Source organism: Achroia grisella, unplaced genomic scaffold (genome assembly GCF_030625045.1).
Source record: "Achroia grisella isolate CSIRO2021 unplaced genomic scaffold, CSIRO_AGI_Agris_v1 utg504, whole genome shotgun sequence".
Taxonomy (NCBI): Eukaryota; Metazoa; Arthropoda; class Insecta; order Lepidoptera; family Pyralidae; genus Achroia; species Achroia grisella.
The window spans coordinates 1,144,755-1,433,112 of record NW_026712899.1 but is presented as its reverse complement, the minus strand read 5'-3'; the positions used below and the strand labels follow the sequence as shown (position 1 = coordinate 1,433,112).

Below are 288,358 nucleotides of genomic sequence, written 5' to 3'. Positions count from 1 at the left end.
CGGACAATAACGAGCCACTATCACCTAAACAAACACTCTACGTACTACAGATGTAGTGTACAAGCCAAGTTACTGTCTATTTAAATTGATGGACGCAAAATACCGATATATTGTTATCGATGCAAATCAACGACTACTGAGATGTTACTTCATCTGAAGTTAATTATATATTGTTTGCTTTTTTTGTGGCGGCGATTACTAAATAGGCAAAAATGATAAGGCTAATAGCGAGCCATTATCACCTAAACACTCTAGATGCTACAGACATAGTGTACAAGCCAAGTTACCGTCTAATTAATTTGATGGATGCAAAATACTGATATATTGTTATCAATGCATATCAACGACCATTGAGATGTTACTTCATCTATTTTTTATACAGAAGCTAATTATATTTTGTTCAGGCAAAACCTTAAAATAATGATATTGACAATTACGACGGCCTCGGTGGTCGAGCAGTTTAGCACATATTTGTATTCATGAATAGATTTGTTTGTATTGATCTGGGTGTTTTCTATGTGTATTACGCACGTATTTACAAAAAAAATCTAAGTATTATATCAGTTGAAGCAAATACAAAAATCTTAAATATGACTGAGTACTCACCTACGGGTAGATTATAAAACATATATCTATTAGTCAAGTAAAACACGTTATTTTTATTGAATAATACCATGTTTATGGCCATTTTGTTTTCAGTCGTAGACAGTTAATGACTATCCGCGTACTACGCTATTCCGTAGAGACGCCAGTTATAATTACAACTGTAATAGAAATAAGACCAAGTCTCAGACTTAATGACTTTTACATTTTTTCTATTGTCCATTACGAGACTGTTAATTTTTTTGGAGCGTGTTGTCTATCTAGTCTTCATTTAAGAATGGAATAGAATAGAAAATCCTTATTTCAAACGAACTTAAATTTAAGCACTTTTGAATAGTCCACAGTTATTTTTTTTATTCTACTGCTCATTCGGAAAGTTGTCTCATCACAAGAATAAGTATCATTATTTCATTGTCAGATTATCTATATATATATATTTATAATTCAAAGGTGACTGACATAGTGATCTATCAACGCACAGCCCAAACCACTAGACGGATCGGGCTGAAATTTGGCAGGCAGGTAGATGTTATAACGTAGGCATCGGCTAAGAAAGGATTTTAATTAATTCTATCCCCAAGGGGATTAAATAGGGGTTGAAAATTTGTATGAAACTTTGTCAATTTTAAAGCGATCGGGCTGAGACTTTGTATACATAAAACTACTATAACGTAGGTATCCCCTAAGCCGCGGGCAAAAGCTAGTTAGATATATACTTATGTATTGTTTATTTTTGTATGTACATATATGTATTTATGTTTATTTGTAGGGATATTTATGTATATATAGTTACTTGTGTATATTTTATAAAAAATATTGTAATATTATTTACACTAAATAATAATAATAATAGTATATTTTTATTTCCCGTTGACGCTTATGAAATCAATAAAATTATACATTCTTTAAATAATACACATTCTGTAGGATACGATGGCTTACCGACAAAGTTAATAAAAATAACTGCTAAAATATTGGCTCCAATACTCAGTTATATAATTAATAACTCATTTATTCAAGGAACATTTCCTGAAATCCTAAAAGTATCAGTAGTTAAGCCAATATATAAAAAAGGAGATAAATTAGTTATAGAGAACTACAGACCTATCTCACTAATACCAGTGCTATCTAAAGTTTTTGAAAAAGCAATGCATTACAGAATCACTTGTTTCTTACAAAAAAACTGTATATTGAAAGATGAGCAAAATGGTTTTACGAAAGGTAAGTCAACAACTTTAGCAGCTTTCAAACTTGTTACTAAAGTAATGGAATACGTGGATAAAAAAATTCCAGTAACTACTATATTCTTTGACATGAGCAAAGCTTTTGACTTTGTATCTCATACAGTATTATTGACTAAATGCGAAAAATATGGTTTAAGAGGTCAGACTCTAAAATGGTTACATAGTTACTTGGAAAATAGAATTCAGTACGTTGAGATAACTAAAATTGATAAATATAAACAGGAAAACACATACAAATCACAATCTAAATTTAACAGAGTAGGAGTACCTCAAGGTAGCATTTTGGGACCTTTACTATTTCTCATTTACATAAATGACTTACCAAATACAACAGAACATACGTGCACACTTTTTGCTGACGATATCTCAATAATAATACCAGACTGTAATAATAATTTGACAAAATATAATGATGATATAAATAATACTATTCAAAATGTTATCAATTGGTTGACATATAATAATTTAAAAGTAAATATATCAAAAACAAATGCAATACAATTTCAAAATCAACATGGCAATAGTTGCCGAAATCTAAACATTACGTGTCAGGGACAAACGATTAATGAAACAAATGCTTTAACGTTCTTAGGAATTGCTTTGGATAAAAACTGCACTTGGAAAACCCACATTGATAATCTATGTATTCAACTAAATCGTTTCTCATATGCAATATGGCGAATAGCAAAAATAGCAGGAACAAAAACCGCTATTCTAGTATACCACAGTTACGTTGCCTCTAAATTAAGATACGGTTTAGTTTTATGGGGAAATTCGGTGGAATTAAGTAGAGCTTTTCTTTCCCAGAAGAAATGTATACGAGCCATATTTGATGTTTCACCAATAACAAGTTGCAAACCGTTATTTCAAAAATTAAAACTGTTAACATTGCCATCTATGTACATTTACGAACTGTGCCTATTTGTTAAATCGCATCCTGAATTATTTAAAACATCTAATGATTTTGAGACCAAGTACACAAGGAGGCGTCCTAATAAATTATATTATCCATTGATAAATTCAACGCTAGCAAGCTCTAATTGTTATCCAATGGCCATAAAAATATTTAACAAATTGCCAAAGGAGTTAAAACAAATAAATAAAAGCAAATTAAAAAAAGAATTGTATAATTGGTTGCTATCTAACTGCTTTTATAATATAGACGAATACCTTTCACAAATGGTGAAAAAGTGACTATTACTAATAAATTAATTAATTATAATAATATATGTATGTAATGATGAGCAATGTATAATGACAATATTTCAATTGACAATTGTCTGTTGCATGTCAGAAATGACTAAATGTGCGAACAATATAATAATATTCAAAATACCACATCCAATGTACCACATTTTATGCAATAAAATTTCATTTCATTTCATTTCAACGCCAACAACTTATCTCTACACAACTCGTGGTTGACTGGTAGAAAATTCCATTATATATTAAGTCCGTCATATGTACTTTTTGCTTATAATTAACGTGCATTGAAGTATTTAAATAAAAAATAAATATAACCAAGGTACACTTTCAAGGACCCTTAAGAAACCTTAATATACCCTTCTTGAAAAATCCCATGCTGTAGTCTTGTCAGAAAACCTCGGCAGGAAGCTCATTCCACAACCTAAGTGTACCCGGGTGAAACGCGGGCACAGCTAGTATGATATAATTTAAAAAAAACACTTTTATTATGATTATTATTTCATTTATTTCGGATATTTATCCATCCATATTATGTTAGTAAACAACTTATTAACTATGTTAGTAATTTACAATTTTATATATTTAATTCATATATTTATGTCTCTGTCCACGTCCAGAGGCCCTGGGTCCGCAGCAATACAGCGATATCCAGTGCCCCTGAAGAGGACAGTCCGACATATTGGATATGGTGTTTATGAATATATACTTTTTGTATATAAAAAACATCGTGACCAATACAAACAAACTCATAGAAATGTGCAATGATTGCGAGGAATCGAACCCGCGATCAAGGCAGTAGGTTAAACAGGTAAACCATTATAAAAGTTAGATAAATAAAATTTATATTTAGAATTTCTTTACGTACGTATAACTGTTATATTACTTGTAATATTAATAATGCCTTTCATAGAAATACTAACTACAAATAACTTAATAAAATTATTCTGCGTATCACTCTGAATATTATTACACTCAGCGAAAAACTTCAATGGATTTTCAGATTGACTAAGCAATTTCTGTCTGTAGGTAGACGTGTATAAATGAGCGTCATTGCCTAGTGGTAAATGTCTTAGCTTATTTAATAAAGGTACTCGGATCAAATATGACTGACTTCAAAACACTTTTTTTAATTTCAAACTGATTCTACGGTGATTATTTAAAAAAGGTAGTCGGATCAAATCTGTTTGAAACCAAAATAATTTTATTATATTTCTAAAACAAATCAAATCATACGATGAAAGAATGATAAATCATCCCAACCGCCTGGCAAAGACACTGATGAAAGTGAGCCAATCTAGTCGCAGACTAAAACGCAAAATGCCTCAGGACCTTGTCAAATAAGCAGTGCATATATGAAAAAGTAGGATGTGTGTAACACATACCGAGCCTGTCACGACGAGATAACCCAACAAACATACTACTTAATGTTCAGTTGTGACAGATTGTAGTACACAAAAATAAATATTAAAAAAAAAATATATATTTCTAACTGATTCTCCAGTGATAGAAACACCGACAACAAAACAAATTAATCTAAGAGACAATAAGTTGGTCCTCTCCCCACTTATATTGTCTATGTTCAGCAATTACGAACGTGTCTCTGTTTCGAAAAGTTTAATTATAATTTCAACTATAATCTATACATATAAATAAAATTGGAGTGTCTGTTTGTACTACTAATACAAACGGTTATTTCACCGTTTTTTTACTACATGCATATAAATATAAATACGGTTTTTTACAAACACCAAAATTTTTTTTACAATTTTTCGTTGTTCCCGCTAATCTCTGAAATGGCTGAACCGATTTTGACGGAACCTTTTTGACAGGTATCTGATGTAATAAGGCTACTTAGGCTACTTTTATTTTAGAAAAATAAAGTTAAATTCCACGCGGACGTAGCCGCGGATACAGCTAGTATATACATACACATGAATCACCATTTCTTCTGGTCAGGCCATCATGTGTGAACGGCTGAACCGAATTCGCTAATTTTGTTTTTGTATGTTGTTATTGTTTAGAGAAGGTTATCAAAACTGTGTCTCAGATTTTAGTAATTAGGTATACCAATGCAGACGGAATATTTATATATATTTATAGTTAAAACATGATAACATCTCAGGTTAGATCAGCTAGTTGTCTTACAGTTTTAAGAATTAAGCGCAAATCTTGTCGCAAGTTACGCATTTAATAAATCTTAAAAATATTATAAACACCAAAATTTGTGAGTTTGGATGTTTGTTACTCTTCTACATAAAATCTACCGAACATATTTTGATGAAACTTTATAGTAATAAAATTAATATTATATCTTAAAATTTAACGCGGATGAAATCGCTGGCACAGTTAGTTTATTTATAATTTAATATTATATCATATATATGTTAATACATAAGTATTTATATGGTCCATTAATAGCTTGAATGAAATAAAATAAATAATAAACTTTGAGAGTTTGCGCGAACTTTGAATATCGCGTACAGAATTTTAGAAATGCTAACTAACAAGTATAATGTATCAAGCGTAGAGTTGATTACAGTTCACTTTACGTCTCAGAGCAGTTGTTCTCAAACTTTTCATTTTATTTATTTATTTCAGACCACTAGGACCATATTATAAATATCGTGTAGACTAGCAGTCATCCATAAATGTGTATTTTTGTATGGGATTTTACATATCTCAAAGGCTCTGCAGCACTTTATATTATGTATGTTTTTGTGGAGAAACATATATATATATATATTATTATTATTATTAACATACATATGGATTAATATTATACCTTATGGACTGACATACATGTATAATAATAGTTCAATGAGTCGCCACAATACAACCGTAAAAATATAACGTCGTTTTATTTAAATTTAAAAAAAAAATTCACTCACAAGGCAAATTAAAAGAAATCTTAACACAATCAACAGTATATAAAATAAAGTAATAATATTGTCTTTATGGTCACATACTCACTATGGCAATCTGCCATGGTATCGTCGGTACACAACTCTCTTCGGCCAGTAGTCTTCCTTTATGAAGGTGGGCAGTATGTTGGTGGGGACCAGGGCCACAATTTTAGAGCCATCCCCCACCTTAGCCTTTCTAAAACTCTTATGCGCCACTTTCTTTCTAACATACGTAATTCTAATATTAAAAAAAAATATTGTTCACTTAATAAACTTAAATGATAGATTTTAGGAAGAAATCACTAGTAAATTCTTAATAAAACAGTAAGTAAATTTTCGAAATATATACCTAACGAAAAACTGAATTTCACATTTTATATCGATCGATCGACGGCCTCGGTGGTCTAGCGGTTTTGCACACCGCCTTGCTTCCGTTACGGGTTCGATTCCTCGAAAAGCACAAATATTTGTATTCATAAATATGATTTTTTGAATTGGTCTGGGTATTTTCTATGTAGAATATGTATGTAATTAGGAAAAAAAAACTATACATTTGTATCAGTTATCTAATGCCCCTAACACGCTTCAGATAACTTGGGTCTAGATGGCGCTGTGTGAATTGTCCTGAGATTATTATTAATTTATAATTTTAATAAAGAATCCATTGCGGATTGCCCCCCTTAACAATCAACGTGGGGCCCCGTTGAGAAACACTGTCTTAGAGAGTAGTAGTAGGCACGGTTCGGGCGCAGAACGTGCGAAATGGTATTTCTGCTCATTAACCCCGCGACAATGTGACGACAACGAGGTGAAATCATGACGTGACACAGTTTTGTAAGTTACAAGCTTATAGCGATTATTCAACATTTCCTTTCCACCCTATTTATACTGTCAGAAAGTGATGCTAGCATGAGATTCACCGACTCGGCTGGGATTTTTCGCCTGAGGAATGCTTCCCGGAGAGTATCGCCGCAGCCAGCGTAAGATGTTTGTGTAATGGGTGGCAATGATTCCTGAAAGGAGTATGAAGTAGGTCAATATGAGGTTCAAAGAACACTATTTCAGATGAGATTAAACTTTTTACCAATGGGAACCATGGTTGTGAGGGCCACCAAGGAAACACATGTATACCACATCCTTCATCCTTAATAATTTTATGCAAACAATTTAACACTCTACTGCTACTCAACCCTATTTAGCGACAACAATGATCATTGCTCTTTGTGTTGGAATACGAATCCTTATGAAGTAATAAATAAAATAAAGTGTGTACTGTATTTATTGAATAGAAAATAATTAATGGAAAGGGCAGGAGAAATACGATGTCACCCGGGAAAAAGGTCTTCCACACTCCGAACACCCTAAAGTAAGCAATGTAACACCAAACTTACTCGCCTTTGCTCAGGAACGTCCCCTTATATAGCACAGTTTAGTGGCTCACACTCTTGAGTATATATTTTCATAAAAGCAATTATATTGTAACAATTTAATCAATAATTATCTTGTTTTGTATAATTAAAAAATACGGAGCGTCCTTTTTATTCCAGTTCTTATTTTCAATTGTTTTTTTTTTATTCTAAATTCGAAATTTAAGAGGCCACATGTTTTTATTTGTGGCCAGTATTACCAAGCGCCCTTTGCGTCAGTAAGCAAGCCGGTGATACAACCTGTTTTGACTAAGGTTCGGAATACGGAACATCTTGTAATAAGATTTTTTTTTCTAATTATTTTTTTTTATATAACATTTTGTATATAATGTATAGCCTATATCACTCTAGAATAATGTGCCCTTCATATATTCAGTCAACTTTTAGTAGATCGGTCAAGTATTTCTTGTGTATATGTTTATCCTCCTTATAATTACCTCTTACATGTTATACTGTAATTATTTATATAAAAATACAACATCTATTCAAAAGAGCAACACACAAGTTTATTGCTCATTATTTTTGTGATGAATCTGCGTTTCGATATGTGGTAGAATCGAAACATGACTATTCAAAAGTGCCTGTAATTAGTTTATTTGAATAAAGATTATTTCTATTTCTAATTTTAGTTTAATACATATTATATGTAATATATTTCTTGCAAAGAAACGATATAAAAAAAAGTAATTTACTCAAAAAGCATGTATACCTCTATTATATTTATAAATATAAATATATAAATACATATTAATAATAATACATTAACTTGTAACAAATAGTAAGTACCAATGACAAGTCTGGAAGTGATAGTCATTGGCGAGAGTTGACTCATGATAAATTAATATAAACATTTGCCCCTACATCTTTCTCACCGTGTTTCTATTTTCTATTCTTTTTAATCATACTAACAACCTATCCTGCAATTTATATGGGTTGAATATATTTGCAATTTACATCACAACACAATATTAATTTTTTCCAAATTGCATTTTTATTAGTATGCTTTTATCAAATAATTCAAAATTCAAATTCAAAATATCTTCATTCATGTAGGTCTATTACAGATTATGATATGTCAAATCTACTGTCAGTCCGAATTATTTCGAGATGAGAAGAACTGACAAGAAACTCAGCTCGTATTCTTTTCAAATAAATGTTATACATATTTACAATAATACAGATTCATTTTGCGTTAAAGTAATGGTCTAAACTAAACTAAACCGTCATCCATATACATGAACAGCACTATATCACGGTTCATGTGATGTCAGACCCGTGATATCACGTATCTCTTACCATTCCAGAGAACTTCTTCTAATCAAGTAATTTAAATAATTAATTTATAATTTGAAATCGCTAAAGCTTATTACTTAATGATAGTACGCCGTAGACGTATGACATGCCACCAGCTGGCACTTGGCGAAACGTACATATTCTATACCTGTCTCGCTCGCACTAATTATAATGCCATACATTCTAACATGTTTACATTTAATTATGCCATAGAGATAAACACGTAAACGTTATTGAGGCTGACATATGTACAAGTGATGATATGTGGAACTAAATGGAGGTAGTTTAATATATATTGGGTTAAGGACTTGGATTTGACTAGACTTAGTAGGACTAGCTTTTGCTCGCGGCTTCACTCGCGTTAATTTATCCTTAGGGGTGGAGTTTATCAAAATACTTTCTTAGGGAATACCTACGTCATAGTAGTTTTATGCATGCAAAGTCTCAGCCCGATCGGTTTAAAATTGAGAAAGTTTCATACAAACTTTCATCCCCTATTTTATCCCCTTGGGGGTGGAATTTATCAACATCCTTTCTTAGCGGATGCCTACGTCATAACATCTACCTGCATGCCAAATTCCAGCCCGAACCGTCCTGTGGTTTGGGCTGTGCGTTGATAGATCACTATGTCAGTCACCTTTGAGTGACTTTATAAAATCTAAGTTATCTCTTATAGAATCTAAGAAAAAAGGCACTTGGTATAATTTAGAACGTATGAAGGAAAAAGGAAATGAAAATAAAAAAATATTGGACTTTAAAAACGTCTTGCCAATACTTGTTGAGATTTAATTTAGTATACTACTAGCTGTGCCCACGGTTTCACTCGCATGAAATTTATAGTCTATGTTATGTGTGTTCATATGTTATTTACATTTGTCATTCTGATGTATACGCTATATTACTGTATAGTGTCATTAGAAAATCGTTCAATATTTTTTACGTGAACACATCCATCCATCCATCTATGTAACCATCGATACTCATAAACTTTCGAGTTTATAATATTAGCGAGATGAGTTAAAAATATTAGAAATTTCTACTTTAAATTGCAGACAATAAAGTCGATTTCCTAAAATTTATTTCATTTAATACTTTTAGTATTACTATTTGCTTAAACATATATACGTCGCATGTATCAAAGTACTTCAGTGTTGCCATACTCCTTCCTTTATTTCTTTTAAAATTAAATAATTATTATTTCTTCATATATTCACATAATTATTATGAATCATCTTTATTTGTCTCAGTCAATAAACTATTAGAATTGTTGTTTATAATAAAATTAAGAGGTATTAATCGAGACAGTTTATAACTCAGAGGGGGCAGAAAGTCCACCCTCTCTGCTATTCTGCCTTTGCCAGTTATAACAATAAAAAAAACTTTTACAAATATTTAAATTTACATGAAATATAACAGAAACCGTTTGTTCAACTACGATATTGAATGAAATAAACCTCCGAGATGGATGTAGTTGATATTAATTAAGTTGCCCATAGTCCGTCGAATAAGAAGAATTGAACGGACGGGGAATAATATTGGAGGCGAAGTAAGAATTTTAATAAAGTCCGGGTCACGTAAACATTGATGGCCGGGTACTTTGGTCCGCGGAAAAATCATGGCGACATCGTATTTATTTGTTTTCTGTCCGACTCTCCACTAGACTCGGTGCCATGGAAATGTCGCTTTATTTACGTGGACCGCTTATTGGAAATGTCGGAGTTATTACGCGACTTCTGTCCACCTACGGAAACGTACGCAATTCGATATCCCTTTGCTTTTTTTTAAAATATGGTATTACAAAAAAGCGTATGTATGCAACACGGGAGTTTCGAGTGTTTTAAACGATTCGATATTTCTTTGTTTTCAATATGGTATTTCAAAAATGTGAACGTGTCGTTTTTTGTAAATATCTCGGTTTCGAGAGTTTTGAAACAAAGAAATCACTTTACAGAATTCCAAAATAGAAATGAGGACTTATGGTTTATTTGCATTTATATTTTATACTAGCTACTCGCTCTAGCTTCGCACAGGTGTACATGTATTATATATATAAATCTTCCTCTTGAATCATAAAATCATAGAATCGTTTTTATACCTATTTTTAAAAAACGGTACAAAATCCGTTGCGTAGTTTTGATTTAAGCATACATAGGGACGGACAGACAGCGACAGCGACTTTATTTTATACTATATAGTGATAACACTATAAAAGTCTTATTTCTATCTGCTTACTAATTGTTATATAATTCTATTTCCACGCAACAGCAACATGATTACAAGCATTCTGAGAAGTTCATTTTAACAGCAATGGTTTATGACAGAATTCAGCATTACAACAATCAACTAGACTACGTCATTACAAATACATTACTAGTAACACGAACAGAACTAATGATCTTTGACTGTACGTACTGACCCGTTGAACCCCTCGCGTGTCATCGCCTGAATCCACAGGGGTCACACAAAGGGTTGCATTGAACTAAACAAATTGTCACTCTCCCATCCCTATTCGTAATGATTAATAATGTTGCGGTTTGACTAGCATACTTTATAATGGGTAAATTAAAATATTTTAAATATAGAATATACTTTATTTTAAAGTAGAAATAGAAATATTCTCTATTCAAATAAACTTAATACAGGCACTTTTGAATAGTCATATTTTTTAAATCTCCAAATCATTTGGAATGCAGACTCTTTACAAGAGGATAGAGAAAGTGTCTACTTTGTTGCTCTTTTAAATAAATGTTGTTCAGAATTAAATTATTAATCATTTTGTTTGAATACAATACTGCCAAAATAGCAATAGAAAGTTATTCATTCATTCATATAGAACATTTATGTACTTATGCATGTAATTTTTTATCCTTAGCTACCTTTTACCTACTGTTCACTTCGGCTAACCGTTGTACTACAATTGGCATGAAACTCGAATGGATTGGTTCTTGTGTAGTGTAAGGAGTCAAGATGTCATGATTTTCTATAAAATTGTTTTATTAATAGAATAAGATTTGGATTGTCGCCATTTTCGTAAGAACGTTGATAGAGGGACGCCACTGAGTTATGCCATAGAGATAGCAGGGCCATATTTCCTCTACATTTCTAGAATAAATATTAGTATCTATGGTTAATCTATAGCCTCCCATAATAGGTTTAGGGACACATTATAAAAGTATGTGAAAAATATATGTGTAAGGATAAAGGTACCACTCAGTTCTCTCTGTCAATCGCATAACGGAGCTGGCGTAATGATAAATAGATTAACTCTTGAATTAAATTTAAAATGTATATTAATAATTAAAAACGCATTAGCAAGAAAGTTATGCAAAATTTAAATTGTGTTAAATAATTAATGAAATAATATTATTTTGCGCAAATAAGTCCCTTGACGAAAGATCAAATTTGTGGTTAGTACTGCTCAAATTACATTAACTTTCAACCTTACTCCCACTACAATTTGAGTTGTTATTTCAACACACTTAGATGTTACATTTGACTAATTAATTACGTGTACATTATTAGAGATGCCAAGTAAGACTACGATTTCCCACAACTCTAATAAATAGTAGGTTTGAATACTAACTATGAGTATATATACAAAAGTGACTTTATGTCGAGAAACTCTTTTAATATTCATATATTTTATTTTTTTATTTTTCTCTAATCAAAACTATAAAACAAATTATATATATATATATATATATATCACTTCACTGTCACTACCATTAGTATTTTTTTTTTTTGAGTGCATTAAAGTTATAAAATTATATAAATAAATTTATATAAATATTATAACTTTAATGCACACAACACAAAAGTAACAGTATATTTGGCGGACTTAACACCATGCGGTATTTCCTACCAGTCAACCATAGGTAGTACAGAGAAAAATTGTTGGCGTTACAAAAATAATCATAACAAGAAAAAATCAAGGCATAAAACAAATAATGAATAAAATAAATATATTATTATAATAAATATTTATTTATCTCTTTATAAATATTTTTACTATATATTTCTACAAAACTTTATTCTTTCTTATTCTTTAAACAATCTAGTGACGGTAGATGAAAAAACTGCTGTCACCTATCTACATTGACATTGCTGTCTCTGACGGGTCTAGGTAGCAAACTCTGAAAAAGTCACAAACTGACTGGAGTAACAGCGATGTCAATGTAGATAATTGACATCGCTGTTACTCCAGTCAGTTTGTGACTTTTTCAGAGTTTGCGCTGTTACTCCAGTCAGTTTGTGACTTTTTCAGAGTTTGCTACCTAGACCCGTCAGGGACAAGAATTGAAATGCTATGCTATGCATATGAAATAGAGACAGATATGAGACCTTCTTATTCCAGTTAATCATTATTAGGCACGAAGTAGTAGAGCAGAAACTAATTAAGGTATTAAATATGTTTTAATTAAATTATATTATAACATATATTCATGTTATGCATTTTTTAAATCTTACAATAATTAAAATACTGCAATAATTAAATACGTGCATATTTAATTATTTCATTGCAAGCATTTCCACCATTTACCATCAGATAGGCAGTTTATTATTGTTTGTCATTATCGTAGTATTAATATACTAAGAAATTGCACTGTATAATGAAATTTACGAGGTTGTGGTCCACTAAGTATTTCGGTCACCGGATTTTGACTAACTACCAAATACCGATTAACTACCAAACTAATAATGTAATAACTATGAAATAAATATTGTTTCCCAAATTTCAAACATAATTTAGTTCTCGCAATATTAATAATCTTGGAAACTTGTATTGTCTCAAAGTATTAACTACTGGGAAACAATTCCCTTTTGAAATAATATTTAATATTTCCTCTCGCATTTATCTGCTACTTCCATCACAATTATCAGGGTTTGTGATAATAATATTAATCTAGGAGAATTCACACAGCGCCATCTAGTCCCAAACTATACGTACTAAACAAGTGATTGAAATACTTAAATATTTTTTTTTTAAAAGTATGGATATATATATACATAATAAAAAGTTTCAGATCTACACAAACAATCATACTTATGTTTGAATTGTACGAGATTCGAACCTACGCCTATATAAATTAAGTGTGTGCTAAACCTGAGGCAAATTGATTAAAACCTTCTGGGAAATTTATCAAAATTTGGCTGAAAACAAAACGGTTACCTGGTATCACTGACAATGCGAATATAAACCTAAAACCTACTCTCATAAAGTCAGAAACATACCCGATTGTGGGTCGATATTGCGCAGATACAATTACGAGAATTGTTCTCCAACAAAACAATAGAAACACATAAAAAGTGATTTGTATCAATATTATCAGATTCCCAACAAAGTTTCACAAAAGATTTATAATTGTAAAGTTTACGCGCCTACCGTGTTACTTTGTATCCGGGGGTGCAACAAATATTCCTTAATTATCATATTGTTGTATAAAATTGTCGTTTAAACTCTACCGAGGTCGATAGCGGTGAACTTAGGCTATTGTAAAAACAAGCCTCTTAAAATTTTAAGCCCAGTTTACATGCTGTTCATGTTCAGTTTAATAAAGTAAAAAAATATATACCTCTTCGAATATTACTGACATTATAACCACGAAAGTTTGTAAGTATGGATGCATGTTTTTCATGGAAAAACTACTGAACGGATTTTTATTAAACTTATACATCAGAATAACCCATAATTATCATTTAAAATTATATTATGTAAATTGTGCGAAATTTATCTTATTGGCACTTTGTTTGTATCACACATAAGATTTATCATTATATTTCTCCCAAGTAACATAATATATTTTTATATTGCCTGCCTGTGTATTAATCTGATGTATAAGCTATATTACTTTCGATCAGCACAATCACTTACTATATTTCAAAATTCACTAAAATCTCATTATCTCTCTCTCTGTAACTGAACTATAACTAAATTTTCCTTTTGTTCTCATCTCATATGCAGTATATGTATGTATATAAAATGTATTAGTGTGTAAGTTTATTTATTTATACTTATAAAATGTATGTGTATCTATATGTGTATTATAAATATGTTGTCTACTATGCGCCTTCTACCCTCTCTATGTAAATAGTATCTGTCAATACCAGGTTGTCTGTAAGAAATTACTGTTAGTGATAAGACCGCCTTTTGTATAACTTTTTATCATTTTTTTTTATTGTTCTTTGTTTGTCTGCGCGCAATAAATAATAATTATTATTATTACTATTCCTAACTTCCAAAAAAATCTCATCTCCCCTCTTAAGGAGAGGAGATGGTAACTTACCCCCGGCAGAAGCACAGTCACCCAGGGAGAGAAACCGGCGTACAATGCGGGCAACAAACAATTATTATTATTACTGTTTTATCAAAATCTGTTCAGTAGTTTAAAATCCATTCTGTAAAAGAGTAACGAACATCCGTCCACCACATAACTTTCACATTTATAATATTAGTGTGGGCTTATATAGTGTTTGTTACTGGAGCGGGAACACAACTAATATTTTAATAAAAACCAAATACTAGTAAAAATGTGTATTATTCCCAAAAGGGCTCACAGCGAGAAGTAACAAAACAATATAGAATTAGTCAAAAGTGACGTATAAAAAATAGATATAAAAAATATAAAGAATGGTAGACAAGCTGCCAGTAACAGTGTTTATATATATATATATGTATATAATGCTTGATTATCTCAAGAGAGTGCCTCGTATCCTATTTTTTACACTTCATCGCTGTAATTCAGAGACCATACTGCGTTGATTATAAAAGACCGGGTATTATCATTCTTCTGTCGCCTGTGTGCACTCGCTTTGGTGAGGGCACGACAAAAAATCTCAAGTTGGGTCACGTAACTCACTAATTCGCCCCCCGGGGTACTGCTGGAATCATGCCGGGAATTCACTATGTTATTCGGTCAGTATTATTTTGAGAGTGGAGTCTTTTTCATATTTATTCCATTTTAAAGTAATGGATTGTACAAATTAATTTGTTGTTTAATGGTGATACTTCACAGCTATAGTCTCTACTGAGTTCAAGTTCTTAAGGAAGGTATATAGACAGTTTCAAAAGAGTTAGTGATTGCACTAATAAAAGCTTACGTAACAATAACAAACTGATTTTACCTAAATGTCGTTTGGCTAAAGTTAGTAATTCGTTTTATGGCAATTGCGTAAGGTTTTACAATAAAATACCAGAGTCTGTTATAAATCTGCCAGAAAAAAGACTTAAATGTCAAATAAAGCAGTTCCTTTGCAAAAAAGCTTACTATAAAATTGAAGAATTCGTTAACGATAATAATGTTTTTATAGAAAAACTTTAAATCTATAGCACTGACAATATTATCTGATTACATTAATAATGAGTGTGTAGCGACATGTTGATTATCACATGCCTCTTACTTGTTATACTGTAATTATTTATATAAAAAAAACATCTATTAAAAAGAGCAACACACAAGTTTCTTACTCATTCTTCTTGTGATGAATCTGCATTCCGAATGAGTGGTAGAATCAAAATATGACTATTCAAAAGTGCTTGTAATGAGTTTATTTGAATAAAGATTATTTCTATTTCTATTTCTAAGGATTTTAAAATGTAAAAATACATTTATGATCAGAAAGAATCTAAAGCTCTATTTTTTTTTAATTAGTATACATTCTATAAGTTTTTTATATTCATATCAGTGCTCAATTATTAATGGTCAGATCTTTATTTTGGATTTCTCGACGATTTTTATTACCTATACAAATATTTAGCGGCATGAAGATATCTTGAATTTTGTAGACTACGGTAATCATTTACCATCAGGTGGGCCGTATGCTTGTTCGCCACCATAGTAGTATAAAAAAAAAGGTATGTCTTTATTTTCATAGGTGGTGTACAGAGAGAGATATTTTTGCAACGTGCGGTATCGTTTCTGTAAATCAGGTGAGCCATTAAAAATAACAGCGCGATGCTTTTACATATGAAATTGTTATGATCTCGCGGTGTGGATGCCGTGCATTTTCCAAGTTAACATTGTTTCGTGGTGTTTTTGCAAGTTTTATGCAGATATTTCATTTAACTTTGGGAAAAAACTCCGAAATCGCAGAACATGTAGATGGCGATATAGGTGATATGAATAAATAGAAGAAGTAGATCAGAAGCATATGTTTACGAAATAAATGAATATGATTCGACCGTAAAAAATGTGATGAAATTAAGTTTTTGCATGAAACAGTAACAAATATCCATCCATCTGTCTAATGTTAATTGCGACGACCTCGGTGGTCTAGCTGTCTAGCACACCGCTTTACATTCCATGGTCGCGGGTTCGATTCCTCGCACGGCACAAACATTTGTATTCATGAGTATGATTGTTTGTATCGGTCTGGGTGTTTTCTATGTATAATATTTTTATTTTTTATTTACGAAAAAAAAAATCTATGTACTTGTATCAGTTATCTAGTACCCATAACACAAGCTTTAGTTAGCTTAACTTGGGATTAGATGGCGCTGTGTGAATTGTCCTGAAAAAAAAAATATTAAGACCTAATAATTTTTCATCTAGACCCATGTCACACAGCGTCCAGATAACTGATACAAATACATAGATATATTTTTTCGTATATACATACATATTATACATGGAAAATACTCAGACCGACGTAAACAATCATACTAATGAATACAAATGTTTGCGCCATGCGAGGAATCGAACCCGCGATCATCGGATGTAAGGCGGTGTATTAAACCGCTTGACCACCGAGGCTGCCATTCAATTTATGTGTCAATTATTGTTATTGTAATTACCACTATATTTAATGTATTTATGTACACAGTACATGATCATCTGCTTCTTCCTTATCTCATTTATTTAGGGTCAGCATAATGTTTTTTAGATAGATAGATAATATTTTTTTTATTTGTATCTCAGTACACGCATATAAGCTTAATTGTAACATTACATAACAAGTATTACAATCCAATAAGGGTAAACCTACACGTATGTGCTACAGAAATACAAAACTGCTACATAGCTCAGTGTGGAGAATCACTCAAAGAGCAAAACACTGATTTTCAGCTAAGTCCCCGAGGGTGAATAATGTACTTTTGTTTATTAAAAACAAAAATAAACTGAACTATATGAAATAATCATTACATAGTATAAAACAAAGTCGCTGTCGCTATCTGTCCCTATGTATGCTTAAATCTTTAAAATTACGCAACGGATTTTGAAGCGATTTTTTAAATAGATAAGAGTGATTCAAGAGAAACGTTTATACATATAATACATGTACACCCATGCAAAGCCGGGGCAAATAGCTAGTTAAATAATAAAGGAACTTGAAAGTAGGAATTACAGTTGAAGTACCAGAACCTCATAAACACCGAGATACTGTAATTTAATTTGAGATGTATGAATACTATAAATAAGAAATGAAGAAGTGCTTGAGAGGATTAAAGAAAAGAGACAGATCATAGATATTATTGAGAATAGGCGGGGAAAAATGTTGGAACACTTGATACGACACGACGAACTAATTAATAACACTATTGAAGGAAAAATAGATGGAAAGAGAGGAAGAGGAAGACCGAGACACAGCTATATCAAGCAAGTTAAAGAAAAAGTTGGAGTCGTGTTGTATCAACAGCTAAAAGCACTGAAGAAGATCGTGGAAGGTGGCGGAAGCTCCACCGACAAGAGCACAGCTCTTAAATTATGAATGAATGAATGATTTATTTGAAATTATGAATACGATATAAATAGGGATGAAAATATGTAAAAATAATAATAATTTTCATTTTATAAACACAGTAGACTTGCGTATTTATATGTTTTGCATAAACACAACTGCATTCTACACACGGTCCGATGGTCCTTAGTTCTCTCGCATGGCGCGGCGCCCGAGTGTGCGGAACTTTTTAATGTCGAATGTCGTCTGTCTATGATCAGACACCGCGCTGGCCACGTGTCTTCATATCTCTTTTGACATATGCACTCCTGTTGTAATAAAAACGTTCTGTACAAAACAAATAAAATCAAAATATTTTTATTCATGTACGTCTATTACAGACTCTTATGATATGTCATTTCATTGACGACCTCGGTGGTCTAGCGGTTTAATACATGGCTTTACTTCCGATAGTCGCAGGTGTGATTCCTCGAATGGTGCAAACATTTGTATTCATGATGATCGGTCTGGATGGATTTCTATGTAAATTATGTATATATTTGAAAAAAAAAGTAAGTATTTATAACAGTGGTCTAGTACCCATAACACAAGCTTTACTTACCGTAAGACTAGATGGCGCTGTGTTAATTATACAGGGTTAATTATACCATCAGATCTTTTAAGGAATGCTTTTATATTTATAAATTATCTAAGAAAAATCAAACGCTAAACGTATCTTTTATTTATCATCCCCGTAGATCAATATAAATGTAATTAAAATCAATATTTTAGAAGAGACGATGTAAGCAAGAACATATTTACTGATTTTCTCTATATTATTACGTAGACACTTGTTAGCGGTATGATCTATAATCATATGATAAGGTTTTATTTATATGCCAGTTTTGGTTGTATACAAGTAGTTTATTTAAATAAAAAAGAAATCGAACATATATAGTTGTATAGAAACGGTATAAAAAAATTAGTGATCGAGTGAATAGTTGAAAAATGTCTATAGAAGAAGCCATTTTTTAGTAAGATTTCCCGCGCAAACGCAGGGCGCCACAGATGCACAATATGCAAGGCGCGCAGCCGCAGTAGGATGACGAGCGCGTCATGGCAGTATGTGCGATGTCAATACACACGTGTTAAAATAAGATATTCTTAAATTACATAAAAACATTGCCACGTACAAAAACTCTTAATTTGTGTAGAACAAAATTGTTATGCAAAGATTCCAACTGTTATAAGTGTCATCTCTAATAAGAAGTAACAGTCTCCTTTCGCTTTATCGCGAAGACTTTAATTCTAACGGAACGCCCGAAATTTACCGAATTCTCAGCCTACGAGTTGACGGCGAAAATTAAAAATACGAGCACCCAACCGGTGTGATGACAGCGGGGGGGTGATAATTATGAGAAGTAGGGCCCACCCCCCTACCCTTAACCCGCGGTCAAACCCGAGTACGGCAGTAAAAAAATATTTAATATATAATATAGAGTTGTGCTAAACGCTATCAGGCTTGATAATCGCCGCCGAGCCTCTTTGAGTTTCTTAATGAAGTGTTTCATGGAAGAGAGGGATTATTATATTTTTATTAAAAGAGCTCCCGAGCTGACGAGAAAATTGATATTACTCTACCTTTGTGCCGACTTAATTTCACTTGGCGCGCTACTCGAAAAAGAAAAACAATTAGGGCGGCAACAAAACAAACAAAGGGTACAAGAGCAATAAATACGTTCGCCGAGTCAATCTTGAACAACGGTCGCGAACCAAACCGGATCGTTACGTCCCTACTGCCATTCCGATATTTCAATACGAGCCATTAACATAAAAAGGAAACAATAACCGTTTAAAATTCGAATCTGTATTGCCTTTTTTATTGTTGAAAAATCGCAATTTGCTAGCTGGGGACGTACGAAATTTAAATTTGAATTTCCGGGGGCGGTCGCTGGGACGTAATTAGGGGCTAATGAGGGCGTGTACATCTTTCTGTCCCGCTGTGACGCACATTTCTCTGAGCATATTTCGTCTCGTTTTTATTATGTGACGACCGGCCGTCATAACGTTTGCATCACGTATGACGCTGTGAAAAACGTCGCTTTATGTTCTCGTTAACTTTTCAAATGTTATGCCGAGTAATTTCTCGTATAATATATCAAACAAGTTGAAATTATTCTGTATGTATGTGTACAGTATATTTTTGTTATACATATAATTATAATTAAGTAATTTTAGCATAACACTTTAGTAAGGACTAAAATCAGACATGATTTTAGTCCTTACTCCTCTACTAATAGTACTAATGCACATAAGTATGGCAATGGTATGAGGATATAAAAAAAAATATTCTTATATCCACGGTACTGCTTCATATGAAGGGCCACCTGATGGAAAAAGATACTTTTTATATAGGTAACAGTATATATTCCGTCATGTGGGAGTTATAAAAAAAAACTTATAAGTATTATGTAGTTAAAAATATATATTGTTATTTTCTGTTATTTTTTTAATAATATATTATAGCACTTAATATATTATAGGTAAACAATACAGCTAACTAAAAGCATCAATATAAAACTACACTGTACTGGGCACAATCCAAATAAAACCTTTTAGGAAACGAAGATAATGAAAAAGACGCCGTCCCGGGAATAATGATACATTTCTCATGAGAATTTTTGAGTAATTACACCTCTCTGTCTCGAGTCTCTGTGATCATTCACTCGTTCATCCGTTCACCCGTTCATTCATTCGCTTCAGCGGGACAGACCTAGTTTTACGACGAAAAACTTTTCCCAATTAAGGGAGGACGGGATAACAACATTAAAACTTCGCGGGGACTTTTGTTCCTAACTAATCCGTGATACATATAATAAGGCATTTTTGATTCTCTGTGTAATTTTCTTTTTGCCGTATATATTTTGTTTTCGTTGTTTTCACGTCTATTACAGACATTTGTGTCAAGATAAATTTCTTGTGTAACTCGACGGTCTCGGTTGTTTAAAAGGGTGTACCACACCTTCACACGATCACGGGTTTGAGTCCTAGCGCAGTACTAACACTTGTATTCATGAGTAGGATTGTTTGTGACCTTTCTAATGATCACGGGGTCGATTCCCGCACAATAGTAATAGTAGTGTTTCTTTGTATATATATCAGTTGTCCAGTACCCATAACACAAGCTCTACTTACATAGTTTAGTATGAAATGAGGCTGTTTTAAACTGTCCAGAATTATTATTATCATTTTATTTACAATACAATTAGTCATACATAAATGTGAATGAATGAATGAAAAATCTTTATTGTTCTTTTTACAGAATAAATATTTACATATATTATGTATAAATATATAAATATGTATAAACATACCATAATGAGTTAGAGAAAGAGGCAACAATGTATTTGTTTTTGTCATAGTCTTCTATGTGAGATATTATTGTTATTAATAATAATAATGACGTCTTTAAAAAATCAACTGACGTCACTTGTAACCCGAGTGTAAATTGAGTACCAGTAATAACTAGGAGTAATTAATTATTGAAGTTGTTTCGAAACATATGCACTTTCCCACGGTAACAAATATTTGATTTCATCAGTTGTACAGCGTGAAACTATTCTTGAAATAAGTATGTTTGTAAAAAACATCCATATTTGTATGACGGAATTAACGACAACAACATATTTACACAAAGAGTTCTAACTAAACTAAAAATGCCATCATATGGAACTAACTTGCATAAAATTAACTCACCTGTCAGCTCCATACAAGTATATAGTAGTATACTTACGTCCTCAGTGGTCTAGCAGTTTAGCATACCACCTTATTTCCTATGGTCGTGGGTTCCATTCCTCGCACGGCACAAACATTTGTATTCATGAGTATGATTGTTTGTATCGGTCTGGGTGTTTTCTATGTATAATGTATATGTGTTTACGAAACAAAAATCAATGTATTTGTATCAGTTATCTAGTACCCATAACACAAGCTTTAGCTGGCTTAACTTGAGTCTGATGGAGCGCCATCTAGACCCAAGTTAGACCCAAGTTAGACTAGTGTTATGTGTTAACTGGGCCCAGGATTATTTATTGTTTACAATTTCTAATATTTTACTACTAACCAGTTATTTCTTCTTTCTATTGCAATACACTGAACTGAAGTTGGGTGATCGGTTGGTTGCCCAATCTCAACGTTAACTCAGTCCAATCCACCTCATGATGCCAAGCTTATATAAACGTAACTTACAATATATCAATTAATTCATAGCCTTGCCTTTTTCACAATATTTTGGGTATAGTATTTGGGGTAGGGCTCAGTATTTGGGGTATCAATGTAAACTGATCTCTATCGGCAGTCATAGATATGAGCATACTCTCCTTTCATTCATATCTTTCACACAACCCATCCACATTTTTAGGCCGTCCTGTCCCTTTCTTTCTACGTTCAGTATATCAATTAATTATACTAACCCAATACTAATAGGTATAAACAAACTAGTAAATAACAATAACAAAAAGCAAGCATATTCACAAGCTTCTTGTTTGAGTGATCATTAAAACAAAATAAAAGAAAGCCAGTGTACGGGGGCCATTAAACCGAACCGATTTAACTGCCGATAACAATAACCCAAGTGCTTCCACTAATGATGTAGTCATACTGGACGGTAGCTATAGTAATGCGTCTGCTATAACTACACAGAACTATAGACCACTGGATGCCGTATTAAAACTACCCCTTATACATTTAGACTGTTAATAATAGTATCCAAGGAGAAATAGAAGGAAAGAGAAAAAAGGGAAGATCAAAGATCAAGACACTATATCAAACAGATTAAGGGAAACGATGGAGTCATGTCGTATCGACAACTAAAGAGATTGTTGAAATGGAAAGAAATGATCGTGAAAAATGGTAAAAGATCCGCTGACAGAAGCGTAACTCTTAACTTACTCTATGAATGAATGAAGACTGTGTAATTTGAACTCTATTTTCTGCATTTAGCATTTCATCTAAGCCGTTGTGCGTGAAGAGCCAAGACTAAGTTAAGTCCAGCATGTGCACCTTTATTTGTGTATTTGTGCATTGATTTTTTTTATACCACGTAGGTGGCAAACATGCATAAGGCCCATCTGATGATAAACGATTACCGTAGGCTATGGACGCTTGAAATACCAGATGTGTCATGTTGGCTTTGCCGACCCTTAAGAAACCTTAATATACCCTTCTTGAAAACCCCATGCTGTAGTCTCGTAAGAAAACCTCGACAGGTAGTTCATTCCACAATCTAAGTAAACCGCACTGTCCGAGACCACTTAGGTTCCAGCGTGTGGGGCTGAATTCCCTATCGATGGCGAGCGGTGCGATGGTGAAAGGTAGCCGTGGGCATAATGAAATAAATAAAATAGTTTTTTTAACACCTGTCCTAATAAGAGTTGTTATAGTTTTGCTATATGTCTGTATATCTTTGTAACATGTCCTACTCCAGTAGCAAGCAATAAACATGTAGCACCATGTTTACCTTCATTTTTCGTTCGTTTTCAATTAAACTCCATCCTAAATGGTGTATCTAGTGAGGCAACAGCTGCGTACATTCGTGTCCACCGCTAATCCATTAGCGATGGGACTTTTACACAATGAGCGGTGATGCCGAAAACCGACACCGGTTTTGTACTGGCCGGCTGGACGTGTAACGTGACTGCGATAGTCTAAATTCATTGTTTCGCATCCAATTTCGTAGGTGAAATGTCGATAATGAAATTTGGTATTTGTTACTCGTATTCATATTGTACACTTATATCCTCGCGACTGTTATACTAGACGGTGTGGTCAGCGGCAATGTTGGCTGTCATGTTCTGGAGAATGCACTTGACATGCCCACATTTCGCTACGTATATTCCGACCATAGGTTTAATTTTTGAATTGATGTAGATGTTTCCTTTACCAGAGATTCAATCATAAATATAAGACCCACAACGATTTTATTTGGTGTCAGCCAGATTATCACTTAATCTTGGGAATAATTCAGTTTATTAAACTACTGGGCCATGAAACTCTCTAGAGTCTTCGAAACATTTTTAAAAAGAAAATACAATTTACTTGCTGTAGCAACTAGCATGAAGAATAATTTGAAATGGGTAAATCAGATCTTTCATATTTATTACTATTTTTATTTACTACTATTACAATAAAAATCTCTTTAAATATAAATAGACACCTAAGAAATTAAAATATTAAGTGTAATACAATATCTAAAAAAAAAGGACAAATGTTTTAAGTCGAAAAGACAAAGTCTATTCGACATAAAATTCATTATCTATATTGATTGTTTCATAAGTTACTTCGACTGGTTAGAAAAAACTATAATTGTTGAATTATTTATAAAAATCGGTTTCCACGAATTCCTTTTTCAAATTAGTAAATAGTAAATATCGTTAATAATAATCGAAAATATACTTATATTAATAATGCATGATTACAAAAGTAAAAGGAATATCTGTTGTTGACGTATTGGCAGCATACTTTTTTAAATTTTAGTTTATATTTAGAACACATTTAATATATTGAAAAACAGACACTGAATTCTAATTTCAATTTATTAAACAGCAATGAAATTATAAAATGACCATCGTTCGAAATTCGAATTATAAATACAGCATTACAAAAATACAATGATTATTATTGGCGTGCTGGCAGCATACTTTATTTCTATTTCTTTTTAAAATAAATGCATGATTACAAAAATAAAAGGAATATCTGTTGTTGACGTGTTGGCAGCATACATTTTTAAATTTTAGTTTATATTTAGAACACATTTAATATATTGAAAAACAGACACTGAATTCCATTTTCAATTTATTAAACAGCAATGAAATTATAAAATGACCATCGTTCGAAATTCGAATTATAAATACAGCATTACAAAAATACATTCATTATTATTGGCGTGCTGGCAGGATACTTTATTTCTATTTCTTTTTAAAATACTTTATATTTCGAACATTGTATGAAATAGATTGAAAAAGAATGTTATCACCAAATTCCATTTTCAAATTCTTAAAAAGTAAATGTTGTTTTCAAATAATTCGAAAGTCTCAATCGACAACACGAAATCCATTACTGTAGTGGGTCTACAACACTGTACACATATACAAGTAGACGTAACAATAGCATTTAGTGTAAACACGGAGTCGAACGTATTAGTGCTCCGTATTGAGCCGTTGTACGTCGTTAGCGGGGCGGGAGCGTCAAAGCTGTAAGATTTGTTGTACAGTTAGTCTCAAAAGGAATGGAGTAGTATCAACAGGATGGCAAAGGTAAGCACATGCAGGATTAGATTGTATTTAGACGTTTGTGGGCGTACCAATGTTAAGGAGCAGGATAACTCTAATTTATGTATTAGCTAAATAAGTCAATTTAAACATTGCAAAAATAATAAACCTATTGATTTATACATTAGTGAGTTTAAAAATTATTTCCATTTTTTTTTATTTTGATTATCTGACGGTCTCGGTGGTCTGATGGTTTAGCACACTGCCTTAGTTCCGATGGTCGGAATTTCGATTATATATATTTTATTTATCTGACGTCTAGTGGTCTAGTGGTTTAGCACACTGCCTTACTTCCGATGGTCGCAACTTCGATTCCCAGCACGGTACAAACATTTAATTGATGAATATGATTGTTTGTATTAGTCTGGGTGTTTTCTATATACATTATGTATTTACAAAAAAATGTCTGATTAGACGGCGCTGTGAGAATAGTTCTGAGATATTATTATAACTTTGTTTAGTAACTTCAAACATAATAACACGTTTTTTTATTCGTAAAACTATTATATTGTTACGTCAAAATAACACTCGTAACTCAGTCTCTAGAAAAAATATTGAATACAATACATACGTAAATTAAGGTTTTGTCTGTCTGTCGGTCTGTTTAAAGGTATATTTAATGTACTCAATTATTAGGTATACTTTAATTTATGTATGTAGTGTATTTAATATTTTTTTGTAGAGACTGAGTTACGAGTTCTTTTCACAATACGAATTCATAATACATACGTAAATTAAGATATGTTTAAGTTACATATGTATTATGTAAGTGGAATATAAAATCGATGTAATGTTAGGTATACCTAACATTACATCGATTTTATATTCCACTAGCTGTTCCCGCGACTTCGTCCGCGTGGAATTTAACTTTAGTTTTCTAAAATAAAAGTAGCCTAAGTTACTCCTTATTACATCAGCTACGTGCCAAAATAAGTCCCGTCAAAATCGGTCCAGCCATTTCAGAGATTAGCCGGAACAAACAGACCGACAGACAGACAGACAAGAATTGTAAAAAATGTTATTATGGTATATGTACCGTATTTATATTCATACGCATGTAGTAAAAAACGGTTATTTCAATATTACAAACGGACACTCCAATTTTATTTATATGTATAGATTTTAATGTAAAATTCATAAGTTCACAACAAACTAATACTCACTGAGGTGTTATTACAATTGGCTCGAACAAGCTTATACAGGCTTCATAGTTTATTGTTGTAAGCACCAACTTATTTATTTACGCTTCATTTATCATTTAAATACATTTTAAATTTAACAATATTTCTTTAAATATGTTTAAAGACTTACTAAAACCTTTTTAATTTAATATAAACTTTGAAATGATAAAATTATGATAATCTATACATCTATACATATAAATATACATACACCAAAAAACTTTTTAAAATTTTTGTCTGTCTGTCTGTCGGTCTGTTTGTTCCGGCTAATCTCTGAAATGGCTGGACCAATTTTGACGGGACTTTTTTTGGCAGGTAGCTGATGTAATAGGGAGTAACTTAGGCTACTTTTATTTTAGAAATATAAAGTTAAATTCCACGCGGACGAAGTCACGGGATCAGCTAGTTGTATAATAAAATAATTTAAAAGAGAAAAATAAATGAACACGTAAAGTGTAGATTTAAAATAACTCATATACAATTATATTCAAATGAAAATTAATCTTTTGGTAGTTAAATGATTTAATTCCATTAATTTTACATTCAAAGTTAAAATCGTTTATCCAAAATGGATATCACCTGTGAATTATGATCATCAACTCACAACTTCGTCGACTTCACACTTAACCAATTTACATACTATCTTTTTAATATATAACCTATGTTTTATTCTGATATATAAAGTATATATGTCAAGTTTCATTAAAATTCAGTGGTTTACGCGTCAAAGAGTAACAGACAAACATCCATCCATACTCACAAAGCAACTATATCTCTTTAATATGTAACCTATGTGTTATTCTAATACATAAAGTATATATGTAAAGTTTCATTTAAATTCAGTGGTTTATCCGTCAAAGAGTAACAGATAAACATTCTGATATATAAGCTATATTATTGTAAAGTTTCATTAAAATCGATTTAGGACTTTTTGCGTGAAGAGTAAGAAATATCCATCCGTCCTCACTCACAAACTACCGCGTTTATATTACTAGCTGACACGTGCAACTTCAGCATCATACCTACTCAATTTACATAATATCTTTTTAATATAGAGCCTATATATATAACACTTTCTCTCTAATTAAAATTCTTTCTTTAATGTTTTGTTTCGTCATACTTGTATTTTTTTTATATATTTTATTTATGTATGTGTGTATATTATTTATATATATATATATATATATATATATATATATATATATATATATATATATATATATATATATATAGTATATGTATGTATTTAGTATTCATATAATATTTAACTCTCTTTTTATAGTACTCCACCTACCTTTCCATCACCCAATATCTTTATCACCCAGATTGTCTGTAATCGCTTTGAGCGATTTGTTCGAATATTTTTCTTTCTTTCTTTTTTGTAATTATTTGTACTTTTTTTATGCACAATAAAGAGTTTATATTATTATTATTATATGTTATTCTGATATATAAAGTGTATTATTATAAAGTTTCATTAAAATTCACTGTTTTTTATAGTACAGGGGACAAACGCACAAACCGAGCCGCATTCTCGATGCGACTCGGTTTGTGCGCGAAAGAGTAACAAACAGCCATCCAACGATCTATATCCAACTACAAACTTTCAGGTTTATAATACTAGCTAACACGTGCAACTTCAGCATCATACTTACTGAATTTACATACGATCTTGATAATATATGTATAATATATATATAATGTAGCCTATGTGTATAATGTTATTCTGATATATATAGTATATTATTGTAAAGTTTCATTAAATTCACTGTTTTTTTTATAGTACAGGGGACAAACGAGCATGCGGCTCGGTTTGTGCGCGAAAGAGTAACAAATATACATCCAACGATCTACAACTACAAACTTTCGCGTTTATAATTTTAGTAAGATTATAATACTCATGCAAGCCTTTACTTCGTGCTTTGCCCACCTCGGTGATCTAGCGGTCTAACACACCGATTTACGTCCGATGGTCGCGGGTTCGATTCCTCGCAAGACACAAACATTTGTATTCATGAGTATGATTGTTTGTATCGATCTGGGTGTTTTCTGTGTATATTATGCATGTATTTACGAAAAAAATTATCTATGTACTTGTATCAGTTATCTAGTACCCGTAACACAAGCTTTAGCTAGCTGGCGCTGTGTGAATTGTCCTGAGATTATTATTATTATTATTATTATTAAAGCGCCCAAAAATATTGTGATGTAACAAAAAAAGTACCGAAAAGTGTACCAGCGCGAACATCCTATAATCAGCGCGAGATGTACTTGGGCTCACGTACGAATCAGCGCAAACGCGAAATAAAGTTTTGATGTAAAAAGTTCCTTTTTATTTGCCGCCGTAACTTCGGTGTGTGTGTGTGCCGCATACAGAGCGTGTGAAGGTAGCACGTCCACTGTAGTCTACTTATTATATTTATTGTACTACGAAATATGAGGAAACCGCGTACCGTTCTCCTGTGATCACACCTTAATTTTGGTACAACTCTTAGCACAGATCAATTGAAATATGAGAGGGTTCCCAGTACCGTTCTCCTGTGATCACACCTTAATTTTGGTACAACTCTTAACATAGATCAATTGAAATATGACAGGGTTCCCCGTACCGTTCTCCTGTGATCACACCTTAATTTTGGTACAACTCTTAACATAGATCAATTGAAATATGACAGGGTTCCCCGTACCGTTCTCCTGTGATCACACCTTAATTTTGGTACAACTCTTAACATAGATCATATATATACAGGGTTCCCCGTACCGTTCTCCTGTGATCACACCTTAATTTTGGTACAACTCTTAGCACAGATCAATTGAAATATGAGAGGGAACTCTCTCTCTCTCCACACCTTAATTTTGGTACAACTCTTAGCACAGATCAATTGAAATATGAGAGGGAACCGCGTACCGACCTGCTGTGACCACACCTTAATTTTGGTACAACTCTTAGCACAGATCAATTGAAATATGAGAGGGTTCCCCGTACCGTTCTCCTGTGATCACACCTTAATTTTGGTACAACTCTTAACATAGATCAATTGAAATATGACAGGGTTCCCCGTACCGTTCTCCTGTGACCACACCTTAATTTTGGTACAACTCTTAACATAGATCAATTGAAATATGACAGGGTTCCCCGTACCGTTCTCCTGTGATCACACCTTAATTTTGGTACAACTCTTAACATAGATCAATTGAAATATGACAGGGTTCCCCGTACCGTTCTCCTGTAACCACACCTTAATTTTGGTACAACTCTTAACATAGATCAATTGAAATATGAGAGGGTTCCCCGTACCGTTCTCCTGTGATCACACCTTAATTTTGGTACAACTCTTAACATAGATCAATTGAAATATGACAGGGTTCCCCGTACCGTTCTCCTGTGATCACACCTTAATTTTGGTACAACTCTTGGCACATAAGAGTTGTACCAAAACTAAGGTGTGGTTACAGATCAATTTCTTATTCAAGACAATTGATTTTGTATTACGGAAGTTTCATATATGTTAAAAACATTATTATATGTTCACATGTATACTATATATATACACTAGCTACTCGCTCCGGCGTCGCATGAGTTTACATGTATTATACATATATAAACCGTCCTCTTGACCTCACTCTATGTAATAAAAAACCGCTTCAAAATCCGTTGCGTATTTTTAAAGATTTAAGCATACATAGGGACGGACAGACAGAGACAGCAACTTCGTTTTATACTATGTAATGATAAGATATGTGTATTAAATGTTCAGATGGCGTCGTATGAATTGAATAATATAATAATAATAATAATAATAAATTTTATTAAGCCACAATCATGTACAGGTATAAATTCATTTTTTATAAACAATATGTTGTGATTGTATGAGCCTGGGAACTGAACTAGGCACGAGGCCTGTATCTCAGTAGACCAGTACTCCCCCTCGGTTGTGCGGTTCTACTTAGATTTACACAGTAAGATTATGGCAATATCTAGTTATTGATATTGCCATAATCTATATATAAATATAATATTTATTTATATATATTATAATTATATCTATTATTTTCTCTATTAAGTTATTTTATAATGTTTTTAAACGGATATTTAACTGGTACCACGTACAATAATACTTAATAATTACCACAATTATGCATACCATATTCTGACATATAAATATATTATTATTATTACCGGGTTTTCACAGCTGATAAACTGTGAAACTGTGGAATTAATAATAATAATTCCAATATAAGAAAATAAATAAAATAATAATAAGCTTATATTATTTTATTTATTTTCTTATATTCTCTCACCTTTTGCTGATTTTTATTATTTATTTATTATTACTATTATTATTATTAATTCCACAGTTTCACAATATACATATATAGGTTATTTTATAGTTATCACAAGGACGGGCTTATATCACCAAGTCACAGGTTTACTTTCTCACATTATTATTATTATTCTCTCTGTCGTCTCACTCTCTTACTCATTACTATTATTATTAGTACAATATTCGTAAATGTAAGTACATACAGCTATACGACCATTTCCTAGTAATTTTAAGGTTCGGTGCACATTAAATGCATCAGTTTTCGATTTACGTAATTCGCATTACACTGATGGATTCCAAATTGATTTCAATGATGAAACAACGTGTGTATTCGGCTTTATATTTCTGTATTATTAAAACGATGGTTTTATAAATCAAGCTCAACTATATTTAATTAATTAAAAGTAATACTCCCTTTATTTTATTATTATTATTTTGCTTATTTTAATTAAAATAAGCAAAATAATATAATAACAAAAACAAAAATAAATATTTTGTAATGAAAATAGCCTAAGTTACTTATTACAATATTAGCTATCTGCGAACGATAGTGTCGATAAATCGGTTCAGCCGTTTCAGACTTTAGCAATAAGAAATAGACAGTTTAAAAAAAATTTTTTTGATGTAAGTACCGTATATACTTTTATATGCGTATAGTGAAAAGCTGATAATTTCAAACAGACATCTCAGTTTTATATATTTACTAAATATATGAAATAAATATCATATATTTAGTTTTGATATAATTGCAAAACCATATGCTGGTGGTCACTCTATTCACCCTAATTTAAATTTAAAAATGAATCTGTATTTTTGTAAACTTGTAAAGATCATTTTAATATGTGTAAAAGCTGAGTTTCATGTCAGTTTCTCAGTTTCTGAGTTTCTTCTTAGATCGAAAGCACTCCGAAGACTGACGGTATGAGCTGAGTTTCTTGTCAGTTCTTCTTAGCTCGAAAGCACTTCTAACTGACGGTAGATTTGATACATAATTTAGATTTTCACTTATATATTTGTCCAACATTGTAAATAAACTAGCTTTTTAAAAAAAATAAGAAATTCAATTGAGTCTCTTGCCAGTTCTTCTCAATTGAATGTATATACTGAATTGGACGGTATGAAAAAAAAAATTACGTTCATAAGAGGCTAAAATGTCCTAAATGACTAAATAATTATTGAATTTGAATCTAAAGTTTAGTATACCAATAAACTTTAGATAGTGGCCAATCTACCACGAGATATGTTTCGGTAGGCATATACCGATGTGATTCTTTCGGTAGTACTTTGTTATAGCGCATTTGATGGTCTATATAATGTTGGAGTTGCTTATTGCCAATTTGCTACTAACCGATCGCAAAAGTAGGTTTTGTGTTTATATCTATTACCTGTTCGGAAATAAAATATAATGTAAAAAATATCAGTATCCTATTATTAATAGAATATAAATAATCTTTATTCAAATAAATTCATTTCAATTTATTTACTGGAACATGTGAACATAATGGTCTTAAGATTGTAATAATTTCAAACATGCCATTCCGGCATGTAAAATCTTACAATAATATTTATATTATTATACATTATTATCACACTATTATCATTTAAATAATCATTAGTGGAATAATAACATTTATTTAGTAATTCTTTAAATAATTTACTTTTAAATTGTTTATTGAAAAAAATTCAAATTTCTATAACTGTCTGGACGATGATTGAAAATTTTTATGGCCATACAATATATATTTTTAAAAAAAAGTACCAATCTTTATTTAGGAATAAAGTCAAAACAAGTACTATTGAATAAATATATTTTTTTATTCTACCACTCATTCGGAACGCAGATTCACATCACAAGTTGAATGAGCAAGAAACTTGTGTATTGCTCTTTTTTTTTAATTAATTATTATTAATTAAATAATTACACAATAATAAGTAAGAGGCATGCGATAATCAACATAGAAACCACTACGCAAATACCTACTTACTTAAATATTTATTATTTACCATAAAAATATTTATGTTAAATCTCGTTTAAGGCTTATTAATAATGTGTACTAATACTAGAAATCAGTATCAATATCACATTTCAATAGTAAATAATATTTATTTTTTCAATAAACTAGTTGTTACACGCGACATCGTCTGCAATGTTTGAAGCCCTATTTCACCCCTTTCACATAAATTTTAGGGATCAAAAATAGTTTCTTAGTAATCAGTATGAAATATATTTTTTTAGGTTCCGAAACATGAGATACAGACTTTTCATTTTAAAGTCACTAAAAAAATCAATAATATATAATAATAATGGTTTCGAAATTAAATTACTCATGACAACATATTATAATAATTGAATTCTCATCATATAATATGTACGATAACTGAATTTTGATAATAAATATATAATTAATAATATGTATAATCAAAATTCAGTCATCGTACATTGATAAAAGTATAGCGACACCCGCTCCTGTGAAGCGCCGAAATTATATTTCAAGACAACCATTACCGGTATGACGTGTTAACCATAATTCAAAACCTTAAACGCGATACGCTAATAAAATCTCCGGGTATTTAAGGCCCTGGAAACCTTCCGTGGGACGGCCGACGGGTTAGCGCGCGTTTTGAATACAAATGATCAAATCTTAACCCTGTATCTGCTGAACGCATGCAAGGCACACGATAGAGGCGCAGCGTGAACATTGATTTTTAAAAATAAAATTTTAAGGCGTTCAGTTTCGCTGCTGCCGTGAACGAGGTGAATACAAAAACGGTATATGTGTACAGGCTTTTAGCGAATTAGAAAAAAATAGATACATAATTTGCTTACTTAAGTACATTGTACAATATTCTTAAAACCGTCAAACCAACAGGCACAAACCGTACCGTATGGAGGAATCATCTTTATGATGATTCCTCGATGATGAGCCACAACTACTCTGTCATGAATGTACGACTGAATACGAAAGAAGTATTTGCTTGCTGAACTTTTAATCTTATCTTCAATATATAATTTAATTGTCAATTCATATAGTTTTTGCATATATTTTTGATGTATAATTTTTATATCATATTTTATTAATATAAAATTACAGTATCTTTAATTTCAAACTTACTTTATATTCGTATAATCAGATTTCAATTATATCTCTCGACGACGACCTCGGTAGTCTAGCGGTCAAACACACCGCTTTACGACCGATGGTCGCGGGTTCGATTCCTCGCACGGCACAAACATTTGTATTCATGAGTATGATTGTTTGTATCGGTCTGGGTATTTTCTATGTATAATATGTATTGACAAAAAAAAATATCTATGTATATGTATCAGTTACCTAGTATGGGTACTAGGTAACTGATACATATAACACATGAACACAAGCTCTAGCTAGCTTAACTTGGGTCTAGAAGGCTCTGTGTGAATTGCCCTGAGATTATTATTTTTATTATATCTATATATCTATTATTATTATTATTCATAGAGATAATAATAATAAGACATCACCATACCGCATGACGAGAACCTCGTGAAAGCCGAAATTGAGAAAAAGAGAAAATACCTCGACCTGGCTCACGAGGTGTCCACCGAAATCGTTCCCATCGTCATATCGGTGAATGGTCTTATCCCAACCAGTCTGGAGCAACATCTCAGACGGTTGGGATTCCGGGGCAGCTTACTCCCGGGAAAGATGCAGAAAGCGGTGCTCTTAGATTCTGCCCGCATTGTACGCCGGTTTCTCTCCCTGGGGCCCTGAACCCCGGCCGACTGTGCTTCTGCCGGGGATAACTTGCCATCTCCTCTCCTTAAGAGGGGAGATGACATTTTTTTTTAAGTTTAGAAATAATAATGAGAATCTTACTAATATAATAAACGCGGAAGTTTATGAATGTGGATGAGTGGACGTTTGTTACACTTTTACGCGAAAACTACAACTGGATTTTAATGAAATTTTACAATAATGTAGCTTATATATCAAAATAACACACAGACTATAAATTTCATGCGAATGAAATTGCGGACACAGCTACTGTAAAATAATTTAAATAATTATTTATATTATTAAACATTGGTAGCAACTTTGTTCTTGTTTTATTAATCTGCTTTGTTTTAATATTATACAATTTCATTTGAGAAGAGTTTGATCAGTTGTTAATTCTACTTGAATCAAAAAGAAAGTATTTTTCAAACTTACTCTAGGTTCTAGGTTACACTTATAATAATTATCTATAATATAATAGACCTACATAAATATTTTTATAAATTAATTTAGTAAAATATTTAGTGACGTACCTAAAAAAATGTTTAGACTTTTGTCAAGAAGGTTTATATTCAAAAATTCAAAATATTGTAGGTGTGCTATGCACACACACATACATATTGTTAATACAGAGATTGAATTACATCGCGTGGCACAGTGCACCTACTACACATCCCTCCCCAGTCAGATATACGATGTAGTCCCGTATCGTCGCATTACAATTGTGATAAAATATAAATGTGTTATCATTTGGTAAAGCTCATGACACCACACCAGAACACGCCATATTTATGAATAGGAGAACCTTCCATTCATAGTACATAAGTGATATCATAGACCTGTGAAAGTGGTGCCCCCACGTGATATGAACACGCAACCTTCTAAAAATATCTTTATTCATGTAGGTCTATTACAGACTCCTATGATATGTCAAATCTACCATCAGTTCGGAATGATATCGAGATGAGAAGCACAGACAAGAAACTCAGCTCATATTATTTTCTAATAAATATTGTACATGTTTAAATAGTACAGTTTCATTTATAAATTTAAATTTGGGAGAATAGAGTGACCTCTGTTATAATAATGTTACTTAAGGGTCGGCAACGCGCACGTGACCCCACCTCTGATGGCAACAGATGGGCTTCCGATGACCCTTATGCTTGTTCGCAACATCGTAGATTAAAAAAAATCCATTCAAAGTAGCAGATAGACACGCAAACAAATACCAACTGTTAGAACACGCCTCATTTTAAATCCGCAGTTGAGAACTAGAAAACCGGTTCACGTCTCGTCGGCTGTTCAACAGAGTCGTAAAACGAGTATTTTCTTTTAAAAGGTATATTAAGGAAGAACTTGCAAACAGTTACCGGGGCCACGCGACACGTCCGCACCACATGTCAGCTATCTCGACCCGATCTTGATGGTATCGGAAGACTTAATAAAATGACACTCTACTAACTTGCAGTCCAAGTGAAAAGAATATAGCGGTTTTCTATTCATCTCAAATATTTATATTATGAATAGAAATATAAATAATCTGTCATCAAATAAACTTAATATAAGCACTTTTAAAAAGTCGTTTTTTTTTAGTCCGCCACTCTACCTTTATTCTATCATTCTACTGAAATTAACAGAGGGTATAAACAGAAATAGAAATAATAAAAATAATCTTTATTCAAATAAACTTAATATGCACTTTGAAAAGTCACATTTTTTTATTCTGTCACTCATTCGGAATGCAGGGTCATCACATGAAGAACGAGCAAGAAACTTCCGTGTTGTTCTTTTAAATAAATCTTGTTTTGTAGAAACCACTATGCACTCAATCTTCTGAATTACAATATATTATTAAGATATATAAGAATATTTATTTGTATCTTAGTATACAGTTATAAATTAAATTACAAGTAGTATATATTACAGAATATTTAAACCTATACAATAGAATAAGGGTAAACCAGCCAGTAATACAAAATAGCTCATAGCTATGAAGAATCACTCAGGGACTAAAATAGATGTTACTCAAAATGTTGTTTAGTAAGTAATGTAACAATCAATTAAATCAATATTTAATTGATTTTTTTATACTTATATTTTGATAAAAATTTGTCTATACTAAAATTTATCTATATACATGATCAACGCCACGATCACGTCATAATGGTCATTATTCCAGGGGACTAAGACATCATGTAATTTTACTGCCATATCTCACCATTCAACCGAAACTCAGCTTACAAAGCATGCTGCATAGTGCCTAAAATAGGTGAGAAAGAGTATCCAATACCCAAGTCTTTTTTACAAAATCTACCTTGATAAATTTGTGACATAGTACTAATGGAGTCAATAGCATGCATCTATAGGTTACGGTAACCGTTTATCATCAGATGGGCCGTATGCTTGATCGTCAACCATCGTGGTACAAAAAAGTAAACAATTCATAGACTGTAATAATGATCATGATAAGTGACTCATCATTAAGCGAGATGTATGTTTATCTTTCAATCGTAACCCAAATAACTGGCCCATATACGTAGCCTGTTCAATTTGATGTTGTTAAACGTATTAAGTTTGCTATATCCAAAAATAGTCCTAAACAAATAACCGCGAGCAATCAAATCAATAGATTTATTTGCTTACATTCATATATACAGCACAGTATCTGTAGATAAGACCGTAGATGTAAATACAGCTAAAATAGACCTTATTGTGGTATGCATAAGAAATAGTATCTGTAATGATCTTTACTAGAAGAATAAAGGCACAGAATATCTCATAATAATTTGTTATTATGAGACGTCTTGGCCTAATGTTTACTGCTTTAACCTACGCCAAAAAGGTTGTGAGTTCAAATCTTGTAAACAAAAAAAAATGTATGTCAATTTATATTTCTGACTGACTCTCCAATGACGGAATGCTGTCCCCTTACATTGTATGCTAGAGAGTGTTATCTGGGTCGTAGAGGTACATTATGTTTTGTGTTTAGTCGTTCTTATTGATGAAATGTATATAAATAAAAAATATATTTATGTATGTATTTACATATTTTTTTAATACAATTTAAATATTTTTATTTCAAACTTAGTTTATATTTAATTCATGTTTTCATTTATTTATTATGTTATCATTATTAAACATGCGATTAATAATAAATAAATAATTAAATTATGTCAATAATAAGTAGAATATTTAAGGAAAGTAAGCAACATCTCTCGAAATCTTTATTTTTTTATTTTTATTTATTTATTTATTTATTCATTTCAAACTTACAACACCATTACAGTATATCCAAATCGGCGTTGTAACTTAGTATATTATATATATTAAAACGAAACAAAATAAAATCGCTTCCGCTTATGAATCAACATGTAACTTGTACAAGTAACACCAAAGTCTCATCCTCTTGATTTCTTTGTTATCCAAATACTTGAACGCGTCAACGAGATTTTTTTTTTTACTTTATTGTGAATTCTTTTATATATTTACCCTTTACATCTTTAGTGAATAGAGCATCGTTTGAATCTATTTTATAATGAAAACACATTTATCTTTGGAAAATCAAATCGTATAAGATAGTATTTTTTTTGTAAATCTAAAATCTTTATGTATACTGGATAAGGGTGATATTTGATTGATCGATAGTGATACATAATTGTAATAATAATACACACACATGTTCACACTGTGCCATCGAATCCCAAGCTAAGCAAAGCTTGTGTTATGGGTACTAAGCAACTGATATAAACACATATTGTATTTATGAGTACAATGGTTTGTATTGGTTTGGGTGTCTGCTATTCATATTATATATTTATTAACAAAAAAAACATATACAAACATTTCTATCAGTTGTCTAGTACTCAGAACATAATAGGTTAATCTCGTAGCAGGAGCTACGAAATTTCGTAGCGCTCGCAGCAAGCTACGTAATCACGTAGCGCTACGACGACACGTAACCTGTTCTGTGAATTGATGTTACACTTTGAGTGACGTCACGATAATGACGTATGATCTTTCATTAATCGCTTGCAGGCTTCTAGTATATTCGTGTTATAATGAATATTTTTATAATTAAATTAATTTTTAATTATTAATTTAACCTTTGAAAGGTTACCACATACACACTACAAGTACTGTGACTATTTTATATGGTACCAATTTGTTATCATAAGCTGTTATAATCAACATCAAATCTGAACAACGCCACAGTATATACATAGTATTCATTAAAATATTCAAATGCGAACGATGGTCTCTGTTACTACACTAATGAATTGTGTATATATAAATATATATTTATGTATGTGTGTGTATATATGTCAATGAAAAGTAGGAACAAAATAGGCAAAAACATCAAGTAAAAATGTAAATATTCAGTTACTTTTATTTACTAAATAATGAATATCATAGTTTGATATGTTTTATCTATGTTTCATGTTTTATTTATTTATAAATTTGTGGATAAAAATATAAGCAAAAAATATTTGTCTTTGGAGTAGTTTAAATCATTACATAGTATAAAATAAAGTTGCTATCGCTGTCTGTCCATCCCTATTTATGCGTAAATCATTAAAACTACGCAATGAATTTTGAAGCGGTTTTTTTAATAGTGATTCAAGAGGAATAAACCTTCATATATAATAAATGTACACATTGTACACCCTTGCGAAGTTCTGACTTCGAGTAGCTAGTGTAACATAAAAATAAGCTAAGTTTTGTAATGAAATAAGAAGCAATGATCACAAGCATGTTCAATATTGTTATTCTAAGTAACTCCTAAATAACTAAAGAGAATAAATCAATATTTTATAAACAATAAATCGACAACATTGATCAAGCAATGTACAAAATCAGTAACATTTAAATGCAAAACCAATTAAATTAGACCTTAAAACGTATACAAATAATACGATCCACAAATACAGCCCATTGCTAATGAGAGTTTAAATATTTCCATTTGTATTTCTAATTATAGCATCCAAACAGATCGAACCACAGATCGCGTTGTTATTGTTCAAATTAGCTTGAATTATTCCATATTATAATACCACTAATAACTGGCTACTCGTACATTTATTATATATATAAACCTTCCTCTTGAATCACTATATCTTTAATAGATAGAACCGCTGCGTAGTTTTAAAGATTTAAGCAACTTAGGGACATACAGATAGCGACAGCGACTTTGTTTCATACTATGTAATGATGATAATGATCATGATATACAAGAAACTAGAAACTTTTTTTTAATAGATAGAGTGATTCACGAGGAAGGTGTATATATGTAATAAATGTAGACCCGTGCGGAGCCAGGCCGAGTAGCTATTTTTTTTCCTTCATGTAGATAACTTGCAACACTAAAATCTGAGGTATCGAAATATGGAAGTTTGCTACGTTGAATAATATAAAATTCTAAGGATATTTACTGTCATATCCAGAGCGTGCTATCCAATCGTTGCTAGGTGAATGGGTGCCTGGCTACGAACGGTATGAGCTTATTCTACGTGCATCACGCTATGAAATTGCCTGAAATATGTTACAGCCGACAACCCGAGAACTTGTTTAAGCATTATTTTCTTTGATAACTAAACTTGAGGTTTAATCGCGGGAAATATGAAACAAGTTACAAGTACACTTAGAATGAAATTTTATGTATTGAATAGAATAGAATAGAAATAATCTTTATTTAAATAAACTTAAGTATAAGTTTATTTGAATAAAGGTTATTTCTATTCGATTCTATTCTTTTGAATAGTTGTGTATCAAATAGAATACAATAGAAATAATCTGTATTCAAATAAACTTAATATAAATAGTATAAGTTTATTTGAATAAAAGTTATTTCTATTCTATTCTTTTCGGTAAAATTGCATTCTATTCTATTTTTTTAATAGTCGCATTTTTTTTTCTACCATTCATTCAGAACTCACCCATCACAAGAAAAACGAGCAAGAACCTTGCGTGTTGCTCTTTTAAATAAATGTGTGTTCTAATTAAATACACATATAGTAAACTATCATTTTGGACTCCTCTATAGAAACTATAAGTGTTCGAAATTTCATACTAATCCATACGCACAATTTTTGTTCTACGAGGTGCAAAATTTTTAGTTCACTTATTAATACATAACTTACTTTCAATAGTTTGTAGATAGTGATAAATATATTGCTATGTGGACACGAATGACTATCTATATGTTTTAAATCACTTCATATATTAATGCAATATTTAACTCTTTACTTAAGAGCAAAAACTGTCCAACAGGCCCCTGAACCCATCTGTGATGTACCTCGTTGCCTAAAACTCGGACATCTCAAAATAATAACTAAGAAGCACTTAATCATTGGCAGATTACGCCAGGATTAGTACATTCAAAAGCCCTAATAACGGGGCTACTCGAATCAGTACTCCAATAGACTTCTACAATTGAGTAAAAACAATATATGCATCATGACTAGGGCCCTCACTGGACACTGCAAGCTGAATAAGCACATGGCGAAATTAATCATTAGCTTAACATTAATCTGCAGATTTTGCCAAGGAGATGAGAAAACGCCACTACACATACAATGTGGTTGTAGTCCTCTCATGCATAAACGAAATATATCTCCTTTGGAAAGTATACACTATATCATGAGGAGATAAGAACCGTCGCTCCTAAGAATATCCTTCAATTCTTGTCCCTTACGGGTCTAGGTAGTGAACTTTAAATAAGGGCGAGCACAATAGATCTATATAAGTCGCAGTGTTACAGGTCTTAGCACTTCCCAATAAAAAAAACTCCTTACTCCTTAAAGTCAATGCAAACAATATTCTCTTCTATCACAATTAATCTTCTGACAGTGATTCTCGCCGAGAATCCGCGACAGTTGTAAATGAAACTTGTTTGCTATCAGCTTCACTAACATCTGTAGGGTGTGTACATTTGTACAGTGTGTACATGTACAGCGTCGCAATCAATCGTGATGACAGTGTGTTGTCACTACACCGACCTGTGTTGTCAATTAATTGACGTGACAAATCACCAATACGACACCGTGATGAACGATTTATTTGGACGCGTGCAACTTGATACATCATTAGTACTTGTTTTAAAACTATACAAATTATATTTAATTATGACAAGAATGATTTAAATATTAAATTTATCTGTTTGTGTTTTAAATAAATTTTAAATAAAGAGCTGTTACTTTATTGAATAAATATTAAATATATATAACTCAAAGGACTGACTGACATAGTGATCTATCAGCGCACAGCCCAAATCACTGAACGGGTCGGGCTGAAATTTAATTTAATTCTACCCACAAGGGGATAAAATAGGGGATGAAAATTTGTATGAAACTGTCAATTTTAAACCGATCGGGCTGAGACTTTGCATGCATAAAGCTACTATGACGTAGGCATCCCCTAAGAAAGGATTTTCATAAATTCCACCCCTAAGGGGATGAAATATGGGATGAAAGTTTGTATAAATCTTCTTAGATTTTCGACTGATTGAACTGAAATTAAAGATTGAAGCTACTATGATGGAGACGTTCGCTTAAATAGAATTTTGATAAATTCAACACCCATGAGGATAAAATAAGGGATGATGCAGGATGTAAATGTATTAGTTTGAACCTATTAATACCTAATGGAATTAATAAATTAAGACGAACAAAATCATTTTTAGTTCTTTAGGCTACTTTTATTTTAGAAAATAAAAGTTAAATTCCACTCGGTCGAAGTCGCGGGAACAGGTAGTTGTAAAAAATAAAGTTTTATTCTATCTCTCAAAAATTGATCAATTTAAATCAATGCATTATCAAGCGAACATGTCGTCAAGTACGAGTCGACGCAACGTCTCCCGCAGGTGTCCGCATTCAGATTTTACGATCTCGATAAATGAAACTTGTTCGCTCAGGTCTGATTAATATTTGTACCCTGGGATTTGTTACTAGTAAAGTAGGAGCAGCTCATTTAACTCGGATTAATGCGTTCTGCGGCTTATTTATCGGGCCCCTTATATGTTGGGCTAATGTAATAAGGAATTATGTCAGTAGAACTTGTGGAAACGTGTTACCGCTAACATATTTGGTTTCTGACGAACTCTTATTTTTATCATGTCGTCCAAACTCTGTAATGATATTTGCGAGGTCGAGTGTTTCGTTACTTGATGTGAGATGTGGCCGAGACTGTTTGATGTTACGAGTGAAATATATAAGTGATAGAATGGGAATGTATTTGGGCTGCCACATGTTGGGACTAATCTAATTATATGTTTTTTTACTCACTAAATAACTATGACTAACTTCATTGTTTGTATTGTTAACCGAGTCTTAATACGAACAATTTTATACTAAATAAAGATATCTCTCGAGGTTTAAACTTGGTTGCACTAGCCGTGGTCATGAGCTGAATTTTAGCAAGTTCTTAACTTGCATGTAATATAGCAGATATCATATATACTACACATTAAAAGTCATACACTTACATACAAATAAACACATACAAAATCTAAATTGAATTATTAAGTTTACTAATATTTTTTTATTTAAATTGAATCTTAAATCCTTACGTTTTTGAAAGAACTGACTCCTGCCATACAGGTCACGCTTGTTTGGGAGTCAGAACCGAATCAAATTATACACTGTTAAAGGTTTAAATAAATATTAGTATTATTATATATATTTATATAAAATATTAACGTGTATGTTATATAAGTTATTAATAAACATAAATTTTCATAAAATAAAATATTGGAAAACCGCTACAAATAACTACATTTAATTTAATTTTTTTATTAACCGTTATAGAAAACTAAATAAAGAGTATCAAAGGTTTCAAAAGCAATGGTACCGTCATATTACTATAATTAATCATCATTACATAGTATAAAACAAAGTCGCTGTCGCTGTCTGTCCGTCTCTATATATGTTTAAATCTTTAAAACTACGCCACGGATTTTGAAGCTGTTTTAAATAGATAGAGTGATTCAAGAGGAAGGTTTATATATATAATACATGTATACTAGGGTGAAGCCGGGGTGAGTAGCTAGTAGTTAATAAGTACAGATGTGTCAATAGTATAGTCAGTACCAGAAAAAAACAAAGTAATACAAAACTGTCTAGGAAAATTAAACTGAAATTCCTATTCACAAGAGATGCGATAAAGTTAAAATAATATGGCAAGCCAATTCAGTCACGACCCACAATCGGGTGTAAATAAAATAGTTGGCAACATTATTCGCTCTAACGACGCACAAGATAAATTTCGGGGGATCCCTTTACACTTTACGATGTGTAACTCGAAAAGACTGAGTGTGCGGTTGGGCCCTTATGTAGGCGCGGCGAGTTTTGTGTCAGTTTTATAGGGTTGTCGAGATTTTTACTGCATCGTTTGATATATTACATTATGATATTACGAAAATTGTACGACTTTTATATATATATAATATATGTATATATACATATGTATTAGTTAATCTTACTAGAAGTAGCTTACTTCTAGTAAGAATATTGTTAAAAGTACTTGCAGAGTTGGTAAAAAATTGACCATAACTTTAAAGGTGAAGTGGTAAAACCAAATCAAGTCTAATCAAATTATTTATTCTTTCACATTTTAGCTGTTTATGAACGTCAATTTTTTTTCTACCGTCCGGCCTGACCATATTAATTACTATGGTCATATAACATGTTCGTATATCTTTGAGATTAATTTTTATTTCTTATCGGTGTTGCCACATCGTTATCTCAACAGTTAATTAATAATTTCAGTTAATACATAAAGTATTTAGACCTCGACCAGATTTGAACTCACATCTTATGTGGTGTGAGGCGGAGTGATAAACCACTAAGTCGCTACGTTCTACGGCCCTATTTAAATTTTTTTGCAATATAACCTTTGCGTAAATGCGAACAGTAGATTAACAATTTTATATTCCAAATAGATGATGGATATAGCAGTATTTAAACTACATACAAATACATTTTTTATATATATAAAGTAAAATAATATAATTTTACGAATATATACTTAAGCAGTGCCTTATTTATAGTTCTCAAGGTTGATTCGAAGAAATCCCTCGTAGGGATAAGTCCATCTATTTACTTTGCTCTTTTTCTTTGTACTTCACATATTTTATTCGTTTATATATAAAACTATCTGTACCCGCGACGTCGTCCGCGTGGAATTTAACTTAATTTTTCTAAAAACGAGCATTTTTCTAAAATAAAAGTAACCTAGGTTACTCCTTATTACATCAGATTCTTGCCAAAAAAAAATCCATCAAAATCGGTCTAGCACATTTCAGAGATTAACCGGAACAAACAGACAAACAGACAGATAGACAAAAATTGTAAAAAATGTTATTTTGGTTTATGTACACTGTATTTATATTCATATGCATGTAGTAAAAAACGGTTATTTCAATATTACAAACAGACATCCAATTTTATTTATATGTATAGATGTACAATAAAGGTTATACACATATACTAGCAATGATTATATATTAAAACACTCACTGGGTAAAGCCTCACTGAATGATTACCTACATACATGGGGTCCATTGTTCTACACCCAAATACCTAAATAATATAAACAATTTGACTTTAAAATGTACAACACTTAGAATTTCTTGCCAGTTCTTCTTATACCTGAAATTGTGAGATTAAAAATAATTGAAATCTCTCTCTCTCTCCTCATCTCGAAATCATTCCGAACTGACGGTAGATTTGACATATCATAAGAGTCTGTAATAGAGTTACATGAATAAGGATATTTTGATATTTGAATTCGAATTTGAATATTATGCATGTATTTACAAAAAAAATGTATTTTACTATTTTCATCAGTAGTCTAGTACCCATAATACAAGCTCTGCTTAGCTTGGAACTAGATGGCGCTGTGTGAATTATCCTGTGATATTACTATTATTAATTTGATGGACTTTCAAAGTCCAATAGCATTCATATATAATACTAGCTTTTGCCCGCGGCTTCGCTCACGTTAATTTATCCCCTTAGGGGTGGACGTCATAGTAACTTTATGCATGCAAAGTGTCAGCCCGATCGGTTTAAAATTGACAAAGTTTCATACAAACTTTCATCCCCTATTTTATCTCCTTGGGGGGTAGAAATAATCAAAATCCTGTCTTAGCCTACGTCATAACATCTACCTACATGCCAAATTTCAGCCCTGTGACTGACATAGTGATTTATCAACGCACAGCCCAAACCACTGAACGGATCGGGCTGAAATTTGGCATGCAGGTAGATGTTATGACGTAGGCATCCGCTAAGACAGGATTTTGATAAATTCCACCCCTACGGGGATAAATTAACACGAGCGAAGCCGCGGGCAAAAGCTAGTAATATATAATGTTCATTAGCTTCGAAGCCATTTCAGTTTTACGATGACATATATGGCCGGTGCGATATAAAGCCTGTTATCCACTAACGGCTGGACACTAATTGATGCACCTTGACTATAACTCAGCGAGTGTCGTGACACCGCGCCGCGTCGAACCCTGGTTAATTAGTTCGAATAAGATTAGGGTTGCTACTTAGTTTTGTTATATTAAAAAAAAACTATATTATCACTAGTAATAATTTTTATGATATAACAAATATCCATACATATATACTCACAAACTTTCGCGTTTATAATATTAGTCAATTAAACTAGTTATGAACACCCAACCGGAGCCGGGACGAAAGACTAGTATTGCCGATACTATACTTTCTATATAACTTATTACTTTATTATAATTTGACATATTCCATAATAAAATAAATGTGAAAAAGACTGAGCGCAAGTTTTATTCCTAACGACTATATAGTTCAATTGGTTTTTTTTTCTTATGGATGATAACGAAATGATACACCCACCTGCGCAAAAGGTATACGCTGGGGGGCACCAGTAGAGGATGATAAGATGAGAATGAGGCCAGGTCAGTTAGCCCATCGTGGTAAATTAACCTCAATTTATCACAATGTTTTCCAGGAGGAACCACCTGGAGGTCAACCTGAAACGGTACAGTGTTAGCAATGGGGTTATTAGTCCATTACTAGCAATCCCCTTCCCCTCAGTTCAATTGGGTTTTGTTTATATATTTTTGATATACCCACAGTCGATCAATAAAAATAAATAAGAATATGTGATTGTTGATATGTAAAAAAAAGAAAAATTTGTAAAACATCTATGTTAATGAAATAAATTTTTTTATTTTTTTTTCCAAATATTCTCATCTCCCCTCTTAAGGAGAGGAGATGGCAACATAACCCCGGTAGAAGCACAGTCGACCGGGGTTCAGGGCAGGAATGTGCTGCAATTTGGCATGCAGATAGATGTTATGATGTAGGCATCCGCTAAGAAAGAATTTTGATTAATTCTACCCCCAAGAGGATAAAATAGGGGATGAAAGTTTGTATGAAACTTTGTCAATTTTAAACCGATCGGGCTGAGACTTTGCATGCATAAATTTACTATGACGTAGGCATCCCTATGAAAGGATTTTGATAAATTTCACCTCTAAGGGGATAAATTAACGCGAGCGAAGCCGCGGACAAAAGCTAGTTTTATTATAATTATAATATAATTAGAACATTATTTAATTTGTTGAATTTTAAATGATTTTTATTTTCTCAAATTTTGGACATTTCAACATAATATTGTTATTTGCACATGTGTTATCCACTCACTAATAGCTATGGCTCACTGTTGGGTTGACTGGTAGAGATCTCTTTTAGAGATAAGTCCTACTTTACTCACTCTGTATATATTTAAGTTTACTACTGTATTTAAAAGTGCAATAAAGAATATATATAATAATTTTTTATAGCCTATAGTGGTTTAGCACACCGCTTTACTATCCGATGGTCGTGGGTTCGATTCCTCGCACGACACAAACATTTGTATTCATGAGTCTGATTGTTTGTATTGTATTTACGAAAAAAAATTATCTATGTACTTGTATCAGTTATCTAGTACCCGTAACACAAACTTTAGCTAGCTGGCGCTGTGTAAATTGTCCTGAGATATTTTTTTTTTTTATGGTAGTGACAACCCTATCCATTTGTAAATGGCGCGAACATAATGAACTACTCACCTATCATTACGTTCGTTGAACACGCCACACTCAATGGCAAAGTTAATTAAACCATACTTTAAAGTGACATGTGGTTTTATTTTTTTTTCAACTGGCAACGTTTTGCTAATACACTTTATATCACTATTAAATGTAATCACGTAATAGTGCCACGACGGCGCCGATGATATAGCGGTTTAGCATACCGCTTTACTTACGATGGTCCCAAGTTCAATTCCTGGCACAGTGCAAGCATTTGTATTATGAGTATGATTGTTTGTATCGGTCTGGATATTTCTAAAAAATGTTTATAAAAAATGTAAGTATTTATAAATCTTATCTAGTATCCATATCACAAGCTCTGCTTAGCTTGGGACAACTGACGCTGTGTTAATTGTCCCTAAATATATATTATTGTACTAACTGTTACGAAATTTGTAGCCTATATGTTATTCAGATGTATAAGCTATATTACTGTAAAGTTTCAACAAAATCCGTTCAGTAGTTTTTGCGTGAAAGAGTAACAAACATCCGTCCTTTTACCATTCACACTCGCAAACTTTCACGTTTATAATATTATATTAATTAATATCTCTAACCACCCTATTTGGTGTTACGGTCGCAATGATATTTTATTTATTTTCATAATGGCGAGGGATGCATTGCATTTAAATAATAAATGATAATATTTGCGTAAAATTAGCATTACTGCATACATATGTTGCATCGTCATACCAATCTATATTTCATGTATAATTATCATAATAAAATAGTAATTATTGTGATGAATATTTAACTAAATTAGCATCGAAATAATTAGCATTTATCATTCTAAATATGCATGCGTTATAACAGAAGTATTATAGTGCTAGAGGGACGAATGAGCTAAAATTATGAATAACGTAATTTTGTACTTCTTTATACAAATAAATGAAATTGCAGTGTCTGTTTTATTTCAACTTAACAGCATTTACTATATACATATATACGGTTCTTACAAACAAAAAAAATTATTTTTTATGACTCAATAAAATATCCAGACATGTGGCGACGTGGTGGGCCGGGTTTTTGGCTCCCTAAAATATGGTCGAGCGCAGTGATGGCTGGCTCATCCGTCATACTCGTGAACGGATGCTGCTTGTAGGGACTGGTCTGTTCTAATCACTGTGACTGATTTCCTTTATTAATTGTTTAACCAGTTGGTTGTATACTTAATATTGTTTCTATTTGAGTATTTAATTGAATTAGTGCTAATTGGTAGTTTGTATTCACACACTTAAACTTAAGAATAAAATTATTTAAAAGAGCAACACGCAAGTTTTTTGCTCGTTATTCTTGTGATGAAACAGCCTTCCGAATGAGCGGTAGATTAAAAAAAATATGATGACTGTTCAAATGTGCTATTCTATTTATCATTCTTTCTTTCTGTCTTATTTTTTCAGCTAATCTCTGAAACGGCTGAAGCAATTTTGACGGGACTTTCACTCGTAGTTAGCTAATGTTATAAGGAGTATCTTACTTTAACTTTTATTTTAAAAATGTAATTAATTTTATTATATCTTGATCATCATCACCATTTCAGCCTGTGTCTAACCACTGTTGGATCTATATCCAACAGTGGTTAGACACAAAGGTCTATACCTTTCCCAATGACTTCCACCATGTGCGATCTTCGACCTTCCGCATCCATCCACTCCGAGCTGGCTTCATTATGTCGTCGGTCCACTTTGCAGGAGGGCGTCCGACACTCCGTCGACCTATACGCGGTCTCTAGTCATAACTACCATCGTCGTTGATTTTTTATTGTATTAATTTACTAATAATGGCTATAACAGAATAGCAGTGCGGGTTTTATGCAGCAATTACATTAGTTTATTATTTGAGACAAATAATTACGATTATTATTACTCACTAGCTGACCTGTGCTGTGCGAAGTTGCACCTGTATCATACGGACGTACGTACGTGCGTCTGTATCATACGTACTTGACATTTATCGTTATATCGCCCAATTTACATAATATCTTTTTAAATAATAGCCTATATTTTATTCTGTTATATAAGATATATTACCGTAAAGTTTCATCAAAATCTGTGCAATAACTTTTGCGTGAAAGAGTAACAAATATCCATCCATACTCACAAATTAGCGACTTTGTTTTATACTATGTAATGATTATATCATTACATAGTATAAAACAAACTATGTAATGATTATATCATTACATAGTATAAAACAAAGTCGCGATCGCTGTCTGTCCGTCCCTATGTATGCTTATATCTTTAAAATTTGAAGCGGTTATTTTTAATAGATAGATTGATTCAAGAGGAAGGTTTATATATATAATACATGTACAAGCCGAAGGCGGGGCGAGCAGCTAGTATTATAATTAGATAAATGAATAAAAAAATACAAATTACATATTAACATGATCTGTGACGTATTGCGTCCAATAGGATATAAAGGTGACAGTAGACAGGGCGGGCGGCCCACGGGGAGGCTAAAATAAACAGCGCTTAATGACTATTGGAACGAAATAGTGATCACAGTTAGCTTTGACGGGCCATTTTATACAATCGACACGACAGCCTGTCGAACTTGCATTCTATTTAAGTAATGAAAGAGTTGAAAATAGCGTGGTTGTTGCTTTTTTAATTAATTGCAATGATAAATAAGTATGGCCACCTGATGGTAAGTGATAACCGTGTATATATTAAGTATAATTTATAATTGCTAGTAAGCAATTCCCGCTTTAATTATGGATAAGTTTAGATACCTGAATATGATGAATATGATTATTATAATTATTAATTAACATCGTGAACATACATTTACAATTATGTACAAAGCTACAAAAACAGATCTGTTTTGAAGCAACGTAAACAGAAACTCATTTATTTCCGTCGACTTACCTCGAGGAAGCGACAATAGAAAATATAGATCTAATATAATTTGGCGTGATGCAACGCAGACAAAATAAAAAGCAATTATAACTTTGTCACCCCCCCTACCCCCTGCCCCCTCCCCCTTGTGTACCACCAGATTGCTCCCAGGGGTAGCCCAGTTGAATATCTTTTTGCGTATAGTTTTTAGAAGCGGTTTTGTTCTTGTTGTATTCGGTTTCATATAGTTTTTGTTTTGGGGCACCCAGTTTGTGATAGTTTGATATCATTCTTATGTAATCTATTATTATATAGATTGTTATTATTATTGTTTATGTATATCTATACATATAAATAAAATTGGAGTGTCTGTTTGTAATATTGAAATAACCGTTATTTACTACACGCGTATAAATATAAATACGGTACATACACCAAAATAACATTTTTTACAATTTTTGTCTGTCTGATTGTTCCGGCTAATCTCTGAAATGGCTGGACCAATTTTGACGGGACTTTTATTGGCAGGTAGCTGATTTAATAAGGAGTGACTTAGGCTACTTTTATTTTAGAAAAATGAAGTTAAATTCTACGCGGACGAAGTCGCGAGTACAGCTAGTAATATTAATAAAATAAGGCAATATAATACAATTTTAATTTTTAATTTAATAAAAACATCATGTATACATTTACGCTGAACGGATTTGATGAAACTCTTTAAGCGCGTGTAAATATTGAAATGGTATGGGATCATTGAGCAGTGTTTATTTGTACGGGCCTGAGTGAACCGAGCACAGTATTGTGTTTGCGGTGAAGCCACGTAATTTAACTAGACGCGATATACCAAAGATTTGATTATTAATAATTACATAAATAAAAATAAAAAGAAATTAAAAATTATTTCATAAAAGAAATTAAAAATTATTTCCTAAAATCCCTTATTTCTTAAAATAACAAAAAAATCACGTTGTAATATTTTCACTGTCGGCTGTAATCACTATTTCATTGTCAGCATGTATTTATGTATGTATGGTATATTTTTGCAAACAGACTGACAGACAGATAGACAAAAAATTTAAAAAAATGTAATTTTCGCCTATGTACCGTATTTATATTAATATAATAATAATAATCACTCAGCGCCGATCTAGACCCAAGTTAAGCTAGCAAAAGCTTGTATTATAGATACTGATACAAATACATAGATTTTTCGTAAATACATACATATTATACATAGAAAACACCCAGACCGATACAAACAATCATACTCATACTTAGGAATACAAATTGTGCCGTGCGAACCCGCGACCATCAGATGTAAAGCGGTGTGCTAGACCGCTAGACCACCGAGGTCGTCTGTCGTCGTCGTAATATGCATGTAGTAAAAAATGGTTATTTCAATATTACAAACAGACACTCCAATTTTATTTACATATATAGATGTATAGATAAAGGCATACATACACATAGAAGGTTTTTTTTTTTTTAGTAGCTACTCCAATACAATATCTACAATACCAGACAATCCCTACTCATCAGTCGCCAATTGAGTGATGATCAATTTGGTGCTGACGTATTTGAACCTACACCCCAGTACACACAAAAGAATAAACCACTTCCGCGTCCTCCACCACTCGAGAAGATAAATTCTAAATTCATGGAAATATTTATTTAGTAGGAATAAACAACGGGTGTTGTAACGCATTTCGCACAATTAACACATACGTTTTCGATGCTCAAACTAAATTAACTCTTTGAACACTTACATGAGTGGGGCGGGATTGTTTATAATAGAGTAATAGTGTGGTACACAGTTTTATTTCCGATAGTCGCGGGTTCGATTCCGCGGACGTTACAAACATTTGTATTCATGAGTGTTGTCTGTATCGGTCTGGGTGTTTTCTCTGTATATTATGTACGTATTTATAAAAAAAAATATTAATTTTTTATAATCTATTGTTTAGTACTCAACATAAGATATGCATAGCTTGGAACTAGAGGATGCTGCGTGGATTATCCAGAGATATGATGGTATACATAAACAGGAACACGGAAACGAACAAACTTAGAATAACTTATATTATATTATATTATACATAGATACATATTTAAGATGAATACTACCAGTATCTAATATAATAATACTTGCCTGTTTTTTACTTAAAGAGAGATAATCATGAAGAGTTATAATTCCAAACAAAAATACACTTCCTCTACTGACTTTCGCCAGACATGATTTATGAAAATCATAGTCATTCTCCACACATTTATCGCGTCCACTATGTTAGAATTCACATTATTATTGTAGAAAAAATCCGATATTTTAAAAATATATTAAAAGAAGGTAGTTTGTTTTTAGTACTAATGAAGTACCCAATGTAAGGATTATTATGAATATTGTAAATAGCGCCATCTAGTATTTATAGACCAACCTACTACACTGACTTTGGTCTATATATACGGAGGTCGGTAGTTGAATAATCCTCTTTCGTTGCGTGAGCCGTGGCATTCAGTCGACGAGCGCAGAGCGTGCCGGTTGTGTTTTGGATATTAAAGTGAATTGTATTAGCAATGGGTTCATCCCGGTCTTAGTTGGGCCTGGGGGGAAGCTGCAAGTAGTGAAGGTGAGTGTTAATGCATTCTAAAAGGGCCTTTAAAACCTACACCCGTGTCACAAGTCACGGGCGCTACTTGGGGTTTCCCTTGCGGTAGCCGGCTTCAAAGCCTCAGTCGTCCATCATAATTAGTGCTTCTTATACTATAACTTATTTTAAACATGAGATACCAGAAAATCATGCCATTCTGCGCATACTTATCTCGCCTACCGTACAATATTTTGTTTTAAACATAACCTACCACTTCTAGATGTAAGAATACATTCACGTATACCGTATTAAGGCTGTGTTTTCGTTTTGACCGGGGATAAGTTAATGAATAGCGCCGGGACGTGTTTGTCCGGGATATTTGCGAGCAACACGCTGAACACGCCGTGTTTGTCCGACCCCAATAATTTAAGCAGTTGCTACCTATATAACCGAACAATTTGAGCGGCACGATCGTTACGTGTGCACGGGACTTTATATCTGATTTTATTGCGTTTGTTTGCTTATAGGTACCTTATCTTATATATGAAATTCTCGTGTCACAGTATTCGTTCCCATACTCCTCCGAAATGGTGTGACCGATTCTCATGAAATTTTGTGAATGTATTGAGTAGATCTGAGAATCGGTCAACATCTATTTTTTATTCACCTAAATGTTAGGGGTAGTCCACGCCTAAAATTTTTTTTTATTTTTTGGACAAAATTTTTAATTTCTTTTATTTATGATACAACATACAAAAATACTAAATTTTCACCCTTCTATTATCAACCCGCATTTTTTATAGTGTTATTAATTTATATGGCGAAACAACGTTTGCCGGGACAGCTAGTATTTATGTAAAATTCTGGCTATGCCCGCGGCTTCGTCTGCATGGAATAGGGACCTTGAATAGTATTAAATATTTCACAAAATAACACAAAAGGGTTTCATCGTTCTAGCTTCAAAAATAAGGAATTTCTATACAGAGTTTCATCCCCTATTTTGTATAACAGTATAATATAAAAAATAAATATAATAATAAATAAAATATAATACCAATTCACTCATCATCATCATCATCATCATCTCAGCCGGTGGAGGACGTCCACTGCTGAACAAAGTCTCCCCCAAAGATATCCACGACGATCGGTCTTGCGCTCACTCAATGCACTCACCTACGAATAAACATGAATTGCACACATGATTATTTACATAAAAAGAGAGATAATATATAAATAATAGTAATAATTACATAAGTACATACACTGCATTTACTTGGTTTTGGCCCGTAAGTGTGGTTATACGCCACAAAACGTAAAAAACAGCAAAACTGTGTAAATCTCTAATAATCTAAATATATATAAATCAATGGTGACTGACATAGTGATCTAACAACACACAGCCCAAACCACTGGACGGATCCGGCTGAAATTTGGCATACAGGTAGATGTTATGACGTAGGCATCCGCTAAGAAAGGATTTTGGTTAATTCTACCCACAAGGGGATAAAATAGGGGATGAAAATTTGTATGAAACTGTCAATTTTAAACCGATCGGGCTGAGACTTTGCATGCATAAAGCTACTATGACGTAGGCATCCCCTAAGAAAGGATTTTGATAAATTCCACCCCTAAGGGGATAAATTAACGCGAGTGAAGCCGCAAGCAAAAGCTAATAAACCATAAAAATATGAAACAGCAACTATAGAACATACAATAATAATAATATTCATCTAGATACGAACACTGTTCTAATAATGTGACTCCATATAAGTTGATACCACTTCGTGAAACTCTGTGGCAGTACAGTTAGATGTGTCAAGTTTCTAAAGTCGTATTCATCAGGCGGAATTTCGCCTTCAGCCGCTCCATAAGTCCTTCCGCGGGATTGGAGTGCCATCTGCACTAGCCTCTATCGGCCGGTGGAGTTGTAAAGGCCAGCTGCTGCCAGCATTAGAGTAGTCCGAAAAAAAAATGTGTCAAGTGGAAATATTACTAATACCTCATTAATCAGACGAAGTGCTCTTCGGAATATAAATAAAAGTGTTAACAAAATAGATAGGGTTCTATAGAAAATAAACAGAATACCAATACAGGAAGGGATTTTAAAATACCGCTCGCAAATAAAACTTCTCGGATAAAGTATAAAAGCGATCGCCATATTGCTCTCAGTGCGGAAACGTTTACCTAGTATTGCCTACGGTCAAATACTCAAAATACTTACAATATATTACGTAGCCGGAGTGTGGATGCGAGAAATTAATGGATACCCCACTTTCATTAATACAAGCTATCCGCCCGGCTTCGCTCGGGTACATATCAAATATCTTTATCCTTGTAGGTTTATTAGAGATTCTTATAATATGTCAAATCTATCGTCAGTTCGGAATGACTTCGAGATGAGAAGAACTGACAAGAAACTCAGCTCGTATTCTTTTCAAATAAATATTGTACATGTTTACAATAATACAGATTCATTTTTAAATTCATATTTGAGGGAAAATATTTACCACCTTTATTATTATTCTAAAATCGAAGTACTCACTAACAAGCGACTAGTATAAATTATATACATCCTGTATATATAATATAATATACATCCTAGCAGTATAATATTGCCATATTTTTTTTTCGGACTACTCTAATGCTGTTGGCTGCAACTGGCCTTTACAGCTTCACCGGACGATATGGGGTGAGTGCAGGCACTCCAAACCCGCGGAAGGACTTATGGAGCGGCTGAAGGCCAACTCCCGCCTGACGGATACGACTTTAGTCAGAGGGCACCGCTAGAGGTTCGAACCTCGGCTCAGGTGATCGTAATTTCGATCCCCGTTTGAATTGGACGGGGGATCGATCGGAGGGGATGCTATTTCAAAAGCAAAATAGTCTAATCAGTGTTCGTTTCTCAGTTTATTTATATTGTTAACCAGGTCTTAAAACGAATAAATTGACTTGGTCTCAGTGATCTAACGGGTTAGCACACCGACTTACTCCGAAAGTCCTACACTAACATTTATGAGTACAATTTTTTGTATCGGTCTTTGTATCAGTTGTCTAGTACCCATACACAAGGGGGAAAGGAGATTGTTAGTACTGACTGATGATCTTATTGCTAGCAATAAGATATCTACCATGTCAGGTTAACGCGGTTCCCCCTGGAAACCATCGTGATAAATTCTTGACAAATTTGTCACGATGGGCTAACTGCCTGATCTCATGCTCATCTTATCGTCCTCCACTGGTGCCCCGCCAGCGTAAACCGTTAGCGCAGGCGGGGGCACCATTCCATTATCATACAAAAAAAAGTACCCATACACAATTTCTACTTAGCTTGGGGTTAGATGACGCTGTGTGAATTGTCTAGACATATGTTTGTTATACCTAAATATGAAAGAACCAAGATAACGAACTTCACGTCACTTCTCATAACGACTTTACTCTCAGCCATTGCAATTACCATTGCGATGGAAATATTGGTATTTATTCATTCTAAATTTGAAAACTCTAGACTGACCATCAATTAACACCAACGACGCTAAACTTCATTCAATATTCAACTGTATTTTATATTTCATAGGTCATATAATAAATTGCAATTAATTATCTGGAGCTCTCTTCTGCATTTATGCCATCCTAGTAACACGTAAAAAATGTAAACAACTAACATGTCCATTAATCGTGAATCGGCGTGTGCGGGGTCGATAGCGGCCTGCGGCTGCTAGGATCGGGCCCAACTTGAGTTTGAGGATCAAATATCAATCTGCGAGCGTCTTCCCCCACACGGATGTGATTGGGGATACGATCGGCTCGCATCGCGGAATACCGAACGAAGTGAAAACTTATATAACCTACTTTGTGCGCGCCGAGCGTAAAATGCGAACTTGATATGACGTGAACTGTTCATGTATCGTGTACTTTAGCACCTTATTTTAAGGTACAATTTAGTGTAAACTGAGTTTATGGTAGATATAACATTGTGAATGTGTGAATCGATTAGTAATATTCATAGATAAATACTTTATAGCAAGCAATTGACGACGTATGTGATATGATATAGGGGTTTAGCACACTGTCTTGTTACGTGTGGTCGCGGGTTCAAATAAATTTTATATTATGTTTTTTTATTTATACATAGTATATGTTGGGTTCATTAATAATATTGCTTGATCTGTACAAATAAGTACCATATATAGGAATAAGATGAATTTCTTAACATTCCATGCATTCTCCGTATTCATTGTGCAACAGAGAGGGAAACTCAGAGCATTCCTCGGTACTTGTGACCCGGGTGTAGAATTTTTTTAAACAGAAACTAAACTGAATTAATTATTTAGTTATTTTTTTTGCCAATTCATATATGATCATATTATAACGACGTTGGTGGTTTAACGGTTTAGCATACCACCTTACTTCCGATGGTCGCGGGTTCGATTCCTCACACAAAAAAAATATGTATTTGTATCAGTTGTCTAGTACCCATAAAACAAGCTAATTAACTTGGGTCTAGATGGCGCTGTGTGAATTGTCTTGAGATTATTATTATTATATATCTTTTGTTAGGAATTTATAGTTATCATATGGAATATAGTGTACCAACCCTCTCTGCTATCATACCTAACTTCTCTTGAGACAAGCCCGCCCATGTCTCCAATTACACACTGTAATATCACGTTTAATAACATTTATCAACGTGCAAATTACACGCCCCCAACTAGACCCTAATTTCAGTAGTGTAACCGCGACCTTCGTTGTAACCCCAAATGCTAGGAAGACATAAACTCCCAGCGAACTTCATGCAACTTTCACTATAAATCCTGCTTACACTTTTCAACGAATGTATTTCATGTTCCCTGTACGAATTTATTCTGTCAGACATTATTATCGAGTCTGTGGCGATTTTATTTATTCTGTATTAATGGCGACCACGGATAAGGTGGCAAGGCCTCCAGCAAGGTGGATCGACGATCTGGTCAAGATCGCTGGAAGGCATTGGATGCGAGCAGCGCAGGACCGATCGTCGTGGAGATCTTTGGGGGAGGCCTATGTCCAGCAGTAGACGTCTTCCGGGCCGCGATGATGATGATGATGATGAATGTGCGGATGATAAATGGCGCGGGGCTTTCCACAGATAGATCAAATGGGGACGTAAAACTTTTATCATTTGTTATTTCATTCATAGTTTAAGAGCTGTGCTCTTGTCTGTGGAGCTCCCGCCACCTTCCACGATCTTCTATCAGTCCTTTTAGCTGTTGATACGACACGACTCCAACTTTTTATTTAACTTGCTTGATAGAGCTGTGTCTTGGTCTTCCCCTTCCTCTCTTTCCATCTATTTTTCCTTTAATAATGTTATTAATTAGTTCGTCGTGTCGTATAAAGTGCCCCAACATGTTTCCCCGCCTATTCTCAATAATATCTATGACCTGTCTCTTTTCTTTCACCCTTTCAAGCACTTCTTCATTCTCTATTTTATCTTTAGAGCTAATTCTTCCCATTCTTCTCCAACACCACATATCAAAGGCTTTTTGTTTGCCTCTTTCCTTTTGTATCAATGTCCACGTCTCATAGCCATACAAGGCTCTACTCCATACATTTGTTATTTATTATTCTAAAATCTAAGTACTCACTAACAAGTGACTAGTATAAATTATATACACCTGTATAAATAATATAATATACATCCTAGCAGGGTCGCCACATTTTTTTTCGGACTACTCTAATGCTGTTGGCCGCAGCTGGCCTTTACAGCTTCACCGGATGATAGGGGGCGAGTGCAGATAGCACCCCAAACCCGCGGAAGGACTTATGGAGCGGCTGAAGGCCAACTCCCGCCTGACGGATACGACTTTAGTCTGAGGGCACCGCTAGGGGATCGAACCACGGCTCAGGCCGTCGTAACATCGGTCCCCATTTTGAATTGGACGGGGGATTGAGGTCGCCATATATGGTATTGGTTAGGCAAATGATCGGCAAGACATTTAAATGTATGCTGCATCGTTTATTGTTATAATGAATACTTATACACTACTTAATTATTACTACATTCTGAATACTCATTCGGTACATAATAATATATAATATATATGACATAAGAAATATGCTATTCATAGTTTATTTTGACGACCTCGGTGGTCTAACGGTCTAGCATACAGGTCTAGCACACCGCACGACCGATGGTCGCGGGTTCGATTCCTCTTACGGCACAAACATTTGTATTCATGAGTATGATTGTTTGTATTGGTCTGGATGTTTTCTATGTATAATATGTATGTATTTACAAAATAAAATCTATTGGTCTAAGTATTCTGTAATGTCCAAATCCTTGTAATTGAACCTATATGTGTACTAAGATTTAGAAAAAACTCATCTATCTATCTAATAATATTGTTCATTTCTGTTTATTTCTGTGTATACCAGTACCTCCTCACACCTGTATCGTCAATTGTGTATTCCCGTTCACGTAAAATATTGAGAACTTCTGGTTACAGTGACTATATTTCTATAGATACATTGGGACATTCTTGATAGCGGGGACGCGATTATGAAACTTCAATGTTGCAATCAATTCAGAATTGTTTGCAATATTGATTTATACACATTTATATATAGACTAGCTTTTGCCCGCGGCTTCGCTCGTGTTAATTTATCCCCTTAGAGGTGGAATTTATAAAAACCTTTCTTACGCGATGCCAACGTCATAGGTTTAAAATTGACAAAGTTTCATACAAACTTTCATCCCTTATTTTATCCCCTAGGTGGTAGAATTAATCAAAATCCTTTCTTAGCGGATGCCAACGACATAATATCTACCTGTATGCCAAATTTCAGCCCGATCCGTCCAGTGGTTTGGGCTATGCGTTGATAGATCACTACGTCAGTCACCTTTGAGGTATATATATTTAGATATACATTTTTTTCAATCATTTGTACGCGTAATTAGTATTACAAAGGACAGTGAAAATTTATATTTATTCTAGGACGTTTATGGACGTTACTATACTATATATATATTCACAACTAAATAATTTTAATTTCAATGAATTTCTTTATATTTATACTATTTTATATGAATGTCATGTTTGTATTATATATTATGTTAGAGTAATTATAGTTTTACTTTATTTCACAAAAATCTAAAGTTATGGAATAAAATTTATCTATTTTCTTTGTATATTGTAATAAAAACTTAAACATTATCATAATTGATCGCTATCTGAACATGGAAGATATAATATATGAAAAAGAATATTATTGAGGGATTATATCACCGTAAATGAACCCAAATCAATGATTGCAAAAAAAAATCTGTCCGTGCACTTGTGCAAGCTAATCTCAGAAACGGCTTAATCAATTTAGTTGAAATTAATGTTATTATTTTACATATTTTGATTATTTATTTATTTATTCAAACTTTAATGCACACATACATAAATAAAGGTACACATGTCGGACTTAACACCTCGAGGCATTTTCTCCCAGTCAACCATTGGGCAAACAGTGATTCATGTAGGCGGTGTATTAAGACATTCAAATTCTTAATGCACCGCCAACACCGATTATCTTGCTTAGTGTTTATTTAATCAGTTTACAAATAAACTACTGTTGTTCTGACCGTATTATTCACAAATACGAAGTCGCTGGGTCAGCTAGTTTATATATAAATCTTATTTGTTTTTAATAAGGCCTGGATAGATCAAAACTGATGGCCACCCTAAAGACACGGTCCCCTCAGCACGATGCAAATTGGCTCGGATAGGGACCCCCTGGGTATTGCGTGCATTCGATTATGTGACGAATGCTTGTAGATACTCTCTTACATAATATATTGGGAGGTTATTCTGTATCATTTCAGTTATTTTATGAACTGAAGCATTATATGATATTTAAACTTATATTTATTTACATAGTGATAAATGTATAGAGTCATATTAGATCAGATATAGCAGAAAATGATAAACAACATTAAATTACTAGGTTGTTTGTCTGTAATATTGCTTTGAGCGAAAAGGTCACCTTTTGTTAGCATACTTTTATATTGAGTTCTTTTTTTTAATTTTTTTATGCACAATGAAGAGTTTGTTATTATTATTAATTACAGACTATCATTATCATAATTAAGTTAATTCCCATATGAGATTCAATAATTCATACATACTCCTGAATATAAACATTTGTATGCTTGAGTATTATTATAATTACGTAAGAATTTACAAAACAATATCTTTATGTTAGTTCTCTATCTATAATATAAGCTCTGCGTACTTTAAGACTAGAATACGCTGTATGGATTGTCTATTGTTGATTGTATCATTATTAAAAACTCTTTTAAAACTACATTTTATTGTAAACGGGCTGCTCGCCCTGGCTTCGCACGAGTCTACATGTAAACATAAACCTTCCTCTTAAATCACTCTATCTATTAAAAAACCGCTTCAAAGTTCGTGGCGTAGTTTTAAAGATTTAGGCATATATAGGGACAGACAGTGACAGCGACTTTGTTTTAATACTATGTAATAATTTTTCCGCAGGCCGATCATCTTAAATTACGTAGATAGATAGATAGATAGATAATAGTTTTTATTTGTATCTTAGTACACACATACAGGCTTAATTACAACATCAAATGACAAGTACCTACAATATAACAGTTCAATAAAGGGTAAACCTGCATGTGTGTGCTACAGCAATACAAAATTGGTACATAGCTCAGTGTGGAGAATCACTCAAAGAGCAAAACACTGATTTTCAGCTATGTCCTCGAGGTTGAATAATGTACCTTACGTACTTACGTTTGTATCTGGATATTGTTGGAACAGACCGTCGTATTCGAAAGTTTGTCCTATTTTGGTATATAGGTTCGAGTATGTCAGTACGGACATCACGTCATGAGGAAGCGCTCAATGCCCCGTCGATTTCTATTTATAAGTTTTGGTTTTCTCGTAATATGAGCACAGAACGTCGTGGTTCAACCTTTTCACGCACGAATTGCGGTCCAACAAGCTCTCAGATAAAGAGGGTGGTGAGGGGATTAAATATAGTCACGAACAGGTACCCGCTGTGGGGTACGTCCCTCACTAAATAGTTTTATGGGATTCCTGACAAAGATGTATCAAATTTCGCCGGATTAACCTCGTTACTGTCTTTGAGTAAAAGACAGTGAATTTGTATCTGAACAGAAAACTTGCTTAAAATTATTTGGGTCTGTAGTCTCTGATTGTTCTTTTATGCTTTGTCTGTGTGAGTACTTTAGTCTCGCCTATCTCATCAGCTAAGCAGTTTGCTTTGTAAGCTAGATTTTGGTATCAAGTAGTGAAATTAAAAGATACGAGGTTTTATACATTTGTCTTCTAGTATGACTACGCATATATATAGTGATATCACGGGTGTGATGAAAACATGATGTCCACAGTGATCGACAACCTCGGTGGTCTAGCGGTCCAACACACCACTTTACGACCGATGGTCGCGGGTTCGATTCCTCGCACGGCACAAACATTTGTATTCATGAGTATGATTGTTTGTATCGGTCTGTGTGTTTTCTATGTATAATATGTATACATTTACAAAAAAACTATGTATATGTATCAGTTACCTAGTGGCCATAATAGAAGCTTTAACTAGCTTAACTTGGGTCTAGATGGCGCTGTGTGAATTGTCCTGAGATTATTATATAGTGTTGTTTATATATTTAGAACTCTTAAAAAGGGCGAGCACAATCTATGCAGGTAGCAGAACTACATAATTCTTTCGCACCGAGTAATAGTACAAATCTATTTTTTTTTAATGTATGATAATGTAATGGTGCACCCGAGTGCCCTAACGGTTTACGCTGGCGGAGCGCCAGTAGAGGACGTTAAAATGCACATAAGGTCAAGTCAATTACTGACAAATTAACTAGGAATTTATCGTGATAGTTTCCACATTACAACTATCCTCTTTCCCATTATCTAGGTCGCGCCGGTTAACTGGTAACTTTTTATATACGTATGTTAACTATGTGGATGCAAGTTCATCAGCCTACAAAATGGCAGAAGACAAATTACGTAGCTTGTTTATTAAGCGAGTACAAACTTCTTGTGTTACACGGCCGCGCGTTAACGCATGTCATTAAGGCCTTTGAAACCGGAGCCTTATTACAAGTTGTATAACACTATAATCCTGAGTTTGTGCTAACAAAGCAATTTGCAGGTGCCGAAATTAAGCCATTATAAGGCTATCATATATCACCATAATGTATATGCTTTTTTTTTTATCGCGACGAAGGCAGGCAAAGGAAATGCCGTCATACTGCTTCATTAATGAATTAATACAACAATATAGTGTTTCTTGATATTGTAATATAGTTATTACTGACATAAACCAATATATATTATCTGTGCATAAACTGAATGCATATTATTTTGTCTTTCTATGAGTGGATAATAGAAGAAAATGAGACCTTACATTATACTGTTATACCCTGTACCGTATACATGAAACTTTCAAATGGAAAATGACTTTTAGATTTTCATATATTATAGATGAAATTCTTCCATAATATATTAAAAACTAAACGTCAATTAATTTATTATTCTTCATGTTGTTTCATAAACATGACCAGGAATACATACTCTCGTTTCGGACCATATTTCTCAATATTATTTTTTTATGTATGTGATTTTTTTATACGTTATCACAAATGTAATCTTCCATGCAAATTTAATTACAAACACAAAAAAAAATTAATGAAGTGAATTCTTCAATTAATTGAAATGAGTATTGCTAATTTAGTAGTAATAGTCGTTTTACGCCACGTATGATTTTATGGAATTTTATACAAATTTTCGTTTTTTTTTCTAAACAAGAATAAGATTTTTTTATGATATAAGATTTTTTTGCGAAAATACTCACAGTATTTTAAATATAATCACCCCTTTTAAATATAAAAGAGGTAGGTACTTTTAAATACTGTGTGTATTTTCACAAAATAAAATCTTCTACTTCTACAAAAAAACATATGAAATTATTAATTGAAATGAATATTGCTAGTTGTCATTTTACGCAACGTATGTTTTTATGGAATTTTATGCAAATTTTCGTTTTATTTTACCCCTTTTAAAAACTGTGTATTTTCAGAAAAAATGCTAGAGTTTCGTGAAAATTACTGACAGGCTTTTGAATATATGGTATAATATCTACGCACCGTCAATTCATTGAAATTTATATTAATAGTTATCGGTTAAAGCCCCGTATGATTTTATGTAATTTTGTATGAACTTCGTTTTATTTCACCTCTTTTAGATACTGTATATTTTCGCAAATAATATTAGAATTTTATAAAATTTACTGATAGACTTTTGCATATATAATATCGCTGCAGACAGCGTTCAGATTAATAAAATCTGCAACTTACAAGTTTATAAATTTCAATCGATGTGAAATTGTTTGTACATATTTTGCAGAGGAAAGTTTTACAAGCAAATTACAGTGCAGTTTCTTGAAGAGCATATTGTAATCAATCCCTGAGAGTTCTTTAAGGAGTTAGCGTAGAAAATTGGATGATAATTATGTGCTGCTCTATCATTCTACAATTTATGACATACTAGTTTTTACTTGCGACTGCATCTATATAACAATAATTCTGAAAAATTCACACAGCGTCATCTAGTCCCGAACTAAGCATAGCTTATGTTAATGTACTGGACAACTGACTTTTTTTGTGCATACATACTAATATAAACAAATCACTCAGACTGATACAAACAATCATACTTATGAATACAAATATTTGCACAATGCGAGGAATCGAACCCGCGATCATAGGAATTTAAGGTGTATGCTAAACCACTAAGGCCGAATTTATAATAATAGACAAAACAGATAGCGTTGAATGAATTGTTCATGGTTATTATTATCATTATTAAAAAAATATATGCATTATTTCAAGTTACTAATTGTTATATTATATTTGTTACAGGTAAGCAGCAAGCAGTGTCGCAGGTAGAAAAAATACCGCGACATCTATACACCGTTTTAAAAAAAAAAAATTTAAAAAAAAAATACTTAGATTTTTTTGTAAATATCCAGGAAATATGCAGCCAGACACAAAGAATCATTTATTTTTAGGTATAAATATAAATGATAATATATATATTTTTTAATTCCATTATTTGTTTCAGTACATGATATTTCATTGTCAGATTATTAAATATGTATTTATGTATGGTTTATGTAAGTATATATATATATATGTAGTTATTTATTCATATATATTTTTATGTGTATCGTTTTACTTATTTTTTTTAAATTTGCACCGCCAACAATTATTCTCTGCACCACCCATGGTTGACTGGTAGATAATGCCGCATGGTGTTAAGTCCGCCATATGTACTTTCAATTATGTGCATTAAAGTTTTAATAAATAAAATAAATAAATAAATCATACTCATGAATACAAAAGTTTGTGCCGTGCGAAGAATCGAACCCGCGACCATCGGAAGTCGCTAGACGCTAGACAAAATCCAGTGACCGTAATAGAAGACCGAAATATTGAGTGTATGTACCAACAGCCTCGTAAATTTCAACATACAGTCTCAACGCGATGTGCCTCTTCACACTCGCTGATGTCACATTTTCAGTCCAGCGGAGCGCGAAATAAGTACATTTTTGCTCGCGCGCCGTAATAAAAAAAATAATGACATGTTTTAAAAGTAAATCCGGGGTAAGATATTGACAGATGTCTAACGGTTTTTTTAATGGACGACAATAGAATGGTGCACCCGTCTGCGTAATGGTTTACGCTGGCGGGGCACCAGTGGAGGAAAATAAAATGAACATGACGTCAGATCAGTTAGCCCATCGTGACAAATTCCCTAGGATATTATCAGACGTCCGGAGCTAAGCAGCGGCGACTTTTACCAAAGTGTACGTTAGCACTTTGGTGAAAGTCGCCGCTGACTTAGCTACGGTTTACGCTGACGGCGCACTAGTGGAGGATGATAAGATGAGCATTAATGGAGGTCAGTTAGCCCATCGTGACAAATTCACCAAGAAACTATGTGACAAATTCACTAAGAAATTATCAGACGTGTAACTACTATCAACGTACACTTTGGTAAAAGTCGTCGCTGTTTTAGCTGTTTCTGCCGCGAAGCTGTTTACCTTATAAGCTGTCTTTTGGTTTTGATAGTGAAATATAAATAATAATATAAATATATAAGAAATATAAATTATTTATTTATTAATAATACGCTTTATTACAACAGATAGTGTGTATTATTCCTAATTTATTTCTTTAATTTTATATTATATGTGTGTGTATATATATATATATATATATATATATATATATATATATATATATATATATATATATATGATATGTTACTATTTTAATTTATGTTTATTCACTCCATCTTGCGCCATCCACCACTGTCTTTTCGACTCTACCCAAATGTAGTCTGGAAGAAATCGTTTAATCGATAAGACCGCCTTTTGTACCTAGATACTGTGAATATTGTTTTGTTTTGTATTTTTTTTAAAGTGCAATACAGAATTATAAATAAATAAAATAAATAAATTATGTACATAAATCAAAGTTAACAGAGTAATGTACAACAGGTGGTCTTATGGCTTATAAAAGACAAAAGGTAGGTGGCGCTAGAATAGAATAGTAAATAAAAAACATAATAATTATTATTTCAATAACATTACAAATTCTTTCTTCGTCAATCGTTCACTCTTGGCAGAGTGGTTGTGGCTTTCATGATGGTATATTTTGTGATATGGTATCGTTGTGGTCCTTGGCGAAAGAGCTCCTTACAATTTGTCTCCACCTGGTACGGTTTTTGGCTGCAGGCGAACATTGTACTATGGACTGCTGTGTAGCCGTTCTTATACTGTCAGTCCATCTCGTTGGTGATCGACCCCGAGAACGTCTGCCTTCAACCGAACCTTGTATAATTAGCTTGTTATAATTACCCGCTCCATACAGTGTTCGTTCCGGCTAATGTGACCAAAATACTTGAGAATTCGTATTTGCATAGTCGACGATAATCTCTCCCTGATATTGAGTTCGTTAAGGATGGAAACATTGGTTCGACGAGCAGTCCAAGGTATACGCAACATTCGCCGCCAGCACCACATCTCGAGGGCATCAATTTTCCTGCGTTCTTGCATCCTCACTGTCCAAGTCTCTGCACCATAAAGGAAAATTGGAAAACATTACAAATTACTAATAACTATTCTCTATTCAAATAAACTCAATATTTATTTATATAACTCAGAGCTGGCAGCTACCACGGACAAAGAATTAGTCTAGCCATTCAAAGAGGGAACGCTGCATCTTCGGAACTTTGCCTAAAGGGACTCCTTTTGGTAATATATTTTAGTGATTATATTATATTTTTAAGATTTTTAATTTTACATTCTTAGTTGTACAATAAACTTAATATAAGTACTTTTGAATAGCCATATAATATTTTTTTTATTCTACTCATTCGGAAATGTCCTAAAAATATCAGACTGTATATAGTCACCTTGTATATCATTCGAATTACATAAAAAAAACCTGAACAGTTCCTATTGGGGTGTCCATATTTTCAAGACACCCCGTCTGATATTGTTGAAGATGATTGGCTGTGAAAGACAATCGCAAACTTTAGTAAACGAGTTTTGTTTCACTCTCTGAGAGTTTATTAACCTCTCGTAACTTTATTAGCTTCATGAAAAATATAATTAACGGGTTTTAATTTACTTGGTGAGTTGCATTTAATTGGACTAGTAATTAAAGTTTCATATGCTTTATGATTTTATAGCATTTATGATGTAGTACTAGTACAGAAATATATTATTTTAAATGTGGTTGTTGTAAACATAAATTTGTGTGGTATTTTACATTTTGAATCTGTATCAAAGAGAAGTGGAATTGGAGAAAATAAATAACGATCAAGCGTTTGATAGTTTGAAGTACTTTTATTTATCTTTGAAGTAGCCTCTAGTTTCATATAGCCATTTTATGTATATATTATATTATATATATATATATTGTATATATATACAAAATCATTCATGTATTACATCTATATTTGTTCCAATATTATGTTCTGACTGGTATAAAATGCCATCAGTATACAATTTTATATGCAAAAGAATAAATAAATATTAAGATATAGTAATAAATTATAAAAATCTAAAATCCTTAACTTCCAGGTGTCTAAACGTTAACTTATTAATTTGTATGAATTTTAAATTATCTTTTTGTATTAAATCAATTACCAATCTCATATTACTTAGCGTTCTATCAATGTCCAATTACACTAATTGATAATCCAGATACCGAGATTTCAACACCAAGAGTTGCTACTCTGTTAGATTTTAACATGAAAAAAATGACTTGTTCTGAGATTCTACTGTCTTATGAACGCTTGTTGTATATTTATTTATTTAATTTAAACTAGTAATGGCCTAAATTATAAATACCTTATAGACTAACATACATATCAAATAACAATAAAATATTAGTTATCTCTGTGGTCACGGCACTTCTTCTTCTTCTTTCGTTTCAACGGCAACTAAATACATATATTTAAACTAGCTTTTGCACGCGTTAATTTATACCTTTAGATGTGGAATTTATCAAATTTATCCTTTCTTAGAGGATGCCAACGTCATAGTAGCTTTCTGCATGCAAAGTCTCATCCCGATCGGTTTAAAATAGACAAAGTTTCTTACAAATTTTCATCCCCTATTTTATCCCCTTGGGGGTAGAATTAATCAAAATCCTTTCTTAGCGGATGCCTACATCATAACATCTACCTGCATGCCAAATTTCAGCCCGATCCGTCAATGGTTTGGGCTGTGCGTTGATAGACCGCTATGTCAGTCACCTTTGAGTTATATATATTTAGATATATTTCCCCAGAACGCTGCTATGACCCTTGTACATTCCGTCGCATTTTTTAGGTCTTTAGGACAAGTCACGGCACTGACGACGATAATCTACCAGGAGTAGCACCGATACTACCCTTTGGCCGGTATTACCAACAGTACGCCAAGTTATTTTCCCATACATACGGTAACATAATAAAATATAAGTGTCGCTCGTTTAAAACAATAGACCATCCCGTTATTTACTTTCCGACCAATCTACCGCCGACTGCCTTATAAATTGGAAAGAATTCTTCACAAAGCACTTTTAATGAGACCTTTGCGAACGACGAGACTTTGATGCGATAACTTTTTTCGATATTTTCGTCTCCCCATAGAAAAATAGGTTCTGTCCCACTCGAACATTCAGTTTTATGGGTAAGTTGGTCCCACTCTCGCTAGGTAACTGCAAACGAACCGCTCCTGGCATCTGCAATCAATGGAGCGTTCAAATTGAAATAAGATAGCTAAGGTACCATGTCTCATAATAAGACGCTCGGTACACTGGAGTCTTTCAGATTTGTATGTGTGTGCCGCTCATTTCCGGCCCGTGCTTCGTACACAACTCGGGATCATATTGCGTTTCCTTTGCCCTCGGAAATGATTTGCCCCGTTTCGAAGCAAATCACAGCTATTTACTGTTGACATCCGCAGTTGAGGGATTATGTTTTGTAAACTCCTAATGATATGTATATGACGAACGTTCACAATATATATATTTACTTAAGCTAACAAGTGCGTTACAATTTATAAATATCAATACGGAATACATAATATATAGTTCTCATCTATACATCTATACATATAAATAAAATTGGAGTGTCTGTTTGTAATATTGAAATAACCTTTTTTTACTGCATGCATATGAACATAATACATACACCAAAAAACCACTTTTTTTAAATTTTTGTCTGTCTGTCTGTCGTTCTGTTTGTTCCGGCTAATCTCTGAAATGACTGGCCGATTTTGACGGAACTTTTATTGGCAGGTAGCTGATGTAATAAGGAGTAACTTAGGCTACTTTTATTTTAGAAAAATAAAGTTAAATTCCACGCGGACGAAGTCGCGTTTACAATAAATTGCAACAGATCAATTACAATGTAAAGTATGTAACGATAACAATGTAACTGATTCTTTATAGAATCAGAAACCGAATTTCAATTGAAACAAAATAAATGAAGGCTGGTCAATGAATGTAAAACCTTCATGGCCATGAAACTACATATATTTTACTTTTTATTTATATAAAAATTCGAAATTCGAAATTTGAAAATTATTAATAAGTTTGATACTATAATATGTCGTCTTAAGAATTTATTTTGTAAAATTACTTATTATTAAAAACTAGTGAATAAGGTAGAGGTATTATTTTTTGGGGCCATTATTCAAAGGGTTTACTACTACTTTTATTATTTCCAAAAACAATGATGTAAAACGGGACAATATAGAAACACCGACAGAACTTTTTATATATACACACTAGTATATTCACAAAAATATACTATTTGTAATTAAGAAACACCTCTCTTTTTTTTAATCTCATCTTTTAGGTTCATAACTTTCTATATACATATCTATGTATGTATTAAACTTCGATTCAAGCCCGGCATTTCCATCAAAGGGTATTTAGGTGTACAGGGAAATTCCTCTCCACGCCACCTTCAAACTCTAAAGCATCTCTGGTGAGCTTTGGATGGGCTTATACAACCTTACTGTCCAAATCAGTCTACAGACTTTTATTTATTTATTTAAAACAGAAAACATATGTACCAATTCACTGAAGAAACGATGACTTTCAGAAGTATAAAACTAAACTAAAATAAAATGGGTCTATATATACAATTGATTAGAATTGGCAGGAAAATTAACTAAATTTTTTTTTCTTTTGTAAATTCAGATCACCTACCATTGTTTACTTACATAGGTGTCAATCTAACATTAATTTATCTATATTGCCATTTAAGTTTGTAATGTAAGTAATCGTTTAGTGTATAATAAGGTTTTATTCAGTAAATATATTTTAACAGAACAATATCGACACAATATTTCCATCTCACTCATGTACTTGTATTAATTAGTTTTCTCCCTCTTTTCAACACATACAAATTTGTTATACATTTCCTAAATTCACATGAACGGAAGCAATTTGCTAGCAAGAACATTGGAGATGCATCGGGATGGGTGCAAGCGATAAACTGTCAGCGGAAAAATTCAAAAGCGATTTAAAATCATATCAAATCGATCAACGAAAGCTTATATAGTGAAATCGAAAATTTCACGATATATAAGATTTCGTTGACCTCCATGAATAAATATGGATATGTTTTTTTAACCATTATATTACTAGCTCTGCCCGCGACACTGTCCACGTGATCCCTGGTCATTTTATTAGTATATTAAGATAATCTGTAGGTAGTCAGGATACACATTATTTTAAATTTAGATTTTAAGCTTAATATAACATAAATGAACGGCCTCAGTGGTGTACCGGTTTAGCACACCGCCTTACTTCCAATGGTCGCGGGTTCTATAACATTTATATTCAATATCATAGTTTGTATCGGTCTGGGTGTTTTATTTTTATTTTATTTTATTTTATTTGGGATACAAACAGTTTCACAATGTAGTATGTATATAAGTACATAGATATGAATTAATAATAGTAAAACCAATACAGATATCCACGGGTTAATACTTATGTTATGTTACTCTTATTATTATATACATTATTTATTTACTGGTTTCTACTTAATATGTCTAATAGGGTTTTCTTAAATTTAAAGTATGACAAATCAAATATATCTAAATCAGGAAATTTGGTGTTAAATACATCAACAATATGGTGAAGAGGCGCTCGTGCACCGGCGTACGTCCGATAGGTTGGGGTGAAGAATACACGGCGTACCCTTACCGAACGACGGTGCACACTGGTTGGTACCACGTAGCACAGCTTATTAGTTAACTCAGTACAATCAAATGTATTTGCACAAATTTTATACAGGGTCATAGTATTAAGCAAAATTCGTCTACGTTCCAAACACAGCATCCTGTATTTGTCTAATAGTTGTGTGTACGATAGCCTGAGGCGACAACATCTAAAATCAATTGTTCGTAAAAATTTACTTTGTACTTTCTCCAACATCTCTATATATTTGTTAAATACCGGACTCCAAACAGGGGTCGCATATTCCAGTTGGGATCTTATAAGAGATTTATAGAGAAATAGAAGTGTAGAGGGTCGCTTAAAGTCACAAGAAGATCGCATAACAAAGCCAAACATTCTCATTGCACGATCTTTAATTGAGTTTATATGTTCATCGAGGTGCAACTTTGAGTCCAATAAAATACCTAAATCTTTGACTAATGTAACGGTTTTCAAATCAGTATCTAATAATTTATAGTTATAATTAAATTTATATTTCTTTTTTGTAAAACTTATGTTGCAGCATTTAGTAAGACTAAGTTGCAGCTTATTATTGATGCAGTAGTGAGAAAATCTATCTAAATCTTGTTGAAGTTGGATATGATCATCAAAATTTCTAATAACTTTGTAAATCTTTAAATCGTCCGCATACATCAGAAAACTTGAATTTAGAAAGCAATCTTTTACATCATTGATGAATAGAACAAATAATAAAGGTCCAAGGATAGAACCTTGTGGAACCCCAGATGATACATTGACTATATCTGACTTAAAACCATTGACGACTACTGTCTGTGTTCTGCCTGATATATAAGATGAGAACCATCTCAGCAGGTCACCTCGAATGCCGTTATAAGCTATTTTATTGAGAAGTAGTTCATGATCTACCTTATCAAAACATTTTCTAAAATCAGTGTAAATAACGTCAGTTTGCAATCGACTATCCATATTTTCAAATAGATCATTAGTAAAAATCATAAGGTTAGTTATAGTCGATCGACGCTTAACAAAACCATGCTGTTCACACATAATACCACGATGGAGACTAGGATAAATAACATTATGTATTAAGCTCTCAAATAGTTTTGCCAATATAGAAAGAATAGATATTGGTCGGTAATTTTCAATATTGTGTTTATCTCCGCTTTTATGCACTGGTGTTATATGAGCATGTTTCCATAATGTAGGAAAAATACCCTGTCTTAGGCATCTATTATATAAAATGTGTAGAGGCCTAGATAAAGCGTTAGCTGTAGACTTAAGAAAAATTACAGGTATTCCGTCTGGACCTGGTCCTTTGGAGATATCTAGGTCACTTAATCCTTTCGATATCATTTTAAGGTTTAATTCGATATCATTTATAATATCACAATTATTGGCAAAAGAAGTTTTCGGATGCCATTCCTTAAGATTCAATGTTGACGGCTCAAAAGATGAATTGAAAAAGGAAGAGAATGCATTACATATTTCTGTAGGTTCTGATACAGATGTATTCTCGTAATGCATTGTGGCCGGTATTGTGGAAGTATTTTTGCAGTTTGATATATAAGTCCAAAAATATTTAACATTAGTTTTAATCCCATCTTCCACTCGATTAATATAACCAAAGTAACATTTTTTACTCTCAGATTTAAATCTAGAGCGATATTTAGAGAATAAGTGTTTTCTATATATATTAAGTATGTATTTAAAAAAAATTATCTATGTATTCATATCAGTTATCTAGTAACATAACACAAGCTCTGCTTAACTTGGGACTAGATGGCGCTGTGTGAATTGTCTGGGCATATTATTATTATTATGTACTAGCTACTCGCCCCGGCTACGCCCAGGTGTACATGTATTATATATATAAATCTTCCTCTTGAATCACTCTATCTATTAAAAAAACCTCTTCAAAATCCGTTGCGTAGTTTTAAAGATTTAAGCATATATAGGGACGGACAGACAGCGAGAGCGACTTTGTTTTATACTATGTAATGATGTTGATTCATATGCATTTTAATATATTATATATTAGTTAAACTAATGAAGAACTTTTTTCTTGAGTATATATTATTTTGAAAACAAATAGTGACGGCATAGAATCCAATCCGCTAAGCGCATAACTTGGGCCGCATACAGCAAAGTTAGCACCGCAGGAGATAGCCAAGTTTCGCAGCTTAATTAGCCTTTAACTTAATGGTGATTGTCTCCCAGCGCATCGGAGCCACCCTACATACCAGCTTACGTCGCCGCCGGACAGTTCCACTGCAGAGGTTAGCGAAACATTGTAATACAATTTAAAATGAAATACGGCCAACCGCTTTAAGTAAGCGCTTGTTATGATTAGAGATTTAAAAGTTTCTATTTACAATTTTATACAGTAATTATGAAAATTGTATTCTTTTGTATCCTAAATAGTAAACTGCTAATAATGAAAATGAAAATCGCTTATTTTGTATTCCAAATTTTAAAGTAAAAATAATTAAAATAGAATAAACTTCCCCTCGAGCATTTTCGAACAGTCATTTTATTTTGTGATATTTTTAATTTAACCTATTTTTTTTTGTTAAAATAAATATTTTTTTTAAAATAAAAGTAACCTAAGTTACTCCATATAAAATTAGCTATCTCTGAATGTAAGTCCCGTCAAAATACGTCCAGCCGTTCCTGAGATTAGAACAAGCAGACTATTAATTTATTTTTTGATAATTTTATCGAAGTACCATACTTTCACAGGCGTTTAGAGAAGTGCTGTTAATTTAAAATTACAAACAGACACATCGATATAATTAACGAATTAATTATTACAACTTATTACAGTTATAAGAACAGACAATAAACTCTAGTGTTAGACAGATTTCAGATCAGAGTTAGGGATCTTCCGAGAGTATATTCAGTAGGACATTGGACGTCTGACCCCCACGAGTCATAAGGTTAAACAGTCCGACCTTAAACTGTAGTAACGACCTCTCCCTGAACGGATTTAATGTTATTCATCACTCGTAGTTTGTTTCCTATCTAAACTATACCTGGATATCATTTAAGAGAGAAAACTTAGATTATTAGAAATATTAATCATGAAGATTAATATTTCTAATAATCTAAGTTTTTCAATGAACATTAAGTATGCATTATTAAAAAAATATATTCAAATAAATAAATTTAATGTGAGCCTTTCTGAACAGTATTTCTATTTAATTATAAAATATATAAAATTTCAATATTTTTATTTCTATTTAGTCTAATAATCTAATTTTTCTATGTACATTAAATATGCATTATTGAAAACTGTTGTAGTCGTAGAAATAGAAATAGAAATAATCTTTATTCAAACAAACTTAATATAAACACATTTGAATAGTCAAGTTTTTTTATTCATTTTCCGCAGATTCATCACAAGAAGAATAAGCAAGAAACTTGTGTGTTGCTCTAGAAAAATTATTTATTCAAGTAAAGTTAATATAAGCACTTTTGAATACTCATATTTTGTTTTTTTTCTACTCATTCGGAAAGCAGACTAATTACTAAAAGAAGCGAGAAACTTGCGTGTTGCTCTTTTGAATATATGTTGTTCAGAATTATATTTTTAAGAATTTGGTGTGAATACTAACTGCCGAATATCTAAGTTGACTTACTTCCCATGATTCTTGATCATCCGGTAAAGCTGTAAAGGCCAGCTGCGGCCAACAGCATTAGAGATGTCCGAAAAAAAACCATAGATTCGGATCATCAATTTCTCGCAGGGTACAAACATTTGCATTCACGAGTATGATTGTTTCTACTAGTCCGGGTGTTTTCTATGTATATTATACTAGCTACCCACCCCGGATTCGCACGGGTGTACATGTATTATACATATAAACCATCCTCTTGAAACCAAAACCGCTTCAAAATGTCTTGCGCATGTGGAAATTTTATTTATTTTCATAAACTAGCTGGCTACTTTTTTTTATATTTTTACTAGCTACTCGCCCCGACTTCGCAAGTATACATGTATTATATATATAAACGTTCCTAAGAATCACTCTATTTATTAAAAAAAAACGCTTTAAATCCGTTGCGTAGTTTTAGAGATTTAAGCATACATAGAAAGGGACAGATAGCGACAACGACTTTGTTTTATACTATGTATTCATTATGTATTTACTAAAAAACTTTCCAAAACTCTAGTGTATCCTGTGTCAATTGTTCTGGATCATTATTATTATTATTATTGTTATCTTTTCTCTATCTTTCTCTTCCTTTACAAAATTAAAAGATAGTAATACTCACCTATACGGGCCTTAGCCAAGTGCGGGAGAGGTTGTGCTGTGTGTTACTATTATTATAATTGCTTATTATATGTAACTTACATTGTAAAGTTCAATCAAAACCTTTTCAACAGGACAGCCCATAGTACCGAAATTCATATAGCAAAACAAACTTCGCATATGTTGATCTCAGAATACATATAATACAACTGAAAACGGGAGTGGGTTCTCAAACAAAATAATATGAGTTTATTTAACAGGAAAGTTTAACAGAAAATGAATAACTGGGGCTTCAGCGGGCAAACAAAGAAACGGTCCGATGTAAAACTGGAGCGGCCGGTAATTCGACTACGCTCCAAAACATTCGCGATTTATTTGTTGATGTGGCTTGTGTCCAATTGGTTTATTATTATTATGGATTACAAAACAAACATGCTTTATATATGTTAAGCCGGTATCAATTGTATTTTATTTTTCTTTATTTAAGTACTAGCTTTTGCCCGCGGCTTCGCTCGCGTTAATTTATCCCCTTAGGAGTGGAATTTACATCCTTTCTTAGGAGATGCCTACGTCATAGTAGCTTTATGCATGCAAACTCTCAGCCCGATCGGTTTAAAATTGACAAAGTTTCATGTAAACTTTCATCCCCTATTTTATCCCTTTGGAGGTAGAATTAATCAAAATCCTTTCTTAGCGGATGCCTACGTCATAACATCTACCTGCATGCCAAATTTCAGTCCGATCCGTCCAGTGGTTTGGGCTGTGCGTTGATAGATCACTATGTCAGTCACCTTTGAGTTAGTATATATATTTAGATAGATAACAAAATCGATACAAATAGATATACATCTAAGAGTACACAAACAAATTTTTTTTAGCGTTACACAGACAATCAAAAAGTCTTTTTTATTGTCAATTATATTAAACGAAATAATCTTCCGTTCTTCATCTGAAACGACTACTAAAACGTGTATTGTCAAAATGAATATTTATCAGAAGATGCATTTCAATTAACTAATATTGTAAAACCGAAAGTTTGTGTGTGTGAACAGAAAAATAGAATGTGTTTCCTGATGGTATGTATGGTAAACAGTATTTTCTATACCTACACTAAGGTACATAAAAAAAAATTGACATCCTCCTAATATTATAAACGTTGTAGTTTATGAGTATAGATGTTTATTACGCTTTCATCCAAAAACTACTTTATGGATTTTAATTAAACTTTACATATAGCGCGGGTAAAACCGCGGCCACAGTTAGTTGTAAATAAATTTCTCTTCACTTTAAGAGCAAGGTATGTACCATTAATATAGTAGTTCACTGTAGTCGCTAATATAAATTGATTATATGCTCTTACTGGAAACTTCGTTTGCGTGAATTTTAACTTTTTTTTATTAAAATATATATAAATAAAATTTCTAAAATAAAAGAAGCCTTAAATAACTCCTTATAATATTAGCTATATGCAAGTTGAAAAGTCCCATTAAAATCGGTCCCGCCGATTAAGAGATTAGCAGGAACAAACAGACAGATAATAAAAAATACATAATTTTATTTAAGCTAGAGCCACGTTATTATTATAAATGGTATGACTTATATTTTTATGAAAGCGTAGAAATAATTGCAACATACGAAACAAATATAAAATATACATATATATCTTATATATAAAATTCTCGTGTCACAGTTTTCGTTCCCATACTCCTCCGAAACGGCTTGACCGACTCTCATGAAATTTTGTGAGCGTATTGAGTAGGTCTGAGAATCGGCCAACATCTATTTTTCATCTCCCTAAATGTTAGGGGTAGTCCACCCCTAAATATTTTTTTTATTTTAAGGCAAAACAACGTTTACCGGGACAGCTAGTTATAAATGTGTTTTTCTATTGAACTATTGAAGTTTTATTCCATCTATTTAAAAAAGAAATCTCTAAAAATACTCATAAAGCTTTTATACGACGACCATTGTGTTATACAACAATGTTTTAACTATTTTAAATATTATCTGATCTCAAAATGGAATGAAGATGAAATCTCGACTTGAATGAACTCATTACTGTCACGTACTGTTCTGAATCTGAACACTTAAAACTTTTCTCACTAAATGCTTTTTAAATACTTTAGTTCTACTATAAAGTCTTTAAACTGGTGATTGATGGACTTGTATTTTTAAATTAAAATAGATATTTATTTAGTTACTAGCTGTCCCGGCAAACGTTGTTTTGCCTTAAAATAAAAATAAAAATTTAGGGGTGGACTACCCCTAACATTTAGGGGGATGAAAAATAGATGTTGGCCGATTCTCAGACCTACTCAATAAACTCACAAAATTTCATGAGAATCGGTCAAGCCGTTTTGGGACATCTAGTTTAATATATTAATATATTTTTAAGCATACGCATTTCAGTAGTGTGTAGCTTTTGCTCATGTACTTGCTTAGTAGCCCACGTTTCACTACCGTATAGTAGAACTGGTCTAACTGCTGTTTTATAAACCTTGCCTTGAGTGGTGTGATGATATGTTAAATAATAAATAATATGTACGTTTGCAGCAGAATAATTTTATTGTCCTTTTTTATAGAAATAGAAATAATAGAAATAGAAATAATCTTTATTCAAATAAACTCATTACAAGCACTTTTGAATAGTCATATTTTGATTCTACCACTCATTCGGAATGCAGATTCATCACAAGAAGAATGAGCAAGAAACTTGTGTGTTGCTCTTTTTAATAGATGTTTTTTTTTATATAAATAATTACAGTGTAACAAGTAAGAGGCATGCGACAATCAACATAGAAATCGCTACGCACTCATTATTAGTGTAATCAGATAATATTGTCAGTGCTATGTATTTAAAATTTTTCTACAAAAACATTATTATCGTTAACGAATTCTTCAATTTTATAGTAAGCTTTTTTGCAAAGGAAGTGTTTTATTTGACATTTAAATCTTTTTTCTGGCAGATTTATAACAGACTCTGGTATTTTATTGTAAAACCTTACGCAATTGCCATAAAACGAATTACTAACTTTAGCCAAACGACATTTAGGTAAAATCAGTTTGTTATTGTTACGTAAGCTTTTATTAGTGCAATCACTAACTCTTTTGAAACTGTCTATATTCTTCCTGGCATACATGATATTTTCATAAATATATTGAGAAGCAACGGTGAGGATATTTGATTCCTTAAAGCACTCTCGCAAAGACTCCCTGGAACCCATGCTATAAATGGAGCTATATATATAATTTTCTTTTACAATAATGTCAATCAGTATTTTGACAACTAAACTATTACTCGTAATATATTAAATCACAAATTAATAAGTAGGTCGTATATACTCGTAACAATATTCAATACCCCTTTCCCCTATATTATGCTCTGCAACTGTGCCACAATCAATCTTCTAATATGTTAATCCTTGTAGTTGAAAATTATTACTTTAAAACAAAGGTTTGTTATCAAAGCAAACAATCGAATGTCCGCAGGCGTTATCACTGACAAGACCCTTACATTTAGATCAGTGGAGATAACCAATGTTCCATAGAGGGCGGCAGGGGGATAGGCCGGCCGCCCTATTACAGATCAGGCGCGAACGCTGACTCCACATCTCACCTTTTATTCAAAGATTTAACTCACTTAGCATTCCGCGGGAAGCGAATATATTTCGCCGTCTCTTTCGTTCGCATTTCATAAATATAATTCGCTCTCATTTCGCAGCGTATAATTTGATCGAAAACAGAGGGCTGACGTCGGCATTTCGTACAGGAATGAGTGATGATGAATGAATTTAATATTGTAATGAGGCCTCTAGACGTTATCAGTTGTGAGTGTTCTGACAGCGATGCAAATCAACACGCTGCGAGAATTAATATTATAAAGTTCCTGTTGATATTCCTATTAGTTATGATGACAATTTTTTAACGTTCCATACTTAAAAGGACCTTTATATCCGACTTTGATACTTTATCTATCACTTTTATAAAATATAGTATATGTATATCAGAAACTACAAACTATTTTAATCGAGTTATTTAGTAAACATACTGCGGTTTCACCTGCATGTAATTTATAGCCTATGTGTTATTCTAATGTATGAGCTATGTTATTGTAAAGTTTCATTAAAAATCATTCAGTAGTTTTTGCATGAATGAGTAACAAATATCTACTCTTCTATCCGTTCACACTCACAAACTTTCGCGTTTATAACATTAGTAAGATCTTTATTTATTGAGTGCTTCGTGCCCTTGTGGTTATAACCTTATACCTAAGGTTAAGGTCAATTTAAAACCAATAGCCGTAATTTTTAATCTATCGGATGCAATAAACCTATAATAATACTAGCTAACCCGCGCAACTTCGTCTGCATACACTTACTTGACATTTATCATAATATTTCGCCCAAATTACATAATATCTTTTTAAACTATAACATATGTGTTATTATGATAATTAAACTATCTTATATATAAAATTCTCGTGTCACAGTTTTCGTTCCCATACTCCTCCGAAACGGCTTGACCGATTTTGATGAAATTTTGTGAGCGTATTGAGTAGGTCTGAGAATCGGCCAACATCTATTTTTCATCCCCCTAAATGTTATGGGTAGTCCACCCCCAAATATTTTTTTTTATTTTAAGGCAAAACAACGTTTGCCGGGACAGCTAGTATTACTATAAAGTTTCATCGACATACGTCCAGTAGTGTTTGCGTGAAAAAGTATCAAACATCCATACTAACAAACATTCACGTTTGTAATGTTAGTATAATAATAATAATAATAATTAAGGACAATTCACACAGCGCCATCTAGTCCTTACTTGTGTTAAAAATAAATTGAATGTTGAAAAATATTTATACTTCCTAAGAGGAAGTATAAATATTTTTATACAAGACTCAAATATTAAATAGGGTTGCCATATGTTTGTAAGCGTTTGTTTATTAGAAGCTATGTCTAGTGCCGGCTTTAGGCACATGAAACACATGCCTTAACAATCACAATGGGACCATGCGCCCCTCAGTGGAGGATTTACACTCATTACCATAAACCATTGTGTAAATTATGTTATTTGACGACCCATTTTCCCAAAGCTACCGCTAAGTAAGCTCGCGAATTCAGTGGAATTCCCCTAATACTCTCATAGTGTAATACTAGCTCTTACTCGCGCCTTCGTCCGCTTCGAATGACTAGTGCGGATGTTGAATTGGAGACCGTCGAAATATAAAGCAGTGAGTTAAATCTCTAAACCATAAAGGTAAGTATATTATGTCATATAATATTTTTACACTTATTAATTCAGGAGTGGAGTGAATTATTTGCTTTTGGAACTTCAGATCTACATGATTTCTAAGGATTTTTTTCACAACTTCAGCCGTTATGTCAAGCAGTGTATTTGTATGTATATTATGTATTTAAAGATGTATTATATATATACAGCTATTTTATGTATAACTTAAATAGGATCTAAGCGTTTTGTGTACCCTTAAACGCAAATACAAGTATATATATATTAATAGCACCAAAGATCAAACATGGTATGTGATTCCAGCTGTAGGTCGCCACATCTAAAAAATAAGCTGTCATGCCTAGATACTTTGTAATTTTTATCTATATCTATAAAACAAACAAATAAATTTAAATGTCTTTCTAATTTATACAACTCTTACATCAAAAGTAAAATATTAAAATGTTTGTCTGTCTATTTGTTCTTGTTAATCTCTGAAACGGTTCGCCATTTTTGACGGCCTACACCGGCATATAGCTAATATTGTAAGGAGTAACTTAGGCTACTTATATTTTAGGAGTTTTGTTGATATTAATAAAAAAAGAGGGCTAAATTCAACGCGGATGAGTTTACGGATATTTTTAATACATATACATATATATGTATATATATACGTATTAAAATATTTAAAAAATACGCGGGTACCAGCTAGTCCATGCATATAAATAAAATTTCCACACGCGCAATACATTTTAAATGCTAATATAAAAATGTATATGAGAAATAAAAACTTTTATCTCACTTACACGTCAGTCCCATGCTGCATGGTGTAATAACCATTCCGTGCATAATACCTTATGTGTACACCCATAATATTCGCGAGCAAGTAATAAAAAGTATTTTGTTGCCGCGCGCACAGATTCAAGTTGGTTGATAGTCGTAAAATTGTTTAATTGCCTTCGAGAACATTCCCTCTTTTTGACGGTATGTCGCTACAAGTTACGCGTTCGGTTTAACTTTGTGTGGTAATTCTAAATCTTTTTGTTGTTTATTTCAGTACTGTTTTACTTTCTCAGCCTCTGTGGTGTAGTGGTTGCGCACACCGCTTTACTTCTGATTATCGCGGGTTCCATAAATTGCACGGTACAAACATTTGTGTTTATAAGTTCAGTTCATGATATAAACATGTATCGGTCTAGGTATTTTCTATGTACATATTTATTTATGTATATATTTACGAAAAAAATATCTATGTATTTGTTATCTACTACCCGTAACACAAGCTTTACCTAACTTAACTTGGGCCTAGATCACGTAGCGTGAATGTCCTGAGATTATTATCATAAGCACAAAAATAAAAATAAGACATACAGAGTTGGCAATAGAAACTGCTTCTGCTATTACTAATATAAGCATAACCTCAATGAGGTACACCTATACAGAGCTGGTGTTTAGGCAGCCCCTATTACTCATTAAAAATCGCTTAAGGCTTATAATTTATTTTATTTATGAATATACATATAAATTTATTGTATTAAAACGTACTTCTTAGCTGAATAAAAAAACATATTAAAGACGAAAATTTAATGTTGCACATTTTTTAAAAGTAGAAACTCATATGTATCCTATTAAAAAAGTTTCACTCTAAAATATCACACCATGAAGGTTTTATGTCAATTGTAATAATCTATCATTATATAGAAACAAAGTCGCTGTCGCTGTCTGTCCCTATGTATGCTTAAATCTTTAAAACTGCTTAGTTTTAAAGATTTAAGCATACATAGGGGTTTTGAACCGGTTTTTTTTAATAGATAGAGTGATTCAAGAGAAAGGTTTATATATATAATACATATACACCTGTGCGAAGCCGGGGTAAGTAGCTAGTTAGTAATAAATAAAATATAATAAAAAACTGCTATACTAAGTTTTACATATCCGCTGTTATTTATTATTATAAAAAAAATACTCCAACAAAATTATTTTACAGTGTGTTAGCAGATTATTTGTAAGTATATATAGTACTGTACTTCTGTTTAAGTACTGTATTCTGTAGTAAATAAGTAATAGTGTACAAGTAAATAAGATAACAAGCCTTGAATTTAGTATCCGTGAATTATTATTAAAAAAACTCCAACTAAATTATATTACAGTGTGTTGGCAGGTTATTTGTACGTATATACAGTACTGTCTGTACGTCTGTATATCAGGTTAGTTTACTGTCGATATTAGCTACGTGATGCCGACCACAAGCGGAGCGGTACGTGCATTCTGTTATCTTCACTTTACTAAAGGACAGTGTTTGGAATTACTTTACAATCAGATAAAGTTTATCATTTATGTATGTTTGTATTAGTTTTACAATTACTACTGGATCGAGAGTAGCGTTTAATAATATTAGTAGTTTAGTGTAAGACTTTATACGTCTCTTTACCCATTTCAAAATGGATTCCTTGCTACTTAACACTTTTGTGTATTGTGTATGTATATATATCCGGCCTCGGTGGTCTAGCGTTCAGCACATTGCCTTATTTCCAATGATCAGACTTATTTGAATATATTAATATAATATATGGCCTATCTCACAAAGTAATAATTTATTTTGTGTTCATAAATTTATATGTACAAAAATTCGATACATTTCCTCTATATAATATGAATTCAAAATACAATCTCTTACAAACTAACTCTACTATTTACTCTAAAAATATTAACTAAAGTAGTTAAGTAAGTATATATTACAACACTTATATCAACAAAACAAACAAAACAATATTGATTATAGTCGTAAAATCTTAGATAACATATAACCAAACCATTTTAGTTACAGATACTTTATTATTCACTATTTTTCAGTAAATACTTTTCAAAAATGTTGCGTTATTACCACAGATAAGATAATATTACATATTATCTGTGCCCGTGATTTCACCCACATGAAATATATACTCTATGTTTTTCTGATATATAAGCCATATTACTAGAAGTTTCATCAAAATCCATTCAGTAGTTTTTGCGTGAAAGAGTAACAAACATGCATACCTATTCACAAACTTTTGCATTTATAATATTAATGAAATGACTACAGTTTGGTAGATTATTTTTTCAGTGTAGTTTATATATTATTATATAATGTATAAACTACACTGATAAGCTTTTAAACTCTAAACTGGCAACACTGTAATACATTCCACAATCTGTTACAATGTGACTTTTATTTGAACTAACCGTGAATAGAATTTCGAACTTCATTTACGTTAGCAAACTTGTATGGCCACTGTTATCAGCAGTCCCTGAGTAGTAACCTCTCGCGGTGAGAAACCAACATCCTTACTAATACTACAATACGAAAGTAACTTTGTCTGTCTGTCTGTCTTACTTTCACGCCAAAACTGAACTGATTTAAATGAAATTTAGTATACAGATAGTCTAGATCCTGAGAAAGGACATAGGCTACTTTTTAATGCGAAAAAGGGTGAGAAACCAATATCCTTACTAATACTAAAATACGAAAGTAACTTTGTCTGTCTGTCTGTCAAAACTGTTTAAATGAAATTTTGTATACAGATAGTCTAGATCATGCTAATACTAAAACTAACTTTGTCTGTCTGTCTGTCTTACTTTCACGCCAAAACTGAACCGATTTAAATGAAATTTGGTATACAGATAGTCTAGATCCTGGGAAAGGACATAGACTACTTTTTAATGCGAAAAAGGGTTGAAAGAGTAGTTGAAATGTTATATGAAAATATCGTCATTTTAAGAGCTAGAAGCTTGTAACCATATTTTTAGACTCTGAATTAATATGACATTCGAAGTTTGTAAATAAAATAGGTGGTGAAAGCTAGAGCGATGAATCTTTTTCTTTAGATTTTTTTGGTTAGAATCTTATAACATTTTAAGCTATCCTAGTGGACGTAGTCGAGGGTACAGCTAGTTAAATATAAAATAAGATCTGAACCGGTTAATATTATCCGTAATAACCGGCAACCGGTAAATAAAGATAACAATGCACATGTAGCCGCTTCGGAGGGCAGCATCACGTACCTAATATCGGCAGTAAAGTTAACCTGACATACAGACAGAAAGGATGACCACTATTCGGTAAATTTATATTTGTAATCTTTAGTATAAAATGAAGACGCAATATCGAATATTTTATCTTATGGTTTAAATACTATGCTATTTGCATGACAAATATCGAAGGTGTATTAAACGGACTTTGCTTGTTGGTATTGTTTGAACGACTGGTATTTATGTTTTATATCATAATATTATATATATTGTTATAGTGACGACCTCGGTGGTCTAGTGGTCTAGCACACCGCTTTACGACCGATGGTCGCGGGTTCGATTCCTTGCACGGCACAAACATTTATATTCATGAGTATGATTGTTTGTATCGGTCTGGGTGTTTTCTATGTACAATATGTATGTATTTACAAAAAAAAAATTATCTATGTATTTGTATCAGTTATCTAGTACCCATAACACAAGCTAGCTAATAGCTTAACTTGGGTCTAGATGGCGCTGTGTGAATTGTCCTGAGATTATTATTATTATTATTATTATAGTTATATAATTATTAATCGTATATATATTGTTTGTAATAATCTTTCTTTTCATGAACAATTAGAATGAAGTCGCTTCCTAAATCTGTTCTGTTTTAAGTTACGGATTTTAATAGATTATTTGTATAATTTATATACGCCCGTGCGAAGTTCGTAATATTATAAAGATAACAGGTTTTGTAGATCGTAAAGAACAGACTAGAAAAAATACTTGCCTTTAATTCTAAATTTTTAATTTGGTCACAAATTTGACTTAGTTATGTAGTTTTTTAAGCATCCTTTTAAACGTAAAAAAGTCTGTGCCGGGAACCTCTACTCTTCCATAACTCATAAAATATTTTTTTAACTACTTTCTAATTCATTATATTATATTTTCTATATAATGAATTCTGTATGAAAAACTTTAAAAAAAATTCTTCTACAGGAAGCAACTTTTCTATAGTACGACGATGCTTGCTTCAACGTAAGCATAGGGATTACCAGATAGCGCGTTGGCATCCTTTAAAATTTTCTTGAAAAACTCAATTCTGTGTTTTTTATATATTACTAAGGTGGCAAACAAGCATACGGCCAATCCGACGGTAAATGGTTACCGTAGCCTATGGACGCCAGTCTCTAACCTTATAATCTAAGTGTACGCTGAAAGAAGCTCCTTTGAAATCGCTATCCCAGACCACTTCCTGAGTCTTCTATCGATAGTAAGCAATGCGATTATAAAAGGTAGCCGTGAACATCATATCGAACAATTCTTCAGTACACAGTCCGTTATAAATTCGGTAGAACTCACAAAGCGATGCCAAGCCTCAGGCACAATACCGCAAGAGAGATTGGGACCATCAGCAATTCTCATAGCACGTGTCATAACCGTCTCAAAATCGAGCTGGTATCTAGGTGAATCTGATATATCTTTTTATTTTTGTTTTTCATTTATTTTGAAAATTTTAGTGAATGTTAGTATATGAAAAAAATTGGAAATCATTAATGTTCAGCAAAATAACAGTGATTCGATACGTTTATGAACTTTTTATAGTTTTTATACTAGCTATGCCCGCGGTTTTATCCGCGTGAAAATTATAACCTATATGTTATACTGATATATAAGCTATGTTACTGTAAAGTTTCATCAAAATCCGTTCATTAGTTTTTGCGTGAAAGAGTAGCAACATCTATCCATACTCACAAACATTTGCATTTATGATAATAAATTATTAAGATCTCCATTATCAACTACTTAAAGAACACCAGTCAAGTCTGAACGTTTCTATTAAGTCCTTTCAATTATTCTTAATAGAAACTTTCGGTTAAACTGGACTTCTAACATACTTACTCAGTATAGTAGCATGCATATACTATAACGGTTTGATAATCTTCTAACTACCTCATCTATGATAACAGTCGTGAAATTATAAGGATGAAATTTCTGAAGACCTTATAAATACGAAAAGTATTAGAAGTTAACAAGTTAGTGAAAGCAATTCACTTGGTCCAACGGCGCGTCAGTACGTATGTATCTCATATAACTTTGTACCATCGCCCAGCAAGTTTAGTTAAGGATACCATAAAACAGTTCCAAGTGGCAGATAAAGATATATTCCCTATACGTGAGAATTTATATATACGGGCCTGGTTTGCGAGCTGCCAAGTTCCTGAATTACCTCCAACTTGAAATCCCGTTTAAACTCAAAGTCAAACCAAAGTTAAAAGTGTACACGATTCTAAGATCGTTCAATATTGAGACTAGTACTCGAGGAGATTGCAATTAACTACGGTTTTGAAAAGAAAAGAAACTTCACGACTTTAATCCCAGATGGGATAGTTAGAGACATAATCTACTGTTAATATTGTGATGAACCTAAATAATAACAAGAAATGTGGGTGTTTCTTTGTTTATATGCTTAATCTTTAGTTTTAATTCATCCGTTTTTTGACGAAGCTTTTTTCGAATTCACGACCTTTTGTTTCTAATTCGGGTTAGTAAATTACTGAACCACGACGCTCACCAGATTCAAAAGCTCAAAAAAAAAATAGGACCACCGAAACGTACGCGAAATATTCACGGCAAAAATCACGTTTCCAATTAAAAAAGGCTTTATTACGGCATAGCATAGACCAGCATGCATTTATATTTTTCATTTTTCCAAACACGAAAATATTTTAAACAAAAGTCCGTATGAATTCCTGAATATTCCCAATGCCTGGATATTACAATGGCTGGCGTATTCCTAAACATTCTGATATCGAGCTGCATGCGGAAAGCGAATCGTAACCGACTTTAGAAGCCGTTTGGTTTGCGTATAAATATTTTCTATGTTTTGGTGGAGAGTCACCGCCGATTTGGCAGCGCCGGTGTTTGGCCGCGAGCCAATGAGTGAAAGTTTTCAAGACATTGGCCTACGAAATTTGTTTATATACGAAAGTCCTGGCAAGGAAGAGCCGGCTGGGAGCCAAAACGTGAGCCGATGGGTGGTAGGATTCGTGAATGTAAACATTAGGGCGACGTGGTTGAAATTTTATGTAGGACGTGCGAGGGGAACAAATAGATTGGTCATTCGATGCGGGACAAAACACTTTGCTGGAGGCAATGAGGCCAGTTCCTTTTAAGAATCTTCACTACAGTGGATTCGCTACGTTTGCAGTATTTGTTAGCGTTGGAAATCAATAATATCGTTTGTAATTTGTTTATATAACTCGGTGGTCTAGCGATCTAGCACACCGCTTTACGTCCGATGGTCGCGGGTTCGATTCCTTTGTCTGTCTGGGTGTTTTCTATGTATAATATGTATGTATTTAGGAAAAAAAAATTATCTATGTATTTGTATCAGTTATCCAGTACCCATAACACAAGCTTTAGCTAGCTTAACTTGGGTCTAGATGGCGCTGTGTGAAATGTTCTGAGATTATTTTTATTATAACTAACTGCCACAATGAAGTAGAAATCAGAAATATAATTCAGTATATAAAATAAAATCACATTATCTATTTACTGTACGTCCATACAGCGACTGAAAGTCAATGTCCCAATTTTTTATATGTACACGGAGATTTTTTTTTTATTTCCTTACTCAATACTTATATATACATACCGGAACATTTTCTTTAAGTCTTATCTAGACAAAAATAACAAGTAATACAATATTATACACATACTTGTATTTTTATAGATACAACTATACTCAACATACTGCCTGATAATGTACCAAACTACGTAATAGACGAAAAAAAATCAGAACTTGTTTAATTTTATTCATTACGGTAATATATATTATATAATTGTTTTGTCCATAAAGAAGACATAATTGTTATATATTTTACGTAGATTTCATGTTCTACTCCTATCAATAATACAGTCTTTAAACCAGAAGACACTGGACACTCTCTAATATATTTCTTATTATTTAATCTGGTATATTTTCGTTATTTAAAAATTCGTGAACGCAAAAGAAACCTCATTTGCAGTTATTAAAATAGCGACAAAAACGAAACCTCATTCCACGCTCAACGAGGTTACGAATATAAGGAGAAATTCGAATCGCTAATTTGTGAGGGGAAGCGAATATTGTCTTGTTTCAACACCGCAGGACCTTAATACAGGAATAGAGATGTTCCCATGCAAGTATTTACGATTAAGTAATCGATACTTTTATTTCGATACTAAGTACTTTTGACGTGTAAACAGACACAATCTTGAATTATTCGATATAGAAACGAAAGTCCGCAATCCATCGGTATCTAGGGGATATGTAGGCCTGATAACCAAAAAATACGAGGTTACGAATATCCACTGGACAATTCACACAGCGCTATCTAGGCAGAAGTTATATTCGTAGTACAAATACAAAGATATTTTTTTTACATAAGTACATACATATTATACATAGAAAACACCCAGACAACTAACAATCTCACTTATGACGAGGAATCGTACCCACGACCATCGGACGCAAAGCAGTATGCTTAACCGCTAGACCACCGAGATCGTCCATTGATGATTTAAAATAAGGTGAAATAATATCTATATATGTATAAGGTGACTGACATAGTGATCTATCAACGCACAGACCAAACCACTGGACGATCGGGCTGAAATTTGGCATTCAGGTAAATTTTATGACGTAGGCATCCGCTAAGAAAGGATTTTGATTAATTTTACCCCCAAGGGGATAACATAGGGGATGAAAGTATGAAACTTTGTCAATTTTAAACCGATCGGGCTGAGACTTTGCATGCATAAAGCCACTATGACGTAGGCATCCCTTAAGAAAGGATTTTGATAAATTCCACCCCTAAGGGAATATATTAACGCGAACACGGCAAAAGCTAGTATAAGTATAAAACCAGTATGGATACTTTCATATAGGAGTTAATACTGAGTGTACAGTGTATGAGTGTTACCAGAAAATAATTAAACGACAAAAATGAAAATTATAAAACGCGTAGATATCGATAACTGGTAGATAATGGGACATCCCTACACAGGATTATCAGCAGTCTTTTCGCATTTAAATATACCGAATGCTGTTCTATAAGCTGATCAACTGGGTTTTCCTCTCGATTCGTTTGTACTACGCATCTGGCTATGTTTTATCCAATAATATTTTAATTGGTGGCGATTTTGTGACATTTTTATGTGTAATAGTTAAAGGTAATAAGTTATTACTAGTAGTCTTATTATTAGCAGAGTAGATCATTAGGTCGATCTCCTAGACCACGGGTCTAAAAATTGAATCATAAATTCCTCGTAAATTCATCACTTTGAGCTAACTGACTTGATATTATCCTTATCTCATCACATTTGTATACCGTTAGTGCAGGTGAGTGCACTATTCCATTATAATATATTAAATTAAATATTAGATCTGGATCTGACTAGTGGTATTTAAAAATAAGAATTAATATGTTTTAGCAGTTTGTTTACGCTGTTATTGTTTAATTTCATTGTCAGAGGTACCTATTAATATCAATCACGAATTTGGTGCGCTTGTTATATCATTCATATTCTAAAATTTTGATAGCGAGTTTTATGTCTTCGTCATTAATATATATATTTTGTTCTATTATGCCATCTTGTTTTCTACAAGGATACTCTTGATATTTTAATTACAACTAGCATTGTTAATATAATTTACTTTATCTAACCTTTTCTATGCGGAAACGAGAAAGAATAATAAAGAATCCATAGAAAATATATATATGTTTGAAGTTCTGCTTGACCTCTGATATATTTCATTCAACGTTACTCGAATATTGTTCTTACAAATTGAATATTATTATAGAAAGAGCAACCAACAATAAATTTCCTTTAAGAGAAAAAGTTTTAATATAATTTATTGAAACTCTTTCGGTAAAAGATCATCATCATCATCAACATTTGCTTCTTCCTTATCCTAATTATTTGGAAGCAGCGTAATATGTAAAGTAACTACGTAAGTAAAACATTTCTAAGAACACGTACATTATTGTCACAAAACAGGTTACGTGTTACGTCTAGTAGACGCTCACAACTTCATTTCACCACACCCAAGTCATGTATCATCTATACAAATCATTTAATAAGCTGCAAAACCTTCAACGTTGACAGACAGGAAACGTAATACAAATCAGTCGTACCAACCTCGCACATTAAGTCATCCGCCATCATTACTTAAGGGGCGTCGCCCACACGTCCGTATGAAAACGAGCCCATACCAACTAAGAACTGGCACGTCATGAATTAACCTACATTGTTAGAGGTGCCGTCCTAACCAGAACGTATGGTGTTAAGTAATGGAACCTTATACCTTGCCTTTGTGACGGTTTATATCGTCGTAAACTCTAGTCTCACGGCCGCAATGACATATAGGGCAGTAAAGGCATTTTATTTCACGTAATTGTCTTTTGAGGGGCGGTCGGTGAACTTTTAACATGCAAATGTGGTGCGTAGCTTGTTACCAGATAAGCGACAACTACGCTCGTTAATCTACAATTATTTTACACTCCAATTATGATGGCGTAAAAGATATGCTAGGAAGAGTGAACGTGTCAACTGAAGCGTCGTATGAATGTCATAAAATGAAAAAACATGCAGGTAGCGCTGACAGATTTTTGTCATTTACCTACTTTTTAATATAAACAATTCTAAAATGTAAATAATGTAATTTATTTTAGCGTTAAGTAGTACCTATGAGATTATCAATCGTAGATAAAATTAAATTTAGAACAAAAAAAAATCAAACCATACTAATCGTTACGTTACGAGATATTTCTTATATATTATACATATTTTTATATATATCTAGATATGTCTATTTATAAGTCTAAACATTTCCACAATAAGTATATCCACTTTCACTATATATATGACATAACAATACCAGATTTATAACATTCCCAAAACTCAGTCTAAAATAATTATTAGTACAGATAATTAACAAATTGAAGTTAAAAAAACTTTTTGACCTTTTGACATATGTATGTAGAAATCTAAATAACACTAACACACTAAATCAAACTGCAAATAACCAAATTTAACTAAATACCACGAGATATTTAAAAGAAAAACACCGGACATAAAATCAAATAAGTTTATTTGATCTAGATTCCCTTTAAGGTACTTCCAACGCTTTCGAAATAAAACTGGCTAAGTAAAGTACGAAATGTCGAGTTAAACGGATTATCCTCAAAGTATACTTAACTTTAAGTGTAAAGTTAATTACGTCGATGCCCTGCCTGTTAAGTTGTAATGTCCGAAATCAAACAGAACACGCCAGGGTTGTCAACTGTACCAGAATCCTCGTACAGGTACAGTACGGTACATTTTTTATAATTTTTATACACTTTTACGGAATTTTTTACGAAGGTAGACTTTAAATAAAATCATCCGAGTGATTACTACTAAGACATGTTTTATTGAAACAATAATGTTAATCATCATACATTATATGTTTTGTACTTGTCTTATATAAATATATCACTTTTATTTAAACAAATATTGTCTAGTGTCAATGTAGAAACTTAATATATTATAGCATAAATAATTAAAAAACATATATTTCCAAACATCTTAGTCCTATTATGTATATTTAACAGAATCTACTATTTACCATCAGATGGATCGTTGGTTTATTTACCACTTCATTAAAATGGTAAATACAAATCAAATTATTGTTTTTACCAAAATAAGTGTACTAAAAGTAAATTTTGGTAAAAACAATAAGAGAGCAGAGTACGAGGTTGAAGAAACAATTACGAGAATGCGAGATTTTTGCCGCTTTTGAACGAGGTAACATATAAAAGTTTTTAAAATTGACAACCCTGGGTTACGCCACTACGGACAGTATGCAAATGTACATTGGGTCCGGTATAACTCGATAGCTTAATTGATAAGCTTATAGCGGTAACGTATATGTATGCTGTGCCGTCCATAATAGTATTTGGCATCACGTCTCAAAATTGCTTGCGTACCGACCATGCAACCAATTTTGAGACGTGATGTCAAATACATAGATTCTAATTTGTAACTCTGCTAATTTATGATTGTAGAGTGTTGAAGAAATTATTCAAGTAAGAAAGGAATACAATTATTTCTAAATATATATTACTTCCTGACCCAGTAAATTCTAATTCAAATTCAAAATATCTTTATTCATGTAGGTCTTTTACAGACTCTTATGATATGTTAAATATACCGTCAGTTCGGAATGATTTCGAGATGAGAAGAACTGACATGAAACTCAACTCGTATTATTTTCAAATATATGTTGTACATGTGTACAATAATACAGGTTAATTTATATTCAAATTTGGGAGAATAGAGTGACCACCAGCATATGCTATAAGTCCAATTAGTGTTCGTAATCTGAATAAACGTTTTCCCATATAAATTGGTCAGTTACCACCGCCGAGAATAAAAAAAATATTATAGTACTAACATCGCTATTAAAAAATAGAGTCGGATGATAGAAGAATGTAAATTTAGGGTTTTGTGTATTTTAAATAGCTGAAGCATATATATTTGAAAAATAAAAAAGGCCATAAATTAAAAAGTAGTAAAATTGAGTTGGACTACCCCTACTATATATATTTGAAAAAAAAAAGTCCAAAAATTAAAAAGTAGTAAAATTGAGTTGGACTACCCTTACTTCGAAGTATATAAAACTGCGACACGAGTAGTTTATATATTTCATATTCAAATTTAAAAATCATTTATTCATGTAGGACATTTTAGCCGCTTATAAAAGTCAAGGCTATTTTTAAAAAGACATAAATTTATGAATTTTTTTATCAGTAGGTGATTTATTGTAAATCTTAATCATTATATACAACGGAACATATCTTCTGTTTATCTTCTTTTTACACTACCTTCTTTTTAAGTTGATTCAAAATAACATTAACATTAAGATGTATATACAGCATCTAGTAACTGGATCCCAATCCCGTGGTTAATTCATTAAACTTGTGACCATCTAATCAGAAACCTGTCAAGTCAGCTTGCGGAACCGTTCTTGAGTTGTAATATCAAAAATAGACAGGTAGGGTCTGATACATAAATCACGAAGGAACCAGCGGGTAACCACACGTTTGGTGCAATTTATGGGCGTACAGCGAAATTACTAGTAAATGCTTTGTCATTAAACATTCGGACTTTGTTATAATTAGTTAATGTTTATTTATATTTTACTATCATCATCATCTATCAGCGTACTATGCACGCTCGTCATTTAAATAATCAATTAGTAATAAATAGGCTTTGCTCAGTAAATATGATTTAACAGATGTTTTGAATTTATTTAATGGTAATTCCAGTATATCCTTTGGTATCTTATTGTAAATGTTTATACCTATTCCCATAAAAAACCTATTGACTATTTCTAAACGATACTTAGAAACAGCAAGTTTATCTTTAAATCTAGTATTATGGTTATGAATATTGCTGTTTTTTGGAAATAAGTGAATTTTTGTGTACATATATATATTTGAGTATATAAATTGAGAAGCAACGATGAGAATCATCATCATCTGCTTCTTTCTTATCCCATTTATTTATGGTCGGCGTAGTATGTTTTTCTCTTACATTCATCCCTTTTCGCAGTCATCTCGTTATTTACTTCTTTTCTTGCCATGTCTTCCTTCACACAGTCCATCCATCTCTTTTTCGGTCTTCCTCTGCCCTTATAACCATCCGCATACATTTTTTCTCTCTATACTTTTTAGTAGACTCTGAAAGAGATCTTTCGTAAGTGTTTACTATTACTTATTTAGTAGAGGTCTCAGTATTTATTATTACCAGCGGTATAAACAAAAATCTATCTGCATCTGTTAAAATCTATCTGTCTCTAATATATCTAACTTAATAAAACACTAATTCTGTATATTTTCTCAGAACTTTGTTCTCCGTTAAACCGATTTTGGTATTTTTCTTTTTATTAAGAGCTGGTGCTTAACGAGTATCAAGATCTTATTCTATACTTAGTTATTTTATATGATTTCGTTTAATTCCGCTATTATTAGCATGTGTGAGACCACAAATATTTAGTGCATAAACTTATCCACCAACGAAAGTGCTATGGCCTTCTCCATTAGTGATCAAACTTCAAGCGTTATCGGACTGTTATTACCGGAATTAAAGAAAATAAAACAAATCTATTAAATACTGAAATGAATATCCGCAAAATAACACCTACTTCAATAAACTATATAAGAAATACGAAACGATGAAACTCTAATGCAACCCTTAAACTATCTAAGTCGAGGTATTAAACTGATCTAGTAAAATATTAATAATAATAAGTTTATTGTTACAAAAAACAGATATAAAATGGACTTAACTAAGGTATAACTATATAGAATAGAATAGAAAATCATTTATTCAAATAAACTGAATTTAAGCACTTTTGAATAGTCATAGTTATCATTTTTTTTAATCTACCGCTCATTCGGAAATTCTGTCTCATCACAAGAAGAATGAGCAAAAAACTTGCGTGTTGCTCTTTTAAATAATCATTGAAACTTTACATTTTTAATTCTAAACGTGTGAATACAGACTACCAAATAGCACTATTTTTTTAGTACTATGAATCTCTCTGAATCTGAAATGTTTTTAATTACAATTCATCACTTTATTACACGTGTGTATGTCTGCTGCCAACACCCGTCCGTTATAAGATATAAAATTTTCTGTAGCACTGCAAACACATTATACCGAAATGTGTGTATTTGTATGGCGGAGATTGTGTGCCTATTTATTTTTCGTCCCTCCCCCGACCCGCGCCCTCGTGCCCCGTCGTCCCTCAGTGACACTGGCATTATTTGCTCGCCCCGGGGGGGTGTTTGCCCACGTGTCAAAACGTACTATTTTATTTATGTGCACGGTGGCCACAATCAAAATTATTTATGCTTTTTATATATGGAAATCTCCGGCTTTGTCCCACTCGGACCGTGGGTATTTTCGTCCCAAATTGCTTTTATTCGACTTAATAATATTTCTGTAATTAAAAATCTCACCATGAACGTTTTCATCGCGGGGTGGCGCGGTCGATTTATGCGATTTTTTTTAGGGGGAAAGTCTGTTTTGGTGTGGCAATTAATCGCTAAGGTTATTACTGTGCGTTTATCTTTATTTTTACACTGGTTGTATACCGCGGAGTTTGCGTGGTACCTTTAAAATGAAATACAACACACAAATACATGCTCGAGGTAGAAAGCTTATGTCTTATAGATATCTTATAGATGCACGTGCTATTATCTAGTACTGTCTAAATAAATTAATAGATTTTAATATTTTCTTAATTAATTTCAAGTAAGTTTTGATTTAGTGTACAACATATATGTTTGTACGTATTTGTATCAGTTATCTAGTACCTATAACACAAGCTTTACCTAGCTTAACTTGGGTCTAGATAGCGCTGTGTGAATTGTCCTGAGATCATTATTATTATCAGTTTGTTAAAATAATATATAAGTGAACATTATACGCGAGTATTATTTTTAAACAAAACATTAAAAACTCGACTACACTATTGGTACCTACTAAAGCAATCTTTTTAAACTATTTTATATCGCAAAACTTGATAAGTGGTAATGGAGTTTTCGTGTAACGCATTATTTTACTCGAATTGAAAATAGAAACAGAACTCGGAATGTAACTATATCATTGACTGCCTCGGTGATCTAGCGGTTTAGCACACCGCTTTACTTTCAATTGTAACAGGTTCGATTCGTCGCACAGTGTAATCATTTATATTTATGAATATGATGTATTGCTGTATGTATTTCTCTGGTATTTTATATACTGTGTATGCATTTAAAAAAACGTATCAACGTATTTATATCAGTTGTCAGGCGTTTCCATAACACAAGCTCTACTTAGTATGAGACTAGATGGCGCTGTGTGAATTGTCCTGAGATATTATTACATTGTATATTGCTTGCATGAACAACACTACTGATATCACGCTATCTTGTCACACACACTCATCAATACAAATATTTGTACCGTGCCAGGAATCGAACCCGCGACCATCTGAATTAAAACAATGTGCTAAACCACTAGACCAGTGAGGCCATCAAAAAAGGCCGAAGTTATTCTTGGGTGAACAATTTTTTCGTCTATTCAATAGTTTTTATCTCCTCATGATGCTTGGCGACTGAATTAAGTGATTCTTCTAATATACACGCGGTGAAATGAATCGATCAAAAACACCACATATCCATCTCTAGAGGGCGCCTTAGCCCGCACAACTCATTGATTTGGGATTATCCTCCAAGATTAGAGCACCGCTCACGATCTCTAACTATTCCCCTCAAAGCCTCTTTTATTATACCCCGTACATATATCTGTACATATGTATACAACTTATTGCTTCTAAATACTGCTATCTGAGAATGAAAGGACCATACTTGAGATAATAGTATTTCTTATTTTATCTTTTCAGATTTTGTTCAAATCGAAGCCTAAGCCTATATTTTAATTTGGAAATACTTATTGAGTAAAGCTTAATATAGAGTAAGCAATTACTTAGGAAATAAACATGATTACTTGAGAGATAAAGATGTTAGGTTACAACGTTAGTTATTCAGACAATATTCAATCTTTTTTTTGTATGTATTCTTTCTAACTGTCTTGTTAAAAGATTTATTGAAACATATTCCAGTTCTATTTATTTTATTTATTTCAGGCCATTTCTAGGCCCATATTATAAATACCTTATAGACTAACATACATATAATATAATATTTAAAAACTAATACAATGATATTGTCTGTGTGATCACGGCACTGAAGACGGCAATCTGCCACGACTCCCTACCGTCCAATAATTGATCAAATCAATCAATCAAACAAATCTAATCATCAGTGATCAAAAATTGCATGAACAAGTGGCAGAAAGTAAAAAAAAAAACTGTATCTATATATTTTATTGTGGATATTAAAAAAAAAGGATCGTATCTGCGCATCTCTGGAAACCTGGGAATGATGAAGGTTCACTTATAAAATTTAATATGCTATGGAAACCAAATTGTCACGGTATAATGCTTACCTGATAGAGACATTTTCTACGATAGCCTGAAATTTGAACTCCTAAGTAGTGCCATTAGACTAAAGATATGTCAGTCATACTTCAATCTGAATTTGTTGTAAAGACATGTAGAAACAATTTATTTGGTCGATAAATATTTTAATAGTAACAGTAGAAGAAAATTATAGACAGTAAGTTTAATAATAGTAATATTTCTATTTCTTTTATTTTGTGTTGATTTTTACAAAAAAAAAAACTTGAAGTTGAAACATCTTGCTATTAAAAAAGTTTTGTGGGTTTGAAATATCCACAGCTCTTATTTATCACAAGGAAAAAAAATCGATTGGGCAAATAAACATGGACAGTCTCTCTTCTTAATCGTTCCCACACTGCTGAGGATCGCGACTCTACATTATCTTGATCTAGCTCAGACGCTGGTGTATTGAGGTTCTGACAGTAATATTTAGCTGACAGGAGATGGTCAGACTAGATATAGGCTGATCGTCGAATGGGACTGCTGCCTCGATGTCTTTTACCCTCTATCTTCCCTACTTTCAGGTTACCAGCACTGAATACACTTATTACTTTTGCAATAGCATATGCTGGTGGTCACTTTATTCTCCCAAATTTGAATTTAAATAAATCTGTATTATTGTAAACATGTATAACATTTATTTGAAAAGAATACGAGCTGAGTTTCTTGTCAGTTCTTCTCATCTCGAAATCATTCTGAACTGACGGTAGATTTGACATATCGTAAGAGTCTGTAATAGACCTACATGAATAAAGATATTTTGAAATTTAATTTTGATAACCTAGGACCTCTCTTAAAATATAAGGGCAAGTTTACATTAGAAAACTAACATGCCTACTATATTTCTGTGTAGGCAACATTTAATAACACATGTAGAGTGATATTGCTTGATAAAGTGAATACTATATAACATGAAATCCACAGCTCACTTAAATAGCTATTTATATTTCTAAAGAAATAAAATACGTTCCAATCACGCCATTCATAGAGTAATCGTTTTAATTCGACTAAATACTCGCCTGGTTTTGGGGTAAAAATCCATCTTATAAAACCGACTACCTTACCAAGGGTTTCCGAGCTCTTACCGAGAGCCGGGTGAAATGTTTTTACATTTTTCCGGATACATCCGACGGAAGCTGTATATGTGATTTGGATTAGGCCACAATTGGACAGTTACCCTATAAATGGGGTCCGTAAACCCGAGTCCGGTAGGCTAATGTTGGGTCCACGTAACATCAAACAACATGCACATAACAACTTACATAAATAAAAGAGAAATAAGTTCGATAATTTAAATTACCCATTTTTTTTACTAGATCTATTTACTATTTATTATTTTCTTATTTCGTGCCCTTATCAGTTATTTTTTTCAAATTGAATACTCAGCCTGTATTTTTATTTAGAAATGCTTATTGAGTAAAGCATTTTACACTGTAAGCTATTATTTGGGAGACGATCTAGTTAAGCTACAGCGTTAATTGTCCAGACAATATTCAAACATACATACATGAAAACTAAAACTTTATGAAAGATATGCCACCACATATCGTATTAATAATATTATTGGAAATATTACCTTTTTAAATTAATGAATAATAAATTCTATAAAACTTTTCTTATAACATAGACATTATATTTACATTATACAATAAAAAAATATATAAAATATAATCAACATATACTCATAACAAGAAGCAAGTTACTCGCAATGATAAGCTAGTTTCTTGAGTCAATCTTAAAATATATCATTAAATAGTATAAAATAAAGTCGCTATCGCTGTCTGTCCTTAGGTATGCTTAAATCTTTAAAACAACGCATCGGATAATGAAGCGGTTTTTTTTAATAAATAGAGTGATTCAAGAGGAAGGTTTATATATATAATATAAGTAAACCAGGGCGAGTAGCTAGTTAATTATAAAAAAAAACTTATTCCCTAAAAGATAGATAATCCAAAGCCTTTATAGCACATTAGAAAATTAACTACCAATTACTTTAATCAATTAATAGCAGAAAGCTTACTCCAAACGTCAGCTGTTTCTAATTTCCATGCCACAAAATTAAACTCCACGCAAGCCAAGTTAATCCACTTAACTAAATGATAGAGCAGTAAAAAAAACACTGAACCAGCAGAGGCCGTAAAGGTATTCACGACTTTGTTGTTCAAAGTCTGAATGTCAGCTATAAAATGCCAAATGCGGCCGAGGTAATGCAAAGTGCAGAGTTGAGTTAGTGAGTCGTGCCTTGAGCGGCTCTTACGACAGAGAGAGGCACCGCCCTGTCTGGAGAAGAAATGGTGCTCCGTAAAAAAGTATAGTGAATTAATGTAGATTTGCAACATCTAGAACAACATAATCTGTATATATATAATTCAAAGGTGACTGACATAGTGATCTATCAACGCACAGCTCAAACCACTGGAAGGATCGGGCTGAAATTTGGGATGCAGGTAGATGTTATGACGTAGGCATCCGCTAAGAAAAGGGGATAAAATAGGGGATGAAAGTTTGTATGAAACTTTGTCAATTTTAAACCGATCGGTCTGAGAATTCGCATGCATAAAGTTACTATGACGAAGGCATCCCTTAAGAAAGGATTTTGATAAATTCCACCCCAAAGGGGATAAATTAACGCGAGCGAAGCCACGGGAAAAAGCTAGTCTTTGTATAAAACTGTACATAGACTTTAGCATGGCATACCTATTCACATTTACATTTAATTGTTTGGTTAGAATTCTTTTAAATGTTTTCTCTGAATATACATTCCCGTGTCATATAACACAACTATTTCTGTAGTGAACTGAAATCTCTTCGTATATTAAATGTGTACATAGTACGTTTTTATGAATGACAATAATGTATTAGTAGAAAAAACTGATTTAAAATTCATTGTGCTACAAAGTATGTTTGCGGTTTCTTTATTAATTATCGCATGCCTCCTCCTTGTTATTATGTATTGTGTAAGTACCACAACTTCTATATAGTATTAGTATTATTAGGTTTATTTGAATAAAGATTATTTCCTTTAAGTTTTTTCTATTCTATTCTTCAGTTTCCTTGACCGTAAAAATTCTGATGATGTAGTGTTTTTGTCGCGTGAATTCACGCACTTCGTGATCGGTTCCATTAATTTTAAGATGTTATCTTTTAATTAGTTTTAGTTGGTTATCTAGATAGCAAACTATATAGATAGCCAAAGATATGAATGTCACACTGCCGGTACTACCACTCTACTGTCTGGGTTACATTCTATATTACATTTAAATCGTTATAGTAATCACTAAACCTTTTTGATTTAATAGTTTCAAATTTGGAAACCAACATAAAAAAATAATTCCTTTATTACTAGTAACTCATTATTACAACACATTTAAGAGTGATAACGCAAAATTACAACAGCTCCAGTTTTAATTATACACATTCAAACTCTACGGTGGGGCATAGACAATTTGTATGCTTTTAAACAAAGTGGCAACACCGAAGCGGGCAGAGTTATTGCCGCCTCTCTCGTGACAATTTTTAATTTCACTCCTAACTCATACCTCGCGATTTAGCCTAATGACTCTTTTTAATGTTGGAATGAATATTTAAACTCGATGGCGTGAAATTAAAATGAAATAAAATTAATTTCACGTTCCTATTATTGGTTCGGAATGTGCGCTTCGTTATTGGTTATTACAATATTTCAGAGTTGTAATTGCTAATTTAACTTCTATATTTGATGTTAATTTCAATCACATTTTAATGGCCGTAATTTATTGTCAATTCGTTCCTACGATTGTACTTTGAATGTAACATTCAAATATTATATTGAATGGTAATCGAAGCAAACATTAATTAGTCTTGCGTTGTGGTAATTGTGTACTTCGTTCCCATTCCTTCCTACTGTCCTATTTTTAAAACACTACATTTAATTTTTTTTTTCAATAAACTATGTATTTATAACTATAGCTACTAATTAAAAATTTGTATTTTAAAATACTTTTTCTATTAAAATACTTTTTTTTGGTAGTAATACATATTTACGTCATTTTAATACATATTATTACTTTTTTTAATGTATTAAGACCTTAATCCTATTACATCGGTGCTTGGGAAGTAATGGGTTTATGACAAAATAAGTATTTCTATCCTAATATTATGAGTTTGTTTGTTTGGTTGAACGCACTAATCTCAGAAAGTATATATCTATGATCATTTGTTATAATATTAATGCAAAAACTTTAACGTTCATAAGCGGCTACAATGTCCAACGTAAATAAATGATTTTTGATAATGTAATATTGTTATAATTTTTTGATAATGTAATACAAGTAAAATTAAATTTATAATTTTTGAATTTATTGTTTTAAACAATAAATTATCCTAGGTCATTATTATATCATAGTAGCTGTTCCTACAGTTTTACCTGCATGAAATTTATAGCCTTTATGTATAAGGTATACTGGTAAAGTTTCATCAAAATCCGTTCAGTAGTTTTTGCGTGAAAGAATAACACACATCCATCCAAACTCACAAATTTTCGCGTTTATAATATTACTAGCTCTCGACCCGGGTGTACATATTATATATATATATATATATAAACTTCCTCTTGAATCACTAACAAAAACCGCTTCAAAATCCGTTGCGTAGTTTTAAAGATTTAAGCATGCATTGGGTCGGACAGACAGCGACAGCGACTTAATTTTATACTATGTAATGATTAAGATTACATCCACAAATTGCATAGTAAAGATACTCAATGAAGACGGTCAGTGGTAGTAAAACTGTAGGCATTGCAGACAGAATGAAACGGGTAATAAAACTAGTAAAGTGTATTGTTTGGTCAGGATCTATAGCCAAAGAGCCGTTTAATTAATGACCAATCTCCAGGGACTCACCGGCACTTACACTAATTAATTAAAGTCCAGCAAACGGAGCAGCGGAGCGGACTGCTGTCTATCTTATTGAATCTATTGTTAAAAATGTACATTTTAAAAGAAATAGTTTTTTACTGATTACTACCCATTTTTAAGAGCTCGGTTAAATCCCATTACCTTTCCACTTAAATCTCCCTGTATTCCTTCTTGCTATGCGTCTTGTTTCTTTGCATATGACATTGTTGTTTTGTACTAGTATTTCTGTGTATTTATATGTTTATATATGTATGTATATATATATTTTATATATAGTATATATAATGTGTGTTATTTTCTAATATTTATTGGTATTATTATCCTATCCCTATTATTACCTTTATATATATATTCTTCCATTCTATTCATGCGCCACCTACCACTTTTGTTGGATTTTCTCTACCTAAAGGTTGTCTGGAAGAGATTGCTTCTTGCGATAAGACCGCGTTTTGTACTTCCATCTCTTTTCTATATAATTGTTACATATTAATTCTATTGGTGCAATAAAGAGTTTATAAATAAAAAATAAATAAATGTTTTTTCTCTAACTGGACATGCTTTAAGAACATGAATGACAAGTAACTCGATGACCTCAGCGAATAGGCGGTCAACATACTGTTTTCCTTTATGAAGGATGCTGATTCGAATCCCGTACAATGTAAATATTTATACGGTCTCAGTGATTTAGCGGTTTAACACACCGCATTCGTTTTGATAGTAGCAGGTTCGATTCCTCGGAAACATTATATTTATGAGTATGTTTATATTTATTTTTTGGCTGTTTTCTATATGCATTATGTATGTATTTATAAAAAAAGTGTATTTAAATCTTTCTATCAGTTATTTAGTACATATAACACATGCTCTGATTATCTTAGGTATTTTCTAAGTATATCAGATATATTTAAACATATATATATATATAAGCATATGTATTGTTTGTTTAATTTTAACTTTTAATCCATACATTTACATAGAAAACATCTGGAAAAATACAAATAAACATGTCTATAAATACAAATGTTTGTATTTGTTTCTAGAGTAATCAAACCCGTGACTGTCATATCGTACCCGTATATCTTAAACCACTACACCGGCGAGGTATGTGTAGTCTATGTAGATACTATATAACATTCTCAATGTTTTGATAAGAAAGCGTCATTTCCCTATACATTGCCTGATGCAATCAACTTGATTCGATTCGAGATGGGATTGGGCGACGCCAGATTAAATGAACACCTATCACTTTGCAGCGTTCACCTGGACTCAAATGATGTCTTAAAAACATTGGATTTCCTCACCCCACCCTCTTTGTCCTGTCATTAAGTGAGTATCCCCACTTACTTTGACTTTTATGCTTTATCGACCTCGGTGGTCTAGCGGTGTACCACACCGCTTTACATCCGATGGTCGCGGGTTCGATTCCTCGCACGGCACAAACATTTGTATTCATGAGTATGATTGTTTATTCTGAAGTAAAGGTAATAAATATTTATCTACTTAATTGTCCAAAAATACATGTTAACGTGAAGACCGTAGTGCTATTTGAGTATACAACGTACAGTTACTGTTTACCATCAGTCAATCAGCTTGTTTACCAATCATATAGAAATATACATCTCCATATTTGAATGGAACATAATTTGCAAAGGTTTCTTCGTCGTACACGATTTTATACAAAATCTGCTTTTATAATAGAGAGTTTATAATATCGAACACATCAATAAGTTCACCAATGAATAGGTTTCTGTCGTATAAATAAGTCATTAGTCTATCTATATTCGAATATCCGGTAAAGCAATTTTTTTTTCCAAATAATTTCCTTTTAGAACACAAGTAAATGCAAAACAGAAAATTGTTTCATTGAAAATATTCCGGCGTCCAATGCGAACCAATATTGTTAGCTTTGATGTTAGCTTATTTAAAAAGACTGGCTTTATTGCGTCACTCCTAATATTTCTTTCCCTATACGAATAGCTACGTATGAAAGAAATTGTTTTTAATATAAAATGTAAGTCTGTTCTTATTTACAATCTTTATTGCACCAGATACAGATAATATAAATAATTAAAATAACATGGAGGAGACAAAAGCATTAAAAAAAGAAGTATATAGAATAGAATAGAATAGAAAATCGTTTATCCGAATAAACTTACATTGAAGCACTTTTGAATAGTCATGACATTATTTTTAATCTACCGCTCATTCGGAAAGCTATCTCATCACAAGAAGAACGAGCAAGAAACTTGCGTGTTGCTCTTTTAAATAATTTTATTCTTACTTTACAATTTAGGTTTAAGTGTGTGAATACAAACTACCGATTAGTACTAATTCAATTAATAATAAATATATAAAGTGATACAAAAAGAGGTCTGGTGGATGAGATCTCATCCAGACTACCTTTGGATGAAAGTAATGATAAGAAAAGGGTCTTGTTGTGGTATCAATGATATGGGGTAGTCAAAGCAATAGTCAACTATTGACGTAAAACGTTTTGACGTTTGAACGTAAAAGGAAAGTCAGATAAAAATATTACTTGATATGCCCGCAATTCGCTGATTAGGTAGTATTATTTGAATCCGTTGAATTAAATTAAAATAAATTTAGATTGATTCTTTTTAGATTAAATTGATTTATTATCAGTCTCTGAGAGCATTATTATTATACTTTTTGTGTAACTAGAGCGTGATCACTAACAATTGTTTAAAAAAAACAATAATTTTGCATAAGAATGCTCGGAAAACTGTCAGAAGCAATATAAAAAAGAAGAATATAAAAGCGATATAAATATTAAAAAAAAAGAATTGTAGACAAACTGCCAGTAATATATTGTATCCGCATGAATTACATTAAAAAGTATCGTATGTGTTAATTTACGATATGATTTATGTATGTTATCATTTTACATCGAATCTGACGAACGAAGTTCAACAATTTATGGGTGATTGAGTAATAAAACTCAGAACTTACACATGTGTACTAATATTATGAAGAGAGAGAGTGGATCGTGAGATGAGGAAAGTAAACTTGGCAAGTACTACATCGATTTGAGAAATTCTTTCTCTATTTGAAAGGTATAATATTCGAGAATGATGTATGCTATACATTATGTTACTAACTATTTAGATATATATATATATATATCAGAAAGTTCTGATCACCTGGGTAAAAATGAGCGAGGAGTTAGTTAGTTAATTGAGTACAAAATATATTTATATAACTCTTTACATATTTACATAAAGAGTATAAGTAACTGATGTAATTATTACAAATTAAATGGAAAATCATTTATTTAAATAAACTTACATTGAAGCACTTTTGAACAGTCATCACATTTTTTAATCTACCGCTCATTAAGCTGTCTCACCATAAGAAGAACGAGCAAGAAAGTTGCTTGTCTGTATGTATTATTAACATAACAGATTCTAATCACACAAACAAATGAATATAAATTATATTTATATAAGGAGACATAGTATGTTTTTCCTCCAAATAAAACCGTATGAATCTCTTTTCGTGGGAAACATTTTTATGAATCTTCAAGTTATGACTTCGAAATTAGTTTTGGAAAACTTGAAATCAACGGAAAGTTTCCTGCATTATTTAACGTCGCAAATAGAATTTTATCGTGCTTGTACATTTTCTTGATCTTGGCGCTTAAATCTTTTTTCCTCTGTTTCCTTTTCAGCTGTTTGAAAATGTTATTTAGTTTAATTACTAATGCACAACTGTTTAACTGATAGTTCTTTATTTATTTCGTGTCTATCGTATTCAAATTATATATTTTTTTTCAAATTCAAATTCAAATTCAAAATATCTTTATTCATGTAGGTCTATTATACTCTTATGATATGTCAAATCTACTTTTATTTAACACATGATATATTAAATACAAACATTGTTCAGTGTTTGTACTGTATATGTGTTTTATATCTTATATGTTTTACATTTAAGGTATATCATATAGCAATATATATTTCAGATAAGAATAATACTAATTTATATACATATTTGTAACAATTTAAAAACTATACATGATTATGATGTATAAGATTCGACGACCTCGGTGGTCTAGTGGTGTAGCACACCGCTTTACGTCCGATGGTCGCGGGTTCGATTCCTCACAAACATTTGTATTAATGAGTATGATTATTTGTGTCGGTCTGGATGTTTTCTATGTATAATATGCATGTATTTACGAAAAATATATATCTATCTATTTGTATCAGTTGTCTAGTACCCATAACACAAGCTTTAGCTAGCTTAACTTGGGTCTAGATGGCGCTGTGTCTGTCTTGAGATTATTATTATTATTATAAGTAAATAATAATAAAACCAGTAATAAGCACCGATAAACTGTAAGTTTTTATTCAACTTAAAAGAGAGCTTTTATCTTGTAAGACTCAATGTTCAGTAATATAAAAAAAAGATACAAAATAAATACATCTTACATTAGTCCGTTCACAATATCTTACTGATATTAGAAACTATGTCCAGCAGTGGACATCTTCTGGGCTGCGATGATGATTTGAAACACGAAAGTTTGTAAGTATGGTTGGATAGTGATGGATGGCTGTGTGTTATTCTATCACGCAAAAACTACTGTACGAATTTTAATGAAACTTCACAGTAATATAGCTTATACATCAGAATAACACAGTCTATAAATTAAACCGGGCACAGTACATTATATATAGGTATAATGAGATATCTAGTTAATAAACTTATTGCACACTATATAAATCGTAGAAAAAATCAAACAGGTAATAAACTCTGCTATTTTTAAACGTATCTCTGTCGAAGTACAGTAAAGGCACCAATTATTGCAGAGTAACGGAAGCCGGCACTAATATGTAGTTAGTACGCTCCTGCGAACTTACTACGAGAGTTAAAATAAAATGTACTAAGTTAGAAATTTTCTGTCTCTTTCCTTTAAAGGAGTATCATACCAACCAAATGGTTGAAGGTGGTGTATCGGCAGTACCTGGCAGATTGCCGTCGTGAGTGCCGTGACTATAGAGACAAATTGAATTTATATTTTATTATTATTTCTTATGTATTTATGTTATATATATCTTATATCTATAAGGCATATAATATGAGCCTTGTAGCTTGAATTAAATAAATAAATGGTGACAACCATATATATATTTATATATGAATACTAGCTGTCCCTGCAAACGTTGTTTTATCTTAAAATAAAATAAAATATTAGAGGAGTCCACCCCTAACATTTAGGGGGATTAAAAATAGATGTTGGCCGATTCTCAGACCTACGCGACCTCACAAAATTTCATGAGAATCGATCAAGCCGTTACGAAAGAGTATGGGAACGAACTATGACACGAGAATTTTATATATAAGATTTAAATACTCGTACAGAACCATAGACACCCGTTTTTATTTTTCATTCCGGAGAACTAGGATGCGTCTACATTCTGTAATTTTACTGCCATATCTCATCATTCGACTGAAACAACATATGGTGCAAACATATTGAGAATTAAGGGAGATAGAGGTACCCATGCTGACAACTTTCAAAATCTACTTCTAAAATTATTTCTGTTAATGGGTATTAACAGAAATAATTTTTACTCTAATTCAAATTAAAAAATAATTTATCCATGTAGGACATTTTAGCCGCCTATGAACGTCAAATTTCTCTATCGGCCAATTCAGTATATAGATCCAATTGAGAAGAACTGGCAAGAAATTCAATTGAATTACTTTTAAAAAATAAAATAAAAGTTTTTGTGTAAGTGATAAGTAAAAGTATCTATGACTACCATTAAATGAAAATCCCGTGCATGAACAACTATTGCCATGCACGCTCGTCATTAAAGTAATCGTTTAGTGAGCAATAAGCTTTGCTCAGTAATACATGACATCACAAGTATTAAGTAATATGCATATCTACCGCATATCAAGGACATAAAAAGTAGCCTCAAAATGGACATTATAAAACGGACTCTTAATAACATTCTATTAACTCGCACAAAATTAAAAAAAAAATATTTCTGAACATTTATTTAAAAAAGCAACAAACAAGTTTCTTGTTCGTTCTTCTTGTGATAAGTCTGCGTTCCTAATGAGTGATGGAATAAAAAATATGACTATTCAAAATACGCTTATATGAAGTTTATTTCAATAAGGATTATTTATATTATTTCTATTTCTGTTAATTCACTGTTCATTTCAGTGTTCAAATAGTCCATTTATATATTTTCTTTTTTTTATCAAAACTTAAGAGTCCTCACAAATAGCTGTCGCGAGAGGCTGAAAAATAGTGGAATTGCGTGCGACGAGGACATCGTCGATACGGCCCAAGCGATGAACTTTCAGCGATAATGACAGTGGTGCTTATACAGCTCGTTTAACTCACAAGAATCTGTGAAATTAATTGCCACGATTAATAAGAATGTAAGCAAACAAGCGATTAGATCAATAGCAATCAACCTTGATATATTTTGCTACTACTTCATAACGAGTAAGTAAGATATAGTAACTTTGTACTCAATTGGTTTATTTCATTCCGCTATCATTATTTAATGATACTGTTGTAATGATAGCGGAATTTAAAAAATAATAATATCTATTAATTAAAAAAATAACCTCCGTAAAATAACACCTAATTTAATAAAATATAAACTTTATATTATATAACATTAACACGTTTCGGAGACGGTTATTTACATATATCTATATTAAACTGGATACTTGTATGTATATACAAATAATTTACTTATTTTATTTTTATTTTCCTATTGCTTATTGTTTATAATAAGATATAGAAGATTGTTTTATATATAAATAACCAATAATAATTAATTTTGAATTTTATTATGTTTCTAAAATTTTTCTTAATGAATAACTTTGGAATGGCCTGCCTGCACTATCGGTTACAATTCAAACGGGAATCGAAAATACGATGTATCTGTGCCCTCAGACTAAAATCATATCCTTCGGGCTGGAGTTGCGTCCATAAGTCCTTCCGCAGGTTTAGAGTGTTATCTGCACTCGCCCCTATCGTTCGGTAAAGCTGCAAAGACCAACTGCGGCCAACAGCGTTAGAATGGTCCGAAAAAAATTGCAGCTTTCCTATTATCTCGCCGTCGCTCTACAATAAGCTTATACCTTACACCACAACGTAACTGTTTATCGTGAGCAATTAACTAGTCGGTCTACGAGTGCCTCTTATCGGTGACGGAGCGCCGTGGCGCTATCTAACTAGAGTCACTATGTTACTAATAATATATATAGGCGAAGTGCAATTATACTTGTTGTATTTATAGATTTTTATACACAATGCACAAAAATATAAATTTTATTACTTAACTAGCTACCCGCCGGTTTCGCTCGTTTATATATTATACATATAAGCCTTCCTCTCGAATCACTCTAACTATTGCTAAAAACTGCATTAAAATCGGTTATGTAATTTAAAAAGATCTAAGCAAACAAACAACTGAAACGACTTCAGTTTATACTAGCTGTTTTACTACCTAATTGAATTTAAAAATAATTCTCTATTTCTGTAATTTTGTAGAAGCTTATTTGAAAAGAATAAGAGATGAGTTTCTTGTCAATTCTTCTTAGATCAAAAACACTCCATACTGATGGTAGATTTGACATATCATAAGAGTCTGTAATAGATACACGAGTAAAGATATTTTTATTGATTATTAATTTAGTGAAGCCTATTGAGGTACATAATTACTATTACTATTATATATGTTAAGTTAGATAAGTATGTTAACTTATCTAACTTAACATATGATTGTTTGTATCTCCTCCTAAAGTATATTATGTATGTTTAAAAAATAAAAAAAAATTCTGGGTGAGGCTTGGTCCTTCAAGTACTGTATATAACATATATATATACATATCAGCTAACTAGTAACTTCTGCTTAACTCGAGACCAAATGACGCCGTGTAACTGTCTTGGATTATTTTTATTAATTATTATTTCGAAGGTAAATTAGATCTTCATTTTTGGCCCGGCTAAAAAGGCGAAGATGGCCGAAAATGGCGATCAATAATCAATAAGCGAATGTACAATAACTACAATAAGCATTAATAAGGACCGGTGGCCTATTGGCCTATTTCTTAGTAATAGGTTAGTTGCGTATTAAGACGGACTGGTTAGGGAGATAACGAGGGGTAGCCAGCCGGTTAATTGCTCGGAATAGACACTGCCAGGGTTGTCACATGCACTATTAGAAACAATTAGTACATTTATTTGAGTATTTAAATTCAATTAACAAGTCACTGCAACTATACTGTATATTTGTTTGTCACGGTACAAAAGAAGAGGCGTACAAAGAGGATCAATTGAAACTATTGTGGTACAGCACCGACTGGACCCAACTTCTTGCTGCGTGCTGCAGTACCGACTACGGCAATGTACCTATCCCGCCTACAATACGCTACCAAGGAACAAGACATTGTCGACTATATCCAGACCAAAAGTAATCTGACATTGAGGGTCACGCAGCTGGAATCGAGTCACAAAGCTTCAAAGCACTCGTAACCCGAGTCCCCACCAACACGCTGCCCACCCTCATGAAGGAGGACTACTGGCCAAAGTGGGTAGTCTATCGGCGCTACCGTGGCAGATTGCCGTCATCAGTGCCGTAACCATAGAGACAATTTTATTTACATTTTATTATTATTTCTTATGTACGTTAGTCTATAAGGTAATATAATATGGGCCATGTAGCCTGAATTAAATAAATAAATTTGTCAGAGAGAGACGAACTTATGATGTTAGAGAGGGAACAAACACAAAAACAAGGTATTTAATTGACCACGCGTCTACTTAATTTGTAGTTTTCATAGTAATATTCTAATTAATAATATAAAAACTTCATTGGTCCACATATTGGTCACATATTATTTCATTCATCAATATAATTATTTTATTCATCAATTAAAACACATAGAAAATACGAGGTACAGAAAAAGTACATGTAAAATAAAAAAATGGCTCCTCCATTTATGAGCAACAAGCAACCAACTAAGTTTAACGACCTCGGTGGTCTAGCACACCGCTTTACGACCTATGGTCGCGGGTTCGATTCCTCGCACGGCACAAACATTTGTATACATGAGTATGATTGTTCGGTCTGGGTGTTTTCTATGTATAATATGTATTTATTTACAAAAAAAATCCATGTATTTATATCAGTTGTCTAGTACCCATAACACAAGCTCTGCTTAGCTTGGGACTAGATAGCGATGTGTGAATCGTTCTAAAAAAAAAAAGTTTAAAGCTACAGATAAATCTGCAACGCTGTTATTCTGTTGGCTCCTTTACTTAAAAATATATATATGTATTAAACATCTTTACATCTTTAATTTATATCGGGCCTAGTAGACTTCTAGGCCCATATTATATATACCTTATAAACTAACATACATGTGAATTAGTATTATAATATTGCTATAAATTGTCTGTGTGGTCACGGCACTGACGACGGCAATCAGCCACGGTAGCGCCGATACACCACACCCTTCGACCAGTAGTCCTCCTTCATGAAGGTGGGCAGCATGTTGATAGGGATCCGGGCCACAAACGCCATGAAACTCGCGTTGTGACATGTCCAGCTCAATGTCATGTTACTTTTGGTCTGGATATAGTCAACTATATCCTGCTCGTTTGTGGCGTAATGTAGACGGATTATGTGAATGCAAAATGTACATATAAGAGAATGATCAAAAAGCTCATAAATAGCCACCGTATATAAGTTTCATGTAATATTTTAAGATTATCACTCCGTAATATAGCATTTTGATTGGCAGTATTTTAGTACCAATCAAAATAACTCACCGTTGCAACTTAAAATCAGCTACATTGTAGCGACACCTACTTGATTGCAACATTTACAAGCTGTAATATAACTTACTTAAAATTTATAGTACATTTTACAAGCGCTTACTAATATCTGATTAAGCTGAAATTTTTGTATACGTAGCGTACGTTTTTTGTGAAATTCTAATTGGACTTGCTTTAAATTTGTAATCCATTTTTCAAGTGCTTACTGGTATATGATTAAACTGAAATTATGCATTCATAACGTACTTTTCGTGATATTATAATTATTTTAAAGGTGATCCATTGATGGTTCGGGGATTTGGTATTAAATTAGTACCTCTAAAAATTTTCTATGGGACAATATTAATGGTAGTGTTATATAACTCTCTGTCTTTCTTCACTATATTCACGGATAAAAAGAAAGAAAGTATATTTTGGAAAATTGAAATTATTTTTAAGGCGATCCTTTGATGGTTATCTTCTCTTATTATTTAGTCTCTAAAAATGTACCATTGCACAATCTTAATGGTATAGTGTTCCAACTCTCTGCATGACTTCCCTTTAGTGACAGATAAAAAGAAAAAGAGGTAAGTAAAAAAATATTATCCACTAATAACTAAATAAACAAAATAAACTGTTGCATGTGTATGTGTTTGCATCGCTGTAAGTGATTTTCTACATATATTGCGTAATGGGAATTAAAAAAATGTGTCTCTATAATGGATCAGATCATCCACTATAGTAACACATTTTTTTAATTCCCTATTTTGGAATTTACATTCACACAATATTTAAAAACAATGTAAATGTGAACAAATTTTTTTAAAATAGTCTCTTGCTCATTCTTCATGTAATGAATCTGTGTTCCGAATGAGTGGTAGAATAAAAAAATATAACTATTCACTAATATGACTAAACTGTTGTTTATATTAAGTTTATTTGAATAAAAATTATTTTAACTCCTATTACATATTAAATCTGCCGTCTTTCTTTACTTTCGAGTGCTTTCGTTTAATAATGGTTAAAGATTATTTCTATTTCTACTCTTATGATATATCAAATCCATCGTCAGTTGCGAGTGCTTTTGTGCTAAAAAGAACTGACAAGAAACTCATCTCTTATTTTCAAATGACGAAGTACATGTATCAAAAATACAGATTCATTTTTTAATTCAATTAGGGAGAGTGTGGTGACAACTAGTATGTTATTAAATTTTTTAAAAAGGAAATAATGTAACAGTGCCCGTATATATTGTTGCAAACTCTTTGCACAGTTTTATATGTTTATTTTTCTATAAATATTTAATGTATTTTCTTTGTAGAATTGTCATATTTTTATTGTCACTTTTTGCCGTTTGTACACGTATCTTCATTAAAAGTATTTACAATTTTCTATCCATTGTTTGTTTTATGTCACACATACAGTCCACTCATTCTATTGCCCACAGATATTTTATAATATCTATTTGTTAAATTGACAGCCCTACGCTACACGTCGTCGGATGAAGTATAGGGCAAGCTTTCCTTTATTTGGCCTCAAGCGATACATATATGTTTCTATGATCGCATCAAAGTAGGGAACTAGGGTTGCAATCGGACTGAGTAGGGACCCTCTCGTGTTGCTTTCTATTCGATAAAATTGATGCTATATCATCCTGAAACGTTGAGATGGGACCCCTTGATTATTTGTTATGGTATAAAAATGAGTATCTTACCAGTTTCACCGATTATCATGAATCTTTTATTAGTAATAATCTTTTTTTTATTATGATTTATGGTTGGACAATTAACACAGTGTTATGTAGTCCCACGGTAAACAGAGCTTGCGTTATGGGTACTAGACAACTGATACAAATACTTATATGTATATATTTCTTTGTAAATGCATACATAATGTACATAGAAGACACCCAGACAACACAAATGTTTGCACCAAACGAGGAATAGAACCCTAGACCATCGAAAGTAAAGCGGATTGCTAAACCGCTCGACCACCAAGGCCTTCAGATCAATCTTGGTTTTCTCGAATCATCTACCATTTTAGAGAAATTGGGTAGTTATATAAATAAATTTGTTGTTAGACACAGACATCTAAATATTGCCAGCTGACGACTTCGATAGTATAACGGTTTAGCACACCGGCTTACATCCGATGGTCGTGGGTTAGATTCCTCGCACGCTCGCATTTGTATTCATGAGTATCAATTTGTATTCATGTTTTCTATATTTTATTTTATACATTTTTTTTGTAAATACATGTATAGTATATGTATATTATATATGTATTTACAAAAAAATATGTAAAGTATTTATATCAGTTGTCTAGTACACATAACACAAGCTCTGCTTACTCGTAGCTTGGGACTAGATGACGCTGTGAATTGTCCGGAAATATTAATATTATTATATTATTTAAATGAGTAAAAAATATTTATTAACTATGTTTTGCGTATCTAGTAGTTATTAGCTTTAGAATTAAACAGTGGGTTTCTTGCCAGTTCTTGCTAGTTGTATCTATACAAAAACTTACTTATGCCAGGTAATTTTTTTCTATAAAAAATTCCGCTTTTACTCGCAAATAGCTAATGTTATATGCACCTTAAATGATATAAAAAAAAATCCACGCAGACCAGTCACATGTAACAGTTTATATACGAAATTAAGCCTAAATTTAAATGAACTCTTTCAAAAAAAATCCACGCGAACCTAAATGCAGGTAACATGCAGTTTACATACATGCGAAATTATCCCTAAATTTAATAAACATCCTTCCTTTTAACCATTCGCATCAAACGTACCCATAAAAGGAACACGCCAATTTGAAAGAGATAGCATAAAATATTCGATATTAAAAATCAACCTGTCAATGCTGCGGTGTCGGTCTAAACGGCCCGTTCACACGACATTCGTATTCCGTCGGCAGGCGACTGTATTACGCCATATATTTTCACTGCCTCTGTAAGGGCATACTGGCGCCCCCGTGTGGTTGCAAAGTGGTTATAAACCGCTCCTAAAGGCAACACTGTAAGCCGGGTTAACATAAAGACGCTTTCTTCTGTACGTGCGATTTGGTTTTTATGCACTCGTTTAATATGACGGCTAGCGATTAAAGATATTGCGACGCCGTTTTGAGATGATAGTTGAGGAACAATGGCCCGATAGCAGTTTAGAGGCTCGCGAAATTGGTCGGGTCAACTGGATTGTAAATGCGCTTTTTCATACTTTATTAAATTACCTAAATAATAATATTGCAAATTGCGGTATTATTTTAAAACTAGCTAGGCCCGCGGTTTGACCCGTGTGAAATTTATATTATGTTATGCCTATGTGTTATTATGATAACTAGCTATATTACTGTAAAGTTGTATCAAAATACGTTAAGTAGTATTTGCGTAAAAGAGTAACAAACATCCATCCATACTCTTAAATTTTCGCGTTTATAATATTAGTAAGATATGGCAATCATAAGATTGATGTGATAATAAAAATGATGTGTAACGAAATAACGTGGTAAAAGTAATGAAAATAGTAATACCATACAAGAGTTATGGATATTTTTAATATTAAATGGAAAAAATAATTAATTAATTCAAAAAATATGTCTAGAAATAAATATGCTTCGTGGATACCGAGAGTGATGCACGTTTTATATTGTAATGGTTATAGCATATATAATGATCTTGTAATCTAAAAATAAACATCAACTTTATATGTAAGCTTAAACATTGATTTAAATTTAAATTCAATTGAGTTTCTTGATATTTCTTCTCAATTGGATCTATATACCGAACTGGACGGTAGGGAAAAAATTAAAATTAGAATGTAAAAATTTGACGTTCATAAGCGGCTAAAATGTCCTACATGAATGAATGATTTTTGAATTTTTGAATAACAAAACAGCTCTTTTCAATTAAAAGTTCTTAGTGCTTAAAATAAACAACAAATACATAATTCGTATAAAAAATTGTTGATGTACTTCAATTGTATTTTTATTTTTATAGTTGTAGATATATGAGAAATTTCTTTTAATAATTTTGGAATTAAAAAAATAAACTTTATATTCCGTAATCGGTTTTGGAAAAATAAATTAATATCAAATACAATATCATCACAACTATAACATGTAACCAATTTGAAAAAAGAATATTCTCTTCCAATATACTCTTTCTTCTCTCTCTTTATTTTTTTCTTTCTCTTCGAAGACCAGCTTCTGCGACAGGAAATGTATTGTATTACGTATTTCACCACTTCATAGCTGAGTTTCGTAGCCAATTTCAAAACGGAAAACATAATTCATTGTCTAGTCAGTAACAAAATGGAAACTCCTTAGAAAAGGACAAAAACTTTTATTTTATAAACTGTACTCTTAATTCATAAAAAACTTCTTACGGACTCAATTTTAACTGTTACTTACATTATAATGCAACTATTTTTAAATTAAGATAGTAATATCTCAAAATAAATGGAGATTATAATTGTTGTAATTAATAAAATCTAACTCCACAATTATCTTAGCACACCATTTTACTTCCGATGGTCGCAGGTTCGGTTCCTCGCTCGATACATGACATAAAATAGACAATTTAGATGTACAATTCTCTTAGCAGACTACCTTACTTCCGATGGTCGCAGGTTCGGTTCCTCACTCGATACATGACATAAAATAGACAATTCGGATGTACAATTCTCGTAGCAGACTACCTTACTTCCGATGGTCGCAGGTTCGGTTCCTCGCTCGATACATAAGATAAAATAGACAATGTAGATGTACAGTTATCTTAGCACACCGTCTTACTTCCGATGGTCGCTAGTTTGTTTACTCGCACGATGCAGTCACGATGTATTCATAAGTATGTTTGTATCGCTCTGGTTGTTTACTATGTAAATGTTTAAAAAAAAAGTACTTAAGAATTTATGTCTGTTGTACAGTACCCATAGTACAAGCTCTACTTAGCCTGGCACTAGATGGCGCTATGTAAATTTTCAAGGGGTTTTTATTTTTCTACTATTTTATATAGATAGATAATATATATATATACGTGTAAGTAATTTATACATAAGAAAAACATGACTTTATCAACGAAGGGATCGAGGAAACCCTCTTATAAAGGTTTTTTGGTAGCGTCTATATCTATTCAAAAGAGCAACACACGAGTTTCTCTCTCATTCTTCTTGTGCTTCTCAATCTGCATTCCGAATGAGTGGTAGAATCAAAATATGACTAATCAAAAGTGCTTGTATCAAGTTTACTTGAATAAAGATTACTTCTATTTCTATATACATGTAAGTCTATTCAACGATGGGGTCACAAGTTCCCCTTACTAATAACCCCCTCATAAAGGTTTTGGTAGCATCTATATACATGTAAGTCTATGGTTCAGACACAATCGCGTGACCAGAAAACCCGCTCGTTATCGCAATTGCCGGGCTGCCGTCTTACTGACACCTCTATCAGGCATCGTTTCAACTATCTGAAGCTATTAAAACGCGGGAGTTGAATCATATCGAACATTATCCACCCCCGATCGGTTCCCACTGCCATTTGTCTATTGTTTTACTTGTAGGGTTAAAAGAAATAATGTGTCTTATATGTAACACAAACTTACGTTGGCAATTTTAGGTTTAATCCACTGGACAAGTAATCACTACGTTATAGTTTTAAGCGGAGATTTAGGTGATTTTTATTGAGGGCATTTTGTTTCGTGGAAAATTTTGTGTTGCCAGCTAATTGACATTACTAATAAAGTGCCTTGTATAAATATGTACAGAATAAAAAAAGGACAAAAAATAACGCTAATTCCCAAAATCCATATATATATTATTATAAATATTTTTTTTTTTTTTACCTTTTCAAGTAATAAACGCATAACGAACATAGGTTATCTTTTATATTAAATAAGCAGAGAAGTCGAGTATCAATTAACGTTAAATATATATTATATATAGAAACTATATAAAACTATACGGTTATTTTTGTTCTAATGATATTTAATGTCAAATTCATTGGACTACAACTTCAATTTTAATTAGTACCAAGTTTTCTTAACCATTTATAACCTATAAAGATACCTGACGTCCACGTAACAGCTGCAAAAAGACGCTACATGTGCAAAACAATCGTACAAAGGCGTTAATATAAAACCACCCATTACGTTCCTAACCACGCAGAATCACCGAAGTGTTAATACGCAGTTTCCTTTAATATTTAACCCCTCGTAGCTACACCGTATCACTTTAAGTAATAAGGATTTCGCGTTGAAGATTACGCAGCAACCCTCCAGAGCATAATTAATGTTATACCTTTAATATTAGCTTTTCAATTAGCCATCTTTTAGTGCCTCAAAATGGCTCTTCGGTTGCAAGGCGCGGGCAAAAACGGGGGTTAATTCTTTTCCCGCTACACCTGTAAGACGATAGTTAATTAAAACCATGCCTCCAGAGATTTATACCATGGGCACGGTATACCTGCCGACCCTCTTGGGCGCTCCGAATGATTTGCGGCAGCCAGGGTAGGAGATAAATATCAGTTGGTAGTAATGTTTTATTTCATATGGTCAAATCGTTATTATTATAAATAGTTAGTAACGTTTTCGTTTTATGTTAGAGAAACGTTATATAATATTATATATATGGCTATCTTTGTCTTATTTAAATTTCTACAGCAAAATATCTTGCTTTACAATGTATGTACAGGTGTCAAAGGTAGATATAGCAATAAAAAGACAGGGTACAAAGATTAAAATAATAATAATAATATACATTTATATATCATATATTATAGACCAAATAAGATTGCCAAATACATATATATTTCATAAATAAAAAAAATGTATTTTTAGTAGTGCATTTAAACACCAAATTAAACACTTATACCCAGAAATATTAATTAAACGATATATTGTTTTATACCCAGGAATATTAATTAAATGATGTATTGTTTAATTTCATGAAATAGCTTAATTGAAATGAACAAATTAATAGTATAAAAGAAATAAGTATATAACACAAAATAATTACATTTAAAAAGTTTAATATGTATGAAATCGACTGTAGCAATTGTTATCTTAGACTTAGATTTAAGGGAGACTTAGATTTGAATTCGTCGCCAATTCTGCATTCTAACCTAAATCTAATCCTAATTCACTTTTCCCGCGGATACAAATTGGCTTCTTTCAAACAAAAGACTTTACCGTCGCGCCAAAGTTTGCGGGGTGGGTCGGGGCTCCTTTGTTTTACAATCAAGTTACATTAGAACAACGGGCCCATTTGGAACTAGGGAACAATGGATAGAAGTCGTTTTAAACATTCAGCGAGTTGGCGTGTTACAGTTTACGCACCATTGAAGGGTCATAAACCGATAGAGACGGGTAGGATCGGGGAAAGTGGGGTGTCGAATACGTGGATGTCGATATAAAGTATGTGGATGTTTGTGCAATGAATAATGTACATGAAAAAAGACTGAAGTTGAATATCTACTCTTATTTTATAAAATATTACAATTACAATTTTGACGGGAAATGTATATAAATAAATAACCTTGGATAATTAACACAGCGCCATCTAATCCCACGATAAGCAGAACTTATGTTATGGATACTAGACAACTGATGTAAATACTTATTTATTTTTCTTTGTAAAAACATACATAATATATGTATATTGAAAACAGCCAGATACAAACAGTCATACTCATGAGTACAAATGTTTACACCGTGCATGGAATTGAACATGCTATCGGAAGTACAGCGGTGTGCTAAATCGCTGGACCACCGATGCCGTCAATCACCTTATGTAAGAACATATTTCATTAAGAATTAAACCGTATCATCATTTAACATCAGGTGAGGTTGCGACCAAACACACTTGAATTTAGAAATAAAACAAAAATCTACAAATATTATATGACCATCATTGAATACCTCGTAATTATGAAAACAAAAAATCCAAAAAATCAAAAATATATATTTTGTACAGATATATCATGAAAATGTTAATATAAGATGAACATGACTGGTATTGAAGTTTTATAGTGGCATAAAGCACTTGAGAGAAGTCCATTATTACAACTTATCGGAGATTTTATTGCCTGACCTATGAATAGAATGTGTTATTGTTATTACTAACTCTAGCTCTCTAGCTCTATATATAACAATCATAATATCTCAGGACAGTTCACACAACGACATCTAGTCCCAATCTAAGCAATGCTTGACTTATGGGTGCTAAACTACTCATAGAAATACTTAAATGAATTTTGTTTGTAAATACATAATAGGAAACAAACAGAGCGATATAAATAATCATATTCATGAATACAAACGTTTGTACCGTGCAAGGAATTGTACCCACGACCATCGGACTTAAGGAGACCTGCTAAACCGTAAGACCGCCGACGCTGTTAATGAAAAATATTATGAAATTACGTAAATAAATTAACTTTATTAAATTTCTAGATGTAATACTAACTTTACGACGTTACTAATGCAGTAAACATGTACAACATTTATTTGAAAAGAATACGAGCTGAGTTTCTTGTCAGTTCTTCTCATCTCGAAATCATTCCGAACTGATGGTAGATTTGACATATCATAAGAGTCTGTAATAGACCTACATGAATAATTTTTTTTTTTAATTTGTATTCAAATTTAACGGTATACAAATGTATGGCAGGCAGAGATTTTGTTAACTGTTTACCTGGTAGAGAATGTAACACTTAAAATGCCCATATAGCTTAGTACAGCTGACTAACATAACAGCGATCTCGTATTTTTTTTTTATTATTGCCATGCTTTTATCTGATAGTCAATGAAAAATTTATATAAAAAAATATATAGTCATATTTGTATTTACGACCTTTAAAAACTAAACCACTACGCTTTAAGCTATTATTATTTTGAAGCTTACATTTAACTCCACTTTAATATTTGGGTCAACTCATGCAATTAAATTTTCGAACAGTTCCCGGTAAAGGAATTATCGGAAATTCTGTACATGCCTACCTTATATATAAATAATCGTAATTCGATATTAAAATATTAAAAAGCTGATCTTTTTTAAACCTGGAATGGCTAACAGACATTATCATTTAAATATCACATTATCGTTACGTAAAACAAAGTTGCTGTCGCTGTCTGTCCGTCCCTATGTATGCTTAAATCTTTAAAACTACGCAACGGATTTTGAAGCGGTTTTTTTAAATAGATTGAGTGATTCAAGAGGAACGTTTATATGTATAATACATGTGCACACCTGTGCGAAGCCAGGGTAGGTAGCTAGTTAAATATAAGTGCGTATTCGTTAAATTAAAAATTGGTAAATTTATTTATGTGTGTAGCTCTACATGAATCAATATACTTTATTCTAAATTTGAATTTATAAAATACTATCGACCTGTCCCGACTGCGCATGGATGCATCTCAAATCTTTAAATTTCTCAGCTTCTTCTATACTATAACATACATGTATTATACATATAAGCCTTCCTCTTAAATCGCTCTATCTATTGCTAAAGACTGCATTAAAATCTGTTGCATAATTTAAAAGGTATAAGCGAACAGACAGCGACGATGAATTTGTTTTATAATATGTAAAGGTACCAGTAATTTTCTTTAAGAAACAAGATTACCAACTGTTATTTTTTTAAATAGGTATTATTTTTTTTTATAGAAGAGATTAGTTGAAATATATATTTAATTAACCAAACAAAATGCAGATTAATTATTCCACACTCATGTTTAATTAGTGTTACCTCATTATATTATATCATTATATGACGACCTCGGTGGTCTAGCGGTCTAGCACACCGCTTTACGACCGATGGTCGCGGGCTCGATTCCTCGCACGGCACAAACATTTGTATTCATGAGTATGATTGTCTGTTTCGGTCTGGGTGTTTTCTATGTATGTATTTACAAAAAAAAATATCTATGTATATATATCAGTTATCTAGTACCCATAACACAAGCTTTAGCTAGCTTAACTTAAATTGTCCTGAGATTATTATTATTTTTATTAATTTTTTTTTCTCGGCTTTCACCGGTAATTTTGGTATGTACGGGCCTAAGCCAAGTACATAGCAATGTTATATTTTGAGGTGAATATATGTACTATAAATATCGGTCTAATCGGTTTGTAAAAAAATATTATTATTATATTCAATTATATAATAATTGAATTCAATTAATAACTGCTTTTTTATTTTATTTTCCACATATAGTGTATACATATTTCATATATAATTTCGCCCTCATGTTTAATAGTTATAAAATCTTGGTTGTCTAACATAACTCTTTGGAACGGAGCCCAGCCGATCCAAACATTATTTTTAGGCTTGTTTTCAAACGTCAAAAATCCAACGATATTTCAAACTTGGAACAAATTTGGCGCGATAAGAGCGTCACAGAAGTTGAGGGCGGGTTTCATTTGAGTTGTTATCAGTTGGGGCGGGTGAGCCGGGGCGAGCCGGGCCACGGTTACACAGTAAATCGAATGAAAAATACTATATACTCGAGTGAACTCACACTAACCGACGCTCTTGAGATTCGATTCATGTGCTACTCGATATAATAATATATGTATTTATATCTGCTAACGTGTAAAGATGTGTCGGAGTCCTTTTTTGTACTTTGAAATATCATAGTAAACTTAATTACAAACAAAGTGAGCAAAGGTCGACAAATTCAAATTCGAATTTTGAATTTGAATTTGGACTTATCTCTAATAATGTTAAATTCTATTTTTCTTATAGTACAACTTTAGCAAATAAACATACTGCCCATCTGATGGTAAATGGTTACCATAGCCTATAGACGCCTGAAACACCACGTATCACGTAAGCGTTCTCGACTCGACTTAAATATCTATTTTTTTATGCTACGTCGTTGGCAAACAAGCATACGGCACATCTGATGGTAAACGGTTACTGTAACCTATAGACGCCTGAAACATAAGAAAAGAGTGTCAATTAACGCATTCCCGACTTCGACTTAAGAAACCCTATACCCTTGATTGCTTGAAAATCCCCAATCTATAGTGTCTCTATATAATAAAATATTTATCACAGCTAATTACTTTAGAAATAGTGTGTCCCATAACCTCAATAACGGCCTCAGTGGTATAGCGATTTAGCACACCAGTCGCTTTACACCCGGCGGTCGCGGGTTCACTCGTTCGCATAGTACAAATATTTTGTAATCGTAAGTATGATTGTATGTGTTGGTCTGACTATTTACTATATAGGGCACGTATACGTACGTATGTATTTACAAATAAAAATGTAATTAAGCACTTATATGCTGTATAAAAATAGAAATCAGAAAATATCAAATCAGCGTTCAATAAAAGCGTAAAAGTAAACGTTCATAATTAAAACAATACATAAATGTACATTACTTAACTTAATTTGAATAGTACAAAACAGCATTATAATGACCAAAAAAAAATTAATAACAAAACGAACAGAACTTCCCGCTGAAATTGTTTGGAGCGAATTAAAAATACTACGCTTACAGCTTAAAATAACAGCCAAGTGGTGTTCCGTTAATTTATACGGAACGCGATATTTTAATAGGTATGAAATACTCGTTATTTTAGTATAGTATATACCCTGTGATTACGCTCCGTTCCGCGGAACAGATCACTTGTTTACACTGCTCCTGAAATCATCCAGCACATTATACGCGGGGTACAAACTTGGTAACGATAACTTTAAAATGAAAGATTCGAGCGAGCACACACTGTAATAATATAGCGTCGTGATAAGTTATTTGTGCGCATTTCGTATTCATTTCCCTGGGATATGAATTATAATTTGTACAATTCTAAAGCGCTGAAGAATATACAATACTTGGTAAACAATAGCAAAAGTTTACGATCTATTCATTGAGTTTTATTCATTTACCGTTTCTCCGTGGTACCTACTACGGAGAAACGGTAAATGAATAAAAGGTAGAATAATAATAATAATAATAGAACTAAAAATACAATGGCAGTTAGAAACAGTGAAAACTCTCCCAATTATTATCTCGTCCACAGGTGTCATCCCAACATCCCTACACACTAGCCTCAAGATATTACAACTTCACCCACTTACTTTCATCCTTCTCCAAAAAGCTGTAATATTAAACACTTGTAGAATAGTCCGCAAATTTTTGTCTTCCACTTAAAAATTATCCATCCTCATTCATAATTTATACTGTCATTGTTTGGTGATTTTTACCCGCAATGATCAGTCTATTGCCCCATCTATGGGAGACATATAATATATATATATATAAAAAAAATAATAATAATAATAACCGAAAATAATTTACACAGCGCAGTCTAGTCCCTAGTTAAGCAGAGCTTGTGTTATGGGTACTAGACAACTAATGTAATAATTATAATAATTTCTAAAAAATGGATGAAAAGGACATAATACTCGTCACACAATAAGTACATACATACTCACACACACACACTGCTCTTACTTGGTTTCGGCCCGTAAATGTGATAAGAAACCAGCAAAAGCTGAGAAAAGACATCACCATACCGCATGACGAGAACCTCGTGAAAGCCGAAACTGAGAAAAAGAGAATATATCTCGTACTCGTACATAGAAAACCACCAGACCAATACACAATCATATGTATTGGTCTGGTGAATGTAAACTGTGAATATAAACTTTTGCTTTGAACTGTATAAGGTCATTTTTATTATTGTCTAGAAATTGAATTATACTAACTGAATAGAATAGTCAAAAAGTAACATTTATTTTTCATGAAAAACTTTCTCTCTCCGCAGTATTTAGGGCAGGCTCAAAAATTATTAGTATGTATATGTACTGTACATCTTTTGAAAATTTAGATACAATGAGTTTTAACTACTCTACTTATATTATATATATTTAAATGGCATGACAAAACTGTACTTTATACGAACGACATCACAATTTTCAATAACCAAACAATATTATTATGTTTAATATAAACAAAAAAAAAACTATAAGTAACAAACAACAAGGGGAAAATCCCTCAACGGCTCGAGATGTCCTTTTGCGTGACGCAGAAGCCTCCAGGATGGATGTAACAAACGTATGTTTACACAAGATGATGTCTGTCAAATAATAAAATGTGCTCTGAGCAAAAAAAGGCCCTCAAAAGGCCTTTGACAAATTATCTTGTTAAGTTAACACGCAAACATGGCTGCTACGATGCTTCATTTTGTATTGAATTGTGATTCTTTGAGTCAAATCTACATTTGTTTGTGTTGACATATTTGTTTACAAGTGCCTAGTTAGTATATATATGCTTCAGCTTTAACCGGTTGTTCTATAAAGTTATGGTTCTATTTGTTTAAATGCATATATATTGGTTGCTCTTTCAAGTTAAACAGATATTGATTTTTATTTAATTTTAATGTATTTTCATCATAGGCTATTATTTAAAAAGACATTGTGTAAATACAGAAATATAATTGCCATTTTGAGAATTGTGGAGTGATCGCTACTAAAATACTGTGGGACCTAAAAATAAAACAACTTTTCTTGAAGTTTTATTTTCAGATGAAGATAAAAATGCATACACAGACCAAGAGGCAAGCGGCCCCTAAAACCCATTGATAAATCCATCTTCATGTGCTGACTAACCTGATTGACTTCATCTTCATACTGTCGTTTTTTCCTACAGTACTGTCAGTGCAATGCGTTACAGGAACCACTCTTCCATTATTACCCATAAAAAATATATAAGATGTATATACTCTACAATGTTAAATAACTGAATTTAAATTCCCATGCCATTTTGTTTCAACTGAACCAACCAGCTGAAGTGGACGGTAATCTTATAAAAATATTCTGTGGAGTAAGTCATGTATTTATTCTAGATCCATTTTTTATACATCTATAACGTTTTCATATAAAACGGGCGAAGCATGAGAAAAAAGTTTGTAAAAATACTACTGGGCTTTTTTCAGACTACAGAAATATACCTGAAAAACCACACGCATTTAGTAAATGTTCACATAAATATTTTACTACGGCGGAGTTATCAATCAATGTTAGTGAACGGAACATTGTCAAGATAGAAAATATCCGAAAATAAATTGGACGGAGTTCCATCAAAATATAGCCACCTCAAACACGATATCCGTGTATATTGTGCTGTAACGTAAATATTAAAACACTATCAGCATTTCAACTGACAATTATGTCAATTTTGAAGTGTCGCTATATCAGCAGTGGAGTGCCAAAGTTTTTAACGTATAATACTTCCGATACATAAAGCCATCCAATAATATTTGTGTTCAGCGGCGACGCGAAAACATTTCGGCGGGAGGCGCCCGCTATCGGTCGGCTATAAAGGCCTTTCGCGCGATAAAAACTGATCTGTGAGTTTGTTCGGCAACAACACGAAAACAGATCTTTGGCCGGCGGCCAACTTACCTGCTCGTTGCACCGTCGTTCTTCGTCGCCACCGCGCGCCCGCGAGCTCCGGGACACCCCTCACTCGACCCGAGTCTGCACTCCGCGATAAAGGGTTAACAAATTGCATCCAAGTTCGCAGCACACGTCGCCGAATGTGGAAGCAGTAAATAGTTCCATGTTTGCCGGCGAAGTTTTGACTTCTTTCTCACTTGCCAACTGACATTCTCATAATGGGTTCTCCGGTGAAACGAGCGTCGTTTTCATTGTGCGACGCGGCACGACCGCCCGCGGCGCCGCGCGGTCCGACGCGTCACTCAGCCGTCCCCCTTCCAATTGTCGCCGTTTAAATTGTACATTCCTCGTTATTATTCTTTTATGCGACACCGAGCCATCGCCCGACAAATTGCGCGTTCTCATATCAGCCTGGCAGCGCTCTCGTCTATGTTCCCACAGAGATGTAAACACGCTCTTTAAAGTGCGTCCTAATTTATTTGAAGCGCCTTTTCGGAAAACGTTTCGGCTATGCTCTTTTATCCAGTTGAACAAAGGATAATACGAATAAAAGCCAGTCGAGCATAATCGTACTTTCGCCGTCGAGAGCTCCAGCTAAAGATAAAGTAGTCGCCACAATTTTCCCTGTAGAGTTTTTACCTTTCACAGCCGTTTTTTGCCGAATCCAAAGCTGATTCAATAAGAAGTTACGAGCGTACTTAACAAATAGAATAGTCTCGTGCACGCCGTTTATATTTGAGCCACGAAGTCGCATGCCAATATCTGTTCTCGTGTTATGTACAGGGCTTGTAGAGTGTCGATTGTTTATATTCGATCACCTCAAAAACCACTGGTCTCGTTTTAAAGGAAACTCCGCGGGCTCCCAAATAATCTCCAGAGTGCTAGCAGATTATGCATAATCAATATGGAGCTGAGTAGTGAACCAAATTGTTTACCGCTACGTGCGTGGCTCGCCCCCAATTTTATCATATTAAGACTATTATGGTATTATGGTAATGCAATATCTTATTTGCCATACAATGTTTATGTTATCTACCTGCGGAGTGAATAGTACTTACGGATATGAAATTACTCTTTTAAAATCAGTACTAGATAATATAATAACTTTTTACTACTGTGCTAAAAGAATGACATAAGATCCGTCTGATGGATTGCTATTTTTAGCAAAGTTTATTTGAGTTTATTCTATGATACTAGAAAATATAATGTAAAAATATCATATTATTCAATAGTCTATACATATTTTAACCTATTTCAAGTAAGGATTGTATAATGTGTAATGCAGTGTTTACACAATTTACTTCCAGATAACAATAAATCCGACCAGACTTTCCAAGTCCACAAAAGAATTATATATAGTCATATTTTACACTGCCACTTTATCTCTGGTAGCCAAAACAATATTTTCTAAAGCTAATACTATCATAAATATCTGTGAAAAATGCCAGTATAACACAGCGTTACCGGATTGTACGGATCTGGGGGTAATCCGAACGTCATGAGCGGTAGATCCATCAGTCGTCATTAAGCGGACATGACGCGAATGTCGGGCGACGGCCGCTCTTTATACTCCCCCACCCATCCCCGACGCACCTGTGGGAAACCAAGATTGATACCCGACTACCCACCACTGTGCCCTGACAGCTTGTTATTGAAAAATTGAGCGATAATCCGACGACGTCGCCTTTTTTAAGATTCCATTTTACGCGCCAAATTTTCAGTAGATTTTTTTTTTCTTTTTTTAAAGCGAAGACGAGATTTTATACAGCTATACCAAGATCGTAATTATACAATCTACAGTAATTATTATTTTGTTATAGTATTGACAAATAAATAGAACTATATGATATTTTTTGAACATGAACAAATTGTAATGAAATAGATAAAATAATGTCAACTTCTTAGAAATGAAATTTTCAGTTTATAAAGAAATATGGATTATTTATATTATAATTATATATTATAATTATAATATATTATTATATTATAATTATATAATTCTATAGTATGATTTCAAATATACCTTAACAGAGTTATTATGGGTAGCAAATCATTGTACATTTTTCAGGATTTTCATGGAAATTCATTTCGAAAGTAAGCCTATCCTTTCTTAAGGTGATAATCCAAGTCTCTACATATCTTCTCCAACTTATTCTTCTGTTCTGTTAATATTACCTACTCTTACTTATTAATTACTATATTTACCATGCGTACGCGACATAACATAACTGAAAACCGTCGTAGCATTGCCATTTGCCAAGAGGGATGAACTGACGTGACTTCACGCTCATTTTATCATCCTCCACTAGTATCCCGCCAGCGGAAACCGTTGATAACGGCGGGTGTATCTTTCCCTTGTCATCTATGAAGAAATATAGATATATATTTATATATATTTATTACTATATATATAGTTGTTTATGCACGAGATTTTCATTTAAAGTTAAACATAGACATCTATATAAACATACATTGTAAATAAACTAGCTGTTAAACAAAAGTAATTCAATTGAGTTTCTTGCCAGTTCATCTCAATTTGATCTATATGCTGAACTGGACGAAAGGAAAAATTGAAATTATAATGTAAAAAAATTGACGTTCATAAGCAGTTAAAGTGTCCTACATGAAATTTGAATTTATATATATATAACTTACAATAAAATATAATAGAATTACTTTATTTACAATTGTGTTTTGTCTTGTTGCAGGTTGTGCGTTTGTAAAGTTCAGCTCACACCAGGAGGCGCAAGCGGCGATAACAAGCCTCCACGGTAGTCAAACTATGCCGGTAAGTATTTATTAATTTACTAGCTGTAGCTCGCAACGTCGTCCGCGTGGATTTTAAGAAAAAAAATATTAGAGAATTTTTCCAAAATAAAAGTAGCCTAAGTTACTCTTTATTACATCACCTACCTACTAAAAAAAGTCTCATCAAAATCGGTCCAGCCATTTCAGGGATTAGCCGGAATAAACAGGCAGACAAAAATTGTAAAAAATGTTATTTTGGTGTATGTACCGTAGTTAGTATATTTATATGCATGTAGTAAAAAATGGTTATTTCAATATTACATACAGTCACTCCAATTTTATTTATATGTATAGATTTTATTATTTGTTTTCTTAGCTAACAACCCAGCAAAAAGATTAAAAAGATCAAATATCCTTGAGCTGGATGAAAGATTTCTAGCTAGCTGAAACATGGGGACTTTGTCAAAGGATAGAGATCCTCCCACGCCTACTACCAACAACTCACCTGCTTATAGTACCAGTACTGATTGCAGATACCTACGTACCAAAAAAAAAATTGTTTTCTTACAATATCGTATAAAATTAATTACCAAACCTAACTTCCTCGCGTAGTAGGAAAATCCTGATGTCATGAGTCATATATTTATATTATGAATAAAAACAAACATCATAAGAATTCGAAAATCAAAAACCGTGCCCTAAAAATAAAAAGAACACTGTTTTGGGGTGGGTTACCCTTATCACTTAGAGATATAAAAATTGATAACAACCTATTCCCAGATCAACCAAATATACATATAAAAATTTTGGAAGAGTATGATAAATAACACTCTCTTTTTAAGTTCAAAATATCTTTATTCATGCATAAGCATATATATAAACATATTACGCCGACCCCAAATAAATGGGATAAGGAAGAAGCAGATGATGATGATGATGATGATGATAAGAATCTGTAATAGACCTACTATTACAGACTCTTATAATAATAATAATAATAATAATAATAATGTATTTCAGACAACATGATCCATTTTGTTAGAAACAGCTTAATGACATAAATCCATTTTGTTAGAAACAGCTTAATGACATAGTTATTATTATTATTATTATTATTTGTGACTGCCCCAGAGTTTCACAAAGCGGTAACAAATTTTGTGGAGTCACAATACTAGAATAGGTATTATTCGTGTCTAAATTATTATTATTATTTTTATAGTTGTTGTTTTCTATATATATATATTATAGATAGATTTTATAGATTTTTATATACATAAAGCGGTTTTTTTTAAAGTCTTATAATTAAGACTTTACAAAATACCGCTTCAAAATCCGCTACGTAGTTTTAAAGATAAGCATACATAGAGACGGACAGACAGCGACAGCGACTTTGTTTTACACTATGTAATGATGATGAAGAATAATTAGATATATTTATATATAGAAAACAGCTGTTGTTATTATAATAATTATTACTATTAACCTATGGATTGCGTAAGTTTAATCCTTGATGAGTGCATTGGTATTATACTGTAATACTCACCGAGAGCATGTAAATAAATAAATAAATAACTACACTAACATAGGATAAGTCCTATGTTAGTAATAAAATATAAAATAAAAATAGAAACTACGCTATAATACTAAACTAATTATGCTATAACTAAACTAATTAGTCAAATCTACCGTCAGTTCGGAATGATTTCGAGATGAGAAGAACTGACAAGAAACTCGGCTCATTTTTTTTTTCAAGTAGATGTTGACTCGAGAATTTTATATATTAGAGATATAGTGTATACACTACAGTTAGTTTTAAATAAAAACACCACACACTAAGACTGTCTATCTGTCTGGTCGACTTCAAATAATACTAACAAATAAACTGCGTTACATTCACAATTTGCATATCTTCGCAGACACGTTGTCTTAAAAGTAGTGTTAAGATTTGAATACTCAATGAATATTTTAATTTAAATATATATTTATTTTAATGCTGTATTTAAATAAAATAATAGCAGTAAACAGCAAAGTTGCTATTCTTCTGAATCACTCCACAGATTTTGAGCGTATCACTATTATTTCGAGAATATATTCAAGAAAGCTTTATATATATACATTCAAGCATATAGTATTTATATATATGTGTATAATTATATACTGCATGCATGAAATCGAAATGAGTCGCTATCGATGTATATTATTATTCTTTATCATCATTACATAGTATAAAACAAAGTCGCTGTCGCTGTCTGTCCGTCTCTATGTATGCTTATCTTTAAAACTACGCAGCGGATTTTGAAGCGGTATTTTTTAAAGTCTTATAATCTTATATATATAAAAATCTTAATGAAATCTTATATATATAATACATGTATACCCGAGTAACTAGTTATATTAGAAATTTGAAAGTGCGTCTTTTTTTACAGTCAGTCTTTTCATTACATTTTCATGAAAACACGGCTGAACGGATTTTAATGATATTAAACATGATGATAGGTAGACTAAGCTTAATAGCTTTTAGTAAACTTTCCAATATTTTTATCGACAAAAAAAAACAGCTCTATTTATTACATAAAAAAATATTAGTAACTAATAGTAGTAAATTCAAATGCAAAAATCATTTATCCATGTAGGACATTTTAGCCGCTTATGAATGTATTTTTTTATAATATAATTTTTTCCCTACCATCCATCAGTATATAGATCCAATTGAGAAGAACTGTAGTACTAGTCTCATAAGTCTCGTCTATCTAATAGTTAGCACATACTCGGACATGTCGCGACACGACATCTCGTTGAATGTGAAACTTGTTCGAAACTCAATCGGCAAGCCGCCGGGTTACTTTCTGTACCGTACACAATGACCGAGCAGAGTTAATAGAAGGTAGCGAGCCGGGCGGTTTAACAAAAAGTACTAAAATTGTCCAGAGCAGACGCTTAACTTTTTAATTAGTGGCCTCGTACACCGCTGAGGTACGGCTTAGATGTGCATATTAATGTGTTGAGACCGAATTTCGATTTCAGTTTCGGACAGTTTCGGAACGGAATTGGATATTTTTACCAATGTTGACTTTGCAAAGTCATCTCCATGGGTATTTAGACAAATACCCATGGAGATGACTTTGCAAAGTTATAAATAGTTAGATAGACATCTATTTCAGCTGGTTAACAGCTTACTTTGTAAGCTATGTTGTTTATAAGGTAAGGAAATAAAAGGAAATAAAAGGAAATAAGGTCAAAAAAGTAAGTACATCTTTCATGGGACATTGTATACGTTTTTATAATAAATTGCCAGATAGTGTTTTAAATTTAAGTGAAGCCAAATTTAAGATACATGTAAAAAAAACACTTTGCTCTAAAGCTTATTATAAAATAAACGACTACTTAAACGACTACAATGTGTGGACTTAATTACAATTTTAACTTTTGTTATAAGGCATATAATTTTTCCCATTGACATGGATAATGTAATAACAATAAACTTATTATAAATTTTGTAATGACATATTGTAAATTAAATAATGTAAATTTAATATTGTAATGGGTGAAAACTGTGATCGGTACAGCCTATGCTGTAAATAATATAATTGACGTAGTAACCTGAAACAGTCATGCTCGCTATAAAGTTCAAACTTGTGGCGGCGTGGTGGGCCGGGTCGATGTGCTCCCTCAAATATGGTTGAGTACAATGATGGCTGGCTCATACGTCATACTCGTGAACGGGTGCTGCTTGTGGGGACTGGTCTGTTCAGGTTGTGAACACTGATTAAATTTTTTGTTCTTTGCGATAACATATGTTGGTGGTCACTCTATTCTCTCTCTATTATAAACATGTTCCACTATTATTTGAAAAAAATTACGAGCTGAGTTTCTTGTCAGTTCTTCTCATCTCGATATCATTCCGAACTGACGGTAGATTTGACATATCATAAGAGTCTGTAATAGACCTACATGAATAAAGATATTTTGAATTTGAAATTTGAATAAGGCTGTGAAATTACAGGATAGTATCTTTGTCCTCAATAATGAGTAACTTCGTCTGCAATACTCTTACTTGACATTTATCACTATATTTCGCCTAATTTACATAATATCTTTTTGTATTATAGCCTATCTGTTCTTCTGTTATATAAGCTATATTACTGTAAAGTTTTATTAAAATCCGTTGAGTAGTTTTTACGTGAAAGAGTAACAAACATCCAGCCATTCTAACAAACTTTGGCGTTTATAATATTACTAAGATGTATAATAAATATTCAATAATACTCATATACTTTTGTGTTTACAATTTTAGTAAGATACATATAATATATATAATGTATATACATGTTTAATATTATATATTTGACAATATACTAACTCTATATATATTGTATTACAATAACCAAATAGAAGCAAATATTCGTTCCTTTTTCCTATAGTGCCAAAACATATTAAGTTTATATTTAAGTCAGGACACGTCTTATTACATCATTAAATCTACATAGAAAGTTTTCTAAGGATTATTTCGCTTTTACTGTAATAATCTTTTATGTTATGGTATCTTAGCGGAACTTTGATGCTCAATAAGTTGGTTCAATGGGAATTTGGAATTATCTCGATCGAACTGTGTTAAAAAAGACGAAGAAAAACAACAATCCCGTTTATATCAATATTCTCAGTATACCTACGCATCGAGAATATTGACGAAATCTTGGAATTATTCCGATCGAACTGTGTAAAAAAAAGATGAAGAAAAACAACAATCCCGTTTATGTCAATATTCTCAGTATACCTACGCATCCAGAGTAATGACGAGATCTTGGAATTATTCCTATCGAACTGTGTTAAAAAAGACGAAGAAAAACAACAATCTCGGTTATGTCAATATTCTCAGTATACCTACGCATCCAGAGTAATGACGAGATCTTGGAATTATTCCTATCGAACTGTGTTAAAAAAGACGAAGAAAAACAACAATCTCGGTTATGTCAATATTCTCAGTATACCTACGCACCGAGAATATTGACATAATCCTTGTCATTATCATTTGTGATTATTGACATAATCCTGGAATTATCCCGATCGAACTGTGTTAAAAAAGTCAATGAAAAACATCGACCTCGTTTATGTCAATATTCTCAGTATACCTACACACCAAAAATATTGACGTAATCCTTTCATTATTATTTGTGATTATTGACATTATCTTGTAATTATCCGGATCGATCTGTGTTAAAAATGATGAAGAAAATCAACAATCTCGTTTATGTCAATATTCTCGGTATACCTACGCAACGAGAATATTAACATAATCCTTGTATATTGGTAACCTGAGCGGCGGTAATTAGGGATGGTCCCGTAACGCCCGCGCTTTCATGAAATTCTATATATTAATACTAATACAAGTATATTTGATACATACACAAACAAAAACCTACTACAAAGAGAACAGCTAGGTTGCTTAATGTAAGAACCACTAAAGCGATTTTTATAAAATTTCTATAGGATCAATCATGAATAAAACATTCCTTCGTTTCCTTTTACATTAGGTACCTACATCGCTGCCTAATTTATATTATATATTAAAAATATTAAATTTTTACGACCTCGATGGTCTAGCGGCTAAGTACAACGCTTTACTACCAATGGTCGTATGTTCGATTCCTGGCACAGTAAACATATTTGTATTCATGACTATGATGGTCTAAATTTGGGTGTTTTCTATATACAATATATACATACATATTACAAAAAGAAAAAATATGTAACAGTTGTCCAGTACCTATAACGCAAGCTCTGCTTTCATTAGGGCTATATAACGTTGTGTGAATCATGTAGATATATTTATTTATTATTTACTAGCTTCGCACGTGTGTACGTGTATCATACATATAAACTACATACATACTTCCTCTTGAATCGCTCTATCCATTGCTAAAAACTGCATTGAAATCCGTTGCGTAATTTAAAAGATGTAATCGAACAGAGAGCGGAAGCTACTTCATTTTATATTATGAAAAGAAAGATTATTACAAACAATATAAATGCCAGTCGTGCAAACAATACCAAAAAGCAAAGTCCTTTTAATACAACTTCGATATTCGTCATGGAAATTGCATCGTATTTAAATCATAAGATAAAATCTCCGACGTTGTAAATAGTCAACATTTATAAAGAATGCAAATTTTCTGCATTTTTATGTGCAACCAAATGACTCGGAGCGCGTCGCGAGCATGATACCCGATCGGGAATGTACATAAATGCTTCATTCAGTTCCTTTTCTACCTTTTCAGTCTTAACGTATAAACTGTTGAATATACAAATTTAATGCTATAATAACTTACTAATATTATAAACGCGGAAGTCTGTGAGTATAGATGATAATAATAATAATAATACATAATTACTGTCATTCCCCGATGTCCCATAGTCCTCTCATCTACAGGTATCATACCCAAACACCTACATCATAGCCTGAAACAATTCGATATACAAAAAACACTTTACATCACCCTTCAAAAGGCTGCCATCTTAAATACCTGTCGTACAGTCCGAAAATTTCTCGAAATCGATGAAAATGATATAACACCAGTCACACCAGGCACACAATAAGTACACACACACTCACACATACACACACGCACACACACATATACACACTCTGCACTTACTTGGTTTCGGCCCGTAAGTGTGGAGAAAACCAGCAAAAGCTGAGAAAAAACAACTAAATAATAATAATAATATCTACGGACAATTCACACAGCGCCATCTAGTCCCAAGCTAAGCTGAGCTTGTGTTATGGGTACTAGACAACTGATATAAATACATAGATACATTTTTTCTAAATAAATACATATTATACATAGAAAACACCCAGACCGATACAAACAATCATATTTATGAAACAAATGTTTGTACCGTGCGAGGAATCGAACCCACGACCATCGGACAGTAAAGCGGTGTGCTAAACCACTAGACCACTGAGGCTGTCGATGGATTGATGTTTGTTACTCTTTCACGCTAAATTCACCAAATGAATATTAATGAATTTTTACGATAATATAGATTATACATGAGAAAAACACATGGACTATAAATTTCAGGCGTGTGAAACCACATAGCTTCAGACTTCTTATTTCTACCCAAAGGTTATCTGGAAGAGATTGCATGAGATTTTTCCCATTGACATGGATAATGTAATAACATTAAAGAAACTTATTATAAATTTTGTAATGACATATTGTAAATTAAATAATGTAAATTTAATATTGTAATGGGTGAAAACTGTGATCGGTACAGCCTATGCTGTAATATAATTGACGTAGGGAGTAACCTGAAACAGTCATGCTCGCGATAAAGTTCAAACTTGTGGCGGCGTCAAATATGGTTGAGTACAATGATGGCTGGCTCATACGTCATACTCGTGAACGGGTGCTACTTGTGGGGACTGGTCTGTTCAGGTTGTGAACACTGATTAAATTTTTTGTTCTTTGCGATAGCATATACTGGTGGTCACTCTATTCTCCCAAATTTGAATTTTAAAAACTATATTTATTATAAACATGTTATTTTAAAAAAATACGAGCTGAGTTTCTTGTCAGTTCTTCTCATTCCGAACTGACGGTAGATTTGACATATCATAAGAGTCTGTAATAGACCTACATGAATAAAGATATTTTGAATTTGAATTTGAATTTGAGCTATAAGACTTTTGTCAAAGAGTAATAGAGTCTCTTTAATTTTGATTCCTATAATATATCTGGCGCAATAAAGAGTAATATAACTAAATAAATATAAATCGAATTATATACAAAACAGTTGTTTGGTGATCTAGCGGTTTAGCACACCGCTTTACTTCCGGTGGTCGCAGGTTCGAACATTTGTATTCATGAGTATGACTGTATGTATCGGTCTGATTATTTTCCATGTATATAATGTATGTATTTACAAAAAAAATCTAAGTATTTATATCAGTAATCTAGTACCTATAACATCAGCTCTGCTTACAGTGGGATTAGATGGCGCTGTGCAAATTATGCAGAGTTAATTATTATTATGTAATAAAAAATGATTAATCATAAACATAACAATTTATAATCATAAACGTACTAGAACGTATAATGGAGTTCAGACTAGGCAGCGCCGGTGGCAGCGTTGACAACCCGAATTGAGTCAGGTCGAGTGCGGGTTTTGTAAAATCAGTATGGAATTTCGCCGGTCCTCTGTGCCCGATAATTCCTTTCACCGTGCGACGGTACAAAGCCCCCGCCCTTCGGATTTGTTGGGAACTCCTCTAATGACCTTTTTGTCTGCAATCTCCCTGGCTCTGTATATTGTACAAATATTGATTGACTTGTACCCGGGTTTTAGATGGAAATTCGTATTTTCTACTCTGTTTATGTTAACTTGTATATAGATTCTATAAGTGGGTAGAAACTAGAGTAAGAATAGAATATTCTATAGATAGAATATAGCTATTTTGAATACTCAAAAATATTTTGTTTAATATACAGCTCGTTCACACAGCTGTCTTATCACAAGAAGAACGAGAATGAAACTTACATGTTGCTCTTTTCAATTATTATTGTAATTCTACATTTTAAAATTCATTGATATGATGAGGTTGAAATTAGATCGAATCGAGTTAAAGATAGATAGAAGTTTAGATAAATGCATCAGCACGACGATTTTTAAGAAAGGCGTCGAGCAAATCAACTTCATAGACTACATTATCAGAAATAGCTCTTTTTAATGACTGATGTTTCTTAACGACTGTATTTTTGATATATTTTAATTTTAGTTCTAGGAGAAACCACGGTCGCTGAAGGTAAAGACATATATTTTTCAAATGTGACAAATAATAGAAAAGGAACAAAGTATCAAATATTTAAAATGTATTTATAAAACAATATAATTATTATATAAAAAGGTGCGTTATGCACAGCTCTATTTAAGTAGTCTATGAAGTTGAAATACCTGCTACCAATAATGCAAGCATACTAACTTTCAATTTTAATTAAATTCTACATAAGACTCTTAAGTAGATCCTAGACATATTATATACCACAAGACGAATTTCAAAAACACCTACATAAAACCATTCACAACCATAAATATTGATACAGAACATTGTTTCAACAGTTTACTGTTTAAAATCTTTTTTTAAACACTAACATTACTGAATAAATATAAATTTATTAATGCTTAATCCTTTCACATGTTATGGACAAGCAATAACAATGGTAATTTCACCAAAATCCATGTTTAATATATATACACTGCCATGGTAATCTAGTAGAGAACCAATCTTTCTCATCAAATCGAAATACAATTTTCGCTATTTGAAATTCCGTAACCGATGGTATCATTCAATATATTACTCATTCATTGATTTATTCGATCATTCGTTCGTTTTATCATTCAATCTCTCCGTACGCGTGACTTATACCGGAATAGATACGTCGATAACCCTTCGTTGCAAAAAAATAAATAATTCAAATTGCACAGTGGGCCGGTGAGATAATCACGAACAAGATCTCGCACATCCCTCTTATCTTTTTCTTGGGCGGGCCCTTCTACATCCCACTCCACCTTAAGGGATAGCTTCGTCATGTACACTAATATTATGAAGAGGAAAGATTTGTATTCTTGTATGTTTTGAGAACATAATAAATGGAATACAAAATTCTTTATTCAAATAAACTTAAGTTTCAGTATTTTTGAATAGTCATACCTACTTATTTTTTAATCTATCACTCAGATATCGGAAAGCTTCCTTATCACAAACAATGTTAGCATTCTGCACTCCTTTCTATATAAACTATACGTGTGCGAAATTCATACTGCTCCGTCAGCGCAATTTTCCTAAAAAGAATAGAATAGAATTAGAATAAAACTCGTCGTCTTGAAAAATAATGCCATAAAAAATACTAACAATAATTTACACACATAACAAAATAGAGTCTATGCAGACCACAAAATGCATAATGAAAACCCAATTAAAGATTTTCAATTGAGCCCTCAGTACGGACGAGCAAATTACAAAATTAAAAAATATAAATATAAAACAGACATTACACAAATATAAAATTAAAATTGTAAAAAAAGTATACATATAAAAAAAATATTCACAATATTTATACTACATAATAGTCTTTAATAAACAAATTTTAAAACGGGTACAAACGGGTAGAAAGGTTCAAATAAAGGTATAAAATAAAATCGCTGTCGCTGTCTGTCCCTATCTATGCTTAAATCTTTAAAACTACGCAACGGATTTTGAATCTGTTTTTTTAATAGACAGAGTGATTCTAGAGGAAGGTTTATATATATGATACATGTACAGCCAGGCGAAGCTGAAGCGAGTAGCTAGTAAATATATAGATTATTTTTTATATAATTTATATGATTATAGATTATTATATGTTAATCATAATGTACCGCCCACATGAATCTCTGTTTGCCCTATGGTTGACTGGGAGAAAATGCCTCTAGGTGTTAAGTCCGACATGTGCACCTTTATTAATGTATCTGTGCATTAAAGTTTAATAAATAAATAAAAAAAAAATATTTGCGTACCTAACATCAAAACAATACTCTATCCTGCAATACTACAATGCACGAATACATCGCAATCCAGATTAAATGGGAAGGTACTTCATCTTAATGCAGCCCTCCATTATGCCAGCTTTAATAGGTAAGATTTTCCTAAAGCCGATCAAGAGAGTTGCCCGCGGCCAACCGGAGTCCGCATTTATACGAATCAAATTTACATGGTAAAACGTATTTTGTATTGTACATACATACGTACATCTCTACTTAGTGGTACCATGGCTGTCTTGTCTCCCATTAATGCTAATCCAAATTATTCTGATAACAATCCATTAGTACTAGATACTAATGAATAGCTCCTCAACCTCATGGTGTTATGTTATGGTGTCAGTCCGCCATATGCATCTATATTTGTGTATTTGTGCATAAAAGATTTAATAAATAAATAAAATAATTATAAATAAAACAAATCTAATCAAAATACCTTTATTCATCTACTAGATGAAAAACCGGCTCGGGTGAAATGCGGTTAGATATTTCTGTAGTCATCGGTTCTCATGGAATATTAAAAGTAAGCAAGACATAGATTTGTAAAGCTTCGTTCATTGTATTTAATAAATGTAGTAAATAAAAAGTGCAAAAGTTTTTTTACAAATAATTTTTATTTTTTTGTAAAATCTTAAGTGAGCAAAAAAGAACTTGTATCCAGAGCCGTAAAAAAAAATTAATAAAAAAAATTGCCAAATTTGTCTCGCAATGGCCAATTTCAGGTTTAAAGAAAAAACACATACTCTTTTATCATAAAAAAGTGTCAAAAACAATATTTTCGCGAAACGTCAACGACCGAAGAAAATGCTAGTGAAATGAAAAGATGGCGACTGCGGTTTGTTTGTCAGTGTCATTAGAATTTAACGAAATACTCCATAATCCGAATTTTGCGGATATATTATGTTGTCGACTCGAAATCAATATTTTTTTATGTTTTGTTATTCACATAAGGTTTCGTTCGAGTCTACCGTACCCCTTAACGAAATTATTAATATAGATGTACGCTATAAAACTATTTGAAGAAGTTCCCAAACATCAAATAACATTTATAACTGCTATCAACTTTACAGAAGATGAAAACTAATCAGAGGAAAGTTAATCAAAAGAGACCTAATTGCAATCATTTGATAACTAACTGGCGAACTTTTAATTAAACAATTCCAAATGGATACATTGCAAACAAAATTTCAAATGGACCCAATAAACTAGATTATATTTGATAGAATGTAGAGCAGTGGTAGGTGTTTTAATTGGGACTCTTAACAACCTCGGTGGTCTAGCACATTGCTTTACTTACGATGGTCGCGGGTTCGATTCCTCGCACGGTGCAAACATTTTGTATTCATGAGTATGATTGTTTATATCGGTCTGGGTGTTTTCTATATATAATATGTATTTATGAAAAAAATGTATTTGTATCAGTTATCTAGTACCCATAACACTAGATTTAGCTAGCTTAACTTGGGTGTAGATGGCGCTGTGTGAATTGTCCTGAGATTATTATTATATATATATAGGTACTTTTTATACTTATATAAAAATGTACACTTGTATTATATTATACCAAAATTCTTAGAAGGGCTTAAAAAAATAAACAAAGCGGCATGTTTAAAATTATTACGCACGCTGGAAACAAACCCTGTTGTTTTTAATAATTGGACCTCTCCGAAGCCTTTGCTGGCCCTATTAGGAGAAATTTTCAAGTGTTTCTCTTGCCCCGGGGCCGGTGGGCGAGAGGGGAGGGACAACATAAAAATGTGGGTATACCTGCTCATTTGTTAAACAGATTTTGGGAAGGTATACCAAAACAGTTTGAGTAACCTTCCGTATGATTAAATACAGCTACAATAATGGTGTGCTACCCCGGCTTATAATGCAACTAGCTGTTCGACCCGGTTTTGCACGGGTGTACATGTATTATATATATAAATCTTCCTCTCGAATCACTCTATCTATTAAAATAAAACCGCTTCAAAATCCGTTGCGTAGTTTTAAATATTTAAACATATGTACATAGTGATGGACAGACAGGGACACGGCTTTGTCTTATATATCTATGTAATGATGATGAAGATCGTGAGTTCCAATAGAATAGAATAGAAAATCATTTATACAAATAAATTTACATTAAACTTATATTGAAAAACTTTAATTACATTATCTGACGGTATCAGTGGTCTAACGGTTTAGAACACCGCCTTACTTCCGATGGTCGCGGGTTCGATCCCTCGCACGGTACAATAATTTGTATGTATTAAAAAAATATCCATGTATTTGTATCAGTTGTCTAGTACCCATAACACAAGCTCTAGTTAGCTTAACTTGGGTCTAGATGGCGCTGTGTGAATTGTCCTGAGATTATTATTATTTTTGAAGCATTTTCGAATAGTCGTTACTTTTTTTTTTTAATCTACCGCTCATTAGGAAAGCTGTCTCATTACAAGAAGTACGAGAAAGAAACTTGCGTGTTGCTCTTTTAAATGATTTAATTCTAACTTTATACTTTTATCTTGAAATGTGTGAGCACTAGCACTAATTCAATAGAGTTAAACACACAACCAATTAGCAGTAACTAAATAAGAGTCTATATCAATTAGAGCAGACCAATCCCTACAAACTCTCGTTCACGAGTATGACGATTCGCGTTTAAAATGGATATGTAAGTTTTTGGTTTAAGAATACTGCAGTGAAATTACAAGATACGGAGGCATGACATTTAAGTTCTCCAAAATGATAACGCCTGTACATGAACAGAATCAGTAATATCTCATTTTTCTGTGACGTTCGTGATACTACTCGTGCGTTGTCATTCCATTGGACTAAAACATCATGCCTACCCTGCTATACCATGTTAAATCACCTTATCTTACCCTTTAACCGAAATATCTTACAAAGCACTTCTTATTGACTAATAGATTTACGGAGATACATTTCTATTTTAGTTCAATAAAATAAAAACTTTGTTACAATATAATTAAAATTTTCTTGTATTACTGAATACAACAAATAATTGCTATATACAAGTAGAATTATTTAGAAATTCAAATTCTAACTCAAAATATCTTTATTCATTTAGGTCTATTACAGACTGATATGATATGTCAAATCTACTGTCAGTTCGGAATGATTTCGAGATGAGAAGAACTGACAAGAAACTAAGCTCTATTCAAAATAATAATAATCTCAGGACAATTCACACAGCGCCATCTAGACCCAAGTTAAGCTAGCTTAAGCTTACGTTATGGGTACTAGACAACTGATACATATACATAGATATTTTTTTTTTAAATACATACATAATATACATAGAAAACACCCAGACCGATACAAACAATCATACTCATGAATACAAATGTTTGTGCCGTGCAAGAAATCGAACTCGCGACCATCGGTCGTAAAGCGGTGTGCTAGACCGCTAGACCACCGAGGTCGTCAAAAAATGTACAGAACATGTTTATGAAACGCCACTGCCCGTCCTCTGGACGCATTTCATACCAATAGTAAACTAAGCCTATTAACCAGGTATTTTATGTTCTCATTCAAAGATACAAGTCCAGTATTGCGGGAACGACGTCGTAACGCGGCTGGGTTACCGGGCCGTCCCAAGGCGTCAGGCAATAAGCCTGTATTAAATGACAAATACACATCCACCGAGAGCCAGTTATAAACGTCGTTATGACGCGGCCCAAGCGACGAGAGGACGCGTCGCTATTAACTACAATACATATAATAGTAATAATAATAATAACATATCAGGACAATTTACACAGCGTCATCTAGTCGTAAATTTAAATAAAGCTTGTATTATGAGTTGAACAAGCTTGTAGACAACTGATATAAATCCCTGGATATTTTTATAGATACATATATAATATACATATAAAATACCAAGACCGTTACAAACAATTATACTCTTGAATACAAATGTTTGTACCATGCGAGTATAAAGGTAAACTGTTAGTCTACCGAGCCATCATAATAATATATATGTAAATATCATCTTCCTTATTCATAAATCTAAAACGCTTTGTCACTTTCTTTCAAATGAACAAAAATGCTTGTAAGAAAAGGACAACACGGGTAGCTAAAACTAAATATCAGTATATAGTAACTTTCTGTATTTATGGTATACTAATTGTCACTATCAATTCCTTTTTGTTTTATACATGCTGATAGCACACTAACAGCCAATGATATCACTTGTAACAATGTACCTCATGAGACAAACTATATTACACCAATTTTTATTAAGATCCTTTGAGCAGTACTGTAGTTATAGAGTAACCTATAGGTTAACAAATAGACATTTATTATATTAATACAGGTTAAATTATTTAGTGTTTTTAATTATTATTTAATTTACCAGTGAAGTATTTATATGTGTATTAAACAAATACACATCAAGCGAAAGCCAGTTATAAACGGCGTTACGATGCGACACAAGCGACGAGAGATCGCTGGCATTATAAATCACAATATAAATATATTCTCATTTAGTAATTACTAACTTCTCCGCGTGGCTTAGAAATTTATTGAATTTATAGTACAAGAAGTTAAAAACTAAGAAGTTAAAAAAAACTTTTTAGGTAATCTATGATCTATTCAAGCGCTAAATAAAAATCACGTTTACTGAGAATGGCCATTATTAACGTAATTGTATAATTTAATGTAACATTGTGTGTAACATTAATATAACATTATGACTGATGGACATATATATTTATTATGTATTAAGTTATTAATAATGATATGATTATATTTTTTTATATCATTTTTGGTATTTAACAAGTTACACAGCTACACTGTGCAACGACTAATGTGTTAACTATAATTCTTTTACAGTTAGTAAGATTCTATCTATCTTATTACTAGATTACCGATTAATTACAATCATAACAGTAATATCATTCTCTACCAGTCAACCAATACACAGTTCTGTAACATAATTTAATTATCAATAAAGTTTAAATAAACATTATAAAAACATTTAAAATATATATGCTATGATATAAAACTATAAAGTGAACTTTTATTATGATCAGAATTAGTGTTATATTAGGGTCGTACGAAACTGAAATCCTCTTAAAGTTATATACTTGATTACAACACAGCATTCCACTTTCAAAGCCCGTCGGCACTCGTAAACTGAAATTAAAAAGCAATATAAAGTTAATTCCTCGTAATCGCTCATCGCCTAGATGCACCAGCATACTCTATTAAGTACTACATTTAAAGCTTAAAGCTTTCTCTATAAGATAAAACAAGTGTAGAATTAAGAGATATACTCTGAGGTTATATGGCACCATTTAAAGAATGTTCAAAAATCGGTTCTTAAAAAATAAAGATGTGTTCGAAATTTAAAATTCGTAATCACATCAAACGTTTTTATAAGTTATGCATAAAGTTAATTTTATGAAATCGCTTACCGCTTGTAGCTTGAGGCGCCCCGATATACGCCGTTAGAGGGCGCAGCGCACTATTTACCAAGCTTATGGGCAAGGCGAGCGCAAAATTAAGAGATTCTCTTCGGCAATACAAACAGTGTGAGACAACCCTTATTAAAAGCGCCCCGTTCCGCCATTTTAAAATGAAGACGTAGTGATAAGAGCAGTATTTGTTTAGGAATCAGCGTTGCTCGCTCGTAATCATGTTGTAATGTATGCTCTAACAATTCCGTCTGTGGATCGTATAAAATTATACGCGTATGTATTAAAAGATGTACTCGTTTGTTGGGAGTTGAGGTTTTCGGGAAGTATGAATGGAATGGGGTAATATGAAAGCGTTCGTAATTTAATTCAAATTAAAATTATATGTTTGTCCATTCTAGTTACAACCGTTAATTTATCCGTTAAGTAGATTGGTAATAATTGCACAAAAAAAGTAAAAATAACTCTAATAGTAGTTCTATAAATTTGATTATTAATACTAGGCAAATGTACACGATTTTTATTTATATCTCTCACATTTATATTTCTATAAAGAAACGTTCACTTTAATTTGCCGTAAAAAAATAAAGTTTAATTCTAGCGCCATTTTACAATAGAAAATACATACGTATTCCAAATTTAAATATTGAATGAAATAAATTTTAGTACTTATGAAATTTGAAATACACGCTTTTATTCATTCATTCATTCCAAATTTAAAAAATGCACTAGAATTGCTAATTGGAGAATTGATTTCTCACTTGCAAACTGGTTCTATTAAAATTTCTCTATTTTATTGTGTCAATTTACTTTAGCTATATTTTTTTTTGTCTTGATGATCAAGCAGTTTAGTCAGACAGCCTTAATTCCTCGCTCGGCACAAGCATTCATTAGTATGTTTATTTGTGTCAGTCTGGGTATTTTTTATATATATTATGTGTGTATTTAAAAAAAATGTATCTATGTATCCGTTGTCTAGTACCCATAATACACACAAGCTCTGCTTAGTATAGGATAAGATAGTGCTGTGTGCGTGTGTGTGACTGTCCTAAGACCTTTTTTTTTAATATGTAACTAACATCGAACAATATTTTAGAAAAAAAACATTAAAATCGAATGACTCCATAAAAAAAATATATAAATTGTAATGCATCTGTGCATCGTCAACGCTAAGCTGTAATGGAATTTTATTTACTACGTGCTACAAACGTTGAACTGGACGATAAAACGTAGATATTACTCGCTAAAAATGTTATCACTAACAAATGTTACTCGCGGAATTGTCGGATGCGAGTCGGAGCGACGCGTGCGGATTATTACGCCGCCATACGGGCGCAACAGATCGGGTTTATTGTAATACATGTACCTGCCCACACGTTCCTTGTACACTCACATACATAATACTTCAAATATGAACACTGTTATTTATTTATTTATTTTATTTTATTTATAAACTCTTTATTGCACCAATAGAATTAATACATAAGAATTATACAGAAAAGAGATATGGAAGTACAAAAGTCGGTCTTATCGCAAGAAGCAATCTCTTCCAGACAACCTTTAGGTAGAGAAAATACAACAAAAGTGTAGTAGTACAACAGTGGTAGGTGAATAGAATGGAAGAATATATATATAAAGGTAATAATAGGGATAGGATAATAATACCAATAAATATTAGAAATTTATTTATTTATTTAAACTTTAATGCACAATTCTTATATATAAAATTCTCTTATCACAATGTAACTAACATTTAATATTACTCCGAAACGGATTGATCTATTTTTATGAAATTTTATATGCATATTTAGTAGGTCTGAGAATCCGCTACTATCTATTTTTTATACTCCTAAGTGATAAGGGTTGTCCACCCCTAACATTTTATCATCAAACTCAAAATTGTCTATTCGTACAAGACCTTTCGCTCTCTTATATCATCATCTTCTCCTTCCTTGACCCGTTTATTTGTGGTCGGCGTAATATATTTTTCTCTTCCATTCATCCCTGTTCGCAGTCAGCTCGTTATTTACTTCCTTACCATATCATCTTTCACACAGTACGTCCATCTCTTTTTTAGCCTTCCTCTACCCTTAACCATTCACATACATATATAACACCGTCCTTAAAATTACACTTATAAACGTCATATTTTTTATCACTACTACAGGCCAAGTCGGTGAAAAGCCTAGTCTAGAGGAATTTACAAGAAACTGAACCAGTACAATTTTTTTAAGTTATTTTTTTTTCTATTCGGTATCAGATTGAAATCTACATATTATTTTTATATATATGGTATAACTGGTACCATATATATATAAATAATATGTTTTTGAGATATAATAAAAATAATCTTAATTTTAAGTACTTTATAAATTCATACATCCTACATGTAGAATAAAGATTAAATAAAGCAAAATAGACAAAATACTTTACTTGTTCTTATAAATAAAAAACAACATGTTTAAAATAGTTAATACATACTTTATATAAAACTGGCAGACAGCACATAATCGTACTATGAATATATAAGACATACGATTAGGTTAAGCGAAGTCAGAGCACGTCACTAGTATGATATAAGAGAGTGTGATTTACAAGTTTACCTTCCTGTGCGTGAATCCACGCCTCATAGTGATACAGTAAAGAAATATTAAGTCCAATATTACACTGGATGGAATGTACGATAAATTTTATAAGAACGCAATTTTTTCACACCTTTTTCTCTGCTCATCTCACGTGCTGCAGCTTCATATGAAACGTTTCTCTTTTTACAAACTTTAGTATATGTTTCGGAAATATTTTATGATCGACTTCAGTTTTTTTTTTATTTTATTACAATTTCTTTAGTTGTTGGTAGGTAGTTACTATAATTTACCATTATATTTGCAACTATGACCGAAGTAGACTGTAAAAAGTCGCTTGTATGGGTACCTTTATCTCATATGTTTCAGTTACCAACTATTATAGCTTGCTTAGTTTATTTTTTTTCGGATTACTTTATTGCTTTTGGCTGCAGATAGCCTTTACAGCTTCACCGGACAATAGTGTCCAGGGTATGTGATCGATCGATCAATAGTGATCACGTTGGTGTCCAGGGGGACCGTGTGGAGGTCAACCTAACATAGTACACTGCTAAGAACAAAGATTGAGAGAGTGGACTGTATTCTTATTTATTAACAAGAATAAATAAGAACATTAGTCTACATTATTAACAATCCCTTTTGGTACATGGTAGTATTGGAAACACGCTCATATAACGACCGTTCCGTTTGCAGGTTGCTCGTATAATGCCTTTTTCTGTCCGAGTCACTGTTCATAGTCCGCCATCTTGATTCCCACTACTTTCGAAAAACAACAGACGTTGCTAATGAATAACAACAGACCGATAAACTTGCAGTAAAAAATATACGTCGAAACCGGTGATGTGCCAAATTATAATATGTTCAAAATCTACCCTGTACCATCGTAAGCACAGATTATTATATTAGAATTTGAGTACTGAATTGACCGACATCCCTGTTGACGCGCGCGCGCATTGTCTAAACTTATTACGGAACCGATAAACTTGCAGTAAAAAATATACGTCGAAACTGGTGATGTGCCAAATTATAATATGTTCAATTACATAGAAATATTTATAAATGCGAAAATGAGTTTATTAATCGAACATAGCACTATTAAACACAAGCGTATAACTCGTTCGTTCCGTCCGTGAGCTCTCCATATAGTGCATTGTTTGTCCGAGTCTGTTCATAGATCGCCATCTTGTGCCGTTCCGTCCGTGGGCTGCTCGTATAATGCCTTTTTCTCTCCGAGTCAATCATAGTCCTCCATCTTGCTCTCCACTACTCTCGAAAAAAAAACACATAAACCGTTTCACTTGCATAGAAATATTTTTAAATGCGAAAATGAGTTTATTAATCGAACATAGCACTATTAAACACAAGCGTTTCTAAACTACAGAATTTGAAGTATCCTGTTGAAATTTCTGAACTTATTACGGAACCGATAAACCGTTTCACTTGCAGTAAAAAAATATACGTCGAAACCGGTGATGTGCCAAATTATCATGTGTATACGGGACCCCGTCGGCGCCTTATTGAAAACATTTACATATCTATGTAGGTATCAGGGGCCCGAACGTGATCCCCGCGCCGCGCCCCACATATTGCAAAGAAGTGATGGGCCAATATATATACATACGCTAACAAATAACTATACTTTCACCAACATCTTAATAATCCATATTTTACTTAACTTAATTTTTATTTAATATCTACGTCAACACAACTGAAAATGTAATTTACAGTATATGTTATAAGAGAGCACTGATACCTATAGTGTAATGCACAGTTGTAATCTAATACAGTTTAAGTTATCAGCAACGCAAATTTCTGCCATTTGATTATATAGAGCTAACTTCAATTGTTATATGTTTTAATTATTGTAACTGTATGGCATACTAGCTGTACCCGCGACTTCGTCCGTGTGGAATAAAACTTTATTTTCTAAAAAAAATTTTTTTCTAAAATAAAAGTAGCGTAAGCTGGAGTAACTTAGACAAGTATAAAGGTAAAATAAAGGTAGCCTAAGTTACGTCTACTACTACTAAAGTTCCGTCGAAATCGGTCCAGCTATTTCAGAGATTAGCCGGAAGAAACAGACAGACAGACAGACAAAAATTGAAAAAGATGTTATTTTTGTGTGTATACCGTATTTATATTCATAGGCATGTAGTAAAAAACAGTTATTTCAATATTACAAACAGACACTCCAATTTTATTTAAAGAAGGATGTATATTCTATAATAATAATACTTTATTTATATCTATACATAAATAAAGTATTATTATTATTATTATTATTATAGAATATACATCCTTCTTTACGTGGGATAAAAACGCGCAGGGAGGCAAATGTGAAACTCTGAAATTCTTACCTACCACAAACCAATACGATATACCTTAAAATGTCATCGCCACCGGCTGCTACCATTGCATCCTACTTTTATGAAATTGATGATAAATTGACACATCTACCTAATTAAAAATAGAAACCGTTCACTATTCATAAACGGCAAAGCTATCCAAGGCTACAATTCCACGAGGACGAAATCGCGACCACATCTAGTTTTAAATAAAGTCTCAAATGCCTCACATCGCATCACTAAATCACAGAACATTGTCAAAGTCGAGGATGAAATTCGTGTACGATTTACTGGCAGGCTTAAGACGGATATTTTCGATGGATTCGAATTTCATAAAGACAGCATTTTCCGAACGTTTAGCAAATTGTATTACGCGCTCCAGAAATGTTACTATCCGATATCCGGACATTTTGTACCATATTCTCTTATATTAGACTCCTTGCAGCTTCCGTAAAATAGAGCTACATTACGCCTCTGTCTCAGAATATCTGTGATATATTTTTTTACGCTATTAAGGGCAATATTTTATCCGTAATGTTTATTTCTGTCTACCTTGAATCCTCCAGTTTAAATAATGAATGTTACTATTCAAATAAACGGTGAAAAGGTTTTTTGTTTCAGCCAAATCATTTCTAGGTGTTTTAATTAATACAGTATCATACCCTAACTAAAGTGAATGACGTATGGCTCCATCAGAAATCACTATGCACGCCTTTTTATTACTATGTTTAACCTTACCGTCCATTTCAGCTGATCACTTCAGTTATAAAGATATTATATCAAGTGAGAGCGTTCAAACTCTCACTTGATATAATATCTTTATACGGAACAGTGCGGTAGTGAAAAAAATATTAATAGAAAAAATTTTGACGTTCATAAGCAACTAAAATGTCCTACACGAGTAAATAATTTTTGATTTGATTTAATTTATTATTAGATTATTTACATGCATTTAATTTAATTAATGAAATATTGACATTCTATTATATTCCATAATGTTTTTAAAGTAAGAAGTTATGGTGAATGAGTAATATTTATAATTTATAATGACTTGATTGATTTAATATTTGTACGCTGGAAACAGCAGAATATGATGAAACATATATTAAATATACTTACCACCATTGTACATACCATATTCTGACAAATAAATATATTATTATTATTATTATTATTATTATTCATATTTGTAACATAATATTTACTAAGTATATCTATAATTTGCTCCCAAGTAATTCCTACAATGGTATAAAATTTAGTTTTTTTTAATGTATCATAAACAAGAGAGGATTAGAGACAAAATGTCCTCCTTATGTAGTACATAAGGTATGATGTAGTATTTTATTTGTTGCTGTTATTTATTATTTTGATTATATATATTACCATATACATGGAAGTTATATTACGTAAACGATGCTTTAGATTATTTATCGTTTTTATCATATGAATTTGTCAATTTACATAAAACTACTATTATCTAAATGATACTTTAGAAGAACTAGTTTACATTTATCTAGAATAGAATTGAAAATCATTTATTCAAATTATTTTGAATAGTCATATCATTTTTTTTTACACACACACATTTTCGACATGTGACGATATGTGTGAATACAACTAAAACTAGCACTAATTTATTTAGGCTCAAATGAAAACACAATAAGATTAAATCAGTCGTAGTGATAAAAATAGAACAGTCCCTACAAGCAGCACTCGTTCACGAGTATGATGGACCCATCACTGGAATTTTTATTTATATCTAGTGATACGGTTATTGACAAAGTTATTGTTCGGTCCCTGTAAATATAACGTCAATAGTTACCTACTGTCATCCTAATCATAATCACAGTTGAAATATTTAATTCTCCAACCATTATTTTGTCAGATAAAGTGAAAAAAACAACAATTATAAAATTCACAAAAATTTGTTACATTCAAACATAAATGGAAGTGGGCGTCATAAGGGGAAAAGATAAATGGAGTGATTGCTACACAAAAGATATGAAAAGGAGAAGAGGAAGACCGTAAAGGAGATGGATAGATGATATCAAAGTGGTGGCAGGTGGTACTAGAGCAAGAACTGCGATACGATAGAGACTGCTGGAGACAGTTGGAGAAGGCCTATGCTTGTTAGCAAATAGATATAGATATATGTATAAATGTTAGGAAATATAAAATGTAAATAATTAATATCTGAATAAAGACTTTATTATTATTATCATCCTTACTATCTCTCACTCTCTCAGCTTTTGCTGATTTTTCCACACTGGATAATAATAATAATAATAATCTCAAGATAAACACAGCGCCATTTTGACCCAAAAGCTATGTTAAAACTATATTATTTTTTTTTATTTTCGTAAATGTATTATACATAGAAAACACCCAGACCGATAGAGACAATCATACTCATGAATACAAATATTTGTGCCGTGCGAGGAATCGAACCCGAGACCATCAAGCGGTGTGTAACCACCGAGGTCGTCAAAACAGTTACGAAACCAAGCGCAGTGTGTGTGTGGATGGGTGAGTGTGTGTGTGCATTGTATGTGCGTGAGTGTGTGTGTGCGTGTGTGTGTGCATATGTGTGTGTATGTGTGAGTGTGTATGTACTTATTCTGCGACTGGTAATATATGTATTCGGCGGTGGATTCAAAACACGCGCGCCTAATTATTATTATTCTATCAAGCAACGAATCTCCGAGTATAGCCCACTAACGCTATATTCCTTTGGTAAATAAAATAGAAAGCTATGATAAAAATAGAACATCTAAAACACGACGTGGAATATTTAAAGGGAAATAAATCTGTAGGAAACGTATCGGATAATGTAGCCGTCTCTAACGCCCGGTAATCCAGTTGAAAGTTTATTAACATAGAATAACAAAAGCTAATTACCCTCCGGTTACGGTGAATTATATGTATGATGCGTATTTAACAAAAATGTAATAGTTTATAAGGAGAATAACTGTAACTACTTAAATTGGTGTCAATAAAATATATTATTATTATTATTATAAAATCTCCTGCCTGGCTGTCTGCCAGCCTAAGTTACTCCTTATTACATGAGCTACCTGCCAATAAAAGTTCCGTCAAAATCGGTCCAGCCATTTCAGAGATTAGCCGGAAGAAACGAACAGACTTAGATGCAGACAGACGGGAAAAATTTGAAAAAATGTTATTTTGGTTTATGTACCGTATTTGTATTCATAGGCATGTAGTAAAAAACGGTTATTTCAATATTACAAACAGACAATCCAATTTTATTTATTCGTATAGATATAAGTAAAGTATTGTTATTATTAGATATAGATTATACATCCTTTTTCCTTGGGGTAAAAACGCGCAGGGAGGCAAGTGTGAATCTCTGAAATTCTTACCTACCAGAAACCAATACGATATACCTTAAATTGTCATCGCCACCGGCTAGTATTCGATAAACATATTTTGCAAAATCTCCTATCTGTCTGTCTGTATATATGTCTAATATTACTTCTTTCTCAATTTGAATTAGGTACTCGTAAGCATTACTCCGGTGATTGTGTTCGAATAATCATTATATCCACCAGATTTTGTCTATAATAAAAAAATACTTTCATATAACATGACTATGTAATAACGTATCTAAATTTATTTTATAATAATAACTTTTTAATCTATATAAAATAGTAAACTAGCTTAGGGCCTATCTGATTAGAAATAGTAACGTCTCTACGTGAACAAAATTACGTCACGAAATAAATTGCTCACTCCCGGGGTGTATAGTCCATACATCACCATTCTTGAGTACTAAGTAAGTATGTCCTTAATAGGCGGAAATGTACATTTCTATCTTAATCTTATTATTAATATTATAAATGCGAAAGTTTGTATGTATGGATCTTTGTTACTCTTTCATGCAAAAACTACTGAACGGATTGTGATGAAACTTTACAGTAATATAGCTTATGCATTAGAATAACACATTGGCTATAATTTTTATTGATATTTAAATTAATGCAGGTGAAACGACGGGCACAGAGAGTTTCCAAATAAAATTGTAACTGGCACCACATAAATAAGAGCGTTGCCATGTCGGTAAAACATAATAAAAAAAAATTAAAAAAGAACAAAATTGAATTAATAGAGGTTATCGAGACATTCCATTTTTATTTCATAAAATTCATTTTAAACCTATCAATCACCCCTCAAATCCTCGTCCAGGCTTTCATATTGTAAGGCTGACCTTACAATATTAAAGCCTGGCCTGAGCCAGCCTCTGTAACCATTAAACTGGGAATACAGTTTATAAACCAAGCTGGCGCCAGAAATAGGTGAGATTGAGTTTCTCACGCAAACAACTGTAAACACAATCTATCTCGGTTAAATTGGCGACCTCAGTGGTCTAGCGGTATAGCACACCGCTTTACTTCCTACAGTCGCAGGTTCGATTCTTCGCACGATGCAATCAGTAGTATTTATATGAATATTTATATTGGGTGTTTACTATGTAAGTTAGATATTTATTTACACGAGTTTAAGTCTTTCTAGTAGTTGTCTAGTATTTATAACACAAGCTCTGCCTAGCTTGAGACTACATGGTGCTATGTGAATTATCTACTTTCACAAATAGTTGAAAGTTTCTGAGTACTGATGGATAGATGGATGGCTGGATATTGTGAGACTTTCACGTAAAAACTACTAAGTAGAATTTTATGATACTTTATAGCTTATAGCATTCGCAACTGGTTATTATTAATTACAGTACTGTAAGTAGTGTTTTAATTTTTTTTGTGTAGCAAATCTATGAAGAGAACTCTTGCAAAGATAGGCCTACCCTTGCTCACATTTCTGTATAATTGTCTTTGTATATTAATGTTTGTTACATTAATAAATAAAGTATATATAAATATATATATATTAGCACGCCTACAGAATAATATATGGGGTTTTAATATTTTATTACAAGAACTAATTTGTACCCATAACATTGCAAATAAGGTATTGAATTGCATTGAAAGTACGGTACGTATTTTTAAGATTTGAAATCTGAGACTAATCTAAAACAATCTTACAAATAAATAAATCACAATAGTGTTGAAATGGATATAACATCAATTACATCGATAAAGCAATAAACAGTTCACAACTCGACAAGTATTCGATCTAACTGGCACCAGTTTCAAATATCGAGTGCTGTGAAATTGCAGATCATGTCCCGGAATGGTCCCGATAAAGTTCTCGCGTTCTGATTGCTTCCGTACTTTTTGAAACTGAACTGGACAAACAGACGGATAATGGTACGCTCACGTTATATTCGTTCTCACATTTTCCTAGCATCCAAAACTTGTACGGCTCTCGATAAACACTGAACTATTGAGGAATTGAAGTGTGAAAAATCGCTTGCAGTTTTGGATGTAGTTCAATAGGAAGGAATTTTCGATTGTTTTTTAATATAATTTTGTATGTGTATAATATTGAACCGTATTGCTTATAATTTTATTGACTTTAGAACATTTAAATAATTATTTTGTGATATAAGACAGCAACACATGTCATAATGAGTACATCGTTTTTTTTTTAACTATTCAAATGCTATTTGCCGCAGCTGGCTTTTACAGTTTCACCGAACGATAGAGATGAAATGCCGATGGCACCCCAAAGCCACGGTAGATTTATGGAGCAGCTGCTTCAGCTGCTCCAACTCAACTCCTGTCTAATGGATATGACTTTAGTCTGAGGGCACCGCTAGGGGTTCGAACCTCGGCTCAGGCCGTCATAATTTCAATCTCCGTTTGAATTGGACTGATCGATCAGAGGGGCTAACGACACACGTATGTTGCAATACTTGCTATGGAAGTAAAATTGTAGGGAATTGAGGTATGACGTAATCATACACTTCTCCTTTATAATTTTACTTATATCTATCTTAAGTAACAGACTACTTGGCAAATAAATAAGTGAGACAAAAATTACAGATCCAATGTCACCAAATATTTTATTCACTTTGAATTGTCAGTGTTAGGATTAAGCGATAAATTTACAACTAATAATTATTTTTTATATATTCTTAATAGTATTATTGCAACGTAGTTTTGTTTTGATTATTTAAAACACAGGGTACAACTAAAATAATCCTTACTAGTATCATAAATGTGAAAGTAACTCTGTCTGTCTGTCTCGCTTTCACGGTAAAACTACTGACCCGACTGAATGAAATTTGGTACACAGATAGTCTAGACCCCGAGAAAGAACGAATCTACTCTTTAAAGTTTTAAAAGAGTTGTTATATTTAAAGCTAGAAGCTTGAAACTTGTCTAAAAAGGCTGTTGATTAAATGTAAATAAATATGACATTCAAAGTTTGTTAAAATGTTATCCTTGATAGTACATCTCTACCTACTCCGTGAAAGTGATAGCCTTGCCCTGAACCAAGACCTATTCCTATCAACTAAAATTTAGTGTAATTTAATTCATTAAATAATTGAACAATTAGGTATTCCATGGGGAGAACTGGGTAAATTTCGACTAAGACCGAGTTAAAAAAAGCTAAATCAAACTGCCAAATTACGTGGCATGAAAGCAAAACTTGGTAAAAATTTAGTCCCCAGACGGTTATTGGAAATGTTTTTTCTTAAAAGAAATTTCGGTTTGATTATACCCGATTATCATTCATTGCTTTTAGAAAACAGTTTTTTTTTATATCAGTATAAAAATTGTTAATCTAACTAAACAGTGAATGATAAAGTTTGTTAGGAGATTTGCATGTTTGCGATATAATCGACCTGATAAGTTTAATGCATGGAGAGAATATTATTACATATGTATATAGTATAAAACAAAGTCGCTGTCGCTGTCTGTCTGTCCCTATGTATGCTGAAATCTTTAAAACTACGCAACGGATTTTGAAGCGGTTTTTTTAATAGATAGAGTGATACAAGAAGGTTTATATGTATATAATACATGTACACCCGGGCGACCCCGTAGCTAGTAGCTGGTTATATATATAATAGAGACTAGACATACAATTGTAAAAAAAGGTACCAATTCTACTGCTCTTTGTGCTAGTATTTTTTTGTCATTTAAACAAATAGATTTATATAATAAAACTAATATCTTGTTCTGTTATAAACAGATTTTATTTTCGCTCCAATAATGACATATTTAAATCTAACAGTTCTATTTTTCTTTTTTTAATAGCAGTAAATAAGATTTAGAACAGAGTTTGTCTATAGTTCTAATGACAATACCAGAGACAACTGTATTTTTTTCTGCTAAGTTATATTCGACAATTTTGTACTTATACTGACTGATTTTTACAAAATTATTTTATGTATACTGTACCAACAAGAACGCAGCTCTTAAATATTAATTAATGAAATATTATATTATATGACACATAATCTTTGTAGTCGAAAAATTTAATACTGATACTTATTGAAAAAAAAACATGTTTTAAAAAAGCTTTCAATATGTTATTAATCTATTTCTGTTTCTATTTTTTTCTTATGCTAACTCTGATAACCTGTTAATGGATTCATCTGAAATGTATTTATGTATTGGATTGTAAACTGTCTACAGAAATTTTCATTACTTTTATTTTATATATATATATATAAAATAATACTATAAAAAGTTCATAATCGTATACTGAAACACTGTTATTTTGCTAAACATTTATGATTTCCAATCTTTTTCATTCACTAACATTTTATGTGTTAGCAATGGCGATTAAGCCCGCAATAAAAGACTGCGGGGCGGGTCGTAAATGTATACGGCAACAGTAAACCCAAATACTTTATTCGTCCACTACTTAATCTATTGTAAACGTAACCACAACACGTTTGTTATATTATCAACATTTATAACTGTTAAATCTACCTCTTTTAATAACTAATTAACCTGCAAATTTAATGTTTTTTGAGGTAATAGTCCATACGATACGGTAGTTAGTAGTGGCGCGGCACCATTGGAGGATGATAGGACGTCAGGACAAGTCAAGTACCCCATCCTGACAAATCTCCAGGAATATATTACGACGACCAGATGGGTAATAAAATATTTAGTATTGACGGGGTATAAGTAGAGGATGCTAGGACGTCAGGACAAATCAAGTACCCCATCGTGACAAATCTCCAGGAATATATTACGATGACCAGATGGGTGATAAAATAGTTAGTATTGACGGGGTATAAGTAGAGGATGATAGGACGTCAGGACAAGTGAAGTACCCCATCCTGACAAATCTCCAGGAATATATTACGACGACCAGATGGGTAATAAAATATTTAGTATTGACGGGGCATAAGTGGAGGATGATAGGACGTCAGGACAAGTCAAGTACCCCATCGTGACAAATCTCCAGGAATATATTACGACGACCAGATGGGTAATAAAATATTTAGTATTGACGGGGCATAAGTGGAGGATGATAGGACGTCAGGACAAGTCAAGTACCCCATCGTGACAAATCTTCAGCAATATATTACGAGGACCAGATAGGTGATAAAGTAGTTAGTATTGACGGGGCATAAGTGGAGGATGATAGGACGTCAGGACAAGTCAAGTACCCCATCGTGACAAATCTCCAGGAATATATTACGATGACCAGATGGGTGATAAAGTAGTTAGTATTGACGGGGCATAAGTAGAGGATGATAGGACGTCAGGACAAGTCAAGTACCCCATCGTGACAAATCTTCAGCAATATATTACGAGGACCAGATAGGTGATAAAGTAGTTAGTATTGACGGGGCATAAGTGGAGGATGATAGGACGTCAGGACAAGTCAAGGATGGGGTCATCCTGACAAATCTCCAGGAATATATTACGACGACCAGATGGGTAATAAAATATTTAGTATTGACGGGGCATAAGTGGAGGATGATAGGACGTCAGGACAAGTCAAGTACCCCATCGTGACAAATCTCCAGGAATATATTACGATGACCAGATGGGTGATAAAGTAGTTAGTATTGACGGGGCATAAGTAGAGGATGATAGGACGTCAGGACAAGTCAAGTACCCCATCGTGACAAATCTCCAGGAATATATTACGACGACCAGATGGGTGATAAAGTAGTTAGTATTGACGGGGCATAAGTAGAGGATGATAGGATGTCAGGTCAACTCGATTACCCCATCGTGATAGGAATTTATTATCATGATTTTGAGAGAGAACCACATGAAGGTATGACATGGTACATTGCTAACAATGGGGTTTTTAGTCCACATTGCTACCAAGCCGCTTTCTGTCTTCAAAAACAGTATATTTTTTAGTGGATGATAATGGAATGGTGCACCCGCCTACGCTAGCGGTTTACGCTGGCGGGGCATCAGTGGAGTGATAAGATGAACATGAGGTCAGGTCAGTTAGCCCAACGTGACAAATTCACCAGGAATTTATCACGATGGTTTCCAGGGGAACCGCGTGGAGGTCAACCTGACATGGTACATTGCTAGCAATGGGGTCAACAGTCCACATTACTAACAATCCCCTTCCCCCGTCAAAAACAGTATATTAAAAGCACACTACAGTTACATTTGTAGCACAGATGATATAATACACGTCTACAAGTACATCGTATATATATTTTATGAGATAACATTTCCAAAAGCGCGCTTACATCTAGTCTCAGGGTTGCCAAGCTTAAAACACCTAAAACACATAGCCTGGTACGAAAAAATAAAATCTCGTACATTTAATCAATGAGTATGATTATTTGTATTTGTCTAAATGTTTTCTATGTATATTATGTATGTATTTATAAAAAAAATGTATCTAAGTTTATTTATATAACTTGTCTAGTACCCACAACACAAGCTTGGCTTAGCTTGGGATTAGATGATGGCACTGCATGAATTGTCCCGGGTTCTTATTATTATTTTGGCTGTCTAACCTCGTACATACTATTTTGATCCATTTCCGTAGGTCGAAATTTAGTACAAACTTGTATGGGTTTGATAATGTCGTCTTATATAAAATGTCTTCCAAATACATAATATTATTAATATCTCAGGACAATTCAGACAGTGTCATTTAGTCCCAAGTTAAACAGAGCTTATATAATGAGGACTTCTGACAGATTTTTAAATACCTACAAAATATATATAGTAAACACCTAGACCGTTACAAACAGTTATACTCATAAATACAAATTCTTCTGCTATGAATAGAATGCAAACCTGCAAACCCGCGACCATCGTATGTAACTCGGTGAGCAAAACCACAAAGACCTCATTTGGCATAAATCCGCCATTGTACAACTTATTTTTTAAGATCGTTGCATCCTTAGTTATTTTGAATGTATTTAGTGTACAATAAAGTAATAATAATAATAATGTCTCAGGACAATTGACACAGCGCCATCTAGTCCCAAGCTAAGCAGAGCTTGTGTTATGTGTACTATACAACTGATATAAATACATGGATACATTTTTTTTGTAAATAAATACATATTATACATAGAAAACACCCAGACCGATACAAACAATCATACTCATGAATACAAATGTTTCTACCGTGCGAGGAATCGAACCCACGACCATCGGATAGTAAAGCGGTGTGCTAAACCACTAGGCCACCGAGGCTGTCAAAGTGTTACAAACAAACAAACTATATAAACATCACATATTTGTACAAAAATTCTCATACAGTTGGCAACCCTAGCAAGTCTGTGAAACTAAAAAGGCTAATATATTCAGTAAACCTAAGTGGGTGAGACGGAGGACGGAGCTCGGAGGGCGGCCGCGGTGTTCAGCGAGGCCGTATGCAGATGTGTGTTTGTCCAGTCATTACTGCCAGGGCTGTTTGCTGGGGCCACTGCCGCTCGCTGCGAAGAAGATTTGCGGTCCAAGTTAAGAGATTACGCGATAATAGAGCTCACGTCCACGGATCTAGTAATCAAGCTATTTATTAAGGGTTTTATTGACGTAGATTTTCGCGATTGTAGAGCAACACATCAGCGTTAGCGTTAATAATTAAACTGTGGGTATGACTGTAGCGGGAACAGAACGACTATTTTATTGAAAATCAGAATTGTAGTCATAAATGTGTATATGTCCCAAAAGGGCTCACAGAAATATTATAGACAAACAATATTAATATAATCTTAATTTGACCATAGACTTTAACAATAAACAAAAGAGTATACAATACGTGTGTTAAAACCACAAGGTCCTAAGGGTACTATAAACCAAAACACTACACTCGTGTATATAAGGTTTATTGGTCGGTTTCAAATACAGGTACAAAAAATGGTATAAAGTAAAATACATATGGACTTTCTACAAAACGAAACGTTAGCGAGTTTCAATTTTGTTACAGCGCCATCTATTGGCGCTGCATGCAAACAATACTATTTTATGGATTATAAATACTTTAACAACGTGCGTGTATCAAATAAATGATAGTGTGTCTAATAATTTAATAATAATTTATTGTATTATTAATATATAAACCTTATTAGACTTAGATAACTTATATGTCTAATAGGGTTTATAATGCATACAATAATAAGAATAACATAATACAAGTATTAGCCCGTAGATATCTGTATTGGTTTTACATTTATGTATTTAAAATTCATATTTAGGTACTTTAATACATACTACATTGTGAAACTGTTTATATAAGAAATAAAAGAAAATATTAAAAAAAAAGTCAATTAATATATTTTAGTTATTATATTATATCTTTTAACCTTTTTCATTTTAGGTTCTTAGTTGTACAATTAATATTTAATGTTAGCATTCTGCACTCCTTCTGTATATAAATTATAATTGTACGACATTCCATATTTCTCCATCCGCGCAATTTCTGAAAAAAGGGTTAATAAAATTTTGTTGTTTGTTGTATTAATATATAAAAGAATTAAGAATTTTGTCAGTGCCAGTTTGTTTATACATTTTGTCGACTGTTCGTAATTTGATGAAAAACTTAACTCAGATAGAGACTAACGAAGATAGATTCGTGATAGTACTAGGAGAAATGATCCTAATTAAGAGAATTCCTAAATTCTCAATAGTTACACACAGTATGAAATATTAATCTATAAAATTGTTTAATAATTTACCATTACATTTAAAAACTGTTTATAATTTCACATTGTTTAAGACCAGATTGAGGCCATTTTTATTGAATAAGTGTTACTATTCCATAGACATATCATAATTATGACCATAAAGACTTATGAGGACCTCCTGCACTATGCTACCTGACATAACAAGATTTACTGTTTAAGTTATTATTATTTGACGGCCTCGGTGGTTCAGCGGTTTAGCACACCGCCTTACTACCAATGGTCGCGGGTTCGATTCCTCGCACGGCACAAACATTTGTATTCATGAGTATGATTGTTTATATCGGTCTGGGTGTTTTCTATGTATGATATGTATGTATTAACAAAAAAAAATATCTATGTATTTGTATCAGTTGTTTAGTACCCATAACACAAGCTTTAGCTAGCTTGACTTGGGTCTAGGTGGCGCTGTGTGAATTGTCCTGAGATTATTATTATTATATAGTTGATGAAAATTTACTGTAATGTTACTATATGATATCCTACACAATTTGTATAGTTTTGGAAGAATAAATAGAAAAAAAATGTCATTTTGTTTATTTGTCAGCAATATATAGATAAGCCTCTATTCTGTGAACAACGTCAACATACATCATGTAACAAATCTTTATAAAACAATCTTGATTTGCCCCAGTTTCACCTCGCAATTTCATTGCAACGTAATCTCATATCATTTGTCCTGTCTGTCCAAATATAATTTGATATAGTGTTTTTCTTTTGTTTATCCTTGTGTATATCTATAGATAATAAACGTATTTTTAATGGGGTTTTTTTAGTTTGACCTAATTTGTTTTTTTAGGATTTTTATAAATTGAATGAAATTTAAACCTATACATTACAATATTGTTATAAAGTGACACTCATCATAATGAAATTATAAATCTTCTGAATAAAATATACACTATAATACGACTATTATATTAAGAAAATAAATAACAAAGCTGAATACTTTCTATTTCAACTAAAATATATACAAATACACCCAACTTTTCTTCATGATTAACGAGTCAAATACGGTCTAAACTCGTAATCACAAAAACACTTTTTAAGTTACAATATACATATATTGTATAACCTTTAAATATAATGATCAGATCACAGTAGACTAATAAAATTAAAAATACAAAAATAAAATATATACAACTACTCTATGAATAATTTTAGCCATGTAATGCGTAAGAATGAGAAGAATATTTTAAAGAAGGTGTTATATATGTATGTGGATGGTTATAAGGGCAGAGGAAGACCGAAAAAGAGATGGATGGACTGTGTGAAAGATGATATGTTAAAAAAGGGAGTGGATATCGAAATGACTGCGAATGGGGAAGAATGGAAGAGAAAAACATATTGCGCTAATCACAAATGAATGGACTAAGGAATAAGCATATGATATCTCTATGTAATTTTAATTAAAAGAAAGAAAGATAGAAAAACATTTATTGACAACCATTATTACATTTTACCCATTTGACAAATGTACATTTATATTACATATATATATACATACACATATGCACACACACACTCATATACATACATACACACTTAGAACAATTACAATAATTCATCTTATATTATTTCTACATATGGTTGGCAACATGGCTGACACTCAGCATATGCCGTGACAGCTAACTGTCACGGCGCTGGTATTCTGTGCCTGCCATTAGTGACATCACGTACAGCTCGAGTTCTCAAAAAACGAAATTATACTTAATAAAATCTAAATATTTTTGTAATGATCAAAGCATTCGTTGTATTATTTTTAGTTACACCCTCTATAAGTTCGTTCCTTGTACCATACAACTATGGTCCATTATGTATGCATCAGAGTTCCCCATTTTTGCATTTGTAATGGTGATCATTGTGTAATTATTCACTCGTTAGTGCGAACCAATCTATACAGGCGGATCACCAACCCTTAGTAGCTAATTTAGAATGCAAAACATGGGTTCAAAGATTTACTCGAGCTAAAGAAATATACCGGAAATAACATGCTTCATTTCAAAGTTGGTCTCTGGCCCGATCTCACATTACCGATGAATATTTGTATAGTTTATTTTAAAACACAATGGTGGCAAATAATTATAAAGTTCATCTAATAGTGAACGATCATCGCACGTGCGCGAAGCCGCCCCTTAAGAAACAAATTACTTAAGAAAATAAATAGTTATTTGAGTAACAAATTAGATCAGTCATAGTTATCAGAGCAGACAAGTCCGTACAAGCAGCAACCATTCACGAGTATAAGGGATCACATTTTATCATATATTTTTATTTAGGAGCTTAGGATCACAATAATAAGCATACAATTAGGAAAAATAATAGGCTCTTACTAAGTTTGTTTATTTTTATTTAGTTCCCGATATTTCGGCAGTGTTTCAACCGCCATGATCACGGGTAAACTGAAAAGCAGCAGGTAGATGGTAAATAATAACAGCGTGAAATTTAAAATGGATTTAAAAAAATTAATTAATCTCATACTTACATATTTTATATTTATATTTATATTATATATAAACTAAATTATATTAGAAATTATTCTATAAATATGATTTAAACTTTTATCCACCAATTAAAGGAATAAGATAAATACGTAAGTATTATGTAAGTAAGTATTATGGGTCAATCGATCGATCAACAAATATTTCTCCATTAGTGCTTACAGATAGATATCTCAAAACTACATCAAGCAATCCATTACACTTCTTCGCGGAAAGAAATACTTTGTAAAGTTGTGAATCAATATGTACCTTGTGTTTGTATGTTTGTTTGCGAAACTGTAATCAAGGTACATAGAGCTACTGGGGTACTGGCAATACGCCAAGCAGCGTCCAACAGAAATATAGCGAGTGTAACTTAAGATGTTATGTTAGGTGCGTAGGTGGTGCTATATTTATTGCTACATCCATTCTTTTGTTATTGATTGCTTGTTTATTAACCATGCACTCATGAGGTCATAACACTATCTTAGTTATATGTAGGATTATATATCTTAGTGTCCTGAATATATGGTAGAAAGTGTAGTAAATTTATCTCACTAGATTGTTTCTATAGTCGATAACATGCAAAAATGATTTTTATTTTATTTTATACTGTATCTATATATCTTATTACATTCTTATTAAATAATGTTTAATCGTATTAACGAACAAAGATCTAAACTTCTTTACAAAATTTTATAATATTAGTCAAATCAAATAAAATCATTTATATTTATACATATCACTTTAGCCGCTTATGAACATCAAGTTTTTTATATTCATATTTTTCTTTATTTACCTTCCACATACAAAATCAGTTACGAAGGACTGGCAAGAAACTCACCTGAATTACCCGAATTTATTTTTTTTCCTTACCTTCAACTTCAGTATATAAAATCAATTACGAAGGACTGGTAAGAAACTCACCTGAGTTACCAGAATTTATTTTTAAATTCTATTTACATTATACACACTTTACATTATATAGGTGTCTATGTCTAACATTGAATGAAAATCCCGTGCACGAACAACTACTGCCATTGCACGTTTGTTATTTAAGTAATCGTTAAGATTTGCTCAGTAAATATGTTTTAACAGACCTTTAAAACAAAAGCAGTTCTATCTCATAAATATATAAAAGCAAGCTAATGTTAAAATACATCGTTTCTTTAACTAATTAATATTGAACAAATGTAATAATTATAAAAATATAATCAAATATAAATAAATAAATATACATTTCACGACTATTATCCTAAGCGAGGTAGTCAGAGGTATTATCAACTAACTAGTACGTAATTATTATGTTATCTGTAGTCATAGTAATCGCAGCACTTGACATATTACATTTTTAAAGTCGCAACGAGAAATTATATCTCAGTTTCTCATGTTATTTTGATTTGTTATCGGTAATCCCATCACCTGCGAGTAAGTCAGAAATATCAATCAAAAGCTATTTTTTTGGTGTCTGTCCGATTTGAATTCACAACCATTTGACATAATTCGCAGTAATAAAATACAAGGCAACATTAATAAATCATATCGTTATAAAAATCAATCAGCAGAAAGGTCATAACAAAACACATAGCAGTTAATGTATCAAATTTATAGTCTGTGACAATGACAATAAAAGTCACGCCAAACAAAACTAACAATACGAAACTCGGTGCAGACAAAAAACTACTTTGAAATGAAGCAGCAAAAATCCTTAGCAAGCAGCCAAACCTTTTACATCTAACTGTTTAAAAGAGCAATAGAATCACTGGCACGGAGAATACCAAAACAAGGTTGAAATAGCACAATGCAACTTTCATGCAAAGGAGAACTCTCGAATAAGTTAGCTCTGTTTGCATAAAAACTCCAATCCTGGATGCCGTTTAGGCTACATTCGGTAGGTTAATTTGCATAGAATAACAAGGGAATCTTGCGGTGCGGTCGAGAGTCCTCGGGATCGAAATCTACCGTTGCCATTTGGGGATCCAATCGTACTATGCACACTATAGAATTTAGATTATCCAGATTTTAAATTACAGTATTGACTGGAGGGTAATTATGTATATTAACTTAATTATGTATACTAACTTAATTTGACGGCTCGGGGGTCTAGCGGTCTGCCTTACTTGCGAGGAATAGAATAGAAAATCATTTATTCAAATAAACTTACATTGAAGCACTTTTGAATAGTCATTACATTTTTTAATCTACCGCTCGTTCGGAAAGCTGTCTCATCACAAGAAGAACGAGGAAACGAGCCTGCAACCATCAGAGGTCGCAGGTTCGGTGCAAATATTTGTGTTTATAAATATGATTGTTTGTATCGATCTAGGAGTTTTCTATTTATATTACATAAACAAATAGATAAAACCTTTAAAAAATATTATATATATATATATATATGTATTTACAAAAAAATATCTAGGTATTGTTAGGGTTCACATGGATATTTTCGAAAAATCAGATATTTTATATTAAAAGAAGGTAGTTTCATTATTACTCGGTATCGTTAAACTAGTTGCATATAACCCCCACTCATATCTTCTCTATATAAAAGGGAGGGTTTTTGTAAACCGCGGCACAGGATGTGCTGGTTGTACTTTAATTGCTAAAATGAATTGTGTTAATGACATAGGTAAATTAATGTTGTATAGTTGTTATTTTATTATAATACATACTTTTACTAGTACATAGAGTTGATATATCTAACAGTATTTATATCAGTTGTCTAGTACCCATAACACAAGCTCTGCTTACCGTGGGACTAGATGGCGCTGTGTTAATTGTTACTAAACCGGTTTATTTATTTATTAAAACTTTTCAGCTTTAACACAAATTACTATTTGCTCCCTATTTTAGTACACACATCCTTTATGACTGTAAATTTGACTTGTCATGAATATCTGTAATAGACCTACTTATATGAACAAAGATATTTTAAAGTTATTTTATTTCAGTATGAGGCTCATCTTATGGTAAACCTTAGTCCATAGACTCCTTAAACACCAGGGGTATCACGTGCACATTGCCGATCATATATAGCTATTTCTCATACTCCTTATTGTAAATATCTAATATGTAGATATAATATGACTATCGCAAGCAAAAACATATTAATAACAAGTCATTGAGTGTCGTGACTTAATATAAAATTATTAATAACAAAAAGAATCGCTTCGTTGATCGCTGTAGGCATTACAAGTAGAAACAAATTCGTCCAAGCATATCTGTAACTAAAGATATTTTTTTGGGAACAAATTACACAGGACCTCAGGTCTAAGGACAATCTTCAACCCGAAGTGTACTCATATATCCCTTTTGGGTGAAGCTAATTGACTGCAAAATTTCATATTTCCAAGCATCAAGATATTTTTTATACGCTGGTAATCATTATTAAAGGTACTTAACATTTAATGGAGTGTGACGAGAAAATTGTTCGACAAGAATTATTTTATTAGTAGCGAGCTACCGAGGTTCGTCTATCCACATAAATTACCCGTAATGAAATTGCTATACTTTAATAAAGTAGAAAAATAAAAAGTAAAGTATTTTAAAAGGTAACTGTAAATTACAGGAATATCTTATTAATATTATAAACGCGAAAGTTTGTGAGTATGTATGGTTTACTGTTTGCACTCTATCACCCAAAAACTACTGAAAAGATTTTGATGAAACTTTTCAGTAATATATTTTTATTTTATTTATTTATTTATTTCAGAATTATTATAAATACCTTATAGACTATAATATAATATAATATTTAAAAACTAATACAATAATATTGTCTGTGTGATCATCGTATATAGTTTATACATCAGAATTAAAGGCTATAAATTTCATGGGGGTGAAATCACGGGCACAGCTAAGTAATAAAAACGAAATTGTTTTTGATTATTTGTTTTTTATGTATCAACAAATTAACCAATCATAAATTGAGTCGTATATATAAGTTCTTTTTAATTTCAAATGATAGCATTTGAATTAGAAAAAAATTCATGTTACCTTTCATCCGAGTAACTATAATTACATGAACGAAGTCACAGGAAGAAGATAGTATAAAATGTAATTTAAAAATTTCCCATTCAGAAAAGTCATTGACCTCTCTCGTACACTCGTACTTTATTTGCAATAAATATTAAAAAAAAAAACATTTATTTAATTCAAATTAAAAAAGATACACTTTTTTTAAGAATATAAAATACATATTACCTTGTCATATTTTCCGCATTTTATTTATATTAATTTTAAAGTACCGGCTTATGCTTAAAACGAGTTGCTTAAAAATTAACATTAAGCAAAAGGGGTCTAATGTTTTTAAATCGATAAACCCTTTCTAAGTAATTTCGTTACGGCTAATTAAGCCGGCCTCTACTGCGATTAAATTGCCTATGAAAAAACAATTATGTCATTTAAAATTTTAATATCATTTCAACAATATTATGTTCCTTTATATTCCCGTAGTGGATGAATAATGGATGCTGTGTGCGCGGGAGGACTGCCTCAAAGCGTTCAGGGCAAATGAATTAACATTTACTGTTACTTTGAAACAAAAAAAAGCATTTTTAACGCATCCCTACGTTCGAAAGGAACACAATACGCATTGTAGGCTTTACAGATGGGGCTGGTGAAAAAATTGGAACACTTTGAGCGGAAAAAAACGTTGTTTTATAAATAAACAGCGAGCGGTTATCAGTTGTCGACACTCCAGCGACTTTGACGGGACATTTAATAAAAACTGCGCGCTCTATCCGTGTCTATTGCCCAGATGTACGGTTACCCTTATCTGGGAGTATGGGAGCGCTCAAGGGTGAATTATGCCCCGTACTTACCACTGGGGTACTTGTGCAAGATGAAAATTAATGAGCTAAAAGTGAGTTCTGCGAAGCGACCGCCGGAAACTTAACGGTTAATGTGGTTTGATACGTTTTAGTTTTTTTTAGTGAAGTACAATGTCCGCTTGAATAATGGCATGGCTTCTTTTGTGAGATTTTAGACTTGAAATTTCTTTTAATGTACTTATACATTGTTCATTTGTATTGTACTAGCTGTGCCCGCGGTTTCATCCGCCTGAGATTTGTAACCTATGATATTCTGATGTATAAGCTATATTACTGTAAAGTTTCATCACAATCCGTTCAGTAGTTTGATTGAATGAGTAATAAACATCCATACATTCATACTCCATCCATAGGTTTCGCGTTTATAATATTAGTAAGTAGTAATTCTTGTAAATATTTATGTTAAGTGTATTTCGATGTTAATAACAAAACAAATTTGTTATTAGTAAAACTTACATCGATAGATATTAAAAAATTGCAAATATTAAATAACCATATGAATTTTAATTATATATATCTTGTTATACATATATAACCTAATGAGTAATATGTTGTTGATAATCACATTAATTGAAAAATAATCTATGAGTATTATATTACATAAATACTAATTATCTTACACAATCGAATATTTATTTTATATAACCTACTAAAACATATCAATTATATTTATACATGTCGTAACATACGTGTAAGTAGTTCGTAAGCAATGTTCATTTATTCTTACATTTATGTTTAATTAAAAAAAAATATCAACAAAATTTATTCAATTTTATATATTCGCCCAACGTTGTTTAATCATTATGTACTTCAAAAGAAAATGAGCGCATAATTGTAATAAGTAATTCATTTTCCATCCAGTTCTTACAACCCACTTCAAAACTCCATTACACCCCATACAACAATAGCGGAGGTCGCGTTCAGTACCTGTATAGTACAATATTGCAATCAATAGGCACGGTTCTCGCTAACACTGTAACACGTCGATCATACCGGCCTACCCTTCTCATACCACCAAAGTTCCCAATTCCACATTTCCGCGGCTGTATTCAAAAACGGGTCCCCAGAAACCACTCTCGTAATAAACTGTCATTATTTACCCGTATACAAGTAGAAATTACAGCGAAGTTATGACGCTGTACTTAATACAAATTGATTACTTTATACAGAGCACCGCTCCAGTAATAAATGTAAAATTCCAAATCCATTAGGGCGAAGTTTTGATATTAAGTACGTACCTTAATTTTGTTGATGGAAAACTTGACTCGTGCCCTAAACTCCTTATGAAAAAGTTTTTTTTTTAAATCCCGTCTAGCGAGTTCAAGGGGCTAATGAAGAGAGAACTCAATTTTACGTAGACGCTCAACGTGGACGCGGCCAGGTATGGAATTCCGTTCGCTGAAAATAGAAACGGGATGCTGGCCAACACTGGCTGGAGTGTTATTGATTGGTGGGAGGAATCCAATTTGCGGGTTTACCGTCGTTGAAAAGAAACGGTAAAGCTTAAAATACAGAGATGTTTCGATGTGAAAGCGCTCGGAGATGCCTAATGACTTGGAGCGTTTCGGGAACTTGTGATATTATTGCGAATAGCCTGTTTTGTCTCGCAGATTGGTCGGCAGATGGTGCTAAGTGTAATGTCACAACAAACTGAAGACTATATAAAGTAATTGTGACTTTTGTAGAGTTTTATTCAAATACTGCACTGTATAATAATAAATTTTTATTCTTTAATCTGTAATACTGCCCATATTTATTATAGACTAGCTGATCTGCACAATTTCTCCTGCAACGTAATACTTGACATTTATAGTACTCACAATTTACGTAATATCTTTTTTAAATTATAGCCTATGTGTTATTCTAATGTATAAGCTATATTACTGTAAAGTTTTATCAAAATCTGTTCAATAGTTTTTGTGTTAAAGAGTAACAAACATCCATCCGTACTTCCAAACTTTCGTGTTTAAAATCTTAGTAAGATTCATAGAGATATAATTTGAAATTTGATTATGTATATACAAATATCATTAGACTGTAGAATCTAATATCAGGGGAGTATGAATTTAAAGGTACTCGGATTTTATATTAATAAAACTCGATATAAAAATTTTACATCAACAACATACTCTAGTATCTGTCGTAACTATATGAACTCACACAATTAAGCTTCCAACCAGTTCTACTAAATTGAAGTCATCTCTTAAACAAAATTGTAAAAGATTAACAGCTATCTACTAAATGTATGTATTTATTTATTTATTGCCAGCAGTATATATTTATATACTGCTGGCTACAAACTAGTTTATTCACTAATATGATAGCCTCCGAAGTCTAGATGTTTAACACACCTTCTTACTTCCAATGGTCGCGGGTTTGATTCTCGCATACAAACATTTGTATTCATGAGTGATTTATTGTATCAGTCTGAGTGTTTTCTATGTATTTACAATAAAAAATGTAAATATGTATTTGTATGAAGTACCGATAACACGAGCTCTAGCTCTAGCTTAGGAGTAAACGGTGTCAATTATCTTGATATATTAATATTATTTCACTCAAAATGAAAAATATATATAGCCCTATAAAAAATACAGCACCAACGAAACACAATTCCATCATAATTCATAAAGAAAATCTGTATAGCCATATTCCCTCTCAAGTAATGAATAACACGCTTGTAAGCGTTCATAATATTGTAATATATACACGTATAAATGTATATATATAGATTACCTTTTAAATGTTACTATAGGAACGTAAAGATGATATTTCTATACCGCCAGCAGTCCGAGATTATATCTTTTATCCTGATTGCTGTCGTACTGGAAATAATTCGCTCCGTATTCTCCCGTTTCCCCAGTGACTTTCACGCTCGAGATATGGACTTTCACAGTAATATTACAGGTTTTTCTATACGAATACGCATCGACAATATAATTCAGAATGTAATTTGTTATGTCTGTACTCGCCTTACATGGAATATTTGATGTAAAAAGTTTTGTAAGTGAAATATAGAAATGCTTATATGAATCCTAATGTAATGGATAAATACCTGTCTTTTGGTTTATGATTAGGTCTTAATTCTATTCTCGATGACTGCAAGAAATGTTTTGTGTCCATTTATATTTATGACTGTCTCTCCTTTAATGAAAACACCGATAATAAACCAAAAGTTGTAGTATAAAATTCGAAATTCAAAATATCTTTATTCATGTAAGTCTATTACAGACTCTTATGATATGTCAAATCTACCGTCAGTTCGGAATTATTTCATGATGATAAGAACTGACAAGAAAACTCGTATTCTTTTCAAATAAATATTGCACACGTTTACAATAATACAGTCATTTTTAAATTCAAATTTGCGAGAATAGAGTGACCACCAGCATATGCTATTGCAAAAGCAATATTGTAGAGAAGATGGTGGTCGCCCGTAACTACGTCGAATTCAAATATAGCTAGCAACATTTATTTATATAGTGTTGACGTTGAGTCTTCTTCGTTCGTTGAGAAACAATGTTAAATAACCGATACGATGTAAGTCATATATATAATCCACCATACCACCATACTCTTCCGAAACGGTTTAATCGACTTTTATCAAATTTTATACGCTTATTCAGTAGGTCTGTGAATCGGCTACTATCTATTTTAAACCCCTAAGTGATAAGAGTTATCCACCCCTAAAAATTTTTTATGTTTTGGAGATTTTTTTTTAACGGATTTTGATGAAACTTTACAGTAATATAGCGTATACATCAGAATAACATATGAATGTGAATATATGTGAAAATATGTGAATTCTTATACCAACTACAATTAATGTACCCACATAGCTGTCAGCTATAAATTAATTCTATTCTATTATATTTAATTTCGTATAAATATGAGAAAACTATATTAGAGTTTAATGTAAAATTTTAATGTGTTTTTCCTAAAAATTTTTTTAGAGACTCCCTAATATTAGTCAGGTTAATTAGGTTGTAGCAGTAAGAAACAAACTTACTTTCACATTTATATTATTACTAAAATTTATCGAAATAAATCATTATGAACTCTAAAACCGCTTACAAACTCATAAATATTACAGCAGCGAGCTCACTTGATTATTATTTATTTTCATTATAAAAAAGACTTTATGTGAATGGATTACTGTACAAACTTTAACCGCCACCACCTGGTGGTTCAGTCGTTTTTCATCTTTATGGACTTTGGAGTTGGCAGAGTTAATTAATATTAGTGGGCAATGACTGACAGTACCTGCTGTAATTAAGGCAATTCTCATTGGGGTAAATTTAGAAACAATATACCGATACATATATTTGATAGCTTCTGATGGTCGGGAGTTTGATTCCTCGCACGGTACAAACATTTGTATTCATGAGAAAAAAAGAAAAAATATTTATTCACTGCTTTTACAATATAAACAAAAAAAATGCTGTGGTTTGGCTGTGCGTTGATAGATCACTATGTCAGTCAACTTTGAGTTATATATATTTATTGTAACAGTAACAAAATATCTAACCATTCATAACAATACATAAATTTATTTAAATAAAGAATATTCTATTGTTATATTCTACTTAACTCGTTATTTAAATCCATATAATTAAAAGGGGAGGCTGTATAACAAAATCGTCACATTGTGAGGTCCGTAGTCCGGTTCTGGATTTATTCGGCTATTTACATGGTCTCGCGTAAAAAATATAAAACAAAGCCAGTTCTAATCCAGGCTGGGTTAGGGATGTCAGAAATAAACGATTAATTAATAGTTTTCATAATATTAATTCATATGTATGTTAGTCTATAAGGTATTTATTTATAATATTCTGAAATAAATAAGTAAATAAAAAAAGCTAGTAATCTCGTTTTCTAAGTTATCTATCGTAAAAAATAAGACGAAGTGTTTACGGTCCAAAAAATGGTTGCTTTATAAAAAAAAAGACCAAATTGTGAACCCCTAAATAAAAAGCAAGAATTTCACAGTCTAAGGGCTCTAAAAATCAAGTATATTATTTTTTTAACAATAAAACTTGCTTCATATTTTAACATGACATGAGATAGTGAGGAATATAATGATTTTTTTTTATGTAATAGGAATGATCTCTCCTGAGGGAACGTGGCAAGCTATAAAAAAATCAAGTAGTCACGTGATGCTCATGCTACCATAAGAATGCTTTGCCAATCCTAAAGATGATAGGAAGACGTTTCATTATTTCTTCATTATTCAATTTTATACTTTTTTACGACGTTACTAGTATTTTTTTTAATACCAGCTACTCGCTTGCTTCGCACGGATGTACACGTATTATATATATAAACCTTCCTCTTGAATCACTCTATCTATTAAAAAAAACCGCTTCAAAATCCGTTGCGTAATTTTTAAGATTTAAGCATACATAGTGACGGAAAGACAGCGATAGCGACTTTGTTTTATACTATGTAATGATTAATTTTTTTAGGGATTACAATAGGTCGTGATTCTATATACACTAACAATCTTTAAGCTAATTGTTCTTATGTTTATAGGTAATCACAGCATGCTTTGTGTTACAACATCATTTTCCATTCAACTTTAGTTAATCAATTAATTAAAGTTGAATGCTATATATGTACATAAATATATGGAAAACATCCAGACACATATAATCATACTCATAATCATATGAAAATTCCCAAATTTATACGGCAAAGCAGTTCATTAATGTTTACCTTTACACCCTTATAAATAATATTAAAATATTACAATTATACTTTCTAATTCGTTATTATGTCTGTAAATTTTATTAAAATAAACATTCCGCTATATGAAACGGTAAAAATAAGATGGAGTTAATATTAACGCGTTTGATGTTAGAAATTATACAGCATTGAAACAGAGGCAGTCAATTACAGGTAACAGACGCTTACTGAGCTATGCATCGGTAGAAAGAGAGAAAAAACACCCTTCGTTATAATTGGCCATTGAATAATACATCCGTATTCAGTGGAACGTTGAAATGTGAAATTGAAATAAATATACAAATATCATATTCTACACTCTCTACATTGTAAGCGCTACATTATTTTTCTGCTATCCATATGACAGCAGAAAGCTAATAGGACAAAATATTTTGTCCAACAACGCAAGAATTTTTGTAGGCTACTTCGATTCTGATTATGTTTTACGTTAAATCTAGTATGAATAATATAATATTAATACTAGATTTAAAGACAAACTTGCCGGTCGTAAGTATTTAGAGAGTTCGTAAGTTTAGAGAAAGTCAATAGGTATTTTATGGGAATGGATATAAAAATTTACAATAAGATACCTAAGTTTTACAAAATGATACGGATATACTGAAATTACCTTTAAATAAATTCAAAATGTCAATTGAATCATATGTACTGAGCAAAGACTATTACTCAATAAACGATTTTTTTTTTATTGGGTTGTTTGAACGATTACTTGAATGACGAGCGTGCATGGCAATAGTTGTTCGTGCACGGGATTTTCATTTGATGCTAGGCATAGACATTTATATAAGTAAACAATTTAAAATATATCACTTAAAAAAAATCTGTTGAGTTTCTTGCCAATTCTTCTCAATTGAAGCTGTGTACTGAACGGGACGGTAGGGAAAAAATATAGTACAAAACATTTAACGTTCATAAGCGGCTAAAATGTCCTACACGAATAAATTATTTTTTTATATGATTTGATTAGATTTGATAGGAATGTTTATCATAATACTGGGAGGATACGACATAAATATATGTACCCAATATGTCAGCTTACTTATTTATAAACAAAGTTTTCATTTGAACCGAACACGACCTAAGCGTACAATCTTGAACATCTGTTACTACGAGCAGGGTTGTCAATCTTAAAACACTTAGTCTCTAACGAAAAGATAAAAAACCTGATAAAACTTCAGGATTTGGCTCCCTAACCTTGTAAATAAGATATTTTGTTTTCTTAGCTCAAAATCTCTTACGTAATCTCTTTCAGCCTCATACAAGTTATGAGGATGAAAATAACGTACCGAAGGCCAAAATCTCGTATCTGTACTAGGATCCTGTAGCCCACGAGTAGCGCCAGAGACAGGGCAATGTGACTCGTTTCTTGAATACTTCTAAAAAATTCATTTCAATAGTTCCATTATGAAACCTAGTATCGGATTATTAGTAATGTCAGAATAACCCATGTCAGAATAACCTCCACGCAGATCCCCCTGGAAACCATCGTGCTAAATTTCTGGTGAATTTACCACGATGTGTTAACTGACCTGACCTCATGTTCATCTTATCATACTCCACTGGTGCCCTGACAGCGTAAACCGTTAGCGCAGGTGCACTATACCGATATAATCCAATTAAAAAACCTTGAGAACGTCAGCTGCTACCGAGGGCGGATCGAGGAGCAAGACGCAAATATTTTTTTTCTTAAATATAGACCTTATGAGTTGTAAGTTTAAAGTTAATTTCAGTTCTGATTGTTTGTTTACTGCTCACTTGTTATTATTATTTAATTTTGTTAAGTTTGTGAAGATCCTCCTCCTCAAGGACGTAGAAAGACAGCAGACTTTCACTAAGCTTCACATTACAGCTATCTTAACCATTTTAGAATTTTTCAAAAGTTGAAAATGATTGACGAAATAAGACTCTGGTTCGCGGACTACTTGTACGGTTGACATCCCTGTCTACAAGTTCATTCAGACCAAATCCCGCCTCACTCAGCCTGACGTCGACCTTATAGTTGAGCAATTCTGGACCCTTTATTGCTGAGTAAACTTTAAAAGATTCCAATTAAGTTAGAGGCGTATAAGGCCAAGCTTTTATCGTTGGACCCTCTTATGGAACAATGCCTTACGGACTGAGGCTTCATCGCTACACTACTGCACATTTATATGAGGGAATTAGACCCGGCCGCCTATGAAGCCGGTCTAATAAAACCAGGGTAAAGCCGCATTTAGACTAGCTTTAACCGTAAAACAAGGAAAGACTGCGCAATGTGGCCAAAATTAGCCTTAAATTGAAGTAAAGCGTTGATTTAGTTGGGTAAAGGATTAAATGATGGCGTTATGACCGTAAGGTCAGATTAGTACGGACGCGGCGGCGTTTTCATTCGGATTTCATTTTTAACGCTTATAATTGAAGGAATTAAAAAAACGAACCCAAAGGAACATAGACATATAATAATAACGTTCAAAAATATTCAAAGATATTATAATAATATCGCGAGGACAATTCACACAGCGCCATCTAGTCCAAAGCTAAGCAGAATCTGTATTATAGGTACTAGATAACTGATATAAATTAGTTACATTATTTTTGTAAATACATGCAAATTATTTATGTATAATAATAGTATATGAAATTATGATTGTTTTTTCCTTGTAATTAGTGTGTATATATGTATGCAATCTTCTTAAATGGGCATATTGGGAAACTGTAAAGCTCGCTTAGTATGACGTAAATAAATAAATAATATAAGTAGAAAAAACCCAGACGCCACGCAGACATAGTCGCGGGTATCAGCTAGTATATACTAAAAATAACATTTTTTTGTTAGCATATCATTTTACCTTTTCTTTTACTTCCTATATTTTACTAGCTACTCGCCCCGGCTTCGCACGGATGTACATATATTATTCATATAAACCTTCCTCTCGAATCACTCTATCTACTGTTGAAAACTACATTAAAATCGAACCGGTAGCCACTTCATTTTATACTATGTAAATGTACCTATAAGTAAAAATATTCGAGAACATTTATACAAATAATGAGATAAAATTTCCCATAATAACCCACTACGGATCCTTTATAAACCTTTTAGAACATAACATAGTCGCCTACATATAGCAATTAACTAAATCAGCTTAGTGGGACCCGTGTAAAAACTCCTTAAGGCGTCAGACCTTTTAGCATTCACACCCTTTGTAAAGGATTTAAGGTAGTTTGAAGTAGTTTAATCTCGCCATCGCTCCAATCACACCTAGCTATTTGTGTTTCAATTAAGGCGCCCGATTTTGCGGTTCCGCTATGATTAATCGGTGTAATAACTTAAAGTAGTAGAGTTGTTTATAATGCTTCAAATTGATGGCCGGATTTAAGACGTTTCAGCTGTTGTACAGATGTTACCCGCTGAACATTAGCGAGTTAGGGGCCCAAAGATTTTTACTTATTGAGGTTATTACTAACATAATTAAATATCTTATATATAAAATTCGTTCTTATATATAAAAAAACGGCTTGATCGATTTTTATGAAATTTTATATGCATATTCAGTAGGTCTGAGAATCGGCTACTATTTTTCATAACCTTAAGTGATAAGGGTTGTCCACCCTAACATTATTTTTTGATTTTTAGGGCAAAATTATGTATATTTTTTTATGATGTGTCATTAAAAAATACATACAACCCTAAATTTTCACCCTTCTATCACCAACCACTATTTTTTATAGCGTTATTAATTTATATAGCAAAACACCGTTTGCCCCGACAGCCAGTATATGTATATATGTATACTAGACGTACTCACAGTTTCATCCTCTTTAAATATATATCGAATTAGTTGTGTCTGTGGGCTCTGTAATTAATTTTCATAGTTCAGGTATATTAAGAGCTAGCTGTGCTCGCAGTTTCGTCCGAGCCTGATAATAGCTTATATGTTATTCTGATATATATATATATTACTGTAAAGTTTTATTAAAATCCGTTCAGTAGTTTTTGTGTGAAAGAATACACAACAGTAACATACATTCATCCATTCATCTTTCCTATGATTGTATATTGGTGGATAACACAAATATTTGTAATAGTCTAAAAAAAATTTATTTCTACTACTAATATTCTCTATAAAACTATATATATATGGTAGTACTAAATAGAAATAGAAATAATCTTTATTCAAATAAACTCATCTATCCAAGCATATACACAAACTTTCGCATTTGTAATATTAGCAGGATCTTATACTCACTTTATTACAATATTATATTAGTTATTAATGAAGTACCGCTCGATCAATATATACAAATATAAAAAGAAAATTATGTAGTACCTTAATATTGTTTAAAGTTATAATTTAAATTAATTACGATCGAATTTTAGCCTCTAAGTGACCAGTTAAAATAAATAGGCACGTTCTAGACATACCACAATGTCAGTGTGGCAAAATCGAAATTTCAAATTTACCACAATACCACGCTATAATCAGCAGGAGCGGCCACTGTGACGTATCTAACGTTATCTACGGTACCAGCGCCATTCTCGATTGTCACCGTCATCATTTCACAACCTTCCACCTAATTGTAAAGGCACAGAGTAATCTGAGTTAACTATAGAAACAGGAGACTAGAGAGAATCATCTGCAAAATTGTACTTTAAAATAAATATGAATTATATATAAGTATTGCCTCTCGAAATTGTTCTTAACTACTATATGAAAATATCTATTAATCATATATAATTAAAGTTTATTAACTACTATATGAAAATATCTAATATAATAGAGTAGAAGTGCAGAATGGTAAGAATTTTATTTTTAAATATTCATAAAAATACATTATAAATACAATAGAAATTAAAAAAACATTACACATTATATAATACTCTTTTGTTTCATTTTTGTTGCTGGATCAAATGTATGTATTTTTTATTACGGTCGAATTTCGGCTACTCTACAACCACTAGTATATATAAATGCGTAAATACATTTGTCTGTCTGTTATGTTACTTTTTCAGGACTAAACATGAATGTATCTCAATTAAATTTGACATGAAGGGAATATAGGCTATCTATTATATCAAAATATAACTTGGAATTTTGTGATTAATCAATTAATTGTTTGTAGGCGGCGTACTGAAAATTTTCTTAAATAATTTATGCCACTTTGGGCGATATTTTTCCCGACTTCCTTTAACCTATATGGCAGTAACGTACTCTGTGAAAAATTTAATGTTTTCATCCATTTTTATTTGAAATACACACATCTATTTATCTGTCAAACAGATAACTTTTACCCTGTCATGATTTTACAAATTTATGACATGTAAAAATAATGATATACCTGTAAAACAATTAAGAGTAACATATGTTATTATGTTAATTAAATTTGTTAATTAAAACGCCTCCATTGTATATTAAATTCACGATCATTTGAGGCGGTGTGTCAGGGCCGTAACGTCATCATCCATCGTCCGCAGTGGGATCAACGACAACGCGTGCTGTGTCCCCATTACCCATTGTCGCTGTCAGCAATTTAACACTGTGACGTCACAGTTTTCACCGCTTCAATGTTTTTATTAGAAGTCCTACCAATGTTTTACTGTTTGCTCGATGTATACACGATACATAAAAGTATTGCTTTTTTTTACTTCATTTATTCTTATAGGAACAGCAAAGTGTCTTAGCCCATACAGCCGTTGTCATTCGTATCATTTTTGTATTTTAATTCTTTTTTAACACTGTGACGTTACAAGTTTACACTGTTATAATGTTTTTGTTTGAAATTCTAACAATGTTTTACTGTTTACTCAATATGTACATGACGCATAAATGTATTGCGTTCTTTTTTTTGTTTCGTTTATCCTAATATGTAAAGCAAAGAGTCTAAGCCCATACAGCCGTTGTATTTCGTATCATTTTTGTGTTTTAATTCTTTTTACTTTCTTCAGATAACTTCTATTGTAGAAATAATATTCGTAAATTAGGGGGGAAAGGGATTGTTAGTAATGTGGATTGATAACCCCATTGCTAGCAATGTACCATGTCAGGTTGACCTCCACGCGGTTCCCCCTGAACCATCATTTTTGTGAATTTGTCAATGGGCTCTTTCATGCTCATCTTATCATCCTCCAGGTGTCCCGCCATAAACCGTTCGCATTGTAGAAATAATAAAAAAAAAAAAATATTCGTAAATTTATTTATAAGATTCTTGATTTTTCTGTTGAGTATAAATAGAACGCGGTATAATATTGCTTTCATAATTATTTTTTTAAATTTAGAAATTATTTTAATTTTTAATTCGTTCTATTTGGAATGCTATAGGCTATAAAAAACGTATCTTCAGCATTCTAAATTTGAAATTAGTAGCCATACCAGGCTTTAGGGGCAAAATATTATTTGTTCTAAACTTGAGTAACAATTTGTTTTCGCATTTATAAGATTTTACCCGCATACACAAACCCGGCTCAAAAAATTCTATTGGAATAGAATTTTGGTGTATAACTATACAAGGTTTTCTTTTTTTAAGGTTATATGTTTTCTATTAAAAAGTTTTTTTAAAAGCATAAAATTTTGTACTAAAAATCAATTTTTATTCAATTCTCATAATGTTAATTGCTCTGTGAGTAATACTTTTTCACTCGTAATAGAGGTAGGAGCACACAAATTTCACATTACACAACCACAATTTGCTCATCAGAGAGGCATCATGGCTGATCCCGCGCCTGGGCCGGGGGCAGGCCATTGTGCGATTGTGCCCCTCCCGCGCCCGCCGCCGCTTCCGCCAGCCGCTGCCAGCCCGCTCTCGCTTCCGCTAACCCGCTCTCACACTAGGGTTGCCAAATTCTAATATACTCTAATATAAATTCAAAAATCTCTCTGTCGGTTTGTTTTAGCATCTCATAGATTAATGGATCCTATTGATATTTGTTTTTATAAAGATATATCTTTTACCTCAAAAAATACCAGTTAAATTAGTAAAAGGTACTTTTGAATTAAATAGTCTATATTATCTAACGTAAATATTAAGTAACATTATAAACATTAGCAGTAAATAATGGAATCCATGTTATATATATACATATATAAATTTCGTTATTTAACGTTACTTGATTAACTAAAGGAAATGTAAATATATGTATATATCTCTGAATCATTCTCCATCGCAAATGTTACGTTTATACCAAAGTTTATATAAATACGTTAAGACATTAAAGCGAAAGAACAAATTCAGTTCCGCATATGTATATATTCTTTATTATAAAGTAGGAGGTAGCCCTACGCGTCGGCCATTAAGTGCCAGTTTGGCAGGAAACCCTCTGTCTCGGGGGCTGTTATTTACTGTTGATCTCGATCTGTCCTGTCCTATACATATGGCACAGCTTACGCCCATTGTTTGTTTTAGCTGTGTGAGAGGTCAGTGTTACAACGTAAATATATACATAATGTTATACTGTTGAAATAAATATCCATGTCTCGCTTTGCCATATTTAAAGTATAATTCAATTAATTCAAAATATCTTTAGTCATGTAGGTATTTTATAGTAATATTTTACACTTTACTAGATGATTAATAAAATAAAGTGACAAATAAGTTTAATCTAAAAGTTACTGATGAGCATTTCCATATTTTATGTTATAAAAATGTATATTTTTACTAAATGTGCCCGCGATTTCACTGACATGAAATTTATAGGCTATTTATCTCTTTTTAATCGTTCAAATTATAAAAGAAAGTGACTTAATATTAATTTGTTAAAATGTACATAGCTCGCGCTTATTATTTATTGTAAAGTACCTTATGGTATGTCAAATCTACCGTCAGTTCGTAATGACTTCGAGATGAGAAGAACTGACAAGAATTATAAATTATAATAATAATTCGAACAACTCCATCTAGACCCAAGTTAAGCTAGCTAAATCCTTTGTTATGGGCACTAGATAACTAAATCAAATACATAGCTAATTTTTTACGAGGCCATTAGTAATAAAAAATATACAATAAGCCTTATGTGAAATAAGTTCTACGCATCTACGCCGTATCATGTGTGCTACGCGTTTCCGTAGCACTTACAATCTGCTACACGTTATCGTAGCATGTTAGTTGTAGCACCGTAGTAACAAGTTTATCGGCCTTGGTGGTCTTCCGATGTTCACAGGTTCCATTCCTCGCACGGTACAAACATTGTATTAATGAGTACGATTGTTTTTATCGGTCTGTTTGTTTTCTATGTATATTATGATGTATTTACAAAATGTTCACTTAACCTCTGTTTGGCGTGGAACTAAATAACACCGTGTGAATTGTTCTGACAGATTTATTATATATAAATTATATTTTATTGTATAGTTTTTTTAGATACATTAAATATTTTAAGTAACCTCCGTAAAAAAAGCTAATGAATGGTAGCTAAGAACCATCTCTATCACATCAGTTTTCAAACAAAGAAACCGCATGATAATCGGTCCATTCATTTACAAACTACATCTAGATTTACAGACACGTCAAATTTATAAACGCATCTCTTTGCGCCGGCAGTTAAAATCTATTTTCAACGGGCGCAAAAGATAGGTTATAGGTAGGAATACAAACAACTACTATATTCCATTTTTCTGGATCTATGCACACGAGTAAGCAATCAGTCTCACATCGTAGATACGGAGTTCAAAGCTGTTCTCCGTGTAACCCAATTTTGTCAGCATCTGACACTGTACACATTAATTTCGCGCTAAACAGCATTCGCTATAAGCATACCGCTTATGTATCGTTGCGTTTATTGCCTATTTTATGACGTAATCGCTGCGTTCCTGCGGCGTCTTCACTAGTGACGTGCTTCTAAAAATATCACTGAAAAACCGGAAACATTCAATAGTGGTGAATACCGGTTTTCACAGTAACATAAAGTTGTCGTTCGACATTTAAAACTATATAGTTGAAATGTTAAAATATTTTGTAATGCAACAATTAATTAGATAGTTCGGTTTCTCGGACAATTTTTCCATAAATATGGAATAAACAAACAATTTAAATATTTTGTGATTTATATATCGTTTCATTATAATTACTTTAGGGACATGAAAAAAATTTATATAGACATAATATTTATTAATAAACTCAATTGAATCTTTTTTAAACAGTCTATTAATAATTCGTACCGCTATATTCAGAACCAATTGACGGTATGAACTAACAATATTTCTTTATTACTTCAAGCTATTTCCGGTTTTTTATGAAACCGGAATACTGTGCTCCAATTGCTTCACTAGTGCCCATAATAACGGTCCTGTTTGTTACAATATTCTTTACTTAACAGGATATTATTAGTATATATACATATATTATTGTTTGAGCACTTTATTATTTATTGATAAATTTAATCACAGTACTTTTGAACAGTTATTCTATAATTCTACTACTATAATTGGAATTCTAATTAGCGATGAAAATTTCTGATTTCCGGTTTTTTGTACGAACCGGAAAACTTTACCTCATTTGTCGCATCACTAGTTACGATAGCGATAACGAGGTTCATGGGGGCTGTTTGTTACACAATGTCATCTAATTAACGGGATATTATTAGTATCTTCATTGTTGTTGCAAAACTTGCTACTTGTACGCTTAATATCTGTAATTTACGTGTTTTGAACTAGGCGAATGCGGTAAACGATTTTCGAGTACAATTTTAGATTTATTGTGCTATTTGGGTAATATATCATATACGCTTATATACTCTACGTGTGCAACTAGGTAATGGGTGATACATATAGGTTGATTTCTATATGTAATATTATAAACATGACGCAAGAGCTACACGCAAGTTTCTTACTCATTCTTCTTGTGATGAGTCTGCGTTTCGAATGAGTGGTAGGTTAAAAAAATATGATTATTCAAAAGTGTTTATATTAAGCATATTTAAATAAAGATTATTTACATTTCTATGGTTGTAAAGTTTGAACCATCTAAACTATATTATATTAATTCTATTGTTATTGAAAGTTTTTACTACAATCAGACTTAGTAGCTGGTTTTATTTATATCAAATTTGTAATTCGTAAAGTTATTAAATAAAAAAGAATCCATAAAATGAACTCAAAACTAGTAAAATTACGGAAAACATACTTACAAAAACACATTGTAACTCGTCTATTATTAAGTCGGTTAAAATGCAACACAAACAAACAGTATTGTTATTACAAGTCCACTTTACAACATAATAACTCAGTACTCTCAGTGTTGAACACGAGATTTCCCCAAAACGTCGCGCCATTAACATTTTAAGCTACATGTAAACTACTGGAGAACAACATTGTAAGCTACGATTATGGACATAAACCGTGCTTACATTGTGAGCTATCTTTTAGTGTTTAATCTGCAAATGGACCGCCATATACTGAGCAGCGACACGACTAAATGTATCACTAAAAGAAATATATGCATTTACCCAATGGAGACTTTGTAAAAAGCCGTCTGGGTGGGTACCTCAGTATCACCTATTTCAGCCGCCAAACAGCTTGCTTAGTAAGTTGTAATTCGGTGGTAAGGTTAAAGAAGCTACCGAAATTACAGGATTGGAACATGGTATCTTAGTTCACTTTGCAGGAGTGGTAACGATCACGTTATGGGATACCCGTGATACAATTTCGAAACACATATCATGTATACGTGTATCAAAATTTCATGTCACAAAACACTTTAAGTTGGTATAAATTTTCGCATGAATTTCTATAATACCTTTTTTACCCTGAACAATTTACACAGCCATATCTAGTCCAACCGTAAGCAGAGCTTGTGTTATTGCTATTAGACAACTGATAAATACTTCGAGTTTTTTGGGGTTTTTTTTGTCAATACATACATAATAATCATACTCATGAATACTAATATTTGCACCGTGCAGGGAATCGAAGAAGGTGTACGGTATCTTAGAACTATTGAAGAGAAACAATTGTGTAAAACTAACAGATTATGCAGCTCACACCAAAACAGCTTTTAAATTGAAGATTTTTCTCGAATTAATTGATATTCATGTCATATTTCGTCCAATTTATACAAATCTTTGCAAAGTTTCGTCAAAATCTGTATTTCAATTTTAGTGACATGACATGTCTTCATATATCAATGAGACAAACATTCACGTTTATTTTTATTAGTAGAGAGGATAGGCTTCAAAGATTAATCTGCCCTATTCATAAATGCTAAATAAAATCTTTTATTCAACAATTAATATGTGTTTAATTGTCATTAATACATAATTATTTGTAAATTGAGTTCGTAAGCATAGCGAGAATATACAAAATACTCATAATAATCACACCTTAATTAAATGTATATTTAACAAAGTTTTTAATATCTATAATATGCATATTTTGTGAATACAACGAACTAAAACAGTTCAATTTATAAAACTATAAAATCACAGAATTCAATTGAACGGAAATTAATGAAATCGCCGGCGGAATAACAACAAATCACTGTTCCAATCGGATCCAACCGAACAATTCCATTACCAGTATGCATCCACAAGCGTGCACAGATCGATAAAGCAGTCGGGTACAAACGATTCACCTCCCAATTAACGCCTACTTAACATTAGAGCAACATTCGACTCAATTAACAAAAGTGGGGCCGTAACGGCGAATTACACCCCGGAATGGAAGGAAGCCAGTTTTCCGCAAGAGAGGACGAAGTTTGCAGACCGTGCGTCTCGGCCGATGCATTTTTGGATACGAGCCCAAATAACTTGTTGCACCAACGGGCGGCAACCTGTTGCGCGCTAGTGCCCGGCCTATGGCACGCGATTTTTGCCCGTTGTTACAAATACATAATGAATGCTGCTCGCATTCACCATTTAGTTCCCGTCGTGGGAGTTTTGTTGCTTTGTAGTTTGCGGCAAATTGAAATAGTCTTCGGAGTTTTAAGTGGCTCTCCGTTTGTTACGACCGTAATGTTGAAACGACTGCTGAATTATTCCGGTTTAGGAGATACTGTCGAGCATGTGGAATGAGGTCGTAACTGACTCGTCCAGTTTCAGATGTAAAAACTGTTAATAGTTTGCTTTCGCTGCATTGGGAAGATTTATCAGGTAATGGAACATCTAAAAGATTTGCATTTCCTGGGCTATATAGAAAATGGCTAAGGTTCAATATAGCCTATCAGATTGTTTGCCATTATAGTCACCTACATAATAATAATTATACATCTATACATTCATATGTGAAACAAAACATTGTATCCCTTTTTATGGAAATAGCGCGATCGAAGGAGTATGAAATTTCGTACATTTATAGTTTATAGGATATTTTAAAAAGATATTAGCACTCTCTGCACTCTAGAAAGAGTGCAGACTGCAATCTTTTTAAATCTTAATAATTATTTTTTTATTTAATATCTTTATAAATCATTTTCAAATTCAAATTCAAATTCAAAAATCATTTATTCATGTAGGACATTTTAGCCGCTTATGAACGTCAAGTTTTTACATTATAATTTTTTTTCCCCTACCGTCCAGTTCGGTATATAGATCCAATTGAGAAGAACTGGCAAGAAACTCAATTGAATTACTTTTTTTTTAAATCCAGTTTTTAACAATGCACAGGTATTTATATAGGTGTCTATGTCTAACATTAAATGAAATTTTTAAAATTGCATTTTAAAATTGCATAACAAATACTAATGTATTTTTTATGCAATTTTACGGTATGTGTAATATTTTATTTATTGATTTAATAATCAATAAATAAAATATTATCAAAATATATATCAAAATACTAGGATATTAGACAACAACACGCTCTTTTGTTTATTGTTAAAGACTGTGATCAAATTGAGAATAGGTTAATATTTTTTCGTTTAATATTATTTATCCATAGTATTACTATGTAATATTATGTTATATTACTAAACATTAAATTAATTATTGTCGAATTCCGACAGATGTAACTATGATGTATGAACTAATGATCGCCCAGTGGTATTATCTCGTCATCTGCTTCTTCCTTATTCCATTTATTTGGGGTCGGCGTAATATGTTTTTCACTCATTATTCTCTGTTCGCAATCATCTCAATATTTAATCTCTTTCTAACTATATCATCTTTCACACAGTCCAGTCATCTCTTTTTCGGTCTTCCTCTGCCCATATAACACATTCTTATATAAAACCTTCCTTATAATATTACTAGCTACTCGCCCCGACTTTGCACGGGTGTACATGTATAAACAACACATATAAACCTTACTCTAAAATCGTCCTATCTATTAAAAAAATTGCCTCAAAATCCATTGCGTAGTTTTAAAGATTTAAGCATACATATGAACAGACAGCGACAGCGACTTTATTTTATGCTATGTAATGATGATGATGTAAAGGTACCTACCAAACTATATATAGCTGTACTACATAATAACAAAGGAAAGTGTATTGCAAGTCGACAAAGTTAAAAAGAGACATATATATTGTTGCAGGGTGCGTCCTCTAGTCTAGTGGTGAAATTTGCCGACACCGAAAAAGAGAGACAACTGCGACGCATGCAGCAGATGGCTGGCAACATGAGCCTGCTCAACCCTTTCGTGTTCAATCAATTCGGAGCTTATGGTACCTACGCACAGGTCATCACGGAGCAGGTCAGTTGGTTTTTATTTATTTAAAAAGTAATGCACAAGTACTATGTAGAATAAAACAAGCCGAGAAATTAATAATTAAAAGAATACATCCGTACGATGCCGGGACGGATCGCTAGTTGTTATATATACAGATAATATATACATTACAGATTTTTTGTTATTTATATTTTACCTGTGCAACTCGGTGTAATAAATTACACACAATATTTTAATGAAATGGTCCTCCCACCTGCGATAACGGTCTACGCTGGTGGGGCGCCAGTGGAAGATTATATTATGACCATGAGATCAAGTCAGTTAGCTCATTGTGAGATATTCACTAGAAATTTATCTCGATGGTTTCCAGGAGGAACCACGTGGAGGTTAACCTGACTTGGTACATTGCTAGTAATGGAAGTTTCTAGTTACCATTACTAACGGTAGCGCGAGCATCATTCCATTATCATACCTTAAAAAAACCCTAGCATCAGAAGTGGTGGGTGTTGTTATTGACAGTAATTAAGTTGACCACCTATTATTTGCAGCAACAAGCGGCGCTGATGGTAGCAGCGACAGCGCAAGGCTACATCAGTCCTATGACAGCACTCGCGTCGCACGCTCTCAACGGCATGGCCAATTCAGTCGTACCACCCACATCTGGTGAGTACCATAGACTTGCACCATAGACACGGAGAGTATATGTTCTTTCCGGTACATTTTCCTCTGATCTAACAATTTACTACCGATGGAAGCGGGTTCGATTCCTCGCGCAAACGTTTGTATTCATGAGTATGATTGTTTGTATTTTTCTGGTTGTTTTCTATGTATCCTAGTTTTCAGGACTTTTGGATATTACTTTCTTCAGTTTACTTAAAAGCTTAAAGGGCTGGTTCTAATTTATTACATAATTCTTCGATCTGTAATGCCTCACGTATTGTAAAATCTATACAATATTATATATATATACAGAATACACTATATTTATATATTATTAGAATAAGCTATAGATCTATAGTGTATTCTAATAGTATGTACGTATTAAAAAAAAATCTAAACATATTTATCAGTTGTCTAGTATCCACAACAGAAGCACTGCTTAGTTTGGGACTAGATGGCACTGTGTGAATTGTGCAAGGATATTATATTATTATTATTATTCTGTGTCGATACAAAGACATAATTCGTTCAGAGAGACACACGTATGGTCTGATACACAAGACAATCGTCACGTTTAGTATTCCGACTGGTGTGTTGGCGCAGACTACAGTCTCTCGGCGACAAATTGAGTTTTTCTTTTAAGACTTATTTTATTAGGTCCCATCTGGCTGCAATACAGTCTATAAAGAGACAGATCTAATGTGAATTGTATATGTTGGATGCCAAGAAAATTGGCAATAAGATTGCCAAGTTGTAAACATAAATGTTTAATATACTACACGCATGCCTAGTCCTAATCAAACATACGGACACACATAGTATACATAAGGTATAGAAAAAAAGAATATAAGGAAAAAACATCTTTTTCGTACTTTGTGTAAACTTAAATTCAGAACAACGTGGTATGTCAGAAATGAAAGCGTGTTTTAATATATTTGCAAATATATATTTTTTTAATTATACATAAAAAAAACTTTAAATCAATAAAAAAAAATTACACAAAGCATTTGACACATATGTCTAACTTAGAAAATGTGAAACAATCAAAATTTAAACTCATTAGTTCGCTAATTATATATTATACTTATTTAAATAATTATTTACATTATATATGTTCGGAGCACAGATAACATAATTTTACATATTACGAATGACCCAATAAGACCACAAAAACTGTGAACCTAAACAAATATACTAATACATATTACCAACAAATTAAACTAATACAATGTTTAATTTGTATAAAATAACTGTATGGTGTAGTTATATAAATAAATAAATAGCCCTGGACAATTAATACAGCGCCATCTAGTCCCGCATTAAGCAGAGCTTGTGTTGTGGGGAACCCGCGACCATCGGAAGTAAAGCGGTGTACTAAACCACAAAACCACCAAGGCCGTTAAATATATTATGGTGTATCTGCTGTTTAATAAATAGGAATAATAATAATAGTTTACTAGTATATTTAAATATTTATAATCTGTATGTCTGTTTTGTATCTTCAGACAACTTCACGGGCCTGGCGATAGGCACGGGTGGCGCGCAGCCCCTGAACGGCGCGCTGCCGTCTCTCCCCTCTCCGACAATGCCAGGCTTCAACATGGCGGCCCAAACTGCCAATGGACAACCCCCGCCGCAGGACGCCGTCTACACTAACGGCATCCACCAGACCTTCACTGGACGTAAGTTATTTTTAAACTTTCGTGTTGATATTATTAACCGGATCTTAACATCAATTTTAGTCAGCTGTTGACAACGGCTAGTGTAACCTAGTCGATATGACAAAAAAATATTCGTTTTAGGACTCTGTTAATAATATACACATAATAATAACACAGCGTAAAAAGGCGGATAACCATAATTACATGACACGAAATGGACATAAATTAGAATTACCAAGATTACGACTTGCAAAAACAATAAAACAAGGTATTTACTTAAAAATAAAAATGTACAATAAACTATCAAATAAAACAATGCAATTAACATCAACAGAATTTAAGAACAAAATAAAATCATATTTCGAGCAACATCCTTTTTACAATGTGACGGAATATCTGAATTCCAATGTACAATTATGACATTTTCCATTAAGTGACTTTTATTACTATATTATATATTATTTAAATTATTATTTTGATATATTTAAAATTGTAATTGTGACATAATTATCTTAAAAATGTAATTACTATTGACATGCTGTTGTGTAACGAGATTTGTTACATTTGTGAATAAAGTAATATGAATATAAATAATGGATGTAAGTTGTATTTCAATATAGCCCGATGGTTATCACCTCACCACTGTAGCGTTATGTATGATGTGATGAGGTATCGTTACTTAATATATTAGGGCTGAGCTTAATAATCTGCAGTAATTGCCAAGCAGAAGAGAAAACGCTACTAAACATCCTATGTGGTTGTAGCCCACTCATGCATAAACGAAATATCTCCTTTGGACAGTATACGCTATATCCTGAAAACCATAAAATATCCTTCAATTCATGTTCCTGACGGGTCCATTTCCCCTGGTCCCTCCCCTTTTTATATCTCTATCTTTGGAGAGAGATAGATAGATAAAGAGATCTTCTCTACCTAGCTACATATACCATGGTGGCGAGATAACATTAGGTTTTGTCTATATGCACGTCAGAGACCACTCCACCATATCCCTTGCCACTATATCCCCTCATCCGACAATAGGTCTAAACTGTCTAACCTTCTAACAAAATAACTTTGTTGATTCATGAAACTCCATTCTATATTTTTTGCTATTTATTACATAGATAAATAGATATTTATTACACATTGCATTACGTCGGTATATTAAAGACCTATGGAAAAGTAACAAATCAAATACCTAATTGAAACTCATTAAGTTTCAACATTGTATTCCAGCGGTGCCTGTGACCGCGCAGGGCCTCCCGAACGGCGAGGCGGCGCTCCAACACGCGGCCTACACCGGCATGCAGCCGTTCCCAGGAGTCGGTGAGTAACGCACACGCCCCCGTCCTCGCCCCACCCCCGCCCCACGCCCCGCCTCACCCCCCGCTTACACAGTACACACGCTTGCCCGTCCGTTGCCGGAACGATCCGGTCATATTTAATTTTTAAATGTATCTATGCATCCGATATAAAAATGAAATTGTTAATATTAAACTGAAATTGTATGTTTACCAAAACAAAATGTTTTTGTAACGGATGCATAATGGTAAATCATATTGATTAAGTAGGCATTTAGGTAAATATTCGTATATTCGTATTGGTATATATAACTATGTAATTTAGGATGTATGGTAAAATATCGATGTGCAATAAAAAGAGATGTCATTGTAAGCATTGTTCAAGTGATTGATCTAACCTAATTAAATTTTAAATTATTTTCAATGCCAATTCACAGAGTAATTTATAAAATACAGATCAATCATTTGAATACACATGTCGTACATATAGGATTATGAGCTGTATTCACGCTGTTCGAATATTCGTTTTGATAAGTACACATTATAATGTAGTTATGTGTTTGGTGTCTATATTGTAATTATTAATTATTGTTATATACGTACAAGTATATTTGATATAAACCCACCAAGTGGTAAATATATTTACTATGCATACGACATTATATGATTGCACGACATTATTTATTTATCCCTTTATTCATAAAAAATACTCTTGTATTGTTATTTTAATTATTACAATATATCTTCAATTTCTTTGAAATACGAATCTGTAGTTCTGTAATCATGTAGGTACAAGCTAATTTGAAAGGAATAAGAGCTGACTTTCTTGTAAGTTCTTAACTCGAAACGGTAGATTTGACAAATGAATCAGTATTTATATAAACATGTATGGTAGATTTGACAAGATCATAACAGCTTAACTGTAATATTAGATTTGACAAATCATAACAGCCTGTAATATTAGGTAGATTAAAGATAATTTTATTTGATTTGATCTTTGTAATTGAGAACATTTCCCAAAGTAGACTTTATTTAAAATCGTCTGCGTGCATTCCTCTGTTTCGCTTATTTCCGCCACCAAAGTTTGCTTGGTAAGCTGTTTCGGTTGAAGCCTAAAATATAGGTAGTGGAAGCACTGAGTACCAAGTTTGATACCAACATTTGATTCTGATTGAATTACCAATACCGTTAAATGACGATATCTGTAGTACTGTTCATGTATATAGACGACAGTTGCCACTTACCATCAGGCTTACCATGTCTCTTTCGCACTTGCAGTTACAAACAATAGTAAGAAAAGGACAAAACAATTCAATATCTAAAATAGAACAGATGTTATAGTTTTTATGAAAGAAGACACTAATACACATCCCTTCGATCGATCGCCCGTCCAATTAAACGGGGATTGAAATTACGACAGCCTAAGCCGAGGTTCGATTACCTAACAGTGCCCTCAGACTAAAGTCGTATCTGTCAGGCAAGAGTTGGCCTTCAGCCGCTCTATAAGTCCTTCCGCGGGTTTGGAGTGCCATCTGCACTCGCCCCCTATCGTTCGGTGAAACTGTAAAGGCCAGCTGCGGCCTACAACATTATTATAGTTCGAAAAACTTATATTACACATGCATTGGTTATAATGTATTATTAATTTATTATGTAACAGTTCAATTATATTATTATGAATACTGCGAAACAAATTAAATATACAGTTTTGGCCAAAATTATTGCCACCCTAAAATCCTTAGGATTCTCTTGTCTATTTATTGACCAGTACTGAGTCTATTGTTGCATAGTACACATCTAATGAAATAAATTATTCTTACTTTAAACAAACAAAATAAAACTTGCTCGAAAGTTTGTATACCTACAAGAAGTAAAATGCTGCAATTAAGGCTATGGATTTCAATACGAAATATTAATGTAATTTTAGCATTGAAGGTATTTTAAGTAGGTACAGTAAGTAATTGTAATTACTTAATAGATTTATATAATTTTCTTTAATTCCACTTCAAATAATATGGACATACTACATAATGGATTTCCATTATGTAGTGAAATGGACTTCCTATTTCCGCTACAAATAATATTACCATTAAATAGTGAAATGAACTTCCGCAAAATGAAGCCTAATTCGATAATATATAATTGTGATTTTCTAAGGTGACAAATACTTTAGGCCAATGCTGTAGTTGCTTAGAAATTGCTCAACTGTATTTATATTGGACAAGAATCGTTTAGCTTCACATTATATGTTAACAGTTCATGGTGTATGCATGCAAGTGTACGCAACTACTAGATGTTCATTGTGAAAATGTGCAACTTAATGTTCAACAGCTTACCCGGCGGTATATGGACAGTTTCCTCAGCCAATCCCACCTCCGATGTCGACAATTGCGCCGGCGCAGAGAGAAGGTAAGTGGCGACCCGAAACGGACCAATCGAGACCCAGAGATTTCGAGCTACTCTAACATTTCGAGCTTGATACTTCTGCGTGTGATTGTAAACTCTATTGAACTGTGCTGTAACGTTCTATTTACCGTTTTCCAGCTGTGCTCGTATTTGTCTTCTCTAATACCTATAAAATCTATGTTAGTTATCTACTTAAAATCTTTGTCATAATATAGACATGTACATACAAAAACATTAATTACATCTTACTTGTTATAATTATCAGATTGGCTTTTGATCCGTTGACAATCGACTACAAACAACATCCATTCGATTATATTATTAAAAACAAGAAAAAATATATAATTTTCCTATAGTCGAAAATAAAAAAAAATACGTTTTTTTTTAAACATATATGAATAAATAATCTAGTGGTAAGTATTAAAACATTTTAGCTAGTAAATAGCTATTCCTAAGAAAAGTAATTGTTCTTAAGCGATTTTTTTAATGTTTAACGCTTTGGCTTTATTACTAAAAAAATATAAGTTAAATTGCTATCTGTACGTATTTATATCTCTATATTTTTATACGTAACTATACATATTACAGTCTGATAAAAAATAACTCAGATTGTATAAATGATGTCGCGGATTCTTTATAGGTTCTTTCTTTAGCCCTTATTAGGATTTGTTTCAATATTTAAAAAATATATACTAATTGAATTTCTTAAGAATTCTTCTTGACTCAAATGGCTAGCCTAACTGAACGATATGATAGTCAAAATTATAAAGATAAAAATATGATAATAGAAAGTACTTACATAAAAAATGTCCCATAGGAACAAATTGTTCCGACTTTGAACACTTTTTAAATAGGACTTGCTGGAAAGCGGCCATTTTGTAGTTTGTACACATACAAATGCATCACATTGTTATATTGTGTAGTGATAGTAAATGTATGGATGTTACACACACGCGACACAGTGCATTGATACACCACATGTAACTCATACACACATTCTTCTAAGCAAAGTCTGGCGCTGGACGTTGTCTGTTAGTATGTGTAGTGCACTCTTGTATATCTATGTTCATTATATTGTGTGTGTATTATATATATACTTTAAGTTTAACCATAGACTATATAAATAATATCTACCTCTATGGTTTGACTAATAAATATTTCAAATGTCTTATAAATATGTATCTTATGTTTTATATATCGCATAAATATTTATATATTGCTTATAACAGAGTACATAACACTAATGCAACTTAATGAAAATAATTATTTTGTTTGATTCCGCCACTAATTCTGATTTTATTGAGTCTACAACCATATTATAATATGGATCTATACTCAATAACGGTCGGAATTTGACCACCAATATGCCCAATTTACACTCAGTCCGAGTGGACAGGGAAGTGAACACGAAAGTGAGCAGCGCGAGCGTGTAAACACGAGTGGAAACACTTCCCATGCCATTGTCGCTGCCACTCACGCTGCCCGGCGCTCTTTTGATTGTCGGTATTTCGGACGCGAGTCAAAGGACTGACAGCGCAATTGGCAGCGTGTTTTTACATTCAGCCCTCTCGCTCAGTTATCGCCCGGCAATATTTCCGGCAGCGCGAGTGGCAGTGGAAGCGCTGAATGTAAACGTAGCATATACAGAAGATCGTAATGCTGAAAGCGAAACGTTGATCAGATTTCCATATTTGTGGTCTCTCACATGTTAATTGTAGCGGAATTAAACAAAATAATATATTTCCATTAAGTAATGACATGGAGTTATGCAAAATAACACTTATTATATAAGAGTAGAAAAAGAATGAAGAACAATATTTTAAAATATAATAAATTTACTTGAATATGTTGTTCTTATACTCTCCTCTTTTCCAATCGCCCCACTTTTGTGATCATTTTTTCATTTACACTACTAATTGTCGAAGGTCTGTTTTGAGAAAATCGGAACAAACAGCCCGAAGTGTCGTGAAGTCTTACTTCTTTGTCTTGCTTTGGACAACTGTCCCGGGTGGATATAACATATACAAAAATTATATTAAATAAACTTTTGTGCTAAACTGTGGCTAATATAACCAATTTTCCTCGTAAAAACTCTTAAAACATTAAGGAAAATATTTCTATACGCTTAATACTGCATTAACTGCGAAATGACAAATTTTGAAATTATACTTTAATGTTAAACCTTTCGAGTCTATTTCTATTTCCTTTACCTTTACCACAGATAACATAATATTACATACCTTTACCTTCAACATTGGTGTTCAAAGATAGATTTCTGACTTCTTTAAAGAATTTCGTAAGTTCCCAAGCTGCTTTTATTTCTTACTAATATTGTGTTATTTTTTTTTGGATAAACGTCTATATGACCCTAAAAATATTTTTGTTTGTATTACCTTCAACGTTGGTGTTCAGAGGCAGATTTGTGAGTTCTTTAAAGATTTTCTTATGTTCCCAGGCTGCTCGATCTCCGGCCCCGAGGGCTGCAACCTGTTCATCTACCACCTTCCCCAGGAGTTTGGCGATGCAGAGCTGATGCAGATGTTCCTGCCTTTCGGGAATGTTATAAGCAGCAAAGTATTTATCGACCGTGCCACTAATCAGAGCAAATGTTTTGGTAAGTAATCTTATACTAATATATTATGAGTTGATTAAAAAAAAAAATTCTAATATTAATAATACTAGCTGTGCCCGCGGTTCACCCGCGTTAAATTTCAATATATAAATTACAATAAAATGCCTATGTGTTATTCTGATGCATAATCTATATTACAGTAAAGTTACATCAAAACCCGTTTACTAGTTTTTAAAGTCCGATTAGTAGTTTTTACGTGAAAGAGTAACAAAAATCTATAGTCACAAACTTTCGCGTTTCATAAAAATAATAGTAAGATTAATTATAATTAAAACTATGCCGCCCCCTTCAAATTCATATTCAAAAATCATTTATTCATGTAGGACATTTTAGCCACTTATGAACGTCAAATTTTTTATAGACCCAATTGAGAAGAACTGGCTAGAAACTCAATTGAATATTTATTTGCCTAGTATGTTTACCAGTCCAGTTATATAAAAAAAAAGTATGTTTAATATTTTTATTATATATTAAATTGCAGGTTTCGTATCGTTCGACAACCCGACGTCGGCCCAGGCTGCCATCCAGGCGATGAACGGCTTCCAGATCGGCATGAAGCGACTGAAAGTTCAACTGAAACGGCCCAAGGACGCCAATCGGCCTTACTAACCCCAGACGCCGTCCCTGCGCGCTCACTACGGCTCCACGGTACATATACTTGCTTATATATGCTGCCTGTAGGGACTAGTCTGCTCTTATCACTACGACTGATTTAATCTTATCGTTTATTTATATTTGACCCTAATAAATTAGTGCTATTTGGTAGTTTATATTCACACGTTTCGACTTGAAAAATGTGTACTTACAAGGATTTTTTAAAAGAGCAACACACAAGTTTCTTACTCATTCTTATTGGTGGGCCGGGTCATTGGTCTCCCTAAAATATGGCCCAGCGCAGTGATGGCTGGCACATACATCATTCTCGTAAAACAGTGCTGCTTGTAGGGAGTACTCTGCTCTTATCACTACGACTGATTTAATCTTATTGTATATTTATATTTGACCCTAAGAAATTAGTGCTAGTTGGTAGTTTGTAACACACGTTTCGACTTGAAAAATGTATACTTACAAGGATTATTTAAAAGAGCAACACAAGTTTTTTGCTCGTTCTTCTTGTGACGAGACGGCTTTCCAATTGAGCGGTAGATTTAAATTGGCATGATTATTCAAAAGTGCTTAACTTAAGTTTATTTGAATAAAGGATTTTCTATTCTATTATTTTCTATTTACATTATTATAGTGCATGTATTGTTGATATCTTGTATCTTTGACGGCCTCTGTGGTCTAGCGATTTATAGAAGTTTATAGAAGAAACTTTACAGTAATATAGCTATATTACTGTAAAGTTTATTCGAAATTCATTTAGTAGTTTTTACGTGAAAGAGTAATAAACAATTATTAATATAAAATGTAAATTAAATATTAAAAATTATTTTCAGTATACCAAATAAACAATTTTCTTTCTTTCTTTAAACATCCATCCATGCTCAAAAACTTTCTCATTTGTAATATTATTAAGATTGACTTGGTTTTACCCATTTTTATTCACGTATTTTTTGTTTATAAATAAGTAAATAAACATCGGAATAATATATGTTCGTTTGTCCACAGGAGGCGAGGGAAACAATCCACATGCCAGCGACGCACGTGATCGCGTATTATCAACAATTCCAAGGAATTTACACGTATATTGTATAGTGAATATCATTACATACATACTTATCTAAACAATTATGCAAGCCCACTCGGCGAGTATACTAAATTAGTTAAAGTAATTTATTAAATCAGCGCGTAGGAATGCTTCATTCTTATCATTATCGATTAATCATTAAATTACTCTATTATATTATTATTATATACAATTTATTAACTTTGATTAAATTATTATTATTATTATTGTAAAAAAATGACACGTTATAAAAATTTTGTCATTCGTAATCATACTTCTATTACTAAGTACTTAACGTTTAACTGAAACTTTAAAATAAATTTATTAAACTAGTTATTTGCTTGTAATAAGCCAAACTGAATTTATTAAGTAAGTTGAAAATGTAAGAAAAAATGTATTTTAATTATTGTATATTGCAACATAATGTGACGCCGGGCACGCGCCAGCATCTCTTCTAGTTCGTTGTTCCGCCGCGGCCCCGTCCCGGTCCGGTCCCGGTCCGGTCCCGGCCCGGCCCGGCCCGGCCCGGCCCGGCCCGGCCCGGCCCGGCCCGGCCCGGCGCGGTCCGCGGTGCTCGCGCGGCGTCCGGCCTGTCGCGGACACTGTTGTCTCCCTCCGCCGAACTTGATCACACTAATATAAGTGCTCGGTATAAATAGATCACTATTGGAGTATATATGTCCTATATTTTGTTAAATCTTATTATATGTGTGTCTGGTAAGCTAATACGCTGGGCTGTACCACACGACAGTTCACTGTACCCTTATCTTTCGATTGTTTATATAAAAGTTGAGCGTATAAATTATATATACTATCTCTTTACTCTTATGTATCTCCACAGTAGAAGCGTATGTTTTGTCTCACTCACACAACACAGCGAGCCGTGAACGACACACCAAATACACAGTCAATACACGATGTATATACATGATATAAGCACGAAGCAGTCTCTGTACTTGGTACGCCCAGCTCACAAAACTGCATGTTAGTGGATGTTATTAACAAAATTAAATGTTTAATATTTAACTCTGTGTACAAAGGAAAGTGCACTTCAAAATGAGTCCGAATACTTGGCCTTCGTTTCGAAAGATCGTGTTATTATATGTTGTAAATTCCAAATGGGCTGTGATATAAAAAATATAATATCATAATGGACTGTACAGGCCGTTTATCTCTATTGCATTGTCTATGTTGTGCTCAAAGGCCCCCGCACACCTCTCTCATACATATAAAGTTCCAGACTAATTGGGATAAGGCCCAGGTGTTTAGTGGCAACACCGGTAGAGTCAACGGCCACTTTCGAAAGTGAAATAAGCAGAAGAACGCGATTACAGTATGCAGTTATCCGAATTTGGATACTTTCTGAAGTTTAATTATATAAATGAAAAAACAATTTATTTTTATACACAAACAGAAGAATTTCAGGAAATATCACGAATCTCGGGGAATTAGTTACGAGACTTGATTTCGACGCAGCTGATTTGTTACGAACATCCAATGACTTTGTAAAAGTATCCGGAGAGGTGTGCACGAGGCTCCTTACTTCGCTGTAGAGCGACGTCAATTCATGAGCGCGCTTCCCCAACTATTGTTTCGTGCATTTGTGTGTGTGTCTATTTATCTATATATAAAAACTATTCGTGTTAAGATGTTAAATACAACTGTGACGAACTGCGTCCGGGAGTCAACAGTGATTGGTACGCGATACAGATTACAAAACTAGTGTAATTTCTATACAACAAAAATAGATTCATAATCAAAAAGTACCAATATAAATATAAAATGATACTGAGATACCTTAGATATATTGTGTGCGCGCGAGCGGGCTCGTACCCGTGTGTGCCGGCGGTGAAGCGGCCACTGCGGCCACGCCGCCGCCCCACCCGCTACACGCGCGAAAGAGTTGCCCTCTTCTTTTAAATTACTTGCTTATATTTCCATAACGCGAAGTTATTAAACAAAAGTAGTTGCAACTTAAGTGATAAATTAAATTATACAAAACATTTGTGTAAAATTATGTATAAATATATTAAAATATTGTGAAGTAGGCAACTCTTTATTGATATAGTCGTGACTGTGAGCTGACGAAGTCGCAGCGAGGTCGCAGCGACATCGCAGCGCGGCCGCGGCGGGCCCGCAGCGTGGCCGTGCCCTTGCGGCCGCCGCCCGCCTCTAGTCAAATATTACACTCTCCACAAGACATAGAATTTTATATTTACACAAATAATTATATTATATTGATATAGTATTCTAGTTTTAGGCGTTTGATTTACGAGTAAGCCAGTGTATAAATTGAAAATACATGAAAAAATTATCGTTTTAAGTGTGTATAGTTCATTTCTGAAAAACACGATTGTGCAATACGTTGTTACGCTTTTTAAATTGTTTTAGCATCGTTTTCGTTCTTGAATGCATTATTTTAACTTATTATACTTATTATGTTACCGTTTTTATTATTCGTCGAAGTGGTCTCGTTTTGTAAACCGACTGTAGAGCCGGCCTCACGTTAAAGCACAAAGAATTTAGGGTCGCTGCATACGCAACAGGATATATGTATGTATATTGCGTAGGCGGTACTTCTTAGGAGACACGGATCTACGAGGCGACCCGTCGCTACTATAAGATTTCATAAGTGTATACACCAAATTGTAAACTTTCCTGTAAAATATTTTTGCGGTATCGACGTATCGCTTCGTTGAATATTCATGTTCCGCACGTAGTGAAAAGCGGCCCCGAATATATTAGAAATATACAAATGTACATATTTGTAGACGTGACTCAATAGCGATGGTGTCAGCGGTTATTGTTGCGCACAAAGGCCGAGCTCGAGTCGAACTGATGAGTGGAGTGCTAGCGCTGACGATAGCGGAGCGGCGGCGGCTGCGGGACGTGCGCGTGTGCCGCGCGTAGGCCGCGCGTGAGCCGCGCGTGGGCCGCCCGGGGACCGCGCGTGAGCCGCGACCGCGCCCGCGCCGCGCGCTTCTTAGGTTACAGATAAATCGATGCCAAACCAGAACACGTATACTTAGTATATCGATTATCGATAATATCACCTCGTGGGTAATGTAGAAGTAAACGCCCGGGACACGCCGCCGCGGCGACTCAGTCCCGGGCAATTAATAATATTGTGTACTTATATCTTTATACTGATTAAAATTAAATTCACTAAAGATATATTGCGGTGAAGCGAACGTTTGTAATAGATTAATGAGTCCTCTCTGAATGTATAAACAATCGCCCATAAAAGTGATTCTAGGGTACAGGGTATGCTTTGCAATTATTTAAATGTATCTAAATGTTTTTCATGTAGGCAGATTTTGCCGACTGTCTCAGTTGGACGACTCGTCGTTAACCCCGGCGGCGACGCCCCGGCGCGCCGCGTCTCTCGGGTCCACTCACTAGTCTGTCGCGACTTTTTATACTCTCTCGTACTATCGTAGCGTACCGTCTCATCCTCATCACATCACTGTCCCACGCGACTCGTTATACCACACTCACAGTGGCTATTCAACTGACGATTTGACAGCTTCGTTCCAACTTTAATTGAACTTATTGTAGCTATAGAACTGCTTTGTCCTTTTCTTTCTGGCAACCTTTCTAATTTGAAAGAAAGCGACAGAACACATTAGGAAATTAGAAGTTTTAGGTTCTTAAATAAGGGGATTTATCTATTCTTGGATTATTCGTCTTTTAGTACGTCTGATCACATGTATTCTAAAAGTCTTTGTATTATCTAAAAATGTATACTATACCGATATATATGTATAAATCAATCAATTACTCTTTTATTGTTCATCGTAAAGGTATTATTAGAGATATGCATTCTTCATATATTTGACTGCATCTCAACTATTTTAAAACGATAATTTTTGCTTATAATTTAAAAATACTTAGAACTAATCTATACTATTTTTTATCGTAGCGTAAATTCATCGTAAGGACCATTCTAATCCTTAAGGTAGCGACACACGCGTTAGTTGTATTCCGACCAATCTCGAACGTTCAAATCGTCAGTTCGTAAAGTCGAATATTAAGCGCTTAGCTGTTTATTTCTACAACCTGTCGACATCTCATCCCAAAATGGAACAATTTGCGTTACTAAGGTATCCACATTCACTTGTCATCGTGCCATACTTATTGCGGGTGACGGCTGTTCGACGGTGCTTGTCGGTGAATAAAGGGAATTAGTTTATACTATCATAATTGGATATTATCATGTTTATACATCATGAACTGGATGCTATTTCATTGCACAAAAATCTACTGACTGATCTGCAAACCTATTTAATAGCAAACGTTTAATCCTTCATTTTTGAAAATGATACTTGTGGAATATATCAAAGTTAGCTGCTTTTGAGCTATGTCTTAAATGTAATCATCATCATCATCATCATCATCGCAGCCCGGAAGACGTCCCCTGCTGGACAAATCATATTATTAAATATAATGAAAGCTACAAAACACTATGACGTTTTGTAGCCTGATTTAGTTTTTAGGCATGGATTAAGTTACTAAATATTGCCATTTGAAAATCAAAGAACATATCTTGCTTAGATCATGATTTAAAAAATCTCTCCAAGAGTGGCTTATTTTAAAATAACATCTCACGTATTAAATTATTAATTCCACTTCCCCTATTAAACATATTAACAAATGTATACAAGTGACAAAATTGATAATCAATAGTTAATTCTGTGCAGTGAACTTTTTCTAATGAATTCGCTAATAAAATGTACTCTATTAAGGGGACATTACACTAAAACGCGGTAACGCCGCAGCGCGTCGTTAGAGCCACATCACCCGCACGATTCGATAGATAACATTGTTAGTATTACGAAATCGAATTTCTTAAAACTATTTAACTCCTAAAATTTTATAACATATTTATATCGTTCGCATAATTAAATTCGTCGCAGCGCTCGCGTAGACGTTGAACTATTTCGATGCACTCAAGGACGTTTGAATCATTTGTAAATGCGAGTCGAAGCGGATCGTTATATAGGCGTAGGTAGTTAGATCGTCGGATGGTGGACGCCGCGGGGCGACACTAGTGTTGCCCGCTAACTCACTAACAGGGCTACTGACACCGTTCGATGTTAGTTACTAAGATGATTGCCAATATTTTAATCAGAAAACAAAAATTAGAAATTCGAAATAATTAATCATATTATTATATATATATCTATTTATATAATTAAATATGGAGAGAGGCGCATAGTGCTTTTATGAATTGTAGATCCTAGTATTGAAACAAAACCTCTAGTCATATCTCTTTCTGTTATTTATTTTTTCTATCGCTTAGCATAGTTTAGCTTCAAGCACTTTATTCGATTCTTACGTACAACACTAAACTGTATTGCGTTGGTTTAGGGAGATTTTACTTGACTATTTACTATGCGGTTTTTGTTCCCGTGTCGTGTTTGTAATACACGCGTATTTAACGTGTAGTTTTTACTTTTGTCCTTTCATAATATGTTGTATATCTTGTCAATACTTACATTAACAACGGTTATACGAAATTACATATTTTTCATAAGTTATCCAGAATGCTGTTCCAATCTATTTGTATAATTTTCACTCATAATTTTACTTAGATGCATACGTTAAATTTAAGAATGAGATAATTTATCGGTATAGACAGGTAGTTCACGAGTTTTGAATGGTATAACCGTTTGGTTAGTTAGAAGTTTAAAGTTACCTTAGTAAGGACAAGTTATTGAGATTAAATGATTTAGGTAGACAATGTATCTCTCGTAGTTCTGCTATCAGTTGCCGAAGCGCCGGGGCGGCGCCAGCGGCGCTCACGAGCGCGCGCCGCCCCGGCGCACTCCGAGTTTCAGAAACAAATTCGCGCCGTCCGTGTAAAGTCTCTGTGTATAATTACTCTGTAACCGTTTATTTCGTTATAGTTTTGGACGCTTTGAAACAGTAGTTAATCGTGAGGTATTGGTGTAGCGGACGTCAGTCGCCGGTACCGTGCACGTGTAGTTCGCCCCTAACTCGATTGTATATACAAACATAATATGACGTCATATCTTTAGGAGCTTACTAGCCTTTTGCCCCGAGCGGTCTCGGGCGGGTGACAGGGTGTCGCTGTTTAATGCTAAGTGAAAATCATAATCATTAACAGTTTAGATTGGTAACAGCCGAATTTCTAATTGATAAACTTAATATAGTTCGGGCGACGGAGATCTAGTAGGGATCGAAAGGGAGCGTGTTGAGATATTTACTGATGATGCAGTTCATTTGCCTTCTGACATGCCTTCCGTTCTAATAAGCTGTCGCGGGCTGGGATCCGATGACATAGTAGAACAATTTTATTGACTCGTATAAAAATTTCAGATTCATATATATATATATATGTGTGTTGAACTCGGAATTCAAACTTTAATTCATCCTAGAATGATATTAGACTTTATCTTAATGTATTATATAAATCATTTTAAAGTTAAAATCTAACATTGATGACAAACTTAACTTGATTTTTACAAATATTACTTGTAAGGTAAATCCGCATACATTATGCTAACACGTGTCGAAAGTTGTGTGCCATTCAGTGTTGACACATTTTATGTGAGGAAAAGAATATAGTAAGAAATGGAGAATGAGAAATTCACAGAAAATTTCTCAGTTTTATGCGGCGTATGCCTCGTTTAAGTCTAATAAACTAACATAACCATACGACCCGCTTTATACGGGATAGTTCCACTTTCAAGACCGTCTCGCTGTTCGACCAAAAAGTTAAAAAATATATAAGTACAGTAGTATAAACAATGGAGTGCTTGCAGACTAAGGACGAATAGAAAGTACATACGAGAATATATTGTTCTCGTATTTTTTTAGCGTCTCACTATAACTAGAAAAATAAATGGTCACATTAGCTTACATTATAACGCGTCAGTACGAATCGGCACGCAACTGATCGTCACGTATCGTTGCGGCTGCGTGCGGATGACCCTTAAATAGTAATTTTGATCTATATGTAAATAAAATATTGCTAAGTCGTAAATGTTGACTACAATTATGTGCCCCCAGCCTCAGTCGCCCAAAAGATCTAAAGAAATACTCGTAATTGTCCCACGCATTGTTCTGGATAACTTATATTGGAATAGTTAAGGATAAGCGAATACCTTTATTCGGAATTATTCACTGCGTATCGTTTCGATATCTCGAGAATCGTGTGTGAAGCGGAATTATTCGTGAGATATCGATACGAATAATCGAATAAACGGAGCAAGGGACAGAGTATAGCTGTTACGTACATATTATAGCTTAGCATGTGGATGCCTGTGAGGGCGTCTGTGATATACGCTTTTAATGATCGTCCAAACCTACTATGTATTATATCGTACCATCCGTTCTACTGTTACGTACTTTTCCAACAAATTTGCACTGGAAAGTCACCCATAGTGTCATATTGTTAATAGTTACCAATCAAAATATTATTCAAGATGGCGGTTACCCGCTTTTGCTATATATATGATTATATTTAAGATGTGCCGGTATAACTCTTATGAGTTATTCACCAATTGTAAACGCATACGTATTACGCACGTACGGTCAACAAAAAGAGTATCTAGTGGCTATTAATTATATTTACTAACTATAGGGAGTGAATTTTGTCCTCGCCATTTTGATATTCAACAATTGAATTACTATGCGGACCGTACTTGTATGTATATGTATGCAAATAAGTCTTATCTTGTAAAAATCTATACAGAACTTATAAAATTGTATTATAATAAAATTGTATTTAATTCCGCACCAAGCTATGGTGGTCAAACTCGCTTGCGTAATATTCAGATTGTACAAAATTTTAATGAAACTAACCAATTAAAGTGCACATCCCTTTGACAAATATCCGATTGTTTGTGACAATAAAAGCGAGTTTGCTACACATAGCTCATCATATTCAGCTCCTATTCTCCATTCGGATACACGTCCAGAATAACATTTACAAAAAAAAACTTACAGTAATTGGCTATTTATCACATATTATAGTCAATTATAAGACTACATTATTTACATGAGAGTATGTGCAAACAAAGTCACAAAAAGGTTATACTTAAAGTTATCTACACAGTGGAAAATAGTAGAATGAGCATAAAGTCAGGTCAGTTAACCCATTGTGACAAATTCAACAGGAATTTATCATGAAGGTGTCCAGGGAACCGCGTGGAGGTCAACCTGACATAGTGCTTTGCTAGCAATGGGGATTATTAGTCCACATTAACTTTTCCCCGTTGAAATCAATTATACCCAGTAAAATGTAGGTATTTCAAATGTTTCTTTCAAGACTTCGACAGTTGTCAATTTCTATCTACCCCATCAGGGATTACAACCGTGAAAGTTCATATATACTTATATAATAAATAGAATTTAAAAATCATTCATGCATTTTTGGGAATTTTAGCCGCTTAGAAACTTTTTTCTTTTTATATTTTATTTTTCCTACCGTCCAGTTCAGTAAACAGATTCAATTGTGAAATACAGGCAAGAAACTGAATTTCTATTTCAATCGTATTAAATAATTACAAACTATATTAATCACTATTCTATTACTGCATACTACACGGGTCTGATATAGAGGAAAATGGAAGGGGCAGATCAGGTTTGATTTTAGTCCAGAGGAGATATGTTTTCTACCGACTTGGGAGATTTAAGTCAGAGTTAGACCGAATCGCTCTTTTTTAAAAGTAATTATATATGCATATAGTAACACATATATATATAATTCTTAAGGCTTGGTAGATGCCCTCCTCACACCCTCACCCTCTAGCTCTCCCATAGCTACATATAGATATGAAAAGACGTGTATCCGAAATATGTTCCCCAGCAAGTTATAATGTACAAATGGCCGACATCACTCTGTTTTGATGTACCTATTATCCAGAACGTTCACTACTGAAGTTTTACAATATCAAAATTTGACATAAAATAAATCAATTTATTTCTATATTCCAAAATGTCAATAATAAAAATATTTACATATTTTTTAATAATTCCAAAATGATTTATGTACATAAATCATAAGCAAGTACATAAATCAGTACTAATAGTAAAAAAGTGATTCAGAGAATTTGAAAATTACCATTATGTAATTACTACCGCAATCCAATATTATCCACAATCTAATTTACTTGTAAAATTTTTATTGTTTTATAAATATATATAGAGATTTCTAAATAATAATCATTCATTACTTGAAAATTGCTTAATTTAATGAAAATTGTCCGACTTCGGTAGTGAACGGTCTTTAAGGTGAACGCACATACGTAAGCGACAAACGCACTAAAATAATGTAACACAATCCTTTTAAATATATAAATTCCGAAACTACTAAATCAATTATAATGATTTCTTTTTCATCGTGTGTAAAATTTGGTCCAACTTAAAATATAATTTTTAAACCCATAAGTGACCTTCAATTCTTTTTTTTATTTGGGCTGTTTTATTAAAAAAAACTTTGGAAAATAAGCCCATAATCAATTAGTGCACTTACTGTAGGCATTTCAAATTTTAATGATTTATAATACAGTACTTTCGGAGTTTATACATTACAAATATATATAAATTCATCTTTATACTATTAGTTTAGATATGAAACATCAACTCATCATTGACAATGAACCAAGTGTGTGGTAGAATGCGATTGTATTGTCATTAAATTTTCAGCGCCGACAAATTAATATAAAGCGCTGTAATGTTTAGATGATATGTGACACGGTGCGTTGGCCGTATGTCAATGTGCGTTCAGCTTTATACCAATATATATTACTTATGTATATGAACAAGTTTGAAAGATTCAGTGCATTTAATAGCTAGCAATTTAAAGGTTTATTCTCATATGTTGTTATAGTTCGCCAAATTTATAAAATAAGAGAGTTATGAACACATTTTTTGGAGCGCCGCTAGTTCATTGTTTTTAATTTATTTATATTGAAATTATTAAGTTATTAGTTTTAGCATAATCAGATGTAATTACCTAACCAAAGATGTCTACCTGTGTAGTCATATGCAACTAATACAATAATAATTCGCCTACTTTGCATGTATAATTTAGTTAATGAACGTTTAAACTATTTATCGAGTTATTAATATGTATATTGCTGAAATATTTTAAAACTAAATTACTATTCAATTATTTATTATTATACACTTATTACGTTTAGTATGCTAGAAATATAATGAAGGATAATAAATAATTTTAATTATATTAGGAACGTGTTTCATTTTCCCGCTCGAATTGCAGTCGACACTTTTTTTTTAATTGGAGAACGGGAGGCTTAGGAGCTCAGTTAAAATCTGGCCGAGAAACTTAATGTGCTGATTTATATTTCCTGTTGATTCTCGTATGATGGATTACACCGCTAATAAAAAGAAAAATCACTATACCTAACTATAGAATATTATCTGTTACTTTGGATTCATATATACGCAACAAAACGCGGCGTGTTAAGTGTTACATTTAAAGTATAAATACCCTCTGACTATTTTGGATTTGGAATACCAGGCGTAATGGTATATTAATTTTTTTTTTTTAAAAAAGTGGTGGCAAAATAATTGAACTATTTTTTATACAATTAAAATGACGAACAAGCTGCCCACTTGAATACGCAGCAAATGTCTCCATATACAGGAATAGAACTACGGACATCACGTTATCATGTGATACCCGTGATAGCACTCATACATAGCTATAAGATGTCATGCCTCTTATACTATGACTACTCAATTAGACCTCAAATTGCATCAAACTGTACACTATGAACCGTTCATAACGAATAATTATTTCACTGCCAAATGCCAACCTTCGAACAAAAACACAACTTTCAAAGATTATACTTGACTGCAGGAATAAATTCTTTACGTAATAAATACGACAGAGGTTCCTGTAAAAGACTTTTTTCTAAGTCAAACTTGGGATACGAGGGTTAAACTGAAAGTTCTTAGAAAATCAAATACTGATTAAATTAGCAAGTTATTACCTTTATTTTATCTTTTCAAATTAGTGTCCATTCACATCAATACGAGCAGCATCCGATAGAACCACTGAGAAAAGCACTTTGCCCACTCATCCTTTGGTGTCTCTTCGACGGCCTTCTGAAACGTAGCCACAGCATGCTCGGCGTCCATAAAACGTTTTCCTCGAAGTTTTTCTTTTATTTTTCAGAATAAAATCGATAACGTTACACAGACTATTTTCAATTTGCCGCCAAACCGTAAAACAAATGACAAACGAATAAATTATATACTCAGTATTATTCGTAAAGAGTTACATTTTCAAAAATTGAACAATTATTTTTATTAAATTGCTTTCAAGTAGCCAGCTCTAAAAACTTTCAGTGTAGCCCTCGTATGTCATAAAATATCGTACAGATATTCCTTTGTCTCGGGACCTCCACGAGGATTATAAAATAAGAATATAACAATAGAAAGAAAAAAAAATACACCTTATTTCTATATAAAATCCGTGATAAATACCAGGAGGACATAAACTGTAAAGAGACCGCGGGAAGTCTGCAACTGTGAGCGATACAAGTTAAAAGTTACAGAATAGAACGGCCCACGATTGTTTCCACTTCAGTGAGACAAGAGTGAGACCACCACTATCACCTACAAGAGTGAGAGAGATAAACCTATGTCACTTTGAGATAAAACGCTAAAGAGGGATAGCAACTTTTCTCTCATTTCCACCAAATACGAGTACGATATACCTAATACCTTTTTATTATTATTAATAACAAATTTTATGGTACAATCAACACCATGTTTCGAATTCTTATCACTTGTGACCTCTAAACTGTATGAACCTGTTTTTCATCCCTATTCTCAAACGATATAAAGCAAAAAAACTTTAAAAAGACAAAAATTTCAGTAGTAAAATACATAGGGCAAATTCAATGTGGATTCATTAGTTTAAGTCCTAGTAATTGGAATATAACACCAGTCAAAATTGTTCCATCGTATCACTTCTGTATGTAACTAGACAATAAAAATAATAAACTCTTAGAAATGTACCGTTCTGACAGAAGAAATATCAAAGTGATCTAATCATTACAAAGTCGTTGTCGCTGTCTGTCCGTTCCTATGTATGCTAAAATCTTTACAACTACGCAACAGATTTTGAAGCGGTTTTTTTAATAGAGTGATTCAAGAGGAAGACATACAGAATACATGTACACCCGTGCGAAGCCGGGGTGGGTAGTAGCCTATAAATTCCTGTTACATAGTCCGAATTTGCCTTATAAATAATTTACCTTTTTCATAATAAATACATAACATTTTCTGATCTTTAAAATGTTAAGGCAAGTCTATACAAATATTATTGATAGAGATCCGTTGCTAGGTTATCCTTTTTAGGTTAGAGAGAAAAAATAAAGACATAGTAAAACATAATAATTTATTATTTCAAAATACATCAAATGGACTTCTTACTAAAATAGTCTGTAATTTTCTTACTGATCTTCTTTTTCGATTCGACCGATATATCCATTGGTATTTTCTCGTCGCAGTCCATTGACGTATCCATATTCTTGGACATGCCCTTAGTAGTTTGTTTAAACTGTGTTCTATTGGAATCTGTCAAATTCAATTTTCCATTAGTCTCATCAAACTTCTCCATTTCATTAAACAACCGCGACGTACTTGATGTACTTGCCGCGTTACGTTCGCTCGCCGCCATTTTGTTGTCACTCAGCGCCATTTTGTAATCACTTGACCGGGGTTCGGTATCTTTGGTACTTCTTGTATCTGGTTTAGACTCTTCTTTTGGCTGATCGGATTCATCTTGCGAAAATAAATCAGGCGAATCGTTTAGGAATTCTTTTTCTAATGAACTTGATAGTTCAAGAAGTACTGGCTTTTCTGATTCGTCCTGAAATTAGATAAATTATTTTTATAGGCACAGAAGAGTAGTAAGATAATTTTAGATTTCATTATGGACCTCTTAATGAGGTAACCACAGCTTACATACATAAAAAGCACAACGATCTATATTATAATCTGAAAAGGTGCCACATAACTACGCTATGTTGTTATGAGGCACCTTTTCAATTTATAATATAGTACCCTGAATTAAATAATAACTAAATAAAATTGACAATCTCGGTGTGGTCTAGCAGTTTAACACACCGCCTTAATTCTGATGGTCGCGGATTCGATTCCGCGTAACATTTGTATACATGACTATGTTTGTATCGGTCTAGATGTTTACTATGTATCAGTTGTCTAGTACCCATAATACAAGCTTTAGCTAGCTTAACTTGGGTGTAGTTGGCTCTGTGTGAATTGTCCTGGAAGATTATTATATTATAAGCTAACTACTCGCCCCGGCTTCGCACGTAAATAAACCTTCCTCTTTGAATCACTCTATCTATTAAAAAAACCGTTGTGTAGTTTTAAAGATTTAAGCATACATAAGGACAGACAGACAGCGACAGCGACTTTGTTTTATACTATATATACAATATATAATATTTTTCACTAACCGAGACACTTTCCACACTTTTCGTCATGGAGGCCCCGTGCTTCTCCGTGATCATCTGCTCGATGTAATCGTATAAATTCTCCGGGTCTGCGTTGGGTGTGCGCGAAAACTGAATGATGTACTTATATAGTTCCCCTGAAATAAAGAGAGATTTTCATTTACCTCTGCTGGAGACCTACGCTTTGGCCGCAGCAAAATATTCTCTATTATTAACAAACCATACTAATATAACAAAAAAATCTTGTCAGGTTGTTTCTCCGTGATTGAATCATAAATTTCTAACTGATTTTGCCGACTTAACTGCTAACGGCGTGGTACTCACCGACGGTGAGGGTGCGGGCGGCGGTGACCGCGAGGTGCAGGCTGTCGCGCAGGCGCCGGTCCCCGAAGGTGCGGTAGGCGAGCGGGGGGCGGGGGGCGGGGGGGGGCGGGGGGGGGGCGGGCGGCGTGGTACTCACCGACGGTGAGGGTGCGGGCGGCGCTGACCGCGCGGTGCAGGCTGTCCCGCAGGCGCCGGTCCCCGAAGGTGCGGTAGGCGAGCGGGGGGCGGGGGGCGGGGGGCGGGGGGCGGGGGGCGGGGGGCGGGGGGCGGGCGGCGGGGTACTCACCGACGGGGAGGGTGCGGGCGGCGCTGGCCGCGAGGTGCAGGCTGTCCCGCACGGGTCCCCGAGGGCGGTAGGCGAGCGGGGGGCGGGGGGCGGGGGCGACCGCGCGGAGGGTGCGGGCGGCGCTGGCCGCGAGGTGCAGGCTGTCCCGCAGGCGCCGGTCCCCGAAGGTGCGGTAGGCGAGCGGGGGGCGGGGGGCGGGGGGCGGGGGGCGGGCGGCGTGGTACTCACCGACGGTGAGGGTGCGGGCGGCGCTGGCCGCGAGGTGCAGGCTGTCCCGCAGGCGCCGGTCCCCGAAGGTGCGGTAGGCGAGCGGGGGGCGGGGGGCGGGGGGCGGGGGGCGGGCGGGCGGGGGCGGGGGGCGGTACTCACCGACGGTGAGGGTGCGGGCGGCGCTGACCGCGAGGTGCAGGCTGTCCCGCAGGCGCCGGTCCCCGAAGGTGCGGTAGGCGAGCGGGGGGCGGGGGGCGGGGGGCGGGGGGCGGGCGGCGTGGTACTCACCGACGGTGAGGGTGCGGGCGGCGCTGACCGCGAGGTGCAGGCTGTCCCGCAGGCGCCGGTCCCCGAAGGTGCGGTAGGCGAGCGGGGGGCGGGGGGCGGGGGGCGGGGGGCGGGCGGCGTGGTACTCACCGACGGTGAGGGTGCGGGCGGCGCTGGCCGCGAGGTGCAGGCTGTCCCGCAGGCGCCGGTCCCCGCGGTAGGCGCCGGTCCCCGACGGTGAGGTGCGGTAGGCGAGCGCCGGTCCCCGGGCGCGCGCGGGGGGCGGGGGGCGGGGGGCGGGCGGCGTGGTACTCACCGACGGTGAGGGTGCGGGCGGCGCTGACCGCGAGGTGCAGGCTGTCCCGCAGGCGCCGGTCCCCGAAGGTGCGGTAGGCGAGCGGGGGGCGGGGGGCGGGGGGCGGGGGGCGGGGGGCGGGCGGCGTGGTACTCACCGACGGTGAGGGTGCGGGCGGCGCTGACCGCGAGGTGCAGGCTGTCCCGCAGGCGCCGGTCCCCGAAGGTGCGGTAGGCGAGCGGGGGGCGGGGGGCGGGGGGCGGGGGGCGGGGGGCGGCGTGGTACTCACCGACGGTGAGGGTGCGGGCGGCGCTGACCGCGAGGTGCAGGCTGTCCCGCAGGCGCCGGTCCCCGAAGGTGCGGTAGGCGAGCGGGGGGCGGGGGGCGGGGGGCGGGGGGCGGGGGGCGGGGGGCGGGGGGCGGGCGGCGTGGTACTCACCGACGGTGAGGGTGCGGGCGGCGCTGACCGCGAGGTGCAGGATGTCCAGCAGGCTCCGGTCCACGAAGGTGCGGAAGTCGAGCGGGGGGCGGGGGGCGGGGGGCGGGGGGCGGGCGGCGTGGTACTCACCGACGGTGAGGGTGCGGCGGCGCTGGCCGCGGGTGCAGGCTGTCCCGCAGGCGCCGGTCCCCGAAGGTGCGGTAGGCGAGCGGGGGCGGGGGGCGGGGGGCGGGGGGGGGGGCGGGCGGGCCGCAGCTCACCGACGGTGAAGTTGCCGGTCGCCGCGCCCGGGAGCTGCGCGCCCGGACCGGAGCCCCACCACGACAGGCCCACCCACGCCTGCGGACACGCATCACACTCGCTCATTCCCTTTTCAAAAAGACATCCAATTATTTTCGGAATCATTCCGGTAGATACATTTCACATCTCTTAAGAGTCTGTAATAGACCTACATAAATAAAAATATTTTGAATTAGCATTTTTTTTTCGGAATAATTCATAGATTTTCACATATTTTCTGTAATAAAATAAAACTATCGTTGTCCGGTAACCACCTCTGTCACAGCGTTAAGTTGGCTGGAATAGATCTCTTTCAGAAATAAGCCCAACCTCGCTCACATTTTTGTATAACCATCTTTTTATTTTATATTGTCACAAGTGCAATAAAGTATATATATACAATCCAAATTTTATACAAAATTAAAAAAAAGATACAAAGAATTTGTATGTAAACAAAGAGAAAAAGAAAGATCGCGCCGTTAGCACGCACATTCCTGGAATGCATCCTAAAATCAAACGTCCTTTAGTAATTTTTATAATTAATTATTATTTCAAAATGATCAGGACCATGGAACAAAAACATTATTATAGTTTGTGACAAATTATAAATCATAAATATGTCTTTGGATAATAAAATCTAGTAAATAAAATAAATTTTAGTAGAAACCATAAAGATTGTATGTGTTAGGGAAACTACTCTGCTACCAAAATGTTAAGGAATTTACTCTCTGTATATATATAGTGAAAAATGAGTGGAAGCGTCAGTCACGTACCTGTATGGTTCTGCGGATTTCTTGGGCTTCAGGGTCTCGAAGATATCTTCGCTAGCTTTCCAGTTTCACAGTAGGTTTCACAGTTCTAATTTATTTTAATTCACAACACAATGCGCGCGCGTCATGGCCGCCGTACAGTCGGTTCAGTACTAGGTAAGGGAGGGGAAGGGAACCGCGGGAACACAAACTAACGGACTCTAATATAATAATAATCTGTGCTTACGATGGTACAGGGTAGATTTTGAACAGTATGTATGTGTACTTTGTTGAGGTCCATGGCGTCTACGACCAGCACGGCCGTCAGCTCGTGTGTACCTTGTTGAGGTCCCGCAGTACGGCGGCGGGGGTCAGCTCTGAGGCGGTGGAGTGGTGCGGGAGTGCGTCTATGGCCAGCACGGCCGTCCGGCGCCGTCCGCTGCCGTCCGGCGGAGTGTTGTCCGGGAACGAGCCGGCCCACCGGAACGTGCTGCCGTACCCCTCATAAGTGCTGAACCGCTCGCACCCTGACATGTTCCTTTCGTTAAGTTTCACATATACTTATACCATCATGACATACAGCACCAAAAAACAGCCAGACCATAACAATTCGTGCGGGACCTCCACGTTTATACCGTGCGAAGAATCGGACTCGCAGCCGGCTAAAATAAGGCCGTTAGAATGTTTATGATTATATATATATATTATATATTATAATTACCGGTGTTTCTATCATCGTAAAGTAAGATTATATGGCACGTCTTAAGAGACGTAAAATACCAGACTTCAAGAACCTGGCATAAGCTGGAATATCTGAGGCTGGATTCTCAATGGAGAATCACCTCTCACGATACGATGATATAAACACCGGTAACAAATTGTACCCAACAATATGTGGGCATTCAAGTCCACCACTTATCAATATTCTGTGTACCCACACAGGAGACGGAGGCACCATTTCATTATCACCCATTAAAAGATCTTTTTTGGGATTTCAATTGAGATATTTCTGTATACTGCCAATTAAAAATTAGGATTTTAACATACTACATTCCCAGTGAAAAACATAAAATTAATAAAGAAACAGAGACAATACTCATAATATAATCATAATGCGAACTTATCACAATGTTACAAATAAAAAAAAAAGATGATTAACTAAAACAATCATTGCTGATTCTCAAAATATATTTAAAGTAATCAAATAGGTATAGAAAAATACCTATTTAATTAGGTACTTTAAACAAATAAATGAGCAGCAAGTTTTTTTTTATACCACTTAAACAGTGGCAAACAAGCATACGGCCCATCTGATGGTAAACAGTTACCGTAGCCTATGGACGTCTGAAACACCAGGGGTGTCACATGCTCGTTGCCGACCCTACAATTTATTGTCTATATTAATATCAAGCTATATTTACCAATCATCATAACAGCTTCGTTAGATAACAGCATTTCTGTAAACAGCATCGATATGATCAGCTCCGGGCATATCACGAATCTGATTTCCTCCTGCACGCAGCCGTGTCCCAAAACTCCGCCGCCCAGATATCTAAAATAACAGTTTTAAATGCACAATCTATCTTAATTTTTTTCAAGTCTACTGTTATAAGGGTGGTGCTTGTTAGGCAAATGGTAGGTACAACACTAGTGTATTAACGTTTATTATAATAATAAATCAATCCTTATATACTACTTAGAAAGAAATAATGAAAAGGTTAGTCGACATCACAGAAGACTGAAGAGCTGGCAGCTACCTTGGACAAAGAATTAGTCTAGCTATTCAAAGAGGGAACGCTGCCAGTATCTTCGGAACGTTGCCTAAAGGGACCCCTTTTAATAATATATTTTAGGCATCATATTATATTTTTTTAAGCTTTTTAATTTTAGGTTCTTAGTTGTACAATTAGGTTATGTAAATTTTTAATTAAATGCATATATCTACTTATTTACTAAGTACATATTCATCCTCACACTGTAATACTGTTGGCCGCAGCTAGCCCATACAGCTCACCGGATGATAGGAGGCGAGTGCAGATGACGCTCCAAACCAAAGGAAGGACTTATGGAGCGGCTGAAGGTCAATTCACGCCTGACGGATACGACTTTAGTCTAAGGGCACCGCTAGGGGTTCGAACCTCGACTCCGTCGTAATATCGACCACCCTTCGAAAAGGACGGGGGATCGATCTATGGAGCGGCTGAAAGCAAACTCCCGCCTGACGGATACGACTTTAGTCTAAGGGCACCGCTAGGGGTTCGAACCTCGGCTCCGTCGTAATATCGACCACCGTTCGAATAGGACGCGGGATCGATCTATGGAGCGGCTGAAAGCAAACTCCCGCCTGACGGATACGACTTTAGTCTAAGGGCACCGCTAGGGGTTCTAACCTCGACTCCGTCGTAATATCGACCACCGTTCGAATAGGACGGGGGATCGATCTATGGAGCGGCTGAAAGCAAACTCCCACCTGACGGATACGACTTTAGTCTAAGGGCACCGCTAGGGGTTCTAACCTCGACTCCGTCGTAATATCGACCACCGTTCGAATAGGACGAGAGATCGATCTATGGAGCGGCTGAAAGCAAACTCCCACCTGACGGATACGACTTTAGTCTAAGGGCACCGCTAGGGGTTCTAACCTCGACTCCGTCGTAATATCGACCACCGTTCGAATAGGACGGGGGATCGATCTATGGAGCGGCTGAAAGCAAACTCCCACCTGACGGATACGACTTTAGTCTAAGGGCACCGCTAGGGGTTCTAACCTCGACTCCGTCGTAATATCGACCACCGTTCGAATAGGACGGGGGATCGATCTATGGAGCGGCTGAAAGCAAACTCCCGCCTGACGGATACGACTTTAGTCTAAGGGCACCGCTAGGGGTTCGAACCTCGACTCCGTCGTAGTATCGACCACCGTTCGAATAGGACGGGGGATCGATCTATGGAGCGGCTGAAAGCAAACTCCCACCTGACGGATACGACTTAGTCTAAGGGCACCGCTAGGGGTTCGAACCTCGACTCCGTCGTAATATCGACCACCGTTCGAATAGGACGGGGGATCGATCTATGGAGCGGCTGAAAGCAAACTCCCACCTGACGGATACGACTTTAGTCTAAGGGCACCGCTAGGGGTTCGAACCTCGACTCCGTCGTAGTATCGACCACCGTTCGAATAGGACGGGGGATCGATCTATGGAGCGGCTGAAAGCAAACTCCCACCTGACGGATACGACTTAGTCTAAGGGCACCGCTAGGGGTTCTAACCTCGACTCCGTCGTAATATCGACCACCGTTCGAATAGGACGGGGGATCGATCTATGGAGCGGCTGAAAGCAAACTCCCGCCTGACGAATACGACTTTAGTCTAAGGGCACCGCTAGGAGTTCGAACCTCGACTCCGTCGTAATATCGATCCCCGTTTGAACTGGACTCCCGGACGGATACGATCGGGCACCGCTAGGGGTTCTAAATATCAACCACCGTTTGAATTGGACGGGAGATCGAAGAGGAAACTATCTTAAGTGAATCCTCTTATATCTAGAGAATACGGCATTTACATGTACAATATTTCTTGCATGAAGCCTATTTTACGCAGGAAAGATTGTGCGCGCTGGCAGTTAGCGCGTTGCCGCATTCTTCGATCGTACGTGCTTTAGCGCTATTTTGTAATAATTATCATTGGATCAATACTCAATACTCAATACTTATTGCATTCCATAATATTACAATGAAAGATATTCATAATTCGTTTTTGATCATTATAGACCCTGTAGGGCATACAAACATAACATTATTATTATTATAACTATCTATTATAATATGACATTAATTATATATTACATAAGAACTAAAATATAACATTTAAATATTCGCTTACATTATGATATTGTTTTTTAAATAGTAAATGGTTTAAGTATTTTATAAATAGGCTATTCTTATTCAAAGTTTTTATAGAAGTTGGGTGTTGGTGAAATATTTTAAGAGATGTTACCAAGGGGCCACTACATCAAAGACATAATTATAAGAGTTTATGGCTGTATACATATTGTATAGGCAGCGCGCATGCGAAGCTGCGCGCGCAACTGAAATATGTCAATTGCCTGTCTTTTTTTTTATATAACATAGGGGACAAACATGCGGCTCACCCGATGGTAAATGATTACCGCCGCCCATGAGCACCCGAAACACCAGGGAAATTGCAAGTACGTTGTCGGCCTTTTAAAAAGGAATAAGCTCTTTTTTTAAGGTTATCGTATCGGTTCGGAATACCATTGCTGGAAGGTGATTCCACAATGTGTTTGTGCGTGACAAAAAGGTTCTAGAAAACCGCACTGTTGAGGAACGCCATTTATCCAGATGATCAGGATGGTATTTTAGTTTCTGGCGGGTAGTACGGTGGTGAAACTCAGCGGCTGGTATTAATCCGAACAATTCCTCAGAACACTCCCCGTGATATATGCGGTAGAAAATGGACAGAGATGCAATATCACGCCGCAAAGCGAATGGGTCGATTCTGTCACATAGACGTTGATTACCAATGATTCTGGCTGTCTCATATAAAATTAAAGATAGTATATTTATATAGTATTACAATGCAAACTGCATTGTAATTTTATATAAATATACATAAATATCCAGATGAAGCCCATAAGTTATTTATAGAAACTTGTTTTTGGAAAATAATAAATGTGGAATGTTATTAATATAATAAACACGAAAGTTTTTGCGTTCATAATTAGTATTAGGAACGCAAAAACGAACGGGTCCGTACAGTATAAATATGTGAATACTAACTTGTTAGCGAAGTCGAGCTGTATGAGCCCGTGCGAGTCCTCGATGGTGGTGGCGCTGTCGATGTGCAGCGGCACGGCCAGCGTCCGCGTGGAGGCCGCCCAGTCCGGCAGCTGGTCACGTGGCACCGCGCGCCGGGAGAACGTCATCACCCCCACGGGGACTGTACTGCAACACCCGCCCGTTAGCTCACTTTACACCACTTTACCTTCTATCACGCGTAGCTATTCACATCGCGTGCATTTATACTACCTTATCTTCGTCGCTGTTGCTGTCTGTCCCTATGTATGCTTAAATTTTTAAAACAACGCAACGGATTTTGAAGGGTTTTTTTAATAGATAGAGTGATTCAAGAGGAAGGTTTATATATATACTAGCTGTCCCGGCAAACGTTGTTTTGCCTTAAAATAAAAATAAAAAATTTAGGGGTGGACTACCCCTAACATTTAGGGGGATGAAAAATAGATGTTGGCCGATTCTCAGACCTACTCAATACGCTCACAAAATTTCATGAGAATCGGTCAAGCCGTTTCGGAGGAGTATGGGAACGAAAACTGTGACACGAGAATTTTATATATAAGAAGATAATATATGTACACCCGTGGGAAGCCGGGGCGAGTAGCTAGTAATATTATAAACGCGAATGCGAAAGTTTGTAAGCGCGGAAGTTTGTTACTGTTTCACGCAAAAACTACTGAACGGCTTGTGATGAAACTTTACAGAAATACAACTGAAATTTATAGCCCACATATTATTCTTACGTTACGTTCATAAGCGGCTAAAATGTCCTACATGAATAAATGATATCTGAATTTTAATTTATGAATTTCAAATTTAACTATGGACAGTGTACTGCTGCTCCATTAGAAAACAGCCTACGTTTCTTTCTCCTTTATAATCATACCCCTGGACAATTCACACAACGTCATCTAGTCCCAAGATAAGTAGTACTTGTGTTATAAATACACTAAATATGGGACACAGTCACCTAGATATATCAAAATAATAATGTCTGTTCAAAATCTACCCTGTACCATCGTAAGCACAGATTATTATATTAGAGTCCGTTAGTTTCTGTTCCCGCGCTTTTGCTTTCCCCTCCCTTACCCAGTACTGAACTGACCGTACAGCGGCATTGACGCGCGCGCGCATTGTGTTGTGAATTAAAATAAATTAGAACTGTGTTAAACCTACTGTGAAACTGGAAAGCTAGCGAAGATACCTTCGAGACCCTGAAGCCCAAGAAATCCGCAGAACCATACAGGTACGTGACAGACGCTTCCACATATTTTTCCCTATATATATACATAGTACTTTCCCTAACATTTTGGTAGCAGAGAGGAGTTTCCCTAACAATGTCTAGTAAGACAAATTCAATATTGTACTAAGCACTGCTGTGTCTAAACTGTGTCACCCCACCTTACATTTTCCTATTGTCATTTAGTATATAAGATCAATATTTCTATGTACATATTGTCAGTTTATTATCATCCGTTATATACATCGTCTCGACCAACAATATCGTATCATTTATTAACACTAGACAACTGATATAATAAATACATACAATTTTTTTTATAAAAACATACGTAACTAGCTTTTGCTAGCGGCTTCGCCCGCATTAATTTATCCCCTTAGGGGTGGATTCATCCAAATCCTTTCTTAGTGGATGCCTACGTCATAACATCTACCTGCATGCCAAATTTCAGCCCGATCCGTCCAGTGGTTTGGGATGTGCGTTGATAGATCACTATGTCAGTCACCTTTGCGTTATATATATACGTAATATACATAGATAACACCCAGACCGATACAAACAGTCATACTCATGAATACAAATGTGCGAGGAATCGAACCTGCGACCACCAGAAGTAAAGCATGTTTCTAAAGGGTCGGCAAAGCGCACGTGACACCCCTGGTGCTTCAGGCGTCTATAGGCTACGGTAAACATTTACCATCAGATGGGCCGTATGCTTGTTTGCCACCATCGTAGTATAAAAAAAATGTTTTTTACCGTCTCGGGAGAGTCAAGTCAGATTTTAGACTGAGTCGCTTTTTTCAAAAGGTATTGCATATACGTATTGTAACATATACAATTTTTAAGACGTGGTACATGCTCTACTCACCCAGGAAGGTGAGGAGGGCATGTACCACGTCTTAAAAGGAAGGAAAGAGATGTGAAGGTGTCGGAGATGTGAACCATATCACTGATATAATATAAATATAAAGAAGTAATTCTACATAAAAATAATATTACCTTTTTCAGTAACTCGTTTGAAATAGTGGCATATGCACTTCAGTTTCTCTAATACCGGCACTGAATTACACTCGTATAACCTGAAAAAATATTATTTTCATCTATGAAAGATAATCAATTAATACAAATACAGGTAAATGAGTAAATATAAACACGACTAGAATCGCAGATGGGGTAAGCAGAGGCATTATTAATTACTAAAGAAAAATAAATAATGCAACATTTTATTCTACTATTATAAATGCGAAAGTTTGTGAGTATGGATGGACGTTTACAACTCGTTCACGAAAAAACTACTGAACGGATTTTGATGAAACTTTACAGTAATACAGTTCAGGCCTAAAGCGCCTGATATATTTTAATAGCACCAAGAAGATGCACTGAATAGTCGCATTGCATGTATACTTGTTTTTTGTATAATAATAATAATAATCTCAGGACAATTCACACAGCGCCATCTAGATCCATGTTAAGCTAAAGCTTGTGTTATGGGTACTAGATAACTGATACAAATACATAGATTTTTTTTTCGTAAATATATACATATTATACATAGAAAATACCCAGACCGATACAAACAATCATACTCATGAATACAAAATGTTTATGCCGTGCGAGGAATCGAAGCCGCGACCATCGGACGTAAAGCAGTGTGCAACACCGCTAGACCACCGACGTCGTCAAATTATAATTAAAATAATAATTGTATACCTGCATCATTTTTATTTATTTCTTATATAGACCTTCGTCCATTATTGAGTTCACTTCTTTTTGTATTAACCTAATATGTAAACGTTATTGAAATTAAAATACTTAAACAAACTGAAAAACTGTTGCGAATATACCTGATTGTCCGCTCCAGAGGCACTGGATAACGTTGCATTGTGGACCCAGTGCTTCTGGACGTGGACACAGATATATGAATTAAATATATCTACGTATATGTATATTATAAGTTACTAACATAGTTTTATAAGTTTTTACTAACACAATATGCATGTAATCCGAATTAAAATCAAATAAATAAACATAAATTCTGCGTTTCATTAGAAGCTCCATTATGTTATACAAGACAATAGCTTATATATCAGAATAACATATAGGCTATAAATTACGCGCGTGTGAAACCGCGAGCACAGCTAGTATTACATTAATTAGTTATACTCACGCGCTAAAATTTATATTAGGATAAGAGGCATACTCCGACGACCTCTTGTTAGAGTTACGCCGCGGAAACGTACAGAAGAACGCGTTCGCCAACAAACTGGCGATCTGTTGCTGTGATAGAGATACCGAATGGTTCTTATTCTGTCTGGAACAATAAAGAAATGTAAGGGCGTGTGCTAAGACCAACGAGACCATCGTCCATAATTAAATGTCGGCGCACAACACTAGCGATCGGCTCGCTGTAGGTCCAATCCGGTTGAGGTTGGCTCGCCTGTACCCTTTTCGACGTCCACTACATATGACGAGTGCATAAAATTTATTTGTAACCTTTTAAAATATAATCATTAAAATTGGAGTCAGATTATTATTTATATCCACCTCGGAACATTAAATATTAGCTAATATTTAATGTAAAGAAACACAATTATAGGAAAATTTAATATACATGTGATAAAATTATAAACTTAAAAAGTTTACTGTAATAAATGCTATTATTATTATACAATGAGTTGCTGGCAGCTTGTGCACCATTTTTTTATAAATATTTTTATTATTTTTAATACCTCTTCTTTTTGTGTTTTTTTACTTCTTTGTGAGCCCTCTTGAGAATTATACATATATATAAAATTATTATCGTTTTAATTAAACAATTGTAGCATTCCAGCTCCAGTTACACAATATGTATATAAAATTAAAATATACTAGAATATTCCTAAAATAAATATACCCATAGATACTCACTTGAGTAAAGGAATGGGCGCCTGCACCAGCTTTGGTAACGCTAGTGTCAACTTTGCAATCTCTGGCAGTGTCACATCAAAAAAGTATTGAGTTTCCTCTTCTTCTAAGTACTGCAAACAGACATTTACGTATGAACAATTTATTTTAATTGAGTTTCTGACATTTTGGCAGTGTTTCAACCACCATGATCACAGTTAAACTGAAGAGCAGCAAAAGGTAAAATGTAACTAAAATCTTTTGTGGGATCAGGCATGATTATACACAGAAGCCATGCCTTCCATAATAAATAAAATAAGAACATATCTGTCATTGTATAGTTTAAGTAATATATATAGTAAAGTAGAATAGTTTTAAAATATAAATGTGTTGGCAATTAGCTGTAAGTTTATATTCTGTTAATTAAATAAATAAATTAGAAAATGTGTGCCCATGTAAGATTTTAGTTGCTTAATTCTGATTTTAGTTATATTCCAAACTTTTCTATTTTCAAATCAAATAAAATTGTAATCAATCAAATTATATATATAAATAAAATATCCTACATTTTCTCTATAAAATTATAATACACCACTTTGCTCTGTTGGTAATAATTTTTTCAATATAGGTGGTATAAGGATTTTTGTTATTTTATTACATTATGATCATCATGTTTTTATATATATAATAAATATTTTTTCCATGAGCATCAAGTTTTTTGTATTAATGAATATTTTCTCCCTACCATCTATTTCAGTATACAGATTCAATTGAGAAGAACTGGCCAGTCTCAAATCAACTGAATTACTTTTTATTATCTATATTCTTTAGGTATAATGTAGGATTCTTTTTTTCTGCATCCATCTTGCAATCAGTTAATGACTATGAACAGATGTGTTAAAAGTTATGTCATGGGTAGAATGTGATTCCCAGTAGAATCACCATCTCATTCAATGCATAGAAAAAAACAGTCAAATCTTTACTCTTTATATTATAGACTAGCCGTACACGTGGTTTGGTCCACATGGAATTTAACTTTATTTTACTAAAATAAAAGTAGCCTAAGTTGTTCCTTATTACATCAACTACCTGACAATAAAAGTCCCGTCAATATCGGTCCATCCATTTCACAGATTAGCCGGAACAAACAGATAACAGACAAAAATTGTAAAAAATTGTATTTTGGTGTATATTTTATATAGTATGTATCATATTTATATTCATATGCATGTAGTAAAAAACTGTTATAATATTACAAACAGACCAATTTCATTTATATGTATAGATGTATAGATGTCAGAATAGCATAATTTTAATACTGACATCATTAAACAGCATGTGCAGGGCTTGGAATTTCCAAATACTTTTAAACTTTGTGTTATATGATAATATAGCGTTAGCCAGCTCCTCACTATTACGTATTGGCTTCCACAATGCATGTTGTATCAGCTCCCATCTTTTCTTTAAGCGCGGTTTACCATTCTTCTGAAATAAATCAACATAAATTTAATTTATTAACAAATTTTAATGTTACAGACTCTTTAACGCAAATAATAGTTTGTAAGAGATTGCTTTGAGTGATAAGGATGCCTTTTGTTAGCATATTTTTATATTATCCAAACATGGCAAGACATTCAATAATGTGTTAATCTGTGACTGACTACTGTACAAATTATTACACTTACCCCTTCAACAGGGTACAAACTGTGAGGGGAGCATGGCATCCTCACATGGTCCTGGTCCCATTTGTCCTGACCGACTTGTGGTTTTGGAGCTACATCGGTGGGTATACTACCACTACTTGGTATATGATATAATACTGCATGGTTGTATGCTGGGGTTACCAGCGGAAACTCCGGGGCGCCCCAAGGTGATTGGGAGCCTATTATCTCAGAAATCGGAGCGCCTCTCCATGTGACATCCTCATTACTGGAGTTCATTGTGAAATGTGAATATTTAGTTATAACTGTAAAATAAGATTTATTCATTAGCAGTACACCTACAGGTTATACTTTACACGTTAATTAATATGATAAAAAAGAAATATATTATCTGAGGTCTGTACCTATATAATCTCTCAATAACAATTACACAAGAAAAATACTACTGTAATAACATTATGAAATGTATGTGTAATTATTTACAAAAACAACTTATAAAAACGGATAGACTATGTATGTAGACATAACAGAAATTTAGACACATTTATATATATTTAAATAAATAATAAAGATAATGTATGTATACCATAGTACTCACATGCAAGTTTACAGTTGTACCGTAGTCGAAATGATATCGATAAAATCATTAAATAGTAACAAAATATTCATGCTTTCACATATTTGGCTATTGATACTAAAATATTTACATTTATTCCCTCAGTAAATACTATAAAATATAGTACAAAATACAACATAAACACGCAGTAAGAAAAACATAAATTAGTTTTGTATAACTGTAATATAATATACAGAAAAAAACACAAGATACCGACAAGATTTACTTGAATAATAGAATAAAATAAAATATAAATTAATAATTAGCTATAACTAATAGCAACATATATGACTTATTCAGGAAATAACATTTCTTAAAAAATATTTAAGTCTAGGGATGTGAAATTGAAATCTTTATCGATCGATATAGTAAAAATATCACCTATGAATAAATAAAATTATAAACATTGTGATATCAAGCACTAATCCCTGGAACTAAAATGTTCATATTTTTAAATTAAAATTGGTTTCAGTAACTACAATTTTGTAATATATGTAATTTTAGAAAAATTAACAGTGGTTTATCTAAAACCTAATAATATTTTTATGCCTATAAACTTTGTACATAAAAACAGAAATTATAAATAAAGAAAGAATACGTGGCAGTGAAATAACGTAATAATCGATTACTCCGTATATCAAAATTTTGTGTTTATTAACTTTTAACTTTTGTTATTTATTGACAGTTTTCAAATTGTGTGATAAGATCCACTGAACATTATAAAAGCTTAATAAAAATATTGAACTAAACAAACTTCTATGAAATTGATAATTTTTATTTAATTGATTGATTAATCATTCATATTAATGACTATATTCCGATACAATTAAAAATAATTTTAGACTGCTTTAAGTAAACGACAATAGTAAAACCATTATTAAGTTTTCTTTTATTTGTTTTGTATCTCAAATTAAACGATTTTTTAAATTTTATATTCCAGGCATATCCTCTCACGTTCCCATATATAATACAACTAATAATTTTATCGAATTTGATAAGAAATTCCACAGAGCGTGTGTACATCACTAGTACATTTACTTTGCTTTTTAATAATGTAGCCGTGAGTAGAAATCTTTTTGCCAAATTTGATTTAAGAATGGTCGATAATACACTATTAACAATTAAACATTGAACTGAAAAATCAAATGTATTAGTAAAACTTTACCAAATTATAGAATTATTATATAAAACTAGTTATGCCCGCAGTTTGTTCATCTGCATGAAATTTATAGTCAGTGTGTTATTCTGATGCAAATATTTTTTACTTTACAATAATATGTAAAATTTTATTAAAATCCATTCAGTGGTTTTTGCATGAAAGAGTAACAAACATGCATCGATTCCATCCACACTCGCAAACTTACGCGTTTAAAATATTAGTAAAATGAAAAATGAACATTCGAGATAAATTATTAAATTAAATATTTTAAGTTACCAAGTGTATTTATTATAACCAATTGTAACTTCCAGTTACAAAATATTCTTTGACATTTAGCGTACACGACAGGTGTCAATAAGTATGCAGAGTAATTTTTTTTATACTCTGTGTTGTTTATTAACATAGAGTAATCAGTTGATATACAAATGAAGTAATATCAAATTTTCTTTTCTCAACTAAAAAACAATAACAAACTCTTATTCTGATTTTATATAATTTCTTGTACTATTTATTTCTGAATTTGGTTTTGTGCTCAGTGGTGCTATACAAAGCATTTCTACTGTCTGACAATAAAATAATAGCTATCACAATTAAACTATACCATGAATTTGGAACTATTAGGTAAACTTTAATATATGTACTTTATTATTTTAATTTGTTTATTATTAAATATGATGAAATATTTACATCGTTGTTTACTTTTATGTTTCAGAGTCATTCGGTCAAAATTATCCTGAGGTAAACTTAAAACTATATTTATAATACCGCGTAACCTGAAATCTGTTCGTATTATTCTAATTTTTATATATTTTTGTAGGAGTTCGATGGTACACTAGACTCGATATCGTTAGCGGCCACTTGTTCTTTCAACCGCCGCGGAACACTGCTGGCAGTTGGTTGTAACGATGGCAGAATCTTTATTTGGGACTTCCTGACCCGCGGTATAGCGAAATCAATATCAGCACATGTATATCCAGTATGCAGTTTGAGCTGGTCAAGGAATTGTAAAAAGGTATGAGAATAAGTATATGGAATGATCAAATTATGGGCCCTAGGCAGGTACCTCACTTAGGCATGTACCTATACCTTAGTCTGCCCCTGGGAATGGTGAACCCTTATGGGTACCCGTACCTAATGGATACCAGTGGAAATAGGATGAGATCAATGTCAGGTTGGTTAGTCCATAATAGGGAATTCTGGTGGAATTAGGCAGAATGACACATGAGATCAGGGAGCTTGGCTGCCTGCTCTATTAGTCTACATGCACAATGGCCCAAATAAGTGCCTCAATTAAAATAAAGTCTAACAAGAGTATAATCACAATGAATTCCATGGAAATTTGGAGATCTACCTAATTTTGTTCACAATGGTGTTACTGGTTCTTATATTTATATCATCTGTAACTCAAATTGTAAACATATTGTTAAATAATATATAGACTGATATATTCTACTAGCTACTATAAAATAATATTTCAACTATAAATTTATATATAAGCTATCCTATCTTTCAAGTTGAATCAAGTTGCACACAATGTGCAAATCAAATTTACAATCAGTTTAGTAGTTTAGGAGTCCATCGAGACATACAATGTGACACAATTTTTATATATAAAGATAATGACATTGTCAGCACAAATTGGAGGGAAAGTGTTTTGTGTAGAGTTAATCAATGTGCAAAATTTATAGTTAGCTATCTTCTTTATCTATCTTTTTGTGTAAGTGTCATCCATTGTGAAGGAATTACTCTGTCGCCAAAATGATGTTGAAGAGGCCGTTATAAAGTTTCAGAATATATTTAGTAGTTTATAACTGAAAGAATAACAAACATCACCAGAATCTGTCTGAATAACATCCTCGGAAACTTTTGCATTTATTGGGGTTACACATGTACAGTAATCAACAATTTATTACCATTTTCAGCTCGTATCAGCATCAACAGATCACAATGTGTGCATATGGGACGTATTATCTGGTGAATGCGAACAGAGGTACAGGTTTCCAACACCAATACAGAGGGTACAGTTTGATCCTCGCAGAGATAAAAGATTCCTAGTATGCCCCGTACGACATGCAGCACTATTAGTTGATACGGACGGAGACCACAAAATATTACCTATAGATGAAGATGTAAGTCTTGAGTATGTAATATAATAAAGCAGAGCAAAGCAGTTTTAAAAATCATATTTCCATTTTTTGTAATTATACTTCTCTTAAACGGCTTGACTCATTGAGACGATAATTTCATTAAAGGTTGACCTTAGTGACTCCATAATTTAGTACTCCAAAATATTTTTTCTTATTTGTTTATCTTTTTTAAACGATTTCTTTGCTTATTTTTGTGATTCTCTTGTTTTGGATTAATATTTTTCTTAGCAATCGGTCTAGGTCGAGTTTTTAAGATTAAACATGCTCCACTCTCTTGGTGTCTAAACAACACACTAGTAACAAACTAAACTAATAAACAGTATTACAACATATTAAACCTTCCTCTTGAATCACTCTATCTATTGCTAAATTGCATTAAAATCTGTTATGTACTTTAAAATAACTAAACGAACAGACAGTGGAAGCTACTACAATGTATACTATTTAAAAGTGATATTATTATTAAGTCTATAAAAATAAATAAAACTTAGCGTCTGTTTGTAATTTAACAACTTTTCAGTAAATGCATATGTATGCAAAAATAGATACTACTTATACTTACATGAAAAAAATATTTAAAAAAATTTACAGCAGCTTAGGGATTTAACAAATGATTTATTTCAGGGTGATATTAATGTCATAGCATCTTTTGATCGTAGAGGCGACCATGTATACACGGGCAATGCGAAAGGCAAAATACTCATTTTAGACTCTCAGACATTAGCAATAAAAGCTAGTTTCAAAATAACCGTTGGCACCTCGAGCACTACTAGTATTAAAAGCATAGAATTTGCAAGGAGAGGAGAGTAAGTACTTCATTCATTAAAAATAATTTGATTAAAGACTCCTTTACCTAAATATATACCTTATTCTTATACAGAATAAGGTATATATATTTTGATATTTTTCTATAAAATTGAATTCATAAGCTAAGCAAAAGATGTTACCATCAAATTAGCCTTATTAAATGTCTTTAAATGTATGCTCTTTCACTCGCAAATCGGCTATCAGTCGGAAAGAATGACCGTGTAAATGTGGATGAACAGATTGAGAAAGATCGCACGCGCCAGTGCGCTCATTCCCCGCATCCTTCAATCGTGCGTGCTTTTGTTTTTTTTTTTGTATTAATTAATTATCATTTCAAAACGGCGGATATCTGACTACGAAGTGAAGACAATTATATAAGAGATATTGATAATTTATATATGTATATTAAACAAGTCTGAAATAATGAAAGAGTGACCACAAAAAATAGTTAAATGTAATCACTCAAATTACCGAAACAGCATTTGTGAGTTAAATACTTAAAATATATTTAACCGTTTTAGACTGATGTGATAAACAAACCTTATATATATTATATACATATTCCCATGAAGGTCATATAGCTACCCAGGTATATATACTGTTTATTGAGCCTTAATAAAAAACTGGAAAATGACTTATTGTTATGGAAGAATGCCCTGTAATTTCATAATTAATAATATTATTATTTATTCATCGTCATCATCATCGCAGCCCGGAAGACGTCCACTGCTGGACATAGGCCTTCCCCAAAGATCTCCACGACGATCGGTTCTGCGCTGCTCACATCTAATGCCTTTCAGCGATCTTGACCAGATCGACGGTTGATCTTGCTGGAGGCCTTCCCACGCTGCGTCTTCCGGTCCGTGGTCGCTACTCGAGGACTTTACGACCCCACCGGCCATAGTATTATTACTATTGTGTAATTTTGTATGTTTTTTCAGCTGTTTTCTAGTAAACACTGCGGATAGAGTGATCAGAGTATATGACACTAAAACGGTCCTCAAGGGTGGTATGAATGGAGATCCTGAGCCAATACAGAAGCTACAAGATCTTGTCAATAAGTAAGTTATTAGCTCTGTCTATCCATCAGTCTCGGCGTTTTATTTCATATAATATTACTTGTGCCCGCGGTTTCACCTACATGAAGTTTGTAGCCTATGTCTTATTCTTATGTATAAGCACTATTACTGTAAAGTTTCATCAAAATCCGTCCAAAAATAATGTAAATAAAGCGGCTTAAAAAATGCAATTGTGTTTCTTGCCAGTTCTTCTCAATTTATTACTAAACTGGATGGTAGGACAAAAATATTAACTACCAAAATCGTGACGTTCATGAGCGACTAAAATGTCCTATATGAATACGTGATTATTGTATTTGAATATATATTTTTTGCCATTGTCTTCCAATGTTAAAATAATTAAAATAGTTCATGAATATTAAAAATAATGTGACCAAGGCTGATCTTATCTCTGGAAGAGATCTTCCATATAACTAGTCGAGATAAGAATATACTGTATTCACCAGAACAACGTGGAAGAAGTGCTGCTTCTCCGGCGACGGGGAGTACATCTGTGCGGGGTCGGCGCGCCAGCACGCGCTCTACATCTGGGAGAAGTCCATCGGGAACATCGTCAAGATCCTCCACGGCACCAAGGGCGAGCTGCTGCTGGACGTCGTCTGGCATCCCATCAGGCCCATCATCGCCAGCATCAGTGCCGGTACATATTCACTACTACATAATACCTGTCTACCTTCCTAATTGGTGTAGTGAAAAACAAGCTTGCAAGACGAATACTACTTTATTGACAACTAGCTACTCGCCCTGGCTTCGCACGGGTGTACACGTATTATATATATAAACCTTACTCTTGAATCACTCTATCTATTAAAAAACCGAAAAAGCTGAGAGAGTGAGACGATAGAGAGAAGAATAATAATAAAATATTTGTATGATGCAGGAGTGGTGTCGATATGGGCGCAGAACCAAGTGGAGAACTGGTCGGCGTTCGCGCCCGATTTCAAGGAGCTCGACGAGAACGTGGAGTACGAGGAGAGAGAGAGCGAGTTCGACGCAGACGACGAGGACCGCTCCGTAGACCTCGCGGGAGACGCGCACCACGACGAGGAGGTGGAGGTGAGGACACCCACGTCTACACACTACAGTCCAGGGTCCAGGGTCAAGAGTCATGCTCACTTGAATTAACTCGAGTTGTGGTGAATTCGAGTTAACTCGAGTTGAATTCTGCCAACTCGAGGTGGAAGTATTCAACTGGAAATGAAGGAATCAAATGAAAAAGCGAGAGCATGAGTCTGTCGTTGAACCGACAATGACATGAAAATTTACGATCGTTTCATATCATAAAATTTTCACTCGTCACAAATGTTTCAATATTGATTTGAGGTCGTTATCATTTATTTTTTCGCATATTCGTCCGATTATGTTATCATTAAAATGATTATGCGTTCTATAAGTCCTTCCGCGGCCTTGATTATTTTGTTTTTCTGTTCGAAAAATAAAAAATAAAAACAAAAACAAACTGTTTATTTTATTTAATTTTAACTTTATGTTTATTACGAGTAATCTCTAAATGCACGATTGATCGCAACAAAGAGTGATATCATCATAAATGTTCTCTTTTTTTTCTGTTTATATTATTTAATTATTATGTAATCAACAATTGATCTAGTATGTTTTATACTAAATCAAACTAAAATATCTTAATTCGTCTGATTGTCAAATCTAGTCTACTCACTAATCTGTAATAGTTAAATATTTATTTGGAAATTCTTTTGTGGACTCCCGCGATACTGGTTTGCCTAGTGCGGGCTCCGATGTATAATCAACTTTATAATATTTGTAGGTTTGAAAATGAATAAATAAATAAATAAAAATAAAGACACATTCGTCTTTATAATGACATCACGTTTTGTTGCGAACAACACATATTTATAGTTCACGCAATACAATAGAAGGAGGAATCGTTCGACATGATGCCTACGGCCAGCTTTTACCACCGCACCGCTCGACATCGTCAGGAATTCATCGCCACACGATAGAAGTTAAATGGTCTTGGACAGTGCGGTTTCAGAGGAGCTTCGTCCCGCGTACACTTAGATTGTGGAATGAACTACTTGCCGAGGTTTTCTCACGAGACTACAGCATGGGGTTTTTCAAGGGTATATTAAGGTTTCTTATGGGATGGCAACGCGCACTTGTCACCCCTAGTGTCTGAAGCGTCCGTAGGCTACCATAGGTAGTATAAATAAAGTAACAGGATTCACATTCCAGCATGTATCTGATTCTCAGGTGGACGTCACAACATGTGAAGCTGTGGCAGCATTTTGCAGTTCCGACGAAGAAGGCGAAGATGAAAATGTGCTATCGTTCCTGCCAATTGCGCCAGAGATCGAAGATCCCGAGGTAACAAATAAATCTCCGCCTTAAATTGCTTACAGGAAAGAAAAATACAACAGAAAACGCGTCGTAGTGAAAATGTTACAAGCAAGTGGAGGAGTACAACGTTACCGTCGTTTCTTAGTTTAATTTCGTTAGTATTTTTTTCATCATGGATGATAATGATAATGCACCCGCCTGTGCTAACAGTTTACGCTGGCAGAGCGCCAGTGGAGGGTGATAAGATGAACATGAGGTCAGGTCAGTTAGCCCAACGTGACAAATTCACCAAGAATTTATCACGATGGTTTCTAGGGGGAACTGCGTGGAAGTTAACCTGACATGGTACATTGCTAGCAATTAGATCATCAGTTCACATTATTAACAATCCCCTTCCCCCCCTAATTTCGTTAGTTAGTCGATAAACATACATAGTGTTTGGTTTCAATCGAATTCGATCTCAAAATGCGTTTTTTTTTCCTACCAAAGGTAAGGTAATAGTTGATAAAAGAAACGACGTGCAAGAGGCTGAAAGGTCACATATGAATAAATGATTTTGACTTTGATGTCTGTACGTCGGCGTACACTACATGTACTATATACATATGTATGTGATGGCCTAGGTGGTCTCGGTTTAGCACACCGCTTTACGATGGTCGCGAGTTCGATTCCTCGCACGGTCTAAATATTTGTATTCATTTGTATGATTGTTTGTATCGATCTGGGTTTATTCTATGTATATTTTGTATGTATTTACAAAAATAATCTATTTATATCAGTTGTCTAGTACCCATAACACAAGCTCTGCTTACCGTGGGACTAGATAGCGCTGTGTTAATTGTTCAGGGTTATTTATTTATTTACATGTAATACTGTAGAATAACTACGAAAGGGCTCTCCCTGTGGCCCCAATTTGTAGCCTCTTAGAGAGATTACCCGGTTCATTCATAGACTAATGAAAATACTTCTTCGGTGTTTGAAGCAAGTAAAAATATATATAATAATGACTTACAGGACGGTTGGGCAGCGACACAAGAGACCGTGACGCCAACTGAAACCCCTGAAAAACTGGAGCCGGCGGCCAAGAGGCCAAAGTGCAAAACATATGACATCTCGTTGAAAATAGCGCCACCTGGTGAGTATAATGTGTACTGTTACCATATATTTAAACGATAAGTTTCAGAGTTAATGCAATGTACAGTAGGCTTAACACGATGTATACGTTCCAATAAGTTCCAGCGCTAAACGAAGCACTGTTAAGCTTGGTTTTACGGTATTACCAAAATGTGCAAGTGTCAATAACTAGCTACTCGCCCCGGCTTCGCACGGGTGTCCATGTATTATATATATAAACCTTCCTTTTGAATCACTCCATCTATTAAAAAGAACTGATTCAAAATCCGTTGCGTAGTTGTAAAGATTTAAGCATACATAGAGACGTACAGACAGCGACAGCGACTTTGTTTTATACTATGTAATGATTGTAACTCTTTCTTTCGTTTCTTGAACTATTTTCTCGACGTCTTTCCATTATGTACATATTTGGAAACCTAGCGCGGAGCACAATTTCGGGGATTCTCCGGCTTGAAATAAAGGAGCGCTAAATCGAAACAGTTTTAATCGGGGACTTACTGTATGAATGTTTTAATATGATAGGTATATAAATGAACAATACTAAATTATATATGTAAATAAATAAGATTTATTTTATTTTCCAGAACAACCACTATCATTTGGAGGCAAGAATAAACAAACAGCTGGTAGCAAGAAAGTCGCTGGGAGACCTCGTAAATAAATTTATATTGTATAACAAATTTCTTTTATTTTTATTCATTTAAAATGCAAATAAGCTAACGGCACGTCTGACGTGATAACCGTACCTAGATATCTATATATTAATACGTGAAGTTAAAATGTTGTACCTCTTTTTAAGAGAATTTCGCGGACGGAGGTGTATGAAATTTCGCACAATTGTGGTTTCGATGTGGGAGTACAGAATATTTGGGATGGATCCGCTCAGTACCAACTTCACGCTCTATACTCAATCGACAGACGGTTGTGGCTAAGAGGCTATAAAGTCCTAATCATCGATGTGAATGTGAATGAGCTCGGGAACTCCACAACCTCATTCCTCCAGCACCGTTCCATCAACGTACAAGACGTAGAGCGAGCTATGGAGTGGAACTCTCTACCAGCGTCTATTTTTCCTGCCTCTTACAACATTGGGTCTTTCAAGTTAAGAGTAAATAGGCACTATTAGAGCTTGCGTGTAACTGTTTAGACTGCATCATCACTTAACATCGGGTGAGATTGCGGTCAAACGCGCACAAATTTTAATATAGAAAAATAAACGTGAAGCAATAACTTTGTACCCTTTTTAAGAAAATTTCACGAACGTATGAAATTTCGCACAATTGTGGTTTCGATGGAGGAGTACAGAATATTTGGGATGGATCCGCTCAGTACCAACTTGACGCTTTGACTCAATCGACAGACGAGCTAGGAGACTTATTGGGGACGAATCACTTGTGGCTAAGAGACTTTAAAGTCCAAATCATCGACGTTAAGTGGCTTGTCTATCTGTGTTGTATAGGCTCCATTTTGGCGAATGTGCTCGGGAACTCCACAACCTCATTCCTCCAGCACCGTTCCATCACTGTACAACAAGACGCAGAGCGGCTCCACCCATACACTGTTGACATTCCTAACGCACGGCACAAATATTTGTATTCATTAGTATGATTGTATCGGTCTGGGTGTTTTCTCTGTATACTATGTATGTATTTACAAAAAATATATATATATCTACGTATTTGTATCAGTTGTCTAGTACTCATAATACAAGCTCTGCTTACCGTGGGACTAGATGGCGCTGTGTAAATTTTTCAAGCTTATTTATTTATTTAAATTTTGTGACTTTGTCAATTTCAAATCAAACGAAATTACGTTTTAGAAGAAAACATTTATTCTGCAAAAAGAAATCATATATTTCATTAATCTTTTTAATAAAATTCGTATTTAGAGTATACAGTAAGTACTTATAATTTGTATTGTATATAAATAAATCTCACTTAAACAAAACCAAAAATAATAATACATCATTTTTTATTCGAGACCAAAAAGACTCATATATGTCGTTACATCTCTAAATTTATTATAATATCATACATAGGGTACAAACTACGCGGAGGCGGATACTCGCCGTCGTATAAATAGAATTATCTATTGTATCTTATGTACAAGTCCGGCCGGGTCCGGTCCGGTCCGGGTCCGGTCCGGTCCGGTCCGGGTCCGGTCCGGTCCTACGCGTCCATGTCGTCCTCGTGCTGGCTGGAGAAGTAGCTGACGAGTCCGCCGAACACGCCGCCTTCCTCGCCCACTTCCCGCTTTATAATACTGTGGTCGAGCCGCGGAGGGGAATCTTCTTTATGTACAGTCTCCGGCGGCTTGGGGTACGGTGCGGGCTCCGGGGGCGCCCTGGGTCCCCCGGGGGGCTCCGGGGGTCCCGGGGGCCCCGGGGACTGCGCGGCGGGCGCCTGCAGCTCCGGGGTCTGGATGCGGAGCCCGGGGCTGTCAGCCGGCGGCGACGGGGCGGGCTCCGCAGTCGGGGCGCGCGGTACAGCTGTACACAGTAACAAGAAATATAAATATAATATTACGTTGCTCATTTTGATACTGTTGATATGAATTTGAGTTTATATTACGCCTAATCATTGCTAATACATATTTACTTACACTAACATTTATATTAAAAAGTAACACCTAAGTTTCTTTTGATGAGAATCCGAATTGATCCGAATGAGTGGTTGAATAAAAAAATGTGACTATTAAAAATGCTTACTAAGTATATTTGAACAAAGATTATTTCTATTTCTTTTAAAATAAATAAAATAGTGTTGAATATATGCACTATTTGTGGGGCGGGGGCGGGGGCGGGGCCGGGGGCGGGGTACGTACGGTCCGGCGGCGGCTCTGTGTCGGCGGGGGCGGGGCCGGGGGCGGGGTACGTACGGTCCGGCGGCGGCTCTGTGTCGGCGGGGGCGGGGCCGGGGGCGGGGTACGTACGGTCCGGCGGCGGCTCTGTGTCGGCGGGGGGGGGGGCGGGGGCGGGGGCGGTGTACGTACGTCCGGCGGCGGCTCCGGCGGGGGAGGGGGCGGCGGGGGCTCTCCGGCGGCGGCTCTGTGTCGGCGGGGGAGGGGGCGGGGGCGGGGGCGGTGTACGTACGGTCCGGCGGCGGCTCTGTGTCGGCGGGGGAGGGGGCGGGGGCGGGGGCGGTGTACGGTCCGGCGGCGGCTCTGTGTCGGCGGGGGGAGGGGGCGGGGGGGGGCGGTGTACGTACGGGGCGGCGGCTCTGTGTCGGCGGGGGAGGGGGCGGGGGCGGGGGCGGTGTACGTACGGTCCGGCGGCGGCTCTGTGTCGGCGGGGGAGGGGGGCGGGGGCGGGGGAGGTGTACGTACGGTCCGGCGGCGGCTCTGTCTCGGCGGGGGCGGGGGCGGGGGAGGTGTACGTACGGTCCGGCGGCGGCTCTGTCTCGGCGGGGGCGGGGGCGGGGGCGGGGGCGGGGGCGGGGGAGGTGTACGTACGGTCCGGCGGCGGCTCTGTCTCGGCGGGGGAGGGGGCGGGGGCGGGGGCGGTGGGGTCCGGCGGCGGCTCTGTGTCGGCGGGGGAGGGGGCGGGGGCGGGGGCGGTGTACGTACAATCCGGCGGCGGCTCTGTGTCGGCGGGGGCGGGGGCGGGGCGGGGGCGGTGTACGTACGGTCCGGCGGCGGCTCTGTCGGCGGGGGAGGGGGCGGGGGCGGGGGCGGTGTACGTACGGTCCGGCGGCGGCTCTGTGTCGGCGGGGGAGGGGGGCGGGGGCGGGGGCGGTGTACGTACGGTCCGGCGGCGGCTCTGTGTCGGCGGGGGAGGGGGCGGGGGCGGGGGCGGTGTACGTACGGTCCGGCGGCGGCTCTGTGTCGGCGGGGGAGGGGGCGGGGGCGGGGGCGGTGTACGGGTCCGGCGGCGGCTCTGTGTCGGCGGGGGCGGGGGCGGGGCCGGGGGCGGCGTACGTACAATCCGGCGGCGGCTCTGTCTCGGCGGGGGAGGGGGCGGGGCCGGGGGCGGTGTACGTACGGTCCGGCGGCGGCTCTGTCTCGGCGGGGGCGGGGGCGGGGGCGGGGGCGGGGGCGGGGGAGGTGTACGTACGGTCCGGCGGCGGCTCTGTCTCGGCGGGGGCGGGGGCGGGGGCGGGGGCGGGGGAGGTGTACGTACGGTCCGGCGGCGGCTCTGTCTCGGCGGGGGCGGGGGCGGGGGAGGGGTACGTACGGTCCGGCGGCGGCTCTGTCTCGGCGGGGGCGGGGCCGGGGGCGGGGTACGTACGGTCCGGCGGCGGCTCTGTGTCGGCGGGGGCGGGGCCGGGGGCGGGGTACGTACGGTCCGGCGGCGGCTCTGTGTCGGCGGGGGGCCCCGCGCGGGGCGGCGGGCGCGGCGCGGCGTAGGGCGGCCGCGGCGGGTACGGCGGCGCGTACCCCGCGGGGGAGGGGGCGGGGGCGGGGGGCGCGGGGGCGGGGGGGGCGCCCGGCGGAGGAGGCCGCGGCTGCAGGCTCACCAACCCACCCGGACCTGCATAGATTACATCATCACATTTAAATATAATACTTCCTAGTTTCAATACTGACGACTTGACAACGATTATACAGATTTTTTTATTAGACTGTTCAAAATCTACCCTGTACCATCGTAAGCACAGATTATTATATTAGAGTCCGTTAGTTTGTGTTCCCACGGTTTCTGTTCCCCTCCCTTACCTACAGTACTGAACTGACCGTACAGCGGCGTTGACGCGAGCGCGCATTGTGTTGTGAATTAAAATAAATTAGAACTGTGTTAAACCTACTGTGAAACTGGAATGCTAGCGAAGATACCTTCGAGACCCTGAAGCCCAAGAAATCCGCAAAACCATACAGGTACGTGACCGACGCTTCCACATATTTTTCCCTATATATATACATAGTACTTTCCCTAACATTTTGGTAGCAGAGAGTAAATTCCCTTACATAGACCAAAACCAAAGACGTGTGTATGTGACAATTTCCTCTGGATCGAAAACTTCAATAACAGTTACAATAGATGTATGTATATGACGTCTGATGAACGTCAACTATAACTTCGAGAATGGATCGAGGAGTAAAACCCTCCCAAACATTTCAATCTATTGTTATAATAATAAACCTCATATAAATTTAAAGTTCTTTACAATTGTCATAAAGAAAAATTACTTATAAGGTTATCTACTGCTCACTAGATGACATTAAACAAAGTATGGATAATTATATTAAATTATTCCTTTTAATAAGAGATATATTTTTTATAGAAATAGACCTTATGTAATACAGCATTAAGTCCATTCTAGTTACAAACTTAAGAAATTCTATTAACAGGTATTTAAGCATATACACAGGGCTACAGACGATTCGGCGCTATTTATTATGAATATCTCTACGAGTGCTCTATGATGAGGATTCAAGAAGACAACGTACCGTCGTGCTGGGGCGCGTAGGGCCCGTAGGGCGCATAGGGCGCGTAGGGCCCGAGCGGGAACCGCGGGCGGCGGTCCTTGTTGTCTGTGTGCTTGATCTTGGGGTGGTTCCGCGGCGGGGGCTCCTCGCGCGGCGACGCGGCGCGCGGGGACGCCGCCGGCGACCGGTACTCGGGCTCCGTCTTCACCTCCGCCTTGATCTGCACGCCGCCCTCCGGGGCGGGGCCCGGGGGGCCCAGCGTCGGCCCCGACGCCGGCCCCAGCGTCGGTCCTAACGCCGGCCCCGGTGCGGGTCCCGGGGCGGGCCCCAACGCCGGGGGGGGCCCCGCCGCGGGCCCCGGCGGCCCCGGGTACCCGCGGGGCCCGGGGTAGGCTGCGAGGGCTCGCATGTGGTAGTAGTGGGGCGGGTACTGGCGCGCGGGCCCGGGCCCCGCTGGTGCCCCGGGCCCCATGCCGGGATGCAGCGGGTACATGGCCACGTTCTGCGCGCGCGCTCCGTACGCCGCGTTGCCGCCCGGGTACATCATCGGTCCTCTGTAGAGAGACGTATTTACAACACTTATCAATCTCTGTGGGAATTTACAATATTTATAAATTCAATTCTTTATTTGCAAAAACATGGGTACAAATTAGTTATTATGATATGATATTCAGAACACCATATTTTTGACCTAGTATACATGAATTACAATATAAATTTCAACTAGCAATTACAAAGGAGAGGAGAATATTGTTTATTGATATGAAGATCCATTCAGATTTCCAACCCTCCCTCAAAACCATCTGAAGATTTTGTTACGATGGTTATGAGAGAGAATTTTATCACGATGAGTCAACTATAACTTTACTTCATTTTCATTCTACTATTATCACAGTCATATAACCTTTATATTATCTTAAAAAAAATACTTGTAAAGATCAAATAATTGCATCATTTTCACCTGTATTGTTGATTGATCATGTGCGGCATCCTGGTGATAATACTGGGCTCCTCTGTGATAGGTTTGAACGGCTGCGGTGAACCGGCTACCGATAACGTGCCTACATCACACAAAAGTGTTTCTAGATTAGTCATTAATATAATTTATACGGAATTTTAAAACTTCATATAGTACAAAAGCATTTAATATATTAGTGTGGTATGCTGTTCTTTAAGTTTCGTATGTAATATTCGGAGGTTTGGGTCAATTAATGCGAACACAGAGACGGAAGCGCATGGCAATAGTTATGTATCCACGGGATTTTAATTTAATGTTAGACATAGACAACTTTATAAGCAAAAAAGAAAATAACTGTCTCTTAAAAATAAAAAAAAATTCAGTTGAGTTTCTTGCCAGTTATTCTCAATTGATTAGTCTCTCTAAGTTGTTTGTAGTAGTCTTTCTAAGTTGTTGAGACAGGTTGATTTCTTTTTCTAATACTTAAAAAACAGGCTCGTTTTTTAAGTATTAGAAAAAGAAATAATCTTTATTTGAATAAACTTAATATAAGCACATTTGAATAGTCAAATTGTTTGATACTATCACTCATTTAGAACGTAGATTTCTAAAAATCATTATTATCGTTAACAAACTTTTTAATTGTTACTCATTAAAATAAATATTCTTATAAGTAAATTAACAAGGATTAGTAAAGCGACTATCAACATAGAAACCGCTATGCACTCAATCTTTATACTATCACATAATACTGTACATTTTGTGCGGTTACTGTACGAGTATAAAAACAGTGTGAGAGTTACCGTCACGTAGCGCAGCGCGGGGAGGAACGCCGGCGGCGTGGGGTCCGTGGGGCACGTGTGGGCCGGTGGGGGGCCCGTGCGGCCCGTGCGGGGCCCCGGGCGGTCCGTGCGGGGCCCCGGGCGGCCCGTGCGGGGCCCCGGGGGGCAGGTGTGGGCCCCCGGGCGGCCCGCGACGCCGCTCGTCGCCCACCAGGACGCCGCGAAGCTCCGCCCGCACCTATGACACATCACTCTTTCCATACACTTCCACGTAAAAGCGATTACATTCCACATCACACACGATAACCCCTACGTTTATTCAAATGAGGATTGAAATTACATCCAAAATATTTTAAATAATGTATTTATAGGTTGCTTTGAATGGGGTACAATAGTGTAGGTTAGGTGGTTTATTCATTAACAATCTTTTAAAATTATTTGTCACAACATTAAGACTGCGTTCTGGACATTAGCCAATTAATTAAATTAATTTGCCTATTTAATGCATAAATCGAATTCCCCCAACTGCGAAACATGCAATACCGTAAAAGATCTGCATCACATATTAATGGAGTGTGTCAGAGAGGCACTTAAAAGGGAATTGTATGTAAAAATAATTTGGACTTAATCGGCTTGATGTTGGTATGTACCACGGCATATTATCTGATTCTGTATCATCGCCAGCAAAATTTTTGTTTTCGTTGTATAGTAATAAGATACGATGGGACTGTCATGATCATAATATAATAAAAGTTCCTAAATAAATAAATAATAAAATATAACTAATAATAAAAAAAAATCTATCTATTGTATTATCAAATAGTTTGTACACACAAAAAATCGTACCTGCAACCTGGGCTGCGTGGGGAACCTTTGGTCCTGGTAGTCCCCGGGATGTCGGACCTGCATCGGCGAGTTGCCATACATGTTCATCCTCTGCATCTCGGGGCCGGACGCTCGTATCGGCATGCCGTAACCTATGGGCCCGGACAGCGGATACTCCGGCTTCTCTTTTTTCATTCTCTTACTCTCCTGTAACGCTATTTTCGCGAGCTTTTTCTCTTCCCTTTCCTTTGCTTTCTGTTCTTTTAACTTCTCCTTCTCTTCTTTCTTCTGTAGACGTTCTATTTTGCGAGCCTCTTTCTCGGCCTGTTTCGCTTCGCGTTCCTGTCGTTTTCTTTCACGTTCCGCCTAATAATTGAATTGTACATTAATTGCAAATAATACATTTAAGAAATGTCATGTTTACTAACATTATAGCCTTATATAAATTGCGTAAAAGTATATAGCAAAATATAGACTTGTCATTGTCAACAAATAAATTTTTTTTATATTATATCACTCTTTTATCTTTCTCAATTACAACTCAAATGTAACGTTATTTTTGTTTAAATTATGATTAAATATTTAAAAATATATATAATATTATAAAAAGTAATATTTACTTGATTAGGCCGTAGCACCGTAGCATCTGTTCTCAGATCTGGAAATAAAAAGGTATACACAACAATTAGAGCTGACATATTATAATTTTAATATAGAGTAAAAGATTATTTTGCCATCTATTTTATTTTCAATGTTCGTCACTTCTATTCTTCGTTCTAAGAGTTTATTGATAGTATGTAGATGTTACCTATACACTTGACGTTGAGATAAGTATGTCTATTTGCATGGGATAAGGTTGAATTTCGCGTAATGTTTTGATGAAGGAAACACATGTCTGCTCAGGAATGAATTCATTTAGAAGTAATATGCCGCTTAGCAAATGCTTTAAGTCGTTTTATGAAATATATATATAGGTTTTAGCTAGAGGCATTCCTTACAGGCGATATAATCATTTTTAATTGTGTAAAATATAAGAATAATAATATCTAATCTCAAGCTAATTAGAGTGTGGAGATGGATACATTTTTTTTTTGTAAATACATATTTAATCCACATAGAAAATATCTAGACCAATACAAGCAATCATACTCATGAATATAAATGTTTGTACCGTGCGAGGAATTTTACCCTATGGGAAATAAGGCGGTACGGTAAACCGCTACAGCGCAGACTTCATACGAGCTAACAGGAGTGTGACCTTTGATCTTGACGCCGACGAGCTTGGCGAGCGCGTCGTCGGGCGCGGGCCCCGCGTCGTGTGCGGGCCCCGGGTGCTGCGGGGGCCCCGGGTGCCCCGCGTGCCCCGCGTGCCCCGTGGAGTGCCCCGCGTGTCCGGGCCCGCCGCGCGCCCCACGCGCCCCACGCGAGCCCCGCCCGCCGCGGCCACGTCCGGAAGCGCCGCGTCTCGCTGCAGCCGCCGCCGCCGCCGCCGCCGCCGCAGCAGCCTCCTGTTGCGCGTCTGTACGTACACACCACATATTATACACGGATACTTCAACCAATGCTTATATTACATGTTAATAAAAGTGCTTAAATTAAGTTTATTTGAATAAATGATTTTCTATTCTATTCTATTCTATTCTAATATAGCTAGATGTATGTGTGTATATAGGATCTAGGTACGAGTATGTCAAAACATTCTCTAAGAAATGAAGTCGTTCTAAAATGTGGTGCAACTAACTTGTTAATTGCATTCCAGAACTGATTCTCTTATATAGATTTCGTCATGTGATTGAAATGGCAACAAGACATACACTTTATGATATGTTTATATGATACATATATGAATAACATCATATACTCCACGTCATTATATCACATGCTTAGTGCAATACAGAATTAATTCAAAAACAGATTTACGACTGAAATATATCAGAATTGTTTTGCCATATACTTTAAAATCATTATTAAAAAATAGGGATTGATGATGGAAGGGTGAAAATTTAGAGTCGTATGTGTTTTTTAATGTCACATTAAAAAAATATTCAATTGCCAAAAAAAATAATATTAAATGTTACGGGTGGACTACCCTTATCACTTACAAGTATGAAAAATAGACAGTATCGATCTACTGAATATGCATATAAAACTTCATCAAACCATTTCGGAGGAGTATTGTAACTAAAATTGTCACACGAGAATTGTATATATAAAATAAATGTAAACATACTGAGATGCGCCTGCAGCTCCTCGGTCTTGGCCTTGGTGACGTCCTCTGGCAGCTTCTCGAGCGGGACCACGGCCGTCTTGATGAGGTCCGTGAGCGCCTTGCGGCGGTCGGCCTCGTCCGACAGCGGCCCGGCCCCGGCCCCGCCCCCGTCCCCGGCCCCGCCCCCGGGCTCGCCCTCCGGCCCGGCCCCAGGCCCGGCCCCGGCCCGCTCCGAGCCCGAGTCCGAGCTCAGCTCCGAATCCTCCAGCTTGAACTCATCCGAGCTGTCCGGCATGTGCTTACCGCTCGACTTGTGCATCTCCTGTCCACCATCAATATATTACTTAATGGATTGGATTGAGTTTGACGATTGTCAATCTATATATATTACATGCTGTGCTCGCGATTTCACACGCATAAATTTTATTGCCTACGTGTTATTCTGATGTATAAGTCTACTGTACAGTTTCTTTAAAATCCTTTCAGTAGATTTCCATGAAAGAGTAACAAACATCCATCTGTCCATCCATACTCACAAACTCTCGCATTTATAATATTATATGAAAATAAAGTGCCCTGCTTGTATATTCGATAATCTACAGACTAAAAAACTACGGACGGGATTGTTCATATCAGTTTGTTTGCCATTCCAAGTTCAGTCGTTAGGTCAGTCATGGCTGAGCTCGCCCTTATCGTTCCTACGAGACAGAACAACCGATACTAACGTCCTCTGACTCCGTGTTGGGCATCTCCGTGTAGTTGATCTTGCGCTGGCGCGTGCGGTGCTTGGGCGACCAGTCGTTGGGTCCGTCGTCGCTGAGTCCTCCGTAGGTGACCCGCGCTCGGATCACGTTCCCGTCCGCGTCGTACTGCGTCAGTCCGCCACTCTTGCGTTTGCGTCTACGTTTGGATTTGTCCCGGTTCTTTGGCGGGCGAGGTTTCGGTCTGGAATGTCTAAGAACAAAATATAATTTTTAAAAAATTATGCAACAAATATTAACTTAATATATAAAAATTTTAAGCAAAAACTTTGTATCCCTTTTTAAGGAAATTGCAGAGATGGTGAAGTTTAAAACTTCCCACAGTTATAGTTTATATAGTAAAGGAGTTCATTATCATATTTTTTTTAAATTAAGCATTAAAATGCCTTATATCATTAAAAAAAAATTACATACTTTACCATGTATTTGACACACAGGCGCATATACGAGTATACTGTTTTGTTTATTATTAAAGTCTATGGTCAAATTGAAAATAGATTAATATGGTTTGTCGTTATTATTATTAGCCTAGTCTTACAGAATATTAAATTAATTATGGTTGAATTTCGACCACAGGGCGACCACCACTAGTATAAATAATTCTAAATGGTATTTTTATTAATTATACCGACATATATAGAATTCAGATTCAAACAATAAGAGATTGCTAGAAATTGACTCATTTTGAAACAACTATACCAATATTATAAGATAAAGTTGAAAAGTTTGTTTGAACGCGCGGGAATATGGGACGCAAGAAGTTTCACTGATCAGCTAATATTTTATTTATTTATTTAATATTTTATACAACTCTACCTACCAATACAGTTTCTTGTTAGTTATCAACTGAAGTTAACCAAACCTAACGGTTGGATTAGGGATAAAAAATATAAATTGCACAAGAGGTCAAAAGGCTCTATGTGTCTATAAATTATTTTGACCTTTTTATTTTACATGAGTATACTTTAAAGATTCTGTGTAAATAATATAAAAAATATGAAAAACTTAAATATTAAAAAAGCCACTTGGCGTTAAATGTTTACAAATATTAATTTTGGATTGTAGCAATAACATGAGAAAAAAAGGGCACAATACTTAATAATATACTTTGTATTTTAACAACCTTATTTATAAAAACTCCAAGTAACTTATAATAAAGATATTTTATCCAATCAGTTGCTTTTTCATTTTCTTTCAAGCTATTTTGTTCATTAGAAAATCAATTACCACATGCTACGATAGTTAAAATGTATGGTTTTCCCGATTTGATTTCAGTTTACGTGAACATTAAACGTTGTCAAAAAAAATTTTAATATCTTTGAATTGCTATTAAAAGTGTTTTTAACGAACCGATTCTTTGATCTACGGTAAGTTTCATATAAAACTATCACAAAATTTTAGGTAATTAATGTTAAAATGTATTTAGAAACTTCACAAGAAATATATGGCGTAGCACTTATTTACAACTCATGTCATAACAAATTAACTATTTAATTAAATTAATTATTTTTCACAATTCACAGAAAATACACTTATGTCAATGTAGCTTAAAAATTAAAAGTAAATATTTCGGTTAAACTATATTTATATATGTATTCACAACAATATGTCAAAATTCCAAATATTTTTTTAACTTTTTTTTAAAGTAATGGATAGACAAAGGGTTACAGCGAATATGCTTTGTTTTACAATATCCATAAACATATAACGAAGGTCGTACGCGCGAATTGAGCAGTCGTTCTATTTTTGAAATTGGAACGTTTACAGATTGAATTATCGAAAAAGTTATATGTCAATAACTAATAAAAAAAATACTCTGTATTATAGACTAGACCAACGTGCCAAACCGTTACAAAGAAAAAAAAAGTTATAACAATATTAACGCAAAATTCATAAAAAACATAAATCACTAATAGAGTATGAGCTTGCGATTGCTTTGGGCAATAAGGGAGTCTTTCGTTGAGCACATTCTTACAAATTTGTATTTATTTTTAGTGTACAATCTTAGTAATGTTATTATTTGAATGGAACAAAATAAATCACAATTTAACAAACCAAACACCATTATTGTTTATACCTGGAATATTTCCGGAGAACAAGTTGGGCGCGGTCTGGGCCGATGGAGTTATAACAAGAAAATATTCTACCCACATTTTAATTTAGAAAATGTGTTTAGTATTTGTTAACCCTCGATTTATATTTATGAATATTTTTACCCATATGTCAGTAAAAGATTCTTAATGAAAATGTATTAATTTTCATTAATATTAATACATTTTCATTAAGATATATAGTAAGTTTAGGTTCCACAATTATCACAGCAAAAATGAATATGATCTTATTTCTAATAGCGGCTAGTATTATTTTTTTAAATTAAAATGCTTATTTTTCAATATTGTAATAATATAAATAATGTAATAATTTGATTAAAATTTGTCTATTTGTTGTTTTGCGAATTTATTGATCTATTTATATACGACACATTCTTTTCCATTTATTCTGAATCTCTTTAAAATTATATTTTTTACTAAATACATACCTGGCAATATCAGAAACACCTCAATGCCATACATTGTATGACACACATGCAATACATTGTGTGACACAGACGACCAAATGTATTAGAATAGAATAGAATAGAATCTAAATACATTCATGAATATTTAACTCTCTTTGGTACATTGTTAGCAATGGGGTCATCAATCCACATTAGAAACTTTCCGCCGGTATATTAAGGTTTGTTACGGGACGGCAACGAGTAATTAATACCTTTTTTTTTTATTTAGGATCACCAGCAGCAGGGGGTTCTTCCGCAGTCCCCTTTGGGCTGCCTGGTACGGGCTCGAGCATAAGCTCATTACCCGGGCATACTGCTGGGGTGGACCACCTCAGCGTCGTTCGTTTACGCCGTTAGTCGGCGAGGCCGGCTAACGGCTAATGTAACCGGCTGAGGCAGTGGTGTGGCATGTAGGGGAAATTAGTGTAGCTCGCCGGGCCGACTTTGTACGCCGCCCTACAGCGAATGACGTGTTTCCACGATGGAGAGAAGGTCGCGAGTTGCGTCCGGTGGGCGCGCGTGGAGTGAGGCGAGTCCACGAAGGTGTGCTTCGCGTCAATCGGGCGACAAATTGCTCCCTATTATTAATTTAGGATCACCAACAATTGTTACAATCATAAAACCAATAGGCGTAACGGCTACGACAACCGACCCCCCCTTCCAGAGGGTAAAGGGGATTGTTAGTAATGTGGATTGATGATCTTATTGCTAGCAATGTACCATGTCAGGTTGACCTTGTGGTTCCCCCTGGAAAGCATCTGTAATAAATTCTTGATGAATTTGTCACAATGGGCTAACTGACATGACCTCATGTTCATCTTATCATCCTCCACTGGTGCTCCGTCAGCGTAAACTGATATCGCAGGCGGGTGCACCATTCCATTATCATCCATAAACCAGAATCCCTCTTCTCGCCTATAGGCGACGTTACCACTTACCATCAAGCGGACCGCCGGCTAATATGCCATCCAGCTTCATAAAAAATAACACTTACTTGGGCTTGCTGGGTTTGTTGGTTAAAATCCAAACTAATCAATTAGACGATGTAAATTGTGCTATGTCTGCTATATTAAATTGGTCCCGCCAGACTGTATAAAATTTACACTTCCTAATGTAAGACTCGAGGTGTCGTCAAAAACTTTCTTCTTCTTCTTCACCTCTGGAGAAGATTCTGTCATTTTTGCACGCTCTGCAACCATTTTTTATTTGTTTATTTAATTCACTATGTTAATAACCCATATAAATACCCTATAGAACATATATATGGAATAATAATATAAATTGTCTGTGTGGTTACAGCAGAGAGATATTAAACAATTTTTGTGTAAGAAAGCTATTACAGGATAGACGAATTCATAGACGACAACATATCAAGTAAATAATTAGTTTATTAGCATACAACGTTATAATTTAATTTTCTCATTGCTTTCTTGATTTAATTGATTGATTTTAGAAATATGAAAGCGTAGCGGTTTTTGTATTGATTGCCGCATGCATTCTTATGTAAAATGTGAATACTATAACTATCAGATAGCAATTGTAAGTAGCTTTGACGTAGTCTATAGTAGTCATGCTCATAAAATGTCTATCAGCGCAGTGATATCCGCAATTGTAACTGGTCTGCTCTAATCACTATGACTGATTTCCTCTTATTAATTGTTTAACCAGTTGGTTATATATTCAATATTTTTTCTATTGAGTATTTAATTTTTTTTTAAATATATTTGGCTCTTCCCCACTATGACTGATTTCCTCTTATTAATTGTTTAACCAGTTGGTTATATATTCAATATTTTTTCTATTTGAGTATTTAATTGAATTAGTGCTAATTGGTGGTTTGTATTCACACACTTAAACTTAAAAATATAAAGATAATAAAATTACTGACCAAGAGCAACACGCAAGTTTCTTGCTCGTTCTTCTTGTGATGTGACTGACTATTCAAAAGTGCTTCAATGTAAGTTTATTTGAATAAATGATTTTCTATTCTATTCTATTCTATTCTATTCTATTCTAATAATATAAATTGTCTGTGTGGTTACAGCATGGACTCCTCTTCCCCACTGTACTGTAGCATTACTGTACGTGCATTAGCTCCCCGCGCGCACAATAATTATTGAAGGATAAAAGCAGAATTGTCGTATTTTGAAAAACCCAGCTTCTTCAACAAAAAAGCTTTTATTTTAAAAATCCATATCTCAATATATATATGAGTCCGGGATTGTTGAAACCGGTTTTTCGCTTCAGTGTATCGTTGGATCTTTCAAGTTACTATAATTCCGCTTTCCATATAAAATGTGCAAACTGCGGCAAACTGTAAGTGCGAGGTAACATTACGAATCACCATTACCAACTTTAAATGATTAAAACGAGAGTACGTTGTGAGTGTGGTACCTTTCTTATCAGTTCTGCCCGTTCGTCGTATAGGTAAGGAGTCAGTTGATCCGGAATCACTGGAGCTGTCCCGCTCAGCGGACGATGATATGTCCTCTGACGACGACTCCATACTGTGACAATAAACAAGATATATATTATTGACGGTCTCTGTAGTCTAGCGGTGTAGCACACCGGTTTACTTCCGAACGTCGCGGGTTCGATTCCTCGCACGATACCACCATTTGTATTCATGTGTGTCATTGTTTGTATCGGTCTGGGTGTTTTCTATGTATATAACTGATACAGTTATCTAGTACCGGTAACACAAGCTTTAGCTAGCTTGACTTGGGTCTAGATGGCGTTGTGTGAATTGTCATGAGATTATAAAAGAATTATGTATGTATTTACAAAAAAATCTAAGTATGTATTATATCAGTTGCTTAGTACCTATAACAGCTCTGCTTACTGTGCGACTAGATGGCGTTGTGTTAATTGTGCAGAGTTATTATTACTATTATTTTGCTATATACTTGTTAGTATTCACCCTTTGGGACGATATAAACCACCAATATTAAAAAATACTTAGATATAGTTTATGTAAATCTAAATATATATAACTCAAAGGTGACTGACAGTGATCTATCAACGCACAGCTCAAACCACTGGATGGATGGGGCTGAAATTCGGCATGCAGGTAGATGTTATGACGTAAGCATCCGCTAAGAAAGGATTTTGATTAATTCCACCCCCAAGGGGATAAAATAGGGGATGAAACTGTCAATTTTGAACCGATCGAGCTGAGACTTTGCATGCATAACGCTACTATGACGTAGGCATCCCCATAGAAAGGATTTTAATAAATTCCACCCCTATGGGGATAAATTAACGCGAGCGAAGCCGCGGGTCAAAGCTAGTACATACATATTAGACTGTTTTAAACTTGACGCGGTCATTATTTATACGTATAATTAGTAAAAATCACGGGATCTTACCACGTTTTATATTTATTTATAAACAGTTTACCCGTGATCATGGTGGTTGAAACACTACCGAAATATCGGGAACTCAGCAAATAAATATAAAACGTGGTAAGATCCCGTGATTTTTACTAATTATACGTATACATATTATACATAGAAAGCACCCAGACCGATACAAACAACCATACTCATTAATACAAATATTTGTACCGTGCGAGGAATCAAAAGGAGAAAAATGCCTATAGATGTATTTACCCGGTGTCCTTGAAATCTTCGTCGGTCTCGTCGTCGTCCTCTGAAGGCACTTCGAGCGAGTTCAGTTTGCGCGGCTTTCGTCGTGTCTTTTTACGCAATTTCTTCACTTCAACCGGCTTACCCTGCAATTAGGAAAGGGATTGATAGTAATGTGGTCTAATTATCCCATTGCTAGCAAAGTACCATGGTTAACCTCCATACGGTTCCGCCTGGAAACTTTCGTGCTAAATTCCTGGTGAATTTGCCACGATGGGTTAAATGATCTGACTTCATGCCCATCTTAGCATCGTCTACTGGTAAACTGTCAGTACAGACGGGAACACCTTTCGATTAAATAATAATAATAATAAAAACCTTTCGATTACCATCCATTAAATAAAGTACTGCAATTATGAGGTTTACTTTAGTAGGTTAACTAACAAACAAAATAAATTTTAAGAATATACATTATTTAGCTTATAAAAAAAATTAAATCTGAAAGTTTGAATTTAATTTTCTAGGCTATGATTGAATATAAATGAAGAAAAAGGTCGTAAAATAAAATAGGGGACGAAACTTTGTATGGAAAATCGTAATTTTTGAAGCTATTGTAGAATAATGAAACTTTTTTCTTTGCCTTTTTCGGGTTAAAGTTTTTTTATATTTTTCTTTATTTGATCAATTGCAGTATAAAATTCGGACGAAGTCGCAGGGACAGGTAGTTAAGAATAAAGTTACGATTTTTAAATATAAATAGCGAATTATATCACCAAATAAAAATGTACCTGTTCAATAGCTTCCCTCTCTGCCTTCAGTTTCTCCTCTTCGGCCGCCTCGATAATCGTTGATATGTCTTTGCCTCGCCCCTGATTACCCGCACTTGTCGTGGGTTCCACATATTCTTCCTGTAAATAATAAATATTCATTAACATCGTGGTTCCTAAACTTTAAAGATAACGGAACATTAACCAAATACCTTTAATAATTTGGAACCTCAATTAAAATTATTATAAAGACACTAAAATTTATATACGAACATTTAAAAAAAAATGTATTACACATTTTTTTTAAGTAAAGTAAAACATAGTAAACTAAAGTTAAAACATAGTACTAAAGTTTTAATTTGAAAATTGAATTTGTTTTACTGCTTTATGAATTAATTTGAATATTGTCTGTAAATATATATATATATATATATGTCTATCTCACCTATTTCAGTAGTCAAGAAATAGATGTAATTTCGATATATATATTTGGCTTTGTTTTCCGCATTTAGCCTAAAATGTAGAGCCCAACTTACTAGAGTAGTCAGGCAGGGTCCTCAGCGTAGAAGCAACATATTTGTTCTAAGGATAAGTATGATCTTGGAGTGAGAATTCGGTGGCATATGTGAGTATATATATATTTTTTTATTGAAGCTATTATCAGATGCTAAGAGCTGTGGTACTGCGACCTACATAGATCTATTATGCTCGCCCTTTTTCAAAGTTTGCTACATAGACCCGTTGGGGACAAGAATTGAAGGATATTCTTAGAAGCGATGGTTTTTATCTCAGGATAGTGTATGCTTTACAAAGGAGATATTTCGTTTATGCATGACTGGGTTACAACTACATAGGATGTGTAGTGGCGTTTTCTCTTCAGGTTCGCAAAATCTGCAGAAAATATGTGAGTGAGAGGAGACGGTGGTACCTTGATGGCCGAGCTGATGAGGCGGTCGTACTCCTGCGCGTGGTAGCTGACGGGCAGCTGCCGTCGAGTGAGAACTCTGTGGGATGTGAGTGAGTAAGAGAAACGGAAATGTTGGTACCTTGATGGCTGAGCTGATGAGGCGGTCGTACTCCTGCGCGTGGTAGCTGACGGGCAGCTGCCGTCAAGTGAGAACTCTGTGGGATGTGAGTGACTAAGAGAGACGGAAATGGTGGTACCTTGATGGCCGAGCTGATGAGGCGGTCGTACTCCTGCGCGTGGTAGCTGACGGGCAGCTGCCGTCGAGCCCGCAGTCTGTACACCGCCTCCTCCTCCTCCTCCGAAGATGACGACCACGAACTACTGCTCGCTTCTGTCAATATCGATATAAACATTCATTTGTGTTGCTTAATTTACCGCAACGATGCTCGCGGGTTCAATTATTCACAGTACAAACATTTGTATTTATAAGTATGACTATTTGTCTGATACAAACAGCCATACTTATGAATGATACATTCTGGGTGTTTTCTATGTAAATACATACAAAAAAAGAATATAGAAGTATTTATAACAGTTGTCTTAGCACCCATAACATAAGCTCTGCTTATGGCACTGTGTTAATTATCCAGGGTTATTTATGTATTTATATTTATTTGTATTCATGAGTATAATTGTTTGTATTGTCCTGCGTTTTATTTTTTCGAATAATTCTAATGCTGATTGCCGCAGCTGGCATTTATAGCTTCACGAACGATAGGGGGTGAATGCAGATGGCATTGTAAACCCGTGGAAGGACTATATGCCAACTGAAGACCAGTTTTAATCAATCCATATCGTCCTGTTATACTGAGGACACAAACCAACGTAGGAGCAAACACTTACATGGTCATTTGGTTAGATATATTTGAATCTAAAATGACAGGGGGCGAGTCTACCTATATCTCTCGGATTATTTATGTTTTAAGGAACAGACCGCCATATAATACGGCCAGCTGTTTTACTAACAACAATTTCGATCTCCGTTTGAGTTTTAATCAATCGTAAAATTAATTTGAACATATCGTCACTGCCAAAAGAGGTCTGTTATACAGGAGAATAAATACTCAGTCATTAAAGACAGATTGATCGACTGTTATGAGGAGAGCGAGCAAAGACGTTTCCACAAACTGCTCGCAATCAGAGACATTGTCAAACCCAGTTATTGAGGAAAATGAGAGAAGCAACGTCATGGTGAAAAATTAAACACTCGCATACATGGTCATTTGGTTAGATATATTTGAACCTGAAAATGACAATATGTACATAGAAATAATGATCTTATGTACTAAATAAAAATAGGAAAATGTCTACACAGTTTATATCTCTCGGATTATTTATGTTTTCTGTCATTAATATTTTCTTTATCCAAGACTCACATAAATATTAAATGTGAAATTGGTATTCATTACGCCAAGTACTATTAATGGTTTTCTTTCGAATCAAGTTAATAGTTTATTATAAAAAAGATTTAGTGCAGCTTACCCGCTTCTTGGTCATTCTCCTCAGGATCCTCTCCTTTCTCGTCGCTGCTTTGTTTCTCGGGCTCTTCTTCTTTCTTGCGCGCTCGTTCCGCCTCTACACGCGTCACCAACTCGTCGTAGTTGTTGAGCTCCTTTTCAAGAGAACTTATCAACATATTCTGAAATATAAACAAAAGTCGTGTCACGTAAAGAACTGTACAATCGAGATACTTAATACACTTTACGATTAACCCTGTATATCATATACAGGGTTAATCATAATGTGTAGTAAGTCGAAAACTAACTAGAATACTGATGAGAAGATTACTGATGGTTCAACACAATTTGATGTTTAAAAATCAATTGTGTACTGTTGACACTAAATTATGACTTAACTCTGGACTGTAGGGTAAAAAATAGAAAACCGTAAATGTCCTGTGATATACAATAAATGCACTTGTCTCAGACTTTGAAAGAATAACGACATTAAACTGCTATACTATGTGCTTTTAAACAAAAGATACAGAGCAACTCGAGTCGCACAGCAGGATCCACTCCGGCTGCTCGCCGCTGTGACTAGACTAGTGTGTGTGAGTGAGTGTGAGAGTGTCCCCACTCACGTGGTTGCAGGGCGGACAGAACCAGTCGCCCTCGGGCACGAGCAGCAGCATGGGCTTGAGGCAGGAGGCGTGGTAGCCGGCGTCGCAGCCGTCGCACAGCAGGATCCACTCCGGCTGCTCGCCGCTGCCGCACCGCATGCAGCCGCCGCAGTGCTCGCTCTCTGAGGGACAGACGCACATACACTTTCTTCATTTGTTACAAAAACTATACCTTTTATATTTTCTCTCTATGACAGACGAATTTAGCCTAATCTTTCTCGAAAAATTTTTGCCTATTCTATCATTGGAAAAAAGATGTGCACGAATGCGGGAAAAAATATAGTCTAATTTCGACATTGGGCAACCAGTACTAAGTATAAAACAAAATATTACTTACCCTCTTGTAAAGTTCTCGCCCTCTTGAGCGGTTCGACTGGATCGCCACTTTCCAAGTCGGACTCCGGCGAAAACTCATGGTCAGATTTGGAGTAGTCCACTGTTGACAGAAATGTTTTATTATTGTACTAATATAAAGCAAAACTCCTACTATTCATTTAGCTAGACGATATTTTATATAAGTCTTTAAATAAGTAGTCCCTTTGTCGGCTTTTATGGACTGGGAGTCGACGGTAATAAACTATCGAGAGAGGCGAGTCGTAAGCTCGTTTGTCCCTATGCTATAAAAATATGTATTATATGTTATGAAGGCGCGTGCGTGGATGGACTATGCTGCGTACGGTCGGGCTCGTCGTGCAGATCGGCCCGGGCCGGGCCCGCGCTGTCAATACAATGTCATGCTCACGGTCGGGCTCGTCGTGCAGGTCGAACAGCGGCTCGTCGGAGTCGGAGTCGGGGTCGGGCCCGCTGGAGTCTGCGGCGCGCCACGTGGCCGGGCGGCGGCCCCGGCCCGGGCCCGGGCCCGCGCCGCCCCGGCCCGGGCCGGGCCCGCGCTGTCAATACAATGTCATGCTCACGGTCGGGCTCGTCGTGCAGGTCGAACAGCGGCTCGTCGGAGTCGGAGTCGGGGTCGGGCCCGCTGGAGTCTGCGGCGCGCCACGTGGCCGGGCGGCGGCCCCGGGCGCCCGGGCCGGGCCCGCGCTGTCAATACAATGTCATGCTCACGGTCGGGCTCGTCGTGCAGGTCGAACAGCGGCTCGTCGGAGTCGGAGTCGGGGTCGGGCCCGCTGGAGTCTGCGGCGCGCCACGTGGCCGGGCGGCGGCCCCGGCCCGGGCCCGGGCCCGCGCCGCCCCGGCCCGGGCCGGGCCCGCGCTGTCAATACAATGTCATGCTCACGGTCGGGCTCGTCGTGCAGGTCGAACAGCGGCTCGTCGGAGTCGGAGTCGGGGTCGGGCCCGCTGGAGTCTGCGGCGCGCCACGTGGCCGGGCGGCGGCCCCGGCCCGGGCCCGGGCCCGCGCCGCCCCGGCCCGGGCCCGGGCCCGCGCTGGCCGCGTCGCTGCTGCCGCTCGCGCGCCACTCCTCCTCCTCCTCCTCGTCTTTGCTCTGCAATCGAGCCGATTAGAAAATGTTATACTATGCAGACCGAAAGACGCAGTAGAAGAGAAAAGAAGATGGGAAGACGATGTAAATCAAAATTCTGGTTCCACATTGAGAAAGAAAGCAGAGGAGATAAGTATGAAAATCTCGACTATGTATATCATAGGAGAAAACATATCCAAAAAGTGTCTACCTATATAGAATCTTATTTTATTTATTTATTTAGGGAAAAGGAAAATCGTAATTACCCATATTACAGTCTAAAGACAAGATATGCAAGTGCATTAATAAATAATTCCAATAAAATAGATATAATTAAATATATGGATTAAATAAACGTAATATATTCATAATAAAGAAAATAATAAGGCACCTAATTTAATATCCTTACATAGTAATAAATGAAATCGTTTGCACTGTTTGTTCGACATAAAACTGATTTATGAAACATTACTATTATATTCAAACAAATAATATATTAATACTTCACGTCATGGTAAGTCACATAAAAGCTAAGCTAAGATAGGAATGTCGATTCGTCATAAACTCCCTGACACCTGGTTCTCTTTTATTACAACATTTAAATTTATCAAGGAATCTACATATGTATCTATATATGTATTTGTGTCAATAGTTGCCTTTACAGGACACGATCTTTGCCGCAAAATCAGAACCGCGCGTCTTAGAGCATGGGAAAGAAATTCAAAGAGCATAGGTATAAGGCAGCAAATAATTACCTTTTTCTTGTGTATCATTTTCATTTCTCTTAAGGCCACTTCCTCCTGGTGTCTCCTCTCTGCTTCTTCTTTTATTTTCATTTGGGCTATCCTCCGGGATTGCCTAACAGGAGCAGCATCAGATTCATCTGAATGTGCAGCCAATTTCTTCTTAGCTTTATCTTTTAGTTTTTCTTTACTTTTAGGTTTCTTTTTAAGATTCTTTTTATTTGATTTCTTTCCAGCTGTAATAGGAGTTTAAATGTAATGAATGTTTTTAATTTATGTTTTACATTATATATCAAATACTATACCAAGTATTGTATCAACTGTATAGTACCCATTACACAAGCACTACTTAGCTTGGGACTAGATGGCGTAGTGTGAATTGTCCAGGGATATTATTAGAATAGAATAGAAAATCATTTATTCAAATAAACTTAATTTAATCACTTTTGAATAGTCATTTTATTTCTTTAATCTACCTGTCAAAATCATCCTTCACACTACCACTCATTCGGAAAGCTATATCGCATCACAAGAAGAATGAGCAAGAAACTTGTGTGTTGCTTTTTTAAATAATCTTTGTAAGTTCACATTTTACAAGTTCATATTTATTAGATATATTTTATATTTATATATTGGTAAGAAGATGAAATGGTATACCTATACTATAAAGTGTTTCCTCTTCAGATTCATCACTGGATTGCTTCTCTAAAAGTTTGGCCTCTACTTTTTTCCTGTGAATAATTAATTCTCAAATTGCAGTTAAAAGTAATTTAGGACTGTCCTAAATCATTTTATCATGTCCTAATTATTAGTGTTTTATTAGGACAGTATATAAACTCAACAAACCAGCTAGATTTGGTCATAAAAATATATATTTAAAAAAAATATTGATAATGGAGAGAATTTTATACAGCCTACAGAAATCTGTCTTACCTTGTAGTAGTTAAAATCTTCTTAGGTTTAGTTTTCTGTCGTTTTCCTTTTGTCACTGGCTCATCATCTTCAGTCTCGGTTTGAGATTCCGATTTATTTTTATCACTCATGGTAGCATCTAAAAGTGATCGTTTTAATGATTTAGATTTCTTATCCTTAACACTAACATCCTTATCAACACTTGTCCCTAAAACTGTATCACTGTTGTTTGCATTTTTGAGAAACTTTTTTCTTTTAAACTTCCCTTTACTTGCTTTGATCTTTTTTCTATGTGTTACTGCATTCTTAATGTCTTCTGGGTCTTTATTTATAATCTCATTATTTTCACTGTTATTTACATTATCTACCTTATCTATGGAGTCCTTGGAATGTGAGATGTTGACATCACTCTCTGGAGTAGTTTCCAATCGTGATTTCTTAGAGGGCAAAGGATCTTCAATTTTGATTTCTTTATCAGGACTTGCTTCCTTTTCATTATTTATGTGATCTCCTTCATCTTGATCCACTGATGAAACACTACTTTTCCTTTTTTCTATAATACTTGATTTACTATCATGACCATTATCAGTCTCAGATACAGAATTTAACATTTCTTTCTTATCCTGCTGTTTCTGTTTTGTTATATCAAGTTTCTTTTTTACTTTAATACTTTTTTTAATATTATTTTTTCTAGGAGTTTCACTATCTGTAGTACTTTTATCATTAATACTTCCTTCTCTTTCCAAAGAATTACTTGAATTAGAAGTTTCAGATTTATCTGAATTCCGAACACAATGTTTTTTTGACTCAGATTTCAACAAGTCAGTTGTGTCATTTGATTGTTTTCTCAATGTTCTCTTAGTGACTGAAGGTATACTACTTTTTAACTTTACAGGTTTAGTTATTTTAGTTTTACTACTTAAATTAGCTATTTCGTGATGTTCTCCATTTACACATTCTTCATTACCATTTTCTCCTTCACTATTTTCATCAGGAGTGTTTGTTTGTTCCACCACTTCTGGGTTACCAGTATCATTGTCATAACCACAACCTTCTCCAAAAAAATACATAACATCTTCTGTAATTTCATCACCTATAATATAAGAGCTTTCACAGTCTGCCCCACTGCCTTCCCCAGTGACAATCATGACTGGTTCCTCTATTGCTTCACTAACCGCTTCTTGTTCATGTTTGTTTTCAGGAGATTCATTATTGACAGTCTCTGGCTCTTTTTTGTCCTCAGTGGGATTTGTATCAGGATTTTCAATAGGAACCTCAGGTTGAGTTTCAATAAATGCATCACTAGAAGTTTCAGTAGGCCTTTCAACACTTTTTTCTTCTTCTTCTTGTTTAGTTTCTGTGTTTGACTCTGGGCTTTCATTCTTAATTTCTTCTTCTGTTACTTCTGGGGTTTGTTCTGGGACTTTTTCTTCTTTTGAGGATTCTTCATGTTCTGATTCTGATTCTGGACTTAAAAATTCTTCCTCATTCTCATCATCATTTTCGAGTTTGGTTGTCTGAAAAATGCATAAATTAAATATTAGATAACAGACAACAAAGACATAAATTTACTACTTTTAATTAATATAAATATACCTCTAATGGAGGAGGAAGTTCAGCACTGCTTGAATCTTCATTATTATTGGGTACAATTAAGGGACAAACTTCTTCTCCATTTTTCAATTGTGATATAACTTTAACTAGTTCTTCTCGGTTTCTAGAAATTACATATAAATAATTCAGATTACATATATTTTATTATTAAATTACATATAATTATATCATGTGTAAAAGTATTAATATAAATATGATTCACTATTTCCTCCCTTGTAAGGCATATATTATACTGCGACTTATTTTATGTAAAAATATCTATAATATATAAAACTATATTATTCATAGAACTAGAATAAAGTATATTATTCTTTAATTAATATTATTATTTCAATATTCAATATGATTTATAAATAATATAATATAAAAATTAACAGAAACATTGAATATTACAAATGGTGACCATAGTACATTGTCAGTATTGTAAAGTATAAAAAACAATATTTTATATAGAATGGTAGCAAATATCCAATATTATAAGTAGAGAAACTGCATCATAATATTAATATCATATGTAGAGAAACTATATCACATAAGGCAAAAGAAACTATATTACCTAGCCACTAACTGCCATGTTTCTTCGTCCTGATCCTCTTTGAACAAACATAGATTTGCCTCCTCATCCACTTGGTACCAATAAACACAACCATTCTTATCCCTCCCAATTGGGTCCAGTCTGAGCTCTTTACATGATATTGCATTTACTGCAGATTTAAACTTTGGATGGCATGTGAACTGATATTCTAGTAATAACTGGAATAATACAAAACAACTTATTGTGAAAATTTGACACTTGTTTTGAAAATATGTAAACATATTGTTTTTTTTTATTACTATTTTAATCTTAGGAATTTATTTATTTAATTAGATATAAAACAATAATTAATAATAATAGTAAGTGATTACCTTTAGAACTTTTAATTTCACTTGTGTACTAGCTTTTTTGTACGAAAACCTTTCCATTTCCCAAGCCTCCTGATGATGTGCATGTTGATGACAAAACTTTATCAGATACTTCTCCCATTTATTGGTCTGCACGGACTTAAGGGCACGTCGTAAGAGTCTCAGATGTATATCCTTCAAGGGCTCTAACACTACAACAGTAAAAAACTAATAAGTTGTTTGTTTATAAAACTACGTTGCAATATATGCTATATTACTGACCTTCTTGTGTGTTCTCAATGAATTCTTGCAATTTGGCTATTGTAGGCACATACAAGCCATACAACTTGCCAAATACTTTTAAAAATGAGTAAATAACAGCGAAATTAGGATCATTCGTACACGAAATTTCACCATCGGACGCCATCGTCGGAACTTAATAAGCTTTTTCACTAAACATCTATAAATGATTATAACTAACGTTTAATAATTGTAGGACTTAACTCTACTGGAAAATTATAAAACATGTACATGATTCACGAAAATATCTCGATATTTATGCACATTAAAAGCTTCTTATTTTCTAACAAAACTCGATGACAGCCATCGTAGGCTACCATAAACAAATTACATTATTTTTATTGCCACAGAAGATCGAGTTAGCAATTTTCTTCAGCTTTATTGTCGCATTGACATTTACCCAATTTCAGTTATTGTTCTTAGGTCAGTCAACGTCAGTGCCGTCAATCCGTCCGACCATAGCTCACAGAATTTATAGGTCGTTCGACTGTTCCACAGACAGAATAGAAATTATTTATAATCTGTAGGAAACCCCATTGACTCGAGTGTGTTTGGTTTCGTTTACTTTTGTGAATTGTACCATTCTTCTTATTGCTTTGTTTCTTACCATAGGATTTATAAATAATACCAACCAAGATGTCTTCAGTATGTTGTGGAACTAAGAAACAAAAATTAAATAACTCTTACAGTAATAGTATAGATCGACCTTTGAATGGTTACCAAGAATCTGTAGCTATACCCGATATGTGTTACTTTTGTTTCGATGTTTTGTATTGTCAGCTGCACAGCATGGATCCTCCACAGACGCCAAATTTTACTAACGAAGCCTAGTAAGTAGTTAATAGTGCAACCTTTTACATACCTATTACCTATACAGTCTCAGTATAAGTTGGTTGCATACTCTTTGTCTACACCACCACTGGTTCTTTTGTCTATATTAAGGTCACTGAAAATAGCAGTATTCGTCTAACATAATTGCTCAATGAACAATTTGTCATAACACATTTTTTACCAAACAGTTTATATTACCACTTTCACTTCATTTACATAATCTTATTTACATTATATGCAGCTATAATCCCACTGACTGGTTCTACACACACATGCGTTTATAGCTTGTATATGTGTGTACATGCACATCAGACAAAGAGATGCTCCTTGCACAACAAAGGAAAGCAGTGGATGTTCAATTTGATGATCTGGGTGGTGTAGTGTGACATTGACTTTTACCTTATCACATGATAAAGTAGATGTTGACCTCCACTCTGTCACCAGGGAAAATATAATGGTTAATTAATAATGATGGCTTAACTGACCTTATTTCATATACCTCCATCATTGATACCCTATAAATACCATTAATATAATCTCTATCAAAATTCCATTCCATTTATTCCATCATCAACTAAAAAACCTGCCCTCACCTTCTATAATGAACCCCATACAATATCAATATTTCTATTAATGAGGACTGTCTATCTCTTGTTTATATTAATTGCCAATTTAGTGATGATTTTGTATAGATGGTACTGTAAAATATGTTAGGGATTATTATTTATGTTTATCAAATATTGAGTCAAAAGGCAGACACACAACACTACTAAAATAGTAATTTTATTAAAAGTAGCATGTTAAATTTATATGTCTGATTGGATTATACTTCACCTTTTATACTCATCCTTTAGATAACTCTTACTACTGTAAAAATATTTAAAATACATTGAGATTAGTAGAGATTACTAATTGATAATTTTGATCATAATCATATCCATTATAATGATAAAATACTGTATCACTTCCTTATAAAATATTAGGACTACCACACAAATACTATAATATTGATGATTATCACAACATTTATTGTTATTTAAATATGTTTAATAATCAAAAAAATATAATATTTGATGTATGAAAAATTATAAAACTAATTTATGATTATTTTATAATTTTTTCAGTCCCTTGTTTGTGACATGGAAAATTGGGAAGGAGCATCGTCTTCGAGGTTGCATCGGAACCTTCAATGCAATGCATTTGCACTCGGGTAATTGTCTCCTGTTTGCACCTTTTCCAATCTTTTATTTCTTATGACATTAACTTAAGAACTAATCATTACCAAACTCACCCAAAATACTGAACTTAAAACTTAACTAAAATATGATGTAACTACCGGCTACTGTGTTTTGATGGTTGATCTATTTAATAGCCTTGGTTGTCTGGTTTAGCACACTGCTTTACAAACATTTACAAGCTACAAACATTTGTAAGCTACTGAATTTAATTAATTATAAATAGAAAACAATGAAATCATAAATGTCTTTAATTGTTGGCATATGGTCTGAAATTTTTGGCATATTGCTCTTGCTATGTTGGTTTCAACTAAAATAAAAATTGAGTGGCGGCGCGTGGCGTCCCTATTGCTTTGTGCGCCTGTGTGCCGCCGTACACTCCGCACATAGGGGCTGCGGCCCTGAATACATTTTTACGAGAGGTACACCAGTCCATCCGTAATGCTATTCATCTATATATGCGATGGTTATCTACTACCATCAGAGTTAGCTTGTATAACTTTCCAATTACATATAAAAAAGATGCATATCCACAACTTGTTGCATGCATATAAATCTTCAAGAAATTCCGACTTGTCCATTACATAACAGAATATTTATCTGATTCATCTTTATTTAATAGTACTTAATCTTTTTATTTTCAATTTAAGCAATCAATATTTAAAATTGATATAGTTTATGATTTAAAAACAAATTTAAGATAAAAAACTGTTGACTGTTCAAATACCAAACTGGTACACTATGCTTCTAAGCTATATTTCAACTTTATTCAATGCCTGACGATGTCTCGATGGATTCGAAACACTTTTCGCAATATGGCTGTAGAGTCATGACTCAATAACGCTAGGAAATTGATCACCAATAGAGAAGGTCATAACTTCCAGTAGAGTGATCCAGTTTCCGCTCTGAGTATTTGTGGTCTCATACATGCTAATGGTATGCGAAATTAAATTAAATAATTCCATTAAGTATGGAAATGGACTTCCGCAAATTATTACCTAATTCTATAAAATAGAATTTTTCATTGAGATTTTTTAATCAGAAATAGACTAATATATTTTTTTTATAGAACGGAAATGACAAACAACCTTACTGTTCATCTGGTGGTAAATAGTTGCCACTGTTTATACCTAATCAATATTCATACTGGACATTCTAAAGATAGGTTTACGTCAATGGATCTCTAATACAGTTGGAGAGAGAAAAGCATATCTTTAAAATTAATCTATATATACCTATATAACTCGAAGGTGACTGACATAGTGATCTGTCAACGCACAGCCCAAACCACTGGACGGATCGGGCTGAAATTTGGCATGCAGGTAGATGTTATGACGTAGGCATCCGCTAAGAAAGGAATTTGAAAATCCTTTCTTAGGGGATGCCTACGTCATAGTAGATTTATGCATGCAAAATCTTAGCCCGATCGGATTAAAATTGACAAAGTTTCATACAAACTTCCATCCCCTATATTATCCCCTTGGGGGTAGAATTAATCAAAATCCTTTCTTAGCGGATGCCTACGTCATAACATCTACCTGCATGCCAAATTTCAGCCCGATCCGTCCAGTGGTTTGGGCTGTGCGTTGATAGATCACTATATCAGTCAGTCACCTTTGAGTTATATATATTTAGATACTGTATTTCGTAAATTGAAATAATTTTAGAATAAATTAAACTTCTAATTGTAGAACAAATCTCTACGATGTTTGTTCTAAAATGATAATCCGATGCAAAACAATATGAACTATCACGTTACGAAGACATAAGTATTTGATCTTATTATGTGTTCTAAGTTTGAACAAACATTTGCAATTTGCAAATATAAAATTGTTTACGGTATTACGCATTAATTAGCGCATATGATTCAAACGAGCATCTAAATAGATAAACGTTTGCTGATGCATACGCTTACCTATGTATGATATAAAATTATAAGAAATATGTTGTCGATTAGGCACTGGATTTAAATATATATATTTATTTGATGAAATGATTACTAAGAACGTAAAACCTTGAAGATGTAGTTATATACATATACTAGCTATTCACCCCGGCTTCGCCCGGGTATACATGTATTATACAACATATAAACCTTCCTCTTGAATCACTCTACGTATTAAAAAAAATGCGTTGCGTAGTTTAAAGATTAAGCATACATAGGGACGGACAGACAGCGATAGCGACTTTGTTATAATATGTAGTGATGAAGAATACTACTGAAGAATGAATAAGAAGAAGAAGAAGAAGAATGATACTGAGTTTGATGTCTGTAATGCAAAAAATATACATATAGTATGCATTGTATCACATGCATAAATTAGAATATAAATATTTATGAAATGTATAATAGGTTAGTATCCTTAATAATTAAATATTAGTAATTTATTTATTCTTAAGTTATCTTTTTTATAAAATTTCTTACATTATGTTGAACTATAAGCAGAGTTTGTGAACTGATAACGGAGTGTACACCCCAGTGGGAGGACGATATAACGAGGGGAGAGCAGAATATCTTGTCTTACTAATATTATAAACGTGAAAATTTGTGAGTATGGATGGATGTTTGTTACTCTTTCACGCAAAAACTACTGAACGGATTTTGATGAAACTACAGTAATATAGCTTATACATGAGAATGACATATAGGCTATAAATTTCACACGTATTTTATTTATCTTATATATAAAATTCTCGTGTCACAGTTTTCATTCAAAAATCCGAAACGGCTACCGATTCTCATGAAATTTTGTAAGCGTATTGAGTATGTCTGAGAATCGGCATTATATATATATTAATACAACATACATATATATATTTTTCATTCCCGTTGTTAGGGGTAGTCCACCCCTAAATTTTTTTTTTAATTTTAAGGCAAAACAACGTTTGCCGAGACAGCTAGTTTTTATATATAAAGATTATGCGAGAGGAACAATAAAGAGTTGATGTCGTTTAACTAAAGTTAGTAATTCGTTTTATGGTAATTGCGTAAGGTTTTACAACAAAATACCCGAGTCTGTTCTAAATCTGCCTGAAAAAAAGATTTAAATGTCATATAAAACACTTCCTTTGTAAAAAAGCTTACTATAAAACTGAAGAGTTCGTTAACGATAATAACATTTTTCTAAAATCTTAAAATCCATAGCGCTGACAATATTATCTGATTGCACCAAAAATGAGTGCGTAGCGGTATAATGCCTTACTTGTTATAAGTAAGGCAATGCATGCGATAATCAACATATGATTATCGCATGCCTCTTACTTGTTATACTGTAATTATTTATATATATTTAAAAAAACATCTATTCAAAAGAGCAACACACAAGTTTCTTACTCATTCTTCTTGTGATGAATCTGCATTCCGAATGAATGGTAGAATCAAAAATATGACTATTCAAAAGTGCTTGTAATGAGTTTATATTAAGATTTACTATTAGAGTAAGATTATTTCTATTTAATTTAATTTAATTTAATTTCTTCTTTCAGGTTTACGCGAATACGCGATAACAAGTGCGTTAAAAGACTCGCGCTTCTCCCCAATAACGAGGGAGGAAGTGCCCCGGCTGACGGTGTCGGTGTCCATTCTGCAGCACTTCGAGGAGGCGGAGCACTACCTCGACTGGAAGTTGGGGAAGCACGGGATACGTATCGAGTTTATAAGTGAACGTGGCACGAAGCGGACCGCCACGTATTTACCACAAGTTGCCACTGAACAAGGTAAGGACATGATGTTTGTAGTGCTGCTTATCATATAAAGAAGAGAAGAGAACGAGCAAGGAATTTGTGTGTCGCTCTTTTGAATAAATGTTTTTTAAATCATAAATGCACAGTAACAAGTTATAGGAATGCGATAACTAACATATATATGTATATATATGTACCAATAACACAAGCTCTACTTAGCTTGGAAGTGGATATATATATATATATAAATGCCCAAAGAGGTGTTTATATATATATATATGTCATAGGGGTATTATTACTACTACACAAAGTGTGTGAGCCTTATTCTATTATACATGAACTACAAAAAAAACATTATATGTGTTTAATAAGTACATTTATAACTAAACGTATTGTGAAAAAATAAAATGAAGTAGTTAAACATTTGGGATATGTTATCAGGGTATTATTATATCCCATATATATTTTTTTAATTGATGATAATTAATGCACCATCCTGCGCTAACGGTTTACGCTGGCGGGGCACCAGTGGGGGATGATTAGATGAACATGAGGTCATGTTCATCTTATCATCCCCCATGACAAATTCATCACGAAATTATCACGATGGTTTCAAAGGGTAACAGCGTGGAGGTCAACCTGATATGATACATTGCTAACAATAAGATCAGCAGTCCAGATGACTGATAATTTCCTTTCCCCCCTACTATTAAAGTTATTGTGAAGATATATTAACCCATTGCAATGTGTTACCAGGTTGGGACCAAATCCAAACGATCGACTCGCTGCTCAGAAAGGGCGGGTACAAGGCGGCCATCACGGCGGACATGCGGCGCAGCATCAAGCTGACGCGCTACCAGTCGGAGGAGATCTCCGCCTCCTACAACGAGTACGTCAGCCAGCGGTGCTAGCAGCGTCCGCCTCCCACGTGCCGCCAACATCCGCGGCTCGTGTACCAACACATACCTTATACATACAACAGACCCTATCGCAGTACGGACGGTCGGCGCAGTTATAAATATTGTGTTAGATGTAACTTAGATGCTAAGCGTACCCATGGTGTCCGAAACGAGTGTACAGAGAATCGTGTGCAGTGCAACCACGTGCGTGACTATACGAGGACGGTGAAAGGCCAGAATTATGCTCAAAGTGACGTCCCAGACGACAGATCGTGTCTTATAAAAATCATATAGGGTTTTGACCACTGCCAATCACATTCCTTCGTGGTGACGACGCTGCCATCTATAACGAAGTATGAAACTTATGAATTAATGTAAATACATAATACCGTGGATTTAGATCTGGGGTTGATTATGTGACATTGTTGCATTCCGCACCGATCGATCCCCCGTCCAATTCAAACGGGGATCGACATTACGACGACCTGAGTCCAGGTTCGAACCCTAACGTTGCCCTCTGACTAAAGTCGTATCTGTCAGGCAGGAGTTGGCCTTCAGCCGCTCCATAAGTCCTTCCGCGGGTTTGGGGTGCCATCTGCACTCGCCCCTTATCGTCCGGTGAAGCTGTAAAGGCCAGCTGCGGCCCACAACATTAGACTAGTCCGAAAAAAACTGTTGGATTGGTTTCATATACAAAGCTTTGCAGTTCATATGAACTATTTTATACTGCCAAATATAAGAGTTATTCGTTTTGTGACTACAACATTCAAATAGTTCATATATATAATTTAATTTCAGTTAATTTAAATTTGCTACATAATCAGCCCCTTGGTTTGTGTTTGTGATATTTATTGGTTTAAATTTGCAACTGTAAAACTTAAATAAACAATTCGAAACGGTTTATAATAAAAAAAAAAACAATTCCAAACACGTCACATATTCAAGCACCCGGTATTTGTACAATAGTTAATGTCATATAGCGTAGCTAGAATTGATTACCAACATTCGGGAATGCACTTTGAACAAAATTGTCAAATGCCACCTTTGTATTTGATCGAGAAAGCAATCGTTGACATGAGCTCCGTAGTCCTACAAGCGGATAACTACAGTCCGGCCGCTCAGAGTTTGCATTTCTGACAGGTCGGGATCAAATGGGCGATGTAACTTTAAACTAACGTACAATTTACGGCAAATTTTTAAATATCTTTTATTTGCCTTATTAAAGAGTGATAACATTAAAAGTTTAATAATTATTACAACTTACAATAAATGTATTAATTTTGGTCTAAAATTATTAACTATTAACTGCTTAACAAATATAAAACAATAGTTTTTAAAATCAAACCACATTAAACTGTTACAAATTTATTTGTTCACGTCACTACAAAAACAAACAGTTCATTTTTCGATCACGACCTGTCAGAAACTCAAACTCTGAGTGCTCGGACTTTTGAGCTTTTTGACGATGTTTAGAATGCGATAGAACATCTCATGCCGTCTCTGTCTTAAATGTGACGAACTTAGAGATATGCTGGTCTACGGGGCTCTGAAAACTAACAATTTATTTTCATCTCGGCCTGTATAGCCATTCAGATATGAACATCGATGTCCCAATTGCGGTGTTATCCACACTCAGTCACTTGCTAGATGCTCGCTAGTGTAGGCACTTATATTGTTAATGAGAGGAATATTTTTTACTTTATTAGAAACTAGCTACCGGCTCCACACGGGTGTACATGTATTATACATATAAACCTTCCTCTTGAATCACTCTATCTACTGCTAAAAACTGCATTAATATCCGTTGCGTAGTTTAAAAGATCTATGTAAACAGACAGCAGAATCGATTTCATTTATACTAAGACTAGCTACTCGCCCAGGCTTCGCACGGGTGTATGTATTATATATATAAACCTTCCTCATGAATCACTCTATCTATTAAAACAAACAGCTTTAAAATCCGTTGCGTAGTTTTAAAGATTTAAGCATACATAGGGACGGACAGACAGCTACAGCGACTTTGTTTTATACTATGTAAAGATTACAAATAAAATCACAAGTTAATATTGGTAATATTAATGCTAACAAGTTTGAATGTATTGCTAAATGTATCAATACAAGGTTTTTATATAAATTATGACAAGATATGTATGGATATGTTCCGATATAAGTAAATGCAAGTACTTGCTATTCAATACATGTATTTTCGATTCAATATCAAGTACTTTTGGTATTGAATCAATGTTATGATACTTATTCTGTATCAAAACAAAAATAATTGACATAATTGATACCTGTTAATACATGAAAAGGTAATTTAAAAAAATAAACAAATATCTGATGACTTAAAAAGTAGATCGATCGAAACTCAAATTAATATCAAATCAAATCAAAACATCTTTATTCATGTTTCTATTACAGACTCTTATGATATGTCATGTATGCAATATATAATTGATACTTGTTGACACATGTAAAGGTCATTTAAAAAAAAAAACAAATATCTGATGACTTAAAAAATAGATCTATCGAAACTCAAATTAATATCAAATCAAAATATCTTTATTCATGTAGGTCTATTACAGACTCTTGTGATATGTCAAATCTACCGTCAGTTCGGAATGCTTTCGAGATGAGAACTGATGTAAAATATGAAACCAGACCTTTACAGGTCCCGTAATTATAATTAAAGATATCAATAGTAACTTTGGATATACGCATATGAGTATAACGTGTTTTTAAGTGTTTGCATTTTCACTAATGGTGAGCCGATTTTGATGATTATTTTTTAGTCAACGGATTACTCTCAGTCTCGTTTTAATATCGTCGAAATGTACTTAATTTCGTACACGTGGTTAAAAACGATCGTAAAGTATTCGCATGCTATTCCCATTAATTTTGACAATTTAGAGTAATTACTAAAGCAGTTTACTCGTAATCATGGCAGTTGAAACACTGCCGACATATCGGGAACTCAATAAAAATAAATAAAACGTAAGATCCCGTGATTTTTCCTAATTAAACATATAAATAATGACCGCGTGTATAAAACAGTATCTTTCAAAATCGGTCCTATATTATTACACTTGCCATATTTTGTATGTAGTTGTTATGATACCATAACAACTACATACAAAATATGGCAAGTACTACAATACAAATACATACAAATTCTGTATATCGTGACGTCGATTTGTTTTCAAAACGTATGCTTCTCCGGTTTTTATCTCAATAATAATAATAACTGAGGAATTTACCGCTTTTTTTTCTCGTTACAAAATGCTTTAAAAATATCACTTTATTAATTGTTAATAGAGGTCATACTTTGAATCATATATCCCTTACAGGACCTTAGATTTTTTTAGACTAATGGCAATAATCAAATAGTAATAAAATATATATAACTAGCTGTGCCTGCGACTTCTGTCGCAGCGCACGCAACGGAAGCCCTCAAATATGAATTTTCTCCGTTTTTGCAAACATTTTTCACTGATCCTTCGCTTATATTGGTCGTAGCGTAATGTTATATAGCTCGACAAATGGACTATCCAACACAAAAAGATTTCTTCAATACGAATCAGTAGTTTCTGAGATTAACGCGTTCAAACAAACAATTCAGCTTTATAATATTAGTATAGATACAAAACAATATATATTTAAAACCAATGCAGTGGTCATGATATACGACCTTGTCTGTGTATTACACTATCAAATATATAGGATCATATTTGCACCCTTATTCATAAAAACGTCAAACGTGTAATAGCCATTATTTAGCTATTGAACTATTTGTCCTTTTCTTTCATACGGTTTGCTAATTTGAAGGAAAGAGACAGACTGTAATAGTGGAAATGCGTTTGCTGTTTTTATTTTTTTTATGACTAAGGCAGACTTGCGAAGATCTATTTTTGTAATTATGATCCTATGAATATTATATGTAATAAACAAACATGTTTATAATGATTCTAACAGCGGCAGTGTTTTGCCCTACACTTACATTGAGCATTACTCGGTAAAAGCATAGACTATATATTTTACTAAATTATTTAGTCTCTGGTAGAAGAAAGGATTGCCTATGCTTCCATACAACAAGCAATACAATACTTAGTCTTAATGCTATTTATATATCTATACATAGGTCTCATTTTCGTTTCCAAATAAAATCATTATAATAACGATAATGGTAAAGTAATAGATGATAAATGCATGCTAATTTAAACCTTATTAGTTTTACATGACAAAATAATCATCAATTTTACTCTGGAGTCTAATCTCAATATTGCGAGTCTCAACCCTCGGTAGTCCAGTGGTTTAGCATACCGCTTTATTTCTAATAGTCCCTGTTTTAATTCCTCGCACGGTACAAACATTTGTATTCATGAGCATGATTGTGTTGGTCTGGGTGTTATCTATGTATGTATTTACAAAATACAAATGTATTTGAATGCTTGTAACAGTTGTCTAGTACCCATAACACAAGTTTTGCTTTGCTTGGGACTAGATGGCGCTGTTTGAATTGTCCAGGTTTATTATTATGTCTAGATGAAAATTCTATTAATTTTTGTACTGTTATTTTGACCAAGCCGTTTAAGTCAATAACAAGTCAGTTTTTTTTAATATGACATATGAATGTGTTGCTATGGTATAATTCAAGAGTATCAAAAAGTATGTACTCTCGCAATCCAATGTCATCAGATTGGAATTAGCTTCCAGAGTATATTCAGCATCCCTCTAGTTGATAGAAGACATGGTTTCATCAGTTCCACCAAAACTAGTTGGTCTGATAAAAAAAAAACTGATTATCAGTTCTTAATAGCACAGTTATAGTACGCTAGGATCAGTAGACTATTTTATACTACGTATAGATATATACAGCGCAGTTTTGCCAGATTGAAGGTTTTCCCACCAAATTTGGGGGATTTTGTGATAAGTGTGTGGGGGAGTTTTTAGGCGTCCATGTAAAATATATAAGAATAGAAGGCTACTGACTACGTATAAGAAATGTGGGCCAGCGTGCCTAATAAACAAGAACAGATTTGTTGGAACCCTATACTATTTGGGGATTTCAAGCAAAATTTGGATGGAATACCACATAATCATCTGGCAACACTGATTGAGCGTATTGCTTGCTACGATACGAATAATTTGCAATGATTGCATGGGAATAAATATTGATGCTTGTACGCATTCAAATATTTTTTAATGTAAAAATGAAAATTTTTATAATAATATCGGTTTATTGATTGAAAGTGAAAATTCTAAAAAAAGTATATAAGGTCTAAAGCAAACAAAAAAAATAGTGTAAGGGTTCATTTGTTGTAGTATTAAGACTTACAATTAGTTTTACATAATTTGTAAATTTATCATTATATTACTGTAACAGATGAGTAAGGAGTGTGTATGGAATGTTACCAACGTTTCGTTTCGTTCCAAAATGGTCACTATTAATCAGATATTAGAATTGTGTTTTGCTAAGAACGTTCAGTATAGAAGTTTTTTTTCTAAGTGTGGATGAATTTTGTTTTGATTGAAGATGTTTGTTACTCATACACTAAAAAACTACTGATTGGAGTTTAATGAAACTTTAGAATAATATAGCTTATACATATGTATAACATAAGAAGACAAACAAACTATGAATTTCAAGCGGGTAAGTCCGTGGAATCAACAAGTTTAAAATATTATGGACAGTTTAAATATTTTTGAAAATTTACTATTTTCTCTTAATGTTAAAGGCAGGCAACTATAAAAATATGCAATTATAAATAATATAAGTTGTAATTTTTTTTTTAATTGATAAATTTTTTGTTAACCTAACTTGCAGACATGGTGAGATTTGGTCAAAAATTTCCAAAATTCCTGTACAGATGACGTGACCATTTTGAAACGATATTAATATATAATGACCGATAGCATATATATATGCAAATAGTATAACGATAACGCAAATATCGAGTCTAGTATCGAGTTAAGTACAGGGTCATAAGCGTATTCCAATGTTGGCTGTTTGTTGGACAAATGTTGGATGACAATATACTCCAAAAACTAATTAAAAAAAATAACGAGACTATGGTTCGGTCTGTTCGTGATATAACGTTGTTTTAAATTTACGAATACATATTTTTGTTAGCCGAGTCTAACTATTTAACATTACCAATCAGGCAGGTCGTATGCCTCTTCGCCCCATTTGTAAAAACTATTATAATTAACAAAACAAAATGATAACTACTTGTTTCGTTTTAAATTTAAGTACTTAATGTATTTCGAAATAAGTTGTTTATTGTACATTTTAAAGGGATTTCAATGAGGGATAATTAGTTATAAAAGTAATCGAGATATGTATAAGGTAAGTTGACGACAGCTCTATTGTATGTCATACAGATATATGCAGAGTTGTTTTTTTTTAATAATTCTCATTTTACACACTGCTATAATTAATAACGTAGTTTTATATAATTTTTTTAATCTTTTTTTAAACACTACACGTTATATATTTCACTCTCATAATTATAACAACTATAACGTCCTCAAATTTTGTCTCATTCCTTCAAATGAGGAATATAACTAGAGGAAAAAGGACATAGATTTTGTGAATAAGAGAGTAACACAAATTCCAAATGTTATGTGTTTCTGTTGACCGTATTGTTACATGTTATAAATACTCAAGTATCTGTGGTATCTTTACTGTATCTTAGTTTCTCTGTAGCAACTCTAGACCTTTTTTTTTCCTAGTATGACATTTTATGCCTTCTAGACTGTTCGACAATATATACTTAGATAAGATGAGAATTATTCATCACTCCCTTACTCTTAGATTATGGAACAAAGTGCTACGAAGATTTATTCAGTTGATTTAGCTCATTGGATTTTATCACTTCTGTTTTAAAATGCTTTTTATTAGTTCGAGCATATAAAATGTTTTTTTTTAAGTTTATTGCCAATTGCCTTTAAGAGTTTACTAAATTTTAACATTCTATTAGTTTTAACTGAGTAAAATTACTTATTCCTTGTTTATGAAAACTATTATTTATCCAAACACTGAAATAAAAATGAGAATAATTGACTCTTTTTTTCTCATTTTCATTTTCAGTGTTTGTATAAATAATAGTTATATACTCGAATTAATAAAAATAATTTGAATAAAAAAAAACGAGTGTTTTGTCGCTTTCTTCTCATATTAAGAAATTATATCAAAAGAATAGGATAACTATACTTCAATAACTAAAATGGTTTTCTTAGACTATGATTATTTTATACACATACTAAACTTATCACAAATAAATACATATAGTTCATTTATAATCTTTAACTTATAGTTATTATGAGGATGGTGTTGTTAACTCAAATATTATATTATATTGTTATGACTAAAACAGGTTTTTTACAATTTAGTCATAAGCGATATCGTATATAATTACAATATCTATGTATCGATTTAATATCTAAATATCGGTACACAAAATCTATATCGGCGATATAATGATGACCATAAAGATTTATAAGGACTTACTGCACTATGCTAGCTGACATAACGAGATCTACTGTTTAAGTTGCTATTATGTTGTTGACGAAAATTTACTGTAATGTTACTATTATGTTATCCTACACAATTTGTATTGTTTTGGATGAATAAATAAGTAAAGATTGTCGCTATTGATATTTGTTAGTGGCATATACATAGATAGAAGATATATATTCGATTTGGGTATCCTACGATATCAAATACATCATGTCGATATGCAATGGTATCGTAGATTTGTATTATCACCGATACATAGATATTGAAATGTATAAATCCGATATCTGATCCGATATCTAATATAAAAGTACATAGATATAACAATACATAAAAGCAATATACCGTAACTAGTGTCATTTATTAAGTAACTCGCAATTACAGTGGAAAGAAAAGGGCCGGTGCATTAATCATATGGGGCTCTAAATGTCGGGGAGTGGGTTCGATAAAAGTCACGTTTTATCACAACAGGGATGCGGGTATAGTCAGATATCATTGTATTTAATTTTTCGTCAAAGGCGCGATTTTTAAACTGAAAAACATCATGTAGTGTGACCTTGACTTTTCTAGAATAAAATTAGATTATACTTTATAACTGTATTTAAAGATTATCATTAGCCCACTGTAATTCACTGGACATAGCCTCTCCCAAGGCATGATCTTAAGCCCTCCTCGTTCAGTTATTACCCACAACCCTATGTTGGCGCTCCACCTAACAGCGAGGCGTCCTACGCTAGGTTTGCCAATTCGCATTAAGGACTATTTAGACTATTAGTCTAAAATTTTTTAACATTCTTGATACCTATATAAAATACACATGATTTTTGTTAGTCTTATACCTCTTGCCAATTCATATTTAATAATAATAATAATCTTTATTTGTCTCAAAAACTTTTCACACAATACAACTGTTGCCCATACAATAATATTTAAAGATATGTTATATATTTTGTAAATTTTAAGATTCTTTAAAGTACTAAAAATACACGTGATTTTTGTCAGTCTTAAACCTCACCAAGTCACCACGTATCAGCAGGGCTCTCCCTGGTGATACGTGGTGACTTGGTGAGGCACCTGACTGGACTGGTTTTTTATAGCACCTTAGCCCCCCTCCACCAAAGTGTGGAGGGGGGCTAAGGTGCTATAAAAAAAGCAACACATGATTATTGGACGGTCCCAAAGCAGAATATTGGTCAGTGTCTGTGGTAGCTTTTGTAGACTGTATCATGTAGTATATTAGAGAGCTAGAGAAACTTAAATATCATAGGTACGTTGTATAAAAGGATTATTATGTTTAATGTTATTGATATGATGTGTTGTACGGCAGACTACAGTGCAAGATGTTAAGAGTTGATGGAGCCACTCGTCTTTCGAATACATTTGAGACTAGCTGTACCCGCGACTTCGTTCGCGTGGAATTAAAAAAAAAGTTATTTAGTCAATTTTTCTAAAATAAAAGTAGCCGAAGTTACTCCTTATATATCAGCTACCTGCCAATAAAAGTCCCGTCAAAATCGGTCCAGTCATTTCAGAAATTAGCCGGAACAAACAGATTGACAGACAGACAGATAAAAATTGTAAAAAATATTATTTTGGTGTATGTACCGTATTTATATTCATATGCATGTAATAAAAAACGGTTATTTCAATATTACAAACACACACTTCAATTTTATTTATATGTATAGGTTTCTTGGAACCTTGCACAAAAGGAGTTGGGCTACTGTTTCTTCTAAATCAGAATATTGTTCTATTATAATAATAATAATCTCAGGACAATCCACACAGCGCCATCTAGACCCAAGTTAAGCTAGCTAAAGCTTGTGTTATGGGTACTAGATAACTGAAACATATACATAGATTTTTTTTGTTGTAAATACATACAAATTATACATAGAAAACACCCAGATCGATACAAACAATCATACTCATGAATACAAATGTTAGTGCCGTGCGAGGAATCGAACCCGCGACCATCGGTCGTAATGCGATGTGCTAACCGCCATACCACCGAGGTCGTCAAAGAGGTCAGTTATTATAGTAGTATACTACACTGATTGTTGTCGTCGACTTTGTTCTGTGAGATAATCTTTCGAATTGTCAGATTGCTAAGATTAACATAGTAGTTTTAATCAGTTGTCTAATACCCATAACACAAGATCTGCTTAGGTTGGGACTAGATGGCGCTGTGTGAATTGTCCAGGGTTTTTATTATTATGCAACGTCTCAATACTTCCCAAATTATTAATATGTGGCTCCAATACTGTCTCCTAGACTATAATACTATTGTGTCCTTATCAATAATTAGTATCGAACATCGCCAACTGTATGTAGAAACCGTCTCGATATCACAAATGTGTGTAAATAGAAAGCGTGCGCTTATAAAGTTTTATAATATGCGTTCGATTTGCGATCTTATATAAGAGGGTTTAAGGTTGTTTTAACATAATTTTTAAGCGTCGAGGTAAAACAAAAGTGTACAGCGCCACAAATGTATCTGACCCGGTGGCCGAAATTGGAACTTATGTCGCCATTTTGACTTTTATATTGACGTCAAATCTGTTTTCCAAAGCAAAAAGCAGTGACGCTGTCAGATTAGTTATAGAACTGTATATCCCTAAATTGCATGTCTATTTTAATGCTCTATAGTAGTTTTAGTGTTTGTAATTTTTTTTATCGCTGAATCTATAATAGAGTAATTATCCATTTTATTATTATCTAAATGACAGCTTGTACATAGTTGTGGTTCGTATCGTTTGCACTGATCGATCCTCGGTCCAATTCAAACGGGGAATGAAATTACGACGGCCTGACCCGAGGTTTCAACCACTAGCGGTGTCTAGACTAGGTCGTATCCGTCAGGTAAGGGGTTTTTTTTGTGGATGATTGAATGGTGCACCCGCCTGCGCTAACGGTTTACGCTGGCGGGGCACCAGTGGAGGATGATAAGATGAGCATGAAGTCAGGTCAGTTTGCCCATCGTGACAAATTCACCAGGAATTTAACACGATGGTTTCCAGGGGGAACCGCGTGGAGGTCGACCTGACAAGGTACATTGCTAGCAATGGGATTATTACAATCCCCATCTCCCCGTTAGGTTAGCATTCAGCACTATCGCTCGGTGAAACTGTAAAGGCCAGATGCGGCCAACAGCATTAGAACAGTTCGAAAAAACATCGTTCTCGGAAACCATAGATCAAAAGATCTAAGCGGATCTAATAAACAGCGAAAGCGACTTGATTTTATACTGTGTAAAGATATAGAAAACTAAAATGTGTATATTGACATTTGATAGGAAGAGGAGTGTGGTAAAGTAAATAATCATATAATCATAATAATATCTGATATTGCGTTGTGAAACATTCGAATATAACTGTCATGAAGAGAATAACGAAATGTATATATTACTAATCGTTTTATTGTTAGTTTAACTAGATTACGAGAGTTATTGTATAACGCCTTTCTTTTTTTTATAATAAAATGAATTAATTGTTATTTCTTTGAAGAACACTTATAAAAATAAGGACAAATTATTGCTGCCAATTACATAAAAGAAAAAATATTTTTAAAGGATACTTAATTAAAAGCGGCCAGGATGCTCCTATGCGGCGCTGATTATCAACAGGACCTTTTACTACCAATAAATACTTCGGTTATTATAAAAAGCTGTGGACTAATAACAATAATAAAGAGAGGATAATGTTTTTAGTGATAATGAAATAGAATATGTCGAAATGATATGTGTTCTCTTATTTACTACGTCTTATGTTGTATGGTGTGAGTGTTATATGCGGTGCTTTGTTGGTAATACAGAGGAATATTGCAATCAATGTTGTTCTCATTGTTCAGTTATTTTGTATAAAATTTGTGTTATTTTTTGTGATCTCAGCAAATTATAAATTATGTTTTAATACACAGGAGCGTTGATGAATTTCATATTAAAATTAAAATCATTGAATATAAATAGATTCAAAGTGAAATATTTGTAAATAAAATAAATGATATATATATAATTAGAGATTTGTGAAGATGTTATTCTAACGCCATTACAGAAAAAGGACTATGGAATAGAAAATGTTTGATGTCGAAAGACATCGGCATTCATGCAAGTAATTTCTAACATAGGAAATGAGTTAGAATTGTTTGAATAAATCACAATTATTCCATCCAATAGAAGAGTATATATACATACAAATTCTATACGTAGTTTAGGTAACGCTTTGTAATATCATAGCAGAGGGTATTATTCATTATTTTATTTACATTAATTTGACAAATATTTGTATCAAATAGGACAGAGTCTATATACTATAGTTTGGTTTGATTGGAATGATTTTGAGATATCCCGCGCATCTACATTTTACTTGTTAGCTATGGATTTATTACACTATCAAATGTAAAATATCTGTGTGTAGTTAAACGGGTCTTAGTAAGAATAATGTTATGGTAAATAAAAGTATTTACCTCTCGAGATTTTGAACAAGTTGCACTTAGCCGTGGTCATGAGCTGACTGGAGTACAGCGATGTCAATGTCGGTAGGTGTCACTACATTGTACAATGAATGCAATAGCGACAAAGCGCTCACGGTTTTCTTTGGTTATTGACGGTAGTTGAACAATCAGTTATCTAATCGAAATGTTGAGGTAAATACCTTATTTACCATAAAATTATTCGTGTACCTACTACGTCAATTTTGATGTTATAGACCCATTTTAAAATTATTATTCGTTTCTAAACGGCTCTCCAAAAATGAGGTTCTCGATTCGTCTGTATTTTTTTAATGTTTGTTACTTCATAACACTACCTTTAAAAACGGATTTGTAAAATTGACTTTTATTTGTATTGTCTTTCAGATTGGTCCCGTTTTTGTTGAGTTATTGGAGTCGCTTAGAAATTATTTGTTGGTTTCAGGATTCTATTTATATGATAGTGTAATATGTCTATAAGTATATATGTTAAGGAGTAAGCAGGGGCAGTTTGCATGTGTTCAAACATAGGAAGTGTACTGATGACAGTTGTGTGCATAGTTTGTTGTTCGTTTTTTGTATTTCGTAAATATTATTACTAATATAGGTTACTTGAAACATTATTCTTTGTTTTATTTTTTCTTATTCATTTTTTTTAATGTCGCAACACTCCATCTATTTGAAAAAAGGTAAAGTTTGTACTGTGGGTACAAACGTAGTAAAGTAGATAACTGATAACTACAATATCTCTAGAATAATATCTACTTACATATGTATGAATATTACAATACTGTTAAATCTTAACATTAGCTGTTATATAAATATAACATTAATATTATAACAATTCGACGGCCTCGATGTTCTAGCGGTTTGCCAGAACGCCGACGGTCGCTAGTTCAATTCTGGCACCACAGTGATTTCTGTTTATGATTGTTTGTATTGGTCTGCGATTTCTAGATAACATATATATTTATAAAAAGTATCTAAGTATTTTTATCAGTGGTTTTGTTGTCCTAATAGAAACTTGGTTAGTTAGGGACTAGATGGCGCTGTATGAATTGTCTGTTATTATTATTAATAAACAAATTACCTATAATTTATATTTAATAATATTCATAACATTATTATACATTTCATATCTACATTAAAAAAACAACTATATTATAACTTGTTAACTTTCTCTATCTTCAAGTTCCTTCTCAATTTCTAATAATTTTCTTCTAAACGTGACATTGTTCCTAATTTCAAAGTATGTGACAACTGACGAAGATACGAGTTGCATAACAGTCAAAAAGGCCAGAGTACTGTGGAACCGTTTGGTGATTTTCTTCAAAAACTGGAAAAGTCCAGTTACACCATCTGTCAGATTCGGTACTCTGTATGTATTATATCTATGAGCAAACTGAAATAAAAAGAAAATTATTATTATTATTATCTTACTAATATTATAAAAGCGAAAGTTTGTTAGTATGGATGGATGTTTGTTACTCTTTCACTACTGAATGGATTTTGATAAAACTTTACAGTAATATAGCTTATACATCAAATTCAAATTCAAAATATCTTTATTCATGTAGGTCCAATACAGACTCTTGTGATATGTTAAATCTACCGTCAGTTCGGAATGATTTCGAGATGAGAAGAACTGACAACAAACTCAGCTCGTATTCTTTTCAAATAAATATCAACAAAAAAGCTAATCAGTGTTCGCAACCTGAACAAACCAGTCCCCACAAGCAGCACCCGTTCCGAGTATGACGGATGAGTCATCCATCATTGCACTCAACCATATTGGAGCGAGCATCAGAATAACATATAGGCTATAATAAAATATTTTTCTTTCTTTCTTTCTTCTTCTTTCTATAAATTTCACGCGGGTGAAACAGGGCACAGCTAGTATTACATAAAACTAATTACCATCAATGCTGATGTAGGACCAAGTATCATCGGATATGCCACCCCAAAGCCCAGTTGTATAGCAGCCGACTTGACCTCGTAGCACACCGGGCATGTGTCTTTTTTCATCAACAACATGTCCGACAGTATTATCTGCAATTAAATTAAATTCTTTTGAATGTGGATACAAATAATATTTGAATTAAATGTTAATTCAAATTTGATTTGTATTCTGATTTATAATTTTAATTAATTGTAACATTCAAACATCTTTGCAAAGTTTATAATGGTGTTACCTACTCACTACTAGCCACATTGTTGGGTTGACTGGTAGAGATCTCTCTTAGAGATAAGTCCACCTTTGCTCACTTTGTATATGTTTAAGTTTAGAACTGTATTTAAAAGTGCAATAAAGAATATATATAATGTTAGTAGAATTTACAATATCTGACTAATATACTTGTTGAATATCAAAAAACTTAACCATCATATGATTAGCATTTCCTGTGAAAAAATTATGCTTCTTTTCCCTGACCTGTGTTCTTATTTAGAAAGAAATACACAAGTAGAGTAGGTATGTTTATTTCTTTTTAAATCAAAGGGTTCCTTTTTATTATAATGCAATACTGATGATGTTTTTTTATTACACAAGCGTTTATCTTTTTGTCGATGGTGAGAAATTTGGGGGTGTTTGTGTAGTAAATAAATTTTTAGTTAGCCTAATTACCATATCTAAAAATATAAAATCATCAATATGATGGCAACAATAATAAGCAAGTATATGACTTAGATAATAAGTCTCTAACTAGAATATGGAAATCAAAAACAGTATCTACATCAATACATATAAATAAAATTGGATCTGTATGTAATATTGAAATAACCGCTATATATATATACTAACATTTATGCCATTTTTGTCTGTCAGTTTGTTCCGGCTACTTATTTTTGGCAGGTAGCTGATGTTAATAAGGAGTAACTTAGGCTATTTTTATTTTAGATAAAAACGAACGAAGTTGCAGTACAGCTAGATGTAAACTATTTAGTGCTATTTTTATCTCAAAAAGTAGATGATGCATACAGAAGCTCTTAACATTAGTCAAGAAATAGTCATATTTTTTTTAATTTATCACTTCTTTGGAAAGCAAATCACTACACACATTTAGTTTATAAATATGATTTATGGTATGTGTCATGTTTAAATGTATCCTCACCATTGCTTCTCAATACATTTATATCATCTATACCAGGAAAAATATAGACAGTTTCAAATTAGTGATTGCAGCAGTTTAGATGTAAACTATTTATGGAAATGCTATTTTTATCTCTGTTATAAATCTGCCAGAAAAAAGATTTAAATGTCATAAAACAGATGATGAATTCATAACAATAATAATGTTTTTATAGAAAAACTTTAAATCACTAATAATGAATGCATTTCTATGTTGATTATCGTCAAGTTAAAATTATTTATATAAAAAAACATTTTTTTTCGTTCTTCTTGTGATGAATTTATCATTCTTGAGTGGTAGAATCAAAATATGACTATTCAAAAGTGCTTGTAATGAGATTATTTGAATAAAGATACAGAAGAATGAGAGAGATACCTGCATGTTACTTCTTGAAATAAACATTCTGTTTACATATTTAAAATTGTGTGTAAATTCAAACTAGCAAATAGCAAAAATTATTTGCTAAGTAGAGGTAAACAAACTTATTAGCATTCCATTTCATTCACTAGCAAGTCAGGCCTATTTTGTGGCAGAGAGGAAACCAAGCAGTACCCGGGAAAGAATAAATATAGTTTGTAGTTCTTACATGTCTGTGAAACAATATAGTCATGAGTCCTGGCATCAGAGTGATGGGTATAACTGACGAGTAGAATCCATATGTACCAAGCTTCAATTTATTCCTGTAATGACTGTTTATAAGTATTCCGCTGAAAGCATTGAGTCCTCCGAGGAATGTCGGCCCGTAACGTAATGCCCACCTGCAAATTTGATCATAACAATAACTTTACACAAATCACTGCAGCAACAACAGTGCCATCTAGTCTTAAACTATGCAGAGCCTGTAGATACTAATCTACAGCTGATAGAAATAATTAAATACATTTCTTTTAATTTTACATATAATATGCCTAGATAGACAACACCCAGATGAATATAATAGAATAAATTTTCATACAAATACACTATATACAATACAAATAATTATACAAATGATTGTATCGTTGAACCCGCATCTATTGGAAGTAAGACTAAGTGCTAAACCGCTAGACCACTGAGCCCAATAACAAGTTAACAAACTTATATCACCTTAAAAATATACAGGCCTAAGGCATAACCTCAATTTTAATAATCTGTATTTTATATTCTTATTATTATATTAAACTTACACATCTGATATCGAGTCCCAATTACTTATAAGATCCCAAACATATGAAATTGCTTCCTCTTCGTTTAAAACAACAGCATCTTTCGGCACATCCTTAGATTTCATTAACGCCATGACTACCTAAAAATATATACTTCACCATAATATTTTTCGATATAACAGTTATGTGATACTTCATTTAACTAAATAATACAATATAATACATAAAGTTATTTTAATCTTTAAAAAATAAACATTAAATCATATTTTAAAATTCACCTCCAAAAGTTCCTTATTAGCTACTCAGTGCTGTCAGTCCCATACAGTCTGTCTGACTGACATTAGTAGACAATGACATTTTCCCATATTCGTCCATCTCCTTTTCAGTGATGAGACAGGCAAAGATCCTTAGACTTAATCATTCTCAGCAAAATTTATTTATTTTATTCGTTTTATTGTTATTTATCTATTTTATGCCAAAAAGTATTTACAATCACAATTTTAATAAAAAGAATCTTAACAAATTACGATATTGTAATTTTCTTTAGCTACACTGTCACCATTAAATCTTTTAAATGTCAACTGATATTTTGTTTGCAATATTTTTTCCAGAGGTGCTATCATCTATACATATAAGTAAAATTGGAGTGTCTGTTTGTAATATTGAAATAACTGTTTTTTACTACATGCATATATTTACATATAAATACGGTACATACACCAATGTCTGTTTGTTCCGGCTAATCTCTGAAATAGCTGGACCGACTTTGACGGGATTTATTTTGGCAGGTAGCTGATGTAATTAGGAGTAACTTAGGCTACTTTTATTTTAGGGGAATGAAGTTAAATTCCACGCCGACGAAGTCACGGGTACAGTTAGTCCTATATATAAATGCAGATATATTCTGATCCGACAAATTTTTTGGTATCGCCAAAAACATTGTGATTACTTACTCAGTGGTGTAGAATTCGATGTTAGGACTTTTAGGTGTAAGGGTACAGGATATAATATTTATTAGCCCAATGTACTATTAAAATAATCTCACATAGATTCAATTTAATTATTAATTAATATTATAAATTCGAAAGTTTATAAGTGTGGATAGATAGATAGATGGATGTTTGTTACTCTTTCACGCAAAGACTACAGAATATTCAAATTCAAATTAAAAAAAAAAAAATCATGTAGGACTTTTTAGCCGCTTATGAACGTCAAATTTTTACATTATAATTTTATTTTTTTCCCTACCGTCCAGTTCGGTATATAGATAGAATAGATTTTGAGGAAACTTTTCAGTAAAGCAACTATACATCCGAATGACACATAGGCTATAAATTGCATGTGGGTGAACTTAAAACATAAATAAATAAAATAACAATCATAAAATAAATTCGTTTATTTCATATTCGATTCACTCATTTGTGCGATCTGCTCTCTCTGTTCACACCGAAATCTGCTTTCGTATTCTCTCGATTTTAGAATAGTCAATTTACCATTGTGGTTTTCAAACGTATTCTATGATAATCCCACTTGTTCCTCGCTAGCGTATACCGTCAGCGCAGGTGCACCCGGCGCTAACAATATACGCTAGTGAGGCCATTACTCTACATTAAAAAAAATCGTATTTTCTACAGATAATGTCATCGTAATATAAGATTTCACATACAATTTTTTTTAAGATAAATATAGTCCGTAAATAAAAAGTTTAGGAAAGATCATTTAAATATGCAAACAGATTTTTTTTTCCATATTCGTCCTGCTCCTTTTCAATGATGGAACAGGCAAAGATCCTTAGACCGTACAGCCTAGTCTACGTTTAAACTTCTTCATATTT

General features: G+C 34.0%; 6 protein-coding genes across 6 annotated transcripts; 3 read left to right on the top strand and 3 right to left on the bottom strand.

The window, feature by feature from the left end:
- The first annotated feature begins 128,868 nt into the window (after positions 1-128,868).
- LOC131846207 (CUGBP Elav-like family member 4) lies at positions 128,869-199,601 on the top strand. The gene is made up of 9 exons (XM_059195455.1): positions 128,869-128,905; positions 130,673-130,752; positions 190,198-190,356; positions 190,860-190,995; positions 192,498-192,674; positions 193,890-193,979; positions 196,286-196,363; positions 198,816-198,974; positions 199,474-199,601. The coding sequence occupies exons 1-9, from the start codon at positions 128,869-128,871 to the stop codon at positions 199,599-199,601; spliced, it is 1,044 nt and encodes a 347-aa protein (XP_059051438.1).
- A 13,449-nt stretch (positions 199,602-213,050) lies between these two features.
- On the bottom strand, positions 213,051-228,453 carry LOC131846206 (uncharacterized). Its single transcript, XM_059195454.1, has 16 exons — positions 228,195-228,453; positions 227,621-227,901; positions 227,259-227,420; positions 225,960-226,069; positions 225,220-225,363; positions 224,052-224,131; positions 221,798-221,957; positions 218,419-218,549; positions 217,337-217,524; positions 215,974-216,308; positions 215,688-215,860; positions 215,124-215,592; positions 214,759-215,027; positions 214,473-214,649; positions 214,152-214,285; positions 213,051-213,538 (listed from the first exon to the last, which is right to left on the bottom strand). The coding sequence occupies exons 1-16, from the start codon at positions 228,241-228,243 to the stop codon at positions 213,083-213,085; spliced, it is 3,318 nt and encodes a 1,105-aa protein (XP_059051437.1). The 5' UTR covers positions 228,244-228,453; the 3' UTR covers positions 213,051-213,082.
- A 1,327-nt stretch (positions 228,454-229,780) lies between these two features.
- Positions 229,781-237,525, top strand: LOC131846189 (retinoblastoma-binding protein 5 homolog). Its single transcript, XM_059195433.1, has 11 exons — positions 229,781-229,992; positions 230,084-230,109; positions 230,189-230,383; positions 231,294-231,500; positions 232,143-232,324; positions 233,267-233,386; positions 233,851-234,044; positions 234,285-234,460; positions 235,634-235,747; positions 236,735-236,855; positions 237,439-237,525. The coding sequence occupies exons 1-11, from the start codon at positions 229,974-229,976 to the stop codon at positions 237,513-237,515; spliced, it is 1,431 nt and encodes a 476-aa protein (XP_059051416.1). The 5' UTR covers positions 229,781-229,973; the 3' UTR covers positions 237,516-237,525.
- Positions 237,526-238,694: 1,169 nt separating this feature from the next.
- Positions 238,695-263,926, bottom strand: LOC131846205 (uncharacterized). Its single transcript, XM_059195453.1, has 29 exons — positions 263,602-263,926; positions 263,344-263,531; positions 262,994-263,190; positions 262,420-262,540; positions 260,845-262,340; positions 260,569-260,642; positions 259,924-260,147; positions 258,985-259,192; positions 258,088-258,186; positions 257,712-257,872; positions 257,114-257,270; positions 255,829-255,962; positions 254,686-254,805; positions 253,922-254,043; positions 252,705-252,817; positions 251,416-251,499; positions 251,305-251,338; positions 247,718-247,946; positions 247,014-247,314; positions 246,042-246,302; positions 245,404-245,441; positions 244,805-245,149; positions 244,156-244,196; positions 243,980-244,005; positions 243,180-243,279; positions 242,240-242,772; positions 240,597-241,322; positions 239,631-240,550; positions 238,695-239,415 (listed from the first exon to the last, which is right to left on the bottom strand). Exons 1-29 carry the CDS (start codon positions 263,744-263,746, stop codon positions 239,023-239,025), a joined length of 7,590 nt encoding a protein of 2,529 aa, XP_059051436.1. The 5' UTR covers positions 263,747-263,926; the 3' UTR covers positions 238,695-239,022.
- Positions 263,927-264,166: 240 nt separating this feature from the next.
- On the top strand, positions 264,167-271,759 carry LOC131846190 (uncharacterized protein CG5902). The gene is made up of 4 exons (XM_059195434.1): positions 264,167-264,449; positions 265,575-265,660; positions 269,172-269,402; positions 270,126-271,759. The coding sequence occupies exons 1-4, from the start codon at positions 264,256-264,258 to the stop codon at positions 270,278-270,280; spliced, it is 666 nt and encodes a 221-aa protein (XP_059051417.1). The 5' UTR covers positions 264,167-264,255; the 3' UTR covers positions 270,281-271,759.
- Positions 271,760-283,332: 11,573 nt separating this feature from the next.
- LOC131846196 (uncharacterized) lies at positions 283,333-286,736 on the bottom strand. The gene is made up of 4 exons (XM_059195444.1): positions 286,546-286,736; positions 285,966-286,137; positions 284,169-284,300; positions 283,333-283,653 (listed from the first exon to the last, which is right to left on the bottom strand). The coding sequence occupies exons 1-4, from the start codon at positions 286,656-286,658 to the stop codon at positions 283,423-283,425; spliced, it is 648 nt and encodes a 215-aa protein (XP_059051427.1). The 5' UTR covers positions 286,659-286,736; the 3' UTR covers positions 283,333-283,422.
- Positions 286,737-288,358: the final 1,622 nt, after the last annotated feature.

What these genes read in the sequence shown, in the direction of transcription:
- LOC131846207 (XM_059195455.1), top strand. Translation starts at nt 128,869, where the DNA reads ATGGAGCTGAGTAGTGAACCAAATTGTTTACCGCTAC. An exon ending in GCAGCCGTTCCCAGGAGTCG is followed by an intron (nt 193,980 to 196,285) that starts GTGAGTAACGCA and finishes AATGTTCAACAG; the next exon opens with CTTACCCGGCGGTATATGGA. An exon ending in TGCGCCGGCGCAGAGAGAAG is followed by an intron (nt 196,364 to 198,815) that starts GTAAGTGGCGAC and finishes TTATGTTCCCAG; the next exon opens with GCTGCTCGATCTCCGGCCCC.
- LOC131846206 (XM_059195454.1), bottom strand. Translation starts at nt 228,243, where the DNA reads ATGATTTTATCGATATCATTTCGACTACGGTACAACTGTAAACTTGCA. An exon ending in CAAACGAGTTACTGAAAAAG is followed by an intron (nt 221,958 to 224,051) that starts GTAATATTATTT and finishes GTTGCAGTACAG; the next exon opens with TCCCCGTGGGGGTGATGACG. An exon ending in CGCCCGCACCCTCCCCGTCG is followed by an intron (nt 214,650 to 214,758) that starts GTGAGTACCCCG and finishes CCTGCGGGACAG; the next exon opens with CCTGCACCGCGCGGTCAGCG.
- LOC131846189 (XM_059195433.1), top strand. An exon ending in GGTCAAGGAATTGTAAAAAG is followed by an intron (nt 230,384 to 231,293) that starts GTATGAGAATAA and finishes TACCATTTTCAG; the next exon opens with CTCGTATCAGCATCAACAGA. An exon ending in CAGAGATCGAAGATCCCGAG is followed by an intron (nt 235,748 to 236,734) that starts GTAACAAATAAA and finishes AATGACTTACAG; the next exon opens with GACGGTTGGGCAGCGACACA.
- LOC131846205 (XM_059195453.1), bottom strand. Translation starts at nt 263,746, where the DNA reads ATGGCGTCCGATGGTGAAATTTCGTGTACGAATGATCCTAATTTCGCT. An exon ending in GGAGAATGACCAAGAAGCGG is followed by an intron (nt 255,963 to 257,113) that starts GTAAGCTGCACT and finishes CGATATTGACAG; the next exon opens with AAGCGAGCAGTAGTTCGTGG. An exon ending in CACAGAGCCGCCGCCGGACC is followed by an intron (nt 240,551 to 240,596) that starts GTACGTACACCG and finishes CCGCCGACACAG; the next exon opens with AGCCGCCGCCGGACCGTACG.
- LOC131846190 (XM_059195434.1), top strand. Translation starts at nt 264,256, where the DNA reads ATGTCTTCAGTATGTTGTGGAACTAAGAAACAAAAATTAAATAACTCT. An exon ending in AATTTTACTAACGAAGCCTA is followed by an intron (nt 264,450 to 265,574) that starts GTAAGTAGTTAA and finishes TAATTTTTTCAG; the next exon opens with TCCCTTGTTTGTGACATGGA. An exon ending in ACAAGTTGCCACTGAACAAG is followed by an intron (nt 269,403 to 270,125) that starts GTAAGGACATGA and finishes ATGTGTTACCAG; the next exon opens with GTTGGGACCAAATCCAAACG.
- LOC131846196 (XM_059195444.1), bottom strand. Translation starts at nt 286,658, where the DNA reads ATGGCGTTAATGAAATCTAAGGATGTGCCGAAAGATGCTGTTGTTTTA. An exon ending in TGGGACTCGATATCAGATGT is followed by an intron (nt 286,138 to 286,545) that starts GTAAGTTTAATA and finishes TCAAATTTGCAG; the next exon opens with GTGGGCATTACGTTACGGGC. An exon ending in CTATATTGTTTCACAGACAT is followed by an intron (nt 284,301 to 285,965) that starts GTAAGAACTACA and finishes ATTTAATTGCAG; the next exon opens with ATAATACTGTCGGACATGTT.